This window comes from Mustela putorius, unplaced genomic scaffold (genome assembly GCF_011764305.1).
Source record: "Mustela putorius furo isolate JIRA1106 unplaced genomic scaffold, ASM1176430v1.1 tig00003972_pilon_pilon_pilon, whole genome shotgun sequence".
Classification (NCBI taxonomy): Eukaryota; Metazoa; Chordata; class Mammalia; order Carnivora; family Mustelidae; genus Mustela; species Mustela putorius.
The window spans coordinates 14980902-15269259 of NW_025422115.1; the positions used below are offsets into that span (position 1 = coordinate 14980902).

A 288358-nucleotide genomic window follows, 5' to 3' on the forward strand; every position below is an offset into this window, starting at 1 on the left:
TACTTACCCTTGAAAAGGGAATGATACTAGGTGAGACCCACATCTATATGGCTTTCTCTGAGAGCACTTCCAGAATGCACAGCACAGAGCAGACCAATCTCAACCAGAAAGCTGAAGTCTCATTGACCTTGGACTTCAGATATTAAACTCTTCTTGGATCTTTGATTCCTAACCTATGCATGTGTACGGTAAGATATCAAAGATCCAAGGAATAGCAAAACAGCTGGTAGTCAAAAAAACTGAACAAAGATTCTGAAAGATACTCCTGAAGAGAAAGTGATAAGTTGGAGGCCCATTTGGTTAGACTCAAGAAAAAAAAAAATAAGGAAATTAAACCAAAAGAAAGTTGAGGCTAAATAATGAGAACAATTAAGGCATAAGGCGATAAAAGGGATAAAACATTTTATGAGTACGACATAACCCTGATAACAAATTTATAGGGGACTGCAAGAAAAGAAAATTACAGAAAAAAATCCCTCATTAGATGGACCCCAAATTCCCTAATGATATCAAGTATTTAAGTAAATCAAATTTACGAGAGGATTTATCTCATAAATGCAGGGTTGACTCAACATTTGAAAATCAAACAATGTAATCACATATTAACAACAGAAGGGACAAAAACCATCTAATCATCTTAATCGATGTGGAAGTATATTTGAAAAAAATCCAACAACCATTCATGATTAAAAACTCTCAACAAACTAGGAATAGAAAAATACTTTCTCAACCTAATAAAAAAAAAACCTGTAAAAAAATGCCATACTTAATGGTAGATCAAATGCTTTTACTTCTAAGGTCAGGAACAAGGTAAACCTATTTGCTCCCAACACTTCTGCAATATTATACTGGAGGTTCTAGCCAGTGCAATAAAGAGGAAAAAGAAAAGGCATAAAGATTGGAAAATAAGTAAAAACTGTCTTTATTCATAAGTGACATAATTGTGTATGTTGAAAATATAAAGGAATCTCAAACTACTAAAACAAATAAGTGAATTTAATAAGTTCATAAGATTCAAGGTCAATATAAAAAGTATTTCTATATTAGAGCAGCATCCTGAAAAATTTTAAATAAGCAAATATAATAAAGTGGTATTTATAGGATAAAACTAGGTGGTGGGTTCATTGTAAAATTCTTTCAACTTTCCTGTATGATTGAAATTTATTTTTTGATTGAAATTTTTATAATAAAATACTAGAAGCCAAAGATCATAAAATATAACATTGAAAATATTAACATAGGGATGCATTTAATACAAGATATACAAGATCTTTACACTGACAACTATAAAGTTGCTCAGAGCAACCATAAAGCATTATTCAGAGAGAATAAATATCAAAATGAAAAGATATACCATATTTATGAAGTAGAAGATTCCATGTGGATGCCAGTTCTTTCCAAATGACATACAAAATCAGCAGAACCCAAATTAATTCCAGCAGGCATTTGTCAATGACAGGCTGATTCTAAAATTTTTATGAATATGCAAAAGACCTGGAATAATCAAAGTAATCTCGAAGGACAGTATTAGAGGACTTCATTACCTCATTTCAAGACTTTCTATAAAGCCACACTAATCAAGATTAGTGTGGTACTGGCAAAAAGACAAACAGATTAATGAAACAGAGGAGTTCAGAAATAGACTTATAGATTGATTTTTTAAAACTAAAATGCCAAAAAAGTTAATGGAGAAAGAACTGTTTTTAAACAAATGGTGCTAGAACTGGATTATTTAAATTATATGACATTCTGGAAAAGGCAAAACCAGAGAAAGTAAAAAGGTCAGGGCTGGAGGGATAGAAGAATGAATAGATGGAACAGTAAGGGATTTTTAGGGCAGTAAAGCTACTCTATAGGACACTATAGTGGTAGGTACAAGTCATTATACACTTGTCAAAAACCACAGAATGTGTAACACCAAAAGTTAATCCTAATGTAAAGAATGGACTTTGGGTGAGAATGTGTTAATAATGTAGGTTCACTGACTATAATAAATATATAAGTAAATGTATAGCTCTGGTACAAGATGTTGATAGTATGGGAGGATGTGCAAGGAGAGCGGGTATATGGGAAATCTCTACCTTCCTCAGTGAATTTTGTTGTGAACCCAGAACTGTCCCCCCAAATAAAGTGCATTTCTAAAAAAGAAACACATTGTTGACATACACAACAACCATTTCAAGATCTTTATGCTGATGAAAAAGAAACCAGACTTAAAAGGATTCATGGTATATGATTCCATTTATATAAAATTAACAATAAGCAAAACTAATGTATATTGATGTAAACTGGAGCAGTGGCTGCCTCTGGGTAGGGCATCATGCCAAAGGGGCAAGAGGCAGCTTTCTAGGGTAATGGAAATGTTCTATAGCTTTTTTGGTTACAGAGGTATCCACATTTGTCAAAACTTATCAAACTACAGCTGTAAGATCTGTACATTTTACTATATATGTTATATCTCAATTCTAAAAAGTAAATTTTAATTTTTATTTATTTATAAGATTTTATTTATGAATTTGAAGAGAAAAAGAGCAAGCACAAGCAGGGGAAGGGTAGAGGGAGAAGCAGACACCTTGCTGAGTGGGGAGCCTAATGTGGCACTCGAACCTAGGACTCTGGGATCATGACCTGAGTCAAAGGCAGACACTTAACGGACTGAGCCACGTAAGTGCCCTAAAAAGTAAATTTTTAGAAAATTCAACATAATTAGGGGCACCTGCCTGGCTCAGAAGAGCCAGAAGAGCATGCAACTCTTAATCTCAGGGTTGTGAGTTCAAGCCCCACAAAGGGTGTAGAGATTACTAAAAAATAAATTTAAAAAATTCGGCACAATTACAAACCATTTACACACCTATTAAAGTGGCAAAATAAAACAAGAAACTGACAATATGGAGACCTGATGTGAATGCAGAACAACTGGAATTTTCATACTTTGTTGGTGGGAATATAGAATGGTATAACCACTTTGGAAAAAGGTTTTCTATAATATTAAACAAATACTTATCATGGCCTACCAAGCCCAGTCCCAGGCATTTACCCAAGAGGAAGTAAAATTATGTTCACATGAAAACCTGACACAAATGTTTACAGCAGCTCTATTCATGAGGGCCCAAACCAAGAGCCCATCCACATGTCCATGACTTGGTCTATGAATAAATAATACCAATTCATACAACACAATACTGTTCAGCAATGAGAAGACATAAATTAACAACCTGGATGAATCTCAAAAGCAGTGTTATGTTAACCCATCCTCAAATGGCTACACAGAAATATATGGTTTATTTTATATGATATTCTGGAAGAGACAACACCACAGGACAGAGAACAGATTAAGTTGTTGCCAGGGGCTGGGGGAAGACTGACACAAGGGCATGTGAGAACTTCTGGAGATTATAAAACTTCTCTATTTTGACTGGAGTAATGGGTACATCAGGATTCACAGAGCTGCATATCTACAAAGATTAACTTTAACCCAAGTTTTACCTCAATAAACTTGACTTTAAGGTAGAAAGTAGAGGAACCTGTCTGGCTCAGTTAGTAGAGCATGTGATCTTGATCTTGGAGTTTTAAGTGAGCCCCATGTTGGGTATAGAGATTATTAAAAATAAAAGTTTAAAAAATAGAAAAAATAAAAAGAGAAAGTCAATTTACAAACCAGTAAATGGAAAACTTAATTCAAACTGAAGTTCTAACTAACTCAATGCAAAGAATCTGACCTGATTTGTAAAAGCGAACAAACAAAAACAAGAGCATTGTCACAAGAAAAACTCTTCCCCAAAACTACTGCCTGGGAAAAGGAAAGGGGCTTACTACCGCAAACACTGATAAAGCAGTGGAGCACAAAGTCTGAAGTTTTGGAGGTTTTGCCTGGTAGGTTTGGCAGTGGGAAAGAAGGGTGGAAGCCTGGGAGCAGGCCGTGTGGTCTCAGGATCCCCACAGTCCCACAGGAAGAAACAATTTTCCTGCTTACAGTGCATTTGGGAGAGGGGACGCAATTGCTCTGGGGACAAAAGACCTCATAAGCACTACTGAGCTGCCCTGTTCCCTTGCATAGGGACAAAGACACTAGGTGAGGGCAGCAAACCACGGTGCTGTCTTTTTGCTGATCTTTACCATAAACTCCAAACTGCTGTACTATCAAACTACTGACTTCTGGGACAAACTGGCAAATGGCAAAAGCGTGGGGAGACCCCCACCCAAAGAATCAACATTGCGCCTCAGGGATCTCTAAAATTTGGAGTTTTGAAATTCAGTCCGTGCCTGAGATAAAACACAGGAGTACTGTACCACCTAGCAGGCAGGGTGAAGGCAGGGATCTGAAGGAAGCTGGGGACACAAGAAAGGTGACTGATCTTTTGTGAGAGTTTCCTGAAGAGTAGTGGGTATGAACTCAGGGATCAAGAGAAGATGGCAACCCCATTCCCCCTACTGCCCTCCAACCCCCACCCATCAGCACTGAATTAGTATTTTTAAATAGTCACTTTGAATGTAAAATGGACTAAATGCTCCAATCAAAAGACATAGAGTATTAGAAGGAATAAAAAACAAGACCGTCTATATGCTGCCTACAAGAGACTCATTTTAGACCTAAAGATACCTATGGATTTAAGGTGAGGGGGTGGAGAACCATTTATCGTTACTGGATATCAAAAGAAAGCCAGAGTAGCCATGTTTATAACAGACTACATTTTTTTTTATTTTTTAAAGATTTTATTCATTTGACACAGAGAGGGAACACAAGCAGGGGGAGTAGGAGAGGGAGAAGCACGTCTCGGGCTGAGCAGGGAGCCCAATGTTGGGCTCAATCCCAGGACCCTGGGATCATGACCTGAGCCAAAGGCAGATGCTTAATGACTGAGCCACCCAGGTGCCCCCAGACTACATTTTAAACCAAAGACTATAATAAGAGATGAAGAAGGGTACTATATTATAATTAAGGGGTCTATTAAACAAGTATATCTAATAATTGTAAATATTTATGCCCCCAACTTGGGAGCATCCAAACGTATAAATCAATTAATAACAAACATAAATTACTCACTGATAATACAGTGATAACAGAGGATTTTAACACCCCACTCACAGCAATAGACAGATCACCTAGGCAGAAAATCAACAAGGACAATGGCTTTGAGTGATACTGAACGAGATGGTCCTAACAGATATATTCAGAACATTTCATCCTAAAGCAGAGGAAAACACATTCTTTTCAAGTGCACATGGAACATTCTCCAGAACAGATCACATACTGGGTCATAAATCAGGACTCCACAAGTATAAAAAGATCAAGATTATACCACGCATATTTTCAGATCACAACACTATGAAAGTTGAGGTCAACCACAAGAAAAAATTTGAAAAGACTACAAATGCATGAAGATGAAAGAACATCATACTAATGAAAGAATGGGTAAAACAGGAAATAAAAGAAATGAAAAAAGAAAAACACATGGAAGCAAATCAGAATGAAAACATGATAGTCCAAAACCTTTGCAATGCAGCAAAGGTGGACCTAAGAGGTAAGTATATTGTAATACAGGCCTTCCTCAAGAGGCAAGAAGAGTCTCAAACGCTACCTAAACTTACACCTTAAGGAGCTATAAAAAGAACAGCAAATAAAGCCTAAAGCCAGGAGAAGGAAAATAATATAGAACAGAAATAATGATATAGAAGGCTGCCTGGGTGGCACAGTCAGTTAAATGTTCGACACCTGGTTTAGGCAAAGATTGTGATCTTGGGATTTTGAGATTGAGTGCTGCATTGGGATTTGTGCTCAGTGTCCAGTCTGCTTAAGACTCTCTCTTCCTCACTCTCTGCCCCTGCCCACTGTGCTTTCTCTCTAAAATAAATAAATAAATAAATGTTAAAAAAAAAATAGAAACAACAAACACCAATAAAACAGATCAATGAAACTATGAGCTGGTCAGGATGGGTAAAATCACAACTCAGGAAAGAACAGATGTTGGCAAGAATGTGGAAAAAGGGGAATCCTCTTATATTGTTGGTGTGAATGCAAATTGGTGCAGTCACTCTGAAAAACAGTATGGAGGTTCCTCAAAAAGTTAAAATAGATCTACCCTATGACTCAGCAATTGCACCACTACATATTTATCTAAAGGGTACAGACATGGTGATTCAAAGGGGGCACATGCACCCCAATGTTTACAGCAATATCCACAATAGCCAAAATATGGAAAGAGCACAAATGTCCATCAATAGATGAATGAATAAAGATGTGATATATATGGAGAGAGTGTTATATACTCAGCCATCAAAAGGAATGAAATCTTGCCATTTTCAATGACATGTGGATGGAACTAGAGGGTATTATGCTAAGGGACATAAGTCAGTCAGAGAAAGACAAATACCATAGGATTTCATTCCTACGTGGAATTTAAGAAACAAAACAGATGAACATAGGGGGGAAGGGAAGGAAAAATAAAACAAAATCAGAGAGGGATCATAAGAGACTCTTATCTATAGGGAACAAATTGAGGGTTGCTGGAAGGGAGGTGGGTTTTAGGGATGGATAACTGGGTGATGGGAATTAAGGAAAGCGCTTGAAGTAGAGCTGTCGGTGATGAATCACTAAATTCTACCCCTGAAATTAATAATAGAGTACATGTTAACCTACTTGAATTTAAGTAAGACCTAAAAAAAAAAAAAAAACAGAAACAAAGAAAAACTATACAAAAGTTTCTGTGGCCAAGCAAAAGGAGAATAGAATCTAAAATGCTTTCTATAAGGCTGCATTTCCAAATATGACATAATTCACACTTAAATACACATAAATGTATTTTACAGTAGGACATATAAGTATAAACAGCTTATATACATTTTGCTTTATTGATATAATTTTATACACATAAGCTTATATACTATCCGATAATCTCCAAAGAAAACACCTATAAATGTACTTGTCTAGACAATATACACAACTTTTTAAAATGAACCAAAATAGAGATTCTGATTTCTCAGCTGCATGTGGTGGAATTATTTATGTATCAAGATCAAATCTTAGGTATTTACTACATTAAAGAGATTTAACTTTGTTCCATGCCAGCCATGAGTGACAGTGCGAGAGACTCCACTGTGGAAAGAATAAAGATAAGGTTAAAAAATAGGTTTAAATATTTGAAAATAAGGCTTCAATAATTTCAGAACTGAAAGTATTTGACTATCCAATTTTTAATTATTTTAAATGTAAATAAAGATGATAATTGGCTTATTAAATACAAATTGAAAAAGTAGCATTTATTTCGTATTTCAAATTAATGTTGAAAACAAAACACCTGGCATTTCACTGAACAAATCACAGTTGTCCCCTATGTTATAGAATCTGGAGTCAGTTCATAACAAAATGCTATGTTCTAACCTATGAATGGATCCTCTTTGCGTAACAATCACCCAGAGCAAAAATGGGCGAGTAAGTCAGTGCTTCCTCTAACATTTTTCTAACAGAATTTTTTAAAATGTTCAGCTATTCTTAACTAGTACATCATGATTAGAATATGCAGAAAAAGGAGAGATTAACCCTGCATGCTTAAAAAAAAAAAAAAAAAAAAGGCCGTGCAAAGAGAGATTACTTAGTCTTCTGTTTTTACAAATGAAACAGCTCTCTCCTCCCTGTGACTCAATCCACAGACTTGTCTCCTCACATGGTATTTTGAACACCTGTACTTTCCTGGAGTTTTTGAAATCGCCAAAACAAAACAAAACAAAACAAAAACCTCAATGCTTATTTTTTGAAAAGAAATAATTATAAAATCTATGTGTAATAGTAAAATATGACTGAGATCTAGTCTGCCATCTGCTTTACTTAGTAATAGTTCTAGTTCCAGCCCCACATCTCAGCTCTCTGCTCAGCGGGGAGCCTGCTTCCCTTCCTCTCTCTTGCCTGCCTCTCTGCCTACTTGTGATCTCTGTCTGTCAAATAAATAAATAAATAAAATCTTAAAAAAAAAAAAAAAACCAGTTCTAGAAATCCACTAGTGTAACATATCATATACTAAAAAGTAGTATCTTTAGTCCCCCCGTTTTACATCCGATATTCACTCACCACGTTGTGATTCTGAAAAAACAAGTCGAAGCATGGCACAACTGCTGAGGGATTTTTTTTTATGTTGGAAATGGTGAAATTTTCTAATTCTTCATGAGATTAGTACCAAAATAGTAACATTAGCCTTAGGTACAAGAAAATATAAAAGCGGTTAATAATTTAACATGGTATACTCACGATGGGGAAAGGATCCTCTACAGACAGCTTTGTTTAAAATGGTTACAAGAAACATATGGCAGTTTTTAAAATCGGACTCCATTTTCTCTATAGATTCCATTCTAGGAAAGAAAGTAAACTGCAATTTAGTAAGTATATAAAGGGTTAAGGGTAGGCTACAAAATGCCTTTGGATTAATTTCAAATGTACTTCAGTTTAATTTCCTAAGTCTAAAGATTATGAAATATAAAATTTCCTCCCCCACTTTAAAATATAAATTTTCCAAATATTTGAAGGCAAAAGTCATTATGACATATAACTATGCTCTTTTTGGGTGGTACTGAGTTCTGAAGCTGGGATGACTGGGGAGGTTCCGTTTTCCATTACACATTTCTGTATTTTTCATTTGCATATCTTCTTTATGAAACAACAAATACATTAAAGATATAAAACCCTACATTTTAAAGTTATTAAAAAATGGGAAGGAAAAATCAAGTAAGACGAAATCAGAGAAGGAGACAAACCATCAGAGACTCTTAACTATAGGGAACAAACAGAATTGCTGGGGGGGTGGGGGGGAGGATAGGGTAATTGGGTGACGGGCATTAAGGAGGCTGCATGATGAAATGAGTACTGGGTGTTATATGCAACTAATGAATTACTGAACTCTAAGTGAAACTAATGATACACTATATGTTAACAAATTGAATTTAAATAAAATTTATAAAAAATAAAATCTTTAAAAAAATAAAAACTTTATTATGGACAATATGGAACGTACATAGGAGAGAGTGCAGAGGACACTCACATACCCACATCCAGCCTCAGCAGTCATCTACTGCAAAGAGGCTCTGTGCATAGCCCATATCTACCACATTTAGAAACAAATTTGAGACCTCATAGCCCTTTGGTCATAAATATTTCAGTGTGTATACATTAAAGATACAGACTCCTTTTAAAACAGCCACAATACAATGAATACTGTTATGCTGAAAAGATATTAAAAAAAAAACACCATAATACCGTTTGCTTGAAAATATTTAACAATGATTTTTTAATATCACCAAATAACCAGTGTTCAAAATTCACATTGCTTTTGAAATTTTTTACTCTTCTACTCTACATCTGAATCAGGATCAATTAATTTCCATAAACACTATAATGGCTCATAATGCTTCTAAAGTCTTCCTCACTCTGTGGTGTTGTTCTCACAATTTACTTTTTGAAGAAACTGAAACAATTCAATTTTAGCCAAGCAAATGCAGCAGTGTTATTATTTCCACCTCTATGTCCCAGTGATATGGAAAGAAAAATGTGTTTTACATACTTTGAGACAGCCATAACAAAGCAAGTAAGAATTTTATTTTCATCCTGCAATTAAGAATTCTAAACTACACTTAGTTTCCTTATTCAGAGCATTCTGAAACAGCATAGATTAAGGTTTTAATTTTTTTTTTAAAGATTTTATTTATTTGTCCGAGAGAGAGTGAGCGAGAGCGAGCACAGGCAGACAGAGTGGAAGGCAGAGTCAGAGGGAGAAGCAGGCTCCCTGCGGAGCAAGGAGCCCGATATGGGACTCGATCCCAGGACGCTGGGATCATGACCTGAGCCGAAGGCAGCTGCTTAACCAACTGAGCCACCCAGGCATCCCAAGGTTTTAATTTTGATTAGCACTATCATGAATTCTTACCTCCTTACTGACATGTACAAGCTATTATTCCAACAGTCTGGTCAATCAGACTTGCACTTTCATTTTAGGGAAGTAACAGAGGAATTATCATGAATTTTATGAACAAGACAGGGACAAACTACTGAACTGTACATTAACAGTAGAGGATGGCACTTTAGATATGAAAAGCAAGCTCCTGGCTCCACAACTGTCTTCTGACTTTATGGCATCTGTCTTTCTGTATGATTCTGGACAATACTCTATCAAGACATCCAGAATTCGCTTTAAAATAATTCAGCAAGTTATGAATGGAGTTGGGCACCTAGAGTTTGTTAGGCAGTTTGCTCTAATTGTGTATGTTTCAAAGTATTCATAATTAACAAAACTTTTACAAGTAAACATGAATGCAATCTAAGAATATCTACTTGTTCCAATTAAAATTTTCAGATAATTGTTTTACAACTCATAAAAAAAACTGCACACTTTTGATGCTGCCTAGTTAAAATGAAAAAGTTCAACTCTTACTTTCGTATATGTAATATATGATATGTGATATGTGACATGGGATATGTGTAATATATTGCACCAAGATGTAAAAAGACTCCCAGAATGTAATTTACAAAAAAGTTTTGAGAATAAAGCCAGTTTAAAAAATTTTTTAAATTTAAATTCAATTTAATTAACATATCCTGTATTATTAGTTTCTGTGGTAGAATCAGTGATTCCTCAATTGCATTCAACATCCACTGCTCTTAACTTCAAGTCCTTTCCTTAATGTCCATCACCTAGTTACCCCATCCATAAACCCACCTCTCCACCAGCCACCCTCAGTTTGTTCCCTATAGTTGTTCGTTATGGTTTGTCTCCCTCTTTTGCTCTTTTTATTTTGCTTAGCATGATACCCTCTAGTTCCATCCATATGTTGTTGCAAATGGCAAGATTTCATTCTTTTTGATGTTTGAGTAATATACCATTCTGTGTGTGTGTGTGTATGTGTATACACCACATCTTCTTTGCTCATTTATCTGTTGATGGACATCTCGGCTCTTTCCATATTTTGGCTATTGTGGACATTGCTAGTATGAACATGGGGGTGCAGGTGTCCTTTTAAATCACTATGTCTGTACCCTTTGGATAAATATGTAGTGGTACAACTGCTGGGCTGTAGGGTGGCTCTGGGCTGTAGGGTAGCTCTATTTTAACTTTTTTTTTTTTTTTAAAGATTTTATTTATTTGAAAGAGATCACAAGTAGGCGGAGAGACAGCAGAGAGAGAGGAGGAAGCAGGCTCCCCACTGAGCAGAAAGCCCGATGCAGAGCTCGATCCCAGGACCCTGAGATCATGACCTGAGCCGAAGGCAGTGGCTTAACACACCGAGTCATCCAGGCACCCCTATTTTAACTTTTCGAGGAACTTCCATACTGTTTTCCAGAGTGACTGCACCATTTACATTCCCACCAACAATGTAAGAGGATTCCCCTTTCTCCACATCCTTGCCAACATCTGTTCCTTCCTGACTGGTTAATTTTTAGCCATTCTGCCTGGTATGAGGTGGTATTTCATTGTGGTTTTGATTTCTATTTCCCTGATACTGAGTGATACTGAGCATTTTTTCCTGTGACTACTGGCCATTTGTATGTCTTCTTTGGAGAAATCTCTTTCATGTTTTCTGCACATTTCCTGACTGGGTTGTTTTTTGGGGGTGAATTTGGTAAGTTCTTCTTCTTCTTCTTCTTTTTTTTTTTGAAGATTTTATTTATTTATTTGACAGAGAGAGATTACAAGTAGGCAGAGAGGCAGGCAGAGAGAGAGGAGGAAGCAGGCTCCCCGCCGAGCAGAGAGCCCGATGCGGGACTCGATCCCAGGACCCTGAGATCATGACCTGAGCCGAAGGCAACGGCTCAACCCACTGAGCCACCCAGGCGCCCTTCTTCTTTTTTTTTTTTTAAATAAGATTTTATTTGTCAGAGACAGACTGAGAGAGTGAGAGAGCACAAGTAGGGGGAGTGGCAGGCAGTGGAGAAGCAGGGTCCTGGGATCCTGACCTGAGCTGAAGCCAGACACTTAAGGACCAAGGCACCCAGGTGTCCCTTTTAAGTTTGGATACTAGCCCTTTACCTGATGTCATTTGTGAATATCTTCTCCCATTCCATAGGCTGCCTTTAGTTTTGCTGAAGTTTTGCTGTGCAGAAGCTTTTTATCTCGATGAACTCCCAATAGTTAATTTTTGCTTTTCTTTTCCCTGCCTTTGGAGATGTGTCTAGCAAGAAGTTGCTGCCTCTGTTCTCTTTTAGGAATTTAATGGATTCCTGTTTCACATTTAGGTCTTTCATTCATTTTGAGTTTATTTTTGTGTATGGGGTAAGAAAGTGGTCCAGTTTCATTCTGCATGTGGCTGTCCTATTTTCCCAATACCGTCTGTTGAAGAGACTGTCTTTTCTCCACTGGATATTCTTTCCTGCTTTGTTGATTAGTTGACCATGCAGTTGAGGGTCCATTTCTGGGTTATCTACTCTGTTCCATGATCTTTGTGTCTATTCTTATGGCAGTACCATATTGTCTTGATGATTACAGTTTGTAATACAGTGTGAAGTCTGGAACTGGGATGCCTCCAGCTCTGGCTTTCTTTTTCACCATTCCTTTGGCTACTCAGGGTCTTTTCTAGCTTTCATACAAATTTTAGGATTGTTTGCTACAGCTCTGTGAAAAATGCGAGTGGTGTTTTGGTAGGGATGATTGCTCTGGGTAGCAGACATTTTAAACAGTATTTGTTCTTCTAATACATAAGCATGGATTGTTTATCCATTTTTTTTCTTAAGTGTTCTATAGTTTTCGGAGTACAGATCCTTTTCCTCCCTGATTAGGTTTATTCCTAAGTATCTTATGGTTTTTGGTGCAATTGTAAATGGGATCAATTCCTTGATTTTTCTTTCTTATGTCTCATTGTTGGTATACAGAAATGTGATCAACTTCTGTACATTGATTTTATATCGGCCACTTTGCTGAATTCCTATATGAGTCCTAACAGTTTCTGGGTGGAGTCTTTTAGGTTTTCAACATAGATTATCATGTCATCTGTGAGTGAAAGTTTGACTTCTTTGCCAATTTGGATACCTTTTATTTCTTTTTGTTTTCTGACTGTTGAGGCTAGAACTGCCAGTACAATGTTGAACAACAGTGGTGAGAATGGGCATCCCTGTTATGTTTCTGACCCTAGGGGACAAACTCTGAGTTTTTCCCCCTTGAGGATGACATTTGCTGTGGGTCTTCTGAATGTTGAGGAATGTTCCCTCTATCCATACTTTTTGAAGATTTTAATATAGAAAGGATGCTCTATTTTGTCAAATGCTTTTTCTGCATCAATTGAGAGAATCATGTCTTTTCTTTTATTAATGTGGTGCATGATCTTGATTGATTTGTGGATGTTGAACAACATCCACAGACCAGGAATAAATCCCACTTGGTCCTGCTGAATAATCCTTTTGATGTATTGTTGACTTCTTTTTCTTATATTTTTTATTAATATATAATATATTATTTGTATGGTTAGATTCTATTAGCTAGTATCTTGGTGAGAATTTTTGCACCCATCTTCATCAGAGTTCATCAGATTGGTAATTCTCTTTTGGTGGGGTCTTTAGTTTTTGGGATCAAGGTAATGCTGGCCTCATAGAGTGAGTGTGGAAGTTTTCCTTTCATTTCTGTTTTTTCACACAGCTTCAGAAGAATAGGTATTAACTCTTTAAATTTTTGGTAGAATTCTGCTGGGAGGCTATCTGGCCCTGGACTCTTGCTTGTTGGGAGATTTTTGATTACTGCTTCAATTTCTTTGCTGGTTATGGGTCTATTCAGGTTTTCTATTTCTTCCTGTTTTAGTTTTGGTAATTATAGGTTTCTAGGAATGCATCCATTTCTTCCAGATGGCCCAATTTGTTGCCATATAGTTGTTCATAATATTCTCTTATAATCGTTCGGTTTTTTTCCAGTGTTGGTTCTGATTTCTCCTCTTTCATTCATGATTTTATTGCTTTGGGTCCTTTCTCTTTTCTTTTTGATCATCTGGCTAGTGGGTTATCAATCTTATTAATTCTTTGAAGGAAACAGCTACTAGTTTCATTGATTTATTATTTTTTTATTTCTATGTCATTGATTTCTGCTATAATTTTTATTTCTCATCTCCTGCTCATTAGGCTTTGCTACTCTTTTCCCAGATCCTTTAGGTGTAAGTCTAGGTTCTGAATTTGAAACTTTTCTTGCTACTTGAGGAAGGCTTGTATTGCTATATACTTCCCTCTTATAATCAGTTTTGCTGTATCTGAAGTGTTTTTGAACTGTCATGTTTTCATTTTCTTCCACATGTTTTTAAAATTCTTCTTAATTTCATGGTTGACCCATTCATTCCTTAGTAGGATGCTCTTTAACCTCCAAGTGTTTGTGTTCCTTCCAAATTTTCTCTGGTGATTAAATTCAAATTTTAAAGCACTATGGTCTGAAGTAGGCATGGCATAATCTCAGTCTTCTAGTACCAGCTGAGACCTGATTTGTGACCCAGTATGTCATCTATTCTGGAGAATGTTCCATGCGTACTTGAGAAGAATGTGTATTCTGTTGCTTTAGGATGAAATGCTCTGAATATATCTGTGAAGTCCATCTGGTCCATTATGTCTTTCAAAGCCCTTGTTTCCTTGCTGATTTTCTGCTTAGATGATCTGTCCATTGCTTTGAGTGGAGTGGCTTCCTTATTTTCCATCATTTTGTCTTCTGTATCACTAACTTCTCCTCTGCCTCATTCATCCTTGGCATTAGAGACTCCAGTTTTGACTGCATCCCAGTAATAGCATTTTTAGTTTTGGCCTGATTAAATTTTAGCTTTTATTTCTCCAGTAAGGGATTTTATAGTGTCTCCTATGGTTTTTTCAAGCCCAGCCAGTATCTTTTTAATCACTTCAAATTCTAGTTCAGACATCTTACTTATATCCATATTTAAATCCCTGGCATTGAGTGCTACCCCTGTTCTTTCTTTCATGCTGAATTTCTCCATCTGGTCATTATGTCCAGAAAAGAATAAAAGAAAGAGAAAAGACAACATACCAACAAGAACAACAGAAAAAAAAAATAACAAAACAAACCAGAAGAAAATAAAAACAAGACAAAATAAGAAAAAAAAAAAACCCCACAAATAAACTGAATGAAACAAAATACTAGATCCTGGGTTTATTTTGGCCTGCTTATTAAAAGAAATGAGATTCCTAAATACAAAAGAAAGGAAAAAATATATATGAAAATAAAGTAAAATAAAAAAGTAAAATAAAAGTAAAGTAAGATAAAATATACAATGTATAAAAGTAAGTATATGTATATAAAACATACATGTAAAAGTTAAAATAATTGAAAAAATAAGAAAACAGCATAGAAAAAATAAAACTGAAAGACTAAAGAATAATAAACTGCAAATGTTATATATGGTTTTCCCCACAAGCTGAAGTTGTGCAGTTCTGTATGATCAGTGAATTTGGTGCTGGTTGGATGTTCCTGTTGGTCATCTTGGGGAGAGGCCAATTGTGCTGATTCTCAGGTGCCCTTGTGGTGGTGAAATTGCACTTCCCTTGCTAGGGGGCCAAGCTCAGTGTTAGCGGTTCTGGATTCCACTTTGTGGTGCTGTTTTGCTCCTTGAAGGGTTTCAGCACCAATGGGGGCAGGGGATGAAAATGGCGGTGCCCCACTCTCTAGCCCCAGAACTGAAAGTTTGTGCTGCCCACTCTTCAGTGAGCCGTCAAGAAAAGCAGTCATTCATAAGCCAGTTTTAAAAGGGAAACTGAAATGGTCAAAACGCAGAGGTTCCACAAGCTACATACTTACTTCCATGCTCCCAGACCTGCTTGCCAACCATCTGCAAACATGAGAGCCAAATTCAATACCTTCATGATGGCTTCTTTCACGAAACTGACCTAGAGATTAAAGCCACAGACAGAATATAGGCTCTGTAACTATGTTTGGACACTGACACCAACACTTTTATTTAATCTACATGAGTCACAGAAAAAGTTCATCAATGCAATGACAGCCTTCAATATAATATGAAAGGGTGCTGGTTGTGAATAAGTGCACCTGGAATCAGGCCACATGTCTAATGCACCTGTGATATAGGGAGTATTAGCAGCAGAGTCTGACCAACAGAGCAAGTGACTATTTCCTCGGCTGGCCATTTAAATGCACCAACAAAAGGGAGCAAGTAATCTAATGGCTATAAATTGACTTAATTCTGTATATTCTCACTAAGCTGGTTGCACTTCCTGACTAAAGCACTACTATTCCACAACTGCAGACACAATCTTCCGATTGAATCTAAGTGCAGTGCAGGGTGCAGATGACTGTAATACAGTTCATATCTGTTTCTCTTAGATATAATTTCTCGTAACATGGCACAAATTTGTAACTTAATTTGGTCATTCCTGATAGACTATTCTGCTTATTAAGTATAAAATTCTGAAGTGGAGAGACAATCTCCCTTGGCCAGCTTCATTCCTGCCTCATGGCCAAATCTGCAGACACCATCTCACGTACCTTTTCTCTCAGCAAACAACGATCATGGATGGTTGATAAGTATCTATAGTGAATCTTAATCAACTGATCTAAATCCTTGGCTTCCTCGACTTGATGTTGAAACTCCAGCCCTGTACTGTGAAGAATCTTGAAGAGAAAGATGAAAAGTTTATTAATCATCAGACTTCTATGAAGACGTGTACGCTAGACACAAAACTTTATATCAATCTCTTCTACTCCTCTCAAATTCTTTTTTCAATAATTACATCTGTAAAATTTACAAAATGCCTTCTTTAAAGGCTGACATTCTTATCTTAGAATAATGATGGGGGGCCAGTTCTTTAGGAAATCCATTCACAGAGTAAACAAATGCCTTGCTCTGGACTAACAGACTGTTCCTGGTGGGAAGGGCCAAGTGTATCAAATCACATACAAAAAGCATTTTTTAAAAAAATTATCAGGTAAACTGAACTTATATGTTTTCAGAAGTTTCAATGTTTTTATAATAATCTTCTTTATAAGGAGCATAGACATAATTTAACTAGAAAATAAGAAGCAAAAACTTAAACTCCTACCATATACTCTCAATAATAAGGGTTTAAGGCTGTCTCTGAAAGCCAATGTATGGTAATCAGAAAGCACCTCTGCCATATGCATCACATCTAAAACACAGGCTTTAAAGGCTCACTTCTTCCAAATAAAACGAGTTTTAGAACTTGTATACAAATAAGTTTTTCTTTTTAAACCAATCATTTTAAATCCCAAATGTCTTCTTAGAATTCTGCTATTGTTCAATTATCTGAACTTCTCTTTCAGACCTCCTCTAGATCTGGTTTTAAGATGTATAAGAAAAGCAGTTTCATTTAGTTTGTAATGAGTTGTTTCTTGCTTGTAGGAAAAAAATGTATTTATATAATCTGGCTGCATCTTCCTCCTTACATACCACACTAGCCTGACTGTAACTGGCTGTTACTAAAATTTGAAGCCATTTTTTAGGGACAGATCTGTCACCACTGATAAAGTTTAAAAGACTATACTGCAAGTTCAGAAGGCAATTCCAGAAGAGGAGCTTTGGGTATGCCAATCCTAAGAGGCTGCTGGACAGGAGGGACAGGAGTCTCCAGATGCATGTGCTCTGGCATGTTTAAAAAAACATTTTCTGGGGTGCCTGGGTGGCTCAGTGGGTTAAAGCCTCTGCTTTGGCTCAGGTCAGGGTCCCAGGGTCCTGGGATCGAGCCCCACATCAGGCTCTCTGCTCGACGGGGAGCCTGCTTCCTCCTCTTTCTCTGCCTATCTCCTCTGCCTACTTGTAATCTCTGCCTGTCAAATAAATAAATAAAAATCTTTAAAAATTATTAAAAAAATTTTCCCCCACTATCATGTTATTTTATGATCAAATATTTTATATGCACTATTGTTACACTTACAGTCTATAAGTACTTTGTGGGCTCTTAAAAATATATCACAAGTAATTCAGACACAAACCCTGGTCATGATGTAGTTGTGTAAGCTGTTCACAAAGTGCATGAGCTTTACTCTCAAGAGGAACATACGATGAATTTGCTGTCTTATTGGTTCCTTTTGTGATCCAAACTGAGCAGCTGTGCCTTGTTCACATAAAAATCCTTCTCTGAGTTGTGGTTTTCCAGCAGTACTAGCTAGTTCTGTGCAAGATTGAAAGAGTAGAGTAAGTGAGAAGAACATCTACTCAAATGCACCTGTGCCACTGCACAGGGGTGGGACTTCTGATGTGGTCATCACCTGCAAAGGGTACTCTACAGGGGCATATTAAGGACCTACCTTCAGTGTCTCTGGAAGGTAAAGTAGTGAAAAGTTCCCCTTATCACTGTCATTAAAACCTAAATGCCAACTTAAGAAAAAAACAAACAAACAAAACCCAACTAAATGCCAAGTCCCAATACTCTGTCATTAATTTTTTTTTCATAATTTAAGAATATTTATTCTGGCTAAATTCCTCACCAAGCTGTTATATTTCAGACTGACTGCAGTACAATTCCCTGGCATTTCATTCAGGGAGGTTAATTTTGACAACTGCAAAACTGTTGCTATAAATACTTGTCATCTGGACACTTGTGTATACATAAAAAATGACCAAAGATTACCCATTTCTTTATTTCAGGGCTAAAATGCAACTATAATTTATCTGTTGAAAACAAATCTTACCACCAAATAGTAAAACATCCAGACTATATTTTGCCCATTTTATTTGCAATAAGAGAAGGAACACCTGATTATAAATTTTTTGACATTCCAAACTTATAACAATATCCACAGGCCATGGGATCTATAAAAACAAAAACAGAAAATTAGAGTAGAACGTAACCTACCTATTACTTGCATGGTGTAATTTAATAGAAAACAATATTCTTACAAAATGTATCAGCACATACCTTATAGCTCAGGGTCAGACCATCTAAGATATGAACAGGGAGTTTCTTCTTGGTTGTGTCCACATTTTCATAAGATATAGACAGACTAGACAAAGAAATTTCAGTTTTAGTTTGTGAAAGTACTAAGCTCAAATAAAAATACTCTTTAAAAAACCATCAGCATTTTAACATTTATATCATATTTCAAAGAAGACATATTTCATAAAAGGAATGCAAATATTCCAATTAAGGGTTTCTATCATGTATTCCAGAACAGAAATTTGGTTTTAGAAGTAAGTAAGAGGAGCAAAGTTGTTTGGCGGGGAAGTAGGAGGAGGCGCCTTTTCAACCTGTACCCCAAAGTGAGCTGATTACCTACCAAAGAACTCCGTTCACCCATGAAATCAGCCTGAGATCAGAATTATACGTCTGGATCTCTACAGGGGCAGAAGACGCCAGTGGGCAGGTAAAGCGGAGTGGGAATGGTAAACGATAAACAAAAGGGGGAGGGAGCCACCAGAGGCGACCGGTTGGAAAGTAATACTCCCAATATGAGGGAGAGTGCCCTGCATCTGGGGACCAGCATTAACTTGGAGACTGGTTGAAAGCACTGCAAAAGAGCAAGGGATCGTGGGGGGGGGTAAATTGTGGGAATGGGGTGGCTAGGGACAGGGGCTTAAGTCCCAGGTCCGAGGACAGCCACCCCTGGCGCTGAGCCAGAGAGAGTGCAGTGGAGAAACCAGGTCTTGGTCCCTAAGCCACTAGCACACCCGAGGATGCATGGGGTCCGGCTCCTGTGAGGGGATGGGAGCCACGCCGGATGGCAGAACACGGGAGCCCTGCTATAGAGCCTGGGATACTCACGCCCCACATCCTCCCCTGAAAGAGGTACAAAAGCTGGCACCCTTTGATACACACCATTGTTTCAGAGCCTAAGACGTGTACACCAAACTCTCCCCCCAGAGAGGTGCACGAAGGCCCACCCTGGTGCTTTCAGACCTGGGCCCCATTCTCAGAGCCTGAGTTCTGCGCATGACCCACAGCCTCCCCTGAAACTGGTGCGCAGCCGGGCGCTCTTAGACCCAGAAAGACCGGGCACTCCCAGCCCAGGCCAGCAGGAAAATCTCAGTCGGTGATCACTGCATGGAACCTCTCTGGCGGTCTGGAGCTTCCCAGACAGCCGCCACTGCCATGGCTTTGGGTACAAGCAAAAGATCCTGCATCCCCAGGGACCGTGACTTGGAACCTGCTCTGCCAGCAGCCAAGGGGGAACTTATTTGGGCTCTGCAGCCAGACTGAGGCTTCTCTCTGAGAGGGAGGTCAGGGCGCACTTTGTTTTCCTCAAACTACAAAAACCATCAAAAGCGGTCAAGGTGAGAGAAAAAAAAAAGTGAACAAACATAAAAACCACCAGAGAACAAAAGCTGGAAAAAAATAGTTTCCTCAGAGCCACCCCCTTGAGGGGGGCGGGAGGACTTAACTCAGGGAACATCATTGACTGAAAACCTACGTGGCAGGCCCCTCCCCCAGAAAACAAAACAAGAAAGAAAAAAAAAAAAGAGAGAGAAAAGAAAAAAAAGGACTACAAAAGAACAAACACTACTTCATAGGAAAACTTTTATTTTTTACTCATTCCCACTATTCTGGTTCATTTGTTTTTCTATATAGATAATTTTTTTAACCTATTTACCATCACAGTGAGATGTCCAGTACCTCAAATTCCATAATAATCTTCTAACCTGAACTTTTTGATACATACACCTACGTTTTTCTTTTGCATTTCTATTTTTTGAATTCCTTTTTTAAAAATTTTAGTTCAGTATAGTCTAGTTTATTTATTTTTATTTTTATTTTCTAATATTCATATAGAATTAAACTTCAAAGTAATTACCTTTCCCCAATCAATACTACCCCAATAGGTAAACCAATTTTTAATCGCCCTTTATCTTAGGAAAGTTGAGTCCTTTAACAAAGATATCAAGATACATCCAGAAAGAATAAAAAAAAACCTTCCTCGCCCACACTGAGAATGTATAACCACTCTCTCATCTTTTTCTTCCACCAGTGTTTCTGTGTTTTTGTGTTTGTCCTGATAGCATAAAAATCTTACACTTGGGATTCTTTTTGACGAGGTTCTTCCTTTATTTGCACATATATATATATATTTTTTTTTTCTCTTGTCATATACTTTTATAAGTCTTTTTGTTTGTCTACTTCATAAATCTTACCTTGGGGCCCATTTGGGCTGAACCTTCTCTTTCATCTTCCCTTTCTTTCCTGTCTCTCTCTCTCTCTTTTTCTTTTCTTTTGTCTCTCATTTGGGTGGGGAATCCCGATTGCTCAGAAGTGTTCCAGGGTGCACCTTGACTGCACCACGGTCAATACATCCAGCTACAACTGTTCAGTCATCTCCCACCAAAATGACTAGGAGGAAGAAGGTCCAACAGAAGAAAAATACAGAGGATGGACCTTCTGCAACAGAGCTAATGGCTGTCAATATAGACAATATGTCGGAAAGAGAATTCAGGCTAACAATTATCCAGGAAATAGCTAGTTGGAGAAGGCCATGGATGACAAAAAGGAATTGATTAGGGCCGAGCTGAAAGAGATGAGAGATGATGTTGACAATGTTAGGGCGGAGCTTAAAGCTACCAGGGAGGAGGTTCACAATGCTCTCAATGAGTTCCAATATAATAAATTCTCTCAAAGCTAGGGTAACTGAGACAGAAGATAGAATTAGTGATCTGGAGGACAAACAGATAGAGAGAAAGGACCAGGAGGAAGCCTGGAACAAACAGCTTAGAAACCACGAAAACAGAATCAGGGAAATAAATGATGCCATGAAACGTTCCAACGTCAGAATTATTGGAATCCCTGAAGGAGAGGAGAAAGAAAGAAGTCTAGAAGATATAGTGGAGCAAGTTCTTCATGAAAATTTTCCCAAACTCGCAAATGGAACCAGCGTTCATGTACTAGAGGCCGAACAGTCTCCACCCAAGATTAAAGATCCCAAAAAAACATCAAGACACCTGATAGTCAAATTGAGGAATCATAATTGTAGATATAATCTCTTGAAAGCTGCTAGGATAAAGAGGCTCCTTACTTAAAGAGGAAAGCCTATCAGAATAACGTCAGACCTGTCCACAGAGACCTGGCAAGCCAGAAAGGGCTGGCAAGATAAATTCAGGGCACTAAATGAGAAGAACATGCAGCCAAAAATAATTGATCCAGCAAGACTGATATTCAAAATGGATGGAGAGATAAAGAGTTTCGAAGACTAGCAAGGCTTAAAAGACTATGTAACCACCAAGCCGACACTGCAGGAAATATTAAGGGGGGGTTCTATAAAAGAGGAAAAATCCTAAGAATAGCATTGAACAGAAATATAGAAATAATCTACAGAAAGAAAGACTTCAAAGGTAACACGATGTCAATAAAAACGTATCTATCAATAATCACTCCGAATATGAACGGCCTAAATGCACCCACAAAACGACACAGGGTTGCAGATTGGATCAAAAGACAGGACCCATCCATATGTTGTCTACGAGAGACCCATTTTGAACCTAAAGATACACCCAGACTGAAAGTGAAGGGATGGAGAAACATCTTTCATGCCAATGGGCCTCAAAAGAAGGCTGGGGTAGCGATTCTCATATCAGATAAATTAGATTTTAAACTAAAGACTGTAGTCAGAGATACAGAAGGACACTACATCATTCTGAAAGGGACTATCCACCAAGATTATCTAACAATTGTAAATATCTATGTCCCCAATATGGGAGCAGCCAATTACATAAGAAAACTGTTAATCAAGATAAAGAGTGATATTGATATGAATACACTAATAGTAGGAAATCTTAACATGCCTCTCTCAGAAATAGATCATCGAAGCAGAAAATCAATAAAGAAACAAGAGCATTGAATGACACATTGGACCAGATGGACCTCAGATATATACAGAACATTCCACCCTAAAACAACAGAATACTCCTTCTTCTCAAGTGCACATGGAACCTTCTCAAGAATAGACCACATACTGGGTCACAAATCAGGACTCAACTGATACCAAAAGACTGAGATTATTCCCTGCATATTCTCAGATCACAATGCTTTGAAACTCGAGCTCAATCACAAGGAAAAGTTCGGAAGGAACTCAAACCCCTGGAAGCTAAAGACCACCTTGCTTAAGAATGCTTGGATCAACCAGGAGATCAAAGAAGAACTGAAACAATTTATGGAAACCAATGAGAATGAAGACACTTCGGTTCAAAACCTATGGGATACAGCAAAGGCGGTCCTAAGGAGGAAATACATAGCCATCCAAGCCTCCCTCAAAAAAATGGAAAATTCAGAACACAGCAGCGGTCTCTACACCTTAAATAAGTGGAGAATCAACAACAAATCAAACCAACTACACACATAAGAAGGGAAATAATAAAGATTAGAGCTGAGATCAATGAGGTAAAAACCAGATACAGTAGAATGTATCAATGAAACTAGAAGCTGGTTTTTTGAAAGAATCAATAAGGTCGATAAACCATTGGCCACACTAATCCAAAAGAAAAGAGAAAAAGCCCAAATTCATAAAAGTATGAATGAAAAGGGTGAGATCACAACTAACACCAAGGAAGTAGAAATAATCATCAGAAGTTATTATCAACAGTTATATGCCAATAAGCTTAGAAACCTAGATGAAATGGATGCATTCCTGGAAAACTATAAACTCCCAAAACTGAACCAGGAAGAAACTGACAACCTATTCTACTAGATATCTAGTAACGAGATTGAAGCAGTGATCAAAAACCTCCCAAAAAACAAGAGCCCAGGACCTGACGATTTCCCTGGGGAATTCTACCAAACGTTCAAAGAAGAAATAATACCTATTCTCCTGAAGCTGTTTCAATAAATTGAAGCAGAAGGAAAACTTCGAGACTCTTTCTATGAGTCAGCATTACCCTGATCCCCAAACCAGGCAAAGACCCTACCAAAAAGGAGAGTTTTAGACCAATATCACTGATGAATATGGATGCTAAAATTCTCAACAAGATCCTAGCCAACAGGATCCAACAGCACATTAAAAAGATTATCCACCATGACCAGGTGGGATTCATCCCTGGGCTTCAAGGATGGTTCAACATTCGCAAATCAATCAATGTGATACAACAAATTAATATGAGAAGAGAGAACATGGTCCTCTCAATTGATGCAGAAAAAGCAATTGACAAAATCCAGCATCCGTTCTTGGTTAAAACCCTTCAAAGTACAGGGATAGAGGGGACATTCCTGAACTTCATCAAATCTATCTATGAAAAACACACAGCAAATATCATCCTCAATGGGAAAAAGCTTGCAGCCTTCCCATTGAGATCTGGAACAAGACAATGATGCCCACTTTCACCACTCTTGTTCAACATGGTATTAGAAGTCCTAGCAACAGCAATCAGACAACAAAGGTATCCAAATTGGCAATGAAGAAGTCAAACTCTCTCTCTTCGTTGATAACATGATTCTTTATATGGAAAACCCAAGACTCCACCCCCAAACTACTAGAACTCCTACAGCAATTCAGCAACGTGGCAGGATACAAAGTCAATGTACAGAAATCAGTGGCTTTCTTATACACTAATAATGAAAATACAGAAAGGGAAATTAGAGAATTGATTCCATTTACTATAGCACCAAGAACCATAAGATACCTGGGAATAAACCTAACCAAAGAGGTAAAGGATCTGTACTCGAGGAACTACAGAATACTCATGAAAGAAATTGAAGAAGACACAAAAAGATGGAAGACCATTCCATGCTCTTGGATCAGAAGAATAAACATTGTTAAAATGTCTATACTGCCTAGAGCAATCTATACTTTTAATGCTATTCCGATCAAAATTCCACCGGTATTCTTCAAAGAGCTGGAGCAAATAATCCAAAAATTTGTATGGAATTAGAAGAGACCCCGAATCGCTAAGGAAATGTTGAAAAACAAAACTAAAACGGGGGGCATCACATTACCTGATTTCAAGCTTTACTACAAAGCTGTGATCACCAAGACAGCATGGTACTGGCATAAAAACAGACACATAGACCAGTGGAACAGAGCAGAGAGCCCAGATATGGACCCTCAACTCTATGGTCAAATAATCTTCGACAAAACAGGAAAAATATACAGTGGAAAAATGTCTCTTCAATAAATGGTGCTGGGGGGCGCCTGGGTGGCTCAGTGGGTTAAGCCGCTGCCTTCGGCTCAGGTCATGATCTCGGGGTCCTGGGATCGAGTCCCGCATCGGGCTCTCTGCTCAGCAGGGAGCCTGCTTCCTTCTCTCTCTCTCTGCCTGCCTCTTAGTGTATTTGTGATTTCTCTCTGTCAAATAAATAAATAAAATCTTTTTTTTTTTTTAAAGATTTTTATTTATTTATTTGACAGAGAGAAATCACAAGCAGGCAGAGAGGCAGGCAGAGAGAGAGAGGAGGAAGCAGGCTCCCCGCTGAGCAGAGAGCCCGATGCGGGACTCGATCCCAGGACCCCGAGATCATGACCTGAGCCGAAGGCAGCGGCTTAACCCACTGAGCCACCCAGGCGCCCCGGTTTTATGAAAAAGAATACTGCAAAATTCATAAGGTTAGTGTGAGGATTAAATAATATATGTAAAAATTCATAGAACAAAAATTCATAGAAGAAAATACATACATGTAAAAATTCATATGTAAAAAACCCAGAATCTGTTGTACATGGATATATATATATATATTTTAAAGATTTTATTTATTTACTTGAGAGAGAGACAGTGAGAGAGAGCATGAACGAGGAGAAGGTCAGAGAGAGAAGCAGACTTCCCATGGAGCTTGGAGTCCGATGCAGGACTCGATCCCGGGACTCCAGGATCATGACCTGAGCCGAAGGCAGTCGTCCAACCAACTGAGCCACCCAGGCGTCCCTACATGGATATTTTTATATTATTTAAAATAAAAAGGTGCCTCCTATATTTTACCGTGAACTATCTTCAGGATACCGTTGTCCTACTGCTTCTTGAAGCTGGACATTAAGAAAAGACACATTCTGCCAGGTTTCCTTTTCTCTTATTTTATCAAAAATTGATGTATAGAAGTCATACATGGTATCTCCACCTTCCATTAAGAAAAAATTCCTCATGGCCTGCAAGTACTCAACCAACCTAAATGGAGAGAAAATAAGTGACAGAAAGATCTTATACTCATGAGACAGAACTCTGGACAAGTACCAGTTTTTGTAAACTATTTTTGTAAACTAGTTTTAAAATACGTTTACATTCTACATTCTACATTTAGTAAAAACATTAACTGTTTTAGTATTAAACTGTTTTAGTTTACTAAAACAGTAACTGTTTTAGTAAAACATTAAATGTTTTAGTAAAAACATTTAGTAGAAACATTAACAACTTTTAAAGAGTTATAAAATAAAAAAAATAGCATATGGCTGCCTTTAATAGTCAGAAAGAAATAAATTACTTTTCTATAACATTGTAGAAGTATAGGAAATGTCAAAAAAGTAAAACAAACTAAAGTTAGTCCAAAGCCTGCTATTCATAGAGAATTTCTATTGTTAAAATTGGGGTTTTTCTTTCCAGTCTTTTTTTCTATGCATTAAAAAAATAGTTCCCACCATATTATATATTCTGCTTTTTAAGCTTTAAGAACATTTTATATTATTTAAAACTCTGGATAAACATAATTTATAACATGAACTTTATAAAGTTCATACATGACATGGATATGCTTTTATTTAAAGAACTAGTCATCCATTACTAAGTAATTTCATGTTCTTCCCTCTCACAGCAAACTTTCTGATGGGTATTTTTGTGCAACAAGCTTTTTCTGCATTACTTTCAGGACAGAGTCTCAGATACAAAGGATTAAATTTTGCAATATAATGGTGTGAAACACTGATGACTAGTTGATTCTCTCAAAAGAAAACCATTTACTAAATATCCATTTCCTACTCAATTAAAATTAATGATTAACTTGAAATACAGGTTTTAAAATAATTTCAACTGTTCTTAAAGTACAATAAGCTATCTAGTTTAAACTACTCCCTTATACCTGTAATCTTTTTTTAGAGTTCGCATGAGGTTTCCACAGCACTCTAGGTATTGCTTATCAATATGAGGATAGAGGCAAGATCTCAGTGTTAACTCAAAAGTCTGGCACGTCACAGATTCTGATGATCTATCCACACATATATCTCCACCAGCAAACTTCTCATGAAAGTCACTCTGTTCCAAATACAACCTTTAGGAAAAAAATGTGAGTCTCTTTTTATGAGCTGCTGTCAACAGAATTCCCTTAATCAAAACTTCAGAGTCCCATTTTTATATTTAGTGTTAAAAGTACCAACTATTACAGAAAGAAGCTTTTCCCCCCAAAATATCCTTCAATGAAAGTTTTTCAGCCACTTCTGCCTTAAGGGTCAAGTACTGGGTAGGTCTTTTTTAGCTACTGGCCTCAGGCAGTGAAATGGCCATTAGATAATAGGGTGCTGTGTGGGCATAAATGATTTACTTCACTAGGCTATACACCTAAAAGCAGCTAAGGGCCAAGATGCATTTTAAGCAGGGTGTGTGTGTGTGTGTGTGTGTGTGTGTGTGTGTTTATCTGATGCCTGCACACGACCCAGACTTTCAGAAATATCTTCTGTTTGAGCAACGGCAACTACCAAAAGATATAGGGTACATGAAAGTCTGTGGACTTTAACAAACAAGGAGACCAAATTGAATGCAAAGTCTTCTTGCATTCCATTCATTAAAAAGGATAAGCTACAAAGATTTTTATTTTTAGTTGAAAAGCCCTACCCGGCAGAAATAAATGGTTACTAAATAGTAACTGCACAGATTTCTATTTCAGTCATCCAAAATCTTGCAGGTATGCATCACCTTGCAAAATTAATTGCCAGGAGTGGATCGTGAACATCATCCAGTTCAAGATGTCTTTCAGCAATGGACTGCATCTTAATTAGGTTCTCTTTGGTTGCCTGCTGCTCAGTGAGGACCTGTGCAGTAGAATCTTCTCCATGTCGAAGACGTGACTGTACAGATTCCAGAAACAGGGTATATAAGCTTTTTCTTTCTGCATCTGAAACATAAAAAAATATGTACAGTGAACTGTGTTCTGGTATATAATAGTAAGTAATGTTAAGAAATATTAAGTAGTTTTATCTTAATATAGTATTTTTGGTATAATTTGATATTTGGTATGTGGAACTTATTATCACTGCCTCTGAAACACAGTGCTAAAAGTTTCCAGTGAGGACAATCTTTTTAATCAGGAGCACTAATTTGATCAAGGGCACAATTTCCACAAAAATAAAAGGCTTTGATAATTTTCAAACTACAAAATAATTACTATCTATCTCAGGATGACAAGAGTAAAGAGAGAACAGATGCCTGAATGCTGAGGGATACAGGAAGAAGGATACTGCTACCTCTGGCTGTGTCCTGGGATGCGGTGCTCTCCACACACTGCAGGTTCTTCAGCAGCTGCATTGACTTGCCAGCCATAATTATCTGCTTAAGGACAGGTTTGAGGAAGGACACCATGGTATGCTGCCTGCTGGAGGGCCCCTGGTCACTGCCAGAACTTGCACTAGCATTATCACTCATTTTTTCTTCATTTTCTGTCTTTTCCGATACGCTGTATAGTGTATAAGTTGCATACCAAAAGTCTCTGTGATTTACTGGAACATTTTTGTTTCTATAGAGAATCAAAAGAATTATAAAATTCAACTTTTCTGCCATAAAAACAACATGTCTGTTCTAGCTGAGAACATTGCCTAGACATTCCAAAACACAGTAATATCTATTATTAGTAAAATGAAGCAATCTTCAGGCAAATGGTGCAAAGGTTTTATTTGACTTCAGTTCAATACAGAAGTGGATAAATACTCTGAATGGCACAGGTAAAATTTAACTAAGTAGAAAGTTTCCTGAATTGAAATTAAACAAAATATGATTACTTTGATTCTCTTTACAGGTAGAATAAAAATTTACCTATTTTGTCATTTCTTACAAAAATAATCTCTAGACTGCTCTTTTTTTCTACATATTTTTTTTTTTTTAATGTAGGCTCCACACCCAGCATGGAGTCCAACATGGGGCTTGATCTCAAGATCCTGAGATTAAGACCTGAGCTGAAATCAAGAGTTGGACATTTGACTGACTGAACCACCTAGGTGGCCCTCAACATAGATTTTTTTTTTTTTAAGAAAATGATTTTATTTATTTGTCAGAGAGACAGCGAGGGGACAAGCAGGGGGAGCAGAAGTCAGAGAGAGAAGCAGACTCCCAGCTATGCAGGAAGCATGATGCAGGACCATCCCAGGACCCTGGGATCATGACCTGAGCCAAAGGCAGATGCTTAATCAACTGAGCCACCCAGACGTCCCTCCACATAGATTCTTAACTGAACTGCTTTTAACAATGAAACAGTGCTCACTCATCACCCTTTAAGAACAACCAGAATCCCATTTTCGCAAAAATTATCATGTAAAATCAATGAAAAACAATATAAGGGCAGACATGACTCAGAGAAGGTCTGCTAATTTATATGAGCAGTGCATAAACAGGGTTACCTTTTCAGAGCTGTAAGGACTTAATGTTCTCCTTCCTGATAAATTAAATGGATAGCTATCCATAAAAACCATATATCTAAACAGACTGCATAATTTAAAACTGAGTTAAGAGAGTTCTACACATTGTAGTTTGTATGATTCTGTTCAGAAAAATCAATGAACTGAAGGGGAAATCATAATAAAAAATTATGATTTTCCATAATTGGTTTATTTAATATTATATTAAGAAGGTTAACAAAAAAACATAGCCAATTTGGAGAAATAATTTTTTTTTTGTAATATTTTCGTATCTTTTATCCTATCGATAATTTATAATGGGAATTAGTTGAAGCCATTTGATATCACCTAAATTCATTCTATGGAAAGCAATGTGCCTTTTATAGTACCAGCGAACCATAAACACATTACCACTTAAAAAAAAAAGAATTTGCTAAGAAAAGCTGTAAATGGACATTAAAATTTGGAACTTTTTTTGGTACCTGACATCTTCTATAAAAATGCAAAAGAACTTGTTTATGGGAAAAACACAGCTCTGTCACTCACACTGGTCTCCCCCAGTATTACCTGAACTAACAAAATTGCATGATTTTCCTGTGAGAGAAAAGAGGTACAAGCAGACCCCACACTTCCCAAGCTGTGCATGGGACCTGACCTCTGGATGATGAACTCCCTTGCGCAGTCACATAGGTGCCCATGCACGATCCACTCATCCACAATCTGCAGGTAGGGTCGCACTGTTTCCACCCAGAGAGAGAATAGCAGTGAAACCTGAGGACAAAGTCAATTCTCAGAACTCCCTTGTCTCTGGATAAAATGAAGTTTAAACATTTCTGATACACTTTTTTTTTTTTTTTTTTTAAAGAGAGGGAGAGAAAGAGAGAGAGCATGTGCTTGAGGGAGCAGATACGGAGAGGGAGAGAGAATCCTGAGCAGGCTCCATGCAGAGCACGAGGCTTGATGGGAGTGGGAGGGGGGTTGATCTTAACAAATCTGAGATTATGACCTGAGCCAAAATCAAGTCAGATGCTTAACCAACTGAGCCATCCAGGCACCCCTCTGAAACACCTTTTAAAAAGTGATCGGATTTCTGTTTTTTTTAAAATTTTTTTTAATTTGACAGAGATCACAAGGAGGCAGAGGCAGGTGGAGAGAGAGAGGAGGAAGCAGGCTCCCCGCTGAGCAGAGAGCCCGATGCGGGGCTCGATCCAAGGACCCTGGGGTCATGACCCAAGCCGAAGGCAGAGGCTTTAACCTACTGAGCCACCCAAGTGCCCCCGGATTTCTGTTTTTTGACACTAAGAAAGTAAAAATCCAAAACATACCCTATCAAATCCTTATGAAAACTCAACTAATATGAGATGACCACATTGTCTGTAGTCCATACCAGGATTCTTTTGAGAGTGAAAGTTAAAGAGGGACAACAGCTCTAAGCTGGATCATCCAAAATCAGATACAGCTACCCTACCTAATGTATGCTATTACCAAAATGAGGAAATGAGAGATGCCTGGGTAGCTCAGTCAGTTAAGCGACTGCCTTTAGCTCAGGTCAGGATCCCAGGGTCCTGGGATCGAGTTCCATATTAGGCTCCTTGCTCAGCTAGGGAGTCTGCTTCTCCCTCTGCCTGCCTTCTCCCTCTGCTTCTGCTCTCTCTCTGACAAATAAATAAAATCTTAAAAAGAATAAGGAAATGATTTCATTTTACTGTAGTTCCCAGTAGGAAAAAAACTGCATAGCTGAAAGGAATCAACCTGTTTTATACTGAAGTGCAGTACCAAAATGGTGAGAAAACAGTTATATCAATAAACTAGGAAAGACCTAAAATGTGTATCCAAACAAACATGCAGCTTTCTAGATTATATTCTCTTGAATTTTTTAAAAATTGTGACCAAAAAAAGTAACACAAAAATACACTATCTTAAGCATTTTTAAGTGTGCAATTCAGTAGTGTTAAGTATATTTATATTGTTGTGAAAACAGATCTCTGGCAATATGCTGAGAAACCCAAACTCTGTACCTATTACACATCTTCCCTTTTCTCCTCTCCCCAGTGTGTGGCAGAACCATTCTTTCTGTTTCTATGAAATTTGACTACTCTAGATACCTTATATAATAGATTTGTATTTTTATTGAAAAAAGAGCTGTTGCAAATATCTATGTAAGTCAGCTAGCTATTTTTCAAATCTAGCTTTTATGTTTTCCTTTGTCCTTGTTGCACCCTCCCCACGACCTCTGTGATTAAAGCCAAGAAGCTGGTTTCTTGTAGCCTTGAATTTAGAAGCTAATTTTTAAACTAACTTTTTTTTTCAGTGTTTAAAAACGCTGAACAGCTGTCTGACACAGCATGATTTAAGCCCTATTTTTACAAAGAGCTATAATAAGCTATCCACCACTCCTTCGGCTGAACAGAATGGAGTCATACAACTTAGGATGAAGGTCTTACATACTGTTTGCTCAGAGGCTTCTCCAACATTGTCATATTCGAGAATGGCCTTGTACAGTGTGTTGAGTAGGTGAGATGCCCGAACAACATTTCGAGTGTCAGGTGGAACTTCTGCTACTCCAGTACTAAATACTTTATGCAGAACCTTGAGCTGAGCCAGTCGAGGTGCCAACTTGTCCACCACTATTGCAAGAGTTATTGTAGTATCTGCAAAATATTAAAAAATCAAACTCATTAGCAAGGAAGAATATCTGTATTGAGAATGTGATATAAATGCTAAGTCACTTATGGAAAGACATGGCAAACTGGTGGGTTTTAATCTTATATCATAAGGAGCTAATTTCCCTAAAGAAAGAAAAAACAGGGACGCCTGGGTGGCTCAGTTGGTTAAGCGGCTGCCTTCGGCTCGGGTCATGATCCCAGCGTCCTGGGATCGAGTCCCGCATCGGGCTCCTTGCTCGGCGGGGAGCCTGCTTCTCCCTCTGCCTCTGCCTGCCATTCTGTCTGCCTGTGCTCGCTCTCTCCCCCTCTCTCTCTCTGATAAATAAATAAAATCTTAAAAAAAAAAAAAAAGAAAGAAAAAACAGCTTCTCAGAAGAAAAATAATGTGTAGAGGAACTGACAGTTAAGGGGAGAGGAAATAAAAGTGATTCTTAAACATATAGAGATATTCAATCTCAATTATAATAAAAGAAAACAAATTAAAGCTATACTGGGCAAATAAAAAACGGACTTCAGTGGGCTACTTTATTAGTGAGGGGGTGGTTACAACAAAGGGGAATAAGAGTAAGTTTTTTCATGGGGATGGCAGAACTCTGTATCCTGAAGATGGAAGAAGATATACAAATATATACATGTGATAAAGTGTCACAGAACTATACATGAAGATATTACTCCCATCCCCACAAAACAGCAAATACCTATAAAACTGATGAAACTCATGTCAGGTCTGCAGACTAATTAATGTATTGTGCCAATGTCAATTTCCTAGTTTGGATAACCTAATATGATTATGCTAGGGTGGGAATTATTGAGAAGTTAGGTAATGGGAACCCAGGACTTTTGGGTACTATTTTTTGTAGTAGTTGAAAATGAAAGTAGAGGGCAAGGGAAAGCTGACACTGGTTAACATTTTATACCTGTTTGATAATATATTTTTGAAAACACACTGTTCATTCGCAAGAGGGTGAGGAAACAGATATTCATATACATTGCTAGCAACTAGTCTCTATGGAGAGCCATGGCAATATGTATCAAAATCACACATGCCATCACACACACACATCACATGCCATCACATAACATAGGAATTCCATTAAGAATTTATGCTATAGGGATGGGAAAAGATGGAGAGGACTAGGGGATCTGATTTCAATTGGTCCCCTGAATTTAGTCGGATATCTACCAAATGATTCTGAATACCCACAAAATCAGCCTCACATCTAAGAACATATATCTAGATCTCTACAAACAGAATATCTCCCACGGTCTTGAGGTATGATACAGGAAGCCACAATTCTGCATGTAGATATTGGAAGATAAATAGAAGGGGGAGGGATATAACACTGGAGCACAAAGGCTTCTGGGCTGGGGGCTGGGCACAGACTTGCAGACCAGTAGTGGTGGGGAAAGGACTTTAGTGCAGCCCCCAGACAGGATCCAGGAGCCGTGGGTGTGTGTGTGTGAACCTGGGTGGCCTGTGGTTTTAGAAACACAAAGGGCAGAGATGGGCCCAGGCCTGGTTGCTGTGGGATGCACAACTGGAGAGGCTGTGGTTTTTAGCAGCGCAGACAGAAAGGGAGATAGTGTGGCCTGGTGAGCTCAGTGAAGAGTACACTGTGATTTCTCTGTTCTGAGACAGAGGTTTGTAATCAGTCACTTATGTTTTGGCTCTGGGAAGAGATGCCATCAGAGAACAAAAGCCCCTCAAAAAATAGTTTTCACTGAGGGCCTCCTTCCCCCACTCCCTCACCAGGGGGCAAGGTAAGTCTGCCCAAGCAAGGTTGCCTGAGTAACAGTACGGCAGGCTCCTCCCCCAGAAGACAGACTGGAAGAATAAAACGATGACAGCCCTAAGGTTCCTTTAAACCAGGTGCATCTTGCTTGCATCACAGTTAATACTTTGGACTCTGTACATTCCCACAACCACCCCCCAACTGAATGACTAAGAAGAGGAACCCCCAACAAAGAGAAGAATCAGAAACTGTGGCCTCTGTCACAGACCGAATGGATATGGATATAAGCAAGATGTCAGAAATAGATTTCAGAGTAACAATTATGAAGTCTGTATCTAGCCTTGAGAAAAATATTAGTGACAATATAGAATCTTTAAGGATGAGATCTAATCGGGCCGAACTTAAAATGCTGTGAATGAGATGCTCTCTAAACTGGATATTCTGACAGCCAAGATAAATGAGGCAGAAGAATGAATTAGTGAGCTAGCAGATAAGATGATAGAAAAGAAGGAAACCAAGGAGGCATGGGAAAAACAGATTAAAGCCCAAGAAATCAGACTGCTAGGATAAATAATGCAATGAATCATTTCAATGTCAGAAGTATTGGAATCCCTGAGGGCTGGGGAGAGAGGGGTCTTTCTAGAGGGGTCTAGAAAATATATTTGAGCAAATCATAGCTGAGAACTTCTATAATCTGGAGAAGGAAACGAGCATTCTTATCGATGAAGCAGAGAGGACCCCTCCCAAGATCAATGAGAACAGACTGACTCCCTGACATATGATTGTACAATTTGGAAATCTTAGGCCCAAGGAAACAATCTTGAAAATGGCTAGGTTCCCCTAGAGACTTCTTCTGTACAGAGGGAGGAACATCAGGATAATGTCAGACCTGTCCACAGAGATCTCGCAGGCCAGAAAGGGGTGGCAAGACATATTCAGGGTACTAAATGAGAAGAACATGCAGCCAAGAATACTTTATCCACCAAGGCTACCATTCAGAATGGATGGAGCGACAAGGAGCTTCCAAGACTGGCAGAAACCGAAAGAATATGTGACCACCAAGCTGGCCCTGTAAGAAATATTAAGGGGGGGCTCTATAAAAGAAGAAAAATGCCCCCAGAATAACATAGACGATTTACAGAGACAATCTATAGAAACAAGAACTTCACAGGCAACATGATGGCAATAAAAAATCGTATCTTTCAATAATCACTCTCAATGTGAGTGGCCTCAATGCTCCAATGAAATGGCACAGGGTTGCAGACTGGATAAAAAGACAGGACCCATCCATATGCTCTATACAAGAAACTCACTTTGAATCTAAAGATACATCCAGACTGAAGGAATGGAGAACCACCTTTCATGCCAAATGACTGCAAAAGAAAGCTGGGGTAGCAATTCTCAGATCAGACATATTAAATTTTAAGCTAAAGACTGTAATAAGAGATAGAGAAGAAGGTTGAAGACAAGATGGCGGGGAAGTAGGAGGAGGCGCCGTTTTAACTTGTACCCTAAAGTGAGCTGATTACCTACCAAAGAACTCCGATCACCCATGAAATCAACCTGAGATCAGAATTATACACGTCTGGATCTCTACAGGGGCAGAAGACAGCAGTGGGCAGGTAAAGCGGAGTGGGAATGGTGAACTGATATTGGAAGATAAATAAAAGTGGGAGGGAGCCACCAGAGGTGACTGATTGGAAAATAATACCCCTAATACGAGAGTGCCCTGCCTCTGGGGACCAGCATTAACTTGGAGAGTGGTTGAAAGCACTCAGAACAAAGGATCGCAGGGGGTGGGAAATTGTGGGAATCAGGCAGCTAGGGACAGGTGCTTAAGTCCCCTGTCCCAGGACAGCCTCCCCTGGTGCTGAGCCAGAGAGAGTGTGGCGGAGAAACCAGGTCTTGATCCCTGAGCTGCCAGTGTGCCCGAGAACGCATGGGGTCCCGCTCCTGTGAGGGGCTGGGAGCCTCGCCAGACGGCAGAACGCTGAGCCAAGCTACAGAGCCTGAGACATGAGCGCCCCTCACCCTCCCCTGAGAGAGATGCGCGAAAGCCCAGCCTGGTGCTCTCGGACCTGTGCCCTGCTACCAGAGCCTGAGACGCCGCCGTGCATGACCCACAGCCTCCCCGGAGAGAGGTGCATGCAAGCCAGGTGCTCTTAGACCCAGAAAGACCAGGCACTCCCAGCCCGGGCCAGTGGGAAAATCTCAGTGTACCATTGCTGCTTGGAACCTCTCTGGCGGTCTGGAGCTGCCCAGACAGCTGCCACTGCCGTGGTTTTGGGTACAAGCAGAAGATCCTGCGTCCCCAGGGACTGCGACTTGGAACCTGCTCTGCCAGCGGCCAAGGGGAATTTATTTTTATTTTTTTATTTTTTAAGATTTTATTTGTTTATTTGACAGAGGGAGAGAGATCACAAGTAGGCAGAGAGGCAGGCAGAGAGAGAGAGGAGGAAGCAGGCTCCCTGCCGAGCAGAGAGCCCTAACGTGGGGCTCGATCCCAGGACCCTGGGATCATGACCAGAGCCGAAGGCAGAGGCTTAACCCACTGAGCCACCCAGGCGACCCGGCCAAGGGGAATTTAGATGGGCTCTGCAGCACCCACAGGAGGGCAGACTGAGCCTTCTCTCTGAGAGGGAAGTCAGGGTGCAGTTTGCTTTCCTCTAAACCTACAAAAACCATCAAAAGCGGTCAAGGTGAGAGGAAAAAAAAAAGTAAACAAACATAAAAACCTCCAGAGAACAAAAGCCTGAAAAAACCGGTTTCCTCAGAGCCCACCCCCTTGAGGCTTAACTCAGGGAACATCTCTGATTGAAAACCCATGTGGCAGGCCCCTCCCCCAGAAAACCAACAAGGAAAGAAAAAAAAAGGCTACAAGAGAACAACCACCACTATTTCATAGGACAACTTTTATTTTTAATTCATCCCAACTATTCTGGCTCATTTTTTTTTTTAAATATATAGATAATTTTTTAACCTATTTACCATCACAGTGAGCTAGCTGTCTAGTACATCAAATTCCATAGTAACCTTCTAACCCGAACTTTTTGATACATACACCTGTGTTTCTCTTTGCATTTCTATTTTTTAAATTTGTTTTTTTAATTTTAGTTTAGTTTAGTATAGCTTATTCCTTTTTTTAAATTTTCTAATATTCATATAGAGTTAAACTTCAAAGTAATTCCCTTTCCCCAATCAATACTATCCCTATAGGTAAACCAATTTTTAATCCCCCTTTATCTTAGGAAAGTTGAGTCCTTTAACAAAAATATCAAGATACATCCAGGAAAAATCAAAACAACCTTCCTGGCCCACACTGAGAATTTATAATCACTCTCCCAACTTTTCTTGCACCAGTGTTTCTGTGTCTTTGTGTTTGTCCTGATAGTATATAAATCTTACACTTGGGGTTCTTTTTGATGAGGTTCTTCCTTTATTTGCATATATATATATATGTATATATACATATATATACACACATATACATATACATATATGCTTTATTTGCATATATATATGTATATATATATATATATATTTTCCCCCCCCCTCTTGTCATATACTTTTATCAGTCTTTTTGTTTGTATACTTCATAAATCTTACCTTGGGGCCCATTTGGGCCGGGCCTTCTTTTTTATCTTCCCTTTTTTCCTATCTCTCTCTCTTTTTTTTCTTTTTCCTTTCTTTTTTTTCTCGTTTGGATGGGGAATCCTGATTGCTCAGAAGCGTTCCAGGGTGCACCTTGACTGCACCATGGTCGATACATCCAGCTATATCCGTTCAGTCATCTCTGACCAAAATGACTAGGAGGAGGAATGGCCAACAGAAGAAAAATACAGAGGATGGACCTTCTGCAACAGAGCTAATGGCTATCAACATAGACAATATGTCGGAGAGAATTCAGGCCAACAATTATCCAGGCAATAGTTAGGTTGGAGAAAGCCATGGATGACCAAACGGAATTGATTAGGGCTGAACTGAAAGCGACCAGAGATGATGTTCACAATGTTAGGGCAGAGCTGAAAGCTACCAGGGATGACATTCACAATGAGTTCCAATCTAATCTAAATTCTCTTAAAGCTAAGGTAACTGAGAGAGAAGACAGAATTAGTGATATGGAGGACAAACAGATACACAGAAAGGATCAGGAGGAAGCCTGGAACAAACAGCTTAGAAGCCACGAAAACAGAATCAGGGAAATAAATGATGCCATGAAACGTTACAATGTCAGAATTATTGGAATCCCTGAAAGAGAGGAGAAAGAAGTCTAGAAGATATAGTGGAGCAAGTTCTTCATGAAAATTTTCCCAATCTCACGAATGGAACCAGCGTTCATGTACTAGAGGCCAAACAGTCTCAACCCAAGATTAAAGATCCCAAAAAAACATCAAGACACCTGATAGTCAAATTGAGGAATCATAATTGTAGATATAATCTCTTGAAAGCTGCTAGGATAAAGAGGCTCCTTACTTAAAGAGGAAAGCCTAGGGCGCCTGGGTGGCTCAGTGGGTTAAGCCGCTGCCTTCGGCTCAGGTCATGATCTCAGAGTCCTGGGATCGAGTCCCGCATCGGGCTCTCTGCTTGGCGGAGAGCCTGCTTCCCTCTCTCTCTCTCTCTCTCTGGCTGCCTCTCCGTCTACTTGTGATTTCTCTCTGTCAAATTAATAAATAAAATCTTTAAAAAAAAAAAAAAGAGGAAAGCCTATCAGAATGACGTCAGACCTGTCCACAGAGACTGGCAAGCGAGAAAGGGCTGGCAAGATATATTCAGGGCACTAAATGAGAAGAACATGTAGCCAAGAATACTTTATCCAGCAAGACTGACATTCAAAATGGATGGAGAGATAAAGAGTTTCCAAGACCGGCAAGGCTTAAAAGACTACGTAACAACCAAGCCGACACTGCAGGAAATATTAAGGGGGGGGGGTTCTATAAAAGAGGAAAAATCCTAAGAATAGCATTGAACAGAAATATAGAAATAATCTACAGAAAGAAAGACTTCAAAGGTAACACGATGTCAATAAAAACGTATCTATCAATAATCACTCTCAATGTGAATGGCCTAAATGCGCCCATAAAACGACACAGGGTTGCAGATTGGAACAAACGACAGGACCCATCCATATGTTGTCTACGACAGACCCATTTTGAACCCAAAGATACACCCAGACTGAAAGTGAAGGGATGGAGAAGCATCTTTCATGCCAATGGGCCTCAAAAGAAGGCTGGGGTAACGATTCTCATATCAGATAAATTAGATTTTAAACTAAAGACTGTAGTCAGAGATACAGAAGGACACTACATCATTCTGAAAGGGACTACCCACCAAGATGATCTAACAATTGTAAATATCTATGTCCCCAATATGGGAGCAGCCAATTACACAAGAAAACTGTTAATGAGGATAAAGAGTGATATTGATATGAATACACTAATAGTAGGAGATCTTAACATGCCTCTCTCAGAAATAGATCATTGAAACAGAAAACAAGAGCATTGAGTGACACATTGGACCAGATGGACCTCATAGATATATACAGAACATTCCACCCTAAAACAACAGAATACTCCTTCTTCTCTAGTGCACATGGAACCTTCTCAGGAATAGACCACATACTGGGTCACAAATCAGGACTCAACTGATACCAAAAGACTGAGATTATTCCCTGCATATTCTCAGATCACAATGCTTTGAAACTGGAGCTCAATCACAAGGAAAAGTTCTGAAGGAACTCAAACACCTGGAAGCTAAAGACCACCTTGTTTAAGAATGCTTGGATCAACCAGGAGATCAAAGAAGAACTGAAACAATTCATGGAAACCAATGAGAATGAAGACACTTCGGTTCAAAACCTATGGGATACAGCAAAGGTGGTCCTAAGGGGCAAATACATAGCCATCCAAACCTCCCTTAAAAAAAAATAAAAAAATTCAGAACACAGCAGCGGTCTCTACACCTTAAATAAGTGGAGAATCAACAACAAATCAAACCAACTCCACACATAAGAAGGGAAATCATCAAGATTAGAGCTGAGATCAATGAGGTAGAAACCAGAGATACAGTAGAACGTATCAATGAAACTGGAAGCTGGTTTTTCGTTAGAATCAATAAGATCGATAAACCATTGGCCACACTAATCCAAAAGAAAAGATAGAAAACTCAAATTCATAAAAGTATGAATGAAAAGGGAGAGATCACAATGAACACCAAGGAAGTAGACACAATCATCAGAAGTTATTATCAACAGTTATATGCCAATAAGCTAAGCAACCTAGATGAAATGGATGCATTCCTGGAAAACTATAAACTCCGCAAATTGAACCAGGAAGAAACTGACAACCTGAATAGACCGATATCTAGTAACAAGATTGAAGCAGTGATCAAAAACCTCCCAAAAAACAAGAGCCCAGGACCTGATGGATTCCCTGGGGATTTCACCAAATATTCAAAGAAGAAATAACACCTATTCTCCTGAAGCTGTTTCAATAAATTGAAGCAGAAGGAAAACTTCCAGACTCTTTCTATGAAGCCAGCATTACCCTGATCCCCAAAGCAGGCAAAGACCCTAACAAAAAAGAGAATTTCAGACTAATATCACTAATGAATATGGATACTAAGATTATCAACAAGATCCTAGCAAACAGGATCCAACAGCACATTAAAAAGATTATCCACCATGACCAGGTGGGATTCATCCCTGGGCTACAAGGATGGCTCAACATTCGCAAATCAATCAATGTGGTAGAACAAATTAATATGAGAAGAGAGAAGAACCACATGGTCCTCTCAATTGATGCAGAAAAAGCATTTGACAAAATCCAGCATCCGTTCCTGATTAAAACACTTCAAAGTTAGGGATACAGGGAACATTCCTGAACTTCATAAAATCTATCTATGAAAGACCCATAGCAAATATCATCCTCAATGGGAAAAAGCTTGCAGCCTTCCCGTTGAGATCAGGAACAAGACAAGGATGCCCACTCTCACCACTCTTATTCAACATAGCATTAGAAGTCCTAGCAACAGCAATCAGACCACAAAGAGAAATAAAAGGTATCCAAATTGGCAATGAAGAAGTCAAACTCACTCTCTTCGCAGATGACATGATTCTTTATATGGAAAACCCAAAAGACTCCACCCCTAAAATACTAGAACTCCTACAGCAATTCAGCAACGTGGCAGGATACAAAGTCAATGTAAAGAAATCAGTGGCTTTCTTATACACTAATAATGAAAATACAGAAAAGGAAATTAGGAAATCAATTCCATTTACTATAGCACCAAGAACCATAAGATACCTGGGAATAAACCTAACCAAAGAGGTAAAGGATCTGTACTTGAGGAACTACAGTACACTAATGAAAGAAATTGAAGACACAAAAGATGGAAGACCATGCTCTTGGATCAGAAGAATAAACATTGTTAAGATGTCTATACTGCCTAGAGCAATCTATGCTTTTAATGCTATTCCGATCAAAATTCCACCGGTATTCTTCAAAGAGCTGGAGGAAATAATCCTAAAATTTGTATGGAATCAGAAGAGACCCCAAATCTCTAAGGAAATGTTGAAAAACAAAAATAAGACTGGGGGCATCATGTTACCTCATTTCAAGCTTTACTACAAAGCTGTGATCACCAAGACAGCACGGTACTGTCATAAAAACAGACACATAGACCAGTGGAACAGAGTAGAGAGTCCAGATATGGACCCTCAACTCTACGGTCAAATAATCTTCGACCAAACAGGAAAAAATATACAGTGGAAAAAAGACAGTCTCTTCAATAAATGGTGCTGGGAAAACTGGGCAGCTATATGTAGAAGAATGAAACTCGACCATTCTCTTACACCGTATGCAAAGATAAACTCAAAATGGATAAAAGACCTCAATGTGAGACAGGAATCCATCAGAATCCTAGAGGAGAACATAGGCAATAATCTCTTCGATATCAGCCACAGCAACTTCTTTCAAGATATGTCTCCAAAGGCAAAGGAAACAAAAGCGAAGATGAACTTTTGGGACTTCATCAAAATCAAAAGCTTCTGCACAGCCAAGGAAACAGTCAAGAAAACAAAGAGGCAACCCACGGAATGGGAGAAGATATTTGCAAATGACAGTACAGACAAAAGGTTGATATCCAGGATCTATAATGAACTCCTCAAACTCAACACACACGAAGCAGATAATCATATCAAAAAATGGGCAGAAGATATGGACAGACACTTCTCCAATGAAGACATACAAATGGCTATCAGACACATGAAAGAATGTTCATCATCACTAGCCATCAGGGAGATTCAAATTAAAACTACATTGAGATATCACCTTACACCAGTTAGAATGGCCAAAATTACCAAACAGGAAACAACATGTGTTGGAGAGGATGTGGAGAAAGGGGAACCCTCTTCCACTGTTGGTGGGAATGTAAGTTGGTGCAGCCTCTTTGGAGAACAGTGTGGAGATTCCCCAAGAAATTAAAAATAGAACTTCCCTATGACCCTGCCATTGCACTCCTGGGTATTTACCCCAAAGATACAGATGTAGTGAAAAGAAGGGCCATCTGTACCCCAATGTTTATAGCAGCAATGGCCATGGTCACCAAACTGTGGAAAGAACCAAGATGCCCTTCAAGGGATGAATGGATAAGGAAGATGTGGTCCATATACACAATACATACAGATGTGGTCCATATACATCAGAAAGGACGAATACCCAACTTTTGTAGCAACATGGACGGGACTGGAAGAGATTATGCTGAGTGAAATAAGTCAAGCAGAGAGAGTCAATTATCATATGGTTTCACTTATTTGTGGAGCATAAGAAAAAGCATGGAGGACATGGGGAGTTAGAGAGAAGGGGGTTGGGGTAAATTGGAAGGGGAGGTGAATCATGAGAGACTATGGACTCTGAAAAACAATCTGAGGGGTTTGAAGTGGTGGGGGGGTGGGAGGTCGGGGTACCAGGTGGTGGGTATTATAGAGAGCTCCGATTGCATGGAGCACTGGGTGTGGTGAAAAAATGATACTGTTATGCTGAAATTAAATAAATGAAAAGAAGAAAAAAAGAGATACAGAAGGACACTGTATCATTCTTAAAGGATCTATCCAACAAGAAGATTTAACAGTTATAAATATCTATGCCCCCAACACAGGCGCAGGCAACTACTTATGTATGTATGCCAACTGTTAACTAAAATAAAGAAAAATATTGATAATAATACTTTTATAGTAGAAGACCTCAACATTTCACTCTCAGCAATAGACAGATCATCTAAGCTTAAGATCAACAAAGAAACAAGAATTTTGAACGACACACTGGTCCAGATTGACTTCATAGATATATATAGAACATTCCAACCTAATACAATAGAATACTCATTCTTCTTAAACGCACATGGAACTTTCTCCCGAATGGAACACATACTGGGTCACAAATCTGGTCTCTACTGATACCAAAAGATTGAGATTATTCCCTGCATATTCTCAGACCACAGTGCTTTGAAACTGGAACTCAACTACAAGAGAAAATATGGAAGGAATTCAAACAATTGGAAACTAAAAGTCCATCATGCTTAAGAATGTTTGGGTTGCCAGGAAATTAAAGAAGAACTCAAACAATTCAAGGAAACCAATGAGACCAAAAACACATCAGTCCAAAATCTGTGGGTAATGGCAAAGGTGGTCCTAAGGGGGAAACAGATAAACCCAACCCCCAAAAACAGAAAAATCCCAAATATACAAAGTAACTTGCACCTTAAAGAACCAGAAGAACAACAACAAATAGACCCTAAGCCACCCATAAAAAAGAGATATAAGTAAGATCAGAGCAGAGATCAGTGAATTAGAAACCAGAAATACAATAGAACACATCAATGAAACTAGAAGCTGATTCTTTGAAATATCAGTAAGATTGATAAACCACTGCCCAGACTTATACAAAAGAAAAGAGAAAGGACCCAAATTAATAAAATTATGAATGAAAGGGGAAAGATCACAATTAACACCTAGGAAACAGAAACAATGTTTAGAAATTACTATCAACAACTATATGCCAATACATTAAGCTACCTAGAAGAAATGGATGCCTTCTTTGAAACCCATGGACTACCTAGACTGAAAGAGGAAAAAAACTGACAATCTGAATAGACCAATAACCAGTAATGAAATTGAACCAGTGATCAAAAACCTCCCCCAAAACAAGAGTCCAGTACCTGATGGATTCCCTGGGGAATTCTACCAAATGTTTAAACAAGAAATAGTCCTACTCTACTGAACCTGTTTTAAAAAATAGAAACAGAAGGAAAACCTCCAAACTTGTTCTATGAGACCCCATTACCTTGGTCCCAAAACCAGACAAAGAACCATCAGAAAGGAGACTTACAGTCTAATATTCCTGATGAACATGGATGCCAAAATACTCAACAAGATCCTAGCCAATAGGATCCAACAGTACATTAAAAAGATTATTCACTATGACCAAGTGGGATTTATTCCTAGAATGCAAGAGTGGTTCAACATTCACAAATCAATCATTATGACAGAAGAAATCAGTAAGAGAAGAGAGAAGAATCACATGGTCCTTTCAATTGATATAGAAAAAGCATTTGACAAAACACAGTATCCTTTCCTATTTAAAACTCTTCAGAGTGTAGGAAAAGAGGGAATATTTCTCAATATCATAAAAGCCATCAATGAAAAGCCCACGGTGAACATTATTCTCAAGTGGGGAAAAGCTGAGAGCCTTTCTGTTAAGATCAGGAGTATGAAAAGGAAGCCTACTCCCACCACTATTGTTCAGCACAGTACTAGGATGTCTAGTAAGAGCTATTCATATTGGTAAAGAAGTCAAACTCTCTCTCTTCATAGATGACATGATACTTTATGTGGAAAACCCAAAGACTCTGTCCCCTGCTTACTAGATATCATACAGCAATTCAGTAATGTGGCAGGATACAAAACCAATGCACAGAAAACAGTTGCTCTTCTGTACACTAACAATGTAACTGTACAAAGAGAAATTAGATAATGAATTGCATTTATAATAGCACCAAAACTCAGGAGATACCTACGAATAAACCTAATCAAAGAGGTAAACAATCTATACTCTAGAAACTTCAGAAAAACTATGAAAGAAATTGAAGAAGACACAAGATGGACTAGGGGACTCTGTTTCAACCATTGCCTGATTTCAAGCTTTATTACAAAACTGTAATCACTGTAACAGCACGGTATTGGCACAAAAACAGACATACTGATCAATGGAACAGAATACAGAGACCAGATATGGACCCTCAACTCTACGGTCAAATAACCTTCAACAAAGCTGGAAAAAATATCCAATGGAAAAAACACCGTCTCTTTAACAAATGTGCTGGGAAAACTTGACAGCTATGTACAAAAGAATGAAACTTGACCACTCTCTTATACCATACAGAGATAAATTAAATGGATTAAAAACCTCCATGTGTACCAGGAATCCATCAAAATCCTAGAGTAGAACAGAGCAGTAACCTTTCTGACACTGGGCACAGCAACTTCTTTCAAGACACATCTCCAATGGCAAGGGAAACAAAACCAGAGATGAACTTCTGGGACTTCATCAAGATAAAAAGCTTTTGCACAGCAAAGGAAAGTCAACAATACAAACAGGCAACATATGGAATGGGAGAAGATCTTTGCACATGACCCTACAGATAACAGGCTAGTATTCAAGATGTATAAAGAACATCTCAAATTCAACACCCCAAAAAACAAATAATCCAGTCAACAAATGGGTAGAAGACAGGGGCGCCTGGGTGGCTCAGTGGGTTAAGCCGCTGCCTTCGGCTCAGGTCATGATCTCAGGGTCCTGGGATCGAGTCCCGCATCGGGCTCTCTGCTCAGCAGGGAGCCTGCTTCCTCCTCTCTCTCTCTGCCTGCCTCTCTGCCTACTTGTAATCTCTCTCTGTCAAATAAATAAATAAATCTTAAATAAAATAAAATAAAATAAATGGGTAGAAGACATGAACAGCCCCTTCTCCAGAGAAGACATACGAATGGCTGACAGACACATGAAAAAATGTTCGACATCATTAGCCATCAGGGAAATTAAAATCAAAACCACATTGAGATACCACTTTACACCAGTTAGAATGTCAAAAACTAACAAGGCAGGAAACAACAAATGTTCGAGAGGATGTGGAGAAAGGGGAACCCTCTTACACTGTTGGTGGGATTGCAAGCTGGTACAGCCACTCTGGAAAACACTATGGAGTTTCCTCAAAAAGCTAAAAATAGAGCTACCCTAAATACCCAGCAATGGCACTACTGGGTATTTACCCCAAAGATACAGGCATTGTGAAAAGAAGGGGCACATGCACTCCAATGTTCATAGCAGCAATGTCCACAATAGCCTAACTATGGAAGGAGCTGAGATGCCCTTCAACAGTGAATGGCTAAAGATGTGGTACACAATGGAATATTACTTAGCCATCAGAAAGGATGAATACACATCATGTGCACTGACAGGGATGGAACTGGAAGGGATTATGCTAAGTGAAATAAGTCAAGCAGAGAAAAACAGTGAAAAAAAAGTGAAATATGGTCTCACTTATATGTGGAAGATAAAGAATAGCATGGAGGACATTAGGAGAAGGAAAGGACAAAGAAGGTGGGGAATCAGACGGGGAGATAAAACCATGAGAGACTATGGACTCTGAGAAACAATATGAGGGTTTCAGAGGGGAGGGGGGCTGTCGGTGCCTGAGCGGCTTTTAGCGCATGCGCAGTGATGCTTCTGCGGTGGCGGCGTGGAGCTGCTCCGGCTGGGCCCGCGGGGGGCCCCGGGCGCCGCACGACTTTTTCGGTGCCCGAAAGTAAATACACCATTAAGATGGCAGCTGGATGCGAGCCAATAGGCGGAACTTAGGATTTTGTATCTATGTGGCTGTGAGTGATTGGTTGTGCAACCTTGGTATATATAGACATGCACGGGGGGGGGAGAGAGAGATCCCAACAGCTACGCAGAAATAAAGCTTGTTTCGCTGAGGTCTCCTGGTCGTTCTTGCTGGCGAGAGCGACAAGTGGTGCCGAAACCCGGGAAACCTGAAACCTACACCGAGGAGTTCTCAGTGAACGCAACGATCCAGTAAGTGTGCACAAAATTTCAGATAAGAAAGTTCCTAAGTATAGGATGAGAAGTGAGAAAGTTCCTAAGTATAGGACGAGAAGTGAGAAAGTTCCTAAGTATAGGACGAGAAGTAAAAGGGTTCCTAGGCATAGGACAAGAGATAATGGGATCAAAGTTTACTAAGATGGGAGGATTGCTGACGGAGGTGCTTAAGGCTAACAGCACTCCGCTAGACTCTAACCATAAAATGGTTAAAAATGTTATTGAGGAGCAGGTCAGAGAAGCCTCTAAGGCAGGATCTAGCAGAGGGGGAGAAAATTCAGAGGAGAGCTCCTCTGAAGATGAGCTTGGGGAAGCCATGACACACTTAAAATGAAAAGAGGAGGGCGCCTGGGTGGCTCAGTGGGTTAAGCCGCTGCCTTCGGCTCAGGTCATGATCTCAGGGTCCTGGGATCGAGTGCCGCATCAGGCTCTCTGCTCAGTAGGGAGCCTGCTTCCTCCTCTCTCTCTCTCTGCCTACTTGTAATCTCTCTCTGTCAAATAAATAAATAAATAAAATCTTAAAAAAAAAAAAAATAAAAGAGGAAGTCCCTAACAAACCTTTAAAGGGAAAGACAAACAAAGAAGCCGGGAAAAAATATGACTCCCTAGCTCCCTCTGTCAGAAGGTCAAGAATTCCTACCCCTGAATGTAGGCCTATAGCGCCACCTGCAGAATGGCCGCCACCATATAACACTTTATGCTCCCGAGGGGCATGCGGTTGTCCAGAATGTAGAAATGCAGGATGGAGGGACATTACGGACTTTACTAAACCCTCCCCTCTTGCATACCCAGTGTTAGAAGATCAAAATCAACAGAGGTTTCATCAACCACTAGACTTCAAACTTATTAAACAGTTTAAGGAAGCAGTCACTACTTATGGGCCACAGGCTGCTTATACACTTTCACTTTTGGAAGCAGTCGGTAGCATGAACCTTACCCCAGACGATTGGACTAACATGGCAAAAGCAACTCTGTCTGGTGGACAATACTTGATATGGAAAACTGCTTGGCAAGAGTGTAGCTCAGAAACTGCCCGGCGTAATGCTGCATCAGGAAATCCCCACTGGAATATTGACATGCTCATGGGAGGAGGTCAATTTGTGGGACAAAACAATCAGATTGGGTACCCCCCAGGGGTGTATGTACAGATAGCAGCTGCAGCCACTAGGGCTTGGAAGACCATACAGGGTTCTGGCGATTTGCAGGGACAACTTTCCAAGGTGTTGCAGGGGCCTAATGAACCCTATGCTGACTTTGTAGATCATCTGCTCCAAGTAGCAAGGTGCATATTTGGGGATGTGGACCAAGCAATGCCCCTTGTTAAACAATTAGCCTATGAACAAGCAAATAAATGGTGTAAAGAGGCTATCCGCCCTTGGAAGTCTAAGGACCTGATTACATATATCAAAGTGTGTCAAGACATCACTGATACAGTTGTTCAGGGCCAAGTTGTGGCAGCAGCAGTAGCCCAAGGGATAAGAAGTTTCAATGGAGGAACCAGGAGTTCTTCCAAGGCTTGTTTCCTTTGTGGAAGGGACGGTCTTCTTAAGAGGGATTGTCCAAAGGGTAAAGGACCTCCTAGACCAGTCAAGCCCGCACCTGGGTTGTTCCCTCGTTGCCGTAAAGGGAATCATTGGGCTAATGAATGTAGGTCCCAGAAAGATATTCAAGGAAATCCCCTGCCGCCGAATAACTGGATTCAATCCAATTAATCAAAAAACGGGAAGCAGGGCCCCGTGCCCCGGGGCCCAACACAAATTTATGGGGCACTAACGCAAATGCCCAGGACATGGTATCCTCCCTTGGAGAAAGGCGCACAACCTCTGGATCAGCAAGGCTCGATATCAGAGCAGCCGCCCGAATGGTCCTAACTCCGGAGATGGGCATTCAAGCATTGGCCTCCGATCTAAGAGGGGGCCCCCCTCATGGTACTGTAGGTTTATTACTTGGCCGAAGCTCCACTTATCTCAAAGGTCTGATAGTTCACCCTGGCGTAATAGATTCAGATTATGAGGGAGAGATCAAGATACTGGTGTCTTCACCAAGGGGAGTTACTGCAATTAGCCCAGGAGATCAGATAGATAGCTCAGCTTCTCATACTCCCTAGCCATCATGAAGCCTTTCCCAGTAAAGGAAAAGAAAAAGGTACGAGAGGTTTGGGGTCTACGGGAGTTGACCTAACATGCCTGATCCTGGATATGACTGATAGGCCCATACTTACCCTCAAGGTGCAAGGAAGGAAATTTTTAGGGTTACTGGATACGGGCGCCGATAAGAGCATCATCAGCCAACAAGAGTGGCCTCCGAGATGGCCCCTAACACAAGCAAAACAAACACTCAGGGGTTTAGGAATCGCTCAAAGTCCTGATCAAAGCGCAGCTACCCTTGAGTGGGAGGATGATGAAGGCCATAGGGGAACTTTTCAGCCCTATGTCTGCAATATTCCTATTTCCCTTTGGGGACGAGACGTTTTGGAACAGATGAGCGTCCGCCTGACAACTGAAACTATATACAGCCCCCGATCAATAGCTATGATGCAAAAAATGGGATACATACCAGGAAAAGGGTTAGGGAAACAGGAGCAAGGTAAAATAGACACCATCCCTTTCACCTCAGAATATAAGGGGCAAGGCCTGGGTTTTCGGTAAGGGCCACTGAGGCAATGAAAATAATGTGGAAGACAGATACGCCCTGCTGGGTGCCTCAGTGGCCCCTTACTAACGAAAAGCTATCAGCTGCTAAAGCCCTGGTACAGGAACAGTTAGAGGCGGGCCATATGAAACCTTCTACCTCACCTTGGAATACACCTATCTTTGTTATTAAAAAGAAATCTGGTAAATGGAGACTTTTACATGATCTTAGAGAAATTAATAGGCAAATGCAGAACATGGGACCAATACAGCTGGGGTTACCCATGATAACCGCCTTACCGAGAAACTGGCCATCAATAGTGGTTGACATAAAAGATTGCTTTTTCTCTATCCCTCTGCATCCTGAGGATACAATTAAATTTGCCTTTACCCTACCTTCTATTAATCATGCAGAGCCTAACCAAAGATATGAGTGGACTGTCCTCCCTCAGGGCATGGCTAATAGCCCCACTATGTGTCAATTATATGTTTCTAAAGCCATACAGCCTATTAGAGAGACTTACCCTGATTTAATGTGTTACCATTACATGGATGACATATTGTTGTGTGGATCTGACTCTACTACAGTTTCGGAAGCCTTAGTAATGTTACAAAAGGAGCTAAATTCATGGGGGTTAATTATAGCCCCTGAAAAGATACAGGCTTCCAACATCAAAGACTATTTAGGCATGAAACTATACAATACCATGGTAAAACCTTCAAAAGCCTCCATTAGAACTGACAAATTACAAACACTCAATGATTTCCAAAAGTTATTGGGGGACATAAATTGGATCCGACCCTACCTGAAAATAACTACAGGAGAATTACAACCATTGTTTGATATTCTGAAGGGTGATGCCCGTCTAGACTCTCCTAGGAGCCTTACTCTGGAGGCGAAACAGGCTTTGAAAATTGTGGAGGACAGGCTTGCCTTGACTTCAGCAGATAGATGTGATCCTAACCAGATAGTCCAAGCCATAGTGATTCCATCCCCTTCTTCACCTACTGGAGTGCTATGGTAAGGTGGGCCCTTACAATGGCTATACCTCCCAAACACTCTTCCTCGGATAATCACAACATATCCAGTTGCAGTAGCCATGCTAGCTAACAAATTGATCACTGTTTGTATTTCTACTCTTGGAATCATACCTGACAATTGCATCGTGCCGTATACTAAGGAACAGATTCACCTGCTATGTGCTAGCCTAGATGATTGGGCGATACTGACCACCTCTTACTCAATAGAATTTGATAATCATTATCCTTCACACCCACTTATAGAATTCACAAAGGGTATTGAATTCATACTACCAAAAATTAGTAGATCGACACCACTAAAAGAAGCCTCTACTGTCTTTACAGATGGAAGTAAAGAGGGCACAGGAGCTTATATCATAAATGGAATCGTGAACCCAGTCATAGTTCCTGCCAGGTTGGCTCAACAAGTAGAGCTACTAGTAGTGCTCCTAGTGCTCCAAAGATTTTCAGACACTCCCCTAAATATTATTTCTGATAGTCAATACGTGGTAAATGCAACAAAAAATATTGAAACAGCCATCCTCTCCTTAAGTGATTCACCTATTCCATGGATCTTAAGGCAACTACAAGAGGTTGTGCAACTGTGCACTGCACCATTTTGTAAAGATCACATCAGAGCCCATATGAGCCTACCAGGACCATTATCCGAGGGCAATGCTCTAGCAGACCACAATAGTCGTTTCCAACTTATTTGCCCTACCTTAGAACAGGTGAAGCTGTTCCATAGCAAATGGCATGTGAATTCTAATACCTTAAGATATAGATTCCATATCACCAAAGAACAGGCAAGAGATATAGTAAGGACCTGTGGGAATTGTGCCACATTACTCCCTCAGCCTTCCTTAGGGGTAAATCCCAAAGGCCTTCAAGCTAATCACCTATGGCAAATGGATGTCACACATGTACCTGAATTCAGGCAACAAAAGTACGTACATATATCAGTGGACACTTATTCAGGTATCATAATGGCTACTCCCCTCACGGGGGAGAATTCAAAACAAGTCATCACACACTGCCTACGATGCTTTGCAGATTGGGGTATCCCAAAACAAATAAAGACAGATAATGGACCTGCATATACATCAAAATCTATCCATCAATTCCTAAGTCAATTTGGTATAGTCCATACTACAGGTATACCTTACAATCCACAAGGTCAAGGAATAATTGAACGCGCCAATGGCACCTTCAAACGATGCTTACAAAAAATAAGAAAAGGGGGAATAGAGGATGACTACAAGTCACCCCGTGATCTTACATCTCTCACCCTTTACATTTTAAATTTTTTGTCCTTGGACCATAATGGTACATCTGCAGCGGACAGGCATGCAGCGGTTACCGAACGCACTCTAGCCCAGGCAAAGTGGAAGGATATACTCATGGGCCAATGGAGAGGCCCTGACCAGGTCCTAAGATGGCACCGAGGTTCTGTTTGTCTTTTTCCACAGGATGCCCAAGTGCCTATCTGGGTCCCGGAGCGACTGATTAGAAGAATCGATCAACATGGCCCGCCCCGTCCTGATGCTCGGCCTGATAGCGATCCTGGCGACACCAGCATCCCTTCAACAGATGCACCAATGGGCAATAGTGAAAGCCTGGCCGTTCCCCATGCCACTGACGAATGAGTCCGCCATCCTCCCTCCTGTATACCTACTTTCATTCCCATGCCCGTTTCTGTAAATCCTAACAATTCGCCTGTATTGCTCTCAAGACATAAAAGAGACTTTGGGATCACTGCAGCCATTATTGCGGCTGTAGCAGCCTCCGCAGCTGCAGCAACTGCAGCGGCTGTAGCTCTCACCACATCTGTAACAAGTGGACATTCTCCAGAAACTACTGACGACCGGATGCACCAATCACTTTCTGGACTTTGCGTAACCTCCGTGGCCTATAATGACCTTTCTATTGCTGCTAATCTGTCGAAAGAGTTAAGCAGATAAGATTGACATAGCTCCATTACGGGATTGGGTATCTGTTGTAAATCCTTGTGTTCTGCCATTTTGCATCATTACGTAAACAACAATGTAGGCAACAGTTGGCGCTAGTACAAGCTTGCATGGCACTGGAAGCTGGTACATTTCCCCAAATCTGACTGGCAGCGCTAGATCGGTAGTCAATGATGGGTAAGATTGGCTGCATGCACATAGCAACCTAAGCCAGGAGTTCTCCAACCAGAGGGGATTATCCGATGACGGGTAAGCATGTTCATGGCAGCTGACAACCTAAGACAGGCACGATCTCCTGCCTTGCATGCCTAATATAAAAGAAAAGGGGGAGATGTCGGTGCCCGAGCCGGCTTGTAGCGCATGCGCGGTGATGCTTCTGGGCTCCGCCGTGCCCGCTCGTTGCCTCGGCCACCACTGCCTCCAGCTTCCGCCGGGTGGCGACGGTGCGGAACTGCTCCGGCTGGGCCCACGGGGGTGCCCCCGGTGCCGCACGACTTTTTCGGTGCCGAAAGTAAACACACCATTAAGATGGCGGCTGGATGCAAGCCAGTAGGTGGAACTTAGGATTTTGTATCTATGTGGCTGCGAGTGATTGGTTGTGCAACCTTGGTATATATAGACATGCACGGGCGGGGGAGAGGGAGATCCCAACAGCTACGCAGAAATAAAGCTTGCTTCGCTGAGGTCTCCTGGTCGTTCTTGCTGGCGAGAGCGACAGGGGGCTGGGAGGATGGGGTAGCCCAGTGATGGGTATTAAGGAGGGCATGTACTGCAATGAGCACTTGGTGTTATATGCAAACAATGTTTCATGGAACACTACATCAAAAGCGAAGTACTGTATATAGTGACTAACACAACAATAAAAAAAAAAAGGTAAAAAAATATCTTGAAAAAAAGAATCATGCTGTAACTTGCTGCACATGTATATAATTACTTACATGTAAGTGGTTATCACTATAGCAGTGTTGGCAACTGAAGTTTAGAAACAACTTAAACGTTCATCAGAAGAGCACTGGACTATGACATATTCACAAAATTAAATACTCAATTTGTAAAAAAGAAAGAGGAGGCTCTTTACATTTTTGTATGGTATAATCCTCACAATTAAATTAGACAATAATTTGAAAGGAGAAGTTAACGGACTACTAGGTATGTATATATGAATATGCATTGTTTGCATATGTTTACATTATTTCTGAAAGGATGCAAAAGAAACTTAGGACTTGGTTGCCTCAGGGGAGAAGAACCAAGTACTTGGCTGGAGAACAAACACAGGAAGAATAATTTTCACTGTGAACTTTCTGTACTATTTGCATTTTTAGAGAATGAATGGCTTAAAATACAAATTTAAAATGATCCTTAGTATTACTTACTTGTCATTGTTATTTACAAACACTATAAATTAATAACATGGATGGCATTCAAAATATGACTTATGTGTACTATGAGAAAAAGGGAAGGAAATTTAAATACCATTATTAATGATGTACTTCTCAATGTCCGTAAGTTCCTTTTTGAAACTAATGAAGTATTTGTATAGGGCCCACATGAAAGCCTGGTATGTCCTAAAGGGAGCTTCAGTCAACTTCTTAGGAAGAGAACCATTTCCAGGTAACATGCCTTCCGAGCTGTGCCCCATAACTTCATCGATGAACTCCTGGAGTCGAAACACAACCTGGCCATATGCTGCCATTTGTTCTAGCACTGATCGCAAACAGCTCTGTAATAGAAGCAAACCACAAACATTTGAAGCCTTCTATAAAGATTCATATACATACTCTTTCACTAATATTTATTTTGTGACTGTTTTAAATAGTATGCTTAGTATAAGAAAATAAAACAAATTGTTTCATACTCAAAGGAAATAATGTAAGCGTTAATTTCTACAGAATATAGAATTCTGGCTTATTCTGGCTTAAAAAACACATATAAAGTAAATAAATATACTACAATCAAAAAAATTTATAGTACAGAGCTTCCCAATACAGAACTGACAGAATTAAAAAAGAGAAAACACAAAATAAAACTAAATGTAACTATAACAAAAATATTTAGAATTCTCTTAACACTGTAAAGATGCACAATTTAACTCTGCCTTTTGGATCTTCAGTGTATTTCATAATTAATTTTAATATTGCAAAATGTTTTAAAGTTACAGAACAGTTTACATAAATCCTATTACTTAATATTATTTGCAATAAATACAAATAACTTACATGTGTCAAATGAGTTACTACAATACTGTTTCTCACAGTTACCTTCCCATCTGACAACTGAAATATAAAGAGCTTTTTTACCCCCGAAAGTAACCTGAAATGAAATAAAAAAGATGAATGTACTTTAAGTTTACAAAAATATTACAGTAATGCCTAAGAAATTCTTTTCTTATAAATTTTTATTTAAATTCTAGTTAGTTAACATATAGTGTAATATTGGTTTCAGGAGTAGAATTTAGTGATTCATTACTTACATCTAATACACAGCACTCATCATAGCAACTGACTTCCTTATCAGTCCATCCCCCACCCATCTCCTTCAATAACCTTGTTTGTTCTCTATTGTTATGAGGCACTTATGGTTTCCCTCCCCACCTCTCCTCTTTTTTTCACCCTTCCCACACATTCATCTGTTGTTTCCCAAATTCCACATATGAATGAAATCATAAGATACTTGCCTTTCTCTGATTTTATTCACTTAACATAACACACTCTTAGCTCTATTCTTGTGATTGCAAACAATGCTTAAGAAATTTTAATGAAAGATTGAGAACTGGAGGTTGGACAGATCTTCCCATTTTCAAAAATGTCAGTACTCAGAGAGGAATGATGATGGAAGAGTAAGGGACCTCATTTCATCTGGTTCCCTGAATTAAGCTAGATAACTATCAAATCATTCTAAGCATCTAGTAATTCAACCTGAGATATAAGAAAATAATTGCTGGAATTCTGCAAATAGAAAAGTGAACACTTTTTGCAAGGTAGAAGTGTGGAGAAACGAAACTGATGGGATATACTGGAAGACAAATGGCAGGGTAGGGAGCCTCAGAAAGTCAGTTACTGGAATGTGATATAGTAGCCCCCAAGCACAAAAAAGCAGAACCTTTAGAAATCTGCGTCAGTGACAGACATCCCTGCCTGAAAGGTGCTGCGATGAAAAGGGGCAGAATCCTAGCTAGGACACGATGGGCTCAATATTTCCGGGGTGACAGGAAGAATGGGGGTGCCTGAGCTGGTAGAGTTCCCAAGCACTGGAGCTGCGAAACCAGTTATGGTCAGCGAGTCCCGGGGGAGGGGGGGTCTCAGCTCAGTTCACCATAAACTGCAAACCAATGCCTAATCTGGTGACAGCTCTCCGTTTGGGGGCCCTGCAAAGGACAATGACCCAGCAACCCTCTGCCTTTCCCCAGAAGGATCAGTGTGGGCACACATAGCAGAAGCCTGTAGAATTTGGCACATAATGAAATTTTTCAGCTCTAGGGCTACAGATGGGGGTGTGGCCATTTTTATTTTCATGCTCTAAAGAGGTGAATGGAATGCCATCTGGGAACAAAAGCCACACAGAGAACCAGCTTACACTGAGACCAGCCCCCTGGTAAGGGGGCAGTAAAATTCCACCCAGGCAAAGACACCTGACTATCAGCACAGCAGGACCCTCCCCCAGAGGAGCAGCTGGAAGAACAGGTGAAGAGCAAGTTTATGGATGAAACAGGAATGTAGAACTCCAGTGGTAGGGTAAAATAGTATATAGAACTTAAGGTTTTTTTTTTTTTTTAAGATTTTATTCATTTATTTGACAGACAGAGATCACAAGTAGGCAGAGAGACAGGCAGAGAGAGAGAGGAGGAAGCAGGCTCCCCGCTGAGCAGAGAGCCCGATGCGGGGGCTCGATCCCAGGACTCTGAGATCATGACCTGAGCTGAAGGCAGAGGCTTTAACCCACTGAGCCACCCAGGCGCCCCTAGAATTTAAGGTTTTTTTCTCATGATGCATTTATCTTTCAGTTTAATATTTTCCATTTTTTCCCTTTTCAACTAGTTTCTTATTTTACAAACTCTTTGTTTTTAAGCCTTACCTTTCATTTTTTTGCATTTGCTTTTTTGAGATATATTCTTCAGCTTTGGGTTCTGCTCACTGTATTCATTTCTATTTTTCATGTATATAAGTTCTCTCTGTAAGACAATTCTCTTTACAATTTTGGGATCTAGTGTCTTCTAACACACAGACCAAAATACATTCAGGACCAAGTGGATCACCCTCTCTTGTCCACCCTGAGATTATATTCTCTCTTCCTCTGCCCCTTCTCTTTCCTTCTTTTTCTTTTGGTTTTGGTTTCTGACCTCCTGGGAATTGTCTAGTGTGTATTTTACTGGGTTGTGGTTGATATTTTTTATTTTGTTCATTCATTCATTCATTCTTCTCTGGGCAAAATGACTAGAAGGAGGAATTAACAACAAAAGAAAGAACAAGAGGTAATAATACTCTCTACTACAGATCTAATGAAAAAGGCTGTAAGTAAGACAGCAGAGATGGAATTCAGGATAACAATTATGAAGTTACTAGCTAGGCTTGAAAATCGCATGAAAGAAACAAGAGAATCTTAGTGCAGAAATCAAATCTAATCAAGCCAAAATAAAAAATGCTCTGTGATGCAGTCTAAATTGGATGCTCTAACAGCTAGGGTAAATGAAGCAGAAGAAAGAGTAACATAGAAGACAAGCTGACAGAAAGGAAGGAAGCCAAGGAAAAGAGAGGAAAAACAACTAATGGACCATGAGGAGACCATGAGGCAAGGAAAAGAGAGGAAAAACAACTAATGGACCAAGAAATCAGCAATGCCATAAAATGAAATAATATTAGAATTACTGAAGTCTCCATATGTGGCATGTAAGGAATAGCATGGAGGACATTAAGAGAAGGTAGGGAAAAACGAAAGGGGGAATCAGAGGGGGAGATAAACCATGAGACTATGGACTCTGGGAAACAATCTGAGGGTTTCAGAGGAGAGGGTGGTGGAGGGATGGGGTAGCCCGGTGATGGGTATTAAGAAAGGCACATGTTGTAATGAGCACACAAATAATGATTCATGGAACACTACATCAAAAATAAATGAAGTACTGTATAGTGATTAACAAACAAAAAAATAAATGTTTTACTTGATCTTATTAGTTTCTAAGACATTTATAAAGCATGTAAAGAGCTCTTATTATACTATGTAAGCAATTTGTACTCAATAAATGATATTTTAGGGGAAAAAAGCAAAGAACAACAAAAAAGAATTATTGGAGTCCGTGAGGGAAAAGAAAGAAAAAGGAGGACATTAGGAGAATCAAAGGAAAAGTAAACTGGGGTAAATTGGAGGGGTAGACGAACCATGAGAGACTGTGGACTCTGAGAAACAAACTGAGGGATTTGGAGTCAGTGGCGGGGGGGATAAGTGAGCCTGGTGGTGGGTATTGAGGAGGAAACGTATTGCATAGAGCACTGGATGTGGTGTATAAACAATGAATCTTGAAACACTGAAAAAAATGAAATAAAATTAAAAAGAGGGATAGAAGGTATATTTGAAGAAATCATAGCTGAGAACTTCCCTACTTTGGGGAAGGAAACAGGCATTCAAGTCCAAGGGGTAGTGAGGGCCCCTCCCCAAATCAATAAAAACAGATTAACACCAACATGTAAAGGGAAGCTTGCAAATTTCAGAGATAAAGAGAAAATCCTGAAAGCAGCTCAAGACAAGGGGTTTTTAACATACACTGGTAGGAACATTAGGCTGGCAACAGACCTATCTACAAAGACCTGGCAGGCCAAAAGGGACTGGTATGATGTATTCAGGGTGCTAAATGAGAAAAATATGCAGCCAAAAATACTTTATCCAGGAAGGCTGTCACTCAGAATGGAAAGAGATAAAGAGCTTCCAGGACAGAGAGAAACTGAAAGAACATGGAACCACTAAATCAGCTCCTGTAAGCAAAGAGAGAGCCCCAAAGTAAAAAGACCAGAAAGAAATGGAGATAATTTAAAGAAACAGAGATTTTACAGGTCATACAATGGCACTAAGTTTGTATCTTTCAGCAATTACTCTGAGTGTAAATGGGCTAAATGCTACAATCAAAAGACACAGGGTATCAGATTGGGTAAAAAAGCAAAAACCCATCGATATGCTTTCAACAAGAGACTCATTTTTGACTTAAAGATACCTTCAGATTGAAAATGAGGGGGTACAGAACCATTTATCATTCTAATGGGCATCAAAAGAAAGCTGGGGTAGCAATCCTCATATCAGACAAATTAGACTTTAAAGTAAAAGACTGTAGTATGGGATAAAGAGGTATACTACATCATACTTAAAGGGTCTTTTCAACCCTTTAAGATCTAACAATTATAAATATTTATGCTCCTAACTTGGGAGCAGCTAATAATATAAACGAACTAATAACAAAATTAAAGAAACACATTGATAATAATACAATAATGGAAGGGGACTTTAACACCCCACTCACAGTAATGGACAGATCATCTAAGCAGAGATCAACAATGAAACAAGGGCTTTGAAAGACATAATAGACCAGATGGACTTCACAGAGGTATTTAGAGAATTCCATTCTAAGGTAACAGGAAATGCATTCTTCTCTAGTGCACACGAAACATTCTCCAGAATAGATCATATACAGGATCATAAATCAGGTGTCAACCAATACCAAAAGTTTGGGATTATTCCCTTAATATTTTCAGACTACAATTCCTTAACCTTAAACTCAATCACAAGCAGAAATTTGTGGAACGCACACAACTGGAGGTTAAAGAGCATCCTACTAAGGAATGAATGGGCCAACCAGGAAATTAAAGAACAATGTAAAAAATTCATAAAAATGTACGAAAATGAAAATAACAGTTCAAAACTTCTGGGATATAGCAAATGTGGTCCTAAGAGAACACTGCAATATAAACCTTTCTCACAAAATTAGAAAAATCTCAAATATACAAGCTAACCCTGAACCTAAAGAAGCTGGAAAAAGAACAGCAAATAAAGCCCCAAACAAGCAGGGGAAGAGAAATAATAAAGATTAGAGAAAAAATTAATGAAATAGAAACCAGAAGAACAGTAGAACAGATTAGAAAGAATCTGGTTCTTTGAAAGAATTAATAAGATTGATAAACCCCTAGCTCCTTATCAAAAAGAAAAGAGAAAGGACCCAAATTAATAAAATCATGAATGAGAGAGGAGAGATCATGACCAACACCAAGGATACAGAAACAATATTAGGAACATATTATGAGTAACTATATGCCAACAAATTAAGCAATCTGGAAGAAATGGATGCATTCCTGGAAGCTTATAAACTACCAAGACTGAAACAGAAGAAAAATCCGAACAAACCAATAACCAAGCAAGGAAACTGAAGCAGTAATATAAAATGTCCAAAAAAAACAAGTGTCCAGGGCCAGATGGCTTCCCAGGGGAATTCTACCAAACATTTATAGAAGAAATTAATACCTATTCGTTTGAAGCTGTCTCAAAAAACAGAAATGGAAGGAAAACTCCTATTCTTGTTCTATGAGGCCGGCATTACTGTGATTCCATAACCAGGCAAAGACCCTATCAAAAAAGAGAATTACAGACCAATGTCCCTGATGAACATGGATGCCAACATACTCACCTAGATACTAGCTTAATTTGTTGGCATACACTTGCTGATAAAAATTTTCTAACAATTTTTTCTGTATCCTTGGTGTTGGTTGTGATCTCTCCCCTCTCACCCATGATTTCATTAATTTGGGTCCTTATCAATCTTATTAACACTCTCAACAAATACCAAAAGTACATTAAAAGGATTATTTCCCACAGCCAAGTGGAATTTATTCCTTGGCTGTAAGGGTGGTTCAACATTCAGGTACTAATCAATGTGATACATTAATAAAAGAAAGGACAAGAGCCATATGATTCAATTGATCAGAGAAAACATTGCATCAGAGAAAGCATTTGACAAAATACAGCACGCTTTTTTTTTCTTAAATTCAGAAATATTTTATTTTTAAAGAAATGAAATAAATGTCACCAAAACCAATGCCACTAACAGCATGCTTTCTTGAATAAAACTCTCTACAGTGTAGGGATAGAAGGAACATACCTCAATATTTTAAATGCCATCTATGAAAAGCCTACAGAGAGTATCATTCTCAATGGGGAAAAACTGAGACCTTTTCCACTAAGGTCAGGAGCATGAGAGGGATGTCCACTCTCACCACTGTTGTTTAACATAGTACTGTAAATTCTAGCCTCAGCAGTCAGACAACAAAAAGTAATAAAAGGCATTCAAACTGGCAAAGAAGTCAAACTCTCTCTCCACAGATGACATGATACCTTATCTCCTCAGGATGTAAAAAACAGAACTACCCTACAACCCTGCAACTGCACTACTGGGTATTTACCCCAAAGTTACAGACGGAGTAAAAAGAAGGGGCACCTACACCCCAATGTTCTGGTAGCAATAGCCAAACTGTGGAAAGAGCCAAGATGTCTCCCGACAGTTGAATGGATAATGGATAAAGGAGATGTGGCTTGTATATACAATGGAATATTACTTGGCCATAAGAAAGGATGAACACATTATTCACATCAACATGAATGAACTGGAGGATATTATGCTAGTGAAATGAGTCAGAGAAAGACAATTATCATGTGGTTTCACTCATATGTGGAGTACAGGAAACATCATAGAGGATCATGGGGTAGGGGAGCGAAAACTGAATGGGAAGTCATCAGAGAGGGAGAACCATAAGAGACTCTTGACTGTAAGAAGCAAACTGAGGGTTGCTGGAAGGAAGGTGGGTGGGAGGATGGGGTGATTTAGTGATGGGCATTAATGAGGGCACGTGATATGATGATCACTGGGTGTTACATGCAGCTGATGAACTGCTGAACAATACACCTGAAACTAAGTATGTACTAGATGTTGGCTAACTGAATTAAAAAAATAAAGCTGCAGAAGTTGCAGAAGTATCGGGGGGGAAAAAAAAAAGAAAAAAAGAATGTCAATATTATCCTTTGTGGCTGAGAGCACCAGAATCTGGAAATCTTAATAGTACTAGCACTACATGCTGCATTTCTCATTTTCATTTTTATGTGAACACAATTTAAATTAAAAAAAATTTTTTTTTCTCCACAATGTAAATTCATAGATTCCTGGTTTCCAGGTATAGGACACAGGCTCTCACTGATATACTCTGCCTAGCAAGCTAGGAGTCTTTCGTTTACTCAGTCAGACTGAGTAATTAAAAAAAATAATAATGGTGTAACCTAATTAAATAGCATACTACATGATTTAAAACAGAAAAGAAGTAAATATAAAAATTCTCACAATCTCTACAATTGACTTTGAAGTTTAGGTTTTCTCAGTCCCGCATTTTATGCTTTAGGTGCCCATTAGAAACAGTTTTGGATTAAACCCAATGGCCTATTTCTAGTATGTATGTGAATACTTTATGAATACTTTTCCTTAAAAAATGAATACTTTTCCTTAAAAAAACAAAATTCTGCCTCTTAGTAATAAAGTCTTCTATATTAGTAATTAGCTTAACAGGTCTTACCATAAGGTTTCTCGAATAATCTGTGTCTCAGTAACAAAAACTCTGTCATCTGGAACATATAACAGGTCACTGCTATACAAGTGTTGGTCCCTATTAGCAAACATCAAATGTCAATAAAATGGTTTCTCATGAAGTAAAATGCATTAAGGAATACATGCATTTAGTGGTAATTTAACCAGTAATCAATAAGCAAATAAACATAATAATATGTTTTAAATGCCCTTGCACACTCATTTCTACATGTCAACCGTAATATTCTCAGAGAAGTACTTTCAGAACAATTCCAATTTTTTAAAAAAGATAATATTTATTTATTTCAGAGAGAGAGAAATAGGTAGAGAAAGCATAAACTGGGGGTGGGGGTGGTGAGATGGGGATAGAGGGAGAAGAAGGCTTTCTGCTGAGCAGGGAGCTTGATGTGGGGCTCAATCCCAGCATGCTGGAACCATGACTGGAAGTAAAGGCAGATGCTTAACCAACTGAGCCATCCAGGCAACCCAGAATAATTCCAATTATTATATTCTTTGCTGATTTAGCCAAGTGTTTAAAACTATGTATTGTTTTAGAAAAAGATTAACTGTATTTTTAAGTAGGTGCATTAGATTTTAAAAAGGATCTCAAATAGGTGACCTAATTCATTAGCTACCAAACCATTAGCTTTGAAAGTAACAAATCAAAAAACAGACTATAATTAAATAATAATCTCATTTTAAAAATAAATAGCTGAAAATGTGTTAAATTAGAATTGCTAAAATTTTTTTAAAATTTCAGGGAAGTTTTTTATTTAAATCATAAATCAAAAGCAAATATTAAAATATAAAAGCTTCTTAACACATTAAATGAAAAACTTAGCTTCTTACCAGACAGCAGCTAAATTGGAGTGCAAATGTAAACTATGAGGAAATCTTGAGGATCTGGCTGTCCAGTACTGATGAACCACATGCTGTTCCAGCCAGCTTCGGCAATCTGTCTCATCTACTGGAAAGATATTTAAAGAGTTTAAATTATAAGAATTAACAAAAAAACACTTGAGCAACTATGCCACAATTCTGGATTTATGACCCCATTCAAATAGTCAATTGAGAAAGGCTCTTTTTCTTATCAAACTCAACACCTATGGAACAAATAATATGTTACTAAATGGGCCGAAGACATGAATAGACATGTTTTCAAATAAGACACCCAGATGGCTAATCGACACATGAAAAGATACTCAACATCACCATCATCAGGGAAATACAAATCAAAACCATAATGGAATACCACATTATACCTGTCAGAAAGGGGCAAAATTAACAACAGAAGAAGAAACAACAGGTGTTGGCAAGGATACAGACAAGGGGAATCCTCTTGCACTGTTGGTAGGAATGCAAACTGGTATAGCCACTCTGGAGAACAGTTTGGAGGTTCCTCATAAAGTTAAGAATAGAACCACCCTACGATCTGGCACTTGCACTACTAGGTGTTTACCAGTATATAAAAATACAGATTCAAAGGGGTATATAACACATCCTGACATTTATAGCAGCATTATCAACAATAGCCAAACTATGGAGATAACCCAAATGTTGATCAACTGATGGATAAAGAAGATATGGTATCTATACACATGGAATATTAGCCATAAAAAGGACGAAATCTTGCCATTAGCAGCAGGTGGATGGAACTAGTGTGTATTATGCTAAGAGAAATAAGTCAGAGAAAGACAAATACCATATGATCTCACTCACATGTGGAATTTAAAAAAGAACAGAGATGAGCATATGGGAAGGGGAAACAGAAAAAAAAGGAGGAAAACAAGCCATAAGAGACTCTTAACAACAGAGAACAAACTGAGGGTTGAGGGAAATTGGTGGGGGGTGGGTTAGATGAGAATTAAAAAAGGCACTTGTGATGAGCACTGGGTGTTGTATAAAAGTGATGAATCACTGAATTCTACCCCAGAAATTAATATTGCACTGTATGTTAACTAACAAACTTTAAGTTAAAAAATAAAAAGGCCCTTTATATATAAATATCAAATTATATATAGAAATGCACATACAAAAATGTAATTAAGTATCATTGGCTATAAAGAAAAAAATTACTCAATTTTAAATGATCCCATGAATAAGAAGACATGAACAGTATATTCAAATAGTTCAATAATCATGAAAGAAATTGAAATGGTAACCAAAGATATTCTCAAGAACTCCCAAACCCTCAGGACTGGTAGTAAGCTTTAAAGAATTATAATCTATTAATATTATAAGGCTAATATAACCTTGCTTCTAAAACCAGATAAAGACAGAAAAATAGTTCATAGAATAAAAATGGAAAATCCTAAATTAAAGAATAGATAACCCAGGGGCACCAGGGTGCCTCAGTTGGTGCATCACGTGACTCTTGATCTCAGGGTCTTGAGTTTGATTGAGCCCCACATTGGACATAGAGCTTATTTTTTAAAAAATGTAGTAAAAAGTAACAGAATCATTATGTGAATTTAGCTCAGGAATTCAAGGATGATTCACTATCAAAATCTATCTATGTAGGAATAGAACAAAAGAGAAAGATTATATATAGGATTATCTCACAGACAAAGAACATTTGATAAAGTTCAATATTTATGATTAAAGACTCCTAGAAAAAGAGGAATAGAAGGAAATTATCTTAATTTGATAAAGACCACATACCCAGAACCTATACACAAACCCAACACACTTAACAGAGGAATTTCAGGTGCAACTTTCTTAGACTGAGACCCATTCCAGGAAAATGGCTCTGACTGCTGATGCTTCCTCTGCAGACTAAAGGCCTGGCCAGAACAGACACCATTAATGTGTCACAAAGAAAATACAAGATATAAGAATTTACATAAGACAAAACTGTAGCTGATAATCATCATTTATATTAAAAACCTAATGGGAGAGAAGTCCAAGATGGCACTGTAGGAAGACTCTGAACTCCCTTCCTCCCACAAACACACCAAATGTATACCTGTATATGGAGCAATTCCTCTTGAAGAACAGGGCTGACTGAACAGCTCCTATACAACAAAAGATGAGGGACCATGGAGAGAGGGGTAGAAGAGACAGAAACACAGTAATGATAGGAATCTGACCTTTGATGCTGTGAAATGCAGTGGGGGTGAAAGTACCGAAGGACCAGTAGAAGAGATGCCCATCCTAGGTCACAGAAAAAAGCTTCAGATTAAAGGACAACTACATTAGAAGTGATGGAAACCTTTTTACTACCCCAGAGTGTCCACCAAACAGCAGAGGAATAGCTAGAACTCTCTCTAGATCAGAGGTGCTGGTGAACACCATTGTTTATGTTCCTTCTCCACCTTGATATTCAGACAGGAGCAGAGTCTGGGTGTTTCAGGTAGCCTGTTGCCTTGGGGAGTCTTGGGCACCCAGTCTACACCAACTCCAGGTGCATACCCAAGGTGGTACCCCTGCCAGTACCTTCCCAGCTTTAGTCTCCCAGTAAGGCTATCCCAGTGTGGTAGGTAATGGAACAACCCTAGCCCGCACTGATTATAGTTCCAACCCTCTTGCCAAAATGGCCCTGATGTGGAGCACCTCAGGGACTCCCTGGTCTGTGCCTGGTCCAGAAGCAGCTTTTCTGAAATGACACCCCCTATGTGGCGCAACCAGGTTTGTGGGTGTCCCTGATGTACAGTGCCCTCATGCCCCTTGCCTGTACCTGCTACAGCTCCAGCCAGCCAGCCTAAGTTGCCAGGCATACACAGTCCATGCAGGGGATATTCCTACACTTGGCCATACCTCCCAAACTGGGAGATGTAACTGTTACATCTTATTCATAGAATCAAACACAGAAAGTAAAACAGAACGAGGAGACAAAGAAATATGCTCAAAATGAAAGAACAAGGGCCCCCTGAGTGGCCCAGTCAGTTAAGTGTCCAACTCTTGATTTTGGCTCAGGTCGTGATTTCAGGATCATAAGACTGAGCCCTGCATCAGCCTCCATGCTCAGTGGGGAGTCTGCTTCTCTCCTTCTGCCTCTACCCCTCCTCCTCCTATTCTCTCTCTCTCTAAAATAAATAAGTCTTTAAAAAAGTAAATGAGAGAACAAGACTAAAGAACCAAATGAAACAGAGATACGCAATCTAGCTGATAGAGTTGAAAGTAATAATCATAAAGAGCCTCACTGGACTTGAGAGAGGACTGGAGGAACTCAGAACTTCAACAAAGAGGCAGAAAATATAAAAAAGAACCGATCAGAGCTGAAGAATACAATAACTTAAATGAAATATATATTAGAAGGAATCAGCAGCAGATTAGAGGACATATAATAATGGAGCAGCTACCTAGAATACAGAACACTGTAAAGTATCTAAGCTGAACAGCACAAAAAAAAAAAAAAAATTAAGAAAAAGCCCACCAAGGATAGGTTAAAATACCACTGAAACAATAAGCATACTAACATTAATATTATAGTAATCAGAAGGAGAAGAGAGAGGGAAAGGAGCAAAAAAAAAACACCTTGAAAAAATACTAGTTGAAAACTTTCCTAACCTGGAAAAGGAAATGGACATCCAAGTCCAAGAAGCACAGAGAACCCCAAAAAAGATGAACCCAAGGAGGATCACGCCAAGTCACATAACAAGGAAAAGTCAAAAATTAAAGATTAAGAGAGGCTCTTAAAAGCATTAAGAGAAACACAACTAGTTTTGTATAAGTGGAACCCCATAAGACTATCAGCTGACTCTTCAGCAGAAACCTTACAGATAAGAGAGTGGCATTATATATATATATATATATATATATATATATATATATATATATATAGTAAACATATTATGTATATATATATATTCATATTCCAAGTGCTGAAAGAAAAAAAACATACAGCCAAGAATACTCTACCGAGCAAGATTATCATTCAGAATTGATGAGAGATATTATCTAAAACAAAAGTTAAGTAGTTCATCATGACTAAACTGGCCTATGAGTAGAAGAAAATTATGAAAGGAAAACAATTTCACTAGTAAACAATAAAGTTGGTAGATCAATCATTTATAAAGCTAGTATGAAAGTTGAAAAGACAAAAGTAGTAAACTACATAAAAATTAGTTAAGGACTCATAAAATAAAAAGATGTAAAATATGACATATATAAAACATTAAGGAGTAAAAATGTGCCTTTCAAATGTGTTCAAACTTAAGCAACCACCAATTTAAGTACAAAATGTTATATACCTAGGATGTTATATATGAACCTCATGGTAACCAAAAACCAAAAAAAAAAAAAAAAAAAAAAAAAAAAAAGATATACACACAAAAAAATCCAACTTTCATAAAACTAAAGAAAGACATCAGTCATGAGGGAAGACAGCAAGAGAGGAAAGGAACAGGAAAGAACTACAAGAACAAACAAAACAATTGACAAAATGGCAATATCATTTTGTATATACCTATATACATGTCAGTAATTACTTCAAATGAAAATGGAGTCAATACTCCAATCAAAAAACACAGGATAGGTGGGGCACCTGGGTGGCTCAGTGGGTTAAGCCGCTGCCTTCAGCTCGGGTCATGATCTCAGGGTCCTGGGATCGAGTCCCGCATCGGGCTCTCTGCTCGGCGGGGAGCCTGCTTCCCTCTCTCTCTCTCTCTGTCTGCCTCTCCATCTACTTGTGATTTCTCTCTGTCAAATACATAAAAAAAAAAAAATCTTATTAAAAAAAAAACACAGGATAGGGACGCCTGGGTGGCTCAGGTCATGATCCCAGCGTCCTGGGGTCGAGTCCCACATCGGGCTCCCTGTTCTGTAGGGAGCCTGTTTCTCCCTCTGCCACTCTGTCTGCCTGTGCTCGCTTGCTCTCTCTCTCTGACAAATAAATTAATAAAATCTTAAAGAGTCTGTTTCTAAAAAAAACAAAAAAACAAAAAAACACAGGATAATTGAGTGGATAAAAAACAAGACCCATCTATATGCTGCCTACAAGAGATTCACTTCAGATCCTAAGACATATTCAGACTACCAAAAATGAGAGGATGAAAAAGATATCCATGTAAATGTAAGACAAAGGGCAAAAGACAAAAAGAAAAAAAAAAAAAGAAAAGGAAAAAAGCTGGGGCAGCAATATGTACACGAAGGAAAACACTTTTTAAACAGATTCTGTAATAAGAGACAAAGGGCACGATGTAATGATAAAGGGATCAATTGCTAACAAAAGGACTTAACAATTACACATATTTATGCACCTAATATAAAGCAAATATTAACATACATAAAGGGAGAAACTGACAATAATACAATAACAGTGGGAGACTTTAACACCATATTTACATCAATGGACAGATCATTCAGACAAAAAATCAATATGGAAACGGCAGCTTTGAACCACACAACAGATCAGATGAACTTAATAGATGCATGCAGAACATTTCATCCCAAATCAGCAAAATATACTTTCTTCTTGAGGGTACATGGAACATTCTCTAGGACAGATCACATGTCAGGCCACAAAAAAAGTCTCAATAAATTTAAGATGGAAATCATATCAAGTATCTTTTCTGAGCACAATGGTATGAAACCAGAAATTAATTATAAGAAAACTGGAAAAACACCCTGCACACATATGCAGGCTAAACAACATGTAGTTATACAAGCAATGGATCAATGAAGAGATCAAGGAGAAAATTAAAAAATACATGCAGACAAAGAAAATGGAAACATAAAAGTTCAAAATCTGTGGGATGTCATAAAAGTAGTTCTCTGAGGGAAGTTTATAATGGTACAGGCTTTGCTAAAGAAAAAAGGGAAATCTCAAATAAGCAATTGAACCTTATATTTAAAGAACTAAAAACAAAACAAAACAAAAACCCAAGAACAAATATAACCCAGTTAGTAGCACTAATAAAAATCACAACAGAAATAAGTGAAATAGAGACTAAAAAAACAACAGAAAAGATTAATGAAATTAGAAGCTGGTTTTTGAAAAGATAAACCGATAAACCTTCAGCCAGAATCCTCAAAAAAAAAAAAAAAAAGTGAAGAAACAATTTAAATTAATAAAATCAGAAATGAAAGAGAAGTTACAATCAAAACACAACTACAAAGGATTATAAGAGACTACTAAGAAAAATTATATGCCAGGCACCTTGGTGGCTCAGATGGTTAAGTGTCTGCCTTCGGCTCAGGTCATGATCCTGGGGTCCTGGGATCAAGTCCTGCATCAGGTTCCCTGCTCAGTGAAGAGCCTGCTTCTCCCTCTGCCTCTCTCTTTCTCTCATGAATAAATAAATAAAATTCTTAAAAAAAAAAAAAAGCCAACTATATGCCAACCAACTGGACAACCCAGAAGAAATGAATAAATTCCTAGAAACATACAATTTTCCAACACTGAATAAGGAAGAAATAGAAAATCTGGATGGACTAATTACTAGTAACAAAATTAAATCAGTAATACAAAAACTCCCAATAAATAGAGGTATAGTACCAGATAACTTCTAGATAACTAGGTAACTAATTACCAGGTAATTTTACCAAACATTTAAAGAATAGTGAATAATTATTCTTCTCAAACTATTTCAAAATAGAAAAAACAAATTGAAACCAAATACATTCCATGAGGCCAGTATTACCCTGATACCAAAACCAGATAAAGACACTACAAAGCAACAGGCCAACATCCCTGATGAACACAAATGCAAAAATCCTCATCAAAATACTAGCAAGGTAAATTCAACATACATTAAGAGGATCACCCACCACCATCAAGTAGATTTTTTCCCAGAAATTCAGGCATGGATACATATTTGCAAATCAATCCACATGATACACATTAACAAAATGAAGGATAAAACTCATATGATCATCTCAGTGGAAGCAGAAAAAGCATGTGACAAAATTCAACATCCATTCATAATAAAAATTCTCAATAAAGTAGTTGAGAGAGAACATACCTCAACATAATAAAGGCTGGATATAAAAAAAACCCCACAAGTAACATCAGCTGAAGTAACATCTCCAAAGAAGACATCCAGATGGCCAACAGACACATGAAAAAGTGTTCCTTATCACTCGGCATTAGGGAAATACAAATTAAAACCACAATGAGTTATCACCTCACACCAGTCAGAATGGCTAAAATTAACAAGTCACGAAATGACAGATGCTGGCGAGGATGTGGAGAAAGGGGAACCCTCCTACACTGTTGGTGGGAATGCAAGCTGGGGCAACCACTCTGGAAAACAGCATGGAGGTTCCTCAAAATGTTGAAAATAGAACTACCCTATGACCCAGCAATTGCACTACTTGGTATTTACCCTAAAGATACAAATGTAGTGATCCGAAGGGGCACGTGCACCCGAATGTTTATAGCAGTAATGTCCACAATAGCCAAACTATGGAAAGAACCTGGATGTCCATCAACAGATGAATGGATCAAGAAGATGTGTTATATATACACAATGGAATACTATGCAGCCATCAAAAGAAATGAAATCTTGCCATTTCCTCTTGCCATTTCCTGAAAGCGTTTCCTCTAAAATAAGGAACAAGACTTGCCCCTTTTATTCAACATAATACTGGAAGTCCTAGCCATAGCAACCAGAAAAGAGAGAGCTAAAAGTCATCCAAATTGGTGAGGAAGAAGTAAAATTGTCACTATTTGCAGATATGATACCATATATTGAAAACCCTGAAGGCTCCACCAAAAGAAAACTATTAGAACTAATAAATGAAGAGGCAAGATGTTGACAGAGTAGGGGACCTTGTTTCATCTAATCCCTCAAATTTAGCTGGGTATCTATCAAACCATTCTGAACACATATAAATTCAACCTGAGATATATATTTATCTGAATCTGTACAAGCAGAGAAACCACTTTTTGCATGGTAGGAGGTATAGAACCTTGAATTTTTTGGAGGAAATGGAAGATAAACAGCGGGGAGGGAGCCTCCATAAACTGGGTCACCAGAAAATGATAAAACACGAGAGCACAACATCAGGACCCTTAGAAATCTGCTCCAGTGATATCCCTTTCTGAAAAGGGCACAGGGTATGAAGAACAGGGCAGAATTCTAAGTGGATCACTGTGGTCTCGGGATCCCAGGAGACTCAGAAAGAATGGGGTGCCTGAACTGATAGAGTGTCCAAGCAGTGGAGCAGGGAGACTGGTTATGGTCAGTGAGCCCAGAAGGGACTCTTAGTCTGGTCACCATAAACTGTGAGCCGGGTTGGTAGGGAGACCACTCTCTGCCTGAGCACCCTGAAAAGGACTAGAAGGTTCAGGCTGTTTAATATCCTAAGGGAGATATGAAATGGCTTGCACCCACAATAGGGCAACAGGTTGGTGTGGCCCCAAAAGAACACTGGGGCAGCACCCAACCATGACCTGGGAGCTGCAGAAGAGAGCTGCATGTACAAGCCCACAGCTGCTTGCAACTGCAAAGGTACAAAGCACACAGACATTCATGGTTCCCTGGAATTCCCCCCGGGAGAGATGCAGCGGTGTGAATAGCGCGAGTCTATGGAGACAGTTACACACAGATGTGGAAACTGTTTGACCTGGAGGTTTTATCGGAAGAAAGGAGATGGAAACCCTGCAGCTCTGGGCCAGACACTCCTGCATGACCATATTTTCTCTGACTCTCTAAAGAGGAGTGGAAAGCTGCCAGGGCACAGAAGCCACACAGACAGCCCATCCCCTTGACAAGGGGTGGGGCAACTCCATCCAGGCAAAGACACAGAGCAGCTGAGCAGCAGGCCCCTCCCCCAAAAGATACACTGGAAGAACAGATGAATGACAAGCTTATTTCCCACAGGACTGTAAAACTCCGGTGCCATGAGAAAATAATATATTGAGCTTCGAGTATTCCCTCATGACTCATTTGTACTTGAGGCTAGATTTTACATTTTTTTAAGTTTTTCTTTTTAGTTCCCTCCCCTCACTTTTTTACCCTCTTCTGGTTTCATATAGATTATTTCCCAACTTATGTTTTTAAGTACTTTTTAACTCCCCCCACCACATCTATGTTTTATAGATTTATTCCACATACAAGTCCACTCTATTCAATTTTATCTTGATATATATATATATATATATATTCTAATTTCTTTGCAATTTTGGGATACAGTGTCTTCTAGCACAGAGACCAAAAATTAATCAAGAACAGGCAGATCACTCTGCTTTGTCCCCCCAAGAGATTATAGTTTCCAGTTTCCTCCCTCCTTTTTTTTGTTTTGTTTTGTTTTGTTTTGTTTTGGATCATCTTGGTTATGAGGCTCTGTGATAGTTTCTGACCACTTTGAATTTTTTTCTAGGGTGCATTTTGTTTGGGTCATGGTTGATATTTTGGATGATGTTCATTCACTCAACCATCCCCTCAACAGAATGACAGGGAGGAGGAACTCTCAACAAAGAAAAGAACCAGAGACAATGTTCTCTGCCACAGAGCTAATGGATATGGATATAAGCACGATGTCAGAGACAGAATTCAGGATAGTAATTATAAAGCTAATAGCTAGGCTTGAAAAAAGCACACATGACAATACAGACTCTCTAAGGGCAGAAATGAGATTTAATCAAGGCAAACTTAAAAATGCTATGAATGAGATGTAGTCTAAGCCAGATACTCTAATGGATATGGTAAGTAGGGCAGAAGAGAGAATAAGGGATCTAGAAGAAAGACTGATGGAAAGGAAGGAAATTGAAGAAAAGAGAGAAAAACAACTCATAGCACCTGAAGAGAAACTTAAGAGAATTTAATGATACATTGAGAAGAACCAATATCAAGGTCATTGGGATCCAAGAGCGGGTGGAGAGGGCTAGGTCTATTTGAGCTGATTACATCTGAGAACGTCCCTACTCTGGGGAAGGAAACAAGGGTTCACATCCAAGAGGCAGAAAGGACCCCTGCCAAAATCAATAAAAATAGATCAACACCCTGATATATGTTAGTGAAGCTTGCAAATCTTAGAGCCAGGGAAACTATCCTGAGAGAAGCTAGGGGGAAGAGATTTCTCACATATGGAGGGAGGACATCAGAATAACATCAGACCTATCCACAAAAACCTGGCAGGCCAGAAAGGACTGGCAACATATATACAGGGTATTAAATGAGAAGAAATAGCAGCCAAGGATACTTTATTCAACAAGGGTATCATTTAGAATGGAAGGAGAGATAAAGAGTTTCCCCAACAGAAAGAAACTGGAAGAATATAGGACCATCAAGACAGCCCCACAAGAAATATTAAGGGCAATACTATAAGCAAAGAGAGACAACAAAAGTAATATAGACCAGACAACAAAAGTAATAATATAGACCAGAAAGTGTCAGAGACAATCTACAAAACAGGTACTTTACAGGCAATACAATAGCACTAAATAAATATCCAACAGTTAGTCTAAATTGAAAATGGACTGAATGCTCCAATAATAATAATAAACCTGCCCCAGATATCAGACTGGATAAAAGGCAGGACCCATCAATATGTGTCTATAAGAGACACATTTTGAACCTAAAGACACCTCTAGATTGAAAGTGAGAGGATGCAGAACCATTTACCATGCTAATGGACCTCAAAAGAAAGCTGGGATAATAATCCTCCTATCAGACAAATAAGATTTCAAACTAAAGACTGTAGTAAGAGAGTAGAGGGCCACTGTGTCCTACTTAAAGGGTCTATCCAACAAGATGATCTAATTATTGTAAGTATCTATGCCCCCAACGTGGGAGCAGCCAATTATATAAACCAATTAATAACCAAAGAAAAGAAACATATTGATAATAATACATTAATACTAGGGGACTTCAACATCCCACTCACAGCAATGGACAGATCGTTCAAGCAGATCAATAAAGAAACAAGAACTTTGAAAGAGACATTGGACAAGATGGGACTTCACACACACATACAGAACATTCCATCCTAAAACAACAGAATATACATTTTTCTAAAGTGCACAGGGAAATTTCTCCAGAACAGACCACATACTGGGTCACAAATCAGGTCTCAACTGATACCAAAAGGCAAAAAACTGAGATTATTCCCTGCATATTTTCAAACCATGGTGCTTTGAAACTGGAACTCAAGAAGAAATTTAGAAGGAACGCAAACACCTGGAGCCTAAAGACCATCCTACTAAAGAACAAAAAGGTCGCCCAGAACTTAAAGAAGAACTTAAGCAATTCATTGAAACTAATGAGAATGAAAACTTATTGGTTCAAAACCTGTGGGATACTGCAAAAGTGATCCTAAGAGGAAAGTACATAGCTGTCCAAACCTCTTTCAAAAAGTTAGAAAAATCCCAAGTGCACAGCTAACCTTATACCTAAAGGACTTAGGGAAAGAACAGCAAATAAAGCCTAAACCAAGTAGGAGAAGAGAAATAATAATGATTAAAGCAGAAATCAATATAACAGAAGCCAGAAAAACAGAAAAGATCAACAAAACTAGAAACTGGTTCTTTGAAAGTGTTAATAAGATTGATAAACCTCTGGCTAGACTTAGCCAAAAGAAAAGAGAAAGGACCCAAATTAATAAAATCATGAATGAGAGAGGAGAGATCATGACCAACACCAAGGATACAGAAACAATATTAGGAACATATTATGAGTAACTATATGCCAACAAATTAAGCAATCTGGAAGAAATGGATGCATTCCTGGAAGCTTATAAACTACCAAGACTGAAACAGAAGAAAAATCCAAACAAACCAATAACCAAGCAAGGAAACTGAAGCAGTAATATAAAATGTCCAAAAAAAACAAGTGTCCAGCGCCAGATGGCTTTCCAGGGGAATTCTACCAAACATTTATAGAAGAAATTAATACTATTCATTTGAAGCTGTCTCAAAAAACAGAAATGGAAGGAAAACTCCTATACTTGTTCTATGAGGCCGGCATTACTGTGATTCCATAACCAGGCAAAGACCCTCAAAAAAAGAGAATTACAGACCAATGTCCCTGATGAACATGGATGCCAACATACTCACCAAGATACTAGCTTAATTTGTTGGCATACACTTGCTGATAAAAATTTTCCAACAATTTTTTCTGTATCCTTGGTGTTGGTTGTGATCTCTCCCCTCTCACCCATGATTTCATTAATTTGGGTCCTTTCTCTTTTCTTTTGGATAAGTCTGGCCAGAGGCTTATCAATCTTATTAACACTCTCAACAAATACCAAAAGTACATTAAAAGGATTATTCCCCACAGCCAAGTGGAATTGGCTGTAAGGGTGGTTCAAGATTCAGGTATTAATCAATGTGATACATTAATAAAAGAAAGGACAAGAGCCATATGATTCAATTGATCAGAGAAAACATTGCATCAGAGAAAGCATTTGACAAAATACAGCATGCTTTCTTGAATAAAACTCTCCACAGTGTAGGGATAGAAGGAACATACCTCAATATTTTAAATGCCATCTAAGAAAAGCCTACAGAGAGTATCATTCTCAATGGGGAAAAACTGAGACCTTTTCCTCTAAGGTCAGGAACATGACAGGGATGTCTCACATGAGACATCACATGAACAGACACCTCTCCAAAGAAGACATACAAAAGGCCAACAGACACATGAAAAAATGTTCCACATCACTTGGCATATAGAAATCAAAACCACAATGAGATACCACTTTACACCACTCAAAATGGCAAAAATTCACAAGGCAGGAAACAGCAAATGTTGTGAGGATATGGAAAAAGGGGAACCCTCTTACACTGTTGGTGGGAATGCAAGCTGGTACAACTACTCTGGAAAACACTATGCGTTTTCCTCAAAAAGTAAAAAAATAGAGCTACCCTTGGGGCACCTGGGTGGCTCAGTGGGTTAAGCGCCTCTGCCTTTAGCTCAGATCATCATATCAGGGTCCTGGGATTGAGCCCCGCAACGGACTCTCTGCTCAGCAGGGAGCCCGATTCCTCCTCTCTCTCTCTGCCTGCATCTATGCCTACTTGTGATCTCTCTGTCAAATAAATAAAATCTTAAAAAAAAAAAATAAAGCTACCCTCGACCCAGCAATTGCACTATTAGGTATTTACCCCAAGGATACAGATGTAGTGAAAAGGAGGAGCACGTGTACCCCAATGCTCATAGCAGCAATGTCCACAATAGCCCAACTGTAGAAGGAGCCAAGATGTTCTTCAACGGATGAATAGATAAGAAGATATGGCTCATATATACAATGTAATATTACTCAGCCATCAAAAGGATGAACAGCTACCATTTACACTGACATGGCTGGAACTAGAGGGTATAATGCTAAATGAAATTAGTCAGAGAATGACAATTATCATTTAGTTTCACTCACATGGGGAACATAAAGACTAATGCAGAGAACAACAGGGGCTGGGGGGAACTAAATGGGAAGAAATAAGAATAAAATACCATTTGAGACTCTAGACACTAGGAAACAAACTCAGGGTTGCAGAAAGGAAGGCCAGTGGGGGGATGTGGTAACTTGGTGATGGGCAGTAAGGAGGCCACGTGATGTGATCAGCATTGGGTGTTACACTGAACTGATGAGACATCGAACAATGACATGCTATACCTTGGCTATTTGAATTTAAACAACAACAACAACCAAAAAAAAAGGATTAAAGAAAAAGAACTAATAAATGAATTCATTAACATTTTAGGAGACAGAATTAATGTAAAGAAAACTATTGTGTTTTATAGAGAAAAAATTTAAGAAAACAATCCCATTTAAAATTGCATCAAAAATAATAAAATACTTAGGAATAAAACTAAGCAATGAGGTAAAAGACCTGTATTCTAAAAACTATAAAATACTGATAAAAGGATCTGAAGATGACGCAAAGAAATAGAAACATACCCTGCTCATGTATTGGAAGAACACTATGTTGTTTCTTTAAAATTTCATTTATTTATTTGTTAGAAAGAGAACACAAGCAGGGGGGGATGGCAGGCAGGCAGCAGGAGAAGCAGGCTCACTGAGCAGTAAGGATCCCGATGCAGGACTCGATCCCATGACCCTGCTATCTAGACCTGAGCAAAAGGCAGATGCTTAGCTGACTGAGCCAGGCATTCCTGGAAGAATATTGCTAAAATGCCCAATTACCCAAAGAAGTCTACTGAGTCAATGAAATCCCTATCAAAATACCAAGAGTGCAATGGCAGGGTCATAGGGAAGTTCTATTTTTAATTTCTTGAGGAATCTCCACACTGTGCTCCAAAGAGGCTGCACCAACTTGCATTCCCACCAACAGTGGAAGAGGAACCCTCTAGTTCCCCTTTCTCCACATCCCCTCCAACACATGTTGTTTCCTGTCTTGTTAATTTTGGCCATTCTAACTGGTGTAAGGTGATATCTCAATGTGGTTTTAATTTGAATCTCCCTGAGGGCTAGTGATGATGAACATTTTTTCATGTGTCTGATAGCCATTTGTATGTCTTGATTGCATAAGTGTCTGTCCATATCTTCTGCCCATTTTTTGATATGATTGTCTGTTTTGTGTGTGTGGAGTTTAAGGAGTTCATTATAGATCCTGGATATCAACCTTTTGTCTGTACTGTCATTTGCAAATATCTTCTCCCATTCCGTGGGTTGCCTCTTTGTTTTCTTGACTGTTTCCTTGGCTGTGCAGAAGCTTTTGATTTTGATGAAGTCCCAAAAGTTTACTTTTGCTTTTGTTTCCTTTGCCTTTGGAGACATATCTTGAAAGAAGTTGCTGTGGCTGATATCGAAGAGATTACTGCCTATGTTCTCCTCTAGGAATCTGATGGATTCCTGTCTCACGTTGAGGTCTTTTATCCATTTTGAGTTTATCTTTGTGTACGGTGTAAGAGAATGGTCGAGTTTCATTCTTCTACATATAGCTGCCCAGTTTTCCCAGTACCATTTATTGAAGAGACTGTCTTTTTTCCACTGTATATTTTTTCCTGTTTTGTCGAAGATTATTTGACCATAGAGTTGAGGGTCCATATCTGGGCTCTCTGCTCTGTTCCACTGGTCTATGCGTCTGTTTTTATGCCAGTACCATGCTGTCTTGGTGATCACAGCTTTGTAGTAAAGCTTGAAATCAGGTAACGTGATGCCCCCCGTTTTATTTTTGTTTTTCAACATTTCCTTAGAGATTTGGGGTCTCTTCTGATTCCATACAAATTTTTGGATTATTTCCTCCAGCTCTTTGAAGAATACCGGTGGAATTTTGATCGGAATAGCATTAAAAGTATAGATTGCTCTAGGCAGTATAGACATTTTAACAATGTTTATTCTTCTGATCCAAGAGCATGGAATGGTCTTCCATCTTTTTGTGTCTTCTTCAATTTCTTTCATGAGTGTTCTGTAGTTCCTCGAGTACAGATCCTTTACCTCTTTGGTTAGGTTTATTCCCAGGTATCTTATGGTTCTTGGTACTATAGTAAATGGAATCGATTCTCTAATTTCCTTTTCTGTATTTTCATTATTAGTGTATAAGAAAGCCACTGATTTCTGCACATTGACTTTGTATCCTGCCATGTTGCTGAATTGCTATAGGAGTTCTAGTAGTTTGGGGGTGGAGTCTTTTGGGTTTTCCATATAAAGAATCATGTCATCTGCGAAGAGAGAGAGTTTGACTTCTTTATTGCCAATTTGGATACCTTTTATTTCTCTTTGTTGTCTGATTGCTGTTGCTAGGACTTCTGATACTATGTTGAACAAGAGTTGTGAGAGTGGGCATCCTTGTCGTGTTCCTGATCTCAACGGGAAGGACGCAAGATTTTTCCCATTGAGGATGACATTTGCTGTGGGTCTTTCATAGATAGATTTTATGAAGTTCAGGAATGTTCCCTCTATCCCTATACTTTGAAGCATTTTAATCAGTAATGGATGCTGGATATTGTCAAATGCTTTTTCTGCATCAATTCAGAGGACCATCACATTGAGGTCTTTTATCCATTTTGAGTTTATCTTTGTGTACGGTGTAAGAGAATGGTCCACTTTCATTCTTCTACATATAGCTGCCCAGTTTTCCCAGCAGCATTTATTGAAGAGACTGTCTTTTTTCCACTGCGTATTTTTTCCTGTTTTGTCAAAGATTATTTGACCATAGAGTTGAGGGTCCATATCTGGGCTCTTTACTCTGTTCCACAAACTCATTAAACTCTTTAAAATATCACTTTGCATATTGTTGGCTTTCTGTGAAACTGAATTTTGGTGCAAATAATATTTAAATATTACCAAACAACAGAGACTTTATTTTTCTAACTTAAAATTAATTAAATAAAATATAGTGTGTTCTTAGTTTCAGATGTAGAATTTAGTGATTCAAGAGTTGCATATAATACCCAATGCTTATTACATCAAGTGCCCTCCCTAATGCCCATCACTCAGTTACACCATTCCTCCAATCACCGCCCCCGCCAGTAACCCTTTTTGTTTCCTATAGTTGAAGAGCCTCTTATGGTTTGTTTCTCTCTATGATTTCCTTTTATTTTATTTTTCAATAAGAGGTTACTTTAAGATACTTAAAACTGGTTAACTTTAAGATACTTCTACAAACAGTAAAATCTATATGAGCCCAAAACTTAATATACAGGCATTAAATACGAATCAGTATTAAGAAGAGTTCAGCCAAAAATAGTAAAAAGCTATTAACATATCAAAATACTCATTTTGAGAACCACACTATTTTCAAATATAACTAAAATCATTTAGTTAAATGATCTAATAGTTCTGGGATCTCAAGTAGCATTCTAATTCATAAACATCTATCTCAATGTTTTCCAAAATGTGATCTATGACAGATTTCAGAATCACCTGGAATGTTAGTTTAACATACAGATACCTCAAGCTGAACCTACTAAACATCAGACCCCCTAGGTGCCCCAAATACAGTGTTTTATAAGTTTCTCCAGGTGGCTTCTTATGCGTAATAAAATTTTAGAAATAATTACTTTCAAGACTACAAATATAAATTCTCCTAAGTTGTCTTGACTCTAGTCAACTTTTCCTGCCTCTCAGATAAAGGTGTTCCATCCTTTAGGTTCTCTAAATCATTACACTTTACTTATAGCACTTACCACACTGAATCACAATTTACCTGTTAACAATATAGTTTTCCACACTAGACTGTGAGTTCTTCATAGGAAGTAATCATGCTTTTTGTTTTTGTACCTTTAGCCCAACAATCTGGATGAACAGGAAGAGCTCAATGAATCTGGTTAAATGAATAGATGAATACATGAAAATTCACAGTTCTAAAAAGAACATGTGACTTTCACTTGTCCTTAGGATGAAAAAACTTACCATTTCCAACCCCAAATGGTATAAAATTAGCATAATATTAATCTTCCCAATAATCAGTTAAAATTTGGGAGGGGGTAGTGAGGAAAACAGATGTTTAAAAATTCTAGATACACCTTTAAAACTTCAGCTTTCTTAAGTTCTCAAAAAAGAAAAAAAAAAAAAAAGAGAGAAAAGCCCCATGGAACCAACAAACTGTAATTAATAAGTTTAGTAAGAATGCTGGATATAGGGGGGCAAGATGGCGGGGGAGTAGGATGAGGTGCCTTTTCAGCCGGTACCCCAAAGTGAGCTGATTATCTACCAAAGAACTCCATTCACCCATGAAATCAGCCTGAGATCAGAATTATACACGTCTGGATCTCTACAGGGGCAGAAGACGCCAGTGGGCAGGTAAAGCGGAGTGGGAAGGCAGACTGATATCAGAAGATAAACAAAAGGGGGAGGGAGCCACCAGAAGCGTCCAGTTGGAAAGTAATACCCCAATACGAGCAAGAGTGCCCTGCGTCTGGGACCAGCATTAACTTGGAGATTGGTTGAAAGCACTCCAAAAGAGCAAAGGATCGCGGGGGGAAATTGTGGGAATCGGGGCGGCTAGGGACAGTCCCCGGTCCCAGGACAGCCTCCGGTCCCAGGACAGCCTCCCTGGCGCTGAGGCAGAGAGAGTGTGGCGGAGAAACCAGGTCTTGGTCCCTAAGCCACCAGCGCGCCCCAGAATGCGTGGGTTCTAGCTCCTGTGAGGGGATGGGAGCCTCGCTGGTTGGCAGAATGCGCAAAACCTATTACAAAGCCTGAGATACACGCGCATGTCCCTCATGCTTCCCTGAGAGAGCTACCAAGGCCCGGCTGGCGCTCTTTGACCCGTGCCATTGTTTCAAAGTCTAAGCCATGTGCCCCAAACTCTCCCGAGAGAGGTGCGCAAAAGCCCAGCCCGGTGCTTTCGGACCTGTGCCCAGTTCTCAGTGCCTGAGACGCGCGCGCAACCCACAGCTGCCCCTGAAAGAGGTGCACGCAAGCCGGGCGCTCTTAGACCCAGCAAGACCAGACACTCCCAGCCCGGGCCAGTGGCAAAATCTCAGTGTGCGATTGCTGCTTGGAACCTCTCTGGCAGTCCGGAGCTCCCAGACAGCAGCCACTGCCTTGGCTTTGGGTACAAGCAAAAGATCCTATGCCCCCAGGGTCTGCAACTTGGAACCTGCTCTGCCAGTGGCCAAGGGGGTACTTATTTAGGCTCTGCACCCAGACTGAGGCTTCTCTCTGAGAGGGAGATCAGGGTGCGGTTTGTTTTCCTCTAAAACTACAAAAACCATCAAAGGTGGTCAAGGTGAGAGAAAAAAAAGTGAACAAACATAAAAACCGCCAGAGAACAAAAGCCTGAAAAAGACCCAGTTTCCTCAGAGCCCACCCCCTTGAGGGGGGCGGGAGGACTTAACTCAGGAAACATCATTGACTGACAACACACGTGGCAGGCCCCTCCCCCCGAAAAAAAACCAAGAAAGAAAAAAAAGAGAAAAAAAAAGGACTACAAGAGAACAACCACTACTTCATAGGAAAACCTGTATTGTTCACTCATTCCCACTATTGCAGTTCTTTTTTTTTTTTAAACATAGGTAATTTTTTTTAACCTATTTACCATCACAGCGAGCTGTACAGTACATCAAATTCCATAATACCCTTCTAACCTGAACTTTTTGATACATACACCTATGTTTTTTTGCATTTTTCTTTTTTGAATTCCTTTTTTAAATTTTTAGTTTAGTTTAGACTAGTTTATTCCTTTTTATTTTATTTTTATTTTTTTTATTTATTTTTATTTTTTATTATCCTCTACTATTCATATAAAGTTAAACTTAAAAGTAATCCCCTTTCCCCAATCAATACTACCCCTATAGGTAAACCAATTTTTAATCCCCTTTATCTTGGGAAAATTGAGTCCTTTAACAAAGATATCAAGATACATCCAGGAAGAATCAAAATAACCTTCCTCGCACACACTGAGAATTTATAAGAACTCTCCCATCTTCTTCTTCCACCAGTGTTTCTGTGTTTTTGTGTTTGTCCTGATAGCATATAAATCTTACACTTGGGGTTCTTTTTGACGAGGTTCTTCCTTTATTTGCATATATATATTTTTCTCTTGCCATATATTTGTATCAGTCTTTTTGTCTCTTTTTGTTTGTCTACTTCATAAATCTTACCTTGGGGCCCATTTGGGCTGAACCTTCTCTTTCATCTTCCCTTTCTTTCTTGTCTCTCTCTCTCTCTTTTTTTGGTCTTTTCTTTTGTCTCTCATTTGGGTGGGGAATCCCGATTGCTCAGAAGTGTTCCAGGGTGCACCTTGACTGCACCACAGTTGATACATCCAGTTACATCTGTTCAGTCATCTCCCACCAAAATGACTAGGAGGAGGAATGCCCAAAAGAAGAAAAATACAGAGAATGGACCTTCTGCAACAGAGCTAACAGCTATCAATATAGACAATATGTCGGAAAAGGAATTCAGGCTAACAATTATCCAGGCAATAGCTAGGTTGGAGAAAGCCATGGATGACCAAACGGAATTGATAAGGGCTGAAATGAAAGCGACCAGACAGGATGTTCACAATGTTAGGGCAAAGCCTAAAGCTACCAGGGAGGAGGTTCACAATGCTCTCAATGAGTTCCAATCTAATCTAAACTCTCTCAAAGCTAGGGTAACTGAAACAGAAGATAGAATTAGTGATCTAGAAGACAAACAGATAGAGAGAAAGGATCAGGAGGAAGCCTGAAAAAACAGCTTAGAAGCCACAAAAACAGAATCAGGGAAATAAATGATGCCATGAAGCATTACAACGTCAGAATTATTAGAATCCCTGAAAGGGAGGAAAAAGAAGAAGTCTAGAAGATATAGTGGAACAGTCCTTCATGAAAATTTTCCCAATCTCGTGAATGGAACCAGCGTTCATGTACTAGAGGCTGAACGGTCTCGACCCAAGATTATAAATTCCAAAAAAAAAATCACAAAATCTGATAGTCAAATTGAGGAATTATAATTGTAGGTATACTCTCTTGAAAGCTGCCAGGGCAAAGAGGCTCCTTACTTACAGAGGGAAGCCCATCAGAATAACGTCAGTCCTGTCCACAGAGACCTGGCAAGCCAGAAGAGGCTGGTTAGATATATTCAGGGCACTAAATGAGAAGAACATGCAGCCAAGAATACTTTATCCAGCAAGACTGACATTCAAAATGGATGGAGAGATAAAGAGTTTCCAAGACCAGCAAGGCTTAAAAGGTTATGCCACCAAGCCAACACTGCAGGGGTTCTATAAAAGAGGAAGAATCCTAAGAATAGCATTGAACAGAAATATAGAGACAGTTTACAGAAAGAAAGACTTCAAAGGTAACTCGATGTCAATAAAAACGTATCTATCAATAATCACTCTCAATGTGAATGGCCTAAATGCGCCCATAAAATGGCACAGGGTTGCAGACTGGATAAAACGACAGGACCCATCTATATGTTGTCTACAAGAGACCCACTTTGAACCTAAAGATACACCCAGACTGAAAGTGAAGGGATGGAGAAGCATCTTTCACACCAATGGGCCTCAAAAGAAGGCTGGGGTAGCGATTCTCATATCAGATAAATTAGATTTTAAACTAGACTGTAGACAGATACAGAAGGACACTACATAATCCTTAAAGGAACTGTCCACCAAGATGATCTAACAATTGTAAATATCTATGCTCCCAATATGGGAGCAGCCAATTACTTAAGAAAACTGTTAATCAAGATAGTCATATTGATATGAATACACTAATCATAGGAGATCTTAACACGCCTCTCTCAGAAATAGATCATCGAAGCAGAAAATCAATAAAGAAACAAGAGCATTGAATGACACACTGGACCAGATGGACCTCATAGATATATACAGAACATTCCACCCTAAAACAACAGAATACTCATTCTTCTCAAGTGCACACGGAACCTTCTCCAGAACAGACCACATACTGGTCACAAATCAGGACTCAACCGATACCAAAAGACTGAGATGATTCCTGCATATTCTCAGATCACAATGCTTTGAAACTGGAGCTCAATCACAAGGAAAAGTTCCGAAGGACCTCAAACACCTGGAAGCTAAAGACCACCTTGCTTAAGAATGCTTGGATCAACCAGGAGATCAAAGAAGAACTGAAACAATTCATGGAAACCAATGAGAATGAAGACACTTCGGTTCAAAACCTATGGGATACAGCAAAGGCGGTCCTAAGGGGGAAATACATAGCCATCCAAGCCTTCCTCAAAAAAATGGAAAAACCCAGAATATACCAGCTGTCTCTATACCTTAAAGAACTGGGGAATCAACAGCAAATCAAACCAACTCCACACATAAGGAGGGAAATCATCAAGATTAGAGCTGAGATCAATGAGCTAGAAACCAGAGAAACAGCAGAATGTATCAATGAAACTAGAAGCTGATTTTTTGAAAGAATCAATAAGGTCGATAAACCATTGGCCACACTAATCCAAAGGAAAAGAGAGAAAGCCCAACTTCATAAAATTATGAATAAAAAGGGAGAGATCACAACTAACACCAACGAAATAGAAATAATCATCAGAAGTTATTATCAACAGTTATATGCCAATAAGCTTAGCAACCTAGATGAAATGGATGCATTCCTGGAAAACAATAAACTACCAAAACTGAACCAGGAAGAAATCGACAACCTGAACAGACCAATATCTAATAACGAGATTCAAGCAGTGATCAAAAAACAAGAGCCCAGGACCTGAGAGATTCCCTGGGGATTTCTACCAAACTTTCAAAGAAGAAATAACACCTATTCTCCTGAAGCTGTTTCAAAAAATTGAAGCAGAAGGAAAACTTCCAGACAATTTCTATGAAGCCAGCATTACCCTGATCCCCAAACCAGGCAAAGACCCTACCAAAAAGGAGAGTTTTAGACCAATATCACTGATGAATATGGATGCTAAGATTATCAACAAGATCCTAGCAAACAGGATCCAACAGCAAATTAAAAAGATTATCCACCATGACCAGGTGGGATTCATCCCTGGGCTACAAGGATGGCTCAACATTCGCAAATCAATCAATGTGATACAACAAATTAATATGAGAAGAGAGAACATGGTCCTCTCAATGCATGCAGAAAAAGCATTTGACAAAATCCAGCATCCGTTCCTGATTAAAACACTTCAAAGTATAGGGATAGAGGGAACATTCCTGAACCTCATCAAATCTACCTATGAAAGACCCACAGCAAATATCATCCTCAATGGGAAAAAGCTTGCAGCCTTCCCGTTGAAATCAGGAACAAGACAAGGATGCCCACTTTCACCACTCTTGTTCAACATGGTATTAGAAGTCCAAGCAACAGCAATCAGACAACAAAGAGAAATAAAAGGTATGGAAATTGACAATGAAGTCAAACTCTCTCTCTTCGCAGATGACATGATTCTTTATATGGAAAACCCAAAAGACTCCACCCCCAAACTACTAGAACTCCTACAGCAATTCAGCAACATGGCAGGATACAAGGTCAATGTGCAGAATCAGTGGCTTTCTTATACACTAACAATGAAAATACAGAAAGGGAAATTAGAGAATCGATTCCATTTACTATAGCACCAAGAACCATAAGATACCTGGGAATAAACCTAACCAAAGAGGTAAAGGATCTGTACTTGAGGAACTACAGAACACTCATGAAAGAAATTGAAGACACAAAAAGATGGAAGACCATTCCATGCTCTTGGAAAAATAAACATTGTTAAAATGTCTATACTGCCTAGAGCAATCTATACTTTTAATGCCATTCCGATCAACGTTCCACCGGTATTCTTCAAAGAGCTGGAGGAAATAATCCAAAAATTTGTATGGAATCAGAAGAGACCCCAAATCTCTAAGGAAATGTTGAAAAACAAAAATAAAACGGGGGGCATCACGTTACCTGATTTCAAGCTTTACTACAAAGCTGTGATCACCAAGACAGCATGGTACTGGCATAAAAACAGACACATAGACCAGTGGAACAGAGCAGAGAGCCCAGATATGGACCCTCAACTCTATGGTCAAATAATCTTCGACAAAACAGGAAAAAATATACAGTGGAAAAAAGACAGTCTCTTCAATAAATGGTACTGGGAAAACTGGGCAGCTATATGTAGAAGAATGAAACTCGACCATTCTCTTACACCGTACACAAAGATAAACTCAAAATGGATAAAAGACCTCAACGTGAGACAGGAATCCATCAGATTCCTAGAGGAGAACATAGGCAGTAATCTCTTCGATATCAGCCACAGCAACTTCTTTCAAGATATGTCTCCAAAGGCAAAGGAAACAAAAGCAAAAGTAAACTTTTGGGACTTCATCAAAATCAAAAGCTTCTGCACAGCCAAGGAAACAGTCAAGAAAACAAAGAGGCAACCCACGGAATGGGAGAAGATATTTGCAAATGACAGTACAGACAAAAGGTTGATATCCAGGATCTATAATGAACTCCTTAAACTCCACACACACAAAACAGACAATCATATCAAAAAATGGGCAGAAGATATGGACAGACACTTATGCAATCAAGACATACAAATGGCTATCAGACACATGAAAAAATGTTCATCATTACTAGCCCTCAGGGAGATTCAAATTAAAACCACATTGAGATATCACCTTACACCAGTTAGAATGGCCAAAATTAACAAGACAGGAAACAACATGTGTTGGAGAGGATGTGGAGAAAGGGGAACCCTCTTCCACTGTTGGTGGGAATGCAAGTTGGTGCAGCCTCTTTGGAGAACAGTGTGGAGATTCCTCAAGAAATTAAAAATAAAACTTCCCTATGACCCTGCAATTGCACTCCTGGGTATTTACCCCAAAGATACAGATGTAGTGAATAGAGGGGCCATCTGTACCCCAATGTTTATAGCAACAATGGCCACGGTTGCCAAACTATGGAAAGAACCAAGATGCCCTCAACGGACAAATGAATAAGGAAGATGTGGTCCATATACACTATGGAGTATTATGCCTCCATCAGAAAGGATGATTTCCCAACTTTTGTAGCAACACGGATGGGACAGGAAGAGATGAAATAAGTCAAGTGAAATAAGTCAAGCAGAGAGAGTCAATTATCATATGGTTTCACTTATTTGTGGAGCATAACAAATATCATGGAGGACAAGGGGTGTTAGAGAGGAGAAGGAAGTTGGGGTAAATTGGAAGGGGAGGTGCATCATGATAGACTATGGACTCTGAAAAACAATCTGAGGGGTTTGAAGTGGCGGGGGGGTGGGAGTTCGGGGTACCAGGTGGTGGGTATTATAGAGGTCACGGATTGCATGGAGCACTGGGTGTGGTGAAAAAATAATGAATACTGTTTTTCTGAAAATAAATAAAGTAATTTAAAAAAAAAGAATGCTGGATATAAGAGCACTTTACGAAACCCAACAGTGCTCTTGTACACCGGCAATAAAACAAAAAAGGTATCATTCACAGCATAAACTATGAGCAGATATCAAAATTAACAAATACTTATGATTTTTATAAAAAGAATTTCCAAATCTATTAAAATGAAAAATGAGAATGTAGATATTCTCATAATAAAAATATCAAATCTTCCCAAGCTAAATGTGTAAATTCAATGCAATCCCATTAAATTTCAGCTGAATTTTTAAGAAGAATTTACTGCCTCTAAAAAGTCATGGAAGAATAATAGTTCAGGGGCGCCTGGGTGGCTCAGTGGGTTAAGCCGCTGCCTTCGGCTCAGGTTATGATCTCAGGGTTTTGGGATTGAGCCCCACATCGGGTTCTGCTCAGCGGGGAGCCTGCTTCTCTCTCTCTCTCTGCCTGCCTCTTGGCCTACTTGTGATTTTTCTCTGTCAAATAAATAAATAAAATCTTTTTTTCTTTTTAAAGAGTTCACAAATAAAGTCAAATTTTTTGTTCTAATACAATGAAATTACTTAAATACGTGTGAAGATTATATATGACATATACGATATATAAATACTGTATGTAAATTTTTTCCTTTTTAACTTAAATTTTGATAGTTAACATATAGTGCAATATTAGTTTCTGGATTAGAATTCAGTGATTCATTATCTAAAAGAAACACCCAGTGCTCATCATAAGAAGTACCCTCCTTAATACCCATTATCCATCTAGCTCAGTCCTACTTGCCTCCCTCCATCAAACTTCATTGTTCTCTGTCATTAAGAGTCTCGTAAAGGTGTTATATGCAACTAATGAGTTGTTGAACGCTGCATCAAAAAGCAATGATGTACTGTATGCTGGTTAACTGAACATAAAAAAGTCTTTAATGGCTTGATTTCCTCTCGCCTTTTTTTTCTTTTCCCCCTTCCCATTCACTCATCTATTTTCTTTCTTAAGTTCCACATATGAATGAGATCATATGGCATTTGTCTTTCTCTGATTTATTTCACTAGGCATAATACACTCTAGCTCTATGCATATTATTACAAATGGTAGACTGCTTTCCTTTCGATGGTTAAATAATATCCCATTGTATGTACGTGTGTGTGTATGTGTGCCACATTTTTTCAAATTTTTAAATATTCAATTAACATACAGTGCATTATTAGTTTCAGAGGGAGAATTTAGTGATTCATCAGTTGTGTATAATACCCAGGTTCATTACATTACATGCCCTCCTTAATGCTCATCACCACATCCCTCCACTCACTTTACCTCCAGCACTTGCAATTTACTTCTTACAGTTAAGAGTCTATTATGGTTTGTTTCCCTCTATGATTTAGTCCTATTTTATTTTTAACTCCCTTTCTCTATGATACTTTGTTTTGTATCATAAATCCCACATTTATGAGTGAAATCATATAATTGTCTTTATCTGCATGACTTATTTCCCTTAGCGTAACACTCTCCAATTCCAGGCACATCACTGTGAAGGGCAAGATTTCAATTTTTGATGGCTAGGTAGTATTCCTCTGTGTGTGTGTGTGTGTGTGTGTGTTTGCTATAAACACTGGAGTGCAGGTGCCTCTTCAGATCACTAAGTTTGTATTCTTTGGGTAAATACTCAGTGATGGAGTTGCTGGGTCCTATGGTGGCTCTATTTTTACCTTTTTGAGGAACATCCATACTGTTTTCCAGTGTGGCTGTACCGGCTTGCATTTCCACAGGCAGTGTAAGAGGGTTCCCTGTTCTTTGCATCCTTGCCAACATTTGCTGTTTTCTGACTTGTTCACTTTAGCCATTCTGACTATGTGAGTTGGTATCTCACATAGTTTTGATTTGTATTTGTATTTCCCTGATGCCAAATGATGTGGAGCACTTTTTCATGCGGCTGTTTGCCATTTGCATGTCTTCCTTGTAGAATGTCTGTTCATGCCTTCTTCTCATTTGACTGGATTGTTTTTTGGGTGGTGAGTTTGAAAAGTTCTTTACAGATATTAGATACCAGCCCGTTATCTGATAGAACATTTGTAAATGTCTTCTCCCATTTTGTAGATTGTCTTTGGTTTAGTCAACTTGTCCTTTGCTATGCAAAGCTTTTCTCTTGATGAAGTCCCAAAAGTTCATTTTTGCTTTTGTTTCTCTTGCCTTTGAAGATGTGTCTAGCAAAAAGTTGCTGTGGCCGAGGTCAAGAGCTGCCTGTGTTCTCCTCTAGGACTTTTGATAGATTCCTATCTCACATTTAGGGCTTTCATCTATTTTGAGTTAATTTTTGTGAAGGTGTAAGACAGTGGTTCACTTTCATTCTTCTATACATGGCTCTCCAGTTTTTCCAGTACCATTTGTTGAAGAGACTGTCCTTTTCTCATCAGATATTCTTTCCTGCTTTGTGGAAGATTAGCCGGCCACACAGAGGAGGCCACACATTTCTGGGTTACCTATTCTGTTCCACTATCTATATGCCTGTTTTTGTGCTCGTACTATTCTGTCTTGAAATGATGATTACATCTTTGTAATTTTGCTCAAGGTCCAGAGTTGTGATGCCATCAGATTTGGTTTGCTTTTACAACTTTCCTCTGGCTATTTGGGTTGTTTTCTCAGTCCATACAAATTTTAGGGTTGTCTGTTTCACTTCTGTGAAAAATATTGACGATATTTCCATAAGGACTGCATTGAATGTACAGATCACTCTGGGTAGCACAGACATTTCAAAAATGTTTGTTGTTCCAATACATGAACATAGGAAGTTTTTCCATTTCTTTTGTGTCTTCCTCTATTTCTTTCATAAGTGTACTATAGTTTCCAGAGTACAGATCCTTTTTCCCTTTGGTTAGGTTTATTCCTATGTATCTTATGGTTTTTGGTGCACGTGTAAATGGGAGCAATTCCTTGATTTCATTTTCTGTTGCTTCATTGTTGGTGTACAAAAATGCAACTGATTTCTGTGTATTGATTTTACATCCTGCCACATGACTGAAATCCTGTATGAGAGCTAGCAATTTTGGGGTGGAGTCTTTGGATTTTCAACATAGAGTGTCATGTCATCTGTGAAGTGTGAGACTTTGACATCTGTTGTGCTGATTTGGATGCCTCTTATTTCTTTTTGTTGTCTGATGCTGAGGCTAGGACTTCTAGCAATATATTGAGCAACAGTGGTGAGAGTGGACATCCCTGTCGTGTTCCTGACCTTGGGGGGAAAGCTCTCAGTTTTTCCCCCTTGAGGATATTCATTGTGGGCTATTTGTAGATGCCTTTTATGATACTGAGGTGTATTCTCTCTATCCCTACACTGCACAGTTTTTATCAAGAACAGATGTTATATTGTCAAATGCTTTTTATGCATCAAAAGGATCATAAGGTTTTTGTCCTTTATTAGTGTGATGTATGCACATTGCTTGATTTGTAGATGTTGAACCAGCACAGGAATAAATCCCACTTGATCCTAGTGAAAAATCCTTTTAATGTATTGTTGGATCCTAAGAGCTAGTATTTTGATGAGAATTTTTCTATCCATCTTCATCAGAGATTTCGTCTGTAATTCTTTTGGTGGGGTCTTTGGCTTTGGGACCAAGATAATGGGGGGCACCTGGATGGCTCAGTTGGTTAAGTGTCTGTCTTTGGCTGAGGGTATGATCCCAAAGTCCAAGGACTGAGTCCTGAAATCAAGCCCCACATCGGGCTCCCTGCTCAGTGGGGAGTCTGCTTCTCCCTTTCTCTCTGCTCCACCCCCTACTCATATTTTCTCTCACTCACACTCTCAAATAAATAAATATTTTTAAAAAAAAAGGTAATGCTGGCGTTACAGACTGAGTCTGGAAGTTTTTCTTCCATTTCTACTTTTTCAAACAGCTTCAGAAGAATGTGTTTTAATTCTTCTTTAAATGATGGGTAGAATTCCGCTGGGAGGCCCCCTGGACCTGAACTCCTTTGTTGGGAGATTTTTTATTACTGCTTCAATTTCCTTGCTGGTTATGCATCTGTTCAGGTTTTCTATTTCTTCCTGTTTCAGTTTTGGTAGTTTATGTTTCTAGGAATGCATCCATTTCTTCCAGATTACCTAATTTGTTGCAACACAGTTGCTCACAATATTCTCTTAAACTTTGTTGTTGTTGTTTTTGTTTGTATTATCAGTGTTGGTTCTGATCTCTTTATGATTTATTTGGGTCCTTTCTCTTTCTTTTTGATAAGTATGGCTAAGGGTTTATCAATTTTGTTAATTCCTTCAAAGAACCAGTTCCTTGTTTTGTTGATTTATTGGGTTTCTTTTTTGTTTGTTTGTCTCTCATTGATTTCTGTTCTAATCTATATTATTTCTCTTCTCCTATTGGATTGAGGTTTCATTTGCTGGTCTTTCTCTAGTTCCTTCAGGTATAAAATTAGGTTTTGTATTTGAGACTTTTCTTGTTTCTTGAGAAAGGCTTGCATTGCTATATACTTCCCTCTTAGGACAACCTTTGCTTCCTCCCAGAGGTTCTGAACTGTTGCGTTTTCATTTCCATTTGCTTCCATGAATTTTTAAATTCTTCTTTAATTTCCTGGTTGACCTGTTCATTCCTTAGTAGGATGCTCTTTATCCTCCATGTATTTGTGTTTTCTCCAAATTTTTCCTTGTGATTCAGTTCAAGTTTCAAAGCACACTGGTTTGAAAATATGCAGGCAATATTCCCAATATTTTGGTACCAGCTGAGACCTGATTTGTGATCCTGTATGTTAATTATTCTGGAGAATGTCCCATATGCACTCAAGAAAAATGTGTATTCTGTTGCTTTAGGATGAAATGTTCTGAATAGATCTGTGAAGCCCACCTGGTCCAGTGTATCATTCAAAGCCCTTTTTTTCTTGTTGATCTTTGCTTAGATGATCTGTCCTTTGCTATGAGTGGAGTGTTAACGTCCCCTAATATTACTGTATTATTTTCAGTAAGTTTATTTGGTTTGTATAATTGGCTGCTCCCAATTTAGCAGTATAAATATTTATAACAGATTTTCTTATTAGATAAACCCTTTAATTATGATACAGTATCCCTCTTCTTCTCTTATTACAGTCTTTGGTTTAAAATCTAACTTGATATAAGGGTTGCTACTCCAACTTCCTTTGATGCACATTAGTATGATAAATGGTTCTCTATCCCCTCACTTTTTTTTTTTTTTAAGATTTTATTTATTTGACAGAGAGAGAAAGAAAGAGGGAAAACAAGCAGGGGGAGGGAGGAGGGAGAAGCAGGCTTCCTGCAGAGCAGGGAGCCCAATGTAGGGCTTGATCCTAGGACCCTGGGATCATGACCCTAGCTAAAGGCAGACACTTAACGACTGAGCCACCCAGGTTCCTCCCTCCCCCTCCAATCTGGGGGTGTCACTGGGTCTAAAATGAATCTCTTGTAGACAGCATATCGGGGTTCTTTTTAAATCTACTCTATTATCCTATGTCTTTCGATTGGAGCATTTAGCCTATTTACATTCAGAGTAATTACTGAAAGATATGAATTTAGTGCCATTGTTATTACCTGTAATGTCACTGTTTTGGTGTAATGCCCTTATTCCTTTCTGGTCTTTGTTACTTTTGGGCTATCTCTATGTTTATAGTACCCCTTTTAATACTTCTTACAGGGCTGGTTTAGTGATCACAAATTCTTTTTGTTTCTGTTTGTTTTGGCAGCTTTCTATCTCTCCTTCTATTCTGAATGACAGCCTTGCTGTATCAAGTATTCTTGGCTGCATTGTTGAATGTTGAATATATCATGCCTGTCCTTTCTGGCCTGTCAGGACTCAATGGCCAGGTCTGCTGCCAACCTTATGTTTCTACCCTTTGAGGTTAAGAACCTCTTGTCCCGAGTTGCTTTCAAGATTTTCTCTTTATTTCTGAAACTTCTAAGTTTCACTATTTTATGTCAAGGTTATTGATTTTGAGGGTGATTTTCTGTGCTTCCTGGACTTGAAAGCCTATTTCCTTCCCCAGGTTAGGGGATATCTCTGCTTTAATTTGTTCAAATAAACCTTCTGCCTCCCCGCCTTCCTTTGGGACCCCAATAATTCTAATATTATTTTGCTTTATAGTATTGCTGATCTCTTGAATCCTCCCCTGGTGATTCAGTAGTTATCTCTCTCAGTTTCCTTATTCTCCATCCTTTTGTCTTCTGTATCACTGATTCCCTCTTCTGCCTGATTTATCCTAGCAGTTAGAGTCTCCATTTTTTAATTGCATCTCAGTAATACCCTTTTTGATTTTGACCTTATTATATTTTAGTTCTTTTATTTCTCCAGTAAGGGATTCTTTATTGTCTTCTATGCTTTTTTCAAACCAGGCAGTAGCTTTATATTCATTGTTTGAATTCTAGTTCTGACATCTTACTTATCTCCATATTGATTAAATAACTGGAGTGAGTACTGCCTTTTGTCCTCTTTTTTGGAATGAGTTCTTCCACCTTGTCATTATGTCCAGAGAACTAAAGATGAAAGAGAGGGAAGATACAAAAACAGCAACAATGAAACCAGAAAAATACACACTATACAAATCAGTAGAGAACAGAAACCAAAGAAAAGGAAAGAAAGAAAAATAAGAATAAATCAAACAGAATGTTGAACAGAAGAATAAACTATATTGTGGGTGTATTTTGTTTGTTAGAAGAAACTAGATCCCAAAATGGGAAAGAAAAACTTATATACACACAAAAATGTGGTTGAATACAATGAAAGGAAGCCAAAAATGAAAAAAATATTTATAAATCTTAAGTGAAAAAATGAAAGTTAAAAAAGACACAAGTAAAGAATTGATATGATAAGAAAACAGCTGAAAAGGATAAAATATAAAACTGAAGGACTAAAGAATGAGAGCAGAAAAACATACATTAATCAGAAGAGAACAGAAACCAAAAAGAAAAGAAAAGGAAAAAAATGGGAATAAAATCAGATAAGAAGTTGCACAGAATATTAAACTAGATCCTGAGTGTATTTTGGTCTGTTTGTTAGAAGAAACTAGATCCTAAAATAGGTAAGATAAACTTATGTATATACAAAAAAATTTAGTTGAATACAATGAAAGGAAGCAAAAAATAAAAAAATACATATATAAACCATAAGTGTAAAAATAAAAATTAAAAATGACTTAAAGAAAGCATTGATAAAATAAGAAAATAGCTGAAAAGGCAAATAAAATATAAAACTCAAAGACTAAGGAATAATAAGAATAAACCACAAATACTACATAAACTGGAGTTTTACAGTTCTGTATTATCAGTAAACTTGCTATTTACCAGAAGTTGCTGATAAGACTTCTGGGCGAGGGGCCTGTTGCATATTCCCTGGTGTCTTTGCCTGGGTGGAACTGAACCGCCCTTGCCAGGGGGCCAGGCTCAGTGTATACAGATCCAGACTGCACTTTGTAGTGCTCTTTTGCACCTTGAAGGCATTTTGCACTGATGTGGGGGATGAAAATGGTAGTGACCCAATCTCTAGACCCAGATCTAAAAGTTCATGCCTCCTACTTGAGCCCTCACAGAAGAGGAGTCAATCACTCATGTCTCCCTGGCTTCTGTCCAAATTATGTGTTCACCCAGCCTGTGATGAACATTTTTCTCTCAGGCAAATAACCCTGATTCAAGTTTCCAAACTTATGGACTTTTGTGGCATGCACCCATACCACACCTCCTGGGAGACAGAGGAGGGTCTCCTTGTGGTTCACCCTCTTGCCGGACCCTTGCTCAGAAAGTGGTGGCACGACTATGCAGCGGTTTGCAGTTTGTGCCAACACCAAGCAGAAAGCCAGCACCTGAACTCACTGTTTGTAACCGGTTTCTCTGCTGGAAAGCTTGGGATCTCTGCTGCACTTAGGCACTCCCTTTCTTTTTGTGACCCCAGGGATCCTGAGACCATGCTGTCTCACCTGGGATTCCACCCTGCTCTGCCTCCTGAGCACATTTCAGGCAAACTTCTAAAAGTTCCAATTTTGTACTCTGCTGCCTGTAAGACATTTTGGTACCTGGCTTATGGAGGGTCTCTCCCCCAGTGGTTTATCTTGGGATATATCACCTCAGATTCATGTCTCCATACCTCCTACCTTACAAGTGGTTGTTTTTCTATTTGTAGAATTGTGCATTTCTTTCCTCAGATCTCTGGTTGCAGGTTTTCAGAATGATCTGACAACCATCTAGACGCTTTTAAGGGACAAAGAGCCCCTGAGAGAAACTAAGATCTCCTATTCCCTTGCCATCGTACCTCTGTTGCTTACCACATCTTCTTTATTGGACATTTGGGCTCTCTCCACAGTTTGACTATTGTTGATAATGCTGCTAAGCCAATTTTGAGAAAGTATAAAGGAAGTGATGGGGCAACTTGCCTTCTTGTGTTGCAATACATTATTATAAAGCCATATAAACAAAAACATTCTGTTCCTCAGCAACTCAGACTGAAGGGAGAGAACACAGTGTTCAGAAATACATATATACATGAAAATTTGATGTATAATAATAGAATCACAGAACAGTGTGGATAGAATGGGTTATTTACTAGATGCTTCTGGGAAAATTGGCTCATGATATTAGAGAAAGGTAAGTTAGACCCTTTAATCTCAGTTCATATGTAAAAATGGACCTGCTGGTCACTAAAGACCTAAACATAAGTTATAAAAAGGCAAACAGAAGAAAAATACAAGGGAATGTTTTTGTAGAAAAAAATACCAAGACCTAAATGTTTATCGTGAAAAAATTTACAGGTCTGAGTACAACAAAATAGTGAAAAATATCACAGATTTTGTTTGAAGTATCTCATGAGAAATGCTAATAGTAAGATGACCAGATAACTGCAATGTCCACACCTAGGAATTAATATCTAGACATACAATGAACTCTGGAGGATGGGGTTGGGAAGGAAATCATGAAACCCAAAAGAAAACAGGCAGAGGGTATCAATGGGAACTTCACAGAAGGGGCAAGACTGAAGGACCTGAGGAGCCACAAGTACTTATACTGAACACTCAGACAAATGCAAATTAAAACAAAAGCAGCCCAAATCAGAGAGGTGGATCTTACCAAGTAGGGAGTAGACTGTAGGCCAAGTCCAAAATGGGCATGGCACTAGGTAGAGGGGGCAAAAGCAGCTCAGGGACTGTCCACAGGGAAGTGATAATTTAAATGTGGTACTGCAAACTGCAGAAACCTATACAGCAGTTAGGGTAACAGAAAAGATGTTCACAGAGTTGACAGAGGCAGATTTAAAACAGAGATAAATAATAGAACAAAGTCTGCACGTGGAATAATACCAGTACATAATTTTAAAACAGAAAGCACCGACCAACAGAGTGTATTTTATAAGAATGTGACTTGTGTGAGAATACAGGTATCAAATGCATTACAACAGGCACCTAGAACTGGGCTAGCCAAGAAAGGGAATGGGGAGCAAGAATCAGAAATAGCAGAACAGATGACATAAACCAAACTAAAAGTTCCTGCATAGACTAATAATGGCCACACTCTGCCATAAAGGTCTGATATAAAAACTAAAAAGGAAAGGATAGAAAAAACATGCCAGAAAATCATTACGATGCTAAATCAGCTTTAAATACTTTGTCTATTTAGCAAGGTTTGAGTTCAGTGATCAGTCCGGTTACATATCCCAGCTTCTGGGGTTAGTTTCACAGCTACATGATCACAGAAATACCAATGTCACTAGGACTTTGTTTCCTTACCTACAAAAGGAGGAGTAGGATTAGATAATCTAATCTCTGAGGTTGCTTCCAATTCTTTCTAGAGTCTACCCATTCATAGTTCTTCACTAAAACTCAAACATTGCAATTTAAAATTCAATTGTACCAATCTTTCTTCTTTTTATTTGGTTATTAACTTTCGCAAAGTCAACCCTCCTCCAATAAAAAACAAACTGAAATATTTAGGATTAGTAAAGTTCTCGGAACTATCAAAAAAAACCACAACAGAATTTCACTCTAAATCACTTCAACATTAATTTTGTAGTGCCACTTCTTAGACACTACAGATCTACTAATGGTTTAAAAAGATTTATGAGGATGGCAGAGCTTTTTATATCTTAAATCACACAGAACTGATTCTCAAAGCGTGCTTGTACTATCATAAGAAAATGATGCATCTGAGAAAACAAAGTACCTTTCCAGCTGACACAAGGCCCCAGTTTTCTGTTTTGATCTTGTTCTTCTAACGGTGTCCTGTCCACCTGAATCCCAGAGTCTTCTCTACTTAAGGGATGTTGACCATCTTCATCTTCGCTGTCTTCAGACCAATTCTGATTAAAAAGGGAATACATCTTACTCTTAAGAATGTATGGTGACTGGAGCTATTTAGATGAAAAGATTAATAAAATTTCAGAAAAAAAGCAAAAATTACACCTAATGACACTTCTTTCTAAATTTGTTGAAAATTACTATGACAGCCTGGAATTATTTTTGGTGGCAAAACCTCCAAGGTTAAAAGATACTCCTTCAAGGATACTTACTTTCATTCCATTCAGCTTCCTAGTACTATTGATTCAGTGCAAAATCTTAATAAATCTTTGATAATAAACTAATTTAGTGAAGAGTGTTTTTGCTTTAGTTAAGTTGCTCTAGGGTGGAAGGAGCCACAAAAATAATGTATCCCTTGGCATATATTTATATTTTCAATAACAAAACTAATGCCACTTACTGGTGTGTCTACATTTGGACCAAGATCAATTTCTTCACCTTCCATCAAGTATTTTCCCCAGTCAAAATCATCTTTCTTTTCTAAAATGTAACAGAAATATTTTATCAGCATTATCACAAATATGTGGGGGAAAAGATCCCCAAACTATAGGAAAAAAGTCTAACAAAACCCAAAATAAAATGCACCCAGGAGATGACAAAGTTCAAAAATACTGAAACACTCAATAAATTGATATTCTAATACATTTTAAAATTTAACTTTATCTTCAAAGTGATTTTTCTCTTTATATAATCAAAACTAGTTTAAAGTCAGAACTTAAAATCTTAATTTGCAAATGTATCCAAAGCAAGAGAAATTTTTACAAGTTTTTATAAAATGTCTGATAAGTAATAAAAACAATTTCACTTTTGTTATATATTAAACATTTGGCAACATACCCACTTCTTTATCTCTTGGTGTTTCCACATAATTGCTGTTTGAAGGAGAATCAGATAGACACAGAAGAAGTGACAGTATGGAATAATGTGCATCTGTCTTTAAAACAAAAAATGAAGATATGAATCACTGAGGTTGGTGAGAGCTTTCAAAAGTAGTTTAAGAAAAGATAACCCTTTGTCAATTATGTCCCCAATATTTTTTCTAGCTTGAGAAATTGTGAATTGTATCTAAATAAATCCTAATCTCTAAACCTTTTTTAGAGTTCAAATGTGTACACATAAAAAAACATGTCAAAAATGCATTACCTGGGCTAGGCAAGATTGCAGAGGAGCGGGGGACTCTGTTTCAACCAGTCCCCTGAATTTAGCTAGATTATCTACCAAGCCACTCTGAAATCCATGAAATTAGCCTGAAACATAAGATTATGTGTCTGGATCTCTACGAGGGCAGAGGGACTGATGAGTCAAGAGGTATGAAGGACAGAATTGTGACTGCATGGGCAGATGTCAGAGGATAAACAGAAAAGGGAGGGAGCTACCAGAAGCTAGCCATTGGAAAGCAATACCCCAGTGTAAGAGCGTCCTGTGCCTGGGGACCAGTGACAGCTTCCAGAGCAATGGTGGAGGCATGGGAAGGGCTTGATAACAGCACCTAAACAGAATCTAGGAGCTTAAGGGGAAACTGTCAGACCTGGGCAGCTGCAGGTGTGGACCTGTGTCAGCAGACCCAAGAGGCCCACCACCACCACCACCGGTTCTGTGACTGCCCATGCCCAAGAGGATCCAGTGCAGACCTGGGGGCTAGCTGCTGCCACCTGCCCAGACTGGGATTGCTCATGGTTTTGGAGGCACAAGGGGCAGAGACAACTGGTGCCTGGGTCAACCACTGAGAGCATCGTTGGGGACGTGTACCACCTATGGAAGACTGCAGTTTCCAGCGGCGCTTACAGAGGGAGAAACTGTTCCAGAGGATTCAGAGAGGAGCAGACTGTGGTTTCTCTCCTCTGGGGCAGAGGTCTGGATGCAGATATTTTCCTTTGCTCTGACCCCTTGAAAAGGTACGAAAGCCAGAGAACAAAAGCCATCAGAGAACAAAAGCCCAAAACACCAGTTTCCCAAACCCTTGATAGGGGGCAGGACAACTCCTCCCAAGCAGGGTTACCTGAAAAATAATGTGGCAGGCCCCTCCCCCAGAAGACAAGCTGGAAGAACAAGAGGAAGACAACCTGAGGTTCCTCTAAAACTGTAAAAACATGGATGGGACTGGAAGAGATTATGCTGAGTGAAATAAGTTAAGCAGAGAGAGTCAATTATCATATGGTTTCACTTGTTTGTGGAGCATAACAAATAGCATGGAGGATATAGAGAGATGGAGAGGAGAAGAGAGTTGAGGAAAATTGGAAGGGGAGGTGAACCATGAGAGATTATGGACTCTGAAAAACAACCCGAGGGTTTTGGAGGGGCGTGAGGTAGGAGGTTGGGGGAGCCAGGTGGTAGGTATTAAGGAGGGCACGGATGCATGGAGCACTGGGTGTGGTGCAAAAACAATGAATTTTGTTACACTGAAAAGAAATTTAAAAAACAAAAAAGAAAGAAAAAAAAAACTGTAAAACCCCAACACCAGGGGAAGAGTATATTGAGTACTGGTCTTGCCTCATAGCCTGTGTATTTCTTAGACACAATTTTTAAAAAATTCTTTTTCATGATTCTTCTGTGTTTTTTTTTCTTTTTACCTACTTATCATTCCAACTAGATGTTTAATACAACATACTTCATAGTAATTTTTAACTTGTACTTTTTCACACCCATACTTTTTTTTTTCTTTTTTTATATATAGGGATATAAGCTTCCATGTAGTCCTTTTTTCCCTATTCAGTACTACCTTTTTTAATCTCCCTGTAACTCTGGGAAGTAGTGCTCTCTAACAAAGAGAACAAAAATACACCCAGGAAGAACTGAAACACCCTACCTCAACTGAGAGATTATAGCCCCCTTCACCTCACCATCCCCCCCACTTTTTTTGAACTTTATAAATCTTATTCTTGAGTTCATTTTGGCTGGGTTTTTTTGGATAGGCTTCTGATTGCTCTACATTTTCCCAGGGTGCTCCTTGCCTGGATTGTAGTTGATATTTTCAACTCCATATATCCCCTCAACCACCACTCAACAGAATGACAAACAAAAAAAAGAAAAGAAAGGAAAAAAAAGAAACAGACACAATGGCCTTTCCTGCAGACCTAATGGATATGGATATAAGCAGGATGTTTGAAATAGCCTTCATGGTAACAATTATTAAGACGATAGCATTGAGAAAACCACTGATGGCAACACAGAATCTCAAGGGCAGAAATGACAGCTAATCAGGCCGAACTTAAAAATGCTATGAATGAGAAAGAGTCTATAATAGATACTCTAGTTGCTAGGGTAAATGAGGCAGAAGAACAAATTAGTGATCTAGAAGATAAACTGATAGGAAGGAACAGGAGGAGGTCTGGAACCAACAGCTTAAAATCCATGAGAACAGACTTAGAGAAATCAATGACGCCATTAAACGTTCCAATGTCACAATTTTGGCGATCCCTGGGGGTGGGGGTGAAGAGAGAAAGAGGACTAGAAGATATATTGGAGCAAATTGTAGCTGAGAACTTCCCTAATTTGGGGAAGGAAAGAAGCATTTGTGTCCTAAGACTGGGAAGAACAGACCAATGCCCCCGCATGTAATACCAAAACTCACAAATCTTGGAACCAAGGAAGCCGCCCTAAGCACAGTTAGGGGGAAGAGATTCCTTATGTACAGAGGAAGGAATGTCAGAATAATGTCAGACCTGTCCACAGACACATGGCAAGTCAGAAAGGTTTCTGTATATGGGCCAGTACCCTAGAAATACTGAACATTGATGAAAGAAATTGAGGAAGACACAAAATGATGGAAAAATATTCCATTCTCATGGATTGGAAGAATAAACTTTGTGAAAATATCTATCCTCCCCAAAGCAATTTATACTTCCAATGCCATCCCTATTAAAATACCATTGGCATTTTTCAAAGAGCTGGAATAAACAAGCCTAATGTTTGTATGAAACCAAAAAAGATGCCGAATCACCAAGGGAAAGATGAAAAAGAAAACCACACCTGGGGGCATCACATTGCCTGACTTCAAACTATATTACAAAGCTGTGATCACAAAGACAGAATGGTATTGGCACAAAAACACACACAGACCAAGGGAACAGAACAGAGCCTCCAGATATGGACCCTCAACTCTATGGTCAACTAATCTTTGATAAATCAGGATAAAATATCCAATGGAAAAAAGACAGTCTCTTCAATAAATGGTACTGGGGAAATTGGACAGCTACACACAGAAGAATAAAATTGGACCACTGCCTCACACCATATACAAAGATCAACTCTAAATAGATTAAAGACTTCAATGTGAGACAGGAATCCATCAAAATCCTACAGAACACTGGCAGTTACCTCTTTGACATCGGCCACAGTAACTTTTTCCAAGACATGTCTCCAAAGGCAAGGGAAACAAAAGCAAAAATGAACTGCTGGGACTTCACCAAGAAAAAAGCTTCTGCCCAGCAAAGGAAACACTCAACAAAACTAAGAGGCAGCCCATGGAATGGGAGAAGATATTGGCAAATCACATTACACATAAAGGGCTCATATCCAAGATCTATAATGAACTTTTCAAACTCACACTCAAAAATAAATAACCCAGTCAAAAAAGGGCAGAAGACATGAACAGACACTTCTCCAAAAGAAGACATATGAATGGCTATACAGACACATGAAGAGATTTTCAACATCACTAGCCATCAGGCAAATACAAATCAAAACCACAATGAGATACCACCTTACAACAGTTAGAATGGAAAAAATTAACAAAACAGGATACAAACTGTTGGTGAGGGATGTGGAGAAAGGGGAACCCTTTTACACTGCTGGTGGGAGTGCAAGCTGGTACATCCACTCTGGAAAACAGTATGGTGGTTCCCCAAAATGTTACAAATAGAGTTACCCTATGACCCACTAGTTGAACTAGTAGGTACTTACCCTAAAGATACAGATGTAGTGAAAAGAAGGGGCACCTGCACCCCAATGTTCATAGCAACAATGTCCACAATAGCCAAACTGTTGAAGGAGCCGAGATGCCCTTTAACAGATGAATGGATAAAGAAGATGTGGTACATAAAACAATAGAATACTACTTAGCCATTAGAAATTATGAATATCTATCATTTGCATCAACATGGATGGAACTGGAGGATTATGTTAAATGAAGTTAAGTCAAGCTGAGAAAGACAATTACCATATGGTTTCATTCTTACATGGAACATAAGCAATAGCACAGAGGGCCATAGAGGAAGGGAGGAAAATCCAAAAGGGGATAAATCAGAGAGGGAGATGAATCATGAGAGACTATGAGCCCAAGAAACAATCCACGGTTTTCAGAGGGGAGCAGGGTTGCAGGAGGGGATAACAGGGTGATGGGTATTAAGGAGGGCATGTGCTGTGATGAGCACTGCATGTTATACTTAAACTAATGAATCAATGAACACTACATCAAAACTAATTATGTACTACACAGTAGTCAACTGAACATTAAAAAAAAAAAAAAGTTGGATGCCTAATCGACTGAGCCACCCAGGTGACCTGCCATTTTTTAAAAATTAATATTATGGTGTCATAGGGTTTAAATTAGTAAATCCTAAAGTCTAAAGTCTACCCAAGGAGCTATATAAAATAAATCAAGAAAAGATCTAAAAAAGATTTACCTTCTCTTTAAAAGTGGTCCTTGCAGGAATAATACACAGAGGTGTATTTCTAATCTTTAAGGCATGGGTTCAGAGCTCTATGCAGCTCTCTTTTCCAGAAGTATTTTTATAGCATTTCCCTAAATTGACAGTTTCAAAAATTATCTAAAGCTCTCTTCCTTATGAAGAAGGAAGCTCTCTTCTTTACCACTTCCCACAGTACAAAGGGAAACCCTAACGATTATAGAATACTTAAAAATATTTATTGTGAGGATGAGTTAATACATGTGTACAGTAAAGGGTTTACTCAGGATGCCTGAGTTGCCCAAACTCTGAACATCTCAAAGGTCGTTAAGACTGGCCCTTGACTAGCTCCTGAGAGATAACCTCTGAGCTCTTGAAATATCCTCCAGAGAAGAATGTTTCTGTATGCCAGAAGCTTTGGGCCATGCAGTATCAATTTGACTAGTTAGCTTAGGCTAACAATGTGACTTACATGAACGTATTTTCTTATGCCTGACCTCTGGGGCCTGGAGATCGAAAAGCTATGGTCAGCCACATGTGCACTGTACATCCATGTGAATGACCCCCAACCAAGATACTAGACACCGAGGCTCAGATGAACTTCCTTGGTTTGCACACTTTGCACATGTTGTCATATGTTATCACTGGGAGAATTAAGTACATCCTCATGCAACTCTATGGGGAAGGCACACCTGGAAGCTTATACCTGGTTTCTTCTGAACTTTATTCTATGTATCTTGTCCCTTTGATTATTTTAAAATTCATATCCTTTTACTATAAAAAAAAAAACCTAACAATGAGGATAGCAGCATTTTTAAAGTTCTGTGAATCCTTCTACTGAATCATCACGTCTAAGGGTGATCTTAGAGACCCAAAACTGAACATGAATGTGCTTAGGACAGTACATGGCATTTGGTTAGCATTACATAAGTAGTTATTATTACCAAGTGCTGAAAAGCCATTTAAAAGTTTTAAGACAGCCAGATGGTACTATTATTTGTGCTGATCTCTGATCTCAATTTCCAAGAAGGTTCAGCTAAGGAGAGAATTAAACAAAAACATGCTTTTTCAGCCCTGGGTTTGATGACAATGCTTAAGTCAATTTCCAGAAGGTTCTGCTCCAATTAGTAGATAATTGTAAAACATAATGAATGTTTAAATAGTTAACAGAAAAAAGGTGATGATAATAGATTTGAAACAGTACAATACATAGATGTCACAATCTATGCATACCCTTGTTTCCTTTATGCTCAGAAGTGATGCATTTAGAAATTCTTCAGTTAATCTCTTCCAACTAGCAGCTTTGCTGAGATCAGAATGAATGATGAATTTTTCATAAATTCTAAAATATATTCAAAAATAAACCAATAGTTAAAAGCTTACATTAATAAAAAGATCTACAAGTAAATACATATATTCCTAAATATACATATGAAACTAACTTACCCTTCTATTGTCTTTTCCACTTTGTGGCTATTAACATCCAAGAAACGATGAAATCTAAAAGATAAAATGCAATTCTTATATGAATCTTGTCATATACCTAAGTGGACTAGTCACAGAGCCCTACATATCCCTACAGATATACTATATTCAGCAATATTACTTCCAGGAGTGCCCCTCTCCTCCTATTACCTCTACCATCTAGGCAAACAGCCACTCAGTGGTCTTAGAGACTGCTCAAGCACATGTCATCTTTAGCCTCCTTTGTCCTCTGATTTCCTTATCTTCCCCTAATGCCCTGCATATAAGACTAGCACAGCACATTCTATAGCAGGGGTTCCTAATCTTTTTATGCCATAGTGAAGCCCACAGAAGTTTAGGGATCCCTTCTCAGAATAATGTTTTTAAATCAGAAAATGAGATACAAAGAAAACCAAGTATACTGAAATATAGTTGTGAAATATTTTTTAAAGTTTGCTGATATAGTAAGATACATATTTATAAAAGCATTAAATAACAAGATCTAGCAGTAGATCCATAACTATCATTAAAGTAGTAGTAAAAAATATTTAGAAATATCTGCCACAACTTTGTGATGTGAACTATGTGATTTGTACAGTTGACACAGTCATAGGTAAACCAGTATCGCTTGTTACTTTCATTCATAATTTAAGAAAATGCTATTTTTTAGTTAGAGGTTAGTGTTAATTTTTTTCTTATCCAAATTCATAACACCCGAATTCTATCTTCAGGCTCTCAGGTTAAAAACTCCTATTATACATCGTATGTAATTAACTTTTGTCTCTGTTTTCCTTTAGGATAGAAGCTGGATCTCACTTATCAGAATTTCTAGGGCCTAGAACATGGCCACAATTTAAAAAAATAAAACCAAACATGAATAGTTCATTTTTCTGATGGATTAAAGCATTATAAAATTGTAATATAGTTCAACCAACTCTTCTTTTCCATTTTTTTAGTATCAAAGACAACAATCTGTATTTAAAATAATTTACATACTAAATAGTATACTTAATTCTTTCACAGTAAATGGCTGAGTAGAACACCACTTCAACCTATTATTTTCTTTTTTTTTATCTTTAGTTTCTCAATGTGTAAAAGGAGATAGTAAATTCTAATGTCTCTCCCAAGTCTGAAATCATGTCCATCTACTTAATGCCATTGAGAAATTAATTAAAAGAGAAATTATTTGGGATATAGCACTTAAATTTCCATCTTATATGACCTATCCAGACAGTTATAGGTTACACTTAAGAATTGAGCTTATTATTTCAGAAACTTGGTGAGCTTTTAGACTAATTGTTCTCATTATAAACCAAGTAGGTGCTGTATGTATGACTGTTAAGGCTGATATTCAAGATTACAGATACTGAAAAACTGTTTATTATTCAAGATTTCTACTGTAAGTGACGCCTAGATGGCTCACTCAGTTGAGCACCTGCCTTCAGCTCAGGCCATGATCTCAGTGTTCTGGGATGAAATTCCTCCCCATTGTGCTCCATGCTGGGGGGAGCCTGCTTCCCCCTCTGCCTGCTGCTCCCCCTACTTGTGCTCTCTCTGACAAATAAATAAATGAAATCTTTATTTAAAAAAAGAAAAGATTTCTACTGAAATTAAACAGGCAGAATATTAACACTGAACATTCTTTTAGACATACTTCCATTAAAGGTAATGATGACAGTAGACAACTTCCATAAATAAAAATAAGAGCTCTAACTTCACCTAAATATCTAAACCAGATAAATCTTGAAAAATTACACGAGAAACTCTATCAGAAGTTGTATTATTGGGTGGCTTAGGACTATGTGCCAGGAACTACTCTACGTGTTGGGATAAGAAATGAACAAAACAGACCAAGATCCCTAACCTCGAGGAACTTAGATTCTAGCTAGAGGTAGCGGTGAAGGAGACCAACAGTAAACAACATATAAGTTATCCAGTGTATTAGGCTGTGTGTTTCTGAAAAAGAAAAAAAGACGAAGATAAGAGAAATCTGGAGTGGCCCAAGAAGAGATAGGGTATCAGTAAGAATACAGTGTTAAGTAGAGTGTAACCATTATTCTGCTCTAAAATTTCACTTACCAATCCATTCAAAAAATGATCTGCAGTGTATCGTGCTAAGCGCGTCGGTGGAGCAAGGAACAGACAAACACAGACCCGTTCTCCAGAAGCGCGCTTCTAAGGATAAGGACCTCGACAACCCACAACCTCCTCTTTCAGTATGCTTGTGTCACACCGAAAGAGATCCAGGGGGCATTAGGGCACCAGGCTGCTACGGGAGCAGCAGGGCCCGCGAAAGCTTTGCTGGGGGTGGGGAAACCCGGCCGCGCGCCCAGGATACTGCTTGATCCCTTCCTGTCCCTAGCCTCGGCCCGGGAGCCGCGCCCGCACCTGAAGTTGGACCAAGCAAAGTGCAGGGCGAGCTGGAAGTTAGGGTCCGCCTCATCCTGAAGGCCCGCCACATGGCGAATGAGCTCGCGAACGTCGCGCTCCTGCTGCGGGTCCAGTTGGCCCCAAGACGCTGTAGACCGCGACATATTGCCGGAACTCCCACGGCAAAGCACCTCGGCAGTGTTGTGCCCGTTCTCGCGAGAGTTCACGCTCCCGGTGCTTTGCGACTCCGAGAGGCTCCGGAAGCTGTCGCGAGAGTTCGCGCTCCTGAGGCGTTGAGTGTGCACGCTGGTCCTTGCTGGCGGTTCCCGTTGGCGTTTTCCAGCTTCATCCCGGTATCTTTAGGAGCGTGTTGAAAGAGCCGTTAGATTAATAATAATAATGATGATGATAATAATAATAATAGCGTGCTTAAAGAATTAGCCGTTAGGTTAATAATAATAATAACAATAATAAAATAATTGATCATCTCTGGCAAACCTTGGTTGTGGTTTAACTTGCGATATGTCGAGAGAAGCCAGTTAGTTTTCATTCAGTGCACCTATTAGCATCTGCCTTTCAGATCCCGTGACCAGTTATTACAGATCCCGTGACCAGTTAGTTATTACAGATCCCGTGATCATCTGCCTTTCAGATCCCGTGACCATTCTTATCCCAGCTTTAGTTTCTCCTTCTAGTGGTGATCTCTAATGATCTCTCAGTTTCACTCTGTCTACTCATGTCACACGACCTGGTCCACACTACAGCATATGTCAGCAAAAAGGATTGTCTGGCAGAGGCAGACAGTGAGCGCTGCTCCACTACGATTGGGAGCCAGCCAAAGGCGATTTTATAATCTCTCTTGATCAAAGATGGAGTATTGTCTTTGTTGTCCATAATTAAAACCTTTGAACTGACTTTTTGTTAAATATTGTATATAACCATTCCAGAAACCTGTTACATACACCTCTGTTTTTTCTTTTAGTGATCTGTTGGGTTTTCATGTGGTTTATCATATTGCATTACTGTAGTAATGGATAGCTGATACACCACTGTCAATTCTTTGGGGCTCTTGAAACAAAATACCACAAACTGGGTGGCTCATAATTCTCACAGCTTTGGAGGCTGGAATTCAAGATGAATGTGTCAGCATGGAGTTGGTGAGGGCCTTCTTCCTGGAGCAGACTTCTAGATGTATCCTCAATGTGGTAAAAGGGGCAAGAGAGCTAACTGGGGCCTCTTTTATAAGGGCACTAGTGCCATTCATGAGGGCTCCATCCTTATGACTTCATCACCTCCCAAATGCCCAATCTGCTAATACATTGGTCATAAAGATTTCAATATATAAATTTTGGGGGTACCGTTCAAGACACCATAGCAACTACCTAAAACGTGGACTGCAGGCGATTGCACAAATCTCACAAGGAGAGAATCTTAGTGTTAGAAATGGTTCTGTGGAAGGGGATTTTTACTCTTTTCCTGGGGATTCTTTTCTACTCCAGTTTCACCTATCATCTCTATGTTTATAACTCTCACATCTGTGTAAGAAGTTTGCATTTTTCTTAACTCCTCAAATCTATAATCGCTTACCATACATCTCTAAAAATCAAAGTATGTACACACACTTGCATGTGTCTCCATTTCTTTGTCCAGATAGTTGGTCCTGGCTTTTGGAGGGAGTCTTAGAAAACTTTCCACAGGTTACTCCCAGTAATTTGGACCTCTTAAAGACTGAGCCCCTCTCCTGAACTTCTCTGGTTGGCCTGAGTCAGTATCTTCTTTCTGAAGAGGGAGTTGGAAAAATTTTTAGAGGTGCCCTGGATGACTAAGCCCCATTCAAAATACCACAGGACTCTCGATACCTTCTGTAGACCTCTAGGCTGGCCCTTGCTGGTCATCCCTTCTATAGTGGACAAGGAAATTTTGGGAAGTATAGATGAAGATAGGACAGCAAACAAGTCAAGCACACTGCCACGTTTTCCTTGCTGACCTGGATCAGTGCTGTCCTCTGGAATGGCACTTAGATAAATTTTCTGGAAGTCACTCAAAGTCTGGGCTGCTTGCATGACTACAGCCTAGCCAAAAGAGCCATACTCGCCCTACTTGTCCATATTGTCCCAACACTTCCCACCACACGCTTGCTTAAAGGCTCTTAGAAATATTTAAAGGGTGTTTCTGTCAAATATGCTGCATTTGAGACTATGCCAGTCAGGGGATACCTATCACAGAACTGCGTGCCCACCCAAGTCTGTATTGGCTTCTGAAGGGGACTTACAAAATTTGGGGGAGATATAATCCCCTTCTCTTCATCCATGACTAGCCTGAGGCAGTGCCTCCCTCTGGAAGGGAAATTGGAAAAGTTTAGGGATACAGAGTCAATGACCTGGACTTATATGGGAATTGTGGCTGACAGAGTGCACTCCCCAGGCCTGACTGTACTAAGTGAGTTGGGCCTGGTCTTTGGAGGGGGAATTAGAAACCTTTTTTTAAATTTATTTATTTATTTTCAGCATAACAGTATTCATTATATTTGTACCACACGCAGTGCTACATGCAATCCAACCCTCCTTAATACCCACCACCTGGTACCCCGACCTCACACCCCCTGCCCTTCAAAGCCCTCAGATTGTTTTTCAGAGTCCATAGTTTCTCATGGTTCATCTCCCTTTCCAATTTCCCCCAACTCCCTTCTCCTCTCTAACTCCCTATGTCCTCCATGTTATTTGTTATGCTCCACAAATAAGTGAAACCATATGATAATTGACTCTCTCTGCTTGACTTATTTCACTCCGCATCATCTCTTCCAGTCCCATCCATGTTGCTACAAAAGTTGGGTATTCATTCTTTCTGATGGTGGCATAATACTCCATAGTGTATATGGACCACATCTTCCTTATCCATTCATCCCTTGAAGGGCATCCTGGTTCTTCCCACAGTTTGGCGACTGTGGCCATTGCTGATATACACATTGGGGTACAATGGCCCTTCTTTTCACGACATTTGTATCTTTGGGGTAAATACCCAGTAGTGCAATTGCAGGGTCATAGGGAAGCTCTATTTTTAATTACTTGAGGATTCTCTGCACTGTTCTCTAAAGAGGCTGCACCAACTTGCATTCCCACCAACAGTGGAAGAGGGTTCCCCTTTCTCCACATCCCCTCCAATACATGTTGTTTCCTGTCTTGCTAATCTTGGCCATTCTAACTGGTGTAAGGTGATATCTCAATGTGGTTTTAATTTGAATCTCCCTGAGGGCTAGTGATGATGAACATTTTTTCATGTGTCTGATAACCATTTGTATGTCTTTATTGGAGAAGTGTCTGTCCATATCTTCTGCCCATTTTTTGATATGATTGTCTGTTTTGTGTGTGTTGAGTTTGAGGAGTTCATTATAGATCCTGGATATCAACCTTTTGTCTGTACTGTCATTTGCAAATATCTTCTCCCATTCCGTGGGTTGCCTCTTTCTTTTCTTGACTGTTTCCTAGGCTGTGCAGAAGCTTTTGATTTTGATGAAGTCCCAAAAGTTTATTTTCGCTTTTGTTTCCTTTGCCTTTGGAGACATATCTTGAAAGAAGTTGCTGTGGCTGATATCGAAGAGATTACTGCCTATGTTCTCCTCTAGGATTATGATGGATTCCTGTCTCACGTTGAGGTTTTTTAACCATTTTGAGTTTTTCTTTGTGTACGGTGTAAGAGAATGGTCAAGTTTCATTCTTCTACATATAGCTGCCCAGTTTTCCCAGCACCATTTATTGAAGAGACTGTCTTTTTTCCACTGTATATTTTTTCCTGTTTTGTCAAAGATTATTTGACCATAGAGTTGAGGTTCCATATCTGGGCTCTCTGCTCTGTTCCCCTGGTCTATGTGTCTGTTTTTATACCAGTACCATGCTGTCTTGGTGATCACAGCTTTGTAGTAAAGCTTGAAATCAGGTAACGTGATGCCCCCCATTTTATTTTTGTTTTTCAACATTTCCTTAGAGATTTGGGGTCTCTTCTGATTCCATACAAATTTTTGGATTATTTCCTCCAGCTCTTTGAAGAATACCAGTGGAATTTTTATCGGAATTGCATTAAAAGTATAGATTGCTCTAGGCAGTATAGACATTTTAACAATGCTTATTCTTCCAATCGAAGAGCATGGAATGATCTTCCATCTTTTTGTGTCTTCTTCAATTTCTTTCATGAGTGTTCTGTAGTTCCTCGAGTACAGATCCTTTACCTCTTTGGTTAAGTTTATTCCCAGGTATCTTATGGTTCTTGGTGCTATAGTAAATGGAATCAATTCTCTAATTTCCCTTTCTGTATTTTCATTGTTAGTGTATAGGAAAGCCACTGATTTCTGTACATTGACTTTGTATCCTGCCACGTTGCTGAATTGCTGTAGGAGTTCTAGTAGTTTGGGGGTGGAGTCTTTTGGGTTTTCCATATTAAGAATCATGTCATCTGTCAAGAGAAAGAGTTTGACTTCTTCATTGCCAATTTGGATACCTTTTATTTCTCTTTGTTGTCTGATTGCTGTTGCTAGGACTTCTAATACTATGTTGAACAAGAGTGGTGAGAATGGGCATCCTTATCTTGTTCCTGATCTCAATGGAAAGGCTACAAGCTTTTTCCCATTGAGGATGATATTTTCTGTGGGTCTTTCATCAATAGATTTGATGAAGTTCAGGAATGTTCCCTCTATCCCTATACTTTGAAGCGTTTTAATCAGAAACGGATGCTGGATTTTGTCAAATGCTTTTTCTGCATCAATTGAGAGAACCATGTGGTTTTTGTCTCTTTTCTTATTAATTTGTTCTATCAGATTGATTGATTTGCAAATGTTGAACCACCCTTGTAGCCCGGGGATGAATCCCACCTGGTCATGGTGGATCATCTTTTTAATGTGCTGCTGGATCCTGTTTGCTAGGATCTTGTTGAGAATCTTAGCATCCATCTTCATCAGTGATATTGGCCTGAAATTCTCCTTTTTGGTAGGGTCTTTGCCTGGTTTGGGGATCGGGTAATGCTGGATTCATAGAAAGAGTCTGGAAGTTTTCCTTCTGCTTTAATTTTTTGAAACAGCTTTAGGAGAATAGGTGTTATTTCTTCTTTGAAAGTTTGGTAGAATTCCCCAGGGAATCCGTCAGGTCCTGGGCTCTTGTTTTGGGGGAGGTTTTTGATTACTGCTTCAATCTCGTTATTAGATATCGTTCTATTCAGGTTGCCAATTTCTTCCTGGTTCCATTTGGGGAGTTTGTAGTTTTCCAGGAATGCATCCATTTCATCTAGGTTACTTAGCTTATTGGCATATAACTATTGATAATAACTTCTGATGATTGTGTCCACTTCCTTGGTGTTCATTGTAATCCTCTCTTTTCATTCATAATTTTATGAATTTGGGATTTCTCTCTCTTTTCTTTTGGATTAGTGTGGCCAATGGTTTATCGATCTTATTGATTCTTTCAAAAAACCAGCTTCTAGTTTCATTGATATGTTCTACTGTATCTGTGGTTTCTACCTCATTGATCTCAGCTCTAATCTTGATTATTTCTCTTCTTATGTGTGGAGTTGGTTTGATTTGTTGTTTAACCTCTAGTTCTTTAAGGTGTAGAGACAGCCGATGTGTTCTGGATTTTTCACTTTTTTGGAGAGAGGCTTGGATGGCTATGTATGTATGAGTATTCTGTTGTTTTAGAGTGGAATGTTCTGTATATATTTATGTGGTCCACCTGGTCCAATGTGCCATTCAGTGCTCTTGTTTCTTTATTGATTTTCTGCTTCAATGATCTATTTCTGAGAGCTGTGTTAAGATCTCCTACTATTAGTGTATTCATATCAATATGACTCTTTATCTTGATTAACAGTTTTCTTATGTAATTGGCTGCTCCCATATTGGGGACATAGATATTTACAATTGTTAGATCATCTTGGTGGATAGTCCTCTTCAGAATGATGTAGTGTCCTTCTGTATCTCTGACTATAGTCTTTAGTTTAAAATCTAACTTATCTGATATGAGAATCACTACCCCAGCTGTCTTTTGAGGCCCATTGGCTTGAAAGATGCTTCTCCATCCCTTCATTTTCAGTCTGGGTGTATCTTTAGGTTCAAAATTGGTCTCTTGTAGACAACATATGGATGGGTCTTGTCGTTTTATCCAGTCTGCAACCCTGTGCCATTTTATGGGCGCATTTAGGCCATTCACATTGAGAGTGATAACTGATAGATACGTTTTTATTGACATCGTGTTACCTTTGAAGTCTTTCTTTCTGTAGGTTGTCTCTTTGTTTCTGTTCAATGCTATTCTTAGGATTTTTCCTCTTTTATAGAACCCTCCTTAATATTTCCTGCAGTGTCGGCTTGCTTGTTGTGTAGTCTTTTAAGCCTTGCTGGTCTCGGAAACTCTTTATCTCTCCATCCATTTGGATGTCAGTCTTGCTGGATAAAGTATTCTTGGCTGCATCTTCTTCTCATTTAATGCCCTGAATATATCTTGCCAGCCCTTTCTGGCTTGCCGGGTCTCTGTGGACAGGTCTGACGTTATTCTGATGGGCTTTCCTCTGTAGGTAAGGATCCTCTTTGTCCTAGCAGCTTTCAAGAGATTATACCTACAATTATGATTTCTCAATTTGACTATCAGGTGCCTTGATTTTTTTTTTTTGGAATGTATAATCTTGGGTGGAGACCTTTCGGCCTCTAGTACCTGAATGCTGGTCCATTCGCAAGATTGGAAAATTTTCATGAGGAACTTGCTCCACTATATCTTCTAGACTTCTTTCTTTCTCCTCCTCTTCAGGGATTCCAATAATTCTGATGTTGGAACGTTTCATGGCATCATTTATTTCCCTGATTCTGTTTTTGTGGCTTCTAAGCTGTTTGTCCCAGGCTTCCTCCTGATCCTTTCTCTCTATCTGTTTGTCCTCCAGATCACTAATTCTATCTTCTGTCTCAGTTACCCTAGCTTAGAGAATTTAGAATAAATAAATAAGCTGCTTGATCTTATTCCTATAAAGTAAAGAGATGCCTCCCAAGAATGTTTCTCAACCCACCTCCAGTGGCTGAGATGGAAACAACCTACCAAGAAGGTAGACTTGACAGCCTACCAAGACTCTGACTTCTTCAAGTCTGAGAAGGCACTAAGGATCATGCCCTGGTCCTGTGTGGTCATTGGATGGCATCTGGATATCCCTCTGGGAGGATATGGGTACTAGCTGGGCAAGGAAGAGCTGTCCAGGGAGGGTACCTCATATGAAGGCTAGGTTCTGCCCCCAGAAATATTATCTATGTCCTCTCTCGAGGTGGACATGAGCCTGTGACTGACATGGGGGCCACAGCAGGGCATCTTGGTCCTGGCCATGGTTGCCAGGTGCCCCTTGCAAACACAGATTGATCCAAGCTGGCCAGAGAGGATTTAATTGGGTTCCTATGGCCCAGCTGTGGCCCTGCATGGGACGCAGTCATATAAGGCACTCCCAAAACATTCCTAAGTGCCACCTGAAAGATGGGGAGCCAGTGAGAACCAAAAAGGGGATCCCAGGCCTGGCAGTTTCCATGTGGGACTACTTGCCACATGTAGCCCCCCACATATTTTCATGTCTCTCACCAGAGAAGGGAGCACTACAGACAGGTCAGATACACTCTGAGATGGCCCTTCAGACTTATTGAGATCTTGTGGAAGTACTACACAACACATTTCTTAAGCTCTCTTTGGAGACCGAGCCTGGCTTCGGTGCATAGAGAGCCTTGTGAAAGTGTCCTGACCACGGTCAAGTGTGGGTACTCATTGTGCCTGTGGAAAACATTTCTGAGTCCTGTAGGTTGCACTGGGTAGGGATGCCATGGGATGGTGCGGGAACCCAAACACAGTCCTCTGAGAGGCCTGGCTACCAGATCGGGCTCTTGTATTTCTTTTTAAGTCACATTTTGAAGAAGAGATCAGCCTGGGATTGACAAGGAGGCCCAGTGATAGCATGGTCTTGGTCATAGTACTGGGTGTGTTTAGGTGGTCTGATGTGCCTTCTAAATATTTTTCAAAATGTTCATCATCACTAGCCATCAGGGAGATTCAAATCAAAACCACATTGAGGTACCACCTAACACCAGTTAGAACAGCCAGAATTAACAACACAGGAAACAATGTGTGTCAGAGAGGATGTGGAGAAAGGGGAACCCTCTTCCACTGTTGGTGGGAATGCAAGTTGGTACGGCCACTTTGTAAAACAGTGTGGAGATTCCTTAAGAAATTAAAAATAGAGCTTCTCTATGACCCTGAAATTGCACTACTGGGTATTTACCCCAAAGATACAGATATAGTGAAAAGAAAGGCCAATGTTCATAGCTGTGGAACTATGGAAAGAACCAAGATGCCCTTCAATGGATGAATGGATAAGGAAGATGAGGTCCATATATCCAGTGGAGTATTATGCCTCCATCAAAAAGGATGAATACCCAACTTTTGTATCAACATGGATGGGACTGGAAGAGATTATTCTGAGTGAAATAAGTCAAGCAGAGAGAATCAATTATCATATGGTTTCCCTTATTTATGGTGCATAAGAAATAACACGGAGGACATGGGGAGGTGGAGAGAAGGGAGTTGGGGGAAATTGGAGGGGGAGACAAACCATGAGAGACTGTGGACCCTGAAAAACAATCTGAAGGTTTTGGAGGGTTGGGGGTGTGGGAAGTTGGGTGAGCCTGGTGGTGGGTATTATGGAGGGCATGGAACACTGGGTGTGGTGCATAAACAATGAATTCTGGAATACTGAAAAGAAATCTTAAAATAAATAAAAATTTAAAAAATAAATATTTTTCAGATCTCTGGAGTGTCCAGCCAGAGACATCTGTGGAGTGGTCAGTGGTCTGGCCATAGTCCTGCATGGACTCCTGTCATCACATGCCCATCTAGAAAATGTTTCCAGGTCCATTTCTGGACCAGGCAGGGAGGCCTGGAAGGGGTGTCTGGGTACCAGCTTCCCACTTCGAGTGTTGGCCGTACCTCAAAAAACATTTCCTAGAGCGTTGGAATGATCTGGATAGAGAGGGGTTAGCATGGAATTTGTCATGGAATTTCCAAGCCCAATCACACACCTGCATGGGGCCCACTCACCTCTGTGTTGGTAGAAACAGAGTATTTTGGGAGGCCCTGGGGGGTGAAGACTGCAGAACTCTCAGCACATAACAATTCCCTCTAAACCCCTGAACTAAGAGACTTGACCAAACTCTAGCATGGCTTTTTGCAGGACAAGGCTATATCCCTAGGATGACTTCCCAAACCCTCCACCCCAAGACCCACCTGCTGGAGCCCCTCTGTAGAATTCACCTTGCACTTGTTGCACAGCCAGGCTGTTTTCTCCATTTCCATACTTTTCATACACATGCTGTTTTCTCCATTTCCATACTTTTCATACACACTGTACCTTTCAATTATAATTTACAGAGAAATAATTCTTTGCTCACCCATTCTACATCATCCTAACCTGACTCCTTGCACATATAGATGTTCCAGGCACCTAATAATTTGCTCATGAATTGTGTTATTCAGTTTATAGGCCTTATGCCCATTATAAGCCATCACATTTCCAGCCATTGCATACTGTCTTTTAGCTGTTTGAAGATCCACTTCCGCTTCTTGGACTCAACTTTCACTTTCAGTACCTGTGCTATGTTGACTCAAAATCACTGTCTGAATACCAATTGGCAATGACCGATGTCTGCATTTTTTAAAGATTTTATTTATTTGACAGAGAAAGACATAGCGAGAGAGGGAACACAAGCAGGGGGAGTGGGAGAGAGAGCAGAGAGCCCGATGTGGGACTTGATCTTAGGACCCTGGGATCATGACTTGAGCTGAAGGCTGACACTTAAGGACAGAACCACCCAGGCACCCCCCGATGTCTGCATCTTGCACACCTGCAAGATTCATTCAGATATCAGTCTTGCATTCCTACCGTGTGTGATTCAGTAGTTACCTCTTGTTCATTCATCTGCACTATCCAACATACATTTCATGCACACCCTTGTTGGTGCCATTTAACACTCTTTTCCTTGCCCACCCATTGTACTCACTACAATTTCCCTTTGATGCCCACCTCTGTGTTATTCAACTTATACCCAGGTAGACTGTACTTCCAATTACTGTTCATCAACAATTTCCCAACTAAAAACCATGCCCCTCAAACTTGCTTGTGATTCAGCCACTCTATTCAGAACCATTCTGTATCATTTAGCTATCACTCCTTGCACACCCAACATGTACTATTCAACTTGACTCCTTGCACATATAGTGGACTCCATTTTCTCTAATGCTATTCAACTTCTATGTATTCCCCAGCAAAACTATACTATAAAATTATGCCAATAGCACATACAGTTGACCCTTGAACAATCTGGAGGCTAGGGTTCCTGGTTCCCACGCAATTGAAAATCCCAATATAACTTTTGATTCCCCAACAACTACTAATAGCTATTGATCAGAAGCCTTAGCAAATAACACAAATAGTTGATTAAGCATATTTCATATGTTATATGTATTGTATACTGTATTCTACAATAAGGTAAATTGGAGAAAAGAAAATGTTACTAAAATCACAAGAGCTTCCAGGCTCATGCCTCAACTGCACCATGGTTTCCAAAGGTGGTTCCAAGCATCAATCCAAGGAGGCCCTGCTCCTGCAGGATTTGGCCATGTCCTCAGTGTTCTTTTTGGGAATACATTCATCATGTCTACCATCCCTGGCCAGTTATCTTGGTGAGCATGGCATATGGATCCTGGTCAGTCTGCTGTTCTCTATAGTGTGATGATCCTAGTAAGCACTTATTTGGTAGCCTTTGCAGACAAAAATGTGAAATTTATTCTCAAACACAAAGTAGCACTAAAGAGGAAGGATGCTGTTTCCAAAGAAGTGACTCAAAAACTTCCTGAAGATGATTAAAGAAAGATGTCTCAAAAGAAACAAGAAGAAAGAATCTTGTGGAAGAAGAACAAAATTACCAGTTATGAAGCTACAACATTTTCCATCTTCTATAACAACCTCCTATTTCTGGCCTTTGTCATTGTTTCTTCTTTCTTTATAGTGACGAACTTCAACCTATATTTTGTCCATAACTCTGTCATCAGTCCTCATTGCCCTCCTGCATACTGGCTCCAAATTGAACATGTCAGCTTTGCCCCCCTGGATTTGTAATTATTTGTGGCCTGTGGTATATGGAAAAATAGCAGGGTGGTCAGGGTGAGAGATACAGAAGATGTTTTTATTTTCTTAATTATTTTTCAAATTTAAATCAATTATCCAACATATCCAACATCATTAGTTTCAAATGTAGTGTTCAAAAATATATAGCACCCAGTGCTATATAGATGTAGTGTTCAATAATACATAACACCCAGTGCTCATCACATCATGTGCCCTCCTTAATGTCCATTACCCAAACCCACCTCCCCTACAGCAATCCTAAGTTTGTTTCCTATAGTTAAAAGGGTCTCTCATGGTCTGTCTCTCTCTTTGATGACTTTCATTCAGTTTTCCCTCCCTTATTCTCTGATCCACGGTGCTATTTCTTATATTCCACATATGAGTGAAAACACGATAATTGTCTGTCTGAGTGACTTACTTTGCTCAGCATTATACCCTCAAGTTCCATTCAATTCGATGTAAATGATAAATATTCATCTTTTTTGATGGCTGAATAATATTCCATTGTGTATATATGTGTGTGTACACACACACACACACACACACACAGATCACATCTTTTTAAAAAAAATTTATTTATTTAAATTTTTTTTCAGTGTTCCAAGATTTATTGTTTATGCACCACACCCAGTACTCCATGCAATACATGACCTCCATAATACCCACCACCAGACTCACCCAACCTCCCACCCCTCTCCCCTCCAAAACCCTCAGTTTTTTTCTCAGAGTCCATAGTCTCTCATGGTTAGTCTCCCCCTCCAATTTTCTCCAACTCCCTTCTCCTCTCCATCTCCCCATGTCCTCCATGTTATTCCTTATACTCCACAAATAAATGAAACCATATGATAATTGACTCTTTCTGCCTGACTTATTTCACTTAGCACAATCTCCTCCAGTCCTGTCCATGTTGATACAAAAATTGGGTATTCGTCCTTTCTGATAGAGGCATAATACCCCACTGTATATATGGACCATGTCTTCTTAATCCATTTGTCTGTTGAAGGGCATCTTGGTTCTTTCCACAGTTTGGCAACTGTGGCCATTGCTGCTATGAACATTGGGGTAAAGATGATCTTTCTTTTCACTACATCTGTATCTTTGGGGTAAATACCCAGTGGTGCAATTGCAGGGTCATAGGGAAGCTCTATTTTTAATTTCTTTTTTTTTTAAGATTTTATTTATTTATCAGAGAGAGAGAGGGGGAGAGAGCAAGCACAGGCAGACAGAATGGCAGGCAGAGGCAGAGGGAGAAGCAGGCTCCCCGCTGAGCAAGGAGCCCGATGTGGGACTCAATCCCAGAATGCTGGGATCATGACCTGAGCCGAAGGCAGCTGCTTAACCAACTGAGCCACCCAGGCGTCCCTCTATTTTTAATTTCTTAAGGAATCTCCACACTGTTTTCCAAAGTGGCTTTCCAGCCACTTTCCAAAAGTGGCTGTACCAGCTTGCATTTCCACCAACAGTGTAAGAGGGTTCCCCATTCTCCACATCCTCTCCAACACACGTTGTTTCCTGTCTTGTTAATTTTGGCCATTCTAACTGGTGTAAGGTGGTATCTCAATGTGACACCACATCTTCTTTATCCATTCATCTGTTGACAGACATCAGCTCTTTTCTTAGTTTGGCTATTGTGGACATTGTTGCCATAAACATTGGCGTGCATGTGTCCCTTTGGATCATTACATTTGTCACAAGATGTTTTTATAGTCTGCAGTTTGAGAGTTTAAAAAACCCAACACAATATAACTCAATATTTATTGGCTCTTTTTTGACAGATTGTTGAAATTAAATGAGTTGAAAGGGAAGTCAAAATACCAGGACATTTATTAAAAGGCAAAAGCTTGTCTTGATCTATCAGAGGTCACAGTAAGCTGGACTAAACTATTATTTCTTGTAATAGTAGCAAGAGGTTAATAACCAGTTCTGTGTGTTCTAGCCATAATATTACAACTTTTTCTGAACCATAATTATCAGAATGAATCCTTTCCCTTGAAGCCTCGTGTTTATAAGTCTTTGAATTTGTGATTTGAAATAACTCAAAAATAAGGTGTCTCCAACTTGGAGAAGAGAGACTTATGGAAGAGCCTTTTTAAAGAAGAAAGACAGCCAAGGTAATAACCTAAAAATAGTGACCAACCACATGAGACTCGTGTTTTGGTATTGAAGCACATACTTTTCTGCTGTAAAGCTATGGCCTTGGGTGGCCAGGGAGGTCAATTCAGCCCTATCATGTTGGATTGAACTGTTAAAAGATGGAAATCATTGTTTTCCTTGACTAGGTCTCATACTACTAGAGGAATGTTTAGTAGAGAACCTCTTTACTGAATATTGATATGTAAAAGACCTAAGTAATGTTTATGATCATATTTCTAGAATTCTAAGAACTCTCCGAGGAACCACGGTGGTTTTAGTGCTTGTCAACATCTTTTCACTAGGACTTTCATAAATTTGACCCTTCAGTCCATGGATTTCCATCCATTGTGAACAAAATATAAACCTCTAAAGCCCGGGGTCCAGCCAAGAAAAAAAAAATCCCAAGGGAGGATACATTTACAGTTCTGTAATGTATTTATTTAAAAAAATCTGCATATAAGTGGACTCAGACGATTCAAGCTCATATTGTTCAAGGATCAACTGTACTATACCTGTTGTCCAAATGTACATCCAGACAATGGGTCTGTAATTATAGCCATTACACAACACTGTGAGGTGCTGTGTATAGTGGGATATGTGTGTGAGACACTGTTCTGTTGTGTGAGTGTGTGCATGTGAGATACTTTGTTTATTATGTATATAAGACAGTGTTTTGTATTGTGGTGTGTGAATGAGACCTGCTGTATGACACTGTTTCATGGTTTTTATGAGGGAACAGAAGGCTGGCTGAGGACAAAACAAAAGCTGACATCCTGCAACCTTCCCCCACCCCCACTCCTGGGTGGACATATTGTGACATTCTTTAGGAATCTCCCAACTATCTTAACGTTAATACCTTGTTAAAGGGAAAAACCCTGACAGTGCCAAGGCCTCTTTGTCATTGGTTCTTTTTAGCATATGAAAGTTCTATTGAAAGCTTTTTTCTTACCTCCCCTAACCCCATCGTACACCCTTCACAACTGGGGCAGCAAGTCTGCCCACGGGTCTTGTCCTATGCTTTAGTAAACCACTATTTTTGCATCAAAGATGTCTCAAGAATTCTTTCTTGGTCTTTGGCTCTCTACTCCACCCCACTGAACATCACCTATATTCTATATATTTGGTGGCCAAATGTGGGGCTTTGAGTCTTTACATCTGGACTCTGAGCTTTGGTGCAAAATTGGTGAGTACTTTCTCTCCTCTTCCTTTACTCTTATTTCAGGGGCTCATCAAGGAGTACAGTCTTATCGGAACACATTCATGTCAATTGCTCGGGCTGCAATCCTCTAACCTGTGGCTATTCTACAAGGAGGAGAAAGTCTGACTTTTGGCTGGAAGTTTGGCTGTGGTCAGAATGGTAATAAGACCCAGTAACTTGATGACCTCTCTCTGTTCCTGTTCTTATACAAAGTTGTCTGTCTTGGGTACAGGACAGCCACCTAAGTCACCAGGAGGGTTGCCAATCTTAAGACTTGTCTGTATGCTTTCCTCCTGATTGATCTAATGTGATCCCCTCCACATTCCTGGTCTAGCCACTTCTGGTCTCAGGAGCTCCACTGGAAGCCAGCGGAAACCAGTACCTGATTGAATTAAAACAGCAACCAATTCCTAGGGAAGTTGGCTGTAAGGACCACATGTGTTGGAATGTCGCTTAAACCACGATGGATTTCAACCTTGTACTGTTTCTTGTCAGTGTCCTCTACTAACTACTAAAAGCTGTAAAATAGGGTAATTTCCTCTTGTAAAACTTTTCTAGTATTTTCTGTGGGTTAAAATGGCAGGGCAGTACAAAACCTTCAGGGCATAAGATGGCATGGCATGGCACAGCACGGTATTTCAGTCCACTCACCAGGCACCTATCTGTAGCCTAGGATGCAATGGGGAAGGGGAGGGATGCCAACACTCCTCCGGGGCCTTTTATGGCAGGAAAGCCTTCATGAGAAGGTAGGATTGTGCTTAATAGCAATGTCTTGTTTGAGGAACACCTCCGGTTGCTTTTGATACATGGGAACCTCTGACATATCCTGCGTGGGAAGCCACCCAGGAGTCAGGGGATTTGGTAATGGACTTTCTTTACTTTTATGGGAACATAGCCTCAGTAGGCTAATTCAGTTCCCAAGGACTCTACCTTGGAATGCCTTTTAACCCACTGGAAGCAAATTGCATTGCAAAACTTAGGAAAGGACTGAACTCCTGGAACACTCTAATGGCCTCAGTGGGATCTATCAGTTAGATCTCCACAGGAAATAGGGCAAATGTACCTAGGGTACCTTCACTGCTCTACACCAAGACCCCAACCTAAGGGCCTCTTGCAGAATGCATTTGCCTGAATATATCTGTCTAGCAAACCCCATCCTGAGGTATTGGATGATAATTATCTAAATAAACCTCCTCCTGGTAAATCCAGGTTGCCAGAGGATACACAGGCCATCCCTAGCAAAGGGGACTGGGACTCTCTCTCTCTCTCTCTGTTCCTCCTAATAGAGGTCTCTGTCTCAAGCTAGACTAACCACAGTTGGCTCCAGGTATAGCCACTAACTGGATATAGAGACTTTAAGGAATATTCTCAAGCAGCTGCTGAAACTCCCTTTGTTTTGGGGAAATTCCCTGTGTTCTCTGGCTGGATGTGGACTGCCTAACACCCCCCCCCCCACATCCCTTGGTGGGAAAACATGGTGTCTGCTCCTCTGTTGGAGTTGATGAGCTCTAAAACCGGGAACCCTTTCTCTGCCATCTGGCAGCACTTTTATCTCTTCTGTCTCCCCCTTCTGTTTCTGCCACCTTGTGTGTGGCCTGCATAAATGGCCTGCATACCATCCTTGGTGATTCCTGCACCATGGCTCCTTTTTCCTTCATTGTCAAGGAGCAAGAAGAGCACCCCCTGGACCTAACACCTTCCACTCCAGATTTCCCTGTGTCTCAAAAATTGAAAGTGCTGTGGGCCCCAGTGGAAAACAAATAAGTATTTAAACTAAATTAGTTTGTTGTTTTAATTAAGATAGACATGTCTTTGAAGTTACAGCAGTAAATGTGAAACTTTTATTCTATCAAGGTTTACTGAAGGTCAAATAAGCTCGTGTTATCTCTGTTGCAATATGTTAGCAAAAAGATGACTAAACTTATGGTTAATTATCTCAAAGTTTTCATGTGTAATTGTTAATATAGCTTTCAAAGTCTTTGGTAACCTGAAACTTTAATGTTTTGCTTGGGTGATAAATGGAATTAAATTCATTGGACATCTAGGTCTTTCAAATAGGATAAAATGCTAAGTCATTAATTACTGGACATAAGTTTGTGCTTTGACTTACTGCAAAGAAACTAAGGGTATTTAAATCTGTTGGCAAACATGTTTTGTGCTTAACTGATTCACAAATTTGCCATCTAAAGGATTCTGGTGTAACAGTTCACAATTGGTTAATACTTAGTCTTCACTAGAAATGAAGGTTTGTAAAGAATGCAAAATTCTGAATGACTGATGGCAATGCATTTTTGTTGAAGGTAAAAATGGTGATTTTGTTCTACATGAGATGGTTGTTTGGAAAGAAGTGGCGTGGGACAAAATCTGAATGCAAAGGAGTTGTAGGAGGTTTATGACAGAAAAACTTGGGAAAGGAATTTTAGGTGTGGTCAGGACAGACTAAGATGAAAACAAATGGGTTTTAAAGTGCTCTGGTATAAGGTTGAATTTCTCTCTGTTCAAAAAGACAAAGTTTTCTAAAATTAATTTATCTGCTGTTAAGAAAATGTAAACAGTTTTTTCCTCTTTACCTTTCCAGAAAAACCATTTTCCACATTTTGCCCATGTCAGATCTTTAACATCCCTAATTATATTTAGGCATGTGCTTTAAAACTTTCTAAGATTTTAACAAGTGTTGACAAGATTTAAACTGTAAATGAAATCTCTTTAACTTATTAAGTGTTTCCTTGGTATGCTAAGTTACTCAGGAAGTACTGCTAAACAAATGATAAACCCTGGGTTACATTTGTTAAATGCTCTAACTGTTCTAGAGGTTCTAAGCATTTCCCAAAGTTTTAGTGTTTTGAAAAGTTCATTGCTTGATATTTTAATTATTGAAGTGTTATGTGTCAGAGAAATAACCTGATTTCCTTGCCAGCTCTATTGTAAACTCTTATCAGCTCTTTAACCATATCTATTCTGAGTTTTTGTCATTTATAATTGTTATAATTCTTTTGTAAAATGAGTTTCATCTTAAAGGAGATTCATACAAAGGACTTTTAGGACAACACAGGTATTCAATATCTTTAAGATCAGAACTGAAGTGAGTAGAAATTTCCAGAACTAACTAAAACTGCATTCAGACTAAACCAGAATTAGTAACATGGGACTAAATAAACTAAAAGATTATAGTGTTGTGACTCTTGTTTGAAACTTTGCTGGTTCTCTAATGTTTGCTCTTCCAGACTAAGGAAAATTTTTCTTAAGATACCTGTGACTTACAGAAATGTAAAAATACTCATTTGTAAATAAATCAAAACATTCAACCTTTCTCTCAACCTGAACCCTCAAACTCAAAAGGTCTCAGCGAGTATTCTTCCATGGCAATCCTAGTCATTTCCATAAGTTCAATAAGAATCTGTTCTCCTTGTAATAGGACAGCATTGGAAACATGGATTAAAATAACAAGGCTATAACTGGAATGTCATATTTGAGAAAGACATGCATAGGCTCAGATATGACCAGGCATCTTTAAGGAACTAAGGTGGACTTTATGAAACTTGGAGCCATAAACCCCTTGGGACTGTTGGCCTGGTACCTTGCTTACAGAGTTTCCAGCAGCCTCACCAGGTGACAAAAATATGTCACTTACTGGCAGGTGCAGGAACCTCAGGATACTCTGGGAACCTCAGGAAGAGGAATTTGTCCAATCTACACATATTGCAGGCATGTCTGATGGCAAATACTTGGCTTGGTTTCTGAGATTCCTTATGAAGAAGTTCCAGCAAAACAGATTCTTTTTTTAAAAAAAAAAGATTTTATTTATTTATTTGACAGAGATCACAAGTAGGCAGAGAGGCAGGCAGAAAGAGGGGGGGAAGCAGGCTCCCTGCTGATCAGAGAGCCTGATGCGGGAATCGATCCCAGGACCCTGAGATCATGACCTGAGCTGAAGGCAGAGGCTTTAACCCTCCGAGCCACCCAGGCGCCCCACCACAGTAACTCTTATATAGACAATCTTTTTACTATTCTGTGGGGATAATAACAGAACCCCATGGACACATAATTATTTAAACAGCTGGAAAATGGGATTAATTCCCCAACAATTATATAACTCAAGTAGCACCTTGACCAATTCTGTGTGGTTGGGATGATGACATCATTCCTAAAAGCCAGAGCATACCCCAATCCACAGGATTAACTACAAACTTGTGGAGATAATGGAGGGCTCCACCTCTTTATGATTGGATTGGATGATGCACTTGGTGATGCCCTTATCCCCAGAGACAAGATTTCTCCCAGTTATACTTTATAATTATGATATTGTTAAGACTGGATCACTCAAAAAGGACTTTTTAAAAATAGATTTTATTTATTTATTTGACATACAGAAATCACAAGTAGGCAGAGAGGCAGGCAGAGAGAGAGAAAGACAGAGAGAGAGAGAGAGGAAAGCAGGCTCCCATTGAGCAGAGAGCCTGATTCGGGACTTGATCCCAGGACCCTGAGATCATGACCTGAGGTGAAGGCAGAGGCTTAATCCATTGAACCACCCAGGCACTCCTCAAAAAGGGCTTCTTAGTGGTTTCCTTCCTTTAGTCATATTTATCCGAGAAGCCCCCTCTACTGAAATACAATTGCAAACAAAGGCTTTAGCTAAGCATATAACAGTGCTCTTGGTAAAAGGAGCCTCAAATCTCATTATGGGACAGTCCCTGACTCTAAAGACTTCACATCAGGTCCAAAATGTCTTTGAAACCAAAAGCCACCAATGGATGATGGGGGTCGACTTACTAAATACTCGGCTACACTTACAGATATGCCAGAAATAATACTTAAAACTTGTCAAACTTTAAACCTAGTTACCTGTATGCCTGAACCTGACCATTGTACTTCTTTCTCTATAGAGCAAAACTGTTCAGAGGTTATTGATCTTGCTTAGTCCCTAGTTGACCAGATGTATTTGTATTAAATATAAATGTATTTGTATTAAAAATACAAATAACAGGGGAGGAGTCAAGATGGCGGAGAAGTAGCAGGCTGAGGCTACTTCAGCTAGCCGGAGATCAGCTAGATAGCTTATCTAAAGATTGCAAACACCTGGAAATCCATCGGCAGATCGAAGAGAAGAAGAACAGCAATTCTGGAAACAGAAAAACAACCACTTTCTGAGAGGTAGGACCGGCGGAGAAGTGAATCCAAAGCGACGGGAAGCTAGACCCCGGGGGGAGGGGCCGGCTCCCGGCAAGCGGCGGAGCAATGGAGCACAAATCAGGACTTTTAAAAGTCTGTTCCACTGAGGGACATCGCTCCAGAGGCTACCCGGGGCGAAGCCCACGCGGGGTCAGTGTGGCCTCAGGTCCCGGGGTCACAGAAGGATCGGGGGTGTCTGAGTGTCACAGAGCTTGCGGGTATTGGAACGGGAAAGCCAGCTACAGAGACAGAGCCGACAGTAAGCTCGCAGCTCGGTGTTACCTTGAACCGGTCGCAGGCTCGGTGAGCTCGGAGCGCGGCCGGAGGTCGGGCAGAAGGGAGTGACTGAGCGCTGTTCTCTGAGGGCGCACTGGGGAATGGGGCCCTGGACTCTCAGCTCCTCCGGGCTGGAGACCAGGAGGCCGCCATTTGTATTCCCGTCCTCCGAAACTCTACAGAAAGCGCTCAAGGAACAAAAGCTCCTGAAAGCAAACCCGAGGGGATTACTCACCCCGGCCCCTGCTAAGCGCGGTGCAATTCCTCCTGGGGCAAAGACACTTGAGAATCACTACAACAGGCCCCTCCCCCAGAAGATCAACAAGAAATCCAGCCGAGACCAAGTTCACCTACCAAGGAGTGCGGTTTCAATACCAAGGAGAGCAGCAGAATTCCAGAGGAGGAGAAAGCAAAGCACGGAACTCATGGCTTTTTCCCTGTGATTTTTTTTTTAGTCTTGCAGTTAATTTAATTTTTTTCCTTTTCATTTTTTGTTTTTTTTTCTCGCCTTCTGGTAAAATTTTTTTGAACTTTTACCTTTTTCTTTTTTAACGTTTTTTAACTAGTTTATCGAATATATATATTTTTCTTTTTTATATTTTTCTTATTTGTTTTCTTTTTTTCTTTTCTTTTTTTTTCTTTTTTCTTTCTTCCTTTTTGAACCTCTTTTTATCCCCTTTCTCCCCCCTAATGATTTGGGATCTCTACTAATTTGGTTAAAGCATAATTTACTGGGGTTGTTGCCACCCTTTTAGTATTTTACTTGCTCCTTCATATACTCTTATCTGGACAAAATGACAAGACAGAAAAATTCAACACAAAAAAAAGAACAAGAGGCAGTATGAAGGCTAGGGACCTAATCAATACAGACATTGGTAATATGTCAGATCTAGAGTTCAGAATGACAATTCTCAAGGTTCTAGCCGGGCTCAAAAAACGCATGGAAGATATTAGAGAAACCCTCTCGAGAGATATAAAAGCCCTTTCTGGAGAAATAAAAGAACTAAAATCTAACCAAGTTGAAATCAAAAAAGCTATTAATGAGGTGCAATAAAAAATGGAGGCTCTCACTGCTAGGATAAATGAGGCAGAAGAAAGAATTAGTGATATAGAAGACCAAATGACAGAGAATAAAGAAGCTGAGCAAAAGAGGGACAAACAGCTACTGGACTATGAGGGGAGAATTCGAGAGAAAAGTGACAGCATAAGATGAAACAACAGTAGAATTATTGGGATTCCAGAAGAAGAAGAAAGAGAGAGGGGAGCAGAAGGTATACTGGAGAGAATTATTGGGGAGAATTTTCCCAATATGGCAAAGGGAACGAGCATCAAAATTCAGGAGGTTCAGAGAACGCCCCTCAAAATCAATAAGAATAGGCCCACACCCTGTCACCTAATAGTAAAATTTACAAGTCTCAGTGACAAAGAAAATCCTGAAAGCAGCCTGGGAAAAGAAGTCTGTAACATACAATGGTAAAAATATTAGATTAGCAGCTGACTTATCCACAGAGACCTGGCAGGCCAGAAAGAGCTGGCATGATATTTTCAGAGCACTAAACGAGAAAAACATGCAGCCAAGAATACTATATCCAGCTAGGCTATCATTGAAAATAGAAGGAGAGATTAAAAGCTTCCAGGACAAACAAAAACTGAAAGAATTTGCAAACACCAAACCAGCTCTACAGGAAATTTTGAAAGGGGTCCTCTAAGCAAAGAGAGAGTCTACAAGTGGTAGATCAGAAAGGAACAGAGACCATATACAGTAACAGTCACCTTACAGGCAATACAATGGCACTAAATTCATATCTCTCAATAGTGACCCTGAATGTTAATGGGCTAAATGCCCCTGTCAAAAGACACAGGGTATCAGAATGGATAAAAAAACAAAACCCATCTATATGTTGCCTCCAAGAAACTCATTTTAAGCCCAAAGACACCTCCAGATTTAAAGTGAAGGGGTGGAAAAGAAATTACCATGCTAATGGACATCAGAAGAAAGCAGGAGTGGCAATCCTTATATCAGATCAATTAGATTTTAAGCCAAAGACTATAATAAGAGATGAGGAAGGACACCATATCATACTCAAAGGGTCTGTCCAACAAGAAGATCTGACTATTTTAAATATCTATGCCCCCAACGTGGGAGCAGCCAACTATATAAACCAATTAATAACAAAATCAAAGAAACACATCAAAAATAATACAATAATAGTAGGGGACTTTAACACTCCCCTCACTAAAATGGACAGATCATCCAAGCAAAAGATCAGCAAGGAAATAAAGGCTTTAAATGACACACTGGACCAGATGGACATCACAGATATATTCAGAACATTTCATCCCAAAGCAACAGAATACACATTCTTCTTTAGTGCACATGGAACATTCTCCAGAATAGATCACATCCTCGGTCCTAAATCAGGACTCAACCGGTATCAAAAGATTGGGATCATTCCCTGCATATTTTCAGACCACAATGCTCTAAAGCTAGAACTCAACCACAAAAGGAAGTTTGGAAAGAACCCAAACACATGGAGACTAAACAGCATCCTTCTAAAGAATGAATGTCAACCGGGAAATTAAAGAAGAATTGAAAAAAATCATGGAAACAAATGATAATGAAAATACAACGGTTCAAAATCTGTGGGACACAACAAAAGCAGTCCTGAGAGGAAAATATATAGCGGTACAAGCCTTTCTCAAGAAACAAGAAAGGTCTCAGGTACACAACCTAACCCTACACCTAAAGGAGCTGGAGAAAGAACAAGAAAGAAACCCTAAGCCCAGCAGGAGAAGAGAAATCATAAAGATCAGAGCAGAAATCAATGAAATAGAAACCAAAAAAACAATAGAACAAATCAACGAAAGTAGGAGCTGGTTCTTTGAAAGAATTAATAAAATTGATAAACCCCTGGCCCGACTTATCAAAAAGAAAAGAGAAAAGACCCAAATAAATAAAATCATGAATGAAAGAGGAGAGATCACAACTAACACCAAAGAAATACAAACTATTATAAGAACATACTATGAGCAACTCTACACCAACAAATTTGACAATCTGGAAGAAATGGATGCATTCCTAGAAACATATAAACCACCACAACTGAACAAGGAAGAAATAAAAAGCCTGAACAGACTCATAACCAGTAAGGATATTGAAACAGTCATTAAAAATCTCCAAACAAACAAAAGCCCAGGGCCAGACGGCTTCCCGGGGGAATTCTTCCAAACATTTAAAGAAGAACTAATTCCTATTCTCCTGAAACTGTTCCAAAAAATAGCAATGGAAGGAAAACTTCCAAACTCTTTTTATGAGGCCAGCATTACCTTGATCCCAAAACCAGACAAGGATCCCATCAAAAAAGAGAGCTATAGACCAATATCCTTGATGAACACAGATGTGAAAATACTCAACAAAATACTAGCCAATAGGATTCAACAGTACATTAAAAGGATTATTCACCACGACCAAGTGGGATTTATTCCAGGGCTGCAAGGTTGTTTCAACATCCGCAAATCAATCAATGTGATACAACACATCAATAAAAGAAAGAACAAGAACCATATGATACTCTCAATAGATGCTGAAAAAGCATTTGACAAAGTACAGCATCCCTTCCTGATCAAAACTCTTCAAAGTGTGGGGATAGAGGGCACATACCTCAATATCATCAAAGCCATCTATGAAAAACCCACTGCAAATATCATTCTCAATGGAGAAAAACTGAAAGCTTTTCCGCTAAGGTCAGGAACACGGCAGGGATGTCCATTATCACCACTGCTTTTCAACATAGTACTAGAGGTCCTAGCCTCAGCAATCAGACAACAAAAGGAAAATGATGGCATCCAAATCGGCAAAGAAGAAGTCAAATTATCACTCTTTGCAGATGATATGATACTCTATGTGGAAAACCCAAAAGACTCCACTCCAAAACTGCTAGAACTTATACAGGAATTCAGTAAAGTGTCAGGATATAAAATCAATGCACAGAAATCAGTTGCATTTCTCTACACCAACAGCAAGACAGAAGAAAGAGAAATTAAGGAGTCAATGCCATTTACAATTGCACCCAAAACCATACCATAAGATACCTAGGAATAAACCTAACCAAAGAGGCACAGAATCTATACTCAGAAAACTATAAAGTACTCATGAAAGAAATTGAGGAAGACACAAAGAAATGGAAAAATGTTCCATGCTCCTGGATTGGAAGAATAAATATTGTGAAAATGTCTATGCTACCTAAAGCAATCTACACATTTAATGCAATTCCTATCAAAGTACCATCCTTCTTTTTCAAAGAAATGGAACAAATAATTCTAAAATTCATATGGAACCAAAAAAGACCTCGAATAGCCAAAGGGATATTGAAAAAGAAAGCCAACGTTGGTGGCATCACAATTCCGGACTTCAAGCTCTATTACAAAGCTGTCATCATCAAGACAGCATGGTACTGGCACAAAAACAGACACATAGATCAATGGAACATAATAGAGAGCCCAGAAATAGACCCTCAACTCTTGGTCGACTCATCTTTGACAAAGCAGGAAAGAATGTCCAATGGAAAAAAGACAGCCTCTTCAATAAATGGTGCTGGGAAAATTGGACATCCACATGCAGAAAAATGAAATTGGACCATTTCCTTACACCACACACAAAAATAGACTCAAAATGGATGAAGGACCTCAACCTGAGAAAGAAATTCATCAAAATCCTTGAGGAGAACACAGGCAGCAACCTCTTCGACCTCAGCCGCAGCAACATCTTCCTAGGAACAATGCCAAAGGCAAGGGAAGCAAGGGCAAAAATGAACTATTGGGATTTCATCAAGATCAAAAGCTTTTGCACAGCAAAGGAAACAGTTAACAAAATCAAAAGACAACTGACAGAATGGGAGAAGATATTTGCAAACGACATATCAGATAAAGGACTAGTTTCCAGAATCTATAAAGAACTTAGCAAAGTCAACACCCAAAGAACAAATAATCCAATCAAGAAATGGGCAGAGGACATGAACAGACATTTCTGCAAAGAAGACATCCAGATGGCCAACAGACACATGAAAAAGTGTTCCATATCACTCGGCATCAGGGAAATACAAATCAAAACCACAATGAGATATCACCTCACACCAGTCAGAATGGCTAAAATAAACAAGTCAGAAAATGACAGATGCTGGCGAGGATGCGGAGAAAGGGGAACCCTCCTACACTGTTGGTGGGAATGCAAGCTGGTGCAGCCACTCTGGAAAACAGCATGGAGGTTCCTCAAAATGTTGAAAATAGAACTGCCCTATGACCCAGCCATTGCACTATTGGGTATTTACCCTAAAGATACAAACATAATGATCCAAAGGGGCACATGCACCCGAATGTTTATAGCAGCAATGTCCACAATAGCCAAATTATGGAAAGAACCTAGATGTCCATCAACCGATGAATGGATCAAGAAGATGTGGTATATATACACAATGGAATACTATGCAGCCATCAAAAGAAATGAAATCTTGCCATTTGCGACAACATGGATGGAACTAGAGCGTATCATGCTCAGCGAAATATGTCAAGCAGAGAAAGACAACTATCATATGATCTCCCTGATATGAGGAAGTGGTGATGCAACATGGGGGCTTAAGTGGGTAAGAGAAGAATAAATGAAACAAGATGGGATGGGAGGGAGACAAACCATAAGTGACTCTTAATCTCACAAAACAAACTGAGGGTTGCTGGGGAGAGGGGATTTGGGAGAAGGGGGTGGGATTATGGACATTGGTGAGGGTATGTGCTTTGGTGAGTGCTGTGAAGTGTGTAAACTTGGTGATTCACAGACCTGTACCCCTGGGGATAAAAATATATTTTTATATATATATAAAAAAAGAAGGGAATCTTTCTGCCCTTCAACAGATGAATGGATAAGGAAAATGTGGTCCATATACACTATGGAGTATTATGCCTCCATCAGAAAGGATGAATATCCAACTTTTGTAGCAACATGGATGGGACTGGAAAAGATTATGATGAGTGAAAAAAGTCAAGCAGAGAGAGTCAATTATCATATGGTTTCACTTACTTGTGGAGCATAACAAATATCATGGAGGACATGGGGAGTTGGAGAGAAGAAGGGAGTTGGGGGAAATTGGAAGGGGAGATGAACCATGAGAGACTATGGACTCTGAAAAACAATCTGAGGGGAATGAAGTGGTGGGGGGGTGGGAGGTTGGGGTACCAGGTGGTGGGTATTATAGAGGGCACAGATTGCATGGAGCACTGGGTGTGGTGCAAAAATAATGAATACTGTTATGCTGAAAATAAATAAATGTAATTAAAAAAAAAAAGATAACAAAATGTTCACAGTGGTAATGTCTGAGCAACCAGACTATGATTCTTAACATCTCCAGTTTTCCAATTTTTCAAAATGTCATAATGAAGATATGTTCCTGCTATAATAGAAATAATTTTTTAAAAATTTGTTGGTTGTAAATAAAAGTTTTTTTTTAAAGTAAAAAACAAACAAACAAACAAAAAATATAAATAACAGTTGGTTCAAACATGTTCCCAAATAATAGTGGTCTGCTACAGATTGGGTTAGGTGACCAGGCATCAGATGGCTAGCTCCAAATGGAACCCATTGATATGTGGAACTAACCTGCTGTTGTGCTGGCTTCCTCTGCCTTGATGGATAGGTGGCTGCATCTTAGGTTTCGCCTGGATTCATGGAAGCATTTCTAAAACCATCATTACTCCAGTTAATTTCCCCAATTTAAACAATGGTGGACACAGATTTTGTTACATTGGTATGACACCTAGCATCCATCTTGTTCCTCTTTGAGACTGGAGGATGTTTGACACATGAAAGCTCTTAATAAGTAAATGGTCCACCCTAAATGATCCTCAAAGTAGCATTTCTCTATTAAAATGCTATGGTAATACAAATGTGAAGCAGCTTTGCAAAATAGAATAACATTGGATGTTTTAACTGCTACACGAGGTGGAAGTTGCACTACCACAAAAACAAAATACTATGTATATGTTTCAGATTATCACAAAATATTTCTGGGGTTCTGGAATACTCAAGTTGGCACTATAAACAGTCCCTCTGTCTTTTAATGATTGATTAAACTCTGGACTGGAAAAGAACCCTTGTCAACTAGCAGAAAACTTATTTGAGCTTCATTTTATTTTTGTTACACTAATCTTGTTTTTCTGTTTTCCATCAGGTCTCCCCACCTGGTATTGACTCCCTCACTGTCATAACTTCCACAGATGATCATTTACACTTGGGAAGATCACTTGAGCAGTCTACCCTGGACTCAGCTGATGCTGCCTTTTAAAACTCCCCTATACATTTCCCAAGTGGCCGATATTGACCCATAGGTAGGTGTTGGGTCCATGGTCAAAGGAGTGAGACTGATACAAAGCAAAGGTCAAGCAAAGCTTTATTTCACACCAAACATCAAGAATAAAACTGACCAGCCAGGGCCATCTCTTGCAAAGAGGCGACCCCTCCCAGCCTCACAGACTAACTTTTATAAAGCAAAGGCCATGTGGTGGAGCCTGGCCACACACAGGTGAACAATTGAATTACAATTCATCCTATAGTAGCTATTTGAACTAGCCTATCACTGGTCAGAATTGGCGCCCAAAAGGCAAGGCCCACATTCTTCGGTGGTTAGGGAGGTGCTTTCCTGATTGGATGTCTCCACCTGTCTTGACTCATCCTTGTATTCTGGGCTCTGTTACTTCCCCCCGACCTGACACATCCTGTTATATGGGCTCTGTTATCAGGGGCTGGTCAGTCATATTTTACTGGTTCCCCAGACTTGTTTCTAAGTAAGTTCCTCGGGGGGAAGGGTCAATCTAAGTTTACTGCATAAACAACAAAATGGCTCACTGTGGCTAAGCAGGACCTTACATTCCCCCCTTTTCTTTGAAGATTAGTCAAATCCTTAACTTTTTAGCCAGTTTTATGTTCTTCTGTTGTAAGGGGTTTATACTGAGCATGTACAATTAGCATGTTTATTGCTCTAAATTTTTTTGTACAAATGACATTAGGGCATTTATAATGCAGGGGACAAAAAGTAACATTAGTAATTATAAAACCAGGGGGCCTGCAATTGCTGATTTTAGGGAAGTCATCCACGGAGACTAGTTGAACAAACTTTTATAGCATCCCTATTGTGCACAATAGTAATCTGGTGGGCCCCCAGGCTCTTCCCCCCACTGCATTGGGGAGGCCCAGTGTTAGGGCACATGTAAAACTGTAACGCATCTAAACAGGAGTTAATGGGTGACAATTGGCATTAGGTTACATAAAATTGCACAGTTGGCTGATGAGTTAGCCATTCACCTCTTTGTAAAACCTTTTCCACTTCTTCTGTTAGTTTAATTTCCCACCTATACTTTCCTGTCTTATGAGGTGACTTAGAAGCTCTTACATAAACAGGTAACAATAGGAGCAACAATGAACACATAGTCTTTTGAGTCTTAGCTTTAGTCCATGGTCAGCGGGGTCCATTGGCAGCAGCTTCCCTCTCTGTGGGGCGTCCCTGTCCTCGGCTCATTTGATGTGACCTGCATGAATCCAGGCCCAGATGCCTTCTACTTTCACTGCCATGAGGGTGGTCAGGATGACAGTAAATCTCCCTTCCAGCGAGGCCCCAAGTTTCCCACTTGGTGGTGGCGTACCCAAACCAAGTCCCTGGGTTGGTAAAGATGTGGTTCCAGCTTTGTCTCTGTCTCAGTGTGGGCAGTTCGGACCCCTGTGTGGGCTAGACAGATTATAATGTCTGCAATGACTGGAGTACAGACTGACCAGTCAATTTTGCTAGGGCAACCTCTTGTAGCTGAGGGCAGAGCTGGGGGGAGGGTGTCTCCCGAACATTATTTCAAATGGGGTCACCTTGTTTAAGCAGGGTGTACATCATGCCCTGAGGAGGGCTAAAGGAAGGAGATCCACCCATCCACTGCCAGTCTCCAGAATTAGCTTTATCAAGGTCTCTTTAAGAATCCAGTTCATTCTCTCTACTTGCCCAGAACTCTGGGGCCGGTAGGCATAATGTAGTTTTCAATTAGTGCCCGTGGCCTTGGCCAATACCTGTGAGGCTGAACTCACAAATACAGGGCCATTGTTTGACCCAATCGCAAGAGGTAATCCAAACCTCTAGTAGTTTTTTGGCTACTACTTCTGCCATCTCATGTTTGGCAGAAAATGTCTCTACCCAGCCTGAAAAGGTATCTACAAAAACTAACATATACTTGTGTCCATATTTTCCCAGTTTCATCTCTGTAAAAGCCATTTCCCAATAAATTCTTGGCTCCTTATCTCTTTTTCTCTTCCCTCTTTCCATTCTAGTTCTTTCCACATTTACCGCCTGACATTGAGCACATCTATAAACCACATCCTGAGCCATACACCATAATTTAGAAACCTGAAACTGCTTGCCCATAAGCTCCTTAAGCTTGTGTGTCGCCAAATGAGTGCCCTGATGTATTTGGCTTACTAATTTCTTCTAGTTTTTGAGGAAGAATTAACTTTCCTGTTCTAGTCTTAGCCCAATCCCCTTTATAGTCTAATTTAGTCCATTCTGTAAATATGCCTACATCCTTGACCAGGAGGGCCATGGCAGCAATTATGCAGAGGCAAGGGGGAACCCAGCCACTACTACATCTAGTTTCTTGGTAAGATAGGTTACTGGCCTTTGCCAAGGCCTCAGAGTCTGAGTCAAAACTCTTTCAGTCACCCCTGCAAGCATGACCCTTAGTCTTCAGTGGCTATTTCTACTATTCCCACTAACTCAGATTCTTCCTTTCAAATCCTTAAATTCTCTGGAGTTTCCTCCTTATATCTGGGGCTGACTAACTGGCAAAAGCAAGATTGTTTACACAAGTTATTTTGCAACTTCTCTGAAGTTTACCTTAAGCTGTCTTGCTTAGGTAAACAAATATTTAATAATAATATAATCTAGAATTTAACTCCCATAAAGACATGTTATAAAAACACAATTTTTTTCTCTAAAATAACCATTCCCAGAGATGTCCAAATCAGAACTAATTCATTTGAAAACAAGTTCAGTTTTAACAAACTTGTCCTTATTATTTACATAAGCTCAACAAGAACAGTGTAAGTAATCATATAGATCTTTTAGAATCTGCTTTGCTGGGACTTCTTATAAAGAATCTCTAGGTTGAACTATTAGTAGCCTCTCCGGACCAGAAGCCAAGCCATGTAGCTGCCATCAGACATGCCTGCAATACCTGTTGACTTGGGCAAATTCCTCCCCCTGAGGTACCCAAAGTATTCTGAGGCTCCTTCTCCTACCAGGGAGTGACATTCTTTACTCACCTGGTGAGGCTGCTGGGAACTCTGTAAGCAAGGTATCAGGCCAACAGTTCCAAAGGGCTTTATGGCTCTAGGTTTTATAAAGTCAACCTTAGTTCCTTTAAGCTGTCTGGTCATACCAGAGTTCTTTCAAATATGACATTCCAGTCAAAGCTTGGGTAAAATAACCAGTGTTTCTAGTGGTATCCTGTTACAAGGAGAACAGATTTTTTTTTAAATTTTATTTTTCAGCGTAACAGTATTCATTGTTTTTTGCACCACACCCAGTGCTCCATGCAATCCGTGCCCTCTCCAATACCCACCACCTGATTCCCCCAACCTCCCGCCCCCCCCGCCCCTTCAAAACCCTCAGATTGTTTTTCAGAGTCCATAGTCTCTCATGGTTCATCTCCCCTTCCAATCTCCCTCAACTCCCTTCTCTCCATCTCCCCTTGTCCTCCATGATATTTGTTATGCTCCACACGTAAGTGAAACCATATGATAATTGATTCTCTCTGCTTGACTTATTTCACTCAGCATCATCTCTTCCAGTCCCGTCCATGTTGCTACAAAAGTTGGGTACTCGTCCTTTCTGATGGAGGCATAATACTCCATAGTGTATATGGACCACATCTTCCTTATCCATTCATCTGTTGAAGGGCATCTTGGTTCTTTCCACAGTTTGGCGACCGTGGCCATTGCTGCAATACACATTGGGGTACAGATGGCCCTTCTTTTCACTACATCTGTATCTTTGGGGTAAATACCAGTAGTGCAATTGCAGGGTCATTGGGAAGCTCTATTTTTTAATTTCTTGAGGAATCTCCACATTGTTTTCCAAAGTGGCTGCACCAACTTGCATTCTTATTGAACTTATGCAAATGACTGATTGCCATGGAAGAAAGAATACTTACTGAGACCTTTTGGTTTCAGAGGGTCCAGATAAAGAGAAAAGTAGAATGCCTTGATTCATTCACAAATGAGTGCCCTAATTATTTACCACCTGGTGCCCTGAAGGGGAAAGCAGCTGCCCAGAAATGTGTGGAACTGCTTGAAGAAAAGGCCAGCTGCTGCCCAGTCAGGAAAGCCATCTGTGCGGAAGGCGACCACAAGTACCTTCACACACTGCCAACACGGGGAAGGAGGCTTTCTGAAACCTCTACCTGGGAGCACAATGAGAACACCCTGCCCTCCACTCTGAGAAACAAGGCCCAAGGCCAGCAGCCATTGGCAAGCACTACACTTCCCTGAGGAGGAGAAGAGGAGCCGCTTGTGTGTGGCACGGGGAAGCCTAAGGAAAAGGCCAGGTGCTGAGGCCTGGGGATCTACGAGAAAGCCCTCTGATTACTGGCCCATGCAAGAGGCAGGCACACTTCCATAGACCTGGCTGCGACCCTTTCCTCGGCCGCAACCCAAACCAGGGGCCTAGGCAGCAGAACCACACTGGCTTTCAACCACACTACCCTTACCACGTTTGAAGCCTTTTACAGATGTAGACAGATTGGTTGACCACAGGTCGTGCTCTGCCATTTCATGTTTTGGAGGCCTAAGGGCCTTGGCCTGCACTTAACCCAGAGTATCCAACCTGCCCAGAGTCTGTCCTTGTTCTATCTTCTTTCCTCAGCTGAGAACACACTGTCACAAATGGGGGTCCACCTAGTTACAACAGCTTCCCTGAGTCGACCGTCTCAAAACAGTCACGGGTCCTTCCTAAACTACACTTCCCTTACCATGTTTAAAGCGTTTTCAACAGAGGTGACATTTTGAATAACCACAGGATGTGCTCTGCCATTTCATGTTTTGGAGGCCCAAGGGCCTTGGCCTGCACTTACCACAGAGTATCCAACATGTCCCTGTTCTAGGTTCTTTCCTGAACTGGGAACATTGCCTTGAAGTGTGTCCACCTGAAGAAGTTTCATTGAACACAGAACTTCCAATGGTCACTGGTATGCAACTCTTCATGTTTTCAGAACATTCAGTTCTAAGACCTTCCAGATTTCTGCGGTCGGAAAACTGCCGTGAGTCCATTCAAAACCACACTTCCCTTACCACATTTGAAGCCTTTTTGACAGAGGTAGACAGGTTGCATTGACCACAGGTCGTCCTCTGCCATTCTATGTTTTGGAAGTCTAAGGCCCATGGCCTGCACTTTACTCAAAGTATCCAACCTGATCCGTGTACATCCTTGTTCTCTCTTCTTTCCTCTACTGGGATCACACTGCCACGAATGGCTGTCCCTCCAAAGTCATTTCACTGAACACAGAACTTCTAAGCTCCCTGGTTGGCTGTTCGAGATTAGGGCCCTGGAAGCAACTCGATGAACACAGTCACGAGTTTTCCCTAAACCACACTTCCCTAACCACGTTTGATGCATTTTCGACAGAGGTAGAGTTTGGATGACCTGGGGTCGTGCTCAGCCATTCCATTTTGGAGGCCCAAGGGTTTTGGCCTATACTTACACGAGAGTATCCGCTTGTCCTGAGTCCGTCTCTGTTCTAGCTTCTTTCCTGAACTAAGAACACTGCCATGAATGGGCGTCCACCTGAAGAAGTTTCATTGAACACAGAACTTCCAGTGGACACCGGAATGCAACTCTACATGTTTTCAGCAGTCAGTTCCAACACCTTCCGGTTTCCACGGGCACAAAAATGTTTTAAGTCCTTTAAAAACCAGTCTTCCCTTACCGCGCTTGAAGCCTTCATGACAGAGTTAGACAGGTACGTTGACCACAGGTCGTGCTCTGCCATTCCATGTTATGGAAGTCTAAAGTACAGGCCCATGGCCTGTACTTTACTCAAAGTATCCTACCTTCCCTGTGTACGTTCTTGTTGTATCTTCCTTCTTCTACAAGGAACACACTGCCAAAAATGGGAGTCCCTCTTAAGTCATTTCACTGAACACAGAACTTCTAAGCTCACTGGTATGGATGTTTGAGATAGGGCCCTGGAAGCGACTCACCATGGTTTCAACCCAGGCATCTCCAGCAGATTCCATGTTTCCAACGACTAAAACAGTCACGAGTCTTTCCTAAACCACACTTCCCATACCACTTTGAAGCATTTTTTGACAGAGGTAGAACATTTGGGATGACCTGAGGTCGTGCTCTGTCATTCCATATTTAGGAGGCCCAAGGGCCTTGGCCTAAACTTACCCCAGAGTATACAACTTGTCCTGAGTCTGTTCCTGTTCTAACTTCTTTCCTGAACTGGAAACACTGCCATAAATGGTTGTCCACCTGAAGAAGGTTCGTGGAACACAGAACTTCCAATTGTCACCGGTATGCGACACTTCATGTTTTCAGCACAGTCACTTCCAACACCTTCCAGATTTCCATGGTCACAAAACTTCTGTGAGTCCTTTCAAAATCAGACTTTCCTTACCACGTTTGAAGCCTTTGTGACAGAGGTAGACAGGTTGCATTGACCACAGGTCGTGTCTGCCATTCTTGTTATGGAAGTCTAAGGCCTATAACTTGTACTTTAGAGTCCGTCCTTGCTCTATCTTCCCTCTACTGGGAACGCACTCCCACGAATGGGTGTCCCTCTGAAGTAGTTTCACTGAACACAGAACTTCTAATCTCCCTGGTATGGATTTTCGAGATTAGGGTCCTGGAAGCAACTTACCATAGTTCAACTGAAGCATCTCCGCAGATTCCATGTTCCCACCGACTAAAACAGTCGTGAGTCTTTCCTAAACCACACTTCCCATACCACTTTGAAGCTTTTTCAACAAAGAACAGTTGGGATGACCAGTGCCATTCCATGTATTGGGGGCCTAAGGGCCTCGGTCTGAACTTATCCCAGAGAATCAAATTAGTCCTGAGTCCGTCCCTGTTCTAACTTCTTTCCTGAACTGGAAACACTGCCAGGAATGGATGTCCACCTGAAGAAGTTTCATTTTACACAGAACTTCCAATGTTCACCAGTATGACTCTTCATGTTTTCAGCACAGTCACTTCTAATGCCTTCCAGATTTCCACGGTCGCAAAACTGCTGTGAGTTCTTTCCAAACGAGAGTTTCTTTACCACGTTTAAAGCCTTTGTGACAGAGGTAGATAGGTTGCATTGATCACAGGACGTGCTCTAACATTCCATGTTATGGAAGGATAAGGCCCAAGGCCGTCACTTACTCAAAGAATGCAACCTGCCAAGAACAATCCTTCTTCTATCTTCTTTCCTCTACTTGGAATACACTGCCTTTTATAAGTGTTCCTCTGAAGACGATTCACTGAGCACAGAATTTCTAAGCTCCCTGGTGTGGATGTTCGAGATTAGGGCCCTGGAAGCCACTCACCATGGTTTCAACCCAGGCACCTAGAGCAGATTCCATGTTTCCACTGACTAAAACAGAGGCGATTATTTACTAAAACACAGTTCCCATAACACTTTGGAGCTTTTTCAGCAGAGGTAGAAGAGTTGGAATGACCTGAGGTTGTGATTTGTCACTTCCCTAACCACGTTTGAAGCTTTTTGACAGAGGGAGACAGGTTGCATTGAACATAGGTCATGCTCTGCCATTCCATTAGATGGAAGTCTAAGGCTCATAGCCTGCACTTTACTCAAAGTATCCAACCTGTCCTGAGTCCGTCCTTGTTCTATCTTCTTTCCTCTACTGGGAATGCACTGCCACGAATGGGTGTCTGAAGTCATTTCACTGAACACAGAACTTCTAAGCTCCCTGGTATGGATGTTAGAGATTAGGGCCCTGGAAGCGACTCACCATAGTTTTATCCCAGGCACCTCCAGCCGATTCCATGTTTCCACCTATGAAAACAGTGGTGAGTCTTTCCTAAACCACTTACCATGTTTGAAGAGTTCTCAACAGAGGAAGACAGTTTGGATGACCTTAGTTTGTGCTCTACCATTCCATGGTTTAGTGGCCCAAGGGCCTTGGCCCGCACTTATGCTAGAGTATCCAACTTCTGCTGAGTCTGTCCATGTTCTAGCTTCTTTCCTGAACTGGGAAAACTGTCATGAATGGGTGTCCACCTGAAGCAGTTTCATTGAACACAGAACTTCCATGGTCACGTGTATGCTACTCTTCATGTTTTCAGCACAGTCAGTTCCAACACCTTCCAGATTTCCACGGTTGAAAAATGCTGGGAGTCCTTTCAAAAGCAGACTCCCCTTACCACGTTTGAAGCCTTTGTGACAGAGGTAGACAGGTTTCATTGAACTGTAGGTTGTGCTCTGCCATTCCGTGTTCTGGAAGTATAAGGCCCATGGCTTGCATTTTACTCACAGTCTCCAATCTGTCCAGATTCTGTCCTTTGTCTATCTTCTTTCCTCTACTGGGAAATCATTGCAACGAAAGGGTGTTTGCTTGAAATTTTTCACTGAACACAGAACTTCTCAGCTCCCTGGTATGAATGTTCGAGATTAGGGCCCTGGAAACGACTCATCACGGTTTTATCCCAGGCACCTGCAGCAGATTCTATGTTTCCACCAACAAAAACAGAAGCGAGTCTTTCCTAAACCACACTTCCCATACCACTTTGAAACTTTTTATACAGGGGTAGAAGAGTTTGGAAGTCCTGTGGTCGTGCTCTCCAATTCCATGTATTGGAGGCCCATGGGCCTTGGTCTGCCTCTACCCCAGACTATACAACCTATCCTGAGTCCGTCCCTGTTCTAACATCTTTCCTGAACTGGGAACACTGCCATGAATGGGTTTCCACCTGATGATGTTTCATTGAACACAGAACATCCCATGGTCATGGGTCTGCGACTCTTCTTGTTTTCAGCACAGTCTCTTCCAAATACTTCCAGATTGCCACGGTCGCATAACTGCTGTGAGTCCATTCAAAATAAGAATTCTCTCACCACGTTTGAAGCCTTACTGATAGAGGGAGCCAGGTTGCATTGACCACAGGTCGTGCTCTGGCATTCCATGTTATGTAAGTCTAAGACCTATGGCCTGCACTTTACACACAGTATCCAATCTGCCCAGAGTCTGTCCTTCATCTATCTTCTTTCCTCTACTGGGAAAACATTGGCATGAATGGCTGTCTGCCTGAAGTCGTTTCACTGAACACAGACCTTCTCAGCTCCCTGGTATGGATGTTCGTAATTAAAGCCCCGCAAGCAAATCATCATGGTTTTGCCCCAGGCACCTGTAGCAGATTCCATCTTTCCACCGACTAAAACAGTCGTGATTCTTTCCTAAACCACAATTCCCATAACAAATTGATGCTTTTTTCGACAGAGGTAGAACACGTTGGAAGCCCTGTGATCGTCCTCTGCCTTTCCATGTATTGGAGGCCAAAGGGCCTTGGTCTGAACTTACCCCAGAGTATACAACTTGTCCTGAGTCTGTTCCTGTTATACGTTCTTTCCTGAATTGGGAACACTGCAATGAACACAGACAGATCCCACAGCTTCCAGCTTTACTCAGACGCATCCCTGTCATGGATATGTCCTAGAGCACAGTTACATCGCAACATTTGAAGTGTTTTGAGCAGAGGTAGGCACTGTGGAACATCACAGGTGGGGAACTTCCAGTATGTGTCTTAGAGGCCTAAGTGCCTTACCCTGCCCTTCCCTCAGAGTATGCAACCAGCCCTCTGTCCGTCCTTGTTCTATCTTCTACCCTCCCCTGGAAAGACACTGTCAAAAATGAGAATCCGCCTGAAGGAGTTTGCCTGAAAAAGAACTTCTTATGGACAAGGGGATGGACTTCTGAGACTAGAGCCAGATAGGCGCCTATTCCTGTTCACCACACAGTCAGTCCCACAAGCTACCTTGGTTAACAGACTCAACACTGCCACGAATCCCTCCTAAAGCACACTTTCCTCACAGGGTTTGAAGAGTTTTCAACACAGAAACAGAGTGTAGATTATCACAGGTCATGAACGTCCAATATGAGTTTGGGAGGCCTAAGCGCATAACCAGCACTTCACTCACAGTACCTAAAGTGTCCATGTCTGTCCTTGTACTATCTTCATTCCTCAAAGGAGGAAACACGGTTATGAATGAGTATCCACCTGAAGTAGTTTCCCTGAATAGATACTTTCCTATGAACACCTGTAAGGGTCCTGTATGCGACACTTCATGAAGTCAATATAGACGGGTCCCACAGCTTCAAGCTTTACTCAGAAGCATCCCTGTCAGGAGTACATCCTAGAGCACAGTTCCTTCGTGAAATCTGATGTGTTTTGAGCAGAGGTAGGCACTTTGGAACATCACAGGTGCTGAACTTCCAATATGTGTCTTAGAGGCCTAAGTGCCTTACCCTGCCCTTCCCTCAGAGTACGCAACCTGCCCTATGTCCGTTCTTGTTCTATCTTCTACCCTCCACTGGAAAGACACTGTCAGAAATGAGATTCCGTCTGAAGGATTTTGCCTGAAACAGAATTTCTTAGTTCAAGGTGATGGACGTCTGAGACTAGAGCCCTATAGGCGCCTATTCCTGTTTACCACACAGTCAGTCCCAACAGCTTCCTTCTTTGACACACTCAACACTGCCACGAATCCCTCCTAAAGCACACTTTCCTCACCAGGTTTGAAGCATTTTCGACTCAGAAACAGAGTGTGGATGATCACAGGTCAGGAACATCCTATATGAGTTTCGAAGACCTAAGCGCCATAGCCTGCACTTCACTCACAGTACCTAAAGTGTTCACAGTCCGTCCTTGTTCTATCTTCATTCCTCAAAGGAGAAGACACTGTTATGAGTGATTATCCACCTGAAGCAGTTATCCTGAATAGATATTTTCCTATGAACACCTGTAAGGGCCCTGTATGCGACACTTCATGATTTCAACACAGACAGGACCCACAGCTTCCAGCTTTACTCAGACGCATCCCTGTCATGAGTATGTCCTAGAGCACAGTTCCCTCGTGACTTTTGAAGTGTTTTGAGCAGAGGTAGACACTGTGGAACATCACAGGTGGTGAACTTCCAGTATGTGTCTTAGAGGCCTAAGTGCCTTACCCTGCCCTTCACTCACAGTATCTAACTTGACCTCTGTCTGTCCTTGTTCTATCTTCTTTCCTCCCCTGGAAAGAGACACTGACAGATATGAGAATCCGCCTGAAGGACTTTGCCTGAGCATAACTTCTTATGGTCAAGGGGATGGACGTCGGAGACTAGAGCCCTATACGCGCCTCTTCCTGTTTACGACACAGTCAATTTATCCTGAGTCCGAACATGTTCTAACCTCTTTCCTGAACTGGGAACACTGCCAGGAATGGGTGTCCATCTGAAGAAGTTTCATTGACACAGAACTTCCAATGGTCACCGGTATGCGATTCTTCAGGTTTTCAGCACAGTTGCTTCCAAATCTTTCTAGATTTCCACAGTTGCAAAACTGCTGTGAGTCCTTTCAAAACCAGACTTCCCTTACCACGTTTGAAGCCTTTGTGACAGAGGTAGACAGATTGCATTGACCACAGGTGGTGCTCTGCCATTCCATGTTGTGGAAGTCTAAGGCCCAGGGCCTGCACTTTACTCAGAGACTCCAACCTGTCCTGTTTATGTCCTTGTCCTCTTTTTTCTTTTACTGGGAACGCACTGCCACAAATGGGTGTCCCTCTGAAGTTGTTTCACTGAACACAGAAATTCTATGCTCCCTGGTATGGATATTCGAGATTACGGCCCTGGAAGCGACTCATCACAGTTTCCACCCAGGCACCTCCAGCAGATTCCATGTTTCCACTGACTAAAACAGTCGCGAGTCTTTCCTCAACCACACTTCCCATACCACTTTGAAGCTTTTTTGACAAAGGCAGAACAGTTTCGATGTCCTGTGGTCGTGCTCTGCCATTCCATGTTTAGGAGGCCCAAGGGCCTTGGCCTGCACTTACCCCAGAGTATCCAACTTGTTATGAGTACGTCCCTGTTCTAACTTCTTTCCTGAACTGGGAATACTGCCATGAATGGGTGTCCACCTGAAGACATTTCATTGAACATAGAACTTCCAATGGTCACCAGTATGCAACTCTTCATGTTTTCAGCACAGTCACTTCCAACACCTTCCCGATCTCCACCATCGCAAAACTGTTATGAGTTATTTCAAATCCAGACTTCCCTTACCACGTTTGAAGCCTTTGTGACAGAGGTAGACAGGTTGCATTTACCACAGTTTGTTCTCTGCCATTCCATGTTATGGAAGTCTAAGGCCCATGGCCTGCACTTTACTCAATGTATCCAACCTGTCCAGAGTCCGTCCTTGTTCTATCTTCTTTCCTCTACTGGGAACACACTGACACAAATCGGTGTCCATCTGAAATTGTTTCACTGAACACAGAACTTCTAAGCTCCCTGGTATGGATGTTCAAGATTAGGACCCTGAGCTCACCATGGTTTCAACCCAGGCATCTCCAGTAGATTCCATGTTTCCACCGACTAAAACAGTCGTGAGCCTTCCTAAACCACACTTCCCTTACCATGTCTGAAGCTTATTCGGCAGAGGAAGACATTTGGATGACCTGAGTTCATGTTCTGCCATTCCATGTATTGAAGGCCCAAGGGCCTTGGCCTGCACTTACCCCAGATTATCCAACTTGTCCTGATTCCGTCCCTGTTCTAGCTTCTTTCCTGAACTGGGAATACTGCCATGAATGGGTGTCCACCTGAAGAAATTTCATTGAATGCAGAACTTCCAATGGTCATGGGTATGTGACTCTTCATGTTTTCAGCACAGTCACATCCAACACTTTCCAGATTTACACGGTCGCATAAATGCTGTGAGTCCTTTCAAAACCAGCCTTCCCTTACCATGTTTGAAGCCTATGTGACAGAGGTAGACAAGTTGCATTGACCATAGGTCGTGCTCTGCCTTTCATGTTATGGAAGTCTAAGGCCCATGGCCTGCACTTTAATCAAAGTATCCAACCTGCCCTGTGTACGTTTTTTTTATATCTTCTTTCTTTTACTGGGAAAACACTGCCATGAATGGGTGTCCCTCTGAATCGTTCACTGAACACAGATCTTCTAATCTCTGGATGTTCGAGATTAGGGCCCTGTAAGCATTTCACCATGGTTTCAACCCAGGCACCTCCAGCAGATTCCATGTTTCCACTGACTAAAACAGTTGCGAGTCTTCCCTAAACCACACTTCCCATACCAATTTGAAGCTTTTTTGACAGCAGTAAAACAGTGTGGATGACCTGAGGTCATGCTCTGCCATTCCATGTTTTAGAGGCCCAAGAGCCATGTCCTGCACTTACCCCAGAGTATTCAACTTGTCCTGAGTCTGTCTCTGTTCTAACTTCTTTCCTGAACTGGGAACACTGCCATGAATGGGTGTCCACCTGTAGAAGTTTCATTGAACACAGAACTTCCAATGGTCACCTGTATGCGACTCTTCATGTTTTCAGCACAGTCACATCCAACACTTTCCAGATTTACACGGTCGCATAAATGCTGTGAGTCCTTTCAAAACCCTCTTCCCTTACAACATTTGAAGCCTTTGTGACAGAGGTAGACAGGTTGCATTGACCACAGGTCGTGCTCTGCCATTCCATGTTATGGAAGTCTAAGGCCCATGGCCTGCACTTTACTCAAGGTATCCAACCTGCCCTCTGTAGATCCTTGTTCTATCTTCTTTCCTTTACTGGGAACACAGTGCCATGAATGGGTGTCTATCTGAAGTTGTTTCACTGAACATAGAACTTCTACGCTCACTGGTATTGATGTTCAAGTTAGGGCCCTGGAAGTGGCTCACCATGGCTTCTACCCAGGTACCTCCAGTAGATTCCATGTTTCCACTGACTATTACTTTCGCAAGTCTTTCCTAAACTACACTTTCCTCACCACGTTTGAAGCCTTTTCGACAGATGTAGACAGTGTGGATGATCACAGGTTTTGCTCTGCCATTCCATATTATGGAGGCCTAAGGGCCTTTGCTTGCACTTAGCCCAGAATATCCAACTTGCCCAGAGTCCATCCTTGTTCTATCTTCTTTCCTCAGCTGAGAACACACTGTCATGAATGGTGTTCCGCCTGAAGAACTTTCACTGAACACACACCTTCTGATTGACACCAGTATGGATGTCAAGACTAGGGTCCTGTATGCGACTCTTCATGTTTTCAGCACAGGCAGTTCCAAAGGCTTCCAGTTTTTCCTGGTCTCACCACTGCAGCAAATCCTTTCAAAACCACACTTCCCTTACCACGTTTGAATCCTTTTCAACTGAAGTGTACAGATTGAATGACCACAGGTCGTGTTCTGCCATTTCATGTTTTAGAGGCCTAAGGGCCTAGCCTGCACTTAACCCAGAGTATCCAACTTGCCCAGAGTCCATCCTTGTTCTATCTTCTTTACTCAGCTTAGAACACACTGTCACGAATGGTGTTCTGCCTAGTTCCAACACCTTCCCTGAGGTGACGGTCTCAAAACAGTCACAAGTCCTTCCTAAACTACACTTCCCTTACCATGTTTAAAGCCCAGAGTCCATCCTTGTTCTATCTTCTTTACTCAGCTTAGAACACACTGTCATGAATAGGGTCCACCTAGTTCCAAAAACTTCCCTGAATCGACCATCTCAAAACAGTCGTGACTCTTTCCTAAACCACACTTCCCTTACCACGGTTAAAGGGTTTTCACCTGAGGTACACAGTTTGGATGACCTGTGGTCATGCTCTGCCATTCCATGTTTTAAAGACCCAAGGGCCTTGGCCTGCACTTACCCCAGAGTATCCAACTTGCCCAGAGACCATCCTTGTTTTAGCTTCTTTCCTCCACTGGGAACACACTGCCATGAATGGGTGCCCGCTGGAAGATGTTCCACTGAAAACGGACCATTCTATGGTCACAGGTATGGACGTTCGAGACTAGGCCCTGTAAGCGACTCACCATAGTTTTAACACAGGCACGTTCAAAAGAGTCCATGTTTACACCGTCTAAAAACATTCATGAGTCTTACCTAAACCACACTTTCCTTACCACAATTGAAGCCTTTTTGACAGAGGTAGACTGTTTGGATGACCACAGGTTGTGCTCTACCATTCCATGATATGGAAGCCTAAGGCCCATGGCCTGCTTTAATTGAAGTATCGAACTTGCCCAGAAACCGTCCTTGTTCTATCTTCTTTCCTCACCTGGGAACACACTGCAATGTCCACCTGAAGACATTTCAGGGAACACAGAACTTTTAAGCTCACTGGTATGGATGTTCAAGATTAGGACCCTGTATGCGACTCTTTATGTTTTTAACCCAGGTACGTCCAAAGATTCCATGTTTCCACCTAACAAAAACTGCCACAAGTCCTTTTGAAACCACACTTCCTGAACCATGTTTGAAGCCTTCTTGACAGAGGTAGACAGTTTGGATGACCACAGGTCCTGCTCTGCCATTCCATGTTTTGGAAGCTTCTTTCCTCAGCTGAGAACACACTGTCACGAATGGGGTCCACCTGAAGTCATTTCATTAAACACAGAACTTCTACGCTCACTGGTATGGATGTTCGAATTAGGGCCCTGGAAGCAACTCACCATGGTTTCACCAGGCACCTCCAGCAGATTCCATGTTTCCACTGACTAAAACTGTCGCAAGTCTTTCCTAAACCACACTTCCCTTACCACGTTTGAAGCTTTTTCAACAGATGTCATGCTCTGCCATTCCATGTTATGGAAGCCTAAGGTCCATGGCCTCCACTTTACTCAAAGTATCCAACCTGCCCAGAAGCCCTAGCTTCTTTTCTCAGCTGAGAACACACTGTCACAAATGGGGGTCTGATTAGTTCCAACAGCTTCCCTGAGTCGACCATCTCAAAACAGTCAAGGAGTTGCCCAGGAACGTGTGGGACCACTTACGGCAAAGGCCAGCTGCCTCCCCTTGAGGAAAGCCATCTGTGTGGAAGGCGACCGCAAGTCCCTTCACACGCTGCCAACACGGGGAAGGCGGCTTTCTCAAACCTCTGCCTGGGAGCCCAGTGAGAGCACCTTGCCTTCATTTCCGAGAAACAAGGCCCAAGTCCAGCCACCATTGGCAAGCACCGCACTGCCGTGAGGAGGAGAAAAGGAGCCGCTGGGGTGCGCGGGGGGAAGCCTAAGGAAGGGGCCGCGCGCTGAGGCCTGGGGATCCGCGAGAAGGCCCTCGGCTCACCAGGGCACGCAACAGCTACGCATGCAGCCATAGCCCCGGGGTGCGGCCCTCTCCCCGGCCGCAACCCGAACCAGGAGCCTAGGCAGCAGAACACAGAGTCTGGTTGAGGGCGCAAAGACCACTCCACAAGCTCCCGCTCCCTCAACCTGACCGAAACCATGGGCGGTCCTAAGCCAGAGTGCAGCCTCCGAGAGTTCTGTGGTGGCGACGAAGCTCTAAGAGAGCACGCAGAAGCGAGTCCCTCCTTTTGGTTGACATCGCCCTGGCCTCTTGGCTAGGGATGTCTTCTGACACCGGCGTGGGGAAGCGCAAGGCAAGCGCCACTGGCTTACCATGGAGAAGTGCACCCGGGTACACGCTGATCCTGGTCTGTGGAGGTAGAAGCATTTCGAAGGTGGACTGGGCAGGAACCTCAGAGGAGAAAGAGGGAATCTCTCAACCCCAAGACGGAGCAACGGCAGGGGGAGCGCCTTCGGCTCCCGTTGACTCCGGCTGCCAGGAGGCAGCTGACGGCCTGAGCTCCATGCTCAGGGACCCGAATGGGCCCCAGGCACCACAGGCTTGAGAGCGTCCTTCAGGGTCACGGTACCATGTGTGCACAGCTTCCTGGCAGTGGCGGGAGCATGTAGGCTATGAACTCTGAGGAACAACTCTCTTCGGGGGGATCCTCTGCCCACAAACACATCTGTAAAGGAGAAAGAGTAGCTGTGCCAGGGAAATGGCATGGAACTTCAGGCGGGTGATGGGGCTTCTCTGCTGGCCTCTTTCATGTACCGCCTGGCACCCTGCGGTGGGAAAGCAGTTGCCCAGGAATGTGTGGGACCGCTTGCGGTAAAGGCCAGCTGCCTCCCCTTGAGGAAAGCCATCTGTGTGGAAGGTGACCACAAGTCCCGTCACACGCTGCCAACACGCAGAAGGAGGCTTTCTCAAACCGCTGCCTCGGAGCCCAGTGAGAGCGCCCTGCCCTCATTTCCAAGAAACCAGGCCCAAGGCCAGCCACCATTGGCAACCACAGCACTTCACTGAGGAGAAGAGGTACCTCTCTTGTGTGTTGCGGGGAAGCCTAAGGAAGGGGCCGGGCGCCGGTGCCCGGGGATCTGCAGAAGGCCCGCTGCTAACCCGCTTACGCAAGAGCCAGGCACACTGCCATAGCCCCTGCTACAGCCCTCTCCCTGGCCGCAACCCGAACCAGGAGCCCGGGATGCAGGACACACTGCAGAACACGGACGATGGTTCTGAGGGCGCAAAGACCACTGCAAGCTCTGGCTCCTTCAACCTGACCGAACTGTCTGCATGTCCTACGCCAGAGCTCCGTGGCTACGTAGTTCACAGAGGGCACATTGAAGCGAGGACCTCTGTCAGGCTGACACCACACCCAGTACCCAATGCAATATATGCCTCCATAATACCCACCACCTGGCTCCCCCAACCTCCAACCCCCGCCCTTTCAAAACTCTCAGATTGTTTTTTAGAGTCCATAGTCTCTCATGGTTCACCTCCCCTTCCAATTTCCCCCAACTCCCTTCTCCTAACTCCCCATGTCCTCCATGCTATTTGTTATGCTCCACAAATAAGTGAAACCATATGATAATTGACTCTCTCTGCTTGACTTATTTCACTCAGCATAATCTCTTCGAGTCCCATCCATGTTGCTACAAAAGTTGGGTATTTGTCCTTTCTGATGGAGGCATAATACTCCATAGTTTATATGGACCACATCTTCCTTATCCATTTGTCTGTTGAAGGGCATCTTGGTTCTTTCCACAGTTTGGCCACCGTGGCCATTGCTGCTATCAACATTGGGGTACAGATGGGCCTTCTTTTCACTACATCTCTATCTTTGAGGTAAATACCGAGGAGTGCAATGGCAGGGTCATAGGGAAATTCTATTTTTAATTCCTTGAGGAATCTCCACACTGTTATCCAAAGAGGCTGCACCAAATTGCATTCCCACCATCAGTGGAAGAGGGTTCCCCATTCTCCACATCCCCTCCAACACATGTTGTTTCCTGTCTTGTTAATTTTGGCCATTCTAACTGGTGTAAGGTGATATCTCAATGTGGTTTTAATTTGAATCTCCCTGATGGCTAGTGATGAACATTTTTTCATGTGTCTGATAGCCATTTGTATGTCTTCATTGGAGAAGTCTCTGTTCATGTCTTCTGCCCATTTTTTGATATTATTATCTGTTTTGTGTGTGTGGAGTTTGAGAAGTTCTCCATAGATCCTGGATATTAGCCTTTTGTCTGTACTGTCATTTGCAAATATCTTCTCCCATTCCGTGGGTTGCTGCTTAGTTTTGTTGTTTCCTTTGCTGTGCAGAAGCTTTTGATCTTGATGAAGTCCCAAACGATGATCTTGCCTTTTGTTTTCTTTGCCTTTGGAAACATATCTATTTTTTTTCATTTATTTATTTTCAGCATAACAGTATCATTATTGTTTCACAACACCCAGTGCTCCATGCAATCTGTGCCCTCTATAATACCCACCACCTGGTACCCCAACCTCCCACCCCCCCACCACTTCAAACCCTTCAGATTGTTTTTCAGAGTCCATAGTCTCTCATGGTTCACCTCCCCTTCCAATTTACCCCAACACCCTTCTCTCTAACTCCCCATGTCCTCCATGCTTTTTGTTATGCTCCACAAATAAGTGAAACCATATAATTGACTCGCTCTGCTTGACTTATTTCACTCAGCATAATCTCTTCAAGTCCCATCCATGTTGCTACAAAAGTTGGGTATTCATCCTTTCTGATGGAGGCATAATACTCCATAGTGTATATGGACCACATCTTCCTTATCCATTCATCCGTTGAAGGGCATCTTGGTTCTTTCCACAGTTTGGCGACCGTGGATATTGCTGCTATAAACATTGGGGTACAGAAGGCCTTTCTTTTCACGACATCTGTATCTTTGGGGTAAATACCCAGGAGTGCAATGGCAGGGTCATAGGGAAGTTCTATTTTTAATTTCTTGAGGAATCTCCACACTGTTCTCCAAAGAGGCTGCACCAAATTGCATTCCCACCAACAGTAGAAGAGGGTTCCCCTTTCTCCACATCTCCTCCAACACGTGTTGTTTCCTGTCTTGCTAATTTTGGTCATTCTAACTGGTGTAAGGTGATATATCAATGTAGTTGTAATTTGAATCTCCCTGATGGCTAGTGATGATGAACATTTTTTCATGTGTCTGATTGCCATTTGTATGTCTTTATTGGAGAAGTTTCTGTCCATATCTTCTGCCCATTTTTTGATATGATTGTCTGATTTGTGTGTGTTGAGTTTAAGGAGTTCTTTGTAGATCCTGGATATCAACCTTTTGTCTGTACTGTCATTTGCAAATATCTTCTTCCATTCCGTGGGTTGGCTCTTTGTTTTCTTGACTGTTTCCTTGGCTGTGTAGAAGCTTTTGATTTTGATGAAGTCCCAAAAGTTCATCTTTGGTTTTGTTTCCTTTGCCTTTGGAGACATATCTTAAAAGAAGTTGCTGTGGCTGATATCGAAGAGATTACTGCCTATGTTCTCCTCTAGGATTCTGATGGATTCCTGTCTCACGTTGAGGTCTTTTATCCATTTTGAGTTTATCTTGTGTACTGTGTAAGAGAATGGTCGAGTTTCATTCTTCTACATATAGCTGTCCAGTTTTCCCAGCACCATTTATTGAAGAGACTGCCTTTTTTCCACTGTATATTTTTTCCTCTTTTGTCGAAGATTAATTGACCATAGAGTTGAGGGTCCATATTTGGGCTCTCTACTCTGTTCCACTGGTCTATGTGTCTGTTTTTATGCCAGTACCATCCTGTCTTGGTGATCACAGCTTTGTAATAAAGCTTGAAATCAGGTAACATGATGTCCCCAGCTTTATTTTTGTTTTTCAACATTTCTTTAGCGATTCAGGGTCTCTTATGATTGCATACAAATTTTAGGATTATTTGCTTCTGCACAGAAAAGGAAACAGTAAAAAAAACAAAGAAGCAACCAACGGAATGGGAGAAGATATTTGCAAATGACAGTACAGACAAAGGTTGATATCCAGGATCTATAATGAACTCCTCAAACTCAACACACACAAAACAGGCAAACATATCAAAAAAGGGCAGAATATATGAACAAACACTTCTCTAATGAAGACATACAAATGGCTATCAGACACATGAAAAAATGTTCATCATCACTAGCCCTCAGGGAGATTTAAATTAAAACTACATTGAGATATCACCTTACACCAGTTAGAACGGCCAAGATTAGCAAGACAGGAAACAACATGTGTTGGAGAGGATGTGGAGAAAGGGGAACCCTCTTCTACTGTTGGTGCGAATGCAAGTTGGTGCAGCCTCTTTGGAGAACAGTGTGGAGATTCCTCAAGAAATTAAAAATAGAACTTCCCTATGACCCTGCCATTGCACTCCTGGGTATTTACCCCAAGGATACAGATGTCATGAGAAGAAGGGCCATCTGTACCCCAATGTTTATAGCAGCAATGGCCACAGTCGCCAAACTGTGGAAAGAACCAAGATGTCCTTCAACAGATGAATGGATAAGGAAGATGTGGTCCAATACACTATGGAGTATTGTGCCTCCATCAGAAAGGATGAATACCCAACTTTTGTAGCAACATGGATGGGACTCGAAGAGATTATGCTGAGTGAAATAAGTCAAGCAGAGAGAGTCAATTATCATATGGTTTCACTTATTTGTGGAGCATAACAAATAGCATGGAGGACAAGGGGTGTTAGAGAGGTGAAGGGAGTTGGGGTAAGTTGGAGGGGGAGGTGAATCACGAGAGACTGTGGACTCTGAAAGGCAGTCTGAGGGGTTTGAAGTGGCGGGGGGGGTGGGAGGTTGGGGGAGCCAGGTGGTGGGTATTATGGTGGGCATGGATTGCATGGAGCACTGGGTGTGGTGAAAAAATAGTGAATACTGTTTTTCTGAAAATAAATAAATTGAAAAAATTTAAAAAAAAAAGAAAATGAAGGTTTTCCCAGTATGGGGAATGGAACCAGCATTCATGTCCTAGAGGCAGAAAGGTCTCCTCCCAAGATCATAGAACCTAGAAAGACCTTGAGACACCTGATTGTGAAACTGATGAATCATAATTTTAGACAGGAGCTCTTGAAAGCAGCTAGGAGGAAGAGATTTTCTAAGTACAGAGGTAAGCCCATCAGAATAACATCAGACCTGTCCACAGAAACCTGGTAAGCCAGGAAGCACTAGCAGGATGTATTCAGGATGATAAATGGGAAGAACAGGCAGCCAAGAATACTTTATCTAGCAATACTGACATTCAAAATGGATGGAGAGAAAAAGAGCTTCCAAGACTGGCAAGGTTTAAAAGGATATGTGACCACCAAGCTGGCATTGCAAGAAATATTAAGGGAGTTGCAATAAAAGAGGAAAAAACCCAAGAATGTCATTGAACAGAAATTTATGGAGACAATCTATAGGAAAAAAAAAAAAGACTTCAGAGGTAACACAATGTCAATAAAAACGTATCCCTCAATAATCACTCTCAATGTGAATTGCCTAAATGCGCCCATAAAATGGCTCAGGGTTACAGACTGGATAAAATGACAGGACCCATCCATATGTTGTCTACAAGAGACCCATTGGAGCATAAGGATACATCCAGACTGAAAGTAAAGGGATGTAGAAGCATCTTTCATGCCAATGGGCCTCAAAAGAAGGCCAGGGTAGTGATTCTCATATCAGATAAATTAGATTTTTTTAAAAGATTTTATTTATTTATTTGACAGAGAGAAATCACAAGCAGATGGAAAGGCAGGCAGAGAGAGGGAAGCAGGCTCCCCGCTGAGCAGAGAACCTAATGCGGGACTCGATCCCAGGACCCTGAGATCATGACCTGAGCCGAAGGCAGTGGCCTAACCCACTGAGCCACCCAGGTGCCCAGATAAATTAGATTTTAAACTAAAGACTGTAGTCAGAGATATAGAAGGACGCTGCATCATTCTTAAAAGTTCTATCCACCAAGATATAACAATTGTAAATATTTATGCCCCCAATATGTGAGCAGCCAACTACATAAAACAACTGTTTATCAAGATAAAGAGTCATATTGATATGAATACATTAATAGTAGGGGATATTAACACACCACTCTCAGTTACAGACAGATCATCCAAGCAGAAAATCAATAAAGAAACAAGAGCATTGGATGACACATTGGACCATATGGACCTCATAGATATATACAGCACATTCCACCCTAAAACAACAGAATACTCAGTCTTCTCAAGTGCACATGGAACCATCTCCAGAACAGGACACATACTGGGTCAAAAATCAGGGCTCAACTGATACCAGAAGACTGAGATTATTCTCTGCATATTCTCAGATCACAATGCTTTGAAACTGGAGCTCAAACATAAGAAAAAGTTTGGAAGGAATCCAAACACCTGGAAGCTAAAGACCACTTTGCTTAAGAATGCTTGGACCAATGAGGAAATCAAAGAAGAACTTAGATAATTCATGGAAACCAATGAGAATGAAGACACTTCAGTCTAAAACCTATGGGATATAGCAAAGGCAGTCTTAAGTGGGAAATATATAGTCATCCAAGCCTCCCTTAAAACTATTGAAAAATCCAGAATACACCAGCTGTCCTTACACCCCAAAGAACTGGAGAATCAACAAATTAGCCATCTCCACACACAAGAAGAGAAATAATCAAGATTAGAGCAGAGATCAATGAGATAGAAACAAGAGATACAGTAGAATGCATTAATGAAACTAGAAGCTGTTTTTTTGAGATAATCAAAAAGATCAGTAAACCATTGAACAATCTAATCCAAAATAAAAGAGAGAAGATCCAAATTAATAAAATTGTGAATGAAAAGAGAGAGATCACAACTAACACCAAAGAAATAGAAACAATCATCAGAAATTATTATCAACAGTTATATGCCAAATAAGTTAAGCAACCTAGATGAAATGGATGCATTCCTGGAAAACTATAAACTTCCAAAACTGAATCAGAAAGAAATGGACAATCTGAATAGACCAATATCTAGTAATGAGATTGAAGCAGTGATCAAAAATCTCCCAAAAAATAAGAGCCCAGGACCTGACAGATTCCCTGGGGAATTCTACCAAACTTTCAAAGAAGAAATAATACCTATTCTCCTGAAGCTTTTTCAAACAATTGAAGCAGGAGGAAAACTTCCAGACTCTTCTTATGAAGCCAGTATTACCCTGATCCCCAAACCAAGCAAAGACCCCACCCAAAAGGAGAATTTCAGACCAATATCACTAATGAATGTGGATGCTAAGGTTATCAACAAGATCCTAGCTAAGAGGATCCAACAATACATTAAAAAGATTATCTACAAGGGTGCCTGGGTGGCTCAGTGGGTTAAGCCTCTGCCTTAGGCTCAGGTCATGATCCCAGGATTCTAGGATCAAGCCCTGCATGGGGCTCTCTTCTCGGCGGGGAGCCTGCTTCCCCCTCCTCTCTCTCTCTCTGCCTGCCTTTCTGCCTACTTGTGATTTCTCTCTCTGTAAAATAAATAAATAAAATCTTTAAAAAAAAAAAAAGAAGAAGATTATCCACCATGACCAGGTGCATTTTATCCCTGGGTTGCAAGAGTGGTTCAACATTCACAAATCAATCAATGTAATGTACAAATCAATAAAGAGAAGAGAGAAGAACGACAGTGCTCTCTCAATTGATGCAGAAAAAGCATTTGACAAAATCCAACATCCATTCCTGAGTAAAATGCTTCAAAGTACAGGGATAGAGGGAACATTCCTCAACTTCATAAAATCTATGAAAAACCCACAGCAAATAACATCCTTAATGTAAAAAAGCTGACAGCCTTCCCTTTGAGATCAGGAACATGACAAGGATGCCAACTCTCACACTCTTGTTCAACATAGTATTAGAAGTCCTAGCAACAGCAATCAGACAACAAAGAGAAATAAGAGGTATCAAAATTGGCAATGAAGAAGAAAATCTCTCTCTCTTCACAGATGACATTATACTTTATATGGAAAACCCAAAAGACTCCACCCCCAAACTACTAGAACTCATTCAGCAATTCAGTAATGTCGCAGGATACAAAAATCAATGTACAGAAATCAGTTGCTTTCTTATGCACTAACAATGAAAATACAGAAGGGGAAATTAGAGAATTGCTTCCATTTACTCTAGGACCAAGAACCATAAGATACCTGGGAATAAACCTAACCAAAGAGGCAAAGGTTTGTACTCGAGGAACTACAGAACACTCATGAAAGAAATTGAAGAAGACACAAAAAGATGGAAGACCATTCCATGCTCTTGGATCAGTAGTATAAACATTGTTAAAATTTCTATACTGCCTAGAGCAATCTCTACTTTCAATGCCATTCTGATCAAAACTCCACTGGCATTTTTCACAGAGCTAGAGCAAACAATCCTAAAATTTGTATGGAATCAGAAGATACCCTGAATTGCTAAGGGAATGTTGAAAAGGAAAAACAAAACTGAGGCATCATGTTGCCTGATTTGAAGCTTTACTACAAAGCTGTGATCACCAAGACAGCATGGTACTGGCATAAAAACAGACACATAGACCAGTGGAACAGAGCAGAGAGCCCAGATATGGACCCTCAACTCTATGGTCAAATAATCTTCGACAAAGCTGGAAAAAATATATACAGTGGAAAAAAGTCTCTTCAATAAATGGTGCTGGATAAACTGGACAGCTATGTGTAGAAGAATGAAACTCGACCATTCTCTTACACCATACACAAAGATAAACTCAAAATGGATAAAAGACCTCAATGTGAGGCCGGAATCCATCAGAAACCTAGAGGAGAACATAGGCAGTAACCTCTCCAACATTGACCACAGCAACTTCTTTCAAGATATGTCTCCAAAGGCAAAGGAAACAAAAGCGAAAATAAACTTTTGGGACTTCATCAAGATCAAAAGCTTCTGCACAGCAAAGGAAACAGTCAACAAAACAAAGCAGCAACCCACGGAATGGGAGAAGATATTTGCAAATGACAGTACAGACAAAAGGCTTATATCCAGGATCTATGGAGAACTTCTCAAACTCCACACACACAAAACAGATAATCATGTCAAAAAGTGGGCAGAAGACATGAATAGAGACTTCTCCAATGAAGACATACAAATGGCTATCAGACACATGAAAAAATGTTCATCATCACTAGCCATCAGGGAGATTCAAATTAAAACCACATTGAGATATCACCTTACACCAGTTAGAATGGCCAAAATTAGCAAGACAGGAAACAACGTGTGCTGGAGAGGATGTGGAGAATGGGGAACACTCTTCCACTGTTGGTGGGAATGCAAGTGGTGCAACCACTTTGGAAAACAGTGTGGAGATTCCTCAGGAAATTAAAAATAGAGGGGCACCTGGGTGGCTCAGTGGGTTAAAGCCTCTGCTTTCGGCTCAGGTCATGGTCCCAGGGTCCTGGGATCGAGCCCCGCATCAGGCTCTCTACTGAGTGGGGAGCCTGCTTCCTTCTCTCTCTCTCTCTGCCTGCCTCTCTGCCTGCTTGTGATCTCTCTGTCAAATAAATAAATAAAATCTTAAAAAAAAATTAAAAATAGAGCTTCCCTACGACCCTGCAATTGCACTACTGGGTATTTACCCTAAAGATACAGATGTTGTGTAAAGAAGGGTCATCTGTACATCCAGTGTTCATAGCAGCAATGGCCACGGTCGCCAAACTTTGCAAAGAATGAAGGTACCCTTCAATGCACAAATGGATAAGGAAGATGTGGTCCAATACACTATGGAGTATTATGCCTCCATCATAAAGGAACAATACCCAACTTTTGTATCAACATGGATGGGACTGCAAGAGATTATGCTGAGTGAAATAAGTCAAGCAGAGAGAGTCAATTATCAAATGGTTTCACTTATCTGTGGAGCATAACAAATAACAAGGAGGACAAAGGGAGATGGAGAGGAGAAGGGGGTTGGGGGAAATTGGAGGGGGAGATGAACCATGAGAGACTGTGGACTCTGAAAAACAATCTGAGGGTTTTGGAGGGGCAGGGGGTGAGAGGTTGGGTGAGCCAGGTGGTGGGTATTATGGAGGTCATATATTGCATGGAGCACTGGGTGTGGTGCATAAACAATGAATTCTGGAACACTGAAACGTAATTTAAAAAAAAATAAAAATTAAAAAAAATCTTTATTTCTTCTCATGGCCTTGAGTTCCTGTCCTTTGTTCTTTCATTTCAACCAAAGAAACTCCTGTTAGCACTTCTTGCAGGGTAGGTTGTAGAGGAATCCATCTCTTTCATTTTCTATATGGTGATGTTTTAATTTCTCCTTCATTTTTGAAGGATTCTTTCCAGATATATTTTTGATGGTCAGGTTTCTTTTCTTTCTAACAACTTGAATATGTCAAACCGACTGCCTTTTAACCCCCAAGATATCTTATTTATTTATTTAAGAAAGAACGAGTGGGGTAAGGGGCAGGGGGAGAAGCAGACTCCTTGCTGAGCAGGGTTCTGTCTGCGACTTCATGACCATGACTTCTACGATCATGATCATAATCATGAACTAAGGCAGATGCTTAACTGCTTGAGCAACCATGCACCCTAGCCCCCAAGGTTTCTGATGTGAAATCTGATAACCTTATTGAAGATGTCTTAAAATTCTTGTTTCTTTCAAGATTCTGTTTTCCACTTTGGATTGATTGATTTTAATGTGTCTTGGTGGGTCTCTTTTGACTTTCCCCTTTTGGAGTTCAGTGAGATTTGCCTATTCAAACATGCTCTTGAAATTCACCTTCTAGTGTAAATTTTTATTGAACCTTTCTGCTGCAGAATTTCTTTTCTTCCCTTTACATTTTCTTTTTATTTTCTCCTTTTTGGCATTTTCCTGATTTCCTTTAGTTCTTTGAGGATATTTAAAAGTGTCTGTCTAATAAGTTCTAAGCGGTGCTTCCTTGGCGCCAGTTTCTGTTTCTCTAAATAAACCTAGTTTATCTTTTTCTTCGTATGCCTTGTAATTTTTTAAAAATTGGTAATTTCACCATTATAATACAGCAATTCTGACAGAGATCTCCTTGAATGCCAGTTCTCTGTCTTTGCAGAGTAGCTGGGTGCTCGAGCACTCTTGCAGTGCTTAGCTAGGCTTGCTCTGAACATAGGAATCTGACTGAGGTGAAAACTTAATGTCTTAGATCTTTGTTGAGCATGTGTTTTGCCTGGGTGTTCATATGGCATTGTAAATCTTATCCTCCCTCCGTTCTTTTCTCCCGCCCCCTTTTTATAAAGATTTTATTTAAGAGGGAGCACAAGCAGGAAGGAGTGGCAGACAGAGAGAAAAGCAGACTCTCTGCTGACTATGGAGACAGATGCGGGACTCAGACCAAGACCCTGAGATCATGACCTGAGCCAAAGGCAGATGCTTAACTAACTGAGCCACCCAGGTGTCCCTCATCCTTCCTTCTTACAGAGCTGCTTCTCAATGTCCAATTTCCAAAAATTCTCACCCCAGTTTCTTTCCTAGGCCTTATGTGACCTATTCTATCTCTACTCATAATCTCTTGCCCTAGGTGTCTGAGTCTGTAGTCACCTTGCATCTTTTAAAACTAATGCTTGCCATTTTTCCTTTCTGAATTCCGAGTTAATAGTAAAGTAAAGATGAACACTTTGAGTAAGTCCTCCAGGTATCCTCCAGACAGATAAGGCATACACAATGATTTGTAAATAAAGTTTACTCTACCTCCTCTGGTTTGAGCATAGGAACTGGGAACCAGGCTTTTGCCACTTCTTTTTTTTTTTTTTTTTCATTTATTATTTTCAGCATAACAGTATCATTATTTTTTCACCACACCCAGTGCTCCATGCAATCTGTGCCCTCTATAAAACCCACCACCTGGTACCCCGACCCCCCCCCCACTTCAAACCCCTCAGATTGTTTTTCAGAGTCCATAGTCTCTCATGATTCACCTCCCCTTCCAATTTACCCCAACCCCCTTCTCTCTAAGTCCCCATGTCCTCCATGCTATTTGTTATGCTCCACAAATAAGTGAAACCATATGATAATTGACTTTCTCTGCTTGACTGATTTCACTCAGCATAATCTCTTCCAGTCCCACCCCTGCTGCTACAAAAGTTGAGTATTCGTCCTTTCTGATGGAGGCATAATATTCCATAGTGTATATGGACCACATCTTCCTTATCCATTCATCCGTTGAAGGGCATCTTGGTTCTTTCCACAGTTTGGCGACCGTGGCCATTGCTGCTATAAACATTGGGGTACAGATGGCCCTTCTTTTCACGACATCTGTATCTTTGGGATAAATACCCAGGAGTGCAATGGCAGGGTCATAGGGAAGTTCTATTTTTAATTTCTTGAGGAATCTCCACACTGTTCTCCAAAGAGGCTGCACCAACTTGCATTCCCACTAACAGTGGAAGAGGGTTCCCCTTTCTCCACATCCCCTCCAACACATGTTGTTTCCTGTCTTGCTAATTTTGGCCATTCTAACTGGTGTAAAGTGATATCTCAATGTAGTTTTAATCTGAATCTCCCTGATGGCTAGTGATGGTGAACATTTTTTCATGTGTCTGATAGCCATTTGTATGTCTTGATTGGAGAAGTGTCTGTTCATATCTTCTGCCCATTTTTTGATATGATTGTCTGTTTTGTGTGTGTTGAGTTTGAGGAGTTCATTATAGATCCTGGATATCAACCTATCAACCAACTCCACACATAAGAAGGGAAATAGTCAAGATTAGAGCTGAGATCGATGAGGTAGAAACCAGAGATACAGTAGAATGTATCAATGAAACTAGAAGGTGGTTTTTTAAAAGAATCAATAAGATTGATAAACCATTGGCGACACTAATCCAAAAGAAAAGAGAGAAAGCTCAAATATATAAAATTATGAACGAAAAGGGAGAGATCACAACGAACCTCAAGGAAGTAGAAACAATCATCAGAAGTTATTATCAACAGTTATATGCCAATAAGCTTAGCAACCTAGATGAAATGGATGCATTCCTGGAAAACTATAAACTCCCAAAATTGAATCAGGAAGAAATTGACAACCTGAATAGACCAATATCTAGTAATGAGATTGAAGCAGTGTTCAAAAACCTCCCAAAAAACAAGAGCCCAGGACCTGATGGATTCCCCTGAGAATTCTACCGAACGTTCAAAGAAGAAATAACACCTATTCTCCTGAAGCTGTTTCAAAAAATTGAAGCAGAAGGAAAACTTCCTGACTCTTTCTATGAAGCCAGCATTACCCTGATCCCCAAACCAGGCAAAGACCCTACCAAAAAGGAGAATTTCAGACCACTATCACTGATGAATATGGATGCTAAGATTCTCAACAAGATCCTAGCAAACAGGATCCAACAGCACATTAAAAAGGGGCGCCTGGGTGGCTCATTGGGGAAAGCCTCTGCTTTCGGTTCAGGTCATGATCCCAGGGTCCTGGGATTAAGCCCCACATCGGGCTCTGCTCAGCAGGGAGCCTGCTTCCTCCTCTCTCTCTGTCTGCCTCTCTGCCTACTTGTGTTCTCTGTCTGTCAAATAAATAAATAAATCTTTAAAAAAAAAAAAAGATGAATTGACCAGGTGGGATTCATCCCTGGGCTACAAGGATGGTTCAACATTCACAAATCAATCAATGTGATAGAACAAATTAATAGGAGAAGAGAGAAGAACCACATGGTCCTCTCAATTGATGCAGAAAAAACATTTGACAAAATCCAGCATCCGTTCCTGATTAAAACGCTTCAAAGTATAGAGATAGAGGGAACATTCCTGAACTTCATCAAATCTATCTATGAAAGACCCACAGAAAATACCATCCTCAATAGGAAAAAGCTTGCATCCTTCCCGTTGAGATCAGGAACACGACAAGGATGCCCACTCTCACTTTTTTTTTTTAATTTAAGATTTTGTTAAAGACTGCCACTGGACTGGGGCAAAGGCAAGTAAAACATCTTCAAACTTTCATACCATTCTGAAGATGGGTTTTTCTTTACTGGTCTTTGCTGCTGTAAACCTTTTACTGTTTTCCAAAGCTCTGACAATGTAGGTTCATATAGTTGCAGCTTCTTTTTGTTTTGTTTTGTTTTGTTGGGGAACAAGAGATCAGAGTGTCCTAGTCCACCAATTTGCTGGTGTCATTCAGGTCACTGATGTTTCCCTCCTGTCTGTCATTCTACTATCATGATAAGGCCTTGAACAAAATTTGTTTTATATATGGTGAATTTTGGTTAATCAGACTTGGAAGTATTTTGTAAATGTTAAGAAAATAGTCTAAAAATTCTCCTCACTCTGATCATTTTGTTTAAAATTAAATTAAAAGGAATATGTTTTCTTCAAATTCCTTGTCAATCTTGACTTTTTTGCTGGTTGTGAGGACAGTTTATATAGACTTTCTGAGATAAAAATACTCCACACCCTCTTAATATCAAAACATTAAATGAAGTTTACTGGCTTCTGCTAATCTTTACTCTGTAGCAGCATATATTCTTATAACCTGTCTCAGTTTCTGGGTAGGGAAAAAGTGAAATATATAAAATGAAAATAATGTTTTTCAAATGTTCACTATTCTCTACATAGGGCCAACATATTTTTTGTACTTCCTTTTCTTTTTCTTTCTCTATATGTTATTGTGTTCAGTTAGGCAAAATATAGTACATCATTACATTTTGATGTAGCATTCAACGATTCATCAGTTCCTTGTAACACCTAGTGCTCATCACATGATGTGACCTCCTTAATAACCATCACCCAGTTACCCAATCTCCACACACACTCTCCTTTTGTAACCCTAAGTTTAAGTTTTCTGGTTTCCAGAGTCTCTCATACTTTGTCTCTCTCTCTCTCTGATTTCTTCCCATTCAGTTTTCCCTCCTTTACCCTATGGCCCTCTGTGCTGTTCCTTATATTTCACATATGAGTGAAACCATATGATAATTGTCTTTCTCTGCTTGACTTACTTTATTAATATAATCCCTTCTAGTTCTGGCCATATTGGTGCAAATGGTAGGTAATCATCCTTTCTGGTGGCTGAATAATATTCCATTGTATACATGGACTGCGTCTTCTTTATCCATTCATCTGTTGAAGAATATCTCAGCTCCTTACAGTTTGGCTATTGTGGACATTGCTGCTATGAACATTGGGGTGCATGTTCCCCTCTTGTCACTACATCTGTATCTCTGGGGGAAAATATCCAGTAGTGGGATTGCTGGGTTTTAAGGTAGTTCTATTTTTAATGTCTTGAGGAAACTTCATACTGTTTTCCAGAGTGGTTTTACCTGCTTGCATTCCCACCAACAGTGTAAGAGGGTTCCCCTTTCTCCACATTCTTGCCAACATTGGTTATTCTTAATTTTTGCCATTCTAACTGGTGTAAGGTGGTATCTCATTGTGGTTTTGATTTGTATTTCCCTCATGGCTAGTGATGTTGAACATTTTTTCATGTGTCTGTTAGCCATCTGTAAGTCTTCATTGGAGAAGTGTCTGTTTATGTCTTCGGTCCATTTCTTGATTGGATTACTTGTTTTTTGGGTGCTGAGTTTGAGAAGTTCTTTATAGATCTTGGACATGAGCCCTTTATTTGTAATGTAATCTTCAAATATATTCTCGCATTCCATGGGTTGCCACTTAGTTTGTTGGCTATTTCTTTTGCTGTGCAGAAGCTTTTTATCTTGATGAAGTCCTAAAAGTTCATTTTTGCTTTTGTTTCCCTTGCCTTTAGGAAGAGTCTGGAAAGAAGTTGCTGTGGCCAAGGTCAAAGAGGTTGCCCCCTGTGTTCTTCTTTAGGATTTTGATGGATTCCTGTCTCATTTAGGTCTTTCATTCATTTGAGTTTATCTTTGTGTATGTTGTAAGGGAATGGTCCAGTTTCATTCTTCATGTTGTGTCCAATTATCCCAGCACCATTTATTGAAGAGACTCTCTTTTTTTCCATTGGATATGCTTTCCTGCTTTGTCAAAGACTAGTTGACCATAAAGTTGAGAGTCCATTTCTGGAGACTATTCTGTTCCATTGATCTATGTGTCTGTTTTTGTGCCAATACCATGATGTCTTGATGATCTTAGCTTTGTAATATAGCTTGAAGTCAGGCATTGTGATGCTCCCAGCTTTGGTTTCCTTTTTCAACATTCCCCCTGGTGATCCAGGGTCTTTTCTGGTGTCATACAAATTTTAGGATTGTTCCAGCTCTGAAAAAAAGTTGTGTTTTGATATGGATTGCATTGATTGTGTAGGTTGCTCTAGGCAGCATAGACATCTTCAATGTTTATTCTTCCAATCCATAAGTATGGAATGTTTCTCTATCTCTTGGTGTCTTCCCTAATTTCTTTTATAAGTGTTCTGTAGTTTCTGAAGTATAGATTCTTTACCTCTTTGGTTATGTTTATGCCTAGGTATCTCATGGTTTTTGCTGCTATTGTAAATGGAATTGATTCCCTAATTTATCTTTCTTCATTTACATTGTTAGTGTATATAAATAGAACTGATTTTTGTGCATTGATTTTGTATCCTGTCATGTTGCCGAATTGCTGTATGAATTCTAGAAACATGGGGGTGGAGTCTTCTGGGTTTTCCACAAAAAGTGTCATGTCATCTGAGGAGAGTTTGACTTTTTCTTTGCCAATTTGAATGCCTTTTATTTTTTGTCGTCTGATTCCTGAGGCTAGGACTTCTAGTACTATGTTGAACAATAGTGGTGAGAGTCGGCATCCCTGTCATGTTCCTGACTGTAGGGAAAAGCTCTGTTTTTGCCAACAGAAAACTATATTCATTGTGGGCCGGTCATAGAGGGCTTTCATGATATTGAGGTATGTTCACTCTTTCCCTATACTTTGAAGAGTTTTAATCAAGAAAGGATACTGTTATTTTGTCAAATGCTATTTCTGCCTCGGTTGAGAGGATCACATGGTCCTGTCTCTTCTTTTGTTGAGATCTATCACATTGACTGATTTGCAATTGTGCAGCCACCCTTGTATCCCAGGAATAAGTCACACCTAGTCATGGCGAATAATCCTTTTAATGTATGGTTAGGTCCTATTGGCTAGGATCTTGTTGAGAATTTTGACACCCACGTTAATCAGGGATATTTGTGTGAATTTCTCCTTTTTGATGGGGTCTTTTTCTGGTTTGGGGATCAGGGTAATAATGGCCACATAGAATGATTTTGGAAGTTTTCCTTCCATTTCTATTTTTTTGAGCAGTTTCAGAAGAATAGGTATTAATTCTTCTTTAAATGGTTGGTAGAATTCACCAGGGAAGCCATCGTTTTTTGGGACATTTTTTATTATTGCTTCAATTTCCTTGCGTTTTATTGGTCTGTTCAGATTGTCTATTTCTTCCAGTTTCAGTATAAGTAGTTTATAAGTGTCCAAGAATGTATCTATTTCTTCCAGATTGCTTTATTTGTTGGCATATAGTTGCTGGTAATAATTTCTAATAATTGTTCCTATCTCCTTGGTATTGGTTGTGATTTACCCCCCTCTCGTTCATGATTTTATTAATTTGGTTCCTTTCTCTTCTCTTTTGGATAAGTCTGGCTAGAGGCTTATCTATCATATTAATTCAAAGAACGAGCTTCCAATATTGTTGATCTGTTGTACTGTTTTTCTGGTTTCTCTTTCATTGATTTTCTGTTCTAATTTTTATTATTTCTCTTCTCCTACCGGCATTAGGTTTTATTTGCTGTTCTTCCTCCAGGTCCTTTAGGTGTAAGACGAGCTTGTGCATTTGGGATTTTTCTAATATTTTGAGAGAGGCTTTGATGGCTCTGTACTGCCCTCTTAGGACAGCCTTTGCAGTATCCCATAGGATGGAAGTGGTGTGTTTTCATTGTTATTGGTTTCAGTTTAAGTTCTTTAATTTTCTGTTTAACCCATTCATCCTTTAGTAGCATGTTCTTTGACCTCCAAGTGTTTGAGTTCCTTCCAAACCCCTTCTTGTGATTAAGTTCCAGTTTCAAAGCATTGTGGTCTGAAAATATGCAGGGAATAATCTTAAAACTTTTGCTATCAGTTGAGACCTGATTTGTGATCCCGTATGTAATTTATTCTGGTGAAAGTTCCATGTGCATTTGAGAAGAAAGAGTGTTCTGTTGTTTTAGGATGGAATGTTCTGTGTATATCTACAAAGTCCATCTGGTCCAACGTGTCCTTCAAAGTTCTTGTTTCTCTGTTGATCTTCTCCTTAGATGATCTGTCCATTGTTGTGAGTGGAGTGTTGATGTCTCCTACTATCAGTATTTTCTCTTTTTTTCTTTATTGTGGTTATTAACTGGTTTATATAATTGACTGCTCCCATGTTGGGAGGCATAAATATTTACAGTTGTTAGATCTTCTTGTTGGATAGCCTCTTTAAGTATGATATAGTGTCCTTCTACATCTCTTACTAGTCTTTGGTTTAAAATCCAATTTGTCAGATGTTAGGATTGCTACTCCAGCTTCCTTTTGAGGTCTATTGGTGTGGTAAATTGTTCTCCATCTCCTCACTTTCATTCTGGTGGTGTCTTTAGGTTCAAAATGAGTCTCTTGTATATGGCATATGGATGGGTACTGCTTTTTTATCCAATCTGAAACCTTGTGTCTTTTGATTGGTGTACTCAGCCCATTTACATTCAGAGTAACTATTCACAAATATGAATTTAGTGCTATTGTATTGCCTGCAATGTCCCTGTTTCTGTAAATTTTGTCTGTTTCATTCTGTTGTCTGGTGTATTGGGGTCTCTCTTCACTTACAGAATCCTCCTTAATATTTCTTGCAGGGCTGGTTTGGTGGCCACATATTCTGTTTCTGCTGTTCTAGAAGCTCTTTATCTCTCTCTCTGTTCTGAATGATAGCCTTGCTGGATAAAGTCATTTTGGCTGCATATTCTTCTCGGTTGTCTTGCCAGGCCTTTCTGGCTTGCCAGGTTTCTGGATAGGTGTGATGTTTTTCTGAAGTTCCTCCTTCTGTACTTAAGAAATCTTCCCCCTTGCTGCTCTTAGGATAGTTTCTTTGGGTGTGGGTTTGCACGCCTGTCAGGGTGTTTATCTATTTTTATTGATTTTGGGAGGGGTCTTCTGTGCCTCTTGGACAGGAATGCTTGTTTCCTTCCCCAGAGGTAAGTTTTCAGCTATCATTTGCCCAAATATACTTTCTAGACCTCTTTCTCTCTCCACCTCCTTGGGGATCCCAATAATTCTGACATTGGAACATTTCATGGACTCATTAACTTCTCCAAAACTTTTTTCATAGCTGCGTATACCAGTTTCCCTCAATTTCTTTACTTTCTATCAGCCTGTCTTCTACATCACCTATTCTCTTCTGCCTCACTTACCCTGTTAAGCGCATCCAATTTAGACTGCATCTCATTTTTAAGTTTGTCCTGATTAGATCTCATTTCTGCCCTTATAGATTCTATATTGTTACTAATGCTCTATTCAAGCCTAGCTATTGACTTTATTACTATCCTGAATTCTGTCTCTTACATCCTACTTATATCCATATCCATTAGTTGTGTCAGAGCCATTATCTTGGGTTCTTTGTTGAGAGTTTAGTTTCTCCTCCTAGTCATTCTGTCAAGGGATAGTTCAGCAAATGAACAGAGTTCAAAATATCAATCATGATCCAAGCAAAATATACCCTAGAAAAATTCCGAAGTGTTTGGAAGCTACCAGATATGCAAACAAAGCCAAGATGATTCAAAACAATTTTAAAAAGGCGATTATCTCTCAGGGTGGACCAGTCAAAGTGATCTCCCTGTTCCTGATTGAATTTTTTTTTTTTTTTTTTTTGGTCTGTTTCGGAGGATACTATATCTTAAAAGTGCAAAGAAATCAGAAATTATATATATAATCAAGATAAAATTGAAGAGTGAAAAATGGACTAGTATGGGGCATAAATCTATAAAACGGCATAAATCTATAAAATCTATAAAAGTTTTAAAAGTAACAAAAATATAAATAAAAATCTATTTCAAACAGGAATAGGGTGGGGGAAAAAAGACACAAAAAAGAAATGTAAAACTTTAGCCTGAAGTATAAACAAAACGTGAGCAAACACTTTCTGCTCAATTTATTATATTCTCCTGGTTCTGGAGTTTTACAGTCCTGTGGGAAATAAGCTTATCATTCACCTGTTCTTCTCGCCTCTCTTCTGGAGGAGGGGCCTGCTGCTTGTCTTCTCAGGTATCTTTGCCTAAATGGAGTTGCCCCATCCTCTGTCAGGGGGTTGGGCTTAATGTGAGCTGGTACTTTGTATGGCTTTTATTCTTTTCAGTTTTCCACTTCTCTTTAGAGGGTCAGAGCAAATATGCCCGTGCTCTGTCCCAGAGCCACAAGGTCGTGGTGCCTTTTCTTCAAACCCCACAGACTTGCCCTATTTGCACTCACGCTATTTGCACCTGCTGCCACTCTTCTGGGGGGAGTTCCAGGGACCTGCCGAGGTCTCTGAGCTTTGTGCCTTTGCAATTGTGAGCGGCTGTGGGCTTACATGTGCACCTACTTCTGCAGCTCCCAGATCACACCTGGGTGCCACCCCAGTGTCCTTGCAGGGACATGACGCCCTGAGAACTGTTCCCGTCATGGGCACAAGCCATTTCATTTCTCCCCTGGAATGTTAAGCAGCCTGTACTTTCTAGTCCTTTTCAGAGTGCTCAGCGAGCAGTCTCCCTACTGGTCCAGTTCTTAGTTTGTGGTGACTGGAGCTGAGTGTCCCTAATGGGCTCACTGACCATAACCAGTCTCCCCGCTCCACTGCTTGGGCACTCTATCGGTTTAGGCTCCCTGTTCTGAGTCTCCTGGAATCCTGAAACTACAATGGTCCACCTAGAATTCTGCTCTGTTCATCTCCTGTGCCCTTTTCTGAAAGGGACATCTCTCACTGGAGATTTCTAAAGGTCTTGATTTTATGCTCTGGTGTTATATTACCCCCCCACCCCCCGCACACACACACACTTACACACACTTATCTCCTGGTATTTCCCCCCGAAGATTCAAGGTTTTGCACCTCCTACCTTGCAAAGAGTAGTAGATTCAGGGAAATCTTCTTACATCTCAGGTTGAATCTTATCTTCAGAATGGTTTGGTAGATAACCAGCTAAATTCGAGGACCAGATGAAACAAGGTCCCCTACTCTGCTGCCATCTTGAGATTCCCCCTAGTCACATGGGACCATTATTAAAAATAACTTTCTGGTGACATTCTTCACATAATGTAGATATTTTGATCTCTTAGCAAGGATGTTATTACTAATGCTTACTATGTTTTGTCATTTTAGGATTCTCATTAAGCAGCCTCCTACCCAACTTCTACAAATGAAAATTAAACCTCACAATTTCCAAATAAGATTTAGTCTTCTGTTTCCATTAAATCTGAATTTATGGTTGTGATTATCTAGGTTACATTGTGTGGACACAAAATGACAAAGTCAGTTTTATTTTTTTCTTGGAAATTTCTGTAGAATGCATAGAAAATTTTCAGATTTGTTCAAGTTTTATATTCTTTGCATGTTCAATGTGTTAAAACTTGCAATATAAATTACTGGCAAAGCTTTTGCTATCTGGCCTTTTTTACAAATTTGAGAAATTGCTCTGTTTGCTAATGATCAATTTTTAGGCAAAGTTGAGAGAACTGTAATTGGTGAAGTGGCCTAAAGAATGCCCTTCATTAGATAGATGACAGTAGATTATTATGTCATTATGCAGTGTGTCTATTTCTAGTCTTTTTTTTTTTTTAAAGATTTTATTTATTTATTTGACAGAGAGAAATCACAAGCAAACGGAGAGGCAGGTAGAGAGAGAGGAAGGGAAGCAGGCTCCCTGCTGAGCAGAGAGCCCGATGCGGGACTCGATCCCAGGACCCTGAGATCATGACCTGAGCCGAAGGCAGCGGCTTAACCCACTGAGCCACCCAGGCGCCCCTATTTCTAGGTTTTAATCCCAAGGTCTGCCTGCCTTCCTTTCTCTTATATGGCTTGTAAGGAGTTTAGTTCTCTTTGCTTTAATAAAGGGAATGGAAATAGAGTTCCTTGAAGCAGACTTTTACAGAGCAAATTACAGCAGGATTGTGCTGTGAGACCATAAAAAGGAGTATTTTAAATGTCTTGATTTAAAAAACCATCCTGTTTGGGCGCCTGGGTGGCTCAGTGGGTTAAGCCACTGCCTTCGGCTCAGGTCATGATCTCAGGGTCCTGGGATCGAGTCCCACATTGGGCTCTCTGCTCAACAAGGAGCCTGCTTCCTCCTCTCTCTCTCTCTGCCTGCCTCTCTGCCTACTTGTGATCTCTCTCTGTCAAATAAATAAATAAAATCTTTAAAAAAAAAAAACATCCTGTTTGATCATCACTTGAGAGAAGGTGGTTCAGTGTATGAAGACAGTAAGAGTATAATCTTTCCTTCTATTATGCTCATGTATTGTATCATTTATGATCTGTTCTCCAGTTTCAGAAATGACTGTTAAGAAAGTTGCCATTTCTAGAAATTTAATGTGTTTTTAGCTGAAAAAATTTGCCTTTAATGCTTGTTTTTGTTTAACATAGGTCCTCAAAATTATATTTCATTTTAACTTTGGGTAAATTCCTGTTCCCCTTCATCCAACATCAAGACCTCTAGAGGCAGTGTATATGGCTTTTGTTTTCATCAATATTAAATTCGTTTCTACTGAGTCAATTTCTCCCCTTTCTATTCTGCACCAAAATTACAACCTTGTAGTCAAATAAATTTACTGTTCTATCAAGCTCCTTGCAAAGCTCAGATATACAAAGGGATCCCACAACATCAAATATCATACTGAAAGGATCCTGCAGCAGACTCCCCTTTGAGAAGTAACAAAACATTCTGAGTATTAATTTGAAAAATAAAATAATCTGTTCAATCATCATACTCATTTTGTTCATATTTTTAGTTTTTCAAATCCTTTTTCCTCTTATTCAAACAACTCTTGTTAATATCAGAGACAAGGAAAATTTACAAAGCATTTTCCTTATGTGCTATGTAAGCATATCCAAAGACTTGAATTTGGAGTATTTTCTATTTGATAATGGGTAACCAATGTCAAATAATAGAAAAGTTTAACAACTAAACAAAGGCTAGATATTAATATTCACAGACATAAAGCTCTAAAACTTTTGTTCGGACTTTCTTTAGGAATTAAGATTTAGGATAACCATACAATAAACATTTAAGTATTTTTATCATATACATATACAGCAAGAGAGAAAACCTTTTAATGTAAAAACTGAGGAAAGTGATTAAAAACAGAAAAGCAGGAAGGTTAATACTTTTCATTTCACTTTACCTTGCAGGTTTTCTACTGCTCTATTAGAACCACTGACCACTACAAAAGTGGCATACATTAGACATCTACTGTATTAGGTAAAATAAGTTAATATAAATATCGGTTATAATGAAGAGTGGTGGCTGAGAAAAGATTGATGTTAACTTCGATCTTGTAAGACTGTCTGGAAACACGCAATCCAAGCCACATAAACTAAATTGTACAGCACTTAAACTAAATTGTACAGCAACCCAGAACCCTTCTTCTGTGTGATTCTCTTCCCCAAGTGTTGCCTCTTCTGGAGAGTTCAAGATGTCTCACTACCAGATCCACTTCCAAGCAACAAGCTCCAGAAGGGGCAAACAAACAAACAAACAAACAACAACAACAACAAAAACCAGTCAATGGTAAGGGATACTGGGAAATGTAGTCTTTGTTATGGCAGGCATGTGCCTAGCTGAAAATCAAAGGTTCTATCACTATGCGAAGAAAGGTTACTGGGAAAAATTGGTGTTCTCTGAACATATAGATATTAATGTAGTTAAAAATATAAGCTTACAAATCATTCTGCTGGAAACATGGCAGGATTTACTACCTGACAACTACTATTCTGGGTTTTCATTTCAAAAGAATTGTTTACTTCCATCATTCACTCACCAAAAACAATGACATACAAAACACTGTCTGAGTGAGTTTCCATGGTATGTTTTATTGGTATAAAACCAAAATGAGGTGATGTAATGGTCTGGTCTGCCAGTTAGCTATATAGAACTTGGTGAAGAAAAGGATTTTCTCTTACAGTTTCTTCATCGAGGGAAAAGGAAAATTTCTTCCTTATAAAATAACAAAATACTGATTAGTCTTGGCAACTTATTTGACTAAGCAATTTTAGGGTAGTAGAACAAAAATAGTTACTTAATTTTTATCAAATAAGTAAAAACTCATTAAAAAATTTTTACAGCTTCTGAAAAAAATCAGTAGAATTGTAAAGCAGAGAAAGATTTCTCAAGGTATCTATGTATTTTCTTTCCTCCTTCATTAAGGGAGAAAAAATGTTTTCATGATTTTGCTAAAATATCTAACAATGCAGAGGTAGCCATGGAATGTCTTAAATCTCCATCCTACTGACGAATTTTCTTTCAGTCTTCCTATGCAGAAGACTATAAAGTCAAATTACACAGCATTAGGTGAAATACAGCCGTAATCAGGGCTGTGCCTCATGATGCAAAAGCTCTCAATTCTGTTTCTGTTACGTTACATACAAAGCTGCCCTTCATCTAACCCCTAATATAATCTTTAGAGTCAAAGTTACAAAACTGATACATATAAAGATATTACTCTTATTTTTTTTTCTTTTTGAAATACACATATGCCAGTTTCCATTTTCTAGGAAAGGTGGAGCCTGAAAATTATACATTGTGAAAGCCACTTTATAGGAGACTTTATTTAGATGACCCGAGATGAATCAGTACCATTATTGTTGTATAGCTGTGAAACAAGTCATCATCCTTCACCTTATTACACTTCTTCAATATAAAGTTCCCAGTGACTATGCGATCACATCCAATTTCTCCATTTCCAAAGAAGCCAAATAAAGGAACACTAGGAAAAAACTTCCTAAATGCATCAGCCTCAACATTGCCCTTGGCTCTATAATACTGAAAGCCCCTGCCAACACATGCAAACATGAAGCCAATGGTATTCCGTTCTGGAATGTTGGCAGCTTTAAGGCGCTGCACTGCAGCCTCAACGGTCTTCTCATCGTTGACATCCTCGTTGAGTAGCACAGTGGCACTCTGGATTCGGTGTCCACTAAATGACAGTCCAACCACACCAGTGGCATCAATATCCAGAGGGTGTCTGTAATTAAATTAGAATAGTGTAGTGATACATCATAAAACAAAATATATAATTTTTTTTTAAGATTTATTTTTACTTATTTATTTGACAGAGAGAGATCACAAGTAGGCAGAGAGAGAGAGAGAGAGGGGAGGAAGCAGGCTTCCCTGCCAAGCAGAGAGCCTGATGTGGAACTCAATCCCAGGACTCTGGGATCATGACCTGAACCAAAGGCAGAGGCTTAGCCCACTGAGCCACCCAGGCACGCTATAATTTAAAGTGTAAAAGAAAACTCCTGATTCGCTTGTTTGGAGCTGCTGACTTTAAGACCTATACCTCATCTGAGGCTCACCTTCCCAGATAGAAGCAATGTAATAGGGATTAAAAATTAAACTACGAATACATTTAAAAGAATGCAGGGAAGCAGATCTGTGAAGAAGGAACTATGTTTTTAGTCACAAATTCAAGGGCCAAATGCATCTCCACAAAGATTTCTGAAAACCATCCTGGTCTTAGATATAAAGTGTTCTTAAAACTTTCTCACTTTCTTAAAATGAATCTTAAAAGTTTTATTCATATGCATGACAGTATCAATTAAATAAAGCTTTCTGGTATTATTTACATGTCTTGGTATCTTTCTCCCCCCACCCTCAGCTGTCACATTCTAAAAAAGATATATTATTTAATCATGGATGATAATTTTATTAAGAACATGTAACCCCAGGGGCACCTGGGTGACTCAGTGGTTAAGCCTCTGCCTTCGACTCCGGTTGTGATCTCCGGGTCCTGGGATCAAGCCCCACGTCAGGCTCTCTGCTCAGCAGGGAGCCTGCTTCCCCCTCTCTCTCTGCCTGCTGCTCTGCCTGCTTGTGATCTCTCTCTCTCTCTCTCTGTGTCAAATAAACAAATAATAAAATCTTCAAAGAAAAAAAGAAAAAGAACATGAAATCCCAGAAGTTTCAGCTTTATATTGTTTGGCCCATAAAGATATGCGATTCCTTTCCTGTGGCTTATTTATTACTTTCAGCATAGAATTCAGCTTAACCTAAAGGTAAAAACATGTTTTGTTTATGTTTGCCCGTTTTTTTTAAGGAAATATTTTATCCTTACTAAAGAAAATATAAAGTGTCAAAGTTATAAAGCACAATACAGTGAACACCTACAGGGGAAAAACAAACACCTTGTATTTCTATCATGTTTACCAACACATTAGCTAATGAAATGGGCAAGATTCACTGGGCTAACAAGAAACTTAACTCAAAAAGCTTAAGTGACTAAGATAGTAAGACTAGCTTAGTAGCAAAACCTGTTTCTGAGGTGAATCCACCCTCTGAAGTCCTCCACTGCTCCTTTATTACATCTCCTCTTTGGCATACCACTGCAACATATACTGTCAATATCCTGCCTTAAAGAATGATTTACCTTTTGTTTTTCTGGCAAGGTGGTATCTGGACAGTATTAAAATGGAGCTTTGATTTACGCAATGGCTTCTCTTACCCACTGACAATGGGAAGACCACACTAAAATTAACATGTCATGTAAAGGGTTAACAATTCTTGAGGGATGTTTCCCACAACAGGTATAAAAAAATGATGAACAGACACCTGACCATGCTAACAGGCTCACATCTCAGACTCTGTATGTCTGGTTTGAGACTGGTATTTCAAAGGTAAATGAAGTATTAAATCATCACTGCCCCATTTTATACGATTTAGAGGTACAAGCAAAGACACAGAAAATCAGGTAAGAGGAGAGATAATCCACAAGTAATTACTGAGAATTAGGTGTATTTATGTATGAAATCCAATGTCTGATATTCTAAGAATTCGAAGCCGAATTCAGAGCACTTGCTTTCCTTCCATCTTCCTCACCAACAGTCCAGGGACCTCAACTTAGCTACAGGTGACCCTTGAAGAGCATGCGTCCATTTACATGTGGATTTTTCTTGATAAGTACAGTACTGTAAATAATTTTAATAACATTGTCTTTTCTTAGCTTTTCTTGTAAGAATATATATATATATGTGTGTGTTAACTGACCATGTTATCAGTAAGGCTTCTGGTCAACAGTAGGTTATCAGTAGTTAAGTTTTTGGGGAGTTACAAGTTATACATGGATTTTCAATTGTGCAGGGATCGGCACTCCTATCCCCTGCATTGTTCAAGAGTCATCTGTATTTGCTTTCCCTGATCCCTGACCAGCTGTAGTTGATCCATTGGTAGAGACTTCCAGAAGGGAAATTATAACCGGGATGATTTATACTGATTTAAAGACTGATCTCTTAACATCTGTTGCCATTTCACTACTCTAGTATCCAAGTACTAAACACAAATATAGTAAGAAATGAATAGTAGTTTATTTGCAGGAAGCATCTGGGGAAACGTGGTTTTCATTTTCTTGCTTTTGGATATTCATGTCCACTTAATTAGCTCAAACTCAAACTCTTATTCAAAATGCAAAGGGAGTAATAGCTCCCAAGATAGCTGAAGCAAATATTTTTCATCTTCAAAAGCAAAAAAGCCTTAGTAACAAAATCAAGAAGGCTTTCAAAAAGATCTAGTATTTCCCAAAATGTGTGCCAATTCATACCAATAGGTGTCCAAGATGCTCCACAGAACAGATTTGAGAACTGTCATTCCCTCTCTAGAAGATTTCCATAGCACTGTGCATATCAGAGGCTCTAAGACGTTTTACCATGAAGATTCACTGTTTAAGCATGTGTTTCCTTTAGAGGAGAAAACAGAACTACAGAGGAAGTGATCACTAAAGAAAATATAAATTTATAAAGCACAATATAGTGTGGTTGTATAGAGTACAGAGCTGTCGGGAAATACCAGTAGATATTGCTGAAAATCAGTTTTGAGAAGAAGACGAATCCAATTCAGAGTAAGTTATTAGAAGACAACAGGAAAATTTCATTCTTTAACTGTAAGCAGAATTATGTGGAGTATTATAAAATGGAATGAACTATTAGCTCAGCAATTCTGTAAACATGTATTTGAAAAACCCAAGGTAAGAAAACCTGAGAACATTTCTGGTCATGCATAGGAGAAATCAGAAGCACATGAGATATACCTGTCAGAGGTCAGCGATGCCAGGTTGTCTACTTGGCCTCCAGCCAAGATGACATTCATATCACTAAAAGTGCTGACGACTCGCTGCAGGTAATTACTGGCTCCCACCTTACAGCAATTATAGCCAAATACCAGGACCACACGAAGCTCAGGGTTATCTAAAAGACCTGCAGAGGAAAGAAGAGCAACAATTAAAGATAGCCTTAAAACAAGTATATCAAATTTTATTACAATCTTATTTTCTACATTTTTACAAAATGAAATGTTTCTGCTAATGACTTGCACTTCTAGTTATGTGCAATATAGTGTTGAAGCTATCCTGTTTCCTTTTTTATTTTCTTTACAAACTTTAACCCTGCTCAAAATGTTTGCTGCCATTAATTATCCCCATTAAAAAGAACAAAATGGCTACTGAAAATAATACAACCCACACTCAACACAAATAAGGAAGCAGCTGTGGGACTGAGCAGCACCTGTAGTGGATATAAGCCATATATAAGCCATTATACCCACGATATAAGACATCTCTACACAGGCCACCACCTGGAATGAAAGGGATCAATGTTTACACAGAGCAGAGTTAGCAGCAGTGATAATATAAAGATCTGGAAAAAAAAAAAAAGAAAAGGTGCCAACCACCGGTAGTGTGTTTAATGGTGGTCACCCCAAAAATGTATCCACATCAGATCTCTGGGGCCGATGAATGTGAACCCATTTGGGAAAAGGTTCTCTGCAGATGTGATTAAGGATCTTGAGATGAGATCACCTGTTATTATCCGGGCAGGATCCACAAATACTATGATAAATGTCCTTAGAAGAGATACATAAGAGACACAGACATAAGAGGAGGCAATGTGACCACTGAAGCAGAAACTGAAGTGATGAAACCATAAGGAATATCAATACCCACCAGAAGGTGGAAGAGGTAAAGGTGATGTACCCTAAAGCCTCCAGAGGGAGTGCAGCCCTTTCAACACTTTGATTTCATGCTCTTGGACTGTGACAGAATCCATTTCTGTGGTTTTAAGATCCCACGTCTGTGGTCATTTGTTTCAGCAGCCCCAGGAAACTGATACACCACGAAAATATATAGGCCCAATGCACCTTTTCTAGGAGAGGGGGTGGGAGTGAAGATGGGATTTCAAACTCTTTCCAAAGCGGAAAATGTTCAATTCTGCAGCATATGGACAAAAAGCAGCTTCCATTAGGGGGCAATATAGCCCAAAAAGAGAACTGCTGTACTCCACCCCCTACCAACAAACTCCCCAGCTTTCACCAGAGCCTCTGGGCACTTTAAGACTATCAATTTGAAAATTTCTGGCATTATCAAACTCATAATTGGACAGGAAAAAAAAAAAGCCAATACCTAACTCATACTCCTGTTTCCACTGAGTCAGCCACATGACTTGAATCTTGACAGACCTACAATGAAGGTCATCAGAAATAAGGCTCACTTAAGGAAAAGGAGGTGTGGGGCGCGGGAATGACTAATTACACCAAATAATGACTTATCAAGGGAAAACTCCTCTGGTCCACTTTTAATTCTCTATGTAATAAATCACTGATCTGGAGAATGAAAAGGATATTAATATACAAATCCAGTACTTTCATGATTCCATATACCCTAAACCATTACTAAAAGATCTTTTTTCCCCACAAAGACCAGAGCAGTACATTTGGAGAGAATGTTTTTTCTTTTTTTTTTTTTTTTTTTAAGATTTAATTTATTTATTTGACAGAGAGAAATCACAAGTAGATGGAGAGGCAGGCAGAGAGAGAGAGAGAGAGAGGGAAGCAGGCTCCCTGCTGAGCAGAGAGCCCAATGCGGGACTCGATCCCAGGACCCTGAGATCGTGACCTGAGCCGAAGGCAGCGGCTTAACCCACTGAGCCACCCAGGGCGTCCCAATGTTTTTCTTTTCTAAAATGAATTTTCAGAGTTGGAAGAGGGTTGTGGAATCAACTGTCTAGTCTTACTTACAAGTAAGGCTGCTATTCCCAGAAAAATGACCAGCCCAGGAGAGTAACATGGTAGGCTCTAGATTAAAATGCACACCTCCTCTCAGACTTTTAAGTTTCAGAAACCTAAAGCTTCTAAATCTCTGCCTTCCCTACTGTTTTCTATCCTCTAGACCCTCTTTTATAATTGTCTAATAAGCATTCTCATCTGCCACCCTCATTTATTTAACAAACACATAGCCAGTGCTTTCTACATCTTCCTCCAGTGGTATTTGCTCTACAACTGAGACACACACCCAAACTGAGAAACTACCATCACTTTCCCCTACCCCAACTTTTAAAGAACAAATCCACCTTAGCTCTGGATGGCTGGCTGACAGAGCAGATTAGATCTGTATTTGCCCAAAAGACCATCTGGAGCTTCAGATATGCAACAGAAGGAAGGAACAACTCAAACCCCCTGACACTCAAAACTGAAATGACTAACGAACACTTGGCTGAGAAGACCAGCGAACTCTTTTTGAGGTCAGTCTTGGCACTGCCTTCAGCCTTGTCTCACTTTACCTCTGTGGGGGAAACGATGGCCTTCTACCCAGATTAAGCCTCTTAGATCTTTCAACTTCCAAGAAAGCACGTTAGCCACTTCCCCAGCTCAGCCACTTGTTGGGCAGATGACCATCCAGCCCAGTCTCCAGTTCACTGTTACTTGAAATCCAGCTGTGAGATCTAAGTCACAGCAGAGTGAGTGCCTAAAAAACATGTGGGCCATCCATTCCTATAGTGGATCTAAACATTCTTAGATACAGCAGAAAGCTCAATGAGCAGGCCTCACTGGTTTGGCCTCTATAACTGCTTTTATGAAGTCTCACTTGGGGTGATGTCACTGGTGCTCAGAGAGTGACATAAGAAACTTCTTGAATCTAGTACAATTCATCTCCATTCTCAAAAAATATGAAGGGCTGGGCTTTTTTTGCTCTGGCTCAGCCAAACCTTTGGACCACCTCTAGCAAGTATTGATGGTATAAATTTCTTGAACTGTCCTCAACCCTGGTTTCACTTTGTTCTTCCTACACATGTCACTCAATTCAGAACTCCTCCACTGGCTGTATGTATACACCTGTGTAAGCTGCCTTAAATTCATTTCAAATAAGGCAGAATATAAATTCATTATGGCTATGATCTACTAGAAGGCTAAAAGGAAATTAAAAAATAAAATAAAATAAAATTCAGATACCAAGACCCAAGTCAGATTCAGAGAAATCTGGAAATTCAGGAAAGCCAAAAAAGAACTATTCTGAAGATAAGCCAGGACTCCTTGGAAATACTTTAGGTCTGCATGTTCAGATTTCTCTTCTTTTTGGAGAAACCACTTTTTTTTTTTTTTGTAAGATTTTATTTGACAGAGTGAGAGACAACAAGCAGGGGGAATAGCAGGCAGAGGGAGAGAGAGAAGCAGGCTTCCCGCTGAGCAGGAAGCCCGATACAGGGCTTGATCCCTGGACCTTGGGACCATGACCTGAGCTGAAGGCAGATGCTTAACAACTGAGCCATCCGGTGCCCCTGGAGAAACCACTCCTGAGACAACTATTTTATGATCTGTTTGAAAGTGATGGGATCTAAATGCATGTAGGAAACATACTTCAAAGAAAACATCTACTTAAAATGAGGCTAATACCATAAATAATTCATGGACTGAAGCTGGATTCTCTCTTCCCCACAACTTTCTTTCCTGGGATTTTCATCTTTTTCACACTAGGGTTGGCAAGTATTAAGTCAGCACAGTAAGGAAGTGGGCTTTGGAGTAAGAGCAGGTTCAGAACTCAGGCTCAACCACTTGTAGCTGTATAACTTTGAGCAAGTTACTGGACTTTACCAAGTTCAGATCCTTCCTCTAAAGCTGAGACAGGAGCAAGTCTCAAGGGTTGTTTTGGTGAAGATAAGATAATGTCATAAAAGTAGCAACTACTCTGGTGCCTGGTACCCCCACAGCATAGCTAAGAAATTCTAATCTGCTTAAACTGAGGCCTCGACCATAAGTTAGGTTTGTTTCACCAAATAATGAAATGATGAAGTGTAAGGCAACATTTTCCCTTGAACTAAATGAATTTAAAGTAAACACCAAATTTAGAGGTAGGGAAAAGAAGCCGTGCATCCTATCCTCAAAAGTGATTGGGGGTTTCCTGTGTTGTTCTGACTTTTGACTCAAAAGTCAAATGAGATGCGCCTTATCTCTGATGTTATGCAATAAGAAACTATGTCGCTGTGTATGTGGGAGGAAACTTCCACTCCACAAACATGGAGCCTGTGGCACAGGGACTGGAGGTGGGAGGCATGGTGGGCTGAGGACTGTATTCTGCCAATACTATAGCCTGGGAGAAAGCCCCCACTGCCCTCTTACAGTTTGAATTTTCTGGCCCTCTGCTGCCATTCTAAATGAAGTTTACCACAAGGGCAGGAAAGCATAACAGAACACTGACACCACCTTCCTGTCCCTTAAGATTTTTTTTGTAAGCTGGGCAGCGTCTAAAAGTAAGTACCATCAGTTAGGTTTTAGCACCATTTTTCTCTGCTTTGCATCAGATCACTTGCATCACTCCCTCAAGATTCTCTATGAAATCTCCATATAATTTAAAAACTTAGTCCTTTGACAGAGTCTCGGGAATTTCATCTGGTCCCAGGAATTCAGCTCAATAGCGTTTTAACCATTCTGAACTCCTATAAACTCAACTGAAGGACGAAGAAAAGAATAACAGCAACTCTATGAACCATTTTCTGCAAGGTAGAAGGTGTGGAGAAGTGAATGAGGCAATATTTGGGAAGAAACACTGTGGGGGGAGAAAGCCTCCATCAGCCAGCTCCCAGCAAGTGACAGAGCAACAGAGGACAAAATCAGAACCATTAGAAGTCTGCTCCAGTGGCTAAGCAGGTGGCAGGGGGATGGAACACTTGCTGGGACAGTGTGGTCTCAGGACCCTTGGGCTCACAGAAAGACCAGGGATACCTGAATGGGACAGAACTCCCAAATATCAATGTAGGGAAGCTGGCTGCAAAGAATGAGCCCAGGAGTGGGCTTTCAGCTTGGGGTTGCCATAAACCATAATCCAAAGCACAGTCAGGTCACTGCTCTTCGAGGAGGAACCCAACAAATGGCAGATCCAGGGACACTCCCCTTCGTCCCCTGGGAGGAGTGGCATGGGAGTGCTGCTGCAGGAATCTGCTGGGTGAGCACGGAATATGGCTGGAGAGCAGGGAGACAGGTGAGACAGGCATGAATGACAGCTTTCTTCTAAGGGTGCACAGAGGATTGAGGGCCCGAGCTCTCAGCTCCTCTAGGACTGGAGATTGGGAGGCCGCCATTTTCATTCTTGTCTTCTAAAGCTGCAAGGAAAGCTTTCAGGGAACAAAAGCCACAGAGAGCAAACCCAAGCAGATGACTCAGCCTGGCCTCTGGCAAGGGCAGTGCAATTCCACTTGGGGCAAAGACTTTTGAGAATCACTGCAACAGGCCCCTCCCCCAGAACATCAGCAAGAACATCCAGCCAAGACCAAGTTTACCCATCAAGAAGAACTACACACTCCAGCTCTAGGGGAATTCAGTATATAGAATTATGGCTTTTTCCCCATGATTCTTTAGTCTTTCAACTTTAATTTCTTAAATTTTCTACTTCCTTATTTTTCTTTTAGAATTGTTCTGTCCTTTTTCAAACAACTTCTTATCAATTCCTTTCTTAAAAATCTTTAATTTTCATTGTTACAGTCACATGCCATGCATTCATTGTATTTAACCTGATTGTTGTATATATGTAGATTTTCTTTAAAATTCTGGGATGCAAATTCTTCTAACAGACCAAAACAGACCCAAAATCTAGTATGGTCTACTCTATTCACCAGCCTGATCGTGTTCTTTTTTTCCCTCTCTTTTCTCTGTTTTCTTTTCCACCCGGTTGCAAGTCTCTTCTGTTTTATTTAATGTATATTTCTCTAAGGTTGTTGTTACCCTTTCAGGATTTTGTTCTGTTGTTCATCTGTTCTTCAACAAAATGACAAAATGGAAAAACTCACCTCAAAAAACAGAACAAGAGTCAGTACTGACTGCCAGGGACCTCATCAATATGGACATTAGTAAGATGTCGGAATTAGGGTTCAGAATAACAATTATGAAGAAACTAGCTGGGCTTGGAAAAAAGCAGAGAAGACATTAGAGAATCCCTTTCTGGAGAACAAAAATCTAACCAAGTAGAAATCAAAAAGGTTATTTATAAGGTGGAATTGAAAATGGAGGCTCTAGCTAGGAAAAATGAGGCAGAAGAGAGAATTAGTGGTACAGATCACCAAATGACGGAGAATCAAGAAGCTGAGAAAAAGACAGATAAACAACTACTAGATGCAAGGGGAGAATTTGAGAGATAAGAGATACCATAAAGCAAAACAGAATAATTGGAATCCCCGATGATGAAGAAAGAGATGGCAGAAGGTATATTGGAACAGATTATAGTGGTGAACTCCCCTACTCTGGGGAAGGGAACAGGCATCAAAATCCAGGAGGCACAGAGAACTCCCCTCAAAATCAATAAAAATAGGTCAACACCCTGACATCTAACAGCAAAACTTACAAATCTCAGAGACAGACAGAAAATCCTGAAAGCAGCTCAGGACACGAGGTCTGTAAGCTACAATGTCAGAAAAATTAGATTTGCAGCAGACCTATCTACAGAGACCTCGCAGGCCAGAAAGGACTGGCATGATATATTCAGGGAACTAAATGAGCAAAACATGCAGCCAAGAATACTTTATCCAGCTAGGCTGTCATTGAAAATAGAAGGAGAGATAAAATGCTTCCAGGACAAACAGAAACTAAAAGAATTTGCAAATCACCAAACCAGCCCTACAAAAAATATTGAAAGGGGTCCTCTAAGCAAAGTGAGAGCCCCAAAGTACCACAGACCAGAAAGGAACAGAGACCATATACAGACACCTTACAGACAATACCATGGCACTAAATTCATCTCTCTCAATAGTTACCCTGAATGTAAATGGGCTAACTGCCTCAATCAAAAGACACAGGGTATCAGACTGGATAAAAAAGCAAGACCCATCAATATGCTGTCCGCAAGAGACTCCTTCTAGACTCAAAGACACTTCCAGATTCAAAGTGAGGGGGTAAAAACCATTTATGATTAGCATGATGCTAATGGACATCAAAAGAAAGCTGGGCTGGTGACCCTTATATCAGACAAATTAGATTTTTAATAAAAGACTGTAGTAAGAGATAAGGAAGGACACTCTAGCATACATAAAGAGTCTATCAACTGTAAATATTCATTGCCCCTAACATGGGAATAGCCAATTATATAAGCCAACTAATAACAAAATCAAAGAAACACATGGACAATAATACAATAACAGGAGGGAACATTTTTTTTTAAAGATTTTATTTATTTATTTGACAGAGAGAGGCAGCGAGAGCAGGAACACAAGCAAGGGGGGTAGGAGAGGGAAAGCAGGCTTCCTGCTGAGCAGGGAGTCCAATATGGGGCTCCATCCCAGGACCCTGCGATCATGACCTGACCCGAAGGCAGACGCTTAATGACTGAGCCACCCAGGCACCTCATTAGGGGACATTAATACCCCCCCTCACCGCAATGGACAGATCATCCAAGCAAAAGATCGACAAGGAAATAGGGCTTTAAATGACACACTGGACTAGATGGACTTCACAGACAGATTCAGACCATTCCTTCCCAAAGCTACAGAACATATATTCTTCTCTAGCACACATGGAATTCTCCTCACTAGATCACATCCTGGGTCACAAACTATAGAAATGATCCCTGAAAGTATAGTCTTACATCCTGGGTCACAAATCAGGTCTCAACCAGTATCAGAAGATGGGGATTATTCCCTGCATATTTTTGGGCCACAATGCTTCGAAAGTGGAGCTCAGTCATAAGAGGAATGTTGGAAATAACTCTGATACACAAAGGCCAAAGAGCATCCTACTAAAGAATGAATGGGTCAACCAGGCAATTAAAGAATTTTTAAAATTCATGGAAACAAATGAAAATGAAAACCCAACTCTTCAAAGCCTTTGGGATGCAGTAAAAGGCTTTGAAGAGTTGGGTTTTCATTTCATTGAGAAAGACTTGTTAGTGCTACATACTTCCCCCTTTGGACATAGCATTAACAAGCCCTTCTGAAGAAACATGAAAGGTCTCAAATACATAACCTAACTCTACACTTAACGGAGGTGGAGAAGGAATAGCAAATAAAGTCTAAACCAACTAGAAGAAGAGAAATAATAAAGATCAGAGCAGAAATCAATGAAATAGAAACCAAAAGAACAGTGGAACAGATCAATGAAACTAGGAGCTAATTCATTGAAGGAATTAATAAGATTGGTAAACCCTTGAACAGACTTATCAAAAAGAAAACAGGAAGGACCCAAATATATGAAATGGAGAGATCACAACCAACACCAAAGAAATACAGACCATTTTAAGAACCTGTTATGAGCAACTATACTCCAACAAATTAGGCAATCTGGAAGAAATGGATGCATTCCTAGAAACTATAAAGTACCAAAACTGAACTAGAAAGAAATAAAAAACCTGAACAGACCCATAACCAGCAAGGAAATGAAGCAGTAGTCGAAAATCTCAAAACAAACAAGAGCCCAGGGCCAGATGGTTTCCCAGGGGATTTCTACCAACTATTTAAACCATTTTAGCAGTTACATTCTGTAACTGCTCGAAAAAATAGAAACGGAACGAAAGCCTCCAAACTCTATGAGGCCAGTATTACCCTGATCCCAAAACCAAAGACCCTACCAAAAAGGAGAATTACAAACCCAATATCCCTGATGAACTTGGATGCCAAAATTCTCACCAAGATACTAGTCAACAGGATCCAACAGTACATTAAAAGGATTATTTGCCATGACCAAGTGGGATTTATTCCTGGACTGCAAGGGTGGTTCAACATTCACAAATCAATCAGTGTGATACACCACATTAATAAAAGAAAGACCAAGAACCACATGATCCTCTCAACTGATGCAGAAAAAGCAAATGCAAAACCGATGCTTTTGACAAAGCATAGCATCCTTTCTTGATTAAAACTCTTCACAGTGTAGAGATAGAGGGTACAAACCTCAATATCGTAAAAGACTTGTTAGTCATTTGCAATGGGGAAAAACTGAGAGCTTTCCCCCTAAGGTCAGGAACATGGTAGAGATGCCCACCATTGTTAGAAGATACAGCTAACAATACCATGATCAAATCTTACATGGGGTACCTAAAATGTAAAAATGAGTGGAACATCTTTTCTAATGTCAATGTCTACAAATAAAACTGAAACCTAGAAAACCACTGGGCCCCAGGGGCACTCTTACAGGTTGAGTTTTGCCCAGGAGAGTGTCAGAACGAAGTGTTCATTAAAGAGAAAGAATCACAGGTGTGAGGCAGTGTATGATGTACCAGCTACCCACCTCAAGCATTCTCCAGGAAGGAAAAAAAGTCCTGGCTCTTAAGCTCAAGTTTATGGAAAAGCAATCAGCAGTCCACAGGCTGCCTTCTCCAGCTCTTCTGTCTGTAGAAGGATGGGGGTCATAGGCTGCCAGGTACTGCTTTCATACTTAGAGCCACTTTACTGAACAACTTGAAGCCTTTAGGAAAGAAATGCAGACCACGTTAAGGTAGGAGTCTCCTCCCTTTATTACAATATGCTCTGCTGGGTTCAAAGGTGCCCAGGGGGAGACAGAGGAGATGTGAAGCAGCCACAGTTATAGACATTCCATCCTCCCTTCAAACTAAGCAGTTCTGCTCTGCTCTATTTGCTTTATTTTTATGTTGATACCCCATGTAAGATTTTATTTGAAAATAAACTGTTTCAAAGAAAAGTAAGATTTTATTTGGAAATGAACTGTTTCAAAGAAAAGGAAATTAATTGTTTCAAAGGAAAGTTGCTGAACAACTTCCTCATTGAGAAGTATAAATAAAGTTCTCAACATAAGCACGAGAGAGGACATCACGGTATTATTAGCTAGGATTCAACAGGGAGTTACTTAGAGGAAAGCTATCAGCAGGAAGGAGGAGAGAAGGGACAAAAGCACGGAAGATTAAAAAAAAAAAAAAAAAAGCAAGGAAGATTATGTGTTCTGTTCTGCCATCAGTTCTCATCAAGGAGACACCGGTTCGGGGGTTGACCTCCAGTAAGCCAGGCTGAGGACCTGTACGGGAGCCCCCAATTTGTCCTGAAGTTAACTTTAGCTCATTGTAATTTTAAGATCTCCTCCTATGGGCAGAGTTTTCTGCCATTTTTTGAACAATAAGATGTATGCACAGCATGCTGACATGCTAGGCATGGGCAAATGAACCAAAATGCCTAAAAGTAACAGAATATGTGTAAGTTCCTCAATGTATATGCAAGCCCCTCCCCCCACTAATACAATGAATAAAATCCTCCTGTACCAACCTACAGGGAGCCAGTGCTTTGGGAGCTACTTGTAACAAGTAATTAAAAAGTTCCCTGCTGTCAACACTTCTTTGGGTTGTGTTTAACATAATGCACCCCAACCAGTCAATCTTTTAAGTTCAGTTACAGTGTTACATCACTCAGTCAACCCTGCACAAGCAACAGAAACTGCTGAGCTTCGCTCCTCTCTCCTCTTGCTCCTCCCATTACTGAGATGGTTCCTATTTGCTTCAGTTACCATTAATTATATAGTGATTCCCAATTTTATATCTTTAGTCCTGACCACTCTCCTGAATTCCAAAACTATTCAACTGTCTAATCAGTGTCCCCATCTCAAATCCAACATATCCAGTCCAGTCTGTCTCCCTTCCCTCAGGAGATGCTATTGTGCAACTATGCTGGCCAGAAACCTGGATGACATGGAGGCCACGCCCCTCATTCTCAAAACCCAACATTTTAATCAGTCACCACATCCCAATGATTCACCTCAAAACTCTGTCCTGAATCCATCTGTGTCTTCACCTCCACCCGCCATCAACTCTTACCTTAACTACTACAACAGCTTCCTGTTTTTCCTACATCTGCTCTCATAATCCTCCAAATTGATGGCCAGATGGCAGCCAGAGGGGTATTACAAAAAGATCTGATTCTGTCACTCTTGTTTAGAATCCTGGCTTCCCACTGCCCTTAAGTATATAAAATCCTTATTGTTTTATGGGCATGGCATGGTCCCTCTTTGCCTCGACAGCTTCACCTCACATCACACTCTCCCACTCCTTGCTATCCCCACTTCTCCAGACACACTAGATTTCTTTGTTTCACAAATGAGCATATGAATCCACAGCATTTCAATCCTGAAGGTTCATGACCAGGTCCCTTCTATTTCCTGTCCTTGATCTTAGGCTACATTGCTCTATTTTTGTCAGTAACCTAGAAAAAAGGTAAAGACCACCTATAATACTCCTACCCATCTGAGGGACTCCTCCCTTCTCTAGTTCACTTCTTCTTAGGGCCCTGTGCAAATGTCACTTTTCCAACACCCCACACTAGATTTTTAAGTTCTGTGATTATATGTTTTCTAGCACCTCTGTGCTTCTACTTGGTATACATTTCCCATCTGTAGTACTTTATTCAAAAACGGTCTGTTCTGCCAAACTGGAAGCTCCAGAAGGCAGGAAATTAATGTATTTCTAGAATCCCATACATACAGTGACTGGCATATGGCATGCATGCCAACAGTTCCTAAATGAACAAACAATGACTTTTTCTGATGCTCTGGTGAGGTGTTTCTGCCCTTCTCAAGAATTAAGTGCTGGCCCATCCATATATATTTTTTTTTAATCCACAGATTTTTTTTTTTTTTAAAGATTTTATTTATTTGAGACAGAGAGAGAAAGAGAACATGAGTGAGGGGAAAGGGAGAAGCAGATAGTGGGAGCCCCACAAAGGGTGACCCCAGGACCCTGGGATCATGACATGAGCCAAAGGCAGATGCTTAATTGACTGAGCCACCCAGCTGCCCCCACCACCCGAGACAATTTTTAATACAGTCTTTAAGAACACACAGACCTTAGAACAAGCTATGCCTCATTTTTAAAATGTGCCACTTTTGGTAAGTTCAAAAAGAATATAGAACCCGTGTATATGAAATCATATATACTATGATCCTGGGTCACACTATGACATTCCCTATACACAAGGTCTAGAAGAACTAGAATTCTCAAATGAGAAGATCCCTTTCTTCAGAGGTACCGCCAACTTCATGCGTGAACTGAGCCATTTCATTGCTTACTGTGGATCTTCACAGATCTTCTAATCACTGTGGCCAAAAACTATAAGGCAGAGAAAGACAAACTACAGCCCACGCACCAAATATGCCCCCTCATTGCATTCTTGTAAACTTTAGTTTTACTGGAATCCAGCCATTTATTTATGTATTGTCTATAGCTGCCTTTGTATTCCAATGACAGAGCTGACAGATGCAAGTAAGACTGTAAGCCTGGCAAAATCTGGCCCTTTACAGAAAAAGTATGCTAACCCCTGTGAGATCCTACCATGAACAAGGTGCTTTTTGATATTACAGAACACAGAAGAGCTGTCCCAAGTATTTGGTGAAGGAATGCAGGCCAGGACTCTGTGGAGAAGGCACATCCCAGGCGTAGCCTCCAACCACTGACTCCCTGCCCACCTCAGATTCCTCCATCTTCTTGAGCATGTAAAAGATAATGACCCGGGGTGCCTGGGTGTCTCAGTGGGTTAAGGCCACTGCTGTCGGCTCAGGGCATGATCCCCGGGTCCTGGGATCAAGGCCCACATCAGGCTCTCTGCTTGGCAGGGAGCCTGCTTCCTCCTCTCTCTCTGCCTGCTTCTCTGCCTACTTGTAATCTGTGTCTGTCAAATAAATAAATAAAATCTTTAAAAAAAAAAAAAAAAAGATAATGACCCAAATTCAGAATACAGGAAATCTGGACGTCCAATAGTATATGAAAGAATAAAGATTATCACCCCAGTTGAAGCAAAGCTTCAATTTCCGGAATACCATCAACATGATAAAAAGGATGCTTTGGAATAAGACAAAATTGTTGACAGCAAAGAGTTCTGGAAAGGATGCCAATAAGAACACTTCACAGTACAGAATAAACACGTGGCTGCTTTTCCCTTCAGTTTTGTGATTCCTATACTTTGCACTATAATGCAAACAAGTTCTCAGAAATCCATTAACTATTCTATCACAAAATGGATGGTTTATTTCACTCAAGATTTTGGCTCTTTCTTGTAAAATGACAAAACTAGGCTTCCAGCTTCAAGCAGTGCTTTGATCAGGACCTTCATCACCCTGCCCAAGGTAGTGTGGGACAGAGGAGAGAATATGTGCTCAGGAGGTACCATCCTCACTTCTGAAGAAAAAAGACACAGGTCTGGCAATACGACCTTCAGTAAGAGCACTAAATTAAAAGCCAAACAAGCCTGTCTAATGGAGTCCAATTTTTCCCAATCCTGCTCCTTCTGCCTCAGTGTTCTTGATTTCTGTTCTCTGTACCATCAGCACCCTACTCTCTTAAGTACAAAACTCAAAGTTATCACCGAGTCACCTAGTCTCCCTTCTCTCACATACCTAATCATCTGCTAATTTTCTCCAATCAATTTCCTACTCTTCATGCTCTGGTATTATTTCTTGCCTAGACTCTTGCAGGGGGCTCCTAACTAGTCTCCCTGCCTGTAGTATCTCCCCAATCTGGAGGGTCACATTTGCTACCAGAACATTTCTGCTTAAATGTTGCCATTTACTAAGTACACTCCCTAGCCTGGCCTCACTGTGCCCCATATTTTGTTTACAAAAGTGAAATGTTTACTATCCCCATGTGTGCTCTCATTACCTCGTTCTGTGCCTAGGTTTCTGCTCATTGTTTAGCCCAGCCTGTTACCACTCTTATCTTTCATGTTTCTCATCCTTCAAAACCTTAAATGCTACTTGCCCCACTAAGCCTCCTCACTCTCCTGCCTGCTGGCAATACTTACAGCAATCTATCCAGACCTCTTTTGTAGATAGGCCCACCTAACTTTCTCACTTGGGTTATAATTACATATCTATGTGCCACACCCTTCCTGGAATACCACTGAGATAGAATCTGCATCCAATTAATTTTTCTAACCTTATGCACCTTTCAATAAGCTGAGTGAAATTAACATATAGTTCTCCATCATGAACCCAATGAACATACCCATCCTCTTGGCAGCATCAAACTGTATCTCTTCTTCCTTCCTAGTTCTAAATTTGCTGCTGGAATATTTCCCAAAATCTGTAATAGCAGTCTTGGATACTCTTTGCAGCCAGCCTACCAGGATATATGTAAATGGCTTCCTCAAACCAACAACTCTAACCTCAACTCGCTCTTGAGTTTCAGACCCACAAATTTCTAACCACCAATCTAAGAGAGATCTGGTTTGCTGAGCACTGTTAACTTGACCCAGCCTTCCAAAAAGTCTCATTATAATATGGCAAAGTCTCTCTGGTTTGGCTATATAGTCACATTTCCACCTAAAATTCTTTCTGCCTTTGTAGTTAATGGTAGGTCAGTTTAAAAGGCACAATCTGAAGTTTTCCTTAGAGAATGTGTGGCATCCTTGATTTCGAGTCACTTTAACAACACAGGTTAACTCTGTTCTTCTGTTTATGTATCATGCAGTAGTTGAAGAGCCTTTGCTCTCTCCTCTTGTTAAGAGTTTATTTTCTTCACCGACAACATCCTGTGACAATTTCTAACTGGCAAAGCCACCATGGGGATTAGAAATAGGGGGCGCCTGGGTGGCTCAGTGGGTTAAGCCGCTGCCTTCGGCTCAGGTCATGATCTCAGGGTCCTGGGATCGAGTCCCACGTCGGGCTCTCTGCTCAGCGGGGAGCCTGCTTCCTCCTCTCTCTCTCTGCCTGCCTCTCTGCCTACTTGTGATTTCTCTCTGTCAAATAAATAAATAAAATCTTAAAAAAAAAAAAAAAAAAAAAAGAAATAGCATGGAACTCAGGACCCAGCTTATGTCTCAGTATTAATTATCATTAATAATGATAATTATTAATTATCTGAGATGATGCTTCTGAATGGGATGGTAAGAATACCCGAGACCTTTGCTGCCCTTTCACTGAATGTCCTTTTCCTGACCCCTGCCCAGTCTATTCTTCCACATACCACAAGGCCACACTGCAGATGGATCACTGTAACCCACTACGAAGCCTTCCTAAGGTACAGAGGCCAACGTTAGCCTACCATCTACAGAGCAAGGTATTTTGCTAAGTGCTTTACATAAGTCATTTCATCTAATCCTTACAACTAATTTAGAATTAGCTAATTCCACTTTATAGATGGGAAACAGAGCCTGAGGAAAGTTAAGAAACTTGTCTTAAACTAGAAAGTTCGAAAGTAGCAGAACTAGGGTAGCTACAAGACTAGAGTTCTTACCAGCTAAGGTACCCTACCTCACCCCAGACAAGTGGCTGAAACTTCCCATGCTTTACCTATACCTGTACCTGACAACTCTCTTCCACGTTACTGAGGCCTGCTGCTGCCAGCTGCTCATCTTTGCAGCCAATGACTCCTCCTCCTGCGTTTTTCCTCCCATCCCCACTACCCACTTTAAGTCTTTCTTTTGCACTGTAAAGGACAGTTATATATGTCAGTCTCAGTGTGTCGACTCCCTTTTTTTCTTATCAGTACACCAATCACAAATTTTCTCTTCGCTGCTACATAATTTTTTACTCCTGCAGGATTCAGTGCCATTTCAAATAATGGAGACTTATCTCTACAGGCTGGCTGACTGATGTATAAAAAGGTCACCAATGAATATTTTTTATGCCTTATCCCATCACTATACCTTATCCCGTCTTTCTAATTTCTAATTTGATCTAATTTCTAATATCTTTTATGTTAACTCTATCTTTTAAAAATATTTTAACAATAAATGCTTTTTATTACTGTAAAACAATGGTTTGAAAAACTTTTCAGAAAACAAAAGTACGGCAAATGATTAAATATTCAAAGAGAAAGAAGTGCTTCAAAATTCAGAATTAAATACAAACACATTTATTATCAAAAGAGTATTTTTGAAAAATTTTTCATCTCTGGTTCTTTCAGGCTTTAACATAAGTATAATAATTTTAAAAGGAAATTAAAAATTCTTTTTAAAACTAAAAAGTAAAAAAAAAATTGTTCAGCCCATCAAAAATAGGTAAATAAATAAATAAGCAAATCAATTTTACCAAGAGTGTACTGCAGTAGCCTTTGCTTATCACTAGTGTGAATTATCCACATCTCTAGTACCCTGTATACTTAATTTAGACTCTCTCAAAGGAACAAACAATCAAAAATTTGGGCAATTAACGGTAAATTACAGTGACTTACCTACTTCAGTGAGTTGATGTCTTTCTAGTGTTAAATTCTTTGGGTCCTTAATAAAATGAAAGGGTTGTATTTTAATTCCTTCAATTTGAGGGAATAATAGGGCAAAACCAGACTCTCCAATTTCTATTTCCTGAGGTCGATTGTTAGCTGATCCCATTGGAGTCACTAGGGAAAAGTTAAACAGTTTCATGAACATATTTATTTATTTATTTATAAAAAGATTTTATTTATTTATTTGACAGAGAGACAGGCAGTGAGGCAGGCAGAGAGAAAGAGGGGAAGCAGGCTCCCTACTAAGCAGGGAGCCCGATGCGGGGCTTGATTCCAGGACCCTGAGATCATGTTCTGAGCCAAAGGCAGACACTTAACCAACTAAGCCACCCAGGCACCCCTCAAGAAAAGATTTAATAAAAAGTGAAGTTTCACTTGGTAACACTTCATTTGATATGTATCTAGCCTCATCTAGAAAACTACAGTGTGGGTAACCAAGATAATCAACAAGTTAAAAGTTGAATATAAGTTTCTCAGCCTTCAAATTTTAGGGATAATGTCATAATGTCTGCAATCTACTTTCAAATGGTTCAGAAAGAAATGTTTTTACAAACAGAAAAAAAGCAACTGTTGCAAAGTTTTTTTAAACTGGTGAATCTAGAAAAGGAAAATGGATATTTACTATTCTATCATTCTTCAATTTTGAAGATTTGTTGAAGTTTTTCTAAATAAGAAGTTGGGAGGTAAAAAAATACATCAGGGCAATTCTACTTTTAAAAAGTTATCCTAAAAATACTGATAACACACATACATACACACACACATACATATACACGCAGATACATATGCACACATACACACAAAGTACTTTTATCACAGAATTTTTTAAAAAGGGAGAAATGGACAGGCTGATTCTAAAATATATGTGGACATGCAAAGAACCTAGATAGCCAAAACAATTTTTAAAAAGAACAACAAAACCTATACTAATCAATTTTTAAAAAAGAATATCAGGACCTACAGTAATACGGCACTGGCTTAATGATAGACAAATATATCAATGTAACAGAATTAAATCCACAAACAGACCTAAAACATGCAGTCAATTATTTTTGACAAAGGTGCCAAGGCAATTAGAGAAAAAAAAATCTTCAACAAAGGTTGATGAAATAATTGGATGAACATATGAAAAACATCAACAACAACAAAAAACCTTGAACCCTACCTTATGCCATATACAAAGATTAATTCAAGTTAAGTCACAGAACTAAATATAAGAGCTAAAGCTACACAGCTTATAGAGAAAGACATAAAAGAATATCTTTGTCACTCTGAAATAGGCAAAGATTTCTTGGAGAAGACATAAAACACCAGAAAAGAAAAAACATAAATAAACTGGATTTCACCAAAATAAATGTTCACTGGTCATGAAAGACACTGTTGAGAGAATGAAAGTGAGCAACAGACTGGGAGAAAATATTTATAACACCTATACTCGTAAATTAGAATTAGAATATATAAACAACTCAAAAATAAAAACAACCCAATTAAAAAAAAATTCACTGAAAGACTTGGATACGTCACAGAAACAGACATACAAATACCCCAAAACATCTGAAAAGGTGCTCAACATAATTAAAATCTTTGGAGGAATTCAAATTAAAACTACCAAAAGAAGCCTCCTCATACCCACTACAATGGCTACAATGAAAAGACTCATCTGAAGACACTAAGTGTTTGAGAAGATATGCAGCTGTGAGCTTCTGAAACCCTCATTCATCCCTGGTGAGTATAAAATGGAACAACTCTGGAAAACAGTTTGGCAGTTTCTTATAAAATCCAGCAATTCCACCTCTTCCAAGTAGAACAAAACCAGGTCCACAAGAAGACTTACATAAGAATGTTCAAAACATGGGGTCCCTGTGTGGCTCAGTCTGTTAACCAGTTGACTCTTGATTTCAGGGTCCTGGGACAAGCCCCATGGGCTCCCTGTTTAGCGGGGAGTCTGCTTGTCCCTCTGTCCCTCCCCCTGGCTCATGCTCACACTCTCTCTCAAATAAAATCTTAAAAAAAAAAAAAATGTTCACAACAGCATCATTTGTGATAGCCAGGAATGTGAAACAATCCAAATCTCCATCAAAGAGTGGAAAAATAGTCTATTGATGTAACAGAATAATACTTAATAAATTCTTAAAAGAATTACTGATACACAGAGTAACATAATCCCAAAAATATGTTGTTAAAAATATTTATTCCGACTAAAAAAGCCAAGACATAAAAAGAGTATATACTGTATGGTTCCATTTATATGACATTCAATAAAATGCAAACTAATCTATGGTTGCAGAAATCAGAACTGGGATTTCCTTTGCAGGCAGAGATCAACAGGAAAAGGACATGAACGAAATTCCTGAGGTAATGGAAATATTCTCTATTTTGACTGGGGTGTAGTATAGAGTATTCATTTGTCAAAACTCATTAAATTGTGCACGTCACTGGAGGTAAAGTTCACCTCAAAAGGATGATGACCTCCGCACATATAAGAATGAACACTTTTTCTCAGACCTTAAGTGTTTTGAACCTAAAGAAGGAAGATGTGCCAGCAGCCAATAGCTGTTTTAGAAACAATCACTAAACTGTGGCCTAAGAAAAAGGAATCCAACCATCTTGGTCGAAGCGTTGTTGGGAAATGCATAGAACTGGCTCAAAGAAAGCACCTGGCTTCAGGGGAACCAAAACCAGTAAGTGTGTCCAAGAAAACACCAGCGGCAACGGGAATGGCATCTAACCCTGACACCAAGATCATAAGGAAACTTGGAACAGTCAAAGTTAGAACTCTTTCAAGGTAAGGTAAGCACAAAAGGAAGGCTTAAGGTAGACCTCCCAAGTCTACCCTCCCTCTCCAACCCCCAGCTGAAATGTGATTGAAAAAGCAAAAGTGGGTGAGGTGGAGAGGCCTAAGAAAATGGTGAAGCTACTTTTCTATATAAGCATTTGCTAACAACTAGTAATGGCAAAACCTAGATCACTCGTTTAAGGAAAATTCAAAAACTAAAAAAAACATGGTTACTGTTACCATTTTTTTAATCCAGTGAGAAACAAAATGTGTAGTGATAGGCAGATGTAATAGTATGGGGGGGCTGATAAAGGGAAAGATTAAATAGTCCCTATCAACATGTATTTACCCTTATTCATTTGTAAACACTTGAAATCCTTTGTACTTCACCATATAAGAGACTCAAATTCAGATCAAAAGTGTCTCAGTGAAGATTAAAAATGCCAAGTATAGAGTACCACTGAGTGGAACAAAGAAAATCCTAATAGCTAACATTTACACATTGATTTCTGCACATCTCTACTCTACTTTTCATGTGTTAATTCATCTTCATAACTTTCCAAAGATGGATTATCAATCATCTCCATTTCATGTATGGGGACACTGAAGTCCTCTGAAGTTAGGTAAGTCACCCAAAGTCATACAGAGAGATACTAAGTACAGCTGGGATTCTAATCCTGGCACCTGAACCACTGTACCATGACTGCCTCAACAGAGTATCTCTCCCCCATGAGCTATAGAAAAGAATCAACAATAATAAAAACTAGTACAAATTCACCAGCAGCATACTTGGGAAGAAGTATAATTTCACACTATAGACTTCAAACCATGGTCTCCAAGAAGAGAAACAGAAGTTTCCTAGGAAGGTCTACTGTAGCTCCTGATCCAAGCTAACTTTATGGCATTTTGGATGGCCAAAAATAAAAATGTGCTTTTAAGCTACAAGTAATTCACCAATCTACAGTGCTTCACATTAATGCAAGGCAGGAAATCATCAAATTGGTATTTTCTCTCACCTACAATTCCTGGGGTCACAATCCCAAGGACTTGGCACTGTTTTGGGAATAGCTTCTCAAGGGCAAACGCTGCTTCCATAGTAGTTCTTTTCCTTGCTGTAATAATATAGTAGCAAAATTATTAAATGTTATTAATTTTAGGTCAAATCTGATTGTATGGGGGAAAAAAGCAAACACTGAACAAAATTTAAATTATTTATACCAGAATGCTTTATAAGAAAGTCAATGTGGCACCTGGGTAGCTCAGTCAGTTACACATCCGACTCCTGATATCAGTTCGGGTCTGGATCTCAGGGTCGTGAGTTCAAGCCCCATGTGGAGCATACTTAAGAAAAAAAAAAAAGCTTAAAAACTTTGATGAAAACAAATACTTTCCCATTTGGGGCCTGTTTTTTAGTTTAAATTCTAAATGTGACCCTTAGCACCACTAAATTGCCTTTCTTCCTTGGTTTATATACTGTTTTTGTCCTCCTGTTATTAAATTTAGCAACAGCAGCAAAATTTTAACTTGTTGTTGTGCTCTTTTTAGCTGATTTTAGAGAGCATGACTTTTTCACTGCATAAACAAGTCACCTGGATTCAAATTAGACAGTGATAACCCAGGTCTAGCTCTGGGCCTCAGTGTGCCCAGCCTGGCACACTTGGTCTACTTCTTCTCTTAGCAGCGTCAAAAAGAAGGCACAGTATAACTTTGGTGTCCCTAAATGGGTCCCTATCACACAATAAAAGGCTTCAAAAGCCAAAATATACATCCTGTTTTAATAATAAAAAGTGCCTGGAGGATTAAAGTATTTCAAAATGAGAAACATATCTTTCTTTGAATCAGAAAAGGTCCCTCAAGTTTCAAAAACAATATATTCATGCATGCTATAGGGAGAAGGACCAGAGCCTCAGAAAGTCAGTAACTCTCAGGACTAGGACAATATTTAACTCCAGAGGTGCATAAGGAACAAACAAATCCCCAAACCTTTTCTTTTAATATTTACCTCTCTTGTGGCCACGACACTCTTCCAGACTAATGAAAGTTTCTGAATCAGCCATGTAAAGGACTGTCTGTGGTAAGATGTGAACATTCTGCTAAGAAAAACAAAAACAAAAACGGAATTAGATCACACAAATACATGAGTGCTCTCACGGTCCCTTAAAGTTTAGCCCTGGTCCAAACTCTTGTTAGCATACCCCCGCCTTAGCTCAATATTAGCATTCTGAGTCCAACAACTTCCCATTCATTTTTCATTCATGCTTCTACCTTTTCAGGTCATTCATTTGAGCATCTATTTTTTTCTTCTTCAAGTCCAACTCATTCCAGCCTCATTCATTTTCATAGCTTAAACTCTTAGACAAAAACATTAAATGCCAGCAAAAGGTGCAAAAACATTAAATGTCAGCAAAACGCACTACTTGCTTTATTTGAATAGGCATCACAATCACAGAAAAACCTCAGCAACAAAGGGAAGGCATACAAACTGTACCATTCCACTTTTCGCTGCCTACCAAATGAAACAGCCCAGGCCTTCATTTCACCTTACCATCTAGTTCCCTCCAGGGACCTTTTTTGCTTACTATAACCCAGACACACACTACTGTATAGATTCTCCTACAGCTCTCCCTGTTTCGTACTTAAGATTATTTCCCCCAAGAGACCACTTAAAATGCCACCTCCCCTACAAAACCTTTTCTTAGGCTCCTTCAGTACCCTGAACCTCATATGTGACATACTTTACATCTGTCATTTGTACTTGTACCTTACCTACACTTATGAGCTGGGCTTATTCAGACTCCTGTTTTCACTAAATGTCACATTACAGACAAGTGGCAAAGTGGCTGAATTAAACAAAAGGATGAACATATTTTTTTTCCCTAAGCTGGTTATTTTCAAAGATTTTTACTGTCAAAATGGAATGAAGTACTCACATAAAGCAAAGCCTCAATGTGATTAAATGGGGAAAAAAAGTTAATCCACTGTAATTTGGAGGAATGCCAAGATGTTTCAGAGCAGATTCCATACAGACAAACTCAAAAAAGATACTAAAACAGAATGATAACCCTGTGGTGGCTCCACGCCTGATATCTATAGATCTAGTTCCCATGGCTCACACAGAATTTTTGAAGAATATAATTTGGTTACCAATTATTTAAAATTCCACATAATATTTACAGAAAATGTGGACTTCCAGATTCTTTTGAAAAACTATAGACATTTTAACACTTTGACTGCATTTCTCTTGATGGGGGCTAAATGCAGGCAAGCACTCCCTGGTATGCCACGGCTTTACTGCTCTGTATGATGTTACCCTAAACCAACTTAGTTATCTGCCTAACCTTGGAGTCATTTGAGTTTGTGATATCTGGTATAAGGAGTAACAAGATAGGAAGTCTAATCCTGAGGTTTTATGATTCTGTCTTTTCCAGTACCCAATGAAAAGCAATTACCCAGTCTTCCTAATTCTCATCAGAAGTGCTGACAATGACAATCCTCAAAAGAAAATGTTCTAAAGCACAATGTGAGACAACTATAACCTCATTCCACCATTCAAATGGCAAGACATTTTATAAAATTTTTAGTGGACTTTAAAACCTTCCTAATAAAAAACTAACTTTCTTTATGGCTATAATAGTATCATGTCCACTAGGTAATTTGGCAAACACAAAAAAACCAGTATGATTTGGATAAGGTTTCCATGTTTCACACTAGCTTTTACTATAATGAATAAACTTCTTTAAGGGCATTACCATATGAATTTTAATAATAACACTGTTAACAGATAATTATTTCACTTACTGAAAATAATATCTCTGGTACTGCAGGTAATATATTAGATGCATCGCCTTTCTATTATTTAAACCTTAGAACAACTCTTTAAGGGTATGAGAAAAATTCTTACTGTCTTTTCATTTTATGGAGATAGAACATGAAGCTCAGAGGGATTAGGTAACTTTTTCAGAGACTGGCAGCTAATATGCACTAAAGATGAGTTCATATCTAAATCTGTCTGGCTAGGGGTGCCTGGGTGGCTCAGTGGGTTAAAGCCTCTGCCTTCTGCCCTGGGATCAAGCCCCACATCGGGCTCTGCGCTCAGCAGGGAACCTGTTTCCCCCTCTCTTTCTCTGCCCGCCTCTCTGCCCACTTATGATCTCTGTCAAATAAATAAAAATAAAATCTTTAAAAAAAAGAAATCTGGCTAGAACAGCCATTATAGTGTATAAACTTTTTTTAAAAATTTATTTATTTATTTATTTGACAGAGATCATAAGTAGGCAGAGAGGCAGGCAGAGAAAGAGGGGGAAGCAGGCTCCCCGCTGAGCAGAGAGCCGGAATCCCAGGACCCTAAGATCATGACCCAAGCTGAAGACAGAGGCTTTAACCCACTGAGCCACCCAGGCACCCCTATTGTATAAACTTTTAAAACTATATAAAAATAATACTTGCTATGGTAAAAATTTAAAACATTAAAATAAAAAAGTCATACAATTCTACCCTGAGAGGAAACTTTTGCTAACATTTTAGCTTCTTTTCTATTCTTTGTTTTCAATAACTGAGATGATATTAAATATAATTTCATAATCTGCCTTCTTCACTTATGACATGAACATCTGTCACTAATATAACTTGCACTTCATCATTAAGTGACTTTATTTCTAAACACTAGGTTATTTTCAATTTCCCTTATAATAAATGATGCTGCAAAGAACAGCTTTATAGAAGTCCATCTGCATTTTGAATTTCTCCAAATGACAACTTCTAGAACAAGACTGGGTAGGATTTGGGCCAAAATGCAAAGGAAGTTTTCTGTGAGACTACCTCTAGATACTGCCTACTCTGGGTCTGAATCCTAGAGCCCAAAAAGAAAAAGGAGAAAATCCACACAAGGAAGGTAGAAGCAGAAGACTGGTCACTTATGGGGCATTTGTCTAATATCTAAACATATTAAGAATGATGAGAGCCAGGTTTCTCACTGTATAAATACAACCTAAGAGAAAACTGGAAAGAATCCTGTGTTGCACTGGAATTGGATGTACTTATACAAACTCATGAATTTCCATATATATAAGAATATAGTTATAAAGGTGTATGTATGTAATGGTGTGTACACACACACACACACTCCTTGGCTCTGTTCCACTGGGCTCTGGAGCAGCAAACCCTTCAACAGTAGCAAATTGTCCAGATCTTGGCTTTTAAATACCGTGAAATACCTTTCTCCACTAAAAGGAAGCAGAGCTTTTTAAAGAAATGGCTGATTCCAGGATTAAAGCAGACAAAAGATAAAATGAACTAAGAATATCTTGCACCAGAAAGCAAGGAGGTGCCCAAAAGTGATGGGCTCATCTCTAAAAGACCCTGAAACTAGCTGACAGGGCTCCTGATAGCCAAACTGGGGACAATTCGGATACCAAAATAAAGACTGATAGTTAGAGATTATATTCCATTGAATAAAATAATAGACTTAAGAATCTATACAGAAATAAATGAAAAGAATTGAAACAGGATAATTATGTAATTTCCAAGTACCTCCTCACAAAATACTTACTAATTATAGTGGAAAAGAGTGATTTTACAGGAGTGACATCTGGCACACAGCACCTTAATCAAATTATCAAAGGTACTAACACTAACACCAGTTAATGGGACAGAAATTAAAATTATATGCTACCTGATAGGATGAAACTAGAAGAGCACAGCATCACTTCTGTGATATTCCTGCCAAAAATACATAATCTGAACCCAAGAAACATGTTCTACAAAATAACCAGCCTGTAATTTACATACTTGTCAAAGTTGGGAAAGCCAAGGAAAACTTGAGAAACTGTTCCACAGGAAAAATTAAAGAAATGACAGGGGCACCTGCACTCAGCGTGAAGTCTGCTTGTCCCTCACCCCTGGACTGCTTTCTCAAATAAATAAATAAAATCTTTAAAAAAAACCCCAAAAACCTTAAATGACAAAAACAACAAAAGATTCTAATCCGAATTATTTTGTTATGAGGAACATTACTGGGACAACTGGCAACGTCTGAAAGGATTCTGAGGAATGGATGGCAGAAATATATCAATAAGAATTTCCTGACTCTGATGATTGCATTGTGAAGATGTAGAATATTCTTGTTTGTATGTAACGCATACTCAAGTATAAGGAAGTGAAAGAACATCAGACTGATTGTTTACTCTAGAACAGCTCTGTCCCACTGGCAAATGAGATACCACAGCCACACAGTCACCTGTGCTCAAGAAAGCTGCTCCTCTGATTCCACAGTTCAAGTTATTACCTCCCCAGGCTTTGCCCATCTTTTGAAATTGGGGTACCAGAGATACAATATCAAAGAGTACAGGACCAGCGGCTGAAATATTTAGGTTTAAGCATTGGTTCTTGGCTTTTTAATGTGACGCTAAGCAAAATGAAACCCAGCATGCCTTCCCTGCCCAAAGTGACAATAATATCTGCTTCAAAGGAAGAAGGTAAAGAGAAGGTCCTCCACGGCGTTATTATAGTAGTAAAAATCTGTATACACAAAATGCCTAAGAACTGAAGAACGGTCAAACAAATCATGGCACATCCTTATGTGTTTATAAAATCTTTTCATGTCACGAGAAAATGTTCCGTAATTCAGAAAGAATAGGGTCACACACAAAATAGAGATTCAAAAGAAAAAGACTGAGTTCGCAAAGCCTGACCCAACAACCCCGCAGGGAACTGTGCACGATACGGCTTACTTGCCTCAATCTCCTCCGCTACCACGCGGACCAAGCAATGCTCCCCCAAGTGGCCAGCATCCGCCAACCCCGCGGAGATCCAAGTCACACTCCGATGCGTCCGCAACACTCGACGAACACACTCCCTCCATAAGCGGCACACGCTGGGGGCACAAACGCACAAAGGTTGTGAAGGGACGTTCATTTCCTTCTCCAGCCGCTCACGGAAACTCCCGTTAGCCCAGCAGGAGAGAGACTCTTGCGGGATCAAAAATCCCAGAGCGGGTGGTGTTGGGGACGTAGATTCGGAGGGACAACCTGGGCCGGAGAAAACCTTAGGGCGCACCTCGTCCCTGCAGGAAGAGTCCCCGAGACAGGCACAGGGGTACGGCAGGCGTACCTCGCGGGTGGGGGCATCACTTCGGGGGAAGAAAAGGGAGCCGTGGGACAACCGTGGGTCCCGATGCTGTCTGCCCGCCCAGCCAGCCAGGGCAAGCCCGAAGCATGTCCCGAACTAAGCTTCCCGCCTCCTCTCTCCTCACCCGGCCACCCGCAGCAACGCCTTGGCGGGCAGGAAGGTGAGGACACGCTCCACCACTTCCGCTAGGTTACCCAACACAAAGGTACTCTGTGGGTCCGCGGAGGAGCCTTGGCGATCACCACCACCATGATCACCACAGCCACCCACCACCTCCATTCCTCACCAACCCGCCGAGCAAACACTACGGCAACTCGGAAGGAACCGTGAGGCCAGCTCAAGACCTCCCAGCCAGCACGCACTGAGCAGGCGCGCGCGCTCCACTTCCGGCCGGTTGGGGGAGACCGAGAGGTGAGCTCCACCCACGTGACTCCAGGCCCCGCGGTTTCCTGCGTCGGTCTTGGGGAGGGCGGGCTGGCGCTCTGACGTGGTGGGTTCGCATCTGTTGATCCTCCCGGTACTTTCCATGCTTCCCGCGGGCATAGATGATCCTCCCGGTACTTTCCACGCTTCCTGCGGGCACAGATCCTCCTTCCGTGCTCTCATTGTATTTGCAGCGCTGTATTCCTTGTCGGCACAGAGCTTTCTCTGATTCTTGAGTTGTAGGAGGAGACTGGGTACTATTTGTCCGTCTGTACAGTACAAATGTCTGTTAATAACGTGAGCCCAATCTTTGAACGGGGAGTATCTGCTTTAAGAATAACTGGCTGTGTGTGGAGATGACCACCTATATTCAACATCTAGTGAATGTCGCCCTCACGCCTTGTGTGAGACGACACAAATACCACCTACCACTGCTGTGAAAACTTGCACCAAACTACACTAGTTCCTCATAGTACCATCAGAGTCACAAGGGAATTATGAAGTTTACGCTTTATATATATATACGCTTTATATTATATATATATAAAGCGTATATATATATAAAGCGTAAACTTCATAATTCATATATATATATATATATATTTTTTTTTTTTCCCCAAAAAAGTTACTTGACAGCGCGCACAAGCAGTGACAGGGGCAGAGGGAGAAGCAGACTCCCCGCTGAGCAAGGAGCTGGGCTGGACTCCAGCTGGATCCTGGGACGCTGAGATCAGGACCAAAACTGAAGGCAAATGGACAAATGACTGTGCCACCCAGACGCTCTTAGCTTAAAAGGATTATTGAAATACAATTAACTGTTATATTGGTTTCAGGTTTATGATTTAAGAATTCTCTATGTTACTCAGTGGTCACCAAGATCAGTGTACTCTTTAATGTTCACCACCTATCTCCCTATGACCCACCTCACCTCTGGCAACCACCAGTTCTCTGTATTTGAGTCTTTTTAAAATTTGTTCCTTTTGCTTAAATTCCAACATGAGTAAAATCACATGGTCCTTGTCTTTCTGACTTATTTAGCTTTATGGCCTCTAGGTCCAACCATATTGTTGCAAATGGCAAAAAGTTTCTTGTTTTCTGACTGAATAATATTCTATTGTATATAAATACCGTTTCTTTATCCATTCCTCTATCAATGGACTCTTGGGTTGCTTCCCTATCCTGGCTATTGTGAATAAACACTGCAATAAACAAGGGCACGTATCTTTTCAAATTAGTGTTTTCATTTTCTTTGTATAAAGAATGTATAATACCCAGTAGTGGAATTACTAGATCAGATGGTAATTCTATTTTTAATTTTTTGAGGAATGTCTATACTGTTTTCCACAGTGGTTGTACCAATTTACATTCCCACCAACAGTGCATAATTGTTCCATTTTCTGCAACACACTTGTCATTTCTTGTGCTCGTAATTAGAGCCATTCTGACAGGAATAAAGTAATTATCTCACTGCGGTTTTATTTTGCATTTCCCTGATGGTTAACATTGAGCATCTTTTGTCTGTTGGGTTTTGGCACATTCTCAACTCCAGGCCTACTGAATCAGAATCTGGGGTCAGGGCCCAACAGTCTGAGTTTAACTTTTAACAGTCTGTGACTTGTGCTTTCTTGTGATTCTGATACAAGCTCAGGTTGAGAACCAGATAGAAGGAATGTAAGCACAGCATACACTGCTGTATCCCTATTTAACATCCATTTCTCCTGCTGCTTCCTTACTAACAAAGCCCAGATTTGATCTCCATCTTTTTCTTTTTTAAAGACTTTCATTTATTTGACAGAGAAAGAGAGTGAGAGCGAGCAAGCAAGGGGAGCAGCAGGCAGAGGGAGAGTGAGAAGCAGGCTCCCCGTTGAGCAAGAAGCCTGATGTGGCACTAGATCCCAGGAGGCAGGGATCATCACCTAGGCTGAAAGCTGTCTCTTAACTGACTGAACCACCCAGGTGCCCAGATCCCCACCTCTTGAAGGTAAACACTTAATTGATCTAAACTAGTGGATCTCAAACATTGTGGCCTCAAGACTCTTACATTAAACAAGACAACCCCAAAGAGCTTGTTTATGTGGGTTATGTCCATTAATATTTGCCATATTAAAAATCAAAACATTTTATATAATTCACATAAAATAGTAAATCCAGATTAACAAAGATTGACAAAATAAATTTTTCGTGAAAAAATAACTATGCCCCCAAAGAAGGCATACAAAATGGCTAAAAGACATGAAAAAATGTTCCTCATCATTAGCCATCAGGGAGATTCAAGTCAAAACCACAATGAGATACCACCTTCCACCATTTAGAATGGCCAAAATTAAGAAGACAAGAAACAAGTGTTGGAGAGGATGTGGCGAAAAGGGAACCCTCTTACACTGTTGGTGGGAATCAAGTTGGTGCAGCCGCTTTGGAAAACAGTGTGGAGATTCCTTAAGAAATTAAAAACAGAGCTACCCTAGTACCCTGCAATTGCACTTCTGGGTATTTACCCCAAAGATACAGATATAGTGAAAAGAAGGGCCATCTGTACTCCAATGTTCATAGCAGCAATGGCCGCAATCACCAAACTGTGGAAAGAGCCAAGATGCCCTTCAACAGACAAATGGATAAAGAAGATAAGGTCCACATATACAACGGAATATTATGCCTCCATCAGAAAGGATGAATACCCAATTTTTGTATCAGCATGGACGGGAATGCAGGAGATTATGCTCAGTGAAATAAGTCAAGCAAAGAGTCAATTAATATATGGTTTAACTTACTTGTGGAGCATAAGGAATAACATGGAGGACATTAGAAGGAACGGAAGAGTGAATTAGGGGAAATCAGAGGGGGAGATGAACCATGAGAGACTGGACTCTGAGAAACAAACTGAGGGTTTTGGAGGAGAGGTGGGTGGAGGGTTAGGTGAGCCTGGTGGTGGGTACTGTGGGGGGTACATATTGCATGGAGCACTGGGTGTCGTACACAAACAATGAATCTTGGAACACTGGAAAAATAAAATAAAATTTAAAAGAAATTAACTATGCCCCCCTTCACCCAATAGTGAAGAGTTGTGGCATCACTTTACATTTTGCAAACCTCTAATTTCTGGCTTAACAGAAGACAGGTGGATCTGCTTCGGAATTCCATTTGTTGTACCATCACACTGTGTGGCCTCTGGAAAAGTCCACTGTACACTTGTAAGAAAATGAGAGTGAAAATAGCAAATAATGCTTTAGCAAAATAATTTTTACCTTAAAAACCTCCCCCCGGCACTAGGGGTCTCCTGAGCTCCCCAAACATACACTGAGAACCACTTGTCCAAACTAATCATGATTTATTCTTTTCATCAGCCATTAGTTTAGGGGTGGACACAAGCCCCAGTTCTAGCCAAGGAAAAGTGAAGAACAATATGCTTGGGCAGGCAAGGGAGGCTTCTAAAAGACAAGACCATTATCTACCTCTGGACAGAGTAACACAGTTACAACATCCAGACATAACATTAAATACAAAGATGAAGCCAGCATGAAAAAATCTCAAAGTAGCATAGCAGAGGCCAGATGTATCAGGCCTGGAGTTTTCTGACTTCAGGACTTCTTGTGAGATAACCTGATACTTTCGAGTAAGGCCAAGGGAATACTAAGGAAGGGGCAGACTATAATAACTGAGGAGAATAGGGACAACTATGGAGAAAGCAGCACTTGGATTTATATTAAGGAATGAGAGTGGGAGAGGGAAAAGGTTGAGGAAAACCTGAGTATACCAAGTCTTTGCACACCATTTCCAGGTTCTCTAGCTTTCTCTTGTTAAATCAATCTGCCTCTGTTCCTCTCAACCCTCTCCTCACCCCATCCCACCATATATAAATCCTATTTTTAAAAAATTCACTCTTGGCTTCAGGTGTTTGTATTTCTATTATCTCTTATGAGGGAAAAGTAACAAAGTTATTTTTTAAATGGTTCTTTATTCATAAACTTGATGCAAGTTTACAAAATTTACTGTACATTGCCAAATAAATCTGCAATGAAAAATAAAACCCCCAAAAAACAAAGCATGCCAAATGTGCAGCTGTCAATCTGTTAACCATCAGGATATTAAAGAATTCAATAATGTATTCAAGATTTAGCCTTAGGTTTAAGGAGCTTTAATGCTTTAAAGAATTCTGCCTGGTCACTTATTATCTCAGCAACTGGCAATCAGAACTTTATACAAATGTAACCAAGTAAACAAAAATTCCGGAAAATTTTTCTACTGTTCTCTTAACCAAAATAGAACAAAAAGAAATTAAACACACACAATAATGCAGAAGTGCCAAGTTTCTCTGATGTGGTTTACAAAGTTAAAAATTGAAACTTAGAGCAAATGCATAGGAAACACTTTTGAATTTTCTAACTTGTTTGTGCAGAAAATGTGCTTCTGGATTTCATTTTAAAAGTGCTTAATAACTAGAATTTACTTTTAAATCAAACTTGGGTATACAAAAAAAATCTATCATCAACCAAACAGGATTGATTCAGGGAAGGCAATAAAATGGAGGTACACTGATTTGAGTCAGGTTTTATAAAAGAATGAACACATGTAGAGTTCCTATTAGTCTTTCAATGCAAAAGCCATGGTTATGACAATAGCAAAAATTTAAGAGTCTCCAAATTAGATAACTTTCTGTACGTCCCTGGGCAGCTTTTGCCCAAGGATTCTTTGTGCCAATCACTTTACAAGTTTATTAGTTTAAAAATGATTGCAACATCCCGTTAATAAAATGGAAACATAAAATAAAATGATTTAGTATTTTAAATAACTTCAAGCTCTCTACTGCAGTTCTTCATAAGAAATACTGAACAAGAAGGAGATTCAGCCCAGCAAGACTCTGATGCCCCAGTGGAAATTATTACTTAATTTACACAGCCTTGCTTTGCTTTGCCTAAAGAGTACAAGTCAATTAAGAGCATATCTTCAGGAAACAATTCATCTCTTCACCTAGCCATAAAAATGTTTAACAATTTAATGACTAGGCTTCCTGTCATTATTTTGGCAGTATCAAAAAATGGTTTTAACTTGAAAAAGCTACTGTGATTTAGAAGACCTTAAATTTTCTAAACCAATATTAAACATCAATTAAACTTTTATTGACTCTATATGGAACAGTGTATTGCAAGTCCTCATAACATATGAGCTCAATATGGGAGAGTTACCATATGGTCACAACTTCTGTAACCTGATGCTGACTTGTCTGCTTAACAGATTTTTCAAGAAAAGGAGATCATGAGTGGCCAGTATGTGTATTTATCACAAAAAATACAGCAAAGGCCCCACTGCTCAGTCCAAGATACCTAAAATGATCAAAATGAAAAGGCCATAACTCATACAGGATATCAATTGACAGATTATCCACTAAAATTATCTATTAGCTAATGTCTTCGGTACTGCTGTTAAGGGGCACTCAAAGCTTGTGTCTGCATGTTGGAAAGATTTTCTTTAAAGCAACATTGGTCCAAACATACGGCAGTCAACATATTTAGCCATCTTCCTTTGGAGGGGTGTACCAGCCTGAAACACAATGGGAAAAAAAGTTAAAATACCTTAAATCAACTAGGAGAAATGACATTTCATTTAAGGTTATAGCTACTTTCTACTTTCTCTACTCATATTTTTCTTGTTTAAACCTGTTGTAAAAATTAAACTTACACTTGAGTTGGTAATACAGCATTTCAATATGTGCACAATATAAAAAAGTTATTTTCTATGAATAATCTGTATTTGAGTTTTCAACATAAAATTTCTATAGTAATCGAATTTCTAGCTAGAGATGATAGCATGGAACAATAGTCTACAAGCTAGGTTTTATCCTCTATTTCAATTGTGTAAAAATAAACCTCACTAAAAATAACTATCCCTCAAACCAAATGCTGGCATTTTAAAGTAAGAAGAACCTTGATTGTTAGTAATGCAATGATACCATTTCAGCAGTGAGGAAATCATCTCAGCAAGTGCAGTGACTATGCCTAGGATCAGAGCTAGCAGCATAAACCAACCTAGAACCCATTTCCTGATTCTGAATCTACTGTTCTTTGCCCAAAGCTAAGCTTATACACACCCACGCTTTCTAAAATACATTTCCATAAACATTTTTGAATGCTGACCACAATGTTTGCTTCAACAAAAAATAAATAAAAGAGAAGAAAAAATGCCCAGACAACAAAAATCTAAGCTTTCTATAGAAAGGCTAATTAAATGAAGTACTGCTTAGCAATGAAACGGCCATTGGAACAGTATGAATATACCAAGAAATGTGGAGCATCCACATGGTTACGAAGTACTATACAAGTACCTGTGGATCTACTAATTTAGTGTGCTGTGAATTATTATTATGAAAACCCAGTCTTGCCCTCAGGTTTTATCATTTCCTTCTTCAGAGGCCTGAACTGTTTCAAGTACTATTCTTTCAGAAATAGTCACTGAAAAAGTAGAGTTTGCTTTGTAATTAAAATAAAAGTGAGTAGAAAGCACAGATATTAAATCACAAGCTACCACATTTCTAGTAAAGAACACTTTACTGCAAATACTCTCCTTAAAGAAAACTAGTTCTTATTTATTTACTCTGCACAAAAAAGCATCAGTTTTACTACCATGGCTATAATCAATATCTTGTTGTCAGCACTTAGTTACAAAGCACCATGCAAATGCACTATTCTTTTTCCTCACAAGTTTGGCAAGACCGATATGTTTTTTTAGAGATGAGGAAACAGAGGCTGAGAGGTAATGGGACTTGCTCAGAGATGCAGAGCTAATGAGTAACACAAATGGCACTTGAAAAATCAGTCTTCTAATTCCAAATCCACCTCACTTTTTGAGACAATAACTCAAAACATGCATTGTGAATACAAGCAAAATTTAAAGCAGAATAAAGTTTATGACAGCTATTTTAAGTTTTTAAAACTTAAAACTCAAATACTCTTAAGTGTATGTATACATACTGAAATTACGACTATTTTTACCATGAGAGACTATGGACTCTGACAAACAGTCTGAGGGTTTTGAAGGGGCGGGGTGTGGGAGGTTGGGGTACCAGGTGGTGGGTAACATGGAGGGCACGGATTGCATGGAGCACTGGGTGTGGTGCAAAAACAATGAATACTGTTACACTGGAAATAAAATTTTAAAAATTAAAAAAAAAACGATTTTTACTTGAATAAATAAATGTGTGTAACCATCAAAGAGCATTAAGTAGTCTGAAGATGTTTCAGAAACAGCTGGTTCAGGATCCTGATTACATTTACTCAGTATCAGTAAGAACTCCACCTGTACAATTGCCTTTAACTCAGCTCCTAACCTAATATCATACATTTCAAATGAGTAAAGTGATTCATTCACTAATCTACTGAAAAATCTTGACTCTGACTCAGGTTCTCAGTCCAAGTATTTAGGATACAAAGAGTTTTGTGTGCATCCTCAAGTTAAGTTAAACTTTTTCACTGTGGTAACAGTACTTTAAGAATTTTTTTTTTTAGTACTCTCAGAAATTAAAGCAAAAACAAAAATAAACAGGGTAAGTTATCAATAATATCTTATATAAAACTTCTATAAATGGTAATAAATACTTATTGAATTAAACGTACCATTTTTCTCATGTATCTGTACAATGGAATTATAGGACTGTTGGGCTCTTGCCAGATTATACTGATTCTGAAAGAGAATTATACATGTTAAATAAAAACTATAAGTAGATGAAAATCACTGCAAATAACTTATGGATGCATCACCACTATGCTTAAAAGAACACATGAAACTGAATTATATTTCCATTTCAAAAATAATTTTCACTTCTCAATTCCATTATTCTCTACCACTTTAGGGGAACAAAACCAAAGTTGTACCACAATAAAAATCTATTTACACTTAATTCATTTTTATAAATCCTCTTACCACTGGACAAGTATAAAGCTTTATAGTTCTAGTACCCCTTTCCACTGATGAATCAAGGTAAAGAACGCTATTTGGACATGAATAAAACGCTCTCTTCCTTGTAACTTCCACCCAAAAAACAACAACAAAAAACAAAACCAAAAACAAAATCTGACCTTCAGGTAAGGTAACCTTAAGCTTTAAGGACTATGTGTATCAATGACATCTTTTTTTTTTTTTTAAGATTTTATTTATTATTATTTATTTGACAGACAGAGATCACAAGTAGGCAGAGAGAGAGGAAGGGAAGCAGGCTCGCTGCCAAACAGGGAGCCCGATGCAGGGCTCGATCCCAGGACCCTGGGATCATGACCTGAGCTGAAGGCAGAGGCTTTAACCCACTAAGCCACCCAAGCAACCCCATCAATGACATCTTCAGTTACAAATCTAATATCATAAGTGGCACTGAGGCATTACTAAAGGAGTCCTCTTGTACTAAAGAGTTTCTTGTATCTACTTAAGATTATATAAATCATGTATAGCTTATTGTTATTAGACACCATACCCTGCTTTTCCTCCCAACAAATGGTAGGTAGCATGCTACAGATATTGTTCTACCCCTTTTCTCACTTAACATATCTTGGACCTTGTTCCCCCATCAGTGTGCAAAAAGCTTCATCTGTTTTTTTAAATCATGAAATATTGCACTGAATGGAGAGTCAAACATTTTATTAATCCCCAAATGGTGGACATTTAGGTTGTTTTCAATATTTTGTTGCTACAATGTAACCGTGAGCAACTCTGCAGAAGTATTTCCAAAGCACTGGTTAAAAGTCCTTGAGTTTCAAAACTGCTGGGCCAAGACATACATGCCTTTGTAATCTTGAGGTGTTGCTATGATAGCTCTCTACAAGACTGTATAAATGGGCTTGCCTACCTGCTATGTGTGAGAACGCCTCTACATGGCTTCACCAGAGTGCTCTTATAAACCTTTGTTATTTGTGACAAAATCAGAGGTGGAAGATGAACATAGTGTGGGCTTGATTGCATTTCTATCTCTGAGGGAGGCTGAGTTTATTTATCTCCAAATGTTCAGAAGCCATTCATTTCTATTTCTGCAAATGGATGTTTTTTAACTTTTTCTTTTTCTAGAGTATAGCCTTTTTCAGTTTCTAAGAGCTCTTTAAAAATAGTAAAACCCTCCCATAATGTATCTAAAAAACATAAAACATGCCATAATGCTATCTCCAAGCTAATGAAAAGTAGTGGTTTTTAGTTGGTCTATATGTTCAAAGGACAAAAATACAATAAAAATAGATTATATATGACAAAATACACATAAACTGAAACTTGCAAATGATCAAGAAGCAGTCACTTCCTAACCCTACCGCCCACTTACAAGATAGGAAGAGAAAAATAAGAACATTAGCCTTCCCCACTCTCAGTTGTCAATAGCATGATCTTCAATTACTAGTTTAAAGAGACTGCCAATGCAGAGACTTTCCCCTAAACAGGGAGTTAGCCCCTTCTGTTTTCTACTTCACTGACCTTATTAACCCTTCTTTCTACTTTCTTCCAGCTTACTTGACTGTCCTTTCTAACACTGAGCTAGAGGCTTGGTTCATTTTTATTCTTTTTTTTTAATGGATTTTAGAGCAAGGAGTATTCCCTCTGAGCTCTCATTTAATTTCCAGTATGCAGTGATTTCACTATTGCTGTTCTCTAGCTATTCTGTAGTTTTCATTTCAAAGCCCCATTAAGGGCTATTTCAGTTTTGTAATTCCACAAAAGGAACATTTGTTTTCCGATTTTGTTATTATAGTTTTTAATTTAATTAGGATTGGAGAATGACACCTGTCTTTTTTCTACTTTCAAAATTTGAAGTTTTCTTCATTGACCAGTATTAGTTTCATGAATGTTCCAGACAGAGAGAGAGATGAAAGAGAAGGAAAGAGGGATTTTAGTATTTCCATTATGGTTCATTTCTAAGTATTTTTAAATTTTTGTATAATTTTTTAAAAGATTTTCTTTTTTTATTTGACAGAGATAGATAGCTAGAGAGGGAACACAAGCAGGTGGAGTGGGAGAGAGAGAAGCAGACTCCCTGCTGAGCAGGGAGCTGGTGGCAAGCCTCGATCCCAGGACCCTGGGATCATGACCTGGCTAAAGGCATTCATAGATTTTTTTTTTTTTAACCATGATTTAGAATTGTGTTTAATTTCCAAATTAATGTGGATTTTTTAAATTAAATTTCCATTGCTGAGTTTTAACCTTAATTGCATTATATTCAAATTCTATGGCTTATTTTTATATATGAATTTATGATTTTTCCCATATTTCATAAATGCTTGGGAAAGATGTAGTGCCTAACTATTGGGCACAGAGTCCTACAATCATCCATTTGACCTAGCTTAATTTGTTGTTCAAATCTTCTACGTCTTTCACATATTTAACTTACCATGAACAAGGTACATTAAAATCTCTCATTATGATGGTGACTTTGTCAATTTCTCCTCTGGTTTCACCACTTTTAAGTACAGTAAACAGATGATTATTACTATATTAGTTTTATCACATTTTTAACCTATATTTTGATGCTATTTTTTTAAGTAAATTATTACATCCTCCTAGTGATTGACTTTGATCATTAGGGAGTCTCTAATGCTTCCTGCTCGAAAATTCTACTTAGATACTATATAGCCATGTCATTTTTTTTTTTTTTTAGTGTATACTGGCATATATTTATCAGCTTCTCTCCTTAAAACAACAACAAAAACTTCTCAATCTTTTTCTAGCCTCACAATTTTTTAAAAAAAGATTTTATTTATTTGAGAGAGAGAGAGAAAGCATGTAAAAAAGAGAGAGAACATTAAGTGGAGGAAGAGCAGAGGAAGAGGGAGAAACAGGCTCTTCCCTGAGCAGGGAATGTGATAGGGGGCTTGAGCCCAGGACCCTGCGATCATGACCTGAGCTGAAGGCAGACACCCAAACGACTGAGCCACCCACATGCCCCTCTAGCCTCACAATTTAAACATACTAGAAACTGCTAGATTTTGTTTTATTAACTCAATCTAACTGGTAACTTCAGTCCATTTATACTTGTGACCTGCCTTTACCACCTTACTTTCTGGTTTCTATTTCTCTTGATTTTTAACATAATTTTATTATCTCTGCCTGGAGTTCCAATAAGACATTTTAGACCTCAATTTGATCATCACCTCTCAACTTCTACCATAATGTCTATTCTCATGTTCTTTTCTGTATGACATTGTGATTTATTTCTTCTAACCAATTAATTCTCCCTTCTGATACCCATCTATTGTTTCTGATTTCAACTATATTTTCATTTCTGTAAATTCTATTTCATTCTTTTTCATATTTGTCTCATTATTCCTGATGGTCTCATTGTTGGAACAATTTTAGGATTCTTTTTTCTTTTTCTCTACATTACGTTTTTCACATAACTATTCATTTTCTCATAACTATAGTATCTGAAGTCTCTATTCTGTGTGTCTGATTATTTCAAAACTGAAGTCTTTGGGAATATATATCTCATTTATTGTTTCTACCCATTCTCGTGTACACTGGCTTGTTTGCTTGTGATCCTTCATGACTTCACATGTGCTTGATCTTAACTTTTAAGAATGCTGTAGGTCTAAATCAGAAAAGCTTTCCTCAGTAGAGTATTTATGTCTGCTTCTGATGAGAACTGTGGATACAACCAACTTGAGAGCATTTTAGCCTCCTTGGAGAATTTCAGGATTACGTAAAGGTCTCACATTTGGCTTACCAACCTCACTCATTTATAAATAAAAGACAATACAGGTAGCACCTCCCCATCTCCCTTAAAGAAAAAACTAAAAGCCAGATCTCTCATCTGAATGGGATCACTCACCAGAGTGTAAAAATTTGATGTCTTACTACATAATCACTCTACAGACATGTTTAATACACATAAAATATATACATTATTAAGAAATTCTAGTTAAATGTAGTTAAGCAATTCACTAGATCTTCTAAAAATGTTATTTTATTTCAGTGTGAAGAAATAGCCATTAAAAGAGCTCAAGTAAAACCATTATTATATAGTACTATACCAAATAAATGATTTTCATAATAGCCTTTTAAAATTTTTTGCTTCTTCTGTGAGCGAAGATTGTAGTGAACTCATGTTCTGAAGTTATAAATACACATTTAAATTTAATATTATTTGGATAGGCATCTAGCACAAAATTCACACAGACCTTTAGGAACATCCAAATTTTTTAATAAGTTAAGTCAGGATAATTTCCATCAACAAATATTTTTGCAAAATATACTAACTTTAGAGTCTTATCCTTGGTCCATTTAACTGTTTACAGATAACTACAATTAGACCTGGAAAGAGGTTTCTGACATAGTGAATAAAGAACAGAACTCCATGGGTAAGAGTATATATATAAAAGTAATAACACCAGACTGGTTCCAATCCTCATTCTGCCAGCTGTCACCTTACACAAGTTATCTAACTTACATATGCTTCAGTTTTATCATCTACAAAATGAGGACAATAATAATATCTAAGGTCAGTAAAAGGATTGAAATAGTACCTACAAGTAAGAAGTTTAGATCAGAGCCCAGCATATAAATGCTCACTGGAAATTAACTACTATAACATGATCTCAGTTTTGGGAAACTTCAACATAAATATAATTTTTAACTTATTAGTATGTTCATACCAATATTAGATTTAAAATTATAGACATGTTTACCTATAGTAAGAATAACAAAGACTAAAAGAAGAAGAAAAAGCCTCATAAGGTAACAGAAAATATGTGATCTTCTTAATAAAAGTACCTTATTTGCTCCAAACTGCACTCTGGCTTTGCCTTTGACTAATGTGGCATTGATCTGCATGATAACTGATTCTATTGAGTAGGCACTGCTCCAGCCCTATAGGAAGAAGAAAACACACAATGGTACTTTTGATTTCCACTTTGGAAAACTTAATAAAATGGCACATAACAGCTTGACAACAGCAAGACCATGTTAAGAAGTCTGTATACAAAAGAAAAAAGTAAAGTTTGACCGTTCCTGAAATCTTATAAAACAAAAACAAAAACAAAAAAACAAAAAAATCCCCCTATGTTCTAAGTATCAAACATAAGCAAATTATAACCTTATAGAGAAACTGTTCTTGCATAGATTAAGTGCACACACTTGCATAGATTAAGAACCAAGTACCGTGTCATTTTATTGGTTTGCCCTAAGTAGCTTTTCATTACTAAAAGTAGGTGCTCTTCAAAACAATTTTTTTAAGTAGGTGGTATTACATCAGAGCTTTTCCACTTCAAAATCTAATTTACATCATCAAAACACTCCATTCAGACTGAAAAAATATGAGTACCATAAGAAAATAGTCACCTGTTTTGTGAGAAGTTCCATACATAGTGCTCCACCGCCCAACACATACCTTAAAAAGAGAAAAGAAATCATATTTAATTCTCTAGATCTCAATGTTCCTTCTTAACTTTTAAAGGACCACCACTAAGAAGTATGCATACAAGTAAAGGTTAGAAGATAATATGCAAAAATGAGAACAGTGGTTAGTTACGGCTCTAAGAATAAAAGGGTAGTTAAAAAATTCTAATGTCAGCACTTTATTACAGTTTTAATTTTTTTTTAAAATAATGGTTCTTAGAAACAGAATACCAAAGACTCTAAGGATATCAGAAACTAGGACTGTAGCCCTAAATATTCCAGAGAATAGGAATGTTATATTCATCTGAAAATTTCTCTACCATCGTGTTAGTCAATAGCACCAACTTCACCATATCTATAATAATGAACAGAATACGGTATTTGATGGTTAAATTGCTTTTATTCACACTTTTGTGAGGATCAAATCATTATTTATGATCATATAGAGCCTCTCTCTAGGACTCCTCAATTTCTCTAATCCTGAGAACTGTTCTCTGAACCAAACAAATTTTGGGAATTTCCCAGATCTCTTTTAGGAAATCCTTACATAGATCAAGATTATTCAACTTTTTAACCCTTTCTCAAACAAAATAATTTCATTTCTCCTTTAATGTTATTTTAAGCTTCAAAATATATGAAATACATGCTTAAAAGAAAATCAAGGCAAAGGAAATTATAGAAGAAAGATGATAAATCTCGAAAATACACAAGCTAAGACCACAAGTCTGATTAGATCTAAGTGAACAATGAATCCATTACAAACTTTTTTTGTCCTCTGGGACTTTGCCCAGGCCTTTCCCTTGCCTAACATTCCTCTGGCTCCCTACTATTCCAAATGTCCTCTTTTCCTCCAATAAAACTTGACAAGACAATTCTAGCCTGTAAGTTTTGCAATCTGGCTACCCAAATGCATCCTTGTGTTGACTAAACCAAACCACAGAAAAATAAGGAATCTAAAAACTTCTACTGTAGATCATTATTAGTCATAGTGCAATTATTTGATAATGGAAATTATTCACTAATTCCCACATCCTGGAGAATTTAAGCAAGTGTCTCCCTTACGGGACTGCACCAAACTCTGGGAACTTCCACAGATAATGTTTATAAGAGGGAAAGAAAAACACTTCAAAACACTAAATTTAGGTGGAGAATCACGAGATTTTAAACTTCCTTGTATATTCTCCCAGATCTCTAACACACAGAAATCTATATCCATTCATTTGACTTTCCCACTAGGCTCAAAGAGTATCTTGTATACAGTGGCTTTAAATAAAGCACTTGCTGCTTTAACAGAATTAGAAGATCCATGTTTTGATCTAGGTTTTGGTTTCTCCACAAACTGCTCAAATTCTAATAATCTGTTAATGAGTTAATACTATTCTTGATCCTTACATTACAGAAATGCTAAATACAGACAGGTACTCAGGGGCTGATCTTAAGAAAAGGAGTTATGTGGACCAGGCCAGGTTACAAATTATCCAAGTACCACCTTTCTTTTTTTTTAAACATAATTTTTTTTTTTTCAGTTTCCAAGATTCATTGTTTATGCACCACACCCAGTGCTCCCTGTTATACATGCCCTCCTTAATACCCACCACCAGGCTTACCCATTCCCCCACGCCCCTCCCTTCCAAAACCCTCAGTTTGTTTCTCAGAGTCCACAGTCTCTCAAGCTTCATCTCCCCCTCCGGTTTCCCCCAATTTTTAACATTCCACTCTTCATTCTGGGGATGGAGAGTCTTTCAGGTGGGAAGGAGGCAAGTTATTGTACTCATGAGCCAAAAGAAAGTACATTTTATACAAAGCCATAGCTACGCAAATGTCTGTTGGATGTCTAAACAAAACAAAACAAAACAAAAAAACAGTTCTCGTACCTACATAAAAAGTGAGGTAAATAAAATTTTCCTTAACATCTATTAGCAGCACATACACCTAACCTAAAAGGAGTGATTGATTCTATTTCCACACTGAATCACATTCATTTTATTAATATATGCTCCAAAACCCTTATTGCTCTTTGTCTTCAAATAGTTCTTGCTAAATATTAAGACAATTCAAGGATAGTAGAATAAAAAAGTTTAAGGATCATTTAAAGATAATGTGCCACAAACACAAGCACAGTAATATTTTCAACTTAAAAAAACTTCAGCTGTGCTGGCGAGGATGCAGAGAAAGTGGAACCCTCCTACACTGTTGGTGGGAATGCAAGCTGGTGCAACCACTCTGGAAAACAGCATGGAGGTTCCTCAAAATGTTGAAAACAGAACTGCCCTATGACCCAGCAATTGCACTACTGGGTATTTACCCTAAAGATACAAATGTAGTGATCCGAAGGGGCACATGCACCCGAATGTTTATAGCAGCAATGTTCACAATAGCCAAACTATGGAAAGAACCTAGATGTCCATCAACAGATGAATGGATCAAGAAGATGTGGTATATATACACAATGGAATACTATGCAGCCATAAAAGAAATGAAACCTTGCCATTTGCGACAACGTGGATGGAACTAGAGCACATCATGCTTAGCGAAATAAGTCAAGCGGGGAAGGACAACTATCATATGATCTCCCTGATATGAGGAAGTGATGATGCAACATGGGGGCTTACGTGGGTAGGAGAAGGATAAATGAAACAAGATGGGATTGGGAGGGAGACAAACCATAAGTGACTCTTAATCTCACAAAACAAACTGAGGGTTGCTGGGGGGAGGGGTGTTGAGAGAAGGGGGGTTGGGTTATGGACATTGGGGAGGGTATGTGCTTTGGTTAGTGCTGTGAAGTGTGTAAACCTGGCAATTCACAGACCTGTACCCCTGGGGATAAAAATGTATTATATGTTTATAAAAAATTAAAAATTTAAATTTAAAAAAAAAAACAAAACAAACTTCAGCTGTGAGGTACCTGGCTGGCTCAGTCAGTGAAGTGTGCGGCTCTTCATCTTGGGGGCTATAAGTTTGAGCCCAGTGCTGGGTTTAGAGATTACTTAAAAATAACACCTTTGACATGTAATAATAAAGAGACATATGTGGTTGCTGAATGGGATGATCTTAATTGCACATGTAATGTAGATGTAATAACATTCCCATCAAGTAAAATACTAAATATTTTGCTTCAGCAAAGTAATTTGTTTCAAGAAAAAATATTATGGTTTTAGAAATGCATAAAACAGATTAAAGACATTCCTTGAATGAAGCCCTATGAGGTGTTTGGCAGAATCTCTGAGAATTAAATGCTTCTAAGATGCATTTTTGATTATTGTTGATTATCTAGGTTATTTCATAAAAATCTGGGGAGAGATAACTTAATTTTAGAAAACTGTTCCTTGTCAATCACAATACAGATTTTTGTCATGAAAATACAACTGATGTTATTTCATAAAGGTACATTTGATTCTCCACTTTTAGAAAAGTTGACATCAAATATTATATTATAATTTAATATTGACAAGTTGTGCCTCCGTTATCAAATTAATTTCAGAACTCCTGATTGTGAATGTGTGTGTCAGTGAATTTTTTTTTCTTTTTCTGGGCTCATTTGCACTGATTATAATACCTGGGTGCTGCATTAAATGAGTTAAATTGAAAAAAAAATAATAACACCTTTAAGAATAATAAATCAAAACAAAAAACAAATGAACAAAACAAATAAAAAACCCCAACCAAACAAACAAAAAATAGCTTCAGTTTCCAAAGTTGTATAGCAAAACTTTATCCCTAAACCTGAGCCTCTTCAGGCCATTCATAATCTTCATTATACTAGGAAATTCTTGCAAGAATGTTTGCTAACTAACTGCCCCATCCACAAGCTAGCATGATCATTTAAACTGCACTTTTGAGGGGACAAGCGAAACCATTCATCAGTAATAAAGTATTTATACAACATGATTAAGTGATCCTGAAAAAGAGATGGGAAATGTAAAATGTTTATATTATAGCCAAATTCTAGACTATAATCACATTAAAATTTAAAAAAAAAAAGGAAGGCTTACCCAAGCCATGTAAAACAGTCATGACCCTCCCCTTTCTTCAGGTAAGGAAATAAACTATAGATTATAAGAACAGAGCCTTTAGATGGGAATAAAAGAAACTGCCAGCACTTAAAACCAGACTATTTAAGACATGTTCCCTTAATACAGACAGAAATAATCCATGGTCATCTAGAAGTAGAAATACTCTCTTCATGGACGACTGGGACACAAATAATAATTGGTATTATATCAACCAATAAAGAAAGCATTTTCAGTTGTCTACAAATAGCCACTCAAAATGTATTAATGAGATAAAAAAGAAATAATCTTTATGATTCTCTCTCAAGTTACTATACTCTGATCTGAACTAGGCAAGAAAGAGCAAAGTACTGATAGCTCATTAAAATAGCTATGGGACGGGGTGGGAGTGTACCTGGGTGGCTTAGTCAGTTAAGCATCTGACTTTGGCTCAGGTGGTGATCTCAGGGTCCTGGGGCTGAGCAGGGAGTCTGCTTGTCCCTCTGCCCCACCCTCTCTACTCATGCACTAGCTCACTCTCAAATACATAAAATCCAAAAATATTATAGGAAAAGTAAACCAAGCCTGGGAATTACAGATTACCCTAAATTGTCTATATCTTCCTAACTTACTGTAATTCCCTATCTCATTCATTGACTCACAAATATTTACTACACATTTATATACTGCAAACTGAGCCAGAGTACACACTGAAGAAAACTGACAGGAAACTGTGCATTATGATGTGTACCTTCTAGTTAAGATTACAGATGTTAAACGAATAACACAAAGCAGGGAAGGGGGACTCAAATTTCTAGGAGAAGGAATAACCGGGGGAGGGGGGGGTTTAAAAAATGTGGTAGTCAGAAACAGCATCTGTATGAGTAATGCAGAAGTTGAGATTTGTAGGAGTTAAAAGGGTGGGTGGGAGTAAAATTCTAAGCAGAGGAATGTATGTTTAAAAAAGGTTATAAGGAAAAGAAGAGTTTGCTGGGTACTGGGGGCTGAAAGACATTCAGTGGGGCACCCACTTTGAAAGCAGAGTAGTACAAGAGGATGAGAAAGAAAGCCAAGGACAAGATCACAGACAGCCTGTAGAGCATGGTAAGGGCACCAACCTGTAAGAGCAATCAATGGAAAGACATGGAAGAGTTTAAGCAGGAGAGCAATATAGTCAAACACACACTTACAAAAGATCACTTTAAAAGCTTACATGAGGGAAGGAACATAAGCAGGAGTCTGGTCAGAAATCCTCTGAAGTGGGCCATGTGAGAACTGATAGTAGTAGCAACAGAAATGGAGACAAGTAACTGGATCTGGGAACTTGCTGAGAAGGAGAATCAGAGGACCGATGTGGGAATGGAGGGTATAAAGAAGAACTCCTATGTTCAATAACTGAGATGGGGACCAGGAAAGGAGACTGGAAAGAAGACTTCATGGTTTCATGCTATAGAGTTAGAGATGCCTATGTACGAGACATTCAAGTACAGGTGTCAAGGCAGGCAGATACTGGGAGCAGAAAAGACATAAAAACATGATGTATGAAACCTGAGAGTCACTGACAGGAGATATTTTGAAAGCCATGGGAGCTTTTTCAAAAATGCTACTAGACTAAGTGGACCTTTACACAAAACTCCATGACTTAAATCTCATACCTTATACAAAAGTTAACTCAAAATGATTCAGACTTACCTATAAAATGTAAAACCATAAAACTTTGAGAAAACACAAAACAGGAGAAAATCATCAGGATCTAGGACAAGGCAAAGAGTTCTTAAATTTGACACCAAAAGCACAATTCATAAAAGGAAAAACACCTATAAACTGAATCTCATCAAAGCTAAAACACTTTTGCAAGACACAAGATATAAAAAAAAAATCTGTTGTGTTTCCATACACTAGTAAGGAAATAGAAGAAAGAGAAATTAAGAAAATGATCCCATTTACAATTGTATCCAAAAGAATAAAATACCTAGGAATAAATTTAACCAAGGCGGTAAAAGACCTGTACTCCAAAATTCTAAGACACTGGTGAAAGAAATAGAAGATGACACAAATAAATGGTAAGATATACCATACTCATGAACTGGAAGAATATTGTTTAAATGCCTGTATTATCCACAAACAATCCATAGATGCAGTGCAATCGCCATCAAAATACCAATAGTGTTTTTCACAGAACTAGAACAAAAATTCTTAAGATTTGTGTGGAACAACAGAAGACCCAGAATAGTCAAAGGAATCTTAAGAAAGAACCACAAAGCTGGAGGAATCACAATTACAGGTTTCAAACTATGCTATAAAGCTATAGTAATGAAAACAGTATGGTACTGGCACAAAAAGAGACACTCAGATCAATGGAACAGAATAGAGAGCTCAGAAATAAACCCACACATACATGGTCAATTAATCTATGACAAAGACAAGAATACACAATGGGGAAGAAAGACCATTTCTTCAATAAACAGCTTCAGGAAAACTGGATAGCTAGCTACATGCAAAAGAATGAAACTGGACCATTTCTTACATCATACACAAAAAGAAACTCAAACGGATTAAAGACCTAAAGACCTAATTGTAAGACCTGAAACCATAAAACTGCTAGAAGAATTTTTGATAATAATAAAAAAAAAACTGCTAGAAGAAAACATAGGCAATAAACTCATAAATCATCCTCAGCAATATTTTTCTGGCTATGTCTCCCAAGCAAAGAAAACAAAAGCAAAACTAACAATGGGGACTACATCAAACTAAAAAGCTTTTGCACAGCAAAGGAAACCATCAATAAACAAAAAGGCAACCAGTATACAGGAAAAAATATTCACAAAATGATACATCCAATAAGGGGTTAATATCCAAAATATATAAAGAACTCGTGCAACTCAAGGCCAAAAAAACCTAATAATCCAATTTAAAAATCAGTGGAGAACCTGAACAGACATTTTTTCCAAAGAAGACCTAGAGATGGCCAACAGACATATGAAAAGATGCTCTATACTAATCATCAGGAAAATACAAATCTAAACCACAGTGATATATCTACTCGCACTGGTCAGGATGACTCATATCAAAAAGGCAAGAAACAAAAAGTCTTTTCCAGGATATAGAGAAAGAGAACCCTCTTACGCTGCTGATGGGAACGTAAATTGATGACGTAGTCCCTATGGAAAATAGTATAGAGGTTCCTCAAAAAACTGAAAAGAGAAGTACCATATGATCTAGTAATTCTACTTCTGGGTTTTTATCCAAAGAAAATGAGAATACTAAATTGAAAATAAGTTTATTGCAGTATTACTTATAATAGCCAAAATACAGAATTAATCTAAGTGTCTATTGATAGATGAATGGATAAAGAAGTGAGGGCTATACGTGCACGTGCACGTGACACACACACACAATGGGCTATTACTCAGCTTTAAAAATGAATGGGATCCTACCATTTGTTACAATAAGGATAGACCTGGGGTATTATGCTAAGTGAAGTAAGACAGAGAAAGACGAATACCATATGATTTCACTTATATGTGGAATCTGAAAAATAAAGCAAATAAACAAACAGCAAAAAAATACAGACAACAAATTTTTAAAATAATTTATTTTTTAATTCAAACATGTAACATATTTTTATTGCTAGGGGTACAGGTCTGTGAATCGCCAGGTTTACACATTTCACAGCACTCATCATAGCACATACCCTCCCCAATGTCCATATCCCAACACCCTCTCCCATTCGCCCTCCCCCAAGCAACCCTCAGTCTGTTTTTTGAGATTGAGTCTTTTATGGTTTGTCTCCCTCCCAATCCCATCTTCTTTCATTTTTTCTTTTCCTATCCCCCCAAACTCCCCACATTGCATCTCCACTTCCTCATATCTGGGAGATCATATGATAGTTGTCTTTCTCTGATTTGATTTATTTCACTAAGCATAATACCCTCTAGTTCCATCCACGTCGTCGCAAATGGCAAGATTTCATTTCTTTTGATGGCTTCATAGTATTCCATTGTGAATATATATAAAACCTCTTCTTTATCCATTCACCTGTTGATGGATATCTAGGTTCTTTCCATAGTTTGGTTATTGTGGAGATTGCTGCTATAAACATTTGGGCGCATGTACCCCTTCGGAGCACCACGTTTGTATCTTTAGGATATATACCCAGTAGTGCAATCGCTGGGTCATAGGGTAGCTCTATTTTCAACTTTTTGAGGAAACTCCACACTGTTTTCCAGAGTGGTTGCACCAGCTTGCATTCCCACCAACAGTGTAGGAGGGTTCCCCTCTCTCTGCATCCTCGCCAGCATCTGTCATTTTCTGACTTGTTGATTTTAGCCATTCTGACTGGTGTGAGGTGGTATCTCATTGTGGTTTTGATTTGTATTTCCCTGATGCCGAGTGATTTTTCATGGGTCTGTTGCATTTTTTCATGTGTCTCTTGGCCATCTGGATGTCTTCTTTTCAGAAATGTCTGTTCATGTCCTCTGCCCATTTCTTGATTGGAGTATTTGTTCTTTGGGTGTTGAGTTTGCTAAGCTCTTTATAGATTTTGGATACTAGCTCTTTATCTGATATGTCGTTTGCAAATATCTTCTCCCATTCTGTCAGTTGTCTTTTGGTTTTGTTAACTGTCTCCTTTGCTGTGCAAAAGCTTTTGATCTTGATGAAATTCCAATAGTTCATTTTTGCCCTTGCTTCTATTGTCCTTGGCGATGTTCCTAGGAAAAGTTGCTGCGGTTGAGGTCAAAGAGATTGCTTTGGCCCAGGTATGTTCTGGGATAGAGACCTGTGTTGGGCTCCCTCCTCAACAGAGAGCCTGCTTCTTTTCCCTCTGCTGCCTCTCTACCTGCTTATGCTCTCTCTCTCTCTCTTTCTGTGTGTCAAGAAAATAAATAAAATTTTTTAAAAAGAACAAATTTACTGCTTCTTTATGATTTGGTCTTGGTAGCTTTTCTTTTTCTAGGAATTTATCTATTCTAGGTTATGTAATTTGTTGACATAGGATTGTTCACAGTAGTCATTTATGGTCATTAGTTTATCTGTGTTCTCCATTGTAACGTCTCCTCTTTTGTATCTGATTTTGGGTCTTGTGTCTTTTTATTAGTTCATTCAATGTTTTGTTTACTCTATCTTTTCAAAAACCACCTTTTGGTTTCATTGCTGTTCTCTGTCATTCTAGTCTCTCATTTATTTTCACTCTGATCTTTGTTATTTCCTTTCTTCTACTAACTTTGGCCTTTGTTCTTTTCTAGTTTCTTGAGATGTAAGGCTAGGTTGTTTATTTGAGAGGATTCCTTTAAGAAATATATTGTTTCTTGGTATAAAGTTTGCTCTTAAAAGTGCTTTTGTTTCATCCTATGTGCTTCAGTATGTTGTGTTTCCATTTTCATTTTCGAGTTTTTCTTTCTTTTTTAAAAAAAGTTTTATTCATTCATTTGACACAGAGAGAGATAGTAAGAGTGAGTGAGCACAAGCAAGGGGAGTGGCAGGCATAGGGGGAGAGAGAGGAAGAAGCAGGCTCCTCACAGATCAAAAAGCCCAACGTAGAGCTCAAAGGCAGATGCTTAGTCAGCTGAGCCACCCAGTGATGCTTTTTTATTTCTTTTTTTTTTTTTGACTTATTTTTTGATCAGCTAGTTGTTCAGGAGCATGTTGTTTAATCTTCACATATACATGACTCTACCAGTTTTCCTCTTGTAACAAAATCCTACGTGCTTATTATTGTGGTCAGAAAAGATACTTGATATGATTTTAATCTTCTCAAATCTATTAAGATTTTTATTTTGGTGGCCTAACTTATGATATATTCTGGAGAGTTCCATGTGTAATTGAGAAAAATGTGTATTCTACTGCTGTATCCTGTATCTGTTTGGTCCATCTGATCTATTGTATAGTTTAAATTCAGTGTTTCTTTATTGGTTTTCTGTCTGAATGATATATCCATTGATGAAAGTTGGATATTGAAATTCCCTGCAGTCCTTGTATTGCTGTCTGTTTGTCCCATAAGATCTTTTAATATTTGCTTTATATGCATAGGTATTCTGATTTTGGGAGGATTTGTATTTATACTTGTTATATTCTCCTGATGAGTTGACCCCTTTATCATCACATAGCGATCTTGTTTGTGTCCTGTTTCACTTTTTTTTTTTTTTTGCTTAAAAACTCTTTTTTGTCTGATAAATACATCTCCCCTGTTTTCTTTTGGTTTCTATTTACATGGATAACTTTTTTTTTTATCATTTCACTTTCAGTTTACGTGTGTTCATAAAGCTGAAGTGACTTTCTTGTAGGCAACATAAACTTGGTTTTTAGGTTTTTAAAAATTAACATTTAATGCATTTGTTTCAGGGGTACATGTTAGTTTTAGTTTTTTTTTTAATTTTTTATTTTTTATGAACATATATTTTTATCCCCAGGGGTACAGGTCTGTGAATCACCAGGTTTACACACTTCAGAGCTCTCACCAAAGCACATACCCTCCCCAATGTCCCATAATCCCACCCCCTTCTCCCAAACCCCCTCCCCCCAGCAACCCTCAGTTTGTTTTGTGAGATTAAGAGTCACTTATGGTTTGTCTCCCTCCCAATTCCATCTTGTTTCATTGATTCTTATTCTACCCACTTAAGCCCCCATGTTGCATCACCACTTCCTCATATCAGGGAGATCATATGATAGTTGTATTTCTCCGCTTGACTTATTTCACTAAGCATGATACGCTCTAGTTCCATCCATGTTGTAGAAAATGGCAAGATTTCATTTCTTTTGATGGCTGCATAGTATTCTATTGTGTATATATACCACATCTTCTTGATCCATTCATCTGTTGATGGACATCTAGGTTCTTTCCATAGTTTGGCTATTGTGGACATTGCTGCTATAAACATTCGGGTGCACGTGCCCCTTTGGAGCACCACATTTGTATCTTTAGGATATATACCCAGTAGTGCAATCGCTGGGTCATAGGGTAGCTCTATTTTCAACTTTTTGAGGAAACTCCACACTGTTTTCCAGAGTGGCTGCACCAGCTTGCATTCCCACCAACAGTGTAGGAGGGTTCCCCTTTCTCCGCATCCTCGCCAGCATCTGTCATTTTCTGACTTGTTGATTTTAGCCATTCTGACTGGTGTGAGGTGATACCTCATTGTGGTTTTGATTTGTATTTCCCTGATGCCGAGTGATATGGAGCACTTTTTCATGTGTCTGTTGGCCATCTGGATGTCTTCTTTCCAGAAATGTCTGTTCATGTCCTCTGCCCATTTCTTGATTGGATTATTTGTTCTTTGGGTGTTGAGTTTGCTAAGTTCTTTATAGATTTTGGACACTAGTCCTTTATCTGATATGTCGTTTGCAAATATCTTCTCCCATTCTGTCAGCTGTCTTTTGATTTTATTAACTGTTTCCTTTGCTGTGCAAAAGCTTTTGATCTTGATGAAGTCCCAATAGTTCATTTTTGCCCTTGCTTCCCTTGCCTTTGGCGATGTTCCTAGGAAGATGTTGCTGCGGCTGAGGTCGAAGAGGTTGCTGCCTGTGTTCTCCTCAAGGATTTTGATGGATTCCTTTCTCACATTGAGGTCCTTCATCCATTTTGAGTCTATTTTTGTGTGTGGTATAAGGAAATAGTCCAATTTCATTTTTCTGCACAGACAACAAATTTTTGGCTGCCAAGCCAGGGGATGGAGGAAAGTGGCACGGGGTGTGAGGGAGAATAGGTGAAGAGGAGGTACAGGTACAAACTTCCAGGTATAAACTAAAATCTCAGGGATGAAAGTACAGCATAGGGAATATGGTCAATAGTATTTTAATAACTTTGGTGACAGATGGTAACTGCAGTTATCACAGTATGCATTTTGTAATGTTTAAAACTGGTAAATCACTAGGTTGTACACCTAAAACTAATAATATCTTTCATCAACTGCACATAAATTTAAATAGATACACTAAAAAGCTTTGCTCTCTAAAAGACTATTAGAAGGATAAAATGAAGGTACATACTGGAAGAAATTAAAAACCACATATACAACAAAGGACTACAATGCAGACCATTATTTTAAAATCTTTTCAAAATTCAACAACAGAAAAACAATCCAATTAGAAAATCGGCAGGAGACATGGATGGATATTTCATGAAAGAGTATATGAAACTGTCAAATAAAACATGAAAAGTATTTAATATTAGGAAATATGCATTAGGGAAATGTGATTAAAACCAGAATGAGGCGGGGAGGAGACAGATGGTGGGGAAGTAGGAGGAGGCGCCATTTCAACCTGTACCCTAAAATGAGCTGATTACCTACAAAGAACTCCGATCACCCATGAAATCAGCCCGAGATCAGAATTATACATGTCTGGATCTCTAAAGGGGCAGAAGACGCCAGTGGGCAGGTAAAGCGGAGTGGGAACGTTGGACTGATATCGGAAGACTGAGATTATTCCCTGCATATTCTCAGATAACAATGTTTTGAAACTGGAGCTCAATCACAAGGAAAAGTTCAGAAGGAACTCAAACACCTGGAAGCTAAAGGAGTCTGCTTCTCCCCCTCTCTCTCAGTCCTTCCCCCACCTGCTCACACGCAACGCTCTCTCCCTCAAAAAATAAATAAAATATATTTTTTTAAAAAGTGTTACAATTAAAAAGATTATCCACCATGACCAGGTGGGATTCATCCCTGGGTTACAAGGATGGTTCAACATTCACAAATCAATTAATGTGATAGAACAAATCAATAAGAGAAAAGATAAGAACCACATGGTCCTCTCAATTGATGCAGAAGAAGCATTTGACAAAATCCAGCATCCATTCCTGATTAAAGCGCTTAAAGTACAGGGTTAGAGGGAACATTCCTGAACTTCATTAAATCTATCTATGAAAGACCCACAGTAAATATCACCCTCAATGGGAAAAAGCTCGCAGCCTTCCTGTTGAGATCAGGAACATGACAAGGATGTCCACTCTCACCACTCTTGTTCAACATAGTATTAGAAAGCCTAGCAACAGCAATCAGACAACAAAGAGAAATAAGAGGTATCCAAATTGGCAATGCAGAAGGAAAACTCTCTCTCTTCACAGATGACATGATACTTTATATGGAAAACCCAAAAGACTCGACCCTCAAACTATTAGAACTCATACAGCAATACACTGACGTGGCAGGATACAAAATCAATGTACAGAAATCAGTGGCTTTCTTACACACTAACAATGAAATACAGAAGGGGAAATTAGAGAATCAATTCCATTTACTATAGCACCAAGAACCATTAAGATACCTGGGAATAAACCTACCCAAAGAGGTAAAGGATCTGTACTCAAGGAACTACAGAACACTCATGAAAGAAATTGAAGAAGACACAAAGAGATGAAAGACCAGTCCATGCTCTTGGATTGGTAGAATAAACATCGTTAAAATGTCTATACTCCCTAGAGCAATCTATACTTTTAATGCCATTCCAATCAAAATTCCACCAGCATTTTTCAAAGAGCTGGAGCAAACAATCTTAAAATTTGTATGGAGTCAGAAGATACCCTGAATTGCTAAGGAAATGTTGAAAAAGAAAAACAAAACTGGGGGCATCACATTACCTGACTTCAAGCTTTACTACAAAGCTGTGATCGCCAAGACAGCATGGTACTGGCATAAAAACAGACCAGTGGAACAGAGTAGAGAGATATGGACCCTCAACTCTATGGTCAAATAATCTTTGACAAAGCAGGAAAAAATATCCAGTGGAAAAAAGACAGTCTCTTCAATAAATGGTGCTGGAAAACCTGGACAGCTATATGTAGAAGAATGAAACTCGACCATTCTCTTACACCATACACAAAGATAAACTCGAAATAGATAAAAGACCTCAACATGAGACAGGAATCCATCAGATTCCTAGAGAAGAATATAGGCAGTAACCTCTTCGATATCAGCCACAGCAACTTCTTTCAAGAGATGTCTCCAAAGGCAAAGAAAAAAAAGCAAAAATGAACTTTTAGGACTTCATCAAGATCAAAAGCTTCTGCACAGCAAAGGAAACAATCAACAAAACAAAGAGGCAACCCACAGAATGGGAGAAGATATTTGCAAATGACAGTACAGACAAAAGGTTGATATCCAGGATCTATAAAGAACTCCTCAAACTCAACACACACAAAACAGACAATCATATCAAAAAATGGGCAGAAGATAGGGACAGACACTTCTCCAATAAAGACATACAAATGGCTATCAGACACATGAAAAAATGTTCATCATCATTAGCCCTCAGGGAGATTCAAATTAAAACCAAATTGCGATATCACCTTACACCAGTTAGAATGGCCCAAATTAACAAAACAGGAAACAACATGTGTTGGAGATGATGTGGAGAAAGGGGAACCCTCTTCCACTGTTGGTGGGAATGCAAGTTGGTGCAGCCTCTTTGGAGAAGAGTGTGGAGATTCCTCAAGAAATTAAAAATAGAACTTCCCTATGACCCTGCCATTGCGCTCCTAGGTATTTACCCCAAAGATACAGATGTCGTGAAAAGAAGGGCCATCTGTACCCCAATGTTTATAGCAGCAATGGCCACGGTCGCCAAACTATGGAAAGAACCAAGATGCCCTTCAATGGACGAATGGATAAGGAAGATGTGGTCCATATACACTATGGAGTATTATGCCTCCATCAGAAAGGACGAATACCCAACTTTTGTAGCAACACGGACGGGACTGGAAGAGATTATGCTGAGTGAAATCAGTCAAGCAGAGAGAGTCAATTATCATATAGTTTCACTTATTTTTGGAGCATAACAAATATCATGGAGGACAAGGGGTGTTAGAGAGGAGAAAGGAGTTGGGGTAAATTGGAAGGGGAGGTGAATCATAAGAGACTATGGACTCTGAAAAACAATCTGAGGGGTTTGAAGTGGTGGGGGTGTGGGAGGGTGGGGTACCAGGTGGTGGGTATTCTAGAGGGCACAGATTGCATGGAGCACTGGGTGTGCTGAAAAAATAATGAATACTGTTTTTCTGAAAACAAATAAATTGAACAAATTTTTTTAAAAAATGGGCAGAAGATATGGACAGACACTTCTCCAATAAAGACATACAAATGGCTATCAGACACATGAAAAAATGTTCATCATCACTAGCCATAAGGGAGATTCAAATTAAAACCACACTGAGATATCAGCTTACACCAGTTACAATGGCCAAGATTAGCAAGACAGGAAACAACGTGTTTTGGAGAGGATGTGAAGAAAGAGGAACCCTCTTCCACTGCTGGGAATGCGAGCTGGTGCAGCCACTTTGGAGAACAGTGTGGAGATTCCTTAAGAAATTAAAAATAGAGCTTCCCTATGACCCTGCAATTGCACTACTGGGTATTTACCCAAAGATACAGATGTAGTGAAAAGAAGGGCCATCTGTACCCCAATGTTTATAGCAGCAATGGCCACAGTCGCCAAACTGTGGAAAGAACCAAGATGCCCTTCAATGGACGAATGGATAAAGAAGATGTGGTCCATATACACTATGGAGTATTATGCCTCCATCAAGAAGGATGAATACCCAACTTTTGTAGCAACATGGACGGAACTGGAAGAGATTATGCTGAGTGAAATAATTCAAGCAGAGAGAGTCAATTATCATGTGGTTTCACTTATTTGTGGAGCATAGCAAATAGAATGGAGGACAAGGGGAGATGGAGAGGAGAAGAGAGTTGAGGGAAATTGAAGGGGAGGTGAACCATGAGAGACTATGGACTCTGAGGGTTTCGAAGGGGTGAGGGGTGGGAGGTTGGTGGGTATTAGAGAAGGCACGGATTGCATGGAGCACGGGTATGATGCAAAAACAATGAATACTGTTATGCGGGAATAAATAAATAAATTAATTAATTAATTAAAAATAGAGCTTTCCTATGACCCTGCAATTGCACTACTGGGTATTTACCCCAAAGATACAGACGTAGTGAAAAGAAGGGCTATCTGTACCCCAATGTTTATAGCTGCAATGGCCACGGTCGCCAAATTGTGGAAAGAACCAAGATGCCCTTCAACGGATGAATGGATAAGGAAGATGTGGTCCATATACACTAAGGATGAATATCCAAATTTTGTAGCAACATGGACAGGCCTGGAAGAGATTATGCTGAGTCAATAAGTCACTTATTTGTAGAGCATAGCAAAAGGATATGGGGAGATGGAGAGGAGAAGGGAGTTGTTGGAAATTGGTAGGTGAGTCGAACCATGAGAGACTATGGACTCTTGAAAAACAAACTGAGGGTTTTGAAGGGTGGGGGATGGGAGGTTGGGGGAGCCAGGTAGTGGGTATTAAGGAGGGCACGTATTGCATGGAGCATTGGGTGTGGTGCAAAACAATGAATACTGTTACGCTGAAAAGAAATTAAAAAAAAAAAAAAAAAAAACCACAATGAGGTAATTCTAAAGCTGAAGGAGGAAGAGACCTAAATTTCTTCTGGTTCCAATAATTCGGCTAGATAACTATCAAACCATTCTGAACACCTAATGAATTCAAGTGGAGAACGAAGAAAAGAATAGCAGCAACTGGGGTACCAAGGTGGTTCAGTGGGTTGGGTATCTGCCTCCAGCTCAGGTCATGATCTCAGGATCCTGGGACTGAGCCCTGCATTGGGCTCTCTACTCAGCAGGGAGTCTGCTTCCCCTTCCCTCTCTGCCTGCCTCTGCCTACTTGTGATCTGTCAAACAAATAAATAATATCTTTAAAAAAAAATAATAGCAGCAACTCTATCAACAGAAAAGCGACTACTTTCTGCAAGGTAGGAGGGTGTGGAGAAGTGAATCCGAGTCGATAAATGAGAAGGTAGACCAAGGGGAGAGGGAGTCTGCCATCAGCCAGCTCCCATCAAGTGACAGAGCAGCAAAGCACAAAATTGCTCCTGTGGCTGGCAGAGTTGGGGAGGGGAGACACCCTTGCTGAGACAATGTGGTCTCAGCACCCTCAGGGTCACAGAAAGACTAAGGGTGCTTGAGTGGAGCAGGGCTCCAAGGTATAAGAGAGGGGAAGCTGGCTGCAAACAATGAGCCAAGAAGTGGACTCTCAGTTTGGGGTCGCCATAAACCATGATCCAAGGCACAGCTGGACCACTGCTCTTCGAGCAGCGACCCAACAAATGGCAGAACCGGGCAGACCCACCTTCCTCCCCAGGAAGAGCAGCATGGGAGATCACTGCAGGAATCTGCTGGGTTTGGAGTCTCCGAACAAGGTCATATGCCAGAGAAAGAAATGCTCGGTCACAGGCATGGTGAGCATGGAGTGTGGGTGAAGACCAGGGAGACAAGAGTGACTGCCTGCTTTTCTCTGAGGGTGCACTGAGGAGTGGGGTCTAAAGCTCTTGGCTCCTCCAGGGCAGAGATTGGGAGGCCATTTTCACTCTCTTCCTCTAAAGCTGTGAGGAAAGCTTTCAGGGAACAAAAGCCACAGAGAGCAAACTAGAACAGGTTACTCAGCCTGGCCACTGGCAAGGGTGCTGCAATTCTACCTGGGGCAAAGACATTTGGGAATTACTGCAACAGGCCCCTCCCCCAGAACATCAGCAAGAACATCCAGCCAAGACCAAGTTTACCCATCAAGAAGAACTACACACTCCAGCTCTAGGGGAATTCAGTATATAGAATTATGGCTTTTTTCCCATGATCCTTTAGTCTTCAACTTTAATTTCTTAAATTTTCTACTTCCTTATTTTTCTTTTGGAATTGTTCTGTCCTTTTTCAACCAATTTCTTATCAATTCCTTTCTTAAAAATCTTTAATTTTCATTGTTACAGTCACATGCCATTGTATTTAACCTGATTGTTGTATATATGTAGATTTTCTTTAAAATTCTGGGATGCAAATTCTTCTAACAGACCAAAACAGACCCAAAATCTAGTATGGTCTATTCTATTCACCAGCCTGATCATGTTCTTTTTTTCCCTCTTTTCTCTGTTTTCTTTTCCACCCGGTTGCAAGTCTCTTCTGTTTTATTTAATGTATATTTCTCTAAGGTTGTTGTTACCCTTTCAAGATTTTGTTCTCTTGTTCATCTGTTCTTCAACAAAATGACAAAATGGAAAAACTCACCTCACAAAACAGAACAAGAGTCAGTACTACTGCCAGGGACCTCATCAATATGGACCTTAGTAAGATGTCGGAATTAGGGTTCAGAATAACATATTATAAAGAAACTAGCTGGGCTTGGAAAAAAGCAGAGAAGACATTAGAGAATCCCTTTCTGGAGAACAAAAAATCTAACCAAGTAGAAATCAAAAAGGTTATTTATAAGGTGGAATTGAAAATGGAGGCTCTAGCTAGGAAAAATGAGGCAGAAGAGAGAATTAGTGGTACAGAACACCAAATGACGGAGAATCAAGAAGCTGAGAAAAAGACAGATAAACAACTACTAGATGCAATGGGAGAATTTGAGAGATAAGAGATACCATAAAGCAAAACAGAATAATTGGAATCCCCGATGATGAAGAAAGAGATGGCAGAAGGTATATTGGAACAGATTATAGTGGTGAACTCCCCTACTCTGGGGAAGGGAACAGGCATCAAAATCCAGGAGGCACAGAGAACTCCCCTCAAAATCAATAAAAATAGGTCAACACCCTGACATCTAACAGCAAAACTTACAAATCTCAGAGACAGACAGAAAATCCTGAAAGCAGCTCAGGACACGAGGTCTGTAAGCTACAATGTCAGAAAAATTAGATTGGCAGCAGACCTATCCACAGAGACCTTGCAGGCCAGAAAGGACTGGCATGATATATTCAGGGAACTAAATGAGCAAAACATGCAGCCAAGAATACTTTATCCAGCTAGGCTGTCATTGAAAATAGAAGGAGAGATAAAATGCTTCCAGGACAAACAGAAACTAAAAGAATTTGCAAATCACCAAACCAGCCCTACAAAAAATATTGAAAGGGGTCCTCTAAGCAAAGTGAGAGCCCCAAAGTACCACAGACCAGAAAGGAACAGAGACCATATACAGAAAACGGTCACCTTACAGACAATACCATGGCACTAAATTCATCTCTCTCAATAGTTACCCTGAATGTAAATGGGCTAACTGCCTCAATCAAAAGACACAGGGTATCAGACTGGATAAAAAAGCAAGACCCATCAATATGCTGTCCGCAAGAGACTCCTTCTAGACTCAAAGACACTTCCAGATTCAAAGTGAGGGGGTAAAAACCATTTATGATTAGCACGATGCTAATGGACATCAAAAGAAAGCTGGGCTGGTGACCCTTATCAGACAAATTAGATTTTTAATCAAAGACTGTAGTAAGAGATGAGGAAGGACACTCTAGTATACATAAAGGGTCTATCAACTGTAAATATTCATTGCCCCTAACATGGGAATAGCCAATTATATAAGCCAATTAATAACAAAATCAAAGAAACACATGGACAATAATACAATAACAGGAGGGAACTTTTTTTAAAGATTTTATTTATTTATTTGACAGAGAGAGGCAGCGAGAGCAGGAACACAAGCAAGGGGGGTAGGAGAGGGAAAGCAGGCTTCCCGCTGAGCAGGGAGTCCAATATGGGGCTCCATCCCAGGACCCTGCGATCATGACCTGACCCAAAGGCAGACGCTTAAAAATAGAGAATTGTACACACACACACACGCACACACATATCACATCTTTATCCATTCATCTGTCAACACATATATATGTGTTTGTGTGTATATATATATATACACACACACACTGTGTACACACACACACACACCCCCCACATCTTTATCCATTCATCTGTCAACAGGCATCTAGGCTCTTTCCATAGTTTGGCTCTTGTGGACATTAGTGCTATAACACTGGTGTATAGGTGCACCTTTGGATTACTACATTCATATCTTTGGGGTGATTACCCAGTAGTGCAATTGTTGGGTCATAGGGTAGCTGTATTTTAAACTCGTTGAGGGATCTCCATACTATTTTCCAGAGTGGCTGCACCAGCTTGCATTCCCACCAACTGTGTAGGAGGGTTCCTCTTTCTCTGCGTCCTTGCCTACATCTACTGTTTCCTGACTTGTTAATTTTAGCCATTCTGACTGATGGGAGGTGGTATCTCACTCTGGTTTTGATTTGAGTTTTCCTGATGGCTAGTGATGTGGAACATTTTTCATGTGTCTTTTGGTGATTCGGATGTCTTCTAAGCAGAAATGTCTGTTCATGTCTTCTGTCCATTTCTTAATTGGATTATTTATTCCTTGGGTCTTGAGTTTGACAAGTTCTTCATAGATTTTGGATACTAGTCCTTTATCTGTCATTTGCAGATATCTTCTCCCATTCTGTGGGTTATCTTTTGGTTTTGTTGACTGTTTCCTTTGCTGTGCAAAAGCTTTTGATCTTGATGAAGTCCCAGGAGTTCATTTTTGCCCTTGCTTCCCTTGACTTTGGAGATACATCTAGGAAGAACTTTCTGTGACTGAGTTTGAAGAGGTTGCTGTCTGTGTTATCCTCTAGGATTTTGATCGATTCCTGCTCATATTTAGGTCCTTCATCCATTTTGAGTCTTTTTTTTTTTTTTTTTTTTGTATGGTGAAAGGAAATGGGGAGTTTCAGTCTTCTGCACGTGACTGTCCAATTTTCCCAAAACCATTTGTAGAAGAGACTGTCTTTTTTCTATTGGATCTTCTTTCCTGCTTTGTTGAAGATTAGTTGACCATAGAGATGAGGTTGTATAGCTGAGTTCTCTGTTCTGTTCCATTGATTTATGTATCTGTTCTTGGGCCAATACCATACCGTCTTGATGATTTGTAATACAGCTTGAAGTCTGGGATTTTGATGCCATGAATTTTGGTTTTATCAACATACCTCTGACTGTTGAGGTTCTTTTCTGGTTCCATACAAATTTTAGGATGATTTGTTCCATTTCCATGAAAAAAGTTGATGGTATTTTGATAGCAATTGCATTGACTGTGTAGATTATCTAGATAGCATAGACATTTTCACAATATTTGTTCTTCCAATCCATGAGCATGGAACATTTTTCCATTTCTTGGTGTCTTAATTTCTTTCATGAGTACTCTGTAGTTTTCTGAGTACAAATCCTTTGCCTCTGTAGTTAGATTTATTCCTATGTATCTTACTGTTTTGGGTGCACAATTGTAAATAGAATCAACTCCTTAATTTCTCTTTCTTCTGTCTCGTTGTTGGTGTATAGAAATGCAGCTAATTTTCATGCATTGCTTTTATATAGTGTCACTTTGCTGAATTCCTGTGTGAGTCCTAGCAGTTTTGGTATGTAGTCTTTTGGGTTTTCCACATAAAGTATCATAACATCTGCAAAGAGTGAGAGTTTGACTTGTTCTTTGCCAATTTAGATGCCTTTTATTTCTTTTTGTTGTCTGATTCCTGAGGCTGGTACTTGTAGTACTGTGTTGAACAGCAGTGGTGATAGTGGACATCCCTTCTGTGTTTCTGACCTTAGGGTAAAAGCTCTCAGTTTTCCCCATTGCAAATAATTCACTGTGGGTTTTACATAGATGGCTTTTATGATACTGAAGTATGTACCCTCTATCTCTACACTGTTAAGACTTAATCAAGAAAGAATGCTATACTTTGTCTCAAGAAAGGATGCTATACTTTGTCAAAAGCATTGGTTTTGCATTTGCTTTTACTGTATCAGTTGAGAGGATCATATGGTTTTCATTCTTTCTTTTATTAATGTGGTGTATCATATTGATTAATTTGTGAATGTTGAACCATCTTTGCAGTCCAGGAATAAATCCCACTTGGTCATGAAAAATAATCCTGTTAATGTACTGTTGGATCCTGTTGGCTAGTATCTTGGTGAGAATTTTGGCACCCATGTTCATCAGGGATATTGGTCTGTAATTCTCCTTTTTGGTAGGGTCTTTGATTTTATAATCAAGATAATGCTGGCTTCATAGAGTGTGGACGCTTTCCTTCCATTTCTGTTTTTGGAACAGTTTCAGAAGAATAGATATTCATTCTTCTTTAAATGGTAGAATTTCCCTGGGAAGCCATCTGGCCTTGGGCTCTTGTTTGTTGTGAAATTTTTGATTACTGCTTGAATTTCCTTGTTGGTTATAGGTGCATTGAGGTTTTCTGTTTCTTCTTGTTTCAGTTTTGATAGTTTATATGTCTCTAGGAATGCATCCATTTCTTCCAGATTGCCTAATTTCTTGGCATATAGTTGCTCATATAGGTTCTTATACTTCTTTGTATTTCTTTGATGTTTGTTGTGATGTCTCCTCTTTCATTCATGATTTTATATATTTGGGTCCTTTCTCTCTCTCTCTTTTTTTGATAAGTCTGGTCAGGGATTTACCAAGCTTATTAATTCCTTCAATGGATCAGCTCCTAGTTTCGTTGATCCGTTCTGCTGTTCTTTTGGTTTCTATTTGATTGATTTCTTTTCTGATTTTTATTATTTCTCTTCTAGTTGGTTTAGGCTTTATTTGCTGTTCTTTCTCCAGCTCCGTTAGGTGTAGGGTTAAGTTTGTATTTGAGACCTTTCTTATTTCTTGAGAAAGGCTTGAAGTGCTGAATTCCTCAACCTTCAGACCTCTTTTACTGCATCCCAAAGGCTTTTGAAGAGTTGTGTTTTCATTTTCATTTGTTTCCATGAATTTTAAAAATTCTCCTTTAATTGTCTGGTTGACCCATTCATTCTTTAGTAGGATGCTCTTTGGCCTCCGTGTATCGGAGTTATTTCCAACATTCCTCTTATGACTGAGCTTCACTTTCAAAGCATTGTGGTCCGAAAATATGCAGAGAATAATCCCCATCTTCTGATACTGGTTGAGACCTGATTTGTGACCCAGGATGTGATCCAGTGAGGAGAATGTTCCATGTGTGCTAGAGAAGAATATATGTTCTATAGCTTTGGGAAGGAATGGTCTGAATCTGTCTGTGAAGTCCATCTAGTCCAGTGTGTCATTTAAAGCTCTATTTCCTTGTCAATCTTTTGCTTAGATGATCTGTCCATTGCGGTGAGGGGGGTATTAATGTCCCTGAATGGGGTGCCTGGGTGGCTCACATATTGTGTATACCCAGGGACCTACACAATGGAATATTATGCAGCCATAAAAAATAAAATCCTGCCATTTGCAATGATTAGGGTAGAACTAGAGGGCATTATGCTAAGCAAAGTAAGTCAATCAGAGAAAATTATCATGCAATCTCACGGATATGTGGAATTTGAGAAACATGGCAGAGGATAATAGGGGAAGAAAGGAAAAAATGAAATAAGAAGAAACTAGAGAGGGAGACAAACCACAAGAGACTCTTAATCTCAGGAAACAAACTGAGGGTTCCTAGAGTGAAGGAGGTTGGTACAAACTTGTACCCCTGAAACAAATAATACATTATAGGTTAATAAAAAAAAAAAAGTTGATTCTAGATAGCCTAATAATGCTATTTTTTTTTTTAAATGGGAACCACAGTGAGGTATCACTAATCAGAATGGCTAAAATAAAAACAAATGGAAAAACCAAGTGCTGAATGTAGAGAAACTAAATCACTTATACATTCCTTGTTGGAATATAAAATGGTAAGCCACTACGGAAAACAGTTTAACAATTTCTTTAATAATTCAATACGCTACAATAACTATAGGACTCAGCCACTGTAATCCTGGACATGCAAAAGCAAAACACATGAGAAAGCAAAACACATTTATACAAAAATGTGTACAGAAGCACTCACAGCTTTATTTGTAATAACCAAACACTAGAATCAGGCTGGAAGTCCTTCAAGAAGTGTCTGGTTAAACTGTAGTATATGGTACACCACAGAATAAAAATGAACAAACTAGTCATATAAGTAGATGAATCTCCAGGAATCAGGATGAGTTAAAAATACTAATTCCTAGAAGTTAGAATCCCAAAATGTGGGATCCCATTTATGTAGCAATGCTTTTTGAAATGATAAAACATTAAAAATGCAGGAAAGAGGGGCGCCTGGGTGGCTCAGTGGGTTAAGCCGCTGCCTTTGGCTCAGGTCATGATCTCAGGGTCCTGGATCGAGCCCTGCGTCGGGCTCTCTCCTCAGCGGGGACCCTGCTTCCCTTCCTCTCTCTGCCTGCCTTTCTGCCTACTTGTGATCTCTGTCTGTCAAATAAATAAATAAATAAATAATTCTTTTTAAAAAATGCAGGAAAGATTAGCGGTTGCCAGGAGTTAGGGGAATTGGGTGTTTAAGAGGAGATGGGCATGGTTTGAGAAGACAAGAAGGAGGATTCCTATGTATTTGGAACTTCAGTATCTTCACTGTGGTGGTGGATACACAAACCTACACAGGTGATCAAGTTATGCAGAACTTCATACATATACACAAATGAGTTATAAGAAAAACTGGGAAAATCTAAGTTCTATGGATTTTATCACACTCTCATTGTGATATTACACTACAGTTTTGTAAAACATTATACTGGCGAAGTATATAAGGAATCTTTACTTAATTTCTTACAGCTGCATGTGAACATACAATTTTCTAAAAAAATTCAATTAAAAAAAAAAAAAGCCACAGGAATGGAAGGAAGAGAAAAGAAAAAGGACCTAGTATCAAATTCTGAAGAACTCCAACATGTAGAAGTTAGGTGAACAAGGAGGTACCAGCTAAAGAGACTGAGAGGATGCAGCCAGTGGCCAAGAGAAAAGTGTTTTGATCTTGCTGAGAAATCAGATAATCAAATATAATAAAGCCAGAAAAGGGACACCTGGTTTTACCAACATGGAAATCTCTGTTGGCAACAGTGGTTTGGGAGGAATATTAACTGCTAATGCCAGGGGACAGTGGCTGAAGAGTGAATAGGAAGTGAAGAATGTGATTACATAAACACTGCTGTAAGAGTATAAATGGTGCAGCCACCTTGGGAAAGAGTCAGGCATTTCATCAAAAAGTTCAACAGTTACCAGAGGACCTACTAATTCCACACAGATATATATGAAAGAGAAATTAAGATATCCATGCAGATAAAAACATGCATGTGAATGTTCATAGCAGCATTATACATGATAGAGGCAGAAATAATAAATGTCCACAAATAAATAAAATGTGGTTTAGCCATACAATGGAATATTCATCCATAAAATGGAAGTATTAATATATGTTACAATATACATGAACTTTAAAAACATTTTGCTAAGTGAAAGAAGCCAGCCACAGAAGGCTACATTTCATATTGTTCCACTTACATGAAATTATATTAATTTCCACTTCACATGTACATGAAATATACAAAAACAGGAAAATCCTTAGAGACAGAAAGGAAATTAGTGGTTGTCAGTGGGGTGGGGAGTTTGAGGAGGAAGGACGAATGACTGCTAATGGGTATAGGGTTTCTTTTGGGGAATGAGGAAAATGTTCTGAAATTGGATAGCAGCAATGGTTACAAAACTCTATGAATATATGAAAAAAAACACTGAACTGTACTTTCATAGGGTGAGTTTTGGCGTATGTGAACTGTATCACAATGAAGTTATTATTTTTTTAAAAAAAGGTATGGCTATGATAAGGAATAGAAGAATAATAGCTAGAAGATGGAGAATATAAAATACACGGGACAAAAACTGCTCAATAATCTGATCAGAGTCACTCAGTGGTTAAGCTCTAGCCTGAGTCTGAGATTGCAAAACTCTGTTTTATCAGTCCTTCACATTTTTTAGTTCTTCCCAAGCTAGCCAGTAAATCCTCCTCATCACTTAACAGTTGACTATGAAGACCAAGTCACTCTGATTCTGCTTCACATTACCCCTTCCATTCATATTTCCATTCCCGCTGTACCAATTTAGATTGTCCTCTCTTCACTCTAAGACAGGGCCATCAACTCTCTCTCTCTTTTTTTTTTAAAGATTGATTTATTTGTGAGAGAGAGAGAGAGAGAGAAAGAGGGGCAGCCTACGTAAGCAGGGTTGGGGGAGAGGGAGAGAAAAAGCAAACTCTGCGTTGAGTGCATACAGAGCCAAAGGCAGAGCTTGATCTTATGACCTGAAATCATGACCTGAGCTGAATTCAAGTCCAACACTCAATCCAGTGAGACATTCTGGTGCCCCAAGACAGGGCCTCACCTATTAACTAGTCTTGCATTCTTCCAGGCTTTGTGAACACAATCTATCTTCTACTGTTACCCGTGTTTCTTTCTAAAACATTCTCTTTCCTGTATTTTCCTGTTCCTGAACAAGCTAATAGCTTGCTTACCAGGAAAAAAGAAAATTAACACAAAACACCAAAAAACCCTGTCAACATAATGATAAGATATTTTGTCAGCACAATTTCATACAACTCTTCTATAAGAATTCTATCCACCTTGCATTGTAGCAATGCAATGAGCAGGGAGAAGGAGCCCATGAGATTTTTCTGTGATTATTCCAGGGATCATAGGCTTGTGAGAATCATTCTCAAATATTTCTCTAAGCCATCAGTCACAATTTATATTTGAAAAACATTTGATTTTTTATGATGAAATGTATACAAATAGGGGACATTAAAAACTTCTACTGATAAACAACATAACAGTTCTCAAATGATGGTTCCCATATGAGCAATATCGGCTTCACCTGAGACCATCTTAGAATTGTAGAAATGCATATTCTCAGCTTTTCCCATCCAGACTGAGTGAATCAGTAACCCTGGGGTAAAGCTGAGCATTCTAGGCCTCCCAGCACTTAACTAATCCTCCAAATGATTCTTACATACACTATCAAAAAAAATAGTTACTTAAACTTACCCTCCTGAGAGAACAGGTAACACCACTCGAACAAATGGAGGATCAAATGGAAAGTTATCCTAAAAGGCAAATGGGAAAGTTTAACTAATTTGAAGAAACCCCTTAATACTATATTATTTCAAAGATTTTAAAATAGTCTACAAAGAATGTGTGCATTTATTATCTGATGATGAGGGTCATAAAAGTAAAAATAGTACCAAAAATAAAATGAAGTAAAAACCACAGCAAAAAAAAAAAAAAAAAAAAAAAAAAAGGAAAGAAAGAAAGAAAAAAAAAAAAAAGAAAAAAAATCATGGCCAAACAGTTATAAAAAATATGAAGGGGTGTTCCATTTCCAATAAAACTATATATAGGGACCATTCCAATAATGATACACTAGGTAACTTAGAGCAATCCTCTGGTTGACAATTAGAAGAGGTGGATAGAATTTAACAATTTTAACAATTTTTTTTAAAATTTAACAATTACAGAGCTAAGATCAGGAAGAAAAAGAGAATCCCAGAGAGAGCCAGGCCTCTCCCCCAACCCCCAAACCTTAGGTTTTCTTTCAATTACAGAAGAGGAAGGTAAGAAGTCAAGAAGCTCAGTAGAACACAGACTCACACTTACAGGGCTGGGGAGGTAAAAATTGGAGCTGGGGTCCACCAAGGAGACGCCTTGACAAGTCTCCCACACTTTAGGTTGGGACCCTGAAGGACAAATGACAAATTGACCTAACTGACAAGGAATGAAGTCCAACTTTACAACACCTAAATCCCTGACTGGATTCACTGACCCTGGACTGCTAGTGCCCAAGACAGACAAGGACAAATATAAACCCTCTCTGGAGAAGAATACCATCTAAGGCTTCCAAAATTAGCTAATTTTTCACTTAAAATGTCTATTCCTAAAAATAGGCAGTTACACAAGACTTAAGACAAACATGTCCAGGAAATGAGAAGCAAATGACACAAAAACTGTAAGAGTTCAAGATTAAATAGAGTTAGCAGACATAGCTTTTAAAATAGCTATGCTGAATATGTACAAGCAAAGAAAAGACAAGATTGAAAACCCTGGCAAAGGACTAAAATTATAAAAATGAACCATACAGAAATTCTGAAACTTAGAAATGTAATGACTGAAATCACTAACTTAACAGACGAACTGAACCACAAGTAGAGACTTAGTGGAAGAGAAATTCAGTGTACAGGAAAATAGGCCAAAAGACATCCAGAATGAAGCCAAAAGAAAAAGGTAGAAAATGCAGAAAATGACAAGACACAGGGGAATGTATTAGAAAGGCTTATCATATATAGAGTCCTAAAATGACATAAGAGAATGGGACTGAAGCAATATTTAAAGAGAACGTCTTGAGAATTTTCCAAAATTGAAAGACATCACAAGGTGTAGGCACTATGAATATTTCAACAGAAATAATGGAAGCCCCAATGAGGGAATGGTAAGTTTTTGAGTTGCTAAAAGAAATTTCTAACCTAAAAATCTATACCCAATTCAGATACTTTCAAAAAAATGATTTCACAATAAAGTTGTTTTCTTGTCAGGAGATCCAAGCTAAAGGAAATAAAGAATATTCTTCAGACAGAAGAAATAGGACTCTAGATGGAAATATGAAGAATAAAGACCATGAAAAGAACAAATATGCAATTGTGACTGAATACTGACTAATTACTGAACAATGATGTATAGCTTCTAGGTAAGTACAGAAAATGCATGAAAGCACATTATTTGACAGGGAATCCACATTCTAAGTCTTCTCATTGATGAGGAAAAGGTAAAATACAAATTAAATTTACATTACACTTTGACAAGGATATACACTGTAGCTGCTAGGCAGTTAAGAAGAGTAAGAGAACACCCAAGTACTAAGCTAAAAGAGGTGAGAAACTGGAACAATTAAAAAAAAATCCAAAATATGAGAAAAAGGAGAATGGAATAACAAGAAAAGTAAAAAAGCACTTAGGAGATGGGATTGAAATCCAAATGTCAAATAATATTAAATGCAAATAGACTAACTGTTCTAATTAAAAGACAAAGATCATCAGACTTGATAAAAACATATGAAGAGAAGAGAAAAGAAACCTCAACTAATTCTCAGGCTACAAGAACAATTCTCTTTTTCAAATCCTCAGTCCTAGAAGAAGATTCCCTGAAGAACAGAGATTTTTCTTTTTATGAACTAAATCAACAATGGTAGCCAAGGTGGCCAAGAGCATTAGAGGTTTGTCTCTTGGTGGTCAGGAAGCCAAGAAGGCTGCCCCTCATTTCCCTACAGCAGTTGGGTAAGGAAAAAGCACACTGCCTCTAATAAAGACATGGCAGGAAGTCTAAGAGAAATTACCTTCAATATCTGTGGTCAAATAAAAAGGAAGAACTAATTGTCTCAAACGAATCTGAGGCTAAGGGAGGTAAACAAATATCTGTCTCATCCACTTATTTCCAATAAACACAAAAATATAGTTTGAACCAGAAGAATAAGCAGCTAATTCCAGTAACTTACTTTAACTTCCTACTTCCACCCATCCTCAAATAAGATTCTAAAGAACATATAAACTATGAAAATGCAATTCTAACAGGAAAGGCAGATAAAAAGCATACTTCTAATGGTTAAATCAGATAATCTTAGATTTCTACTGCAAGGGAGAACATACCCACACAAGATGCCAACTTAATGACAATTACTAAACCTACTTTCAAATAAACTGTAGATAAAAGGTGAGCTACTTAACAGATATAATTAAGGGTATAGATGCAAAGCTTAGTAAAGTACAACTTCATTTAATCTCCTACTCTTTAGATCTTTAAATATGTGATCCCAAAAGATAAGCCTTTTTAAATTGATTATACGACCAGGAGAACTACCTTCATTTTAAGTAATTCTTCAGAGTAACTCCTCCACATCAAAACCTAGAGACTCTGCTCAATAAACATAAACTGCACCAAGGAACTCAGTAATTAATATTTTATAGAAATAAGAGTTCCTTAAAGGGTTATCGTGGGGAGGATGAGGATGATTGTTAAAACAGACATTTGAGGGGCACCTGGGTGGCTCAGTGGGTTAAGCCTCTGCCTTCGGCTCAGGTCATGATCTCAGGGTCCTGGGATCAAGCCCCACATGGGGCTCTCTGCTCAGCAGGGAGCCTGCTTCCCCCCTCTCTCTGCCTGCCTCTCTGCCTACTTGTGATATCTCTCTCTCTCTGTGTCAAATAAATAAATAAAATATTTTTTAAAAAAAGACATTTGAGTTATCTGGGTACACTAATGCAGAAACTGAGAATCTCAAGGTTTACAAGGATATCATGAAGTTTTTAATTCAACATCTCTGCCTCTCAAGAAAAGTTTAAAAATGAGGAACATTCTACTCTTGAAAAACTCACTGAATGACTCTACATAGCTATCACTTCCTTTATACTGAGCTGAAAATTGCTTCTTTAAAGTCTGACTTACTAGTTTTCATATCATGCTTTGTGTTAATCAAAAACAAGAACGAGGGGCACCTGGGTGGCTCAGTCAGTTAAGTGTCTGCCTTCAGCTCAGGTCATGATTCCACAGTCCTGGGATCAAGCCCCCATACCAGGCTCCCTGCTCAGCAGGGAGTCTGTTTCTCCCTCTCCCACTGCTGCTCCCCTAGCTTGTGTTTGCTCACTCTCTCTCTCTCTCAAAAAAAAAGAAAATAACAATAACAATAATAATAATAATAAATAATCTAAAAAAAACCATACACATACACATACACAGCCCTTTAAATAGTTAAAAACAAGCTCTCATGAACCCCTATGTTTTTCTCTCTAAATCTAAAATTTAACCAGCTACCAGAGGACATGGAAATCTCTTTCAAATCCTTGCCACTATTTTCTAAATGAACCCAAGTTGTCTAAATAAACCCTTTTTAAAATACTACCTTAGAGTTGGGGGAAATTGGAAGGGGAGGTGAACCATCAGAGACTATGGACTCTGAAAAACAATCTGAAGTGGCAGGGGGTAGGAGGTTGGGGTACCAGGTGGTGGGTATTATAGAGGGCACAGATTGCATGGAGCATTGGGTGTGGTGCAAAAATAATGAATACTGTTATGCTGAAAATAAATAAAAAATAAAATTAAAAAAAATACTACCTCAGAATTCAGTTCAGTAATTCAGACACGGCTTGAAAAACCAGACCACCATTTCCGTAAGAGCATAGCATAATACAGTTTCCAGGCTGCTGATGAATCTAATAGGTCTCCATTCCCTCCTGCCCCTATCCCCAACCTTGTGTTATACTGTATCTCGGGTTCCATTTTCTTACTACTCATGACTTTCAAGTTGTCACCATGCACATCTGAGGCCATAAATACTGTTCATGCTCCTTCCTGTAAATCACTGTTCTGACTCATATCTGCTATCCTCCAATTCTGTGGATCCTGATACTTAATAAGTTGGTAGTTCAGTTTGCCAAGGTCACTTAGTTCAGAGCAATCACATTTTTCTCAGCCCTCTTAAGAAATATTCCAGCCCTAGCAATGGCCCTTCTTTCTGGTATCAGGAGTCATGTTCCAGAAAGATAAATGCAACAGAATTTCAGCCATTTACCTCCCAGATCATCCCCTCCCTGAAGTTCTGCCTAGAGTAGGAAAATATCATGAAAACATTAAGCGCAGCCACAAGTCTTTCAGTTTCCTGGTCAAGATTTCATATTCCCTTAAAGATACCTCTTGAGAAGAAAGTGAGAGGGAAGGGACACACAGGGGGCTTTCAAAGGCCCTGATGGGAAAAAAGACCCTACTTTTTTTTTAGTATAACTGACACAATTTACATCAGTTTCAGGTGTAAGGTTCTATTTCTTAGGCTTGGTATTGGACAAATGGGTATATGACTTAATAAAATTGTTAAGACTGCTGAGTTAAAACATTCCATATATATATATATATATTTTTTTTTTTTTTAAAGCTACTATCCTGGTTTTTCACCATATCAATCAGTAAAAATACAGTCACATTAGCAACTTCAGTAAATATATACTAGACTCACTCTCTAGGAAGACAACCCAAATGACAACCACAAAAGTTTCTACAATAATGAAATATAGGGAAAATACAGACATTTGACATTTTTGTTATTTGAACAATAACAATAATAACTTGAACAAAGTCCAATCATAAATAAGAATATATCAACAAACAAAAATATATACACACAAAAGCTAAGTAAAAAGTTTTCAGAAAATTAGCCTTTTTTAAAGTATATTCTTTCATGTCTTTGCTTTTTTCCTTAAAAACCCCTCATATCTGTCTACTCTCATGTATTCCAGCACATTACTCCTTGCCCAGATCAAAATCAAAGCCCCAACTAGTCTCAGAAATCTATCTTATCCAAACTCTATTCTGATGCGGAGACATAATTATTGTTTTAAAAAAAGATAATCAATTATGCCCCTACCTAAAAACCTCTACTGGTTCTTTACTGTATAAAAGTTAAAATCCCAGACTCTTCATCATGGTCTCTGAAGCAGTATAGACTTCATCACAGACTTCTCCCCAAGAAAAACTGCAGGCTCTTGAAAAACAGGATTATATTTTAGATCCCTCCATGTCCTCAAGCCTTCCAGAGTCCCTAATGCACTGACATCTACCTAACTAAAATAGAAAAAATAGATGTATCTGTAAGGCAATTGCTACATAATTTTTTCTTCCCAATTTAAAAGAACACAGCAAAAAGAAGTTCCATATAATTCAAATACAAAACTCCTTAGAAACACCTGCTTTTTTTTTTTTGAAACAAGAGTTTTAAGAGGAATACATTTATCCTCATTTCATATTACATCATTGCATTTTATCAAAATACCATCGTTATTTTTCAACCTTTACTCTTAACATTCAAAAAAAACTATTAAGGGGCCCCTGGTTGGCTCAGTCCTTAAGCGTCTGCTTTCGGCTCAGGTCATGATCACAGTCCTGGGATTGAGCCCCGTATCCGGGAGACTGCTTCTCCCTCTCCAGCTCCCTGTGCTTGTGTTCCCTCTCTGGCTATCTCTCTCAGTCATAAATGAATAAATAAAATAAAATAAAAACTATTAAATATAACCTATAAATTCAGAAAAGTACATAAAATATAAAGGTAAACCATTATATATTCTAAAATATGCATCCATGTAACCAGCACTCTGGTCAAGAATCAGACTACAGCCAGTTTCCAAGAAATCCCCAGATGTCCCTTTCAGAGTTCACAACTCCCTCCCTCTCACCTAGATGTACACCCTCTCCTCAACTTATGGAAACCATGCCTTTGCTTTTCTTGAACCTACCCAGGTTTGGATCCATAAATCTGTGTTTCTCAGCCTTTCCATTTTTGCTCTACTAAGAAAGCTTTTTAGAAATAGTTCAGAAATTCGGGGCACCTGGCTGGCTCAGTTGGTTGATCGTCTGCCTTCAGCTCAGGTCATGATCTCAGGTTCCTGGGACCAAGCCCCGTGTCAGTCTCTCTGCTCAGCAGGGAGCCTGCTTTCCTCTCTCTCTCTTTGCCTGCTGCTCTGCCTCCTTGTGATCTCTCTCAGTCAAATAAATAAATAAAATCTTTAAAAAATTTTTTTTAAAAAGTATTTTAGAAATTTTTTTTCATCTATCTCTAACACAGACATACTGCATTAACTGTTTACGTAATGTGGTCCCTTAAAGAGCCATAGACCATTGTAATATATAAGAATTTTTTCACTCCAAGGACCAGTTTTCACCTGACTAGTGGGGATACAGCTTCCACTGAGATGCACACCCTAAACAATATAAATTTAGTTTCACCTATTTTTGAGCTCTATATAAAAGAAATTGTAGAAACATGTTTTGGGATCTGGTTTCTTCAGCTCAACACTGTGTTTAAGATTCACCCACATTTTCCTTTTCGTTTTTATATGAACACCACAATTCTCCATTCTAATGGACACTTCGGTTATTTTCTCTTTGGTGCTATTATAAATAACACTGCTCTGAACAGTTTTATATAGGTCTCCTGGTGTACTTAAGTACTGATTTCCTGTGGGGTATACACTATGCAGAGAATTCCTGAACCACAGGGAATGAATACCTTCTACTTGACCAAGTAACAACAAATTGTTTTCCAAAGCAATATAAAAATACACATTCCCATTAGAAACATATGGAATCCGCTTAACATTTTCTTACCTTAAAAGAGAAGTTAAGCAAAATATATTCTATGCCTTCTTTTTCTTTTAAGATCTGAAGATCACTGTGCAAAGGACTATCAGGATCAACCCTAAGAATTACAAAGTAAAAAACAATTCAAATTAAAAAATCAAGAGATTTTTTTCTTACTAACCAGAAAAATGAACCAGTTCAAGAGCTAAAACAGAGTCCCTTGGGTAAGTTTCAAACATAACATTGCTCTATGGTCCCTGGGTAAATAAATCGCAATAGCCTCCGACTCTTTGGGATTAAATGTCCAAAAAGGTCACAGGATTTTACATCCATTCCCATAAGGGATTCAAAGTTAGCAGCCATTCTAAAGGAAAGTCATATGCACATATATTTTCTCAAGAACTCAAAAAGAAAATGTCTCTAAAACTATAATACTAGCCAAGGGATTCAAGGAGAGAAATTTATCACAGACAAGACCAGAAAAAGTGAAATCACTAACAAAATCTAAATCTGTCTATAACTATTCTACATATTCAGGCCTACTTAAGTTCCTCATTCCAAATATAAACTGGTTATCATGGCCAATCAGGTTATTAAGCACACTTTTGTTTCTGTAGTTCCCAATTATCTTACTAACTCCATGAGCCAGTTTATCCCACAGCTGGTCCTTCTTTTCCTCTTTCTGACTTTACTTATTTAAGCCCAAGAAACAGCTTATTTTAACAATCTGAGAACTATTTCTATAGAAACATAGTCTAAAGTTCTAAGTAAAAACCATACCATATAAGGTATCAAAGTAGGGAGAAAAAATTTCCATTGTGATAGTCTATCATTACAAAGACTGGGTAAGCATCTAAGAGTCACTTACTTCTGCAGTTTAACATGCCAGTCATATAAACTGTCATTTATGAGTTCCACTGAATAAATCCCTGTAAAGATATAGAAACGCAGATTTTTTTTTTTTTTTTTTTTTTTTTTTTTTTTTTAAAGAGAGGGGTTGGGGGAAGGCAGAGGGAAAGAGAGGAAATTCCAAGCTGGGCCTGGAGCCTGATGTGGGACTCAATCCTATTACCTAGAGTTCATTCTGGCTCACCAAAATCAAGTGTCAGACGGTTAACCAACTGAGCCCCCCAGGGGCCTCTAGATTATTCTTTATTTGATCTTATAACTACTACTTCAGTATAAATGAACACACTAAGTAACCATCAACATCTTGAAATTTTGCTATTAAAATACAGAACTAAGCTATATAAAGCCATCGATGAAGACGATTCTTTAATGAGTTGAGAAACTGTGCGTAGGAGGGGAAAAAATTACGCAAAATCCTATGTACTTTAACACTTCTCTTTTATGCATATGCAAATATTTCTATAAAAATGGAATCCCTCCACAGAGTTTTATAACCTTCCTTCAACTTTCCAGGGCATCTTTCCAATTTAGTAGATAGGAAAACTATTGTCAATCTTTTTAATAACTCTATGGCAATTTATTTATGGATATACCATAATTTAAACAATTCCACCTATATCTAATTATTAATTTTTAATTTTTTGCTACTACCAACAATGCTATAACAAGCAAGTAATTATTTAACATTTAAAAGTAAACCCATATTTAAATATATAACTGCACTTGATGAGGTTTCTACAGATAAACTTTTAGACTTCTAATATGAAAAACAGGATGCCAAAACTTCTAATAATTCAGAATCAAGTTTGGCTTACCTTGCACTCGAAAGCAGGAAATTTTTTTGCTTTTTATTTTAAGTAGATTCTAATGGTTTAGATTTGGTCACTCAGAATTACTGAGTGGATCACAAAGGTGCCTTTTCAAATATATTAAAATTTGGCTCTTTCCCTTATTTTAGTACAGTTAGAATCTGACAATAAGAGGGAATTTTACTTTAATTAGAGAGGTTTCACAATATTTAAGTCTCATTAAGAAAGAACACTCAAAGTCAAACTATGAAATAAATTAAAAAAAAAACACGTATTTTTGAAGTGATACTATAACTACCAATACAATAAAAGTTGATTTTGTTTTTTAAAAATAAGGAAAAATAATAAAAATCAACTCGGCAACAGTTCTTTGTTCATACAAAAATATATGTATCTTATTTACTTTTCAAAGCAGATATAACTCATACTTTTCCCAGAATCTAAAAATCATGAGTTAATTCCTGTTATCAAGAAGATAAAAAAATCATGAGGTATCCATAAAAACAATTTTCAAAAACCCAAAGAACAAGTAAACTCATCCTATTTTACCTTCCACATCTGTTAATAACTTGATTAAATCTGCATTTCACTTCTCTAAAATAAAGTTAATAACCGTCTCTGTTTCTATCCAGTTATATTAGAACTAAAGTTTACTATCTGAAATTTTGAAAACAGCATAAGGACAACAGAGTAGAGATCCAGAGGTCCTTACCTGCTTTATAACTCTGTGATCTGTATATGTCCCTGAGCTCTTTCATAAGTCTATCTGAAGCTTGCACAGACCCAGAGACTGCACCCTGCAACATAAAAATTGCTGTTTACCAGAATCTACAAAGTCAGATAACTAAAGATTTGAGATATATAAACCAGAAAGGAAAGTTTACAATGAGATTATAAAAACAAATCACAACTCAACATAAAAAAACAAAGATGTTTAATTAATTTGAGGATTATGAAGTTTCAACAGAAATATAAAATGGGGGACAAGTCTGGCTCATTTACTGTTTCTTATCATCTGAAAAAAAAAATATGTCTAACCAACATGTCTAGATTACCATGGTTCCTACAATAGCCTAAATCTATCTCAAACTACACTGATTTATTTTTTAAAGATTTATTTGACAGGCAGAGACGCATATAGATAGAGAGAGGAGGAGGCAGATTCCCCATGGAGCAGAGAGCCCGATGTGGGTCTCGATCCCAGGACCCTGGGACCATGGCCTAAGCCGAAGGCAGAGGCTTTAACCCACTGAGCCACCCAGACATCCCTACACTGATTTTTTAAACTATTAATTTTTTTCTCTTTAGGATTTTATTTTTTAGAGCATTTTTAGATTCACAGAAAAGTTGAGAGAAAGGTACAGAGATTTCCCATATAACTGCTGCCACAACACAGTATTATCAATATCCCTCACCAGACAGTATGTTTTTTTAAACTGATAAACCTACACTGACACATCATTACCAGTGAAATCCATAAATCACCTTAAGGTTCACCTTTGGTGCTGTACACTAAATGGGTTTGGAAAATGTGTAACAACACCTATCCATCATTATGGTATCATACAGAGTATGTTCATTGCCCTAAAAATCCTCTGTCCTCTGCATATTTATCCCTCCACCCCACCCTGGCGGGCACTGATCTTTTTGATGTCTCCATAGTTTTGCCTTTTCCAGAAAGTGACATAGTTGGAAATATACAGCTGTGTAGCTTTTTCATCGGATTGGCTTCTTTCACTTAGTAATATGGATTTAAAGTTCCACCATGTCTTTTCATGGTTTGATAACGCACTTTTTTTTTTTTAAAGATTTTATTTCTTTATTTGACAGACAGAGATCACAAGTAGGCAGAGAAGCAGGCAGAGAGAGAGAAGGAAGCAGGCTATCTGCCGAGCAGAGAGCCCGATGCGGGGCTCGATCCCAGGACCCTGGGATCATGACCTGAGCCCAAGGCAGAGGCTTTAACCCACTGAGCCACCCAGGTGCCCCAGCTCACTTCTTTTTTTAGCAGGGAATACATTCCATATTGTTGGGATATAACGGTTTATCCATTCACCTACTGAAGGATACCCTGGTTCCTTCCAAGGTATCGCAATTATGAGTAAAGTTGCTCTAAACATCTGTATGGAGGTGATTGTCTAGACATAAGTCTTCAATTCATGTGGGTATACCAAAGACTGCAACTGCTGGAATACATGGTAAAAATCATGTTCAGTTTTCTAAGACTCTGCCAGACTGTCTTCAAAAGTGACTGTACCATTTTGCATTCCCATGAGCAAGGAGTAAGAGTTCTACTGCTTCACATCCTTGTGACAACACCAAATGTTGTCAGTGTTCCTGATTTTGGCCATTCCTTAATTCTTTTTTAATTTTAGCTATTATTATAGGGATATAGTATCACCATCAATTTTTGAAAATACTAGAAGGCCCTTGCCATTTTACCCTATCAACTAAAACAGGGTTTCATTAGTCAGACTCTTAAGCAAGAATGTTATACTGAAGGTCTACTTTACATATTAAGAAACTGAGAAAGAACACGTTCACCTGCATGCAACTAGTTTCAGTTCTTTTCCATGTTGGGATTTCTCTAAAAATGAAAATGCACCAATGTCTTATCCTAGGACTAAATATGAATGCCAGCTATTTCTTGTAGGACAAAAACATTCAGAATTCCTTTATTTAAAAAAGAACTGGTCATGTGAATTTTTTTTTTTTAAGATTTTATTTATTTATTAAGAGAGAGAGTGAGAGAGAACATGAGAGGGGTAAGGTCAGAGGGAGAAGCAGATTCCCTGCAGAGCTGGGAGCCCGATGGACTCGATCCTGGGATTCCGGGATCATGACCCGAGCCGAAAGCAGTGGCTTACCCAACTGAGCCCCTTGGGTGCCCCTGGTCCTGTGAAATTTAAAATGTTAATGGCTGCACTACACTTTGGGGATGGGTGGCAAAGGTTCACAAAGCTATTACTTGCTAGCTTTGTGACCTTGAGTATATTACTTTAACTGGTTTAAACTACAGTTTCACACCTATAAATAGGAACGATATTTTATAAAGTAGCTATAAAGGTTAAATGGGAAGGTACGTAAAGTTTAAAGTACTTAGTGTCCCTCACGTGAAAACATTCAATAATTTGTATTCATTTTGACTATAATATACAAACTGAAAGCAATCACGAGAAAAAGTACAGAAATCATTAATTTAAATGCACAAACTTTTTCTTTTAAATAATCAAGATAAGGGAAGAGCTAAATTTTTTTGCTCTCTGAAAAAAAAAAAACTTTGCCAATTAAATTAATATAGTAAGACTGAAGAAGAGAGAGTAATCTATCTGCTTTTAACACCTGGCATCTCCCTACATAATAATTCATTCCTGGTTTTTGAGAACCTACACCCAGACAAAGGTCCTCAGATGTCATGTGTTTCATAAAGAGCTCTAAAACAAGGCAGGAAGTAAGAAGGAAGTGTTGAAACAAAAATGTCCCCACTTTAGGCATTTTATAAGCATCATTCTCATTTATTCTTCTGAGCAATCACCCAAAAGGTATATATTCTCTATATTTTAAAGCTGAGGAAGCTGAAGCCACACAGCTATGTTTATTACCAGACTAAATGTTCATTTCACGCCCCATGTCATTTCACATAAAAGTTATGTTAAGTCAAAAGAAAAAAATGCTTTTGGTTTGGTTAGAGCACAACAGACCAAATTGCAGTTTGGTGGTGAAGAATTTAAACTTGACATTGTAGAAGACACTAAATTTAAATATACAGATCTCACAGAAGGGTAAGCAGTATAAATACTGGAAAGGAGGTATACACAGTGCAGGTTAATTCTAGCACATGAAAAGCAGATGAGCGTGGCAGAAAGCTATGAATAGATGAGACACTTTAACAACAAAAACAACAACCCACCAGGGAAACAAAACATGGTTGAATCCACAACATAGGCAAGGGTGGAAGGGGGCAGTTTAGACTGTTATCTAAATGAATTGCCCAGTGTTATATTATTACCTATAATTACTCAATCCCAAAAGTGCAGGTTCTAGATATTTGCACATACTTACATTGAGATGGTCTTGCCTTTGAGTCTTCCTAATTTTCTCTAGTATTGCCAAGTTTTCTTTTTCAATTCCTTCATCCTCTGACTTTTTTCCACTAATAGGCTCTTCTTCCTTCATTTCATAGTGATCCAAGTCTTCGATATCCTACATGAAAAATAGTAGTTTATTGAAACTTATGCAAAACTTAAATTATTCTTGATTTGACAGGGAACAGAAAAGAGAATGGGGAAGGGAAAAAGGCATTTACATTCAGTCCAGGATCCCTCCTTTTATATCCTAAATTGTGTTTAAAAGCTAGAAAGTGAGTAAAACATATTTAATAGATTTGAAACATCATTAACTACTACCAAAAAAAATCTATTAAAAGAATCTTTTGAAACAGTTTAGCATTAGGTATAAAGAACCTTATTTATACTTTGTTCCAGTAATTTGACTTCTAGAAATCTATTGTAAGGAACTAATTTAATTTAATTTAGGCATAAAGATGCCTATTTAAACTATATAGCCACAACCCCCCCCCCCACACAAAACTGCATGTGCGAAAATAGCAGAGCAGAGGGGCGCTTGGGTGGCTCAGTTGTTAAGCATCCGTCTCTTGGGTGTGGGAGGGAAGCATTAGTCTCTTGGTCTCAGCTCAGCTCAGGTCATAACCTCAGGGTCGTGAGATGGAGCCCAGTGGCAGGCTCTTTCCTCAGCATGGAGTCTGTTTGAGATTCTCTCCCTCTCCCTCTCCCATCTGCCCCTCTCTCCCACTTGCACTTCCACTCACTTGGGCTCTCTGGGTCTCAAATAAGTAAAAATCTTAAAAAGAAAACAGAACAAATACCCACAGCAGGTAATTCAATTCCATGGAATATTAGAAGACTGTTAAAATGCATACAGCATAATTGTTTTTTCTGTATCAAATAATGAAACCAAAGGGTGGTGAGGATGGCAGCAGAGCGTGGAGAAGGCTGGCCCCTATAGGTGCCAGGTTCTGTGCCCAACTGGGTCTCATGGCTGCTTCTGGCTGCTACCTGGGGGTGAGGCAGACCAGCAGCCCCAACCCAAACCTGAGAACCCACCAGGGGTGGACCTCACCACAACTGTGGGGTGAGCTGGGGGACTGGGTGTCCCTGGGCAACTACAGGGCCTATACGAGTTAAAGCTGTGCTATCCACCAGGCAGACCCTTGTTTCTTGCAGCTGCTAAGCACTTGAAATGTGGATAATCTGAATTCAGATGTGCTGTAAATGTACAGACTTAATGAGAAAAAACAGGAAGAGCTCATAATTCTGTTTTATGAACAAAATGACAATAATTTAAAGGTTACATAAATGGGAAAAGGTTACATTAAATGGGAAAAAACACAATGTAAAACAAAGAATACAAAACTGAATATAAAGAATCTCAATCACGCTAAAATAAGCACAAAAAAGGAGGCTAGAAGGACATATACTGAAATAATAATCTCTAGAGACATTCAGTGCTTTTCCTTCTTTTCCAAGTTTACTGTCACAAGCACCTAACTGATTTTTATAATTATGCAAAAAGTTAGACTAGGAATTTGAATAATAGCCCTTACTTAACATCTTTAATCCCTACATCATTCTCCTTCCTTCTTCTCCATATCATCTACTTGTATTTAAAGAAATCTATGCAGAACTTTTAAAATCCTAACCTTTTTCTATTAACTTTTCTTTACTTCAATCATCAAAATCTCTAAAGGAGTACTAGATACTTACTATCTCCATTTTTTAAGGGAACTCATTCACTGCGATTTGTAGACCATCCAGACCACATGGTCTTTTTCTTCAGAATCTCATCTCTTCAACCCCTACTGTATTTCTTTCTTATTCAGACCCTATCCATGACTCCAAGTTTCATGGAGGTCCCTCCCCTGATTTGTAACTTTCAGCCCCAATGTTCCATCCCGCACTTCAGAGTTCTCATAAAAGTCCTTGGTCTCTCCTGCTCCTCCTCCTCCACCTTCAAACTCAGCCACATTCCTATCCTTAAATATTCTCTACCTGAATATTAATGATGAATTCTGTTCTGTGAAGATTATCTTTGTAAAATGACACTCAGCACACTATTCTCTACTTAAAGCCTTTCCTGAACAATCACACCACTATAAACATATTTGTCTCTAATTCAAGACTTTAAGCCATCTGCTTTTCTGGCCAACCTTGCCTTTCCAACACATCAATCTTAATCTCCCCAAAAGATAGCCCCAATGCACCTAAACACACCATGCCCAAAGGTTTCTCTGTGCCTTTTTTTTTTTTACCATTATTTTAGTTTACCTAGATTATCTTCCTTTCTCCTATCTTAATCTGACTTCTCTGAAATCCAGGCTCCTATCTTTCCAGATTTCCCTAAATGTTGCTGTCCCTTCTTTATATCTTCTTGCAAAGGAAAACAATGAGAAGTACATAAACTCTGAATAGAACGTCTGCTTCACTGGACACCAAACCAGTGGAAAAGGCTTAATGTTTTCCTGCAACTTATCCAACCTAAATTACAGTGCATGAAAATTTTAAAAACAAACTATCCCCCAAAAGTCATACAAATTAGACAATGCTAAGAATTATCTTGGGTGCGCCTGGGTAGTTCGGTCAGTTAAGCATCTGCCTTCAGTTCAAATCATGATTTCAGGGTCCTGGGACCGAGCCCTGTTTTAGGCTCCCTGCTTTGGTGGGGAGTCTGCTCCTCCCTCTCCCTCTCCCCCTCCCTCCGCTTATGCTCTCTTTGTGTGTGTATGTGCATGGTCTGTCAAATAAATAAATAAAATCTTTTAAAAAAATTATTTTGCTCCCCGACACAAAACAAACCACAACTACTTCTTTAGTTTTAAGGCATTCTAAGGAGTGTATTTAGATTTAAGATTTTGCAGATCAAGAAAATAAGATAATAACTTGAATTAATTCTAAGATCCTAAACAGTAAGAAGGTTTTAAAATCAAGACTGTGCAACTGAAATACCTTTTACATGGTCAGTGAAAAGACACAAATTTAAAAACAAAGCTTCAGAGCCTGAAAACTTCCATAATTATATCAGTGCCTAGAAACTAAACTGGCCTAAAGTCAAGGTCTTAGAATCTGCCCTACCAAATTCTTAGATGATTTTTAAACATGAAATAGCTTCACTACTTCTAGTGAGTAGTCCCTGAAATGTTCTCAAATTCTCCTTTTATTTAAATTCAGAATTTTTTTCTTTTTTTAACTAAAATCCATACTTCATTCACTTTTTCTTAGTTTTTACCTAATATCCTATTCTAGGATCCCTTCCAGGACACCACATAATATTTGTCATGTCTCCTTAGGCTTCTGACTATGATGGTTTCTTTTTTACTTTTTTTTAATTAACATATAATGTATTATTTGCTCCAGGGGTACAGGTCTGTGAATCATCAGGCTTAAAAGTTCACAACACTCATCATAGCACATACCCTCCCCAGTGTCCATAACCCAACCACCCTCTCCATGCCCAACTCCCCCTGGCAACCCTCAGTTTGTTTTGTAAGATTAAGAATCTCATGGTTTTTCTCCCTCCCGATCCCATCTTGTTTCATTTTTTCCTTCCCTACCCCCCTACCCCCAACTTTGCCTCTCAAATTCCTCATATCAGGGAGATCATAGGATAATGGTCTTCCTCTGATTGACTTATTTCACTCAGCATAATACCCTCTAGTTCCATTCACGTCATTTGATCGCTGTGTCATAGAATAGCTCTATTTCAACTTTTTGAGGAAACTCCATGCTCTTTCTCCAGAATGGCTGCACCAGCTTGCATTCCCACCAACAGTGTAGGAGGGTTCCCCTTTCTCCATATGCTCGCCAGCATCTGTCATTTCCTGACTTCTTAATTTTAGCCATTCTGACTGGTGTGAGGTGGTATCTCACTGTGGTTTTGATTTGTATTTCCCTAATGCCGAATGACGTGGAGCACTTTTTCATATGTCTGTTGGCCATCTGGATGTCTTCTTTTCAGAAATGTCTGTTCATGTCCTCTGCCCATTTCTTTATTGCATTATTTGTTCTTTGGGGTTGAGTTTGGTAAGTTCTTTATAGATTTTGGATACTAGACCTTTAATCTGGTATGTCATTTGCAAATATCTTCTCCCATTCTGTCATCTGTCTTTTGGTTTTGTTGACTGTTTCCTTTGTTGTGCAAAAGCTTTTCATCTTGATGAAGTCCGAATAGTTCATTTTTGCCTTTGCTTCCCTTACCATTGGTGTGTTTCTAGGAAGAAGTCACTGTGGCTGAGGTCAAAGAGGTTGATGCTTGTGTTCTCAAGGATTTTGATGGATTCCTTTTTCACATTGAGGCCTTTCATCCATTTTGAGTCTTAAATTCTGAATTTTCTAAACTTATTAGATCCTCTTCTTAAAAATAACCAAAAATGGATTAAGTATTTACTACTATTAAATGTAAATATAATCTTATGCTAAAATGTTAAGAGATTTTCTAGGAAATCAAACATTTTGCTCAAAAATATATCATGAATTAAAAATGAAGACAGATTTTAGAAATTATATTCAATTTCAAAATAAAGAAGATTAGACAATTACTAAAATATTTAAAAATGAAAATACAGGAAAAAAAAGATACAGTATTTATAAAATGTGATTCTTACATAAATACCTACTTCAGCCATCTCTTCCTCTTCCTCCTCTTCTGAAGTCACTTCTTCTGTGGTCCCATTCTGAAAAAGAAAAAGAATTTGCTAGGGCTCCACAAAATAAGCACATATCAAGGAATTAGAAGACTTCAGGGACAAACTATCAGTCATCTGTCACTATAGTTCGACTAATAGAATTTATTAAAGTTGAATATTTACTTTTAAATCCAGGTTTGATGTGACAAATAATATTTATCAGCTTTTTAAAAAAAAGAATTTGAACAATTCAACTTGACAGATGCCTTGAGTATAAACAACGGCAATTAGTCCAATAACGCAGAACTGGAAAAAAATTTTAAATATTCTAATTTAAAATAAGAAAACGTTTTACACATATGGCTATGTATATAAAGTCAATGGCTCCTTTCACTTAAAACAAATATCCCAAACCTTTTACTTTACTTTGAAAAGCCTAATCCTTCCTTAACTTTGAAAAGCCTAATCTTTTACATTTTAAAAGGTAAAACGTGTCATGAAGCAGTAGACATTTCACAAAACTATACAATTATAAAATGATCACCATTTCATTGAAGAGCCATTTTTCTTTTTTAAAACATGTCATTTACCACAGAAAACATCCTTACAAATACACAATTTTCCACTCACTCACAAATATCTGATGGGGTTTTAGGAAAGGCCTTCATACCTAATTTTGGCAGAGTTCAAAAAGACAAGTTATCTGAACCAGAACAGAGTTCACAACAGAACACATACAGTAGGATTTTTCTTTTCCTTCTAGATATGCTGGCTGTATTTGTTCCAACTACAGCTGGTAAGCATCACTTTCTTATATAGGAGACCTGAGAGAAAAGACACATTTTGGAAATACAGCTCAAAACAGCAGCAAAATCTAACTCACTCATCTCTTCCTTGAACTCAAACTGGAAAGTCTGCTTGCCAGTACCTCTCCATTCACATGCCATTGCCAGAGCATAGGTGTACAAACCGGGCGGGGGGGGGGGGAGGCCACAGCAGAGAAGAGTGACAATGACTGAGGGCACTCACAGCAACCATTGATAATGTGATTAATGGTATATCTCATCTGTAAATGAACAGATAACCAAGTATCACCAGATACTTGAAGAAAACTGGCAATCTGAAAAAAAATCACCAAGTCAAACAAGCAAACTAAAGCATTATTAATGAACAAAATTTTTAAAAATCTAATTGGCATCCTTAGCAGTACTTGAAAAGATACTGTATCCACACAATATAAAAAAAGATAACCACGCAAAGGAAAAGACAGTTCTGGGAAATGAAAAAGATATCCCCCACCTCACCAAAAAAAAGATAAAGAGGGGAAGAAAACCTAGTAGAAGAATCAGAGAGCACAATGGATTTGAATGAACAAAACACTTATGATTAAGAAGATGACCAAACTGTAACATTCCCTTAGAATGTGGAGAAAAGGAGACAGGGGGTGGGGAGAGGAAGGGGTATTGATAGAGAAGAGTTATGGGAAATGGGAGATAGGAATACCCAGAACTAATATTCATCTGCTATCTACCCATAAGACTGAGGGAAAGAAACAAGAGACAAAGGTTGTCAAGCTAAAGAAAGACTTCAGAATACTAAGTGGCTCTGAATGACCCAAAGGAATGTTGAAAAGTAAAACCCTATACTTCACAGAGAAAAAAACCATACAACTTCCAGAAAAAAAAAAAATAGAGGAAAAGAAGAACCAGACATCAGGCTTTTCACTGGTGTTACAATAAATATTAGAAGATAAAAGTATAAAGAACCTAGAAGAGACTGAGTTACGAAGTCAATGTCTAGTTCCACTGGGACAGGTACCATATCCTTTGCCACTGGATACTCAGCACCTCTATAGAGTACTTTGCACAGAGTCAGATGGATAGGTGTTCAATGAATAATAAAAGCAGACACCAAGTATTCAAGGAACACTCTCCATGCACAGTCCCAGAAATCCTTTCTAGAAATAAAAATAGAGACGTCATTGAGGGATACATTTTCAGAGGTAGGAAGCAACCATGGAATATAAGATACAGCAATAAGCAAAGACATAATAACACCAATGGTTAAGTTTAAGCAATTGCTGAAAATTGAGCTGAGAAGTCACAAGCCATATCATAAAGAGTGAAAAACTAAAAATAACCCAAAGTCCACCTCAGAAGGCCAAAAACTTTTTCTAAAGAACTCTTAGTTTTAAGAAGAAATTGACCCTCATGCTCCAGTAAACCAACTTCTATGTTATGTGCCCAGAAAAATGCTCTCATAGGTATCCCATAAAACTGGAGAAAAATGGTCATGGTAGCATACATATGCTTTTTTTTTCCTTTTTCTTTTTCTTTTTTTAAGATAGATTTATTTCTTTCAGCAAGAGAATGAGAGAGATCACAAGCAAAAACCGAGAGAAACAGAGGTAAAGGGAGAGAGAGAATGTCAACCCAACTCCGCTCTGAGCACAGAGGCTGACATGGGGCTCAACCTCACAACCATGAAATCAAGACCTGAGCCAAAACCAAGACGCTTAACTAAAGGCACCAATGAGGCGCCCCACACTGTTCCTAATAGCAAACTCAAATGGAGGGATCTGTTATGGTAGGTTCAAAGAATGGAATAACTATAGCAATGAAAAGAACTATAGCCACACATATGAATAAATTTAACACACAATTGTTAAGCAAAAGACAAAGAACACACATATAGTATGACTCTTAATATGAAGCTTAAAAACAGTCAACACTAAATCATATTGTTGAGAAATGCAAATAAATATGTTAATAACAAGGGAAAAGGAAAAGTTTAGCATAGAAAGAAATGATTATCTAGAAGGCACGTCCAAAAGGTTTCCAGTGCTAACAATATTCTGTTTCTTCACTTGGATCAGGGCTGGGTGATAATTCCCAGGTATTCACTGTAACTACTTATTACACTAATGTTCATATATTTTCAACACCTATACAACTTCTTGTGAAATATAACAAAGTAATACGAACAAAATATGGATGGAATCAAATCACAGGATATACAAACTATTTAGAAAATAAATATACTAAATCTTAAAACCTATACAATGAAGTTAAACAGCACACAGAAGGAAATGTATACCTCTCACATGTTTGTTAAAGCAATTTATCACAATGGTCCAATAAACTACAAAAGCAAAAGAAAAAAAAGGTTAAGACTCACACAAAAATGAAAAGAAAATTAGATTTAAAAAAATAAAAGGACTGGTTCTATCAAAAGGCCAATATAAATCAGACAAGCTTCTGACAAGTAATCATGACAAAGAAAACAACTTGAGAAATGAAAAGAGCTTCATAGCCATAGGTTCAAAAGTACAGATGAAGTGATTTTTTTTTTTTAAAGAATCTAAAACTACTAAAATTGAGAAATGCGAAAAATGAAGACTAATACTTGGAAAAAAAGAAAAATGGATCAGGCTCAGATTTTATTTAAACCATGGTTTCTCAACCTTGGAAGTACTGCGATTTCGGGCTAGATAATTCTTTGTCATGCAGGACTCACTGGACATTGTAGGACATTTAGTAACATACCTTCTACCCATAAAATGCCCATAGCATTCCCGCCAGCCAGCTGTGACAACCAAAATTATCTCCAGATATTTCCAGATGTCTCCTGAGAGGCAAAATTGGACCCAACTGTAATTTTACTTAAACTGTCCTAGACTTTGGGGGCACTTGGGTGGCTCAGTCGGTTAAGTATCTGCCTTTGGCTCAGGTCATGATCCCAGGGTCCCAGAATTGAGTCCTGCAGAGGGTTCCCTGCTCAGCAGGGAGTCTGTTTCTCCTTCTCCCCCTACCCCCTGCTTGTGGTCTCTCTAGCTCTCTCTCAATAAATAAAATCTTTAAAAATAAATAAACTGCCCTAGACTTTAGGAAAAAAAATACACAATTTTACCAAGTCATTTTAGGAGACTACTAACTCTGACACTGAAATGAAACAAGAGCCTAAAAGGAAATAAGCAAGCAAACCAAACTACATTACAATCTCACTTAAAGTAGAAAAAGCCAAAAATAAAGTATTATGATATCCATTGTGTCCCTGCAGCTACCACCTATGCAGGTGCTCAGTATTTATTATGAATATAAGAATGAATTCACAATTAGCAATTTTTTCATGTAATTCACAAATTATGTCTCTACACATGCACAATTATGAAAAACAAGGTAGATCTACACACACCATGTCCCTGATATATAATTAAGTGAGAAACACAAGTTGCAGACATCCCAGAGCGGGCAAATTGAACATAGTGTATATATACGCTTCTCCCATCTTCTCTCTTTCCTGAAGCTCCATTAGAATTATAGTGAATAAACACTATACAACACACAATGATAATAAAAAAAGGAAATGAGGCTACCAGCAGAAAAGACAATTCATGCATGCTAGTAAATGCCACTAAATGGAAGAATGGTAATTAATAGAGCAAATAAGTAAAGTAGATTAGGGGATTATAGGAGAGTAATTTGTCTCCTAGCACTCTGGAGAGCCTCTAGACTCTAAGACACTGGTACACTAGACAGCAGGAATAATGGATAGAATTGAAAACAGATCAACCAAAAGTCTGTACACAGAACATGTCCAGTCCCCAAAACACAGTATTCAACCTTCATCCTTTTAAGATTTTGTTTTATTTGTCAGAAAGAGATGGGGGGGAGGGGGAGAAAGAGAAGGAGCACAAGCAGGGGGATCAGCAAGCCAAGGGAGAAGCAGGCTCCCACTGAGCAAGGAGCCCAACATGGGACTCGATCCCAGGACCCTAGGATCATGACCCAAGCCAAAGGCAGATGGTTAACTGACTAAGCCACCCAGGTGTCCCTCTGCCCCCTGTTCTTAAGCAGAACCCAGGCTGAGAGATCTACCTCAAGCAGGAGATTAGAAAATTTCATGTCCAAAGAAACCAAGTAGTTCCAGCTCCCATTTTTTATTACACCGGAAAATAGAAACTGGGGAGTGGGGGTTGGAAGTCAGCTTAAATTCCTCTTAAAAGCTATCAGTTGACAAGCCTTGGCCACAAAGAACTCTCAATTATCTTTTTAGTACCTTGCTCAAATATGAGTAAGAAAGGAAGAAAAAAGAAAAATATGAATAACATAGAATTGATATTTGAGGAACAGTTTCAAAAAGAAAAACAAGACCAATATAAACAAGGAAAAAAAAAACTTACTGAAGAGAAAATAGAGGGGTACTTGGGTGGCTCAGTCAGTTATGTGCCTGCCTTCAACTCAGGTCATGCCTGCTTCTCTCTCTCTCTCTCTGCCCCTTCACCCTACCTGTGCTCTCTCTCACTCTGTCTCAAATAAATAAAATCTTTAAAAATCTTAAGGACACTTATGATTACATCTATAAATCAAAAACAGAATGCTATGAATAAAGAATAATCAGAACAAGAAAGGGGTCTCAGAATTTATGGGACAGCATTGGAGATGACCTTGACCCACATTCCCCAGCATTCATCCCCTTATATAGTCCCTCCCAAAGTCAATCTGGGCTGGCCCCATGACTTGCTTTAACCAGTAAATGTAGCAGAAAGGACACTGAGCCAGGTACAGATCTAAGTCTTAAGAATCCCTGGCGGCTTCTACTTTTGTGCTCTTGGCAGCCAAAAATTAAGAATCCGGCCTAACTTTTGGAAGAAAGAGAAGCCACAAAAAGAGGTCCATCCAAGAAGAAGATGAGATGCCAGGGGAAAAGTGCAGAGTAAATAAGCATTTTGCACATTGTGGTGCAGCCACTATCTGAATGTGCAGTGAGCCCAGCAAGAAAAAACAAAACAAAACTGTCCAGCTAAGCCTAATCAGCCCACACAATTGTGAGAAATACAATAAATTAAGTTTGGGGTAAGTGGTTAAGCAGCAGTAAATAATCAAAACACAACCAAAGAAGTTATGCTCTCCAATTTTTAAAAATTGAAGGAAAAACTTCCAGAATTTGAAATTAAAGAAGAGAATATGGAGATAATATAAAAGATACAAAGGCTCCAGCAAAGGAGGTCTAAAAGACAATTAGGAGGCATTCTAAAAATGAACAAATAAAGAAAATGGAAAGGAGGGAGTTATCACAGAAAAAAAAAAATACAAGAACACTTACCTGAGGAGAAAGATAAAGGAGCCCACATTTGAAATGACCCATCCATACTGAGAGTCCAGCAACAATGAAAAACACAAAAATCCACAACTAAAAACACACCATTGTGATATCTGAGAACACCAAGACAAACTCTTTAAAGTGTCCCAAGTCACACACAGATGAGTAAGACTTAGAATGCATCAGGCTTAAACAACACCACTGGCTAAAGGACAGCAGCACAGTCTTTGAAATTCTGAGGGAAAATTATTTTCAACCCAGAATTATATATCCAATCTGTCAATCAAATGCAACAGTGAAATACAATAACAATTAACCTTTATTGGGCATTTACTATAATCCATGCATTGCTCTAAATGACTTACATGTACTAACTCATTTAATCTTCACAGCTCCTCCCCAAATATAGGTACTACAGTTTCCCCCACTTTACAAACAAGAAATTGATGCTCATAGTACTTGGGTAATTACCACAAGGTCATACAACTAATAAGCAGCAGAACAAGATTCAAAAGTATGGTGGTCTGGTCATATTTTTCGATGTTAGAACTGAGAAAATGTATTATTCCACACTAGGATTTTACATGAGGATGTACACAGGCAAAATGAGAAAGGGTAAGCAAGAAAGAGGACATGAGATCAGGTAACAACAGATCCACACTAGCAGAGGAGAAAAAATCTCAAGGTGACACCTACACAGCCAGTCCAGAGACAACCTGCCAAGACTGGTGCAAAAGAACCACAGGAAGACCACAGAAGAGGCAAGAGCTCACAGAAAAGGTACAGAACATCACTTTTTAAACTAAGGATTATTATAAAAAGGAGGACACTGCAAAACAAAGAATTCTACAAGAAACATCACAATAGAAAATGCTACACTACAAAGTCCTAATAATAAACAATGATTATTCTTATGACTAAGTATGATGGTGTTTTAAGATGGGAGAGGGGGGAAGGTGGGTTGTATAAGAGCTAAGTCCTTATTTATAGCACAAAGTCCATAAATTATGCCCTAAATAGGTAAAGCTGGAAATCACAAAGTTAGACGTGGTGGTGAGCTAGTGGGCACTTCTGCTGCTAAAGGAAGTAACATTTGGGTTAAGCCTTAAGAAATCCAGATAGGCTTAAAAGGAGATGACATTCCAGGTGAAGGTAAATGAATAAGCAAAGAGAAACAATTGATGGAACAGTTATGGAAATCAGGAATGTCAACAACAAAAAGGTGGTAGTGGGGAGGGAGGCAGTTGTTTCCCTGTCATAGTAAATACCAGCAGCTCCAAAGAGTAAATAGGTTATTTTTAGTATCTAAAATAAAACAAACAATCCAACAAGACTAAACTTCTAAATAATTTAAGAAGGAAAATCATCCTAGTTTATACTTTTGCTTGAGACAATTTATTTTAGCTCTTGAACACTAGAGAATTTTTACTTTACCTGACCCGTGGGTATTGGTTGATCTAGCATCTCAACATCCAGGTGCTTAGGAAGGTTATATAATCTGCAGAGTTCACATATCAACCACTTCAATTGCTGACGAAGCTACAAAACACATTTCAGTAAATAAGCATTATGTTAAAGAGCCCTTAGAAGACATGAATAATGCTATGACTACTGTAACCAATCCAGTAGGAAATGAAAAAAGTTTGTTACTGCTCAATTACAGCCTACAGATAAAATAACAGTCTTTCAGAAATATTTTTAGGGGCTGCTAGTATAAGAAAGTCACTATGGCTTGAGTACAATCCCTATAACTAATACCTAGCAGAATGACAACAAAAAGGCTGAGGAAGGAGAGCTCCAGACATTGTCGAATTTTCAGTTGCCAACTCCTTTTCTTAGGAAACTTATGACTTCAGACAAGAATACATTTACATTAATGAGATGACAAAAAAATACAGGCAGTGTTGTTACACGAGTTATAAAATTATACATTCCAGTCATTCATTTAAAAGTAAGAGGCAAACGTGGTCTAATAGACATACTCCTGGAATCTAAAAGACCTTGGATACAGCAACTAATTCCCTGAGTTTGAGGGCCCCCATCTGTAAACTAAGGAAATTAAAAACTTCTTATAATGGTAAAGATAAGATGAAGCCTGTGAAAAGAGTTGGCACTTGTAGGTTCTTCAGCATCTGCCCAAATGTTTAAAAAAAAAAAAAAAGTGAAAAAAGCACTAAGAAAACTGAAAGGAGTAACTCATTAAGTTCCCATTTTTACAACCAAATTGTTTTGTAAGCATATTTACTTTAAGCAAAGAATCAAGGTGAGTTATGTTTACGAACATGTTTTTTACTGTTGAAAAAAAAAAAAAAGCTGTTTTCAATGTATGTGTTTAGGAATTACGCTTTCAGAACAATGTTCAATACTTAGTAGACCTTACCCAGAACTAATAAGGTAACTTACTTCACCTGGTCAGGGACAGTTTACCATATGTCTCTGATCAGGAAAAGAGATGAAAAAGCAGGTTTATGGAGGACTAAGAAAACAGAAACAGAGTTAGAATGAGTAAAAAGAAAAGAGTAAGACTTTCCAAAGTAGCCAAAAGAACAAGCAGAAATTAGGAAAGCTGAGCAGTAAATCAGGATTAAAAAAATCCTCAAGCTTAAAAGACACCATGGATCTACCCCTCCAATAAGCTCTGTTTTGTTTCAAGAATATAATGAAGATGACAAATGGTAACCTGGACACAGACCCAGACACTCCAACCCATGACAAAGGAAGAGCCATGGGAATGCTGCAGCAGAGGCAGCACGTGGCAAAGTCAGACCAAGCGACAAGAAAAATAGGGTTGTATAGCTTTCCAGGAATTTCAACTCTACGCTCCCTCTTCCCAAAAAGCATTTAAAGGGTAGAAGAAACTAAGATGGTGGGAAAAGATTTAAGAAATATCTAGAAGGTAGATGGATAGGTATTAGAAACTTACTAGGTCTGGAGAAGGGAGGTGTCAGAAAATAAAGGTATAAAAAAGAACTTTTAGTTCCCTAGTTCAGCCATGGGTGACAAGCTTCATTATTTCATCTTGTCCCACTCACAATCACAGAGAGAATTACTGAAGAAAAACTGGCGTGCTGGAGTGCCACAAGGTAGGGAAGGTTAAATTTAGATATAATCATTTTGAACAGCCATGGCACATCCAAGTGAGAGTCCCTGGATCTACAGGATACCTGTATGTATCCTGTAGATGTAGATGTATGCATTTGAAACTCAGGGGATATATTTTAGCTAAAGAAACAGATTTAGGAATCCCTGGATATAAACCATGATTTAAGTAATAGTAGTAAAAGAGATTTCTCAGAGAAAGCATGGAATGAAAAGAGGCAGACTAAGGGACAAGAGCTCAGGGAAGACCTCAGGGTTAGGAAGAGATAAAAACAGGAGACAATAACCTGATGGAAGTTCTCCTAAGATTATTAGTTTCCAGAGGATGAGGACAGGACTTGACTTTTGTACCCATCACTTATTACAGAGCTTGGCATAGAAGCCAGTAAATTAGAAAAATAAAATAAAATAACAAACTTCTCTCTGTTTCTCTAATAACAGCACAGGTGTACCTTCTGTACAGACCCAGAAGGAGAATGTATGCATTTAAAAAAAAACAGATACGGATTTTTTTTTTTTTAATTTTTACAACAGGGGCCAGATTATAAACAATATTCTATGCCTTGCCTTTTCACTTGCATATCTTGGAAAGTTATATACATTCTTATGAAAAGATCAGTGGCATTCTTTTTAACTACAATGTAATATTCTATCATAAAACTATTCTATACACAGTAGTTTTTATTTAACCTGCTTTTGATTAGAGACTTTAGGTAGTAAATGTTTGTTAAGTGGAGGAATATTTCAACAAGGGAATAATCACCACTATCAAACTCTTGCAGAGAGGTCAATTTTAGGGTTAAAAAAGGATTCCTTGGATTTGGCAACTAGACATAAAAAATTTAAGTGCAACAATGAAAGCAGGATCCAGATTATAATGAATTAAGTAAAGCAAAGGTGAGGAAATACAACTTATTCTGTCAAGAAATTAGGTGATAGAATAACTGGCAGAGACTATAAGAATACAGGGTAATCTGGTTTTCTTCTTTTATGTAAATATATTAATTTTTTAAAAATAAAATGAGACCCAATTTTATGTCCTATGTCATTTCATTTTAAGAGCATTTTTTGATGAAAAATATTAGACACTGAAAAATAACCCAGTCAATTCTACTATTACAAAACTTTTACCTTTAGATCTTTTTAGAATTAACCTCCTAAAAGGAGACAGCAGTAAGACAGCCATCTTTTTTAAGAGGGCCATCTTTTCCTGTCCTATCACTCCTCTGCTGGAAATGTGAATCTGACTAGCTTTTTATTTTTACCTCTAACCTTCATGGCTCTCCAGACCAACCTCTACTCTTAAAATACTCCTCAAACTGATTTCTTCTGTTGTTAGATTCTAACTTCCCAGATGGTCAGTTCTCCCAATGATATTTATAGAATAATCCACTCTTTCTTTATAGAGTATTTTAACTTATTCTGAATTCTCAATAGCATGACTTTGTTTTTAAACTTCTATTATCTTTACCTGTCCAGTCCAGTACCAGTACATAATATTTTTATTTAATATCTAATTGGACAAGTCTCTCATTACTTTTTTCAACTTTTTTTTATTATTACTTTTTAAAACCAACTTTAGCGTCATTTTGTCAAGCTCCAAAAATAAGACTGTTGGGATTAACTGCATTCAATTTATAAACTAACATAACACTACGAAGGTAACAGACATGTTTGTAATATGGAGTCTGCCATCTAGGAATACAGTAGTCAAATCTTTCATTCTAGCTTAATTTTAAAGAAGGATATGAAACTATACAAAATACAACCTCAACTATTTAAACATATTAGAGTCCACGTATTTTACTAGCAAGGGAAAAAATACTGATAGAAAATAACTACCATGTCAATAGGGTTATATCAGGCAAAAATATTATTTCCCTTTATTTTACTAAGTACTCTCACAGTAGTTGCTTAGTTTTATCATCAAAGATAAAAGATTTCTAAAATTTTTTTTATAAAATGGAAAGTTATACTTCTTCATATATTAAAAAAACAAAAAACAAAAAAACCCCACATTTTCTTTGTATACCTATGGTTAGTTATTACTGCAGTTACAGACTTGTGAGAGAGAAACCCGTTCCTTACCACAAGTATTGATGTCATTCTAGCATTATTTCCCCTCACATCCACCTCAGTCTTTTTTTCTTTTTCTATCTTCAACCTTGGCTAGTGTTCCCTACTAAAAATGTCTGGTAGGTTTAAAGTGAGAATTCGTTGAAAAGAGACGACCTAACTCCTCATCTAAATTAAGGTTTAGCATATGGGGAATAAAGATAAATCAGGTAGTACAGAATTCAAGGCAAAAATCAGACAAAACTGGTCTTGAGCTCCTTTAAGATTATCAAATAATCATTAGTTAGGCTTTTTTATATCATATTACCTCTCAACACTTAAGTTCTACATACAATGTCCTTTGGGCGGGGGGCGGGGAGGAATAGTAGGTTGGGTTGTTTTCTCACCGAATTGTTGTTCTTAGTATCTTCTAGACGTTCCAGCACTGATGTCAGATTTGGGTCATCAGAGTCCACAAACCATATTGGTGAAGAAGATGGGTAAGATTCCTGTTACAGAGACACCTATGTTAAACATATTTACATATGGACTAATCTGGAAATGCAAGTTAACATACCATCAAATGACAAGATGACAATGGATTTAAGTAAAATATATCAGGGTGAAGAAAAGCAACCCATTAAAATCTAGGCATGGAGAAAAGTTGTTCTTTTTTTTTTCTGGATTTTTTTTTTTTAAACAGTGTATGATGTAATTTTACCTGCTCCATGTTACATAATTTATACATTTAAAATTCAAGCAAAAAAAAAAAGTAGTTTATCCAATAAGTAGTAGCATTTAAAATAGAAGAGAAACACTGCAAAAGTTAGGTTTTATCACAAGCTGGAAAAAAATAAATGGTACTCAAGTACCAGGAAAGATGCGCTTCCTTCCTTTACAAAGAAGGGTCAATCATGGCCTGGATAAATCCCTCAAAAATAAAAGCAAAAAAATTAAAACAACCACCTCACAACCTTGAAGTATAATTTATAAATTTAAACCATACTACCTTTGCCTTTTAATATAATAAAGCTACATTTCTAAACTTTATCTAGATGAGATCTACCTCAATTTTTAAAGGTGAAGCAAAGGAGTATAATCTAGGCATATATTTTTAAATCCTTACAAATGCTAAAATGATTTTTTAAAAATCTTCTTACTCCCTATACTCCCTGTTCTAAGTAATTACAGAAGTTACTTTGAGATTTTTCTCCATTAGAAAATTGCCCCCTGCAAAATCAATCCCATTAAATTTTGCCTTTTTCCTAATAATTTCCAACCCTTCTCAAATTGTAGGGAGGGATATAGTTTCTAATGGAAAAGATTCCTTAACTGAGATTAGAATTATTTCTTCAATATCGCTGGTGTTAGAAGTCAGAACAAACAGCCATATAGTGACCATATGGTATATACAGGTTTCACTCGCCACAGAAGCTGGGCTTTGGAAAGAGGCATCCTCCTTGTACAGCCACTATCTGTGTGCTACACCTCAGGGGTCAATGATGTTCCTGAACACTGTGATGGGCAACCTCTAAAATGGTCCCAAGCATCCTAACCTGGTATTCACTGCCTTGTATAATTCTCTCCCCAGACTCACTTCTAACAGACAAAAATACAGTCAATGATGGGATGTGACTCCTAAGATTAGGTTACAAAAAGATAAGAACTTCTAGGGGTTCACGGGTGGCTCAGTGGTTTTAAAGCCTCTGCCTTCGGCTCAGGTCATGATCCCAGGGTCCTGGGATGCAGCCTCACATCAGGCTCTCTGCTCAGCAGGGAGCCTGCTCCCCCCCCCACCACCTCTCTGCCTACTTGTGATCCGTCTGTCAAACAAATAAATAAAATCTTAAAAAAAAAAAAAGATAATAACTTCTTTGTTGCTCACCCTCTCTTGCTCTTTCATTCATCTTACCCCCACCCCCTCATTGAAGCCATCTCCCTATGGAGAAGCCCACAGCTACGTGGCAAGAGATGGAGAGAGGCCTCTGACCACCTGCCACCCTCAGACAGGAGGCCTGTAATACCAAAACTACACGAATGAGGATGGAGGAAGATTCTCTCCCAGTTTCATTTTTTGATGACTGTAGCACTAGTCAACATCTTTACTGCCTGGTGAGAGTCGCAGAGCCAAGGAACCCTGGTAAGCCATGCACAGATTCCTGACCAACAGAAACTGTGAGATAATGTTGCTGTTCTAAGCTACTACATTTGTTATAGAGCAATATACAACTAATTCAAAACCCATAAAATACTATTATTTTATTCGATCGCAAACTGAGTACTCTCAATAAATGCTATAGTCACATATTTTTAAAAGCAAAATTACATGTGTTGATTTTTAAAGGTTAACAGAAAAAAGCCTTACATGCTTTACTATTAATAGACATTTACTCTCTACTGTTTTCTATTATAGATTAGGAAAAAGTCATTATTATTATATACTAGCTGCCAAATAATTAGGTTCTGGTTATGGAAAAACAATTTTGCAGAAACACAGTATTAAAGAAGCATTGCTTTGAGAACTATAATCTCAATTACAATATAGCTGAAGCCAAAGAAACTGTCTTTGAAGCACGTCACCAAATGTTTTTTAAAGAACAACAACAATTAAAAAAAAAAAAACTGTACTGAAGGACATCATTAGGTCTATTCAATAATAGTTTATTTTGTAGTCTCATTCCTCTACTTTTCAGTGTGTCCCAAACCTATTCACAGACTAAACAAAAAACTATCTTCAAAACCAATCCTGTTCTTAAGGAAAACTATTTATCGAGTATTGCATTTTCTTCTTCAAATTCTTCAGCCTAGTTTGGGAACATACCATCTAGACCCTAGTTCCAAAAAACAAAACAGAACAATGGAACTAGACGGTATTATGCTTAGCGAAAGGAGTCAATTGGAGAAAGACAACTATCATATGATCTCCCTGATATGAGGAAGTGGAGATACAACGTGGGGGGCTTGAGGGGTAGGAAAAGAATAAATGCAACAAGATGGGATTGAGAGGGAGACAAACTATAAGACCCTTAATGTCACAAAACAAACTGAGGGGGGGGACGGGGGAAGGGGGTAGGGAGAGGGTGGGGGGTTATAGACATTGGGGAAAACTCAACACCCAAAGAACAAATAATCCAATCAAGAAATGGGCAGAAGACATAAAGAGAAATTTCTGCAAAGAAGACATCCAGATGGCCAACAGACACATGAAAAAGTGTTCCGCATCACTCGGCATCAGGGAAATACAAATCAAAACCACAATGAGATACCATCTCACACCAGTCAGAATGGCCAAAATTAACAAGTCAGAAACGAGAGATGCAGGCAAGGATGCAGAGAAAGGGGAACCCTCCTACACTGTTGGTGGGAATGCAAGCTGCATTCTTGCACTCTAGAAAACAGCATGGAATTTCCTCAAAAAGTTGAAAACAGAGCTATCCTATGACCCAGCAATTGCACTACTGGGTATTTACCATAAATATATAAATGTAGTGATCTAAAGGGGCACGTGCACCTAAATGTTTACAGCAGCAATGTCCACAGTAACCAAATTATGGAAAGAACCTAGATGTCCATCAACAGATGAATGGATAAAGAAGATGTGGTATATACATACAATGGAATACTATGCAGCCATCAAAAGAAATGAAATCTTGCCATTTGCAACGACGTGGATGGAACTAGAGGGTATTATACTGATCAAAATAAGTCAATCAGAGAAAGACAACTATCATATGATCTCTCTGATATGAGGAATTTGAGAGGCAGGGTTGGGGGGTGGACATGGGGGGTAGGGAAGGAAAAAATGAAACAAGATGGGATCGGGAGGGAGACAAACCATAAAAGACTCTTAATCTCACAAAACTGAGGATTGCTGGGGGGTTGGAGGGGTAGAGATAGGGTGGTTGGGTTATGGACATTGGGGAGGGTATGTGCTATGGTGAGTGCTGTGAAATGTGTAAGCCTGATGATTCACAGACCTGTACCCCTGGGGCAAATAATACATTATATGTTAATAAAAATAAATTTTAAAAAAAGCTCCTTGGCCCTTAGCACACTTTTTTTTGGGGGGGGGGCAGATTTATTTTACAGGGGGCAAGGGGCAGAGAGAGAGAGAATCAGTTTTAAGCAGACCCTATGCTGAGCGTGGGCTCATTCTCACACACTGAGATTAGGGCCTGAGCCAAACTAAGAGTCAGATGCTTAAGCAACTGGGTCACCCAGGTGCCCCTCAATTTTAAACAGTATAAAAGTTTTGACTCCAAAAGTTTTAGAATAGCTGCCTTCTCTACACCTTCCATAGCCCGGCCCAGAATGTCTTCCTTGGAAGAAACATCCCTTCACCATTATATATTAACCTATGTGGTTCCATTGGAACTAGCTTCCCTAATTCCTTCCCATCTTTCTATATCTCTCCCTTGACCCAAACCTTGGTCACAGGTCTCTATAAGACCATTCCACTCCTGGTGATTAGCTGTCTGATGGGCTCAGCCAGACAAATCTAGGTCTTCTCTAGGACTAAAATTCTCCTTCTGGGAGCTCCCAAGTCATAAGGCCAGCCTGGGGTGGTCAGTTATTTCTCTAGCCAAAACAGAGAGGGTTTATGTAAACAAATTGTTTTCTAGAGGGTGACAGATATTTGTATTTCTGCCATGACTGTGAGAACGCCCATTTCACTGCACACGTGCTAACATTTTTACCAATCTGTTCAATAAAAGCTTTTACCTGGAAGAAAAAAAGTTCCTATACAATGTAAATCATTATAGCTCCAGAAACCAATTCATCAATAAGAACGGGAGGCCATCACTTCTAAGAAAGTTTCAAAGGACATAACCTATATGCATAAGGATTTAGCTCTAGCTGTTAATGTCCAAAGGATTATTTAAAATTTTAAAAAAAAAAAAGAGTCTTATTCAGAAATAACTTTGTGTCTATTTTCTACACAAATCCACTAAGACACCAATGTGTGGATCTGTATCAAGCACCAGTTAGCAGAACTGCCTACCAGAATGCTCAGTCTCTATTTTTCCAAATAATAGAACATGGTCATCTCCAAGGACTTCATCACTGTATGAATACAGATGCATGCAACATTTTTGTTCAAGGTTCAGAAATATAACAGTTGTAATTCTTCCAGAGTGTTGTTCAGTAAATGTGGGGAGGAAAATGAGACTGAAAGAATCTAAATGCTCTGAAATTCATTCATTTTAAGATTTACTTGTTGTTAGAGAGCGGGCATGCAGGCACCCAGGTGTGAGATGCAGAAGGAGCAAAGGGAGAGAATCTTCAAGCAGACTCCCCACTGAGTGCAGAGCTTAACTGGCTGAGCCACCCAGGTGCCCCTAAATGCTCCGATATTGGGGTAAAAAAAAAGCTACCAAAAGAGATTGCTCCCCGCTAATCATTTTGCAAGTAAACAACTAAGTAACATTATCAGACCCCCACAGAAGCAGAATGAAAAATCAAAACATCCTTCTAGTTTAACTGAGGCAGAGAAAAAAAAGGTGCTGAAGAAGATTCAAACCACCTGATCTGCAGAAACCAATGGGAAGTTTCCTTGATTCTCAGTGTACTTTGTCTTTCAGAATAATCTTTTAGAAAGAGAACACAGACTACTGTTACAATGGCTTTGGTAAAGGGGACTCTGCTTCATTACTCTGGCTCTCCAGTAATGCTTTACATTTGTCAATGACTGTTTCAATTCCCAGCCCTCAACTAGCTGACATTTATCTAATACTATCTTTTTCGGGTCTCAGGAAATTTAAAAACTATATCAAGTTACTAAGACATACACCATTCATAAAATGGAAACCTAAGTCTCCTCTTCATTTAACTGTTCTTTCAAGGACGGGCATAAAAATGGGGGTAGAGGAGGATAGATAGATAATAACTAGGAATTTTACTCTACGTTACAAATTGGTCAGATGAATGAAAACAATGATTCCTCCAGCCTGAAAGGACTACTGACGTGCTTAACATGATGGCTCTGCTATTTCCAAATGATTCTCTGGGTGTACAGTTTGGAAAGGTAATCTGTCCCAGGAAGGCAGAAAAGGTCTCAGGCTCTTTAACCAAGTTGGTTCATGATTTCTGTTGTATAACCTTGGTGGGGCTACTGTTTATTCAATGTCAAGACTAGTAACATGAAAAATTAAGAAATTAACAGCACTGATTTATTTCTCAGGAAAAGCTGTTAGAAAGAATTTCTATTCTATATTCAGCCACAAATGACACCATCAATTTCATATTTGTAGAGAACATTATGATTTTAAAGAGCTTTCCTTTAAAAGCTTTCATGCAGGACAAAAAGTATTATCGACTTTATAGAAAAACACAACAGAAAAAGTGATTTGCTTAAAGTCCCAACTACCAAATATAATATAAACCCTTTTCTCTCACATAAGCTCAAAGCTCTAACATTTATTATTCTGGCTGTTGGTGGTGAGGTGGGGAGGGGAAAGGGGACTCCGATTATGACCAAGAGAAATTTAATTAGCAAAATAAAAAAATGTGCTACCACAAGTAGCCTGGCAAATAGCCACTCATGCAAAAGAGTACTGGTTTATGTTACACAAACAATAAAATTAGTACAAAATTTTATCTGTTTACCAGCTAATTTACAAGAGGTGGGGGGGGAGGTGACTGTTCACTCTGAAATACGTATTGCCTACCAAGAATTGCCAGATGTCAAGAAGTGCATATAAGGAGAAATGAAGTTGCCAAGTTATGTTAAATATTTCAAAAGGACTAAAAGGATTGCATATACTAGCTCCAAACAAGGCCACACAGGTTACTAAAACAAGCTGCTTTGCTTTCAGGTGTGGGCATAACTGAATATTAGCAATAACTGGCAATTAGATCTGTTTGCATGACACTCCTTCATATCATGAGTTCACACAAAACAAATAGTAAAAGACTCCTTCTTGAGGTTGAAAATAGCATTCTGTCCCTTAATATTTAAGATTCGGATAAATTTATATAACAGAAAAAGATTTAGCTCAATTCCCCTGACCTAAAGAGTAAAACGTCTGTTCTGGTTTCTCCTTCTTAAAATGGTCTTTCATATAAAGTTAAATTACATATTTCCTATACAGTGACTTGTTAAATATTTAAAATATTTCTTGATGTTTCCTCTGCACTTTTGACAAACTCTTGGCAGTTAACTTACGCAACAGTTAAGATTTTCGTTCACACAGAATACAGCTAAAATAGAACAAATATTTACTGAGTATTTACTGAATGGAAGATGAAAAGCATGATTAGAGACTATGCTCCCCTGCCATCAAAAAAAAAAAAAAAAAGGCTTAAAAAAAAAGTCTAAAACTATTATAATAGAACATAAGAACAAATAACCAAAGCAGTAAATAGTAAAGATTATAGAAGGGAGGAAGGGGAAATAAATACCAGCAGGAACTGAATAAGACTTCCTAGAAGAGCCTTGAGGATTGATCAGACATGGAAAGACAGACTGGGGTGGGGTAAGGGGCACATTCCATATGGAAAAACAGATTCAGAAATCTGAAAGAAAAGGGGGGTACAGTATCTTTAAAAGATTATCCAGAAACTGGCATGCATGAGTGTAAGGAAACAATTCATGAGGTGCCCTTTACTCAAATTTAAACTGTGTTAAGTATGCTTCTTGGTGAGCAATGGAAAAGACCCGGCCTGGCATGTAGAAGAGCTCAATAAATGTCTGGGAATAAGGAAAGAAGAGGAAAAATTAAAGAACAGATCAAACATTTTTTTTAAAGAGTTATAACTTTTTAGAGATTAGCAATTCACAAACACAACGGACAGGTAATCCAACACCGTTTCTTCTTTGCACTTTTCCCACTAAGAAAATGGTATCGACATAAGCAAACCACGTAGATTTTTATCAAAACACCGACCTATGCTTAAAGAGTCTTATCTTTTAGAGATACTCATGGAAATAGTTATAGTGACAGGTCAGGAACCAGCTTGAAACACTGAGGTGGGGTACAGATGAAATAAGGTGGGCCAAATGTTGATTGTTGTTGAGGCGGACTACATGGAGGTTCTCCACACTATTCGCCTTTTGTATATGTTTGATATTTTCCCATAAAAAATTAATACACACTCATATACACTGAGCATCCACCATGATAATTACCTTCTGATAATACCTGTCATAACTTTGAGGAGTTTCTACTGTAATACCATTATACTAGTCTCTATCACATCCTCCTTTCACTGGGTGTCTCTAATTCATTCCTTGCTTCACTTCCTAATCCAGGTCTTCCCACAGTATTCTGTGTGTAGCTGACTCCTATTGGCCTCCTATACAGATCTCAGTGGGGACTCTGCTGGCATTTGAAGTGGGTAATTCTTTGTTCTGGCAGACTACCACGACCCTACAGCACCTGACCTAACCAAAACCAGACATACATGCATTTCCTAATATCACACACTGTTGAGAATTAACCCTAGTGCTAGATGGCAAACACATTTTTCCAACTTACCTCAGTAATTCAGTAGCTCCCCACAGCCTACCAGTTCAGTTTTCTATTATGGAAACCACCCCTTCCTTTTCCTGGCCATACCCCAGTTTCTACCAGAACAATCACCATACAGGCCAATCTCCTGCATACTCACTACCAATTCCTGTTTCCTATTCTTGGAAAATCTTCTCTTTACCAGCCTATATCCTCAAAATTTGTCCACTCCTAAACGAACCACATTTTCTCAAGCAGTGGTGTCTTTTCTGGATAGCGTTTCCTCTGCCTGAAATGAGCTTCCACTCCCAAGATTCTACTCACCTGTGAAAGCCCAATTCCAATGTCAGCCTCCCACCAAAGCCTTCTCTGAAGCACCACCCAACCACCAAACTCAAAATTAGCTGCTCTCTTTGGCTTTCATAATGACACCACAGAACTTGGTAACCTTTGGTAATATGAAACTCTTCCCCCAAGATTTAGTTCTGAAGACAGGGATGACTCTGACCCGTTCTGCAAAACCAGTGCCTAAAACAGAACACTTAGATGTTCAATAAATGACTTCTCTCCTCAGTACAGTGCTAGTACTTTTTTGCCCTAAAAATACACAACTGCTCCCCCATATATTCTGGAAATTATTTTAATGTCAATTATTATAACTTCAACCCCTTTCCAAACTCTCGGGTACCAGATCAGCAACACTTTGGGCACTTGAGTAGCCCACTGACTTAACCAAAAGGAGTCAAAGACACCACACTTTTGGTTTGGAGGGAACATAAAACTACCACCTAGACTCCTGCTGTAAGAAGTTTATTCCGCAGTCTGGAACAATACCCTAGGTCAACTTCACCTCAGGAATGGTTTCATCATACACATTTATGAAAAAACTAAACACTTCGATTACCTTACCAAGCCCTGGGTTTTTAACGAGCTTCCAATTGAAAGAGTGAGCTTTTACACTGCCTTTTTTGGTTTTGTGACATAAATTAATCTTTCTGGTAGGAAGACCCGGACAAGTATCTCCTTTGGGGTGCAGATAATTTTAAAGGCTCACACACAAGAGGGGCTGTGGAAGCAAACACCTGTATCACCACCTGCCCATCCAGTTCAAAGCGCCTTTCGGAAACACGTACTCGAGGAGCCAAAGCCAGCAAGGAGGGGAGAATTCAAACAGCATCAGAGGCTGCATTCTAAACTTTTTCAATATCAGTTTTTCCTTAAACACAAATTTAAAAACAACTGGGTGAATAAGCAAGAGGAAGGAAACCTCACTGAAGAGTAAGGCGTTAAAACTTGAGGGCCTTCCTAATTCCCAGCCGGGGTTCCAAAGCCAGATACGACATGCCTCGCCGCGGCCGGGGGCAGGTCGGCTGTGGGCAGCCGTGGCGACCTAGCGAGGGCAGCCGTGACGACCTAGCGAGGGCAAGGGCCGCCACGGTCTCCCACACCGAAGCCCGGAGAAGGCGGCTGAGAGGGCCAGCAGCCCCAAACCCAGCCCCGCGGGAGAGCGGAGAAAGGCACCGTCTGCCTCCTCCCACCCAAGCCTCGCGCTAGCAAGGCTGGGCCTGGGCAGGGCCCCAAGCCCAGGAAAGGGGCGGATCCGCCCCGCCCGGGGCCCCGGGAGCCAAGGGGCCCCTACCGGACCGAGTCCCTTTTGTCCCGAGACTCGGGCGCCCCTTTCAGCCCTCGTCTGGCTTCGAGGGTCTGAGGCCGGGCGCCTCACCGTGATGTTGCAGTGGAGTGTAAGCGGCGGAGACGGCGAGTGCGGGCTGCCGGGCGGTGCCGGAGGCGGCAGCAGGAACTGGCAATGCAGCTCGTCCAGCTTCCAGCTGACGATGCGGAATCGCTCGTGGTTCTTGTCGAAGATGGACGCCAGGAACTTCAACTCGGCCTTGAGCCCTGACACGGACATCTTCCCCTCATCTCCGGCAGGAGGGGTGCGAAAGGGGAGCCGGGCCCAGAGCCGCCGTCACGGCCGCTACCGCCCCACAGGGCCGGCTTGGGGCCGCACTCTCGCGGCTCCGCCTCTCCCCGCCGCCGAGGCCCGCGTCGTATCGCGGCTGAAAAATGGCTAGGGGCACTGAGGCCTCGGCGGGCGGCTGTGCGGCGGCCTGGGCAGCGGCGGGGGCGGCGGCTGCTCTCTTCGTAACCGACTCCGCCGGCAGGAGACCACGGCCCCGCGGCTTAAAAGGGCAACAGCGACGCCGCCCCCGCTACAGCCTGGGAAAGGGCTGCCCCCACCCCGCCCCCACCCCCTCCCCGCCCCGGCGCGCCCCGGTTCCGGCGCGTGCACGCGGCCTGCCGCCTGGCCGCCCCCTCCTCGCCTTGACCCAGCCCTCTTCCGCCCCGCCCATCTGCTTCTTTCCTCGGCCCTCGGACCCGAGGCTCGGGGCGCCTGGCGCCCGGCGGCCTGATCACCTGGAGAATCAGGAGACGCCCTGCGCGCCTCCGCCTCCAAGTCTGAGAGCTGGCCACGTGCGCGGCCTATTGCGCCGGCCACGTCGGCGCGCCTGCGGACGCCGGCCAGTCCCTGGGGGCGGCTCCTCTGCTGGGCTCTGAGCGAGCCACCCACTCACCTGACCCGGGCGGCGCCCTAATGGGAGGTGGCAGAGAGCTGGCAGCGCTTTGGACGCAAATCGGCTCACTTACTTTCACCTTCCCTTACCCCGTACCTAGCCACCGGTTCACAAGCATGGGTTCTCTTCCCTTCCTGCCTTGAGCTTTTGTCCCCTTTCCCAAGCTTAAGGAAATCCTCTCCACCTCCCACGGAGGCAGGACTATTTTCAGTAAAGTCTTAAGCTCAAATGTCATCTTAGAGAGGTCCTCCCAGACCACCAATCTAAAATAGCCAACCAGTCCCCCTATATCGCATAATCCTATGTTAAATTTTTCACTCAGCACCTATCACTGTCTGATATTTTTCTTATTTGTTAATTGTCTCTGCCCAAGACGAACGTCTGAATTATTCAGAGTTGTTTCCTCAGCATCTAGAACGAGGCCTTTGAAGATACCCAGTGTTATTGAATGGATGCTCCTATCAGGAAGGCCCAGCTTTTAATACAACCTGTGGCACATCGCTTAATAACATTTCAACAAAGGGATCTGCATTTTCCTTTTGCACTGGCCTTGATTGGAGGTATTGCGTTCTCTCTTCCTATATGTCTCCTGCTTCAAGATCTACAAGTGGTTCCTGATCTACTGGTCCTTAGATGACAAAATATAGAACAACAGGGGGAGCTATTAGGTCCACTGAATGAGGAATATTTTTAAAGCTTTTTTCATTTACTTCTGAGATATTGTATCATAGTGCTTCTTAACCTTTAAGGAAGTCACAGACCTTCCTGAGAATTTAATAAAAAGCCATGATCCGTTTTCCCGGGAAAATACCTCTGCATATAAAGTGATGTATTTATGGGGATTCATGGTCCTGGCACTAGAGATAGCATTATGAATTGGGACTGAGAGGAGAAAGGGTTCCAGGTTCCAGGCCTGAGCGCCAAGTCAGAAATAACTAGAGTAGTATACTGGCATTAATGCTGGATTAAACACTGGAGTGGCCTGCTGCTTGCTTTTTCCATCAGCCCCCCCCCCCCCCCGTACTCTTGGGACCCTAACAGGCATGGTAGTCATGGATAAGGATTTCAGACAAAGGGGAACAACCTGCTCAGAACCTATATGACTTTGAGAAGTAAAATGCCCTGAACATGTTATTTAATCTAAGCTTTTGTTTATCTCTAAATTGCTTTGAGTAAATAAAGAGCTTTATAAGTTGCAAATGCTTTTACTAGTTTTATCAGAAATAAATACATAAATATCAAAATCACAATCATTTTTTAAACTTCTTTTTAAAAAGATCTTATTTACTTATTTGACAGAGAAAGCATGCACACAAACGGGGAGGGGCAGGCAGAGGGAGAAAGAGAAACAGTCTCCCTGCTGAACAGAGATCCCAATGTGGGACTCCATCCCAGGACCTTGGGATCATGACCAGAGCCGGAGGCAGACGCGTAACCAACTGAGCCACCAAGTTGCCCCTCAAACTCATTTTTTGAGCATCTGCTGTGTGTCAAGCCATAAGAGAGCTAGTCAGAAATAGAATCTGAATTCAAGAAGTTTAAGATATAGCACATAGCATTGGAAATAAAACATTGTTCCAGAGAACAGAAGACTGTGACTTAAAATGGCTTGGACAATAAGGAAATGTATTACTTCACATAATAAGAAGTTCAGAGTCAGGGCAGGCTCCAGGATTGGTTGATTAGATTTTTAATAATATCAATAGTGCAGATTCTCTCCATCTTCTTTGTCAGTCTGAGAGCAAGGTAGCTATAGCTGTTCTTGTGGGTCACATCCAGCTATGTCAATATCCAGAGTCAGAAAAGACTATCTCTTCAATATCTCCTAAGACATGGGGACCTTCCCAAGATTCTGCCCAACTGACTTCCCTTCTGTGTCATTGGCCAGAAATGTATCGCATGCCTATCCCTAAGCCAGTCATGGTAAATGGATAGGCTCTTTCATCTGTTAATTTTATGTGTTATCAGGAAGGCATCTGGTCAATCATAGGCTATTAGTAGTTAAGTTTTGGGGAGTAAAATGTTGTATACAGATTTTTGACTGTGGTGGATCAGGACCTCTAACCCCACATTGTTGAAGGGTCAACTGTTAACTTTTGTTAACTTTTGTTCCTAAGTTGGTATTTGTAATTTTGTGTTCTTTTTCTTGAAGAGGGAGTAATTCAATCATCTGGTGTGGGATGGATTTTGAGAAAACCACAATTTTACTACAAACACACAAATAAAGACAACGTCAGACCATAATTGATTAGATCAATATATATATATATATATATATATATATATATATATATCAGTACAATGAAAGAAGAAGATAAAGTTGAGATATTATCTGATACCTGATTTCAGGGCCCTGAAATACCATGCTAGGGACTACAATTTCATGTGGTAAATCATCACTTTTAAGATTAACCTGGCATTAATGTATACAAAACAGATTTCAGTAGGTTTAGGACTGTGAAGTAGCCCCAAGAAGAAGCAGGAAACCCAGATTCCAGATCTGACCTGCCATTAATTCAGTAGGGCAAGTCGCATCCAGCTCTGAGTTCCTTCCACTCCAAACATTAGAGTCTTTTGGATTGGTCCAAGTCAATAGGGAGAAACACTGAAGTAGGAAACGTGGCAGTGGAAATAGAAAGGACTACACTGATGCTATGGATATTTCCATGAGAGAACTGATAGATGTTAGAGTTGATGCAAGAAGAGAGGGAGAGATAGGTGTTTTGTTTAAAGTGATTTTGAGATTTCTTGAGCAGGTGGCTGGGAGGGAGTAATGCTATTGATACACCCAGAAAAA

The 288358-nt window shown here is 39.3% G+C and overlaps 3 protein-coding genes and 2 pseudogenes across 18 annotated transcripts; 1 reads left to right on the top strand and 4 right to left on the bottom strand.

Moving 5' to 3' along the window:
- Positions 1-6747: 6747 nt before the first annotated feature.
- TUBGCP5 (tubulin gamma complex associated protein 5) lies at positions 6748-108113 on the bottom strand. 5 transcript variants are annotated; one of them, XM_004758503.3, is made up of 24 exons: positions 108026-108113; positions 107546-107884; positions 105140-105193; positions 104927-105035; positions 98904-99000; positions 98467-98546; positions 97933-98068; positions 63032-63149; positions 62172-62261; positions 54801-54894; positions 54058-54304; positions 31866-32068; positions 30073-30188; positions 28275-28543; positions 27727-27925; positions 26897-27085; positions 25810-25992; positions 18842-18926; positions 18615-18735; positions 17916-18094; positions 16452-16577; positions 15747-15835; positions 8240-8340; positions 6748-7093 (listed from the first exon to the last, which is right to left on the bottom strand). In XM_004758503.3, the coding sequence occupies exons 2-24, from the start codon at positions 107689-107691 to the stop codon at positions 7047-7049; spliced, it is 3078 nt and encodes a 1025-aa protein (XP_004758560.1). In that variant the 5' UTR covers positions 107692-107884; positions 108026-108113; the 3' UTR covers positions 6748-7046. The 5 variants fall into 5 exon arrangements, with proteins under 5 accessions (XP_004758560.1, XP_004758562.1, XP_004758561.1 ...); XM_004758505.3 differs by lacking the exon at positions 108026-108113 and having other exon boundaries at positions 63032-63146; positions 107546-107889; XM_004758504.3 differs by lacking the exon at positions 108026-108113 and having other exon boundaries at positions 107546-107889.
- Positions 108114-118133: 10020 nt separating this feature from the next.
- LOC101679784 lies at positions 118134-118745 on the top strand (annotated as a pseudogene).
- A 56045-nt stretch (positions 118746-174790) lies between these two features.
- On the bottom strand, positions 174791-205908 carry FBXO22 (F-box protein 22). 7 transcript variants are annotated; one of them, XM_004758501.3, is made up of 7 exons: positions 205574-205908; positions 204895-205033; positions 200165-200252; positions 199179-199274; positions 195336-195500; positions 179016-179181; positions 174791-175961 (listed from the first exon to the last, which is right to left on the bottom strand). In XM_004758501.3, exons 1-7 carry the CDS (start codon positions 205891-205893, stop codon positions 175544-175546), a joined length of 1392 nt encoding a protein of 463 aa, XP_004758558.2. In that variant the 5' UTR covers positions 205894-205908; the 3' UTR covers positions 174791-175543. The 7 variants fall into 7 exon arrangements, with proteins under 7 accessions (XP_004758558.2, XP_004758559.2, XP_004758555.1 ...); XM_004758502.3 differs by having other exon boundaries at positions 200165-200255; XM_004758498.3 differs by having other exon boundaries at positions 200165-200255; positions 205412-205656.
- On the bottom strand, positions 186684-186819 carry LOC123389363 (annotated as a pseudogene).
- A 3734-nt stretch (positions 205909-209642) lies between the features above and the next one.
- On the bottom strand, positions 209643-285492 carry UBE2Q2 (ubiquitin conjugating enzyme E2 Q2). Of its 6 annotated transcripts, none has more exons than XM_045070513.1 (13): positions 285404-285492; positions 274943-275044; positions 270816-270920; positions 263271-263327; positions 258644-258784; positions 255294-255378; positions 253732-253792; positions 252891-252981; positions 245742-245800; positions 219004-219052; positions 218437-218532; positions 213315-213381; positions 209643-211245 (listed from the first exon to the last, which is right to left on the bottom strand). In XM_045070513.1, the coding sequence occupies exons 3-13, from the start codon at positions 270843-270845 to the stop codon at positions 211214-211216; spliced, it is 768 nt and encodes a 255-aa protein (XP_044926448.1). In that variant the 5' UTR covers positions 270846-270920; positions 274943-275044; positions 285404-285492; the 3' UTR covers positions 209643-211213. The 6 variants fall into 6 exon arrangements, 5 of the variants coding, with proteins under 5 accessions (XP_044926448.1, XP_004758552.1, XP_004758553.1 ...); XM_004758495.3 differs by lacking the exon at positions 285404-285492 and adding an exon at positions 284709-285205; XR_199899.3 differs by lacking the exons at positions 209643-211245; positions 285404-285492 and adding exons at positions 246351-246430; positions 284709-285210.
- Between the last annotated feature and the right edge of the window lie 2866 nt (positions 285493-288358).

Coding starts and splice junctions, on each gene's coding strand:
- UBE2Q2 (XM_004758495.3), bottom strand. CDS start 284,897: ATGTCCGTGTCAGGGCTCAAGGCCGAGTTGAAGTTCCTGGCGTCCATC. Junction 270,921..274,942: donor ATACTAAGAACAACAATTCG/GTGAGAAAACAA, acceptor TGTGTTTTGTAG/CTTCGTCAGCAATTGAAGTG. Junction 245,801..252,890: donor TGCTTAACTTCTCTTTTAAG/GTAAGAAAATGT, acceptor TTTGCCTTTTAG/GATAACTTTCCATTTGATCC.
- FBXO22 (XM_004758502.3), bottom strand. CDS start 205,893: ATGAGAGCACGGAAGGAGGATCTGTGCCCGCAGGAAGCGTGGAAAGTA. Junction 205,034..205,573: donor AGTGTTTGCTCGGCGGGTTG/GTGAGGAATGGA, acceptor TTGTGCCCCCAG/CGTGTGCCGCTTATGGAGGG. Junction 199,275..200,164: donor GTGTCGTGGCCACAAGAGAG/GTAAATATTAAA, acceptor ATATTATTACAG/CAAGGAAAAGAACTACTATG.
- TUBGCP5 (XM_004758503.3), bottom strand. CDS start 107,691: ATGTCGCGGTCTACAGCGTCTTGGGGCCAACTGGACCCGCAGCAGGAG. Junction 54,305..54,800: donor TAGTAACTCATTTGACACAT/GTAAGTTATTTG, acceptor CTTCTATTACAG/AGCTGTTTGCGATCAGTGCT. Junction 25,993..26,896: donor ACTCTAAAAAAAGATTACAG/GTATAAGGGAGT, acceptor CTCTCCATTTAG/GTTGGTTGAGTACTTGCAGG.